This window comes from Cetorhinus maximus, chromosome 1 (genome assembly GCF_964194155.1).
Source record: "Cetorhinus maximus chromosome 1, sCetMax3.hap1.1, whole genome shotgun sequence".
Taxonomy (NCBI): Eukaryota; Metazoa; Chordata; class Chondrichthyes; order Lamniformes; family Cetorhinidae; genus Cetorhinus; species Cetorhinus maximus.
In genome coordinates, this window is record NC_135879.1 from 67239414 (window position 1) to 67527771 (window position 288358).

The window sequence follows — 288358 nt, forward strand, 5'->3', positions numbered from 1 at the left end:
TGCCATGCATTCCCCCTTTCAAATAAAATCCATTTTCTTCTTTTCATTGTCATCCAGTCAGCACTGCCATCTTAGTTCTGTTCCTACTTTAGTGTAGGTGCTAATGCTGCAGACCAAGTCTCTTGCTATTTCTGTGCAAATGGCAAGGATTGCCAGTTCTGTTTATTGTAGGCAGGTCCTGCTTACAGTTTAAGATACCACAATACTAGCCACTATCACTGGGCGTAGGCTAGAGGTTCTGATTGGAGTAAGAGACTTGGTCTGGTGTTTAGCAGCCAGATTTCAATAGGATTAGGTCTAGTGGGAAAACGTTAGGGTTAACTGGTCCAAACAAATTTTTGTCATTTACACTGACATGCTGACCAGGTCCCCATATTGCATGTTGTTATGACTGCTAGACTTTATAAGGTGGCTATGTCTTAAAGTAGACTTGTCTAACTGTTTTGTGGGAGTGCGGGGCACATTTCAATCTTTTTCTCAGTCAAGGGGTTGATGAGCAAATTTCAGAAAGATAAGGTTTGGCACAACATTAAACATGATTTTTTTTAAATGCTGATGCATGAAAAGAAACAACTTGTTGAGCAAAAAAAATTAAAAGCAATAAACTGATAATTTTTTTTTAAAAGACGAATAAGTAAAGACGAGTGCAAGAGGGTTAGAGTGAATGGATGGAATTTTATGGCGCCGTCATGGCAGGGGTGGTGCCATAAAATGTGGCAAGCCGTTCAAAACTCCATTGACTTCAGTGGGTCCATAAATTGCCACTGGTGTTAAATTCCATCCTATGTGACCGGCTCGCTTCCAGTCCCAGGGTGCTGACTCACTCACATTCACCCACTGTGAGAGTGGGTGAGAATGTGCGTTGGTGTGTGGGGTTGAGAGTGAATGAGTACCCTGAGACGGGAATTGAGCCAGACTTATCCCCTCTGTCTCTCTCCCACACACATGCACACACTCTCCACCCTCTCTCTTTCTCTTATACATGCACACTTTGCACCCTCTCTCTCTTTCTCACACACACACGCACATACTCGCCACTCTCTCTCCCCTCACACACACACACACCCTGTCACACACACACACACTTTCCTTCTCTCTCTCTCACACACACACACACACACACACACACTTCCTCCCCCTCTCTCATACACATGCACACACTCTCCCCTCTCTCTCTCTCACATGCACACACACACACACCCCCCACTCTCTCTCATACACATGCACACACTTTACCCCCTCTCACTCTTATACACATGCACACACTCCCCCCTCTCTTTCTCTCTCACACACACACTCCCCCCACTCTCACATACACATGCACACACTTTCATCTCTCTCTCTCTTTCATACCAGGCCCCGGCACACCCAGTCCCACTCTCGCGCTGGACCCCCACTCTTACTCCGGGCCCTGGCCCCCAGACTCTCTCTCCAGGCCCTGGGCTCCCCTGCCCCACTCTCGTTCAGGACCCCGGCCCCACCACATCTCACCTCACTTGATCCATAGCTAGAATCTATAATAAATGATGTGATAACAGGATACTTATTTATACAATTTACCATTGTAGAATTGGGCAAAGTCAACATGGATTTATGAAAGGGAAATCATGTTTAATAAACCTGTTGGAGTTTTTTGAGGATGTAACTGGCAGAATAGATAAGGGGGAATCAGTGGATGTGGTGTATTTAGATTTTCAGGAAGCTTTTGATAAGGTCCCTCACAAGAGGTTAGTGTGCAAAATTAAAGCACATGGGATTAGAGGGAATATACTGGCATGAACAAAGAACAAAGAAAAGTACAGCACAGGAACAGGCCCTTCAGCCCTCCAAGCCTGTGCCGATCATATTGCCTGTCAAACTAAAATATTCTGCACTTCCAGGGTCCGTATCCCTCTATTCCCATCCTATTCATGTATTTGTCAAGCTGCCTCTTAAACTGCCTCTTAAGCAGCGAATTCCAGACACTCACTACCCTCTGCGTAAAAAACTTGCCCCGTACATCTCCTCTAAAGTTTTCTCCTCTCACATTAAATCTATGTCCCCTAGTAATTGACTCTTCCACCCTGGGAAAAAGCTTCTGACTATTTACTCTGTCCATGCCACTCATAATTTTGTAAACTTCTATCAAGTCGCCCCTCAATCTCCGTCACTCTAGTGAGAACAATCCGAGTTTCTCCAACCTCTCCTCATAGCTAATAACCTCCAGATCAGGCAGCATCCTGGTAAACCTACTCTGCACCCTCTCCAATGCCTCCATATCCTTCTGGTAATGTGGCGACCAGAATTGCATGCAATATTCCAAGTGTGGCCTAACCAAGGTTCTATACAGCTGCAGCATGGCTTCCCAGCTTTTATACTCAATACCCCTGCCAATGAAGGCAAGCATGCCATATGCCTTCCTGACTACCTTATCCACCTGCGTTGCTACTTTCAGTGACCTGTGGACCTGTACACCCAGCTCCCTCTGCCCGTCGATGCTCTTAAGGGTTCTGCCATTTACTGTATAATTCCTACCTGTATTAGACCTTCCAAAATGCATTACCTCGCATTTGTCCAGATTAAACTCCATCTGCCATTTCTCCGCTCAAGTCTCCAACCGATCTATATCCCATTGTATCCTTTGACAATCCTCTTCACTATCTGCAACTCCTCCAACCTAAGTGTCGTCTACAAACTTACTAATTAGCCCAGTTACATTTTCCTCCAAATCATTTATGTATACTACAAACAGCAAAGGTCCCAGCACTGATCCCTGCGGAACACCACTAGTCACAGCTCTCCATTCAGAAAAGCACCCTTCCACTGCTACCCTCTGTCTTCTATGACCAAGCCAATTCTGTATCCATTTTGTCAGCACACCTTTGATCCCGTGCGACTTTACCTTCTGTACCAGTCTGCCATGAGGGACCTTGTCAAAGGCCTTACGAAATCCATGTAGATAACATCCACTGCCCTTCCATCGTTGATCATATTTGTCACTTCCTCGAAAAACTCAATCAAGTTAGTGAGACACGACCTCCCCTTCACAAAACCATGCTGCCTCTCACTAGTATGCCCATTTGCTTCCAAATGATAGTAAATCCTGTCACGAAGAATCTTCTCCAATAATTTCCCTACCACTGACGTAAAGCTCACCGGCCTGTAATTTCCTGGATTATCCCTGCTACGCTTCTTAAACAATGGAACAACATTGGCCATTCTCCAGTCCTCTGGGACCTCACCCGTAGCCAGTGAGGATACAAAGATTTCTGTCAAGGCCCCAGCAATCTCCTCCCTTGCCTCCCTCAGTACTCTGGGGTAGATCCCATCTGGCTCTGGGGACTTATCCACCTTAATATTCTTCAAGACACCTAACACCTCTTTTTTTATCTCCACATGATCCAGGCTATCTACACACTCTTCCCTAGACAAATCGACTGCTAAGTCCTTCTCTTTGGTGAATACTGATGCAAAGTACTCATTTAGTATCTCTCCCGTTTCTTCTGGCTCCACACACAGATTCTCACCTCTGTCCCTGAGTGGGCCTACCCTTTCTCTGGCTACCCTCTTTCTTTTTACATATGTATAAAAGGCCTTGGGGTTTTCCTTAATCCTGGTTGCCAATGACTTTTCATGACCCCTTTTAGCCCTCCTGACTTCTTGCTTAAGCTTCTTCCTACTTTCTTTATATTCTTCACGAGCTTCATCTGTTTCCAGCCATCTAGCCCTTATGAATGCTTCCCTTTTCTTTTTGACTAATCTCACAATATCCTTCATTATCCAAGGTTCCTGAAACTTGCCATACTTATCCTTCATCCTAGCAGGAACGTGCCAGTCCTGAATTCTTATCAACTGACGTTTGAAAGCCCCCCACATGTCAGTTGTTGATTTGCCCTCAAACATGAATTGAGAACTGGTTAATGGACAGAAAACAGAGAGTAGGAATAAATGGATCATTTTCAGATTGGCAGGCTGTGACCAGTAGTGGGGTACCTCAAGGGTCAGTGCTTGGGCTCCCAGCTATTCACAATCTATATCAATGATTTGGATGTGGGGATCAAATGAAATACTTCCAAGTTTGCAGATGTCACAAAACTAGGTGGGAGTGAGTAGTGAGGAGGATGCAAAGACTCCTCAAGGTGGTTTGGAGAGGTTAAGTGAGTGGGCAAAAATTTGGCAGATGGAATACAATGTGGAGAAATGTGAGGTTATCCACTTTGGTGGTAAAAAGAGAAATACAGAGTATTTCTTAAACGGTGAGAGGCTGGGAAGTGTTGAACTTCAAAGAGACTTAGGTGTCTTTGTTCATGGGATCACTGAAAGCTAACATGGAGGTACAGCAAGTGATTATGAAGGCAAATTGTGTGTTGGCCTTTATTACAAGATAATTTGTGTATAGGAGTAAAGAGATCTTACTGCAATTATATAGAACCTTGGTGAGACTGCACCTGGAATATTGTGTGCAGTTTTGGTCAGATAGGTCAGAGGAAAGATGTACTTGCTGTAGAGGGAGTGCAATGGAAGCTCATTAAATTAATTTCTGGGATGGAGGGATTGTCCTATGAGGAATGATTAAATAGTCTAGGCCTTTATTCTCTGGAGTTTAGAAGAATGAGAGGCAATCTCATTCAAACATAGAGAATTCTTACAGGCTCAGCAGGGTAGATGCAGGAAGGATGTATCCCCTGGTTGGGGGTATAGGCACAGGGAACACAGTCTCAGAATAAGGGGTAGGTCATTTAGGACTGAGATGAGGAGGAATTTCTTCACTCAGAGGATGGTGAATCTTTGGAATTCTCTGCCCCAGAGGACTGTGGAGGCTCAGTTGTTGAGTATGTTCAAGGTTGAGACTGATAGATTTCTACATATTAAAAATATCAAAGGTTGCAGGGACAGTGCAGGAAAATGGTGCTGAAGTAGAAAATCAGTCATGATCTCATTGAGTGGCTGAGCAGGTTCAGAAGGCTGAATAGCCTACTTCTGCTCCTTTATCTTATGTTTTTGCTCTTGTTCTGGGCCCTGGAACTTATCTTGAAAACTTACCTTCCCACTTTGCTGCTCATCGAATCACAGTGAGCCTATCAGCAGTAAATGCAGGGAGAAATCAGCTGTGATTGGATTAGTAGATTTACAGCATTTTTCAAACCTAAGTCTGTTGCATGTCCAACAATGTTTGGTGGGCTGGATAGAGAGGGGTTCTGTCCACCCTTTGGGCAAGCCTGTCTTAAAGTGTCTCTTTTAAGGTAAAATAGAATGCCCTGGAATGGGAGATGGTGTGAACTCTGCCTGGTGATCAGACCATGTGATCTGTATGCCATTTGCTTATTCAAAGTCAGGTGAGCTTTAACTCCTGCACACAAGGGAAAAGGCTTTATTCAAAGTGAGCTTTAACTCCTGCACACAAGGGAAAAGCAGATGCTTTGTGCTACAGACTCTCAGAATCAGTCAGACTGAAGGATTTGGGAGAAGTAGACCGACTGCAGCTGCTGCTTTGCCAAGCAGAAGAAAAGGGTAAGAAAGGGTAAGAAAGGCAGTGGGTACCCGCATGGGCCCCAGCTATGCCTGTCTCTTTATGGGGTATGTGGAACATTCCTTGTTCCAGTCCTACTCCAGCCCCCTCCCACAACTCTTTCTCCGGTACATCGATGATTACTTCAGTGCTGCTTCATGCTCTCGTCGGGACCTGGAAAAATTTATTAATTTTGCTTCCAACCTCCAACCCTCCATCATTTTCACATGTTCCATCTCTGACACTTCCCTTCTCTTCCTTGACCTCGCTGTCTCAATTTCTGGTGATAGACTGTCCACCAATATCCATTATAAGCCTATTGACCCCCACAGCTACCTCGACTACAGCTCCTCACACCCTGCTTCCTGCAAGGACTCCATCCCATTCTCCCAGTTCCTTCGCCTCCGTCGCATCTGTTCTGATGATGCTACCTTCAAAAACAGTTCCTCTGACATGTCCTCCTCCTTCCTTAACTGAGGTTTTCTACCCACGGTCGTTGACAGGGCCCTCAACCGTGTCCAGCCCATCTCCCGCGCATCCGCCCTCACGCCTTCTCCTCCCTCCCAGAAACATGATAGGGTCCCCCTTGTCCTCACTTATCACACCACCAGCCTCCGCATTCAAAGGATCATCCTCCGCCATTTCCGCCAACTCCAGCATGATGCCACCACCAAACACATCTTCCCTTCACCCCCCCGGCGGCATTCCATAGGGATCGTTCCCTCCGGGACACCCTAGTCCACTCCTCCATCACCCCCTACTCCTCAACCCCCACCTTTGGCACCTCCCCATGATCACGTAAAAGATGCAACACCTGCCCCTTCACTTCCTCTCTCCTCACCGTCCAAGGGCCCAAACACTCCTTTCAAGTGAAGCAGCATTTCACTTGCATTTCCCCTAACTTAGCCTACTGCATTCGTTGCTCCCAATGTGGTCTCCTCTACATTGGAGAGACCAAACGTAAACTGGGTGACCACTTTGCAGAACATCTGCGGTCTGTCCGCAAGAAAGACCCAAACCTCCCTGTCGCTTGCCATTTTAACACTCCACCCTGCTCTCTTGCCCACATGTCTGTCCTTGGCTTGCTGCATTGTTCCAGTGAAGCCCAACGCAAACTGGAGGAACAGCACCTCACCTTCCGACTAGGCACTTTACAGCCTTCCGGGCTGAATATTGAATTCAACAACTTTAGATCTTGAACTGTCTCATCCATCCCCACCCCCTTTCCGTTTCTTCCCCCTCCCTTTTGTTTTTTCCAATAATTTATATAGATTTTTCTTTTCCCACCTATTTCCATTATTTTTAAATCTATACCTTTTATGCCCTGTTAGTCTTTCCACCCCACCCCCACTAGAGCTGTACCTTGAGTGTCCTGCCATCCATTCTTAATTAGCACATTCGTTTAGATAATATCACCACCTTCAACACCTCTTTGATCCTTTTGTCTGTGACATCTTTTGATTATCTGCTCCTATCACTGCTTGCTTGTCCCTACAACCACCCCTCACCAGCCCCCCCACCCCCCCACCCCCCCACCTTAAACCAGCTTATATTTCACCCCTCTCCTAATATTACTCAGTTTTGTTGAAGGGTCATGAGGACTCGAAACGTCAACTCTTTTCTTCTCCGCCGATGCTGCCAGACCTGCTGAGTTTTTGCAGGTAATTCTGTTTATTTGTAGAAGAAAAGGGCTGATGAGAATAAAACCCATGTTTGAGGAAACAAGGGCTGTGAAAAGCTAGAGACCATGGAATAACCAGAGGGATCCTTACAATGGGGAGTTTATTTGATTATTTGCAAGGAGTTGAGTGAAGAGGACTTTGTTAAAAGGACACTTGCAGATTCACCTTGGTGAAGTAGGAAGAACGAATCCCATTAACACCAAGAGGAGTTAGACTTTAAACTTAAAACTACATGCCTACAGACAGCAATGTAATATGGAGCATGGGGTTTTCCTTAATGTTAAGTTATAGGGGGATACCTTTTCTGTAGTTTATTGTATTAGTTGCCTATTAAATAATGTTTAATGTTTAGTCAATGTTGATTTTAGGGTGTTTGTTACAGAAAAAATGTCTTAAAATGTAAAATCTTGTATGATCCATTGAATTGGTCACTGGGAAATTACTATATATATTTAAAGTTATTGGCCTCTACAGAGATTTCAACAATGTATACAAGCATGGGAAGCGCACAATGTAACTCTGCTGCTGAAAGTTGCAGATTACACTGTCTCAAACTAGCAGCACATTGTAACTAAAGTGCCATATTCGTCCAACCCTCAAGTTGTCTGAGTGCGCCCACAATACCAAGATCGCAGAGTTTCAGAGTAGCAAAAACACCAGCCAGTTACAAAAACAGAAAATGCTGGAAGTAGTCAGCAGGTTGGGCAATAGAGAGAGAGAGAGAAACAGAGTTAACGTGTTCATGTGTTCTAAGAGGTTGAAGATGACCTTCAACAGAACAGGGAAAAGTTAGAAACAAAGACAGAATTACCTGGAAAAACTCAGCAGGTCTGGCAGCATCGGCGGAGAAGAGTTGACGTTTCGAGTCCTCACGACCCTTCAACAGAACTGAGTAATATTAGGAGAGGGGTGAAATATAAGCTGGTTTAAGGTGGGGGGTGGTGGGGGGAGAGAAGTTGGGGGGGTGTGCCCCCACCAACTTCTCTCCCCCCACCCCCCCCCACCAACTTCTCTCCCCCCACCCCCCCCCCCCCCCCAACTTCTCTCCCCCCACCCCCCACCTTAAACCAGCTTATATTTCACCCCTCTCCTAACTATACTCAGTTCTGCTGAAGGGTCGTGAGGACTCGAAACATCAACTCTTTTCTTCTCCGCCGATGCTGCCAGACCTGCTGAGTTTTTCCAGGTAATTCTGTTTTTGTTTTGGATTTCCAGCATCCGCAGTTTTTTGTTTTTGGGAAAAGTTAGAGATGTATTAGGTGTGGCAATGGGTGCCAGTGCTTGTCTGCACTTGTCAGCCAGCAGCCTGCCCCCAGGCTGACTGACAGCTCGATGTGCCAATCAAAGCAGGAGGTGCGTGTTCGCTGGTTTCCAGGAAGCGACTGCTCGAGACGAGACAAAGACCCAGAGACGGACAGACAGAGAGAGAGAGAGAGAGAGGAGCTCGGCCAAGAGAGTGACCAGGGGAAGCAGCGCTGCGCCTGGCATTGACCCCATGGCAGCGAACCAGGAGCCAGGTACTGAGAGCGGAGCGGGCCCGGGACACCAGCCCCCTCGGCGAATCGGCTGCCTCCCGGGGTGGACGGTGCGAGTCGCTGGGCTGGCCGGCCGGCGGTGGGGGTTGGTTTGGGGGGGGAGAGAGGGGGGGTGGTGGTTGGTTTGGGGGGACGGGGGGGTGGGGGTTGGGCTGGGAGCCGGAGGCCGGCTGGGTTTGCTCGGTGTCGCCAGGCTCCTTTCACTGGGTCCCAAGGGTTACTGTGTGTGACCCAGCATCCCATTAGAAGGGAGCGCTTTACTTCCTCTCCCCAGGTAAACACTAGTACCCGAGGAGGGAGCACCTTTAACAACAACACAGGATGACTGACAGCATTCAGATTAAAGCAGCTATCCCAGCCACTAGCTTCTGCATGTGTGGCTGCAGCGTGGACTATCCATAGGATGCAATGCAGTAACTCGTGGTGACTTCTCGGACACCTCAAACGGGTGGCCTTCACCATCTAGAAGGACAAAGACAGCAATTGCATGGGGAAACCATCCTGACTTGAACCTTCATCCTCAATGGGTCACAATCCTGGTCCTCCCTACCAAATAGTAGTGAGAATATATTCAACATGCTGATGCAAAAGTTTAGGATAAAAACAGAATTATCTGGAAAAACTCAGCAGGTCTGGCAGCATCGGTGGAGAAGAAAAGAGTTGAAGTTTCGAGTCCTCATGACCCTTCAGAACTGAGTATAGTTAAGAGAGGGGTGAAATATAAGCTGGTTTAAGGGGGGTTGGTGGGGGGGGGGTGGAGAAGTTGAGGGGAGGGTGGTTGTAGGGACAAGCAAGCAGTGATAGGAGCAGATAATCAAAAGATGTCACAGACAGAAGGATCAAAGAGGTGTTGAAGGTGGTGATATTATCTAAGAAAATGTGCTAATTAAGAATGGATGGCAGGACACTCAAGGTACAGCTCTAGTGGGGGTGGGGTGGAAAGACTGACAAGGTATTAGTTGTAGATTTAAAAATAATGGAAATAGGTGGGAAAAGAAAAATCTATATAAATTATTGAAAAAAAACAAAAGGGAGGGGGAAGAAACGGGGTGGGGATGGGGGGAGGGAGTTTAAGATCTAAAGTTGTTGAATTCAATATTCAGCCCGGAAGGCTGTAAAGTGCCTAGTCGGAAGATGAGGTGCTGTTCCTCCAGTTTGCGTTGGGCTTCACTGGTTCAATGCAGCAAGCCAAGGACAGACATGTGGGCAAGAGAGCAGGGTGGAGTGTTAAAATGGCAAGCGACAGGGAGGTTTGGGTCTTTCTTGCGGACAGACCACAGGTGTTCTGCAAAGCGGTCGCTCAGTTTGCGTTTAGTCTCTTCAATGTAGAGGAGACCGCATTGGGAGCAACGAATGCAGTAGACTAAGTTAGGGGAAATGCAAGTGAAATGCTGATTCACTTGAAAGGTGTGTTTGGGCCCTTGGACGGTGAGGAGAGAGGAAGTGAAGGAGCAGGTGTTGCATCTTCTGCGTGGGCATGGGGAGGTGTCATAGGTGGGGGTTGAGGAGTAGGGGGTGATGGAGGAGTGGACCAGGGTGTCCCCGAGGGAATGATCCCTACGGAATGCTGCCAGAGCACTCCACCCTGCTCTCTTGCCCACATGTCTGTCCTTGGCTTGCTGCATTGTTCCAGTGAAGCCCAACGCAAACTGGAGGAACAGCACCTCATCTTCCGACTAGGCACTTTACAGCCTTCCGGGCTGAATATTGAATTCAACAACTTTAGATCTTAAACTCCCTTCCCCCATCCCCACCCCGTTTCTTCCCCCTCCCTTTTGTTTTTTTCAATAATTTATATAGATTTTTCTTTTTCCACCTATTTCCATTATTTTTAAATCTACAACTAATACCTTGTCAGTCTTTCCACCCCACCCCCACTAGAGCTGTACCTTGAGTGTCCTGCCATCCATTCTTAATTAGCACATTTTCTTAGATAATATCACCACTTTCAACACCTCTTTGATCCTTTTGTCTGTGACATCTTTTGATTATCTGCTCCTATCACTGCTTGCTTGTCCCTACAACCACCCCCCCCCCCTCAACTTCTCCCCCCCCCTCTAAACCAGCTTATATTTCACCTTTCTCCTAACTATACTCAGTTCTGCCGAAGGGTCATGAAGACTCGAAACGTTAACCGATTTCTTCTCCACCGATGCTGCCAGACCTGCTGAGTTTTTCCAGGTAATTCTGTTTTTGTTTTGGATTTCCAGCATCCGCGGTAGTTTTTGTTTTTATCAGAAGTTTAGGATGATGGCTAACTACCACCTGTGTGTAACTAGAAATGGGCAATAAATGTTGGCCTTGCCACACCCTGATTTAAGAAAAAAACGACAGATACTGGAAATCTGAAACCAAAGAACAGAATATTCTGAACACACAACGGGAGTTGGTCAACTTTTTTTGGAGTGAACAGATAACTTTATTTCACTTGACCTTTTGACACAGGTGTCCGGATCTGAAATGTGAACTTGCCCATCTGTCCCCAGATACAGACTGAGATTTAAGATCTTGGTTTTGCGTTGGATTGATTTATAACTGAGAATTTATCAAACAGAATTTTTGTCAAAAACAGAATTATTTTTTTTTGGAGGGGGGAGAGAGAAAATGTCAGTATTTTCTGTATTTGATTTATTGTGTGAAAATGCAAGTGAAACACATCCAGTCATAATATGTCCAGAGTGAAACAAAGTTGAATAATAGTCATTGCTATGCTTGATATCCAATCTAGCCAGCTATAATGTGATTGTTTTCAAAATCAGAGGGTTGGCAGCGTAAGCAAAGGAGAGTAAAGAGTTACAGTAAGAGCAAGTGTGTATCACAAAATTGATTGAATGTAGCAGAGCTAATCAGACAGATGGGTTGTAAAAGTGGAGTGTGGAGGAGGCAGAGGTGATGGAGGTGAGGTGTACATGAAGCAAAGGAAAGAAAGCAAATTGCCCCACCCAGCCAAACAGCCGTGTGTCTTGGCTCCAATATTAATATTGTAAATATTGATAAAATCAATGAAAGTGTTAATTGAAAATAATGCCACAACCCATATTTTTTTAAATGATTTTTCTACTGGAAGTACTACTGGCTTGCAGAAGTGTCCAGGAAATTAATCATTTTCAATTACAAGACTCCAAGACGATCTTAAGAGGGTTGGTAATGCAATGTGCAACAAGAAGGAAAGTGAGCATACACGTGAAATCAGATTGGGGAAGAGCACAAAATAGAAAGAAGAAAGGTAAAGAGTGAAGGTGAGGGTAGTATAATAGAAGTGAAGAGGAATTTTAGGGACAGTATGCACCAGAAGGTGAGGGAGTGGAGTGAGCGGAAGCTTGCAGCAGAAGTAAAAGGTAGGGCAGGAGGGGTGGGGTGCAGCGGTGAGAGAAAGCACACAAGATGCAACAGGAATGACTGAGGAAGAGTGTGTACACACACCAGAAATGGAGGAAGAGTGTGGATTCTAGAAGCCTGCAGAGTAAGGTACTGTTTGGCAGTTGCACCTGTGATAATGAACATTTTTACATTAAATGCTTTGGCAAGTTAAAACTGCAGATGCTTCCTGGTTTTTCTCAGCATTCATCAAATTTGGAGCAATTGGGTGTTGACGAATTCAAACTCAGGTGCTGCATATTTTCTGAACAACAAGATTCAATCCAAGTTAACTATTCTTTCTACTATGAGATAAAAACAAAAAACTACTGCGGATGCTGGAAATCCAAAACAAAAACAAAAACAAAATTACCTGGAAAAACTCAGCAGGTCTGGCAGCATCGGCGGAGAAGAGAAGAGTTGACGTTTCGAGTCCTCACGACCCTTCAACAGAACTGTTCTGTTGAAGGATCGTGAGGACTCGAAACATCAACTCTTTTCTTCTCCGCCGATGCTGCCAGACCTGCTGAGTTTTTCCAGGTAATTTTGTTTTTGTATTCTTTCTACTATGCCTGGAATATAGTGAAATCTATTAATATTTTATAGTGAACAAAATGAAGGTATACATTACATTTAAACTCTTCTTCTCAAGCAAATTTATATCCATATTTTGTCAAGTCTCCTCCTTAGGTTGCTATTTGTACTGCTGTGGAGCTATAGAAGGCATTACCTGAAAACCTGAATGATTTTTTAGATACAAGTCTACACCTGTTCAATTTAAAGATGTTTCCTTCTTCCATAAATAAGTATATTAAAATGTTTCATTATTTTCAGTTTTCCCATGAACAACAGATCTCTAACCCATTTTCTCAGACAAAGATACCTTTTCAATCTTAAATGGTTTGCTGAATCGCTTGAGTCAGATCTGGATGTGGAATGAGGGTTTACATCAATTTTCATGCACCTTCTTAAATCACAGTATAATTTAGCACATTACATGCTAGATTGGAAGCCTCCTAGACTGCAGTTTTGCAGTAAACGTGGTCATTTTTCATATATACTTACTGTTAGTTATATTAATACATTCTTTACAAAAACGAGAATGAAAAAATAAGAGTAAGTAGTCCAATAATTGTAACAGAATAAAAGCAGCAATCCCTTTGAGGACGTTTTAAAAACAACTTGCTCTTACCCCTGTTCAGTATAAGTTCATCTAAAAATGGATTAATAATGCAAGCAGTACACTTGTGAAAGTTCTTTTGGTGAAAGGAAAGGGAAACAGGTTGCAACTTGATTTACAGGTTAGGGTGACAGTACATATTACATATTTGGTCTATCTTAAACTTATACATTTAACATTTTATAATGTAATCTGCTTCCCAAAAATAGTAAGAATTCACATAATTAGGATTACTTGCAGAATTACTGCCTTTAACACTGCCAATCAATTTTGAGGCTTTCAATTAAAAAGGGTTTATGTTTGGAACTAGCTATCATGCTACCTGCACTGTAGCTCGCAAAATTATGGCTTGTCCTAGTAGAGCTTATTTCTGGCAAGATCAGGCCAAATTTGTTTAAATTCTAGTTTACTGTAGATTTACTGCTTGAAAGCTGTTTTTAGTTGGGCAAGGAGTCCTGCTATTTATAGTTGATCTCTGAAGTCGCTGAAAGTTCTTGTTAATTCTCTTGTTAATTCAGTCAGTTTTGCTCAAATAATTATCCAGTAGTTTGAATTAAACAATTTAAAATACTGTGTGAGATGTTTTTTCACAATTTCAGTTCAAATTAACTTAATTCAAAGTTAGTAACTTCAAATTAAGTGTAGATTGTAAAGAATTTTTTGTTTTGCCAGAAAGATGAAACTTTTAGAATATTGTACCCTTAGTACTGCTTTTATGGCATATCTAAGATAAGATGCAAGTGTAATTTGAATTATATGATGAAGCAGCATTATTGGGGACACCGTGCAAAAACGAAGCCTATGAAACACCATTTGTTCATTGTAATCTTGCCATTGAAGTTTCTAATCATGTAAACTGAGGCTGGTATTTGATTTTATAGTTGCAATTTCCCAATGTTTCATATACATCTTGTAGCAGTAGCAGAGGTTATAATCTAAAAATTCATATTCTGTAGGATAATGCTGCGAATCAACCAAAGTCAGTTAGAGGCTTGGATAGGGCATGTGATTGTGTCTTATGAAATGTCATGAAATAAAACCTTACCTCAATTCAGTTCACAATGTAGTGCAATGCTATTGAATTCAAAGCACGTGATTGAATTACGTAAGCCTCTCATCTGTCACTGTCCACCATGGGGATTACTATACACAAAAAACAAGGGTTGTTGTAAACTGAATAAAATTAGTACCACAAATCCACTATTTGAAATAGCAGATGGGACAGTGTTTCAGAGGGATAGTGCATCATTAGGTTTAGATATCACGGCAAAATAGTGTGCCATTAGAATCCCTGCATTTGTTCCTGATTTAACTTATAAACGTGCGCACACTAGATGTTTATCTGCAGAAGCAAGAGTAGGTTGGGCCAGATTTTGCTGAGCCATGAACAAATGGCTGACTTGCGCTTACCCATAGTCTATCAGAAGGGTTTTGCATGACCAGCTGCTGTCCAAAGGACAGACAACTCTGTATCTCCTTAATCAAACAAGTTGAAGAATTTTTAAAGAGCCATGCAGTCTTAAGCAGGGATTGGAAGAATATTTAATTCAAGGCCAACTCAGAAATAAAGTAAAATAAAGAGTGGGAAAGAAAGATTGGATAGAGAGAAGTTGCTGGAATGCATTCAAGGAATTAAAATTGTAGTATATCTGTGAACAGGGTACAGATTTGGAGAGGTTACAATGTCTATGTGAACTGGGACACAAGTTGAAGGCTGGACTGTGACAGCGGGGCTAGTGTTTGTGCAGTGGTGGTCTGTTGTGAACCCAAACGTCATTTTGTTTTCCCATCTTTTTTCAGATCAAAAATCTGTTGACTAAAATACATAAGTGTTTAAAATTAACTACAATGTTTCATTTTTTAAATGAATTTAAAGTAACATTTGATAGGTCATTTGAAAGAATTGTACAAAATTCTGAATTTACTGTCTGCAGCTCTAACTAAAATGATCTCATGGCCCATAAATTGTGATTTGTGTCCTCTATTTGCTCTACTTTTTCTTTCAAAGGGAAAATTAATTAAAATTGCTGCTACAGGCAAAAAAATTTTAATGAACCAAATTTTGCGGCTAGTGCAAGTGACAACATTAGCCGCTGACCTCAAAAGCTGCCTGCAAAAGATCTGGCAGTCTGTGGTGTGGATTTCTGCCTTCCTGATAATTTGAATCTGGTACCAGGGTTGAGGAGATCTCCAGTGATGTCATCAAGCAGGGTAAGCTGCCAAACATATTGAAGTATTCTCTCAGACAGCAAATAGGATTCACTTTTTACAAATTTAATAGTGAATTCAAGGTTGGGACCTGGATATTTGAATATCATAAATTATGGAAAAATATTATTAAACAGCTATAGCATTATCATAATGCAAACATTCAACATTACAGATATTAATTTTCAAAAGCCAGAGAATGTTCAGAAATAGATATGAATTACTACGTTGTTTTAAAGACCCAATTACATCTCATTAACAAGGCAAAACTTTTTCAGGTTCTGATGTAAGGTCACAGACCTTGGGCCTGAAACTTAACTTTGTTTCTGCACAAATGCTGTCAGACGTGCTGAGTATCACCAGCACTTTTCTATTTTTATAACTTTTTCAGGGGTTTCCGACAGTGATAATTAAGTGTAAATGGGGAAGTTCGTGTTAGTGCAATGACTTTCAAAGTTTGCTGTCTGCAGCAACCTCCATCATACACTCTCTGGAGGGCTAGTGAATAACAGGCAGCAACTTCTGAATTTCTGTGTTTAACTGCACATATGAAGACTTCATAAGTTTTTCTTTCAGTTTCACAGGTTAATGACAGTAAATGGTGATGGTTTTGTTATCATTACAACTGTTTTTAAAAAAAAGATTTCCAAGTACCAAATATGAATAGTTTTAAATAAGGGTTATGCAAAATCCCATCATTTTTAGATTTAAAAACAAACTGTAATGCCCATCTACATAGATTCCAAAATATGGAGAATTTACACCAAATGAAATATCAAATAACAGCATTTTCTTTGGTGGGGGCGGGGGGAAGGGTGGAGAAATTTCCTTAGACAGGCAATAGAATGTAAACCTTGTACCCTCTCAATTTTAACCAATGCCCCCCACCCCAACACCCCAGTACCAGAGGAGTATTATATATGCCTAGAGCTTTAAATAGCCAGTGTTCCACTGCTTTCAGTATAATTCCTGACCAGTGCAAGAAGTAGTTTTCAATGGCCTGTCACTTGGGCAGAAAAGTGGCAAATAGAATTCAGTCCAGAGAAGTGTGGGGCACAATTTCAAAATTTGTCAATGACACAAATCTTGTAAGTATTGTAAACTGAGGAGGAGGATGGTGTAGAACTTCAAAAGGACATCGGTTGGTGGAAGGCCAGACAAGTGGCAGATGAAAATTAATGCAACGAAGCATGAAGTGATTCATTTTGGTAGAAAGAACGCGGAGAGACAATATAAAATAAAGGGTACAATTCTAAAGGGGGTACAGGAGCAGAGGAACCTAGGCGTATATGTGTATAAATTACTGAAGGTGGCAGGACAGGTTGCTCAATAATGCATACGGCATCCGAGGCTTTAGCATTATAGGCATAGAGTACAAAACCAAGGAAGTCATATTAATCTTGTATAAAATACTGGTTTGGCCTCAACTGGAGTCCTGTTCTGGACACAACACTTTAGGAAAGATATGAGAGAGTGCAGAAAAGATTCACAAGAATGGTTCCAAGGATGAGGAACTTCAGTTACGTAGATAAATTGGAGAAGTTAGGACTATTTTCCTTGGGGCAAAGGAAAGATGTCAAAGCACGTTATTTCGCACTCGAGCAGGTCGGACACGTGCGTGCCCGCCTGCCGAGTGAAAATTTCTGCCCCCAGCCCGTTCAAACCTTTGAGATGACTATAACCTTTGTAGCTCTGTTATCAACTTTGTAAAGATTTTTTGCGTCCTTTCTAGTGCCACTATATCACTATATTAAAAAGTCTTGTTGGGTTTACTGTGATCGACTTTGGAATTAGGTGGTTCCTTCATTTCACGTGAATGGAGCATTTGAGAATGTTTGAGATACGTCCGTGTTGTAACACAATTGAAGATGTAACTAATAGCGAATATGATAGTATTTCCCCTTTGTTCAGCTGCTATTTAACATTGGTTAGATCTACTGTCAATGTTCTGAGCCTTTTCGTGCATTTAATAAAATTACTTTATTCCTAGGTGTTATTGTTCAAGACAGTAAACCTGTTGAACAAAACGCAAATGGTAAGTAAACCCATGTTTTCTTATTTACAAAAAGAAAAATGACATAAAAATCAACAATCTTTTTCTTAACGTGCATTTCCAGATTGGAATGTCAGTTTTTATTTATGGTATCTTATATAAGACTGTCTCTTAAACCATATCCCTTCCCTTTTTGAAAACAGAACTATAATGGTTATGACCTGTTTCTCACCATTTGCCCAAACAGTTTGTTTAATTTGATTATTGATATTTTTTTGAGTCCTGATGTCCGAAGTGAAGGAAATTGTCCAGGTTGAGATACTGAGCTGTACTGTGAGGAAGCTGAACAAGTGTCAGTAAACATAAACCTGAAGTATTTCAGATTTAATTGTTGGGGAGATAATTGAGTTCTCTTGCACTGTTGAACACGTTTGTTGCTTCCAGGCAGTTCCATACTAACCACCAAATCAAAATCCAATGCTGTCTCAGTTATACATAATTCTTCATACTGATATTTCCCAGGGTCAAGTGGTAATGAAGGATGCTCTATCACTAAACATGCCCTTTTTCAGGGCTTAATTTGAAACTTAAGGATGAAAAGACAGTATTTCATAATGGTTGGCTGAGAGTGAAAAACAACAACTTTTATAGGATTTTAAATGTTTTGATGGCTCAGCAATTGCAAGGTGACAGTTAAGGTGGGATTGTGGTGCATTATCTCTTCATTCCCTTCTCTCCGTGGCATTTGACATGGTCACTCACGCTATCCTCCCTCAATCTCTCCTTTATGATCCATCACTATGGGACTGTCCTTGTGTCACTCCTGTCGCAACTCTGCATGGGCACTTTCACACGTTATTCCTCAGTGATAATCTATAGACAAGTGATCCAAATTGAACATTACTGGAAGTCAGTGAATTGTTGCATTTTTTAATTTTTGCTGATTTTGGAGGAGGTGTGAGTCTGTAATCAAGTGAAGTCTGGTAACATATTGCTACTGTCTACTTGTGTTTTAATGGTTAAATCAAGACTGTTTGTTGTAGTTTCTGGCCCAGGTTGCAGAGTCAGATGGTTTATTTTTGTTATTCAATACTTAGAGAACATTAGTGAGCTAGTGCTAATTTACTGAACTAAATCTAGCGTATTGAAGGTTTCCTTTTGACATCTGGGCACTGTTACAATAGAAGATAACGTGGTTCACAGGGAGCATGAGTTCAGTGATCTTTGGCACTGGTTATGAGAGGACCATCTGCTGGAGCCCTAAAATTCACAACAGCCATATTTCAGATAACCTTGCATTATAAGATTTCAGATACTGTCAAATTTGCTGTTGCCAAAGAAAGGATGGATGGCCCCAGGACATTAAACCCTGTCACCATATTCAAAACATAGGCCAGAATTTTACAGCATCCCTGCTGTGGGTCCCCTGCAGTGGGGCTGGCGAGCCCTTGACATTTCCATTCACATTGGCGGGACTGGAAGATCCCTCCAGCGCGAGGGGCTGAGAAATTCTGGCCATAGAGTGAGAAAGGTAAAAGTTCTAGCACAATGAATCCCATTAATCAATAAGCTGACTGCATAATCACTGTCGGATCTCTTGTTCCTGGCTCTAATGAATTCTTCTCATTCCTGATTTCACTGTTTCTGCTGATGGAGCCTGTGAGCTCTATCCTGGCTACATCCTTAACATTATGGTGGAGGTTAGTTATCTATACACTTGCTATCTTGGGCCTCCTTCGCCATTTGTCTGCTGAGGTCCTTGCTTTGCTTGCAGGCCATTCTCCGGTGCTTTAGTTTCTCCTCAGCAGGTAGGTTAAGTTTGTGTTCCCTATGTCTCCTCTGTAAATTTATTTTCAAATTAAAATTAACTGTGATTACACCCAAGGCATAAATATGTACAGACCATTTAAGTAATTTGATGCAGAAGTTAAGTTGCTGGAGAATTCTTGGAGCCCTGATTATAGTCTACATTGCTTTAGTGTATTCAAATCTATAAGTGGCAGGCCGTAGGTATTCAACTGATTCATGAATACTATAGTTGGTAAGACTGAAGCAAAGTGCTCAAGACAGCAAAAGAAGGCACAGTATTGTAAGTTTGCATTGATGGTAAATTCTTTTCTTTTTTCAGTTATCACTGAAGTTGATTTTCCAACGAATCTTCAAAGGTATGAAATCTTCTAAATGTAACTTTTTGTTTTGTTTTATTTTATGGTTGTATACCCAACAATTAAATGTGAATACAAATATAAGTCATTTCAAATCGGACTGTTTGGTGGAGGGAGAGAAGTCCATTGTTTGATGCCATGTAGGGTTGCCAGCTCTGGGTGTATTCCTGGTGGTTGCAACACATGACCTTGGACAGCAGTTTCACCATTGGTCCATCCTCCAGGTACACACCCTGTCCTCACCAATTGGAAAAGGGACAGAGCCTTTGTTATCCAATTGGATTAATCTTCACTTTTAGTGAAACAGCTTTACTGCCCACCACCCCCATCTCCAATATTTTATAACTAATATTTGAAAATATTCAAAGGAAAGAACCACAATTTTGTTTAATCCCCCTATGAATTTTCTCCTGGTTTGCATGCAGTAATGTTCTGGAGCTTAATCTTCAATTCCTGGGGACTCGGGGACAATTCTGGAGGGTTGGTAACCCAAATAAATGAAGTAACATAAAACAGTTTACTTGCCTTTAAAGCTATGACTCAACCATTCAAGACCAGGGTTGCAACCTCCAGTTTAACAACAGATGTTGGTCAAAAATCTGCATGAATAACTGGTATTAAAAATGTGTATGAGGGATTTTACACTATCATGTTTCTCCAAATCAAGGCAGGCTGGCTTTGTTCTTTGTGTAAATTTTTAATTCTTTTCAGAACGGCTAGAGAATTTAAGTTTCAAGATTTTAATTTTGCTTATTCTCCCCATTCTCCTACAACGATGCTAATTTTACCCCTCAAATGGCTCAACAGTCACCATAACGTTGTTGGCCATTGTACAATTAGTTAATACAGTTCTGAAGAATGAGAAACTGCAGGGAATTAAACAAGGTAGTAAATGTACAACTCACTTCATGAATATGCCACCTATAGATTTTTGAAAGATTTGTTGATGGACCAAGGGGCATTTGAACCAAAACATTAATTTGACATTTTTGCGTGGATACAAAAAGAATAAATTGCAAATTAAATGTCAGTGACCATTGTGTACTTAATATTGAAAATGATATTCACTTCTTGGCTTGTTATGGCATTCTTTGCACAGTTTAATTTTTATTTAAACAGCTTTGACATTTTTTATTTGAGGGTGAATGAAATATACAAATGAGCAGTGCTTTTCCACTTTTTAGCAGTGACCTGTGCACTTGTTTAAAGTGGCCATGAGTTGAGTGCTGTGAGACTATTTGGCTGTTCAAATTGCACAGTAGCATAGTGGTTATGCCTGGACTAATGATCTGGAAAAGCAAGTTCAAAATTCGCTGTGTTAGTTGAGGAATTTAAGTTCAGGTAATTAAATAAATCCAGAATAAAACACTCCCATCAGGAATAGTGACCAATTATTGGATTTTCTTAACCCATCTGAGAAGGAAATCTGCCATCCTTGCCCAGGCTAACCTATGTGTATTTCTAGACCCCAACAATGTGGTTGATTCTTAACTGCCCTCTGAAATGGCCTAGCAAACCACTCCAGTTGTATAAGGATGGCCAGTAAGTGTTCAGATCCCGTGAATGTTTTTAAGAACAAAAAGGATAGCATGATCATGTTTGTTCTTCAACAAATCGATGCAGAATTTGTTACATTCTCGTTTATCTAATGAGAAATGAAATTCAACTTTTTTTGAAGCAAAGTAACTTTTTCTTATCCCCAAATGCAAAAGAAAGGTGGTATTTAAGTGAGAAGTTATAAAAGTGTTCTCAGTTGTAGTCTCCTAAATTTAAAAATTGGAGCTTTGTTGTTAATCCTATCAAATTTCTCCTTTTGTATGACAATTTGGTATACTCAGTTAACATTGCATCAAAGCGAACTGAGGAACTATTACACAACATGGGTTTGCATGTAAAACTCTTAAATTGATAGAATTATGGGATATCTTTGATTTTCTTTCCTTGAAATTATGGCAATATAGCTTAGAGGTTAAACTACATTTGAAGAAGAGGTATCTTTTATATAAAAAGTAGTGGTGCAGCACTGGGAATAAATGAATTAAGATTAGCAGTTGCTGCTTTTCCTAAAGATTTGACTTGAACTAATCATTGAGAAAAAATCTTCTCCATTACTCTTGATTTTATATCAGTTGTTTTATCTTATCGAGTGATGTAAGTATGTAATGGAGCAGAAGCAATTGGTTAAGTTGTTGAATCATAATACATAAAATAGAGATAAGGTTGTAAAAGGAGTTTCCATAAAATTATATGGTATATATTGAATACATATCACAGACTACTTCTAATGTACTTCAAAATACAATGGGTAAACATGCTTTTTAGATGCATTTTACAAATACTCCTATAAATATGGATGAATGGCTAATTTCTGTCTAGTTTGCCTTTGGCATAAACATCTTCTGTGCTTTGATTAAATTTGTCTTCCTATTGCAAGGGTATTTGGTTGACATGGAAGCTGTTTGTCCATTTGACAAGAGGTGACATTATTGCTTACTGAATTTGGCTGTTTTTTTGTCGCAGTATTGATGTCATGGATCCATCTGTTGAATACAACATGAAGCACAAAAAGCGAGGGATTGCTTTAATTTTCAACCATGAGAGGTTTTTTTGGTATCTGAACTTGCCCAATAGAGGAGGCACAAATGCTGATAAATTCAATCTGGAAAGAAGGTATGCTGGCTTGCTGGAATATATTGCAGTATGTTTATCATAAAAGTTGAATTAATAGCTGAGATTTGTTTGGGGGGCGGGGAGCACAATCTGCATACTCTTATAACAATGTAATTAACCCAACAATTTGTGGCGGGGAAGAGATATAGCATAAATTGCAAATAACCACAAATTGCTGGATGGTATGTGCCTCTCTGCTGTTAATTTTATGAAAATGGGAGCTCACTCTCGACCTCTTTGCGGAAATGGTTACATTTGCAATGCTAAAATCAATTACTGCAGCAAGTTAGGTCTGCTACTTAACAAAGTAAGGACCTTTTTTAATGATGGGATTTATATTCCTGCAGTGCTACTCAAATTCTGAGGCCCAGAAGGGAAACAATTGAAACTCTGGTGTCTCATTCCTGCAGTTGTTTCTTTAAAGGTTTCTAAGATTTAAGATTTAAAATTAAAAATTAAATAAAATTCCTCCTTTTGCTTTTTGTCTTCCTTTTCTCACTCTCAATCCAATTTTTCTTTCCCACTTTTATTTCTCTTTTCTGTATCTAACTCTAATACACTCTATTTCTTTCTCCGTTGTGGAGTGGGATGGAATTGGTGGCAAGGGTGCAGAGTTTGTGCAGAAGCAAAGTTCTTAATGAAGTTTACATAGAAATTTTAACTGCTCTAAAATGTTGGACGTCCAAGAAGTAATCTGCCAGCATGGAAGCAACAGAGGAGTTGATGGAGAGGTAGAGCTGAGTGGTGTTGACATGAATATGGAGGCTGACCTATTTTATTTTCTTTTGCCAAGGAACAGCATGTAAATGAAGAAGAGAACATGGCAAAGGGTAGATCCCTGGGGGAGGGAGAAGGGGATGCACTCCAGAGGTAATGGGGTATAACTGGAGGGGTGCAGCATCTGAAGAGAGGGAACTATAGACAGTATGAGTGACCATAGGACTGAGAAAGGGTAATTGGATGGTCAGTAGTTTTGTGCAAATGAGGCGAAGGGAACAAGAGCTGGGTGTCTTGGATGAGATGAGATCAGAAAAGGTATGAGGAGGGATTGGAGAGAAACGGGGAGTAGTTCAAGTTCAGTGTCAACGCAGGAGGAGGTTTGACTTGTTGGACAAAGGAAAGGTGGGGAAGCAGCAGAACAAAAGAATTTAATTGATGCTGGGCTGCAGTGCATCACCATCGAGGAATCACCAACACAATTTCATTTCTTGTGACCTCTCTGTCAGTCATGTGTTACAGCGTAGATATTTGGTATGTAGAATTTTAGGAAAACGTTGAACTAATTGACCCCCATGGCTAGAGACTTTGATTACTTTTCATATAATTTGACATACTGTTTTTCGCTTGAGGTTAAGTGAGGTCACATTATGTAAATTTCTCCTTGTGTAACCACAAGCAGTTTACACATACTAGACTGAACAGAACCTTTATCAATTTGAACGTCCAACATCTTTTATTTAATAATATTCCCTGCTTGTTATTAAAACTGTTCCTATAACCTGCATCCTTTCAATTAATGCAAGGAGTTTAGATTACATCAAAGCAAATATCAATTCGCTTAAGAACGCACTTTTAATATTTTTGCCTGACCTTGCAAAAACAAAGAGTCAGCAAAAGTGCATATTTTCACAACGTACACCAAGAATGGGTATTTACAGGCCCTACTTGTCTTTGCCCCCTCCTCTCTCTTGTCCAGACATGTAAATTTTCAGCAGGGATTGATAAATAGTGATCAGGAGCACGTACCCTAGCTGACAGCTTTCAATCTCCACAACCTCTCATCTAAGCATCAAATCTTGTCCTTGCAGGTGCCTCTGACTCAGTAGCATGCCACACATATACCTAATGAGACATCAGGGAAGTCTCTGACAATTTTCCCCTCCAACTCCTGCCCCTCCCTCAATTACTGTGATTATATTGGGGTCTGGTTCTTGAATGTTGATTTCAGTGAGGATAGTAATCCACAGTATGCACTATTATCTGTGATTCATCTGTCTCTATTATAGAAGCCATGAGACAACACAACCCGACAAAGACTAAAAATTTTAAAAACATTATACTTCAACTGGAATTAATGTAATGGGAGTGAGGGGTTTCAATGGGGAGCCAGAGGTTCAGCTGTACCTCCCCATGGGAATTGTTGCTTTCTGTTGAAGGCAGTGGAAAGTAAACTAAGGCTGCCATTTTACACTCCACTTATCAGATACCATCCCACCCCATCAGTTTTCTGCTGAGCTGTTAGGTTAAAATTACCTCCTTTGTTTTATTTCCTCCTTTGAATGTTCTCATGCTGTTCACTCCTGCTCATTTCCCATCACATTTATCCCCTTGCTCCTAGATCAGTACTCCCTTGCCAACCATTCCTCCTCCCTCAGCCAGCAGAAATGATAATTCTTGTGTACAGGAAAGGGCCATGACACATGATTCCCTAACTAAACAAAGAAGTATCAGGAAAGACTGGTATCTCAGTGCTGTTTTGTTGAAAGTTTTGTCTCAGAGTGTGGTAAGAAATGCTATGGGAAATGTCAGACTGATGGTAAGTGTGTGTATGTGATATTAATGGTGAAATTGTGCTACAATAGAATACGTGCTTTTAAATTGGTAATTAAGGACAGCTGTCCCCAATTGGGGAAGGATTAGGGAATCATTGTAAGAGTATATAAACTAGTTCACTCTGGGTGTCTGAGAAGAACTGGGAGAGTTTGTGACTTTACTTTGCTATATTGGAAATAAACCTGTTTTAAGGTACAGGCTAGCTTCAGATTCATTCCTCCTCAACATAAAATTATTGGAATTAACACGTGAGACTTTTATGTTCCATTTTATTTGTTTGGATCTATTTCCTCATTACATTGCCAGGTCAGCCATTTTGAAATCAGAATACCAAACCTACCATTTTGTAATATTAATTTTGAAGAGCATGCATTTACAAAGTTGGCCTAAAATAGTATCCTGGTGCTGACCAGTACTGTGGTATATTTTAGATTTTAAAGCCTAGATTTACATAGGCTTACACTATACAAGTTACTTTACAAAAATCAAATTAAATTTATGTAGAGGGGTTCAACACCACCATTCTGTATAAGAGTGATAGAATGTTGGTTTGCTCCTGCAGTTCCTGCACAATTATTGATGTATTGTTCGGCAGAGCACTTCTGCATGGAGGGGAAAGTATCGGATGACATCACCCCAGGCTGGGCTACTCTCGTACATGTCCTAATCAAAGATCAGATTAGGCGTTGGCTTATTTTACAGTTTGTTTGCTTGTGATTAGGAATTGTAGCAAGCAAAGGAGACCCTAAAGGGATGATTAAAGAAATAGAAAATTGAATATGGGTAAGTCAACATGTGTTTTTTTTAAAATAGGTTACAAGAGCTGGGTTTTGAGGTGCGTGCTTATGATAATGCCAAATCATCAGAGATGTTGCAGATAATTCATGAAGGTAACACACAATGTACTTTTACGACAACTTTTTGGGAAATGGTGAATGCTTTGCTAGGAAATGCCCATCAGATGAGTGTGTACTTGAGCCAAAAAAAAACCTGCATCATAGCAAAGGAAGGATGAAAGCCTAAGGAGTTGGGAGTTTGAAAGTGCAGCTGCAAGTGGCTTGGGGGAATTCTTTTTCTTGGGGTGGTGCAGCAGGGCATGTATTTGAAAGGATAGAAGGATGTGGCTGATTAGGAAGTGCTCAAAGATGGTCTTGTCTGTGATCGAGACCACTGAAGGAGAGGGATCACAGGAGATGTTAGGGCTGAACATGGATGCAGATGAGAGATTCTACATGGAGAAAGAGATTCAGGGAAGACTGAGGGATCTAGAATTTAGAGAAGAGGGGAAGAAGAGCTGTGATGGAATTGAAATGATTGAATTTGGAGTGTCACCCCATGTAGAGGCAGAGATGAAAAAGGGGATAGATATCCTGGGGAGAAACTTAGGATTTGGGGACAATATTTTTAAGAGGGTGAAACAATGTGAGGATCCTGAAGGAGGGGAAAGTCATAGAGTAACCAAGGTATGATTTGTTGATAATAGCCACGTTGCTACCATGGCAATTTAGGTGGGATAGATTCTGCAAAGTATAGCCAGGTGGTAAGTAGAAATCTGAAATCAAAACTGAAACTAACATTTTTGTTTAGTAAAATATTAAAGGATAAGGAATGAAAGTGGATGAATGGAGTTGAGATTACAGATCAGTTATAATCTTATTGAATGGCAGACAGGGTTGTGGGGCTGAGAGGTCTATTGCTATTTTCCTTTGTAAGAAGCAAGGCGTTGCTGCCAGTGAGCCAAGTTTCAGTCAAAGCCATGATGTCAGTAGGCGTGGGTGGTTTGTTTGCGAGTGAATGTTAATTCTGGAGGGAAATCTAAGAGAACAATGGAGAAGGTGAGCAGATGGGGTTGACAAGATTAGTCTCTAGTGGATGTGCTTTGTGGGAAGATTGGGAGAGAGAAAGTATTTGAGTTTGTTGTTTGTAAGGGGCCAATGATGTGTGTCTCAATGAGCCCTTCAGAAAATGCTAACAGGGTTTCAAGGGGATAGGCATGTATTTATTCAAGGCAAATTCAAACCTGGGCTGATGGATGGCAGAGTAGTGAAGAACTGAGCTGTAGGGACCAAGAACCTGAAACTGGGAAGTATGAAAGCTGGCTGACGAGAGGAGGAAAGGGGTGGGTGTTGATGGAGGGCAAAGATTTTTTAATGGGGCAATAGACGTAATAGTCTTGCATCTGAAGCCATAACCAACATTTCACACAATGAACACAAAAGGAGTTCGGGTTGCAGAAAAAATTATACAAGACGTATTACGATTCTCTTCTCTGCCCTCGGTTTACAAAATGAAACCAGTCCAGCCCTTTGTTTTTCCCTTTGTTTACCTTTTATTACTGTAAAGAATGTGGACCAATGCATTTACTTCAAATTGGCAAAGTAACCTTAGCATTTCAACATTTCATTGTTTAATGCAGTTAGAATTTACTTGTATTACATGTACTAACACCAGCATGACCTTAAATGTAGTCATAAATCTGTATCAAAGTTTTTGCAAAGATTGCTAACTGATTAGTTTGGTTTTCCCTATGGCAGATGAATGCACAGTTGTAACATGAGTCTTCCTAGCAGTCTCTTTGTTTAAAAAGTACTCTGGTAAGAAGGATGGAAAAGCAAAGTGGAAAATTTCAGACCACCCACATTATACTCCATTTGTCACCTTGATGCCCAAACATTTACCCAGCCTATATCATTTTGCAGCCTATTTACATCGTCCTCACAGCCTATTATACCACTTAGCTTTGTACCTTCAGCAAACTTGGATGTTAAACTCAGTCCCTTCATCTAAGCTATTGATGTAGATATACAGTATAGAAATAAATAGGATCCAACAGGCTCCAGTCCTGCCTTCAACCTGTTCTGATGATTGTAGCAAGAAACCGGGGGGAGGGGGGGGGAAAGATGATCTTTTTGGTGATGTACCATTGAGTTGGCATTGTTTACAACACTTTTATGATTGGCATGGCTATTACCATCACATTTCAGAAATTAGAAAATACTGGAAAAACACCAGGTCAATGAGCAAGTTAGAGGTGATACATATTTCGGATATAATGCTTGATCAAAATTGAATACTAAAATATAAGCAAATGTTTTGCAGTTTGTGGAGAAGGTGGTTACATTAGTACACTTTATCTAACCCTACTAAATTGCTCTGTCTCCTAGTTTTCTGATCTTCCCAGAATTAATGTCTTTCCATTATAGATGGTGATGCTATTTCCAGTATTCTGTATTTCATTTTTAACTGTCAGCTTGCAAAGTCTCCTCCAGTTTTATGCCAGGAGCTCCTCTGTGCAAAGCTGCTTCTAAATTCAGAGACTTTCCCCTTCCACGAACCTACCACCCCAGTGCTCCCGTACCTTGCTTTGTGCTTCTGGACAGGTTGTTTTCTGGTCGATGGCTCACGTTGTAGTCAGTCAGTAGAAGGGCCAAGCCAGGCTGGGTCTGTTCTGTCCCTGGGTCCAGTCCCTCTTTTAATGTTTGTAAGCTTCCTTTAAGTTTGCCTTTGTTTTTGCAGTTTCCCTTTAAGGGGCTGCTTTTCAATTTGTCCCCAATTTTGTTAATTTAGTTTTTATTTGGTTGACTCAAAAGAGTTACACCCCCTGCCATTTCAAATCAAACTGTCCCAGCTGATTAGACACAACCAATCGACCGAGCACTCCCATCAATGTCAGCTGCAATCAATTGGATGGGGGTGGGTTATGAATGACGTCTCTCTGGACCAAACTGAGACCTAGACCGACTTGAGGGCCCAGCTCCTCCTCCCACCAGTAAACTGAGACTCATGATGTGTCCTTTTTAAAATGTTTAAAGTGCAATATATTTCAAGTACACCACTGTGGAGGTCGAAAAAGATTTTTGAGGGCAGAATTCCATGACCCCAAAGTCGGAATTCGGCTAAATGGCTGACATTTCTCATCCTGGGAGAGTACATAAACCAATGTCCAGGTTAGGAATCTGTAATGGAGAATTCCAGCTGTGAATGAGCCCGGCCATTTCAGTAATTACTTCAATCCTGGGGAGAATTTTTTTTTTTTACTTCGGACATCAAATCTATTGAGTGGGTTGCAAAATTCAATTTCAGAACAGCCATGTATGATTTATTTTTGGTTTTTGCTTAATACTTCAGATCAGACTTTAAATATTCTTTTCTTTTCACAGTGGCTACTTCAAATCATTCTGATGCGGACTGCTTTCTGTGTGTCTTTCTTAGTCATGGGGAGAACAATCACATTTTTGCCTTTGATGCAAAAATAAGCCTGCAAGAAATAACTGAACGTTTTAGGGGAGACAAATGCCCTTCTCTGGTTGGAAAACCTAAAATATTTGTAATTCAGGTAGAGTGAAACAATATACATCTTTGGCTTTCTAAATGATAAAATGTGGACATTTTGAATTTGCTTTTTATTTTTCTTAAGTTATTCGTGGAAGTATTTTAACTTCATAATTGCAGCATTGTACCTTTAATCTAGAATTAGTGTCCATATATTTAGTTGTAATACTTGGGTCTTTAGAATAGAATATCCATAAATTTTCTCTCCGAGGAAGTGACTAACACTGGTTGCAGCTTAATGAAATATAAACAGAAAACGCTGGAAAAACTCAGCAAGCCTGACAGTATCTGTGGAGAGAGAGAGAAAAAAAAGAGTTAAAGTTTCGAGTCCAAGATGACTCTTCCTCAGAACTCCAAAGCTGAGGAAAGTTGTGGAAGACTTGATACTGTTGATCATGGTAATTTCTCAAATTTTCAAGAAGTGTTACAGATTGTTTTGCTTATCCAACATCTCAGCCCAGATTTTTCGGTCACAACAGCCGAACACTGAGAAGCTCTTCTTTTAGAGCTGCAATGGCACTGCATGTTCCAGGCAGCCCACTTATGCTCGAACCCAGGCATTGCAGTTGGCCAGAAACGGCTGCATGGGAGCCCATGCTAACAGTCCCACTGGGACCTGTCAGCATGTAAACTTGGCCTGTTTGCCCTTGACATACTCTGAGTTTAGGGTGTAGCCTTTTAAATGAAGGGGAGTGTCAAAGCGCTTCAGCATCTACAGCTCTGTTTTCACCTCACCCACCCCCACACCTCCTTAGTCACACCAATGTTGGAGAACAGCTGGGTGGTGGGGGTGAGCAGTGCTGGGGGTTGGAGGTAGGCAGTGAGCAGAGCTGGGGATGTGGGGGTGGGAGGTGATGGGTGGTGGGCGGACCTGGGAGTTCCAGGGTGGGGGAAGTAGGTGGCTAGAATTAAAAGGTGAATAAAGAAAAATTTGTAAACGCTTACCTGTCATTAAGCCAAAGGCAGGTTGCAAGGGACATATCTTCATGATTTTAAATGGGGATGGGCTTAGTTGGAGTTGTGCCTCATGACCAGGCTTCACTAGTGGATTCATGCTGCAATGACAGGAGGCAGAGCAAGTTCTTGCTGCAGCCCACAAGGAAGGTAATTATGTAATTTAAAGTGCAGTTAGTGGCATTAGCCATAGTTTCATCACTCACAGCAAGATCTGGTCGCTCGTGTTTGATAGAAATGGTCACAACTGAAACTGAGTTGAGCATAAGGGAGACTCATCAACTTAGAGCTGAACTTGTCGAAAGATCCTAAATTAATAATAATTTACCGACAGTCAGACCAACTGAAGTAGATTTTAGAGAGGTGGTGGGAGGTAAATTGCCCAGTCATAAAAAATTGCTTCCTTCAGTTTTTGTTGGATGTGGCTGTGTACAGAAAAGCAGGTTGCTCTTCTCATTGAATGGACAACATAGATGCATGAGGTAAGTGCCCCAATTAATGCATGAAATAAGTTACTAAAAATACAGGTAAATGTGAATAAATAATTTAAACCAACTGCTAATAATAGCAATGTAATCTATGAAGTTCCAGTTTATGGAGGTGTTATGACCGATGCAGTTGGTAAAGCGGAGTTATTTAAAAATCCCAGAGGGAAACTTTAAACAACTGTCATAACCTGTAATTTAAGTGTTATGTTTGAGATGCGACTCTAAATTCAGGAATCAGACCATCAGTTCTTGAGGTTTTACATTAAACTAATTGAAACATTTTGTTAATTTACACAGGTTAAATATATCTATACACATGGCTACAAATTACTACTATCATAGATTTTAACAATTTCCCAAACTAATCTCCATTAAGGCAACAGCAACCCATAGACTTAACCAAACACCAGGCAAAGCATTTTCTCTTTATGATTTCAAAATGAGGTTCTTTTCACTTTGGAGCCAGTTGGAGGCTTACAGCTGCCTTTTGATCTTAATTGCCTCTGCCCTGCATACCTGAAAACTACTGAAATTATACCTACCACCACTGATTGAATTCAAATTGTCATTGTCTCAACAGTTTCTTTGAACTTTACCCTTTAACAATGAAACCCCATTCCATTGTACCAAATTTTATTAGTAATATAAACATATTGCTTGATACTGTTAGAAAGGCATCAAGTTTTCACCCCACTTCTTGAATGCTCTATTCAAAAAATGCAAATACATTCTACCTCTCTGTTTACATCTCAAACGATATATATACACACACACACACATGTATAAGTCCTTGGTATCAACAGAAATCACTCCAGTTCAGTGTCCAGGTTTTTTTTAAATGTCCCATTTTCCTTTAAGCTTACAACTCCTTGATAATGCATCTGCGAATAAGTTTTCTTTTCCAGCAATACGTATAATACGTAGATTAAATGGTTGTAACAATAGACTCCATCTGGAAAGCCTTGCGCTTTTGTCACAAAATTTGTCCAAAAACTTCAAAGGATTATGGCCTGCATAAACAATTGTTTCTGATGAATTGTTTGCAACATAAATTTCAAAATGCCGCAATGCTGGCACCAAACTCAAAGTCTCTTTTTCGATCGTTGAATATCTTCTCTGTTGTACATTCAGTTTCCGTGGAAAAATACTCTATCGGTTTTTCAATTCCAGTGTCGTTGTCTTGTAACAGTACAACCCCAATGCCTATATCACTTGCGTCAATGGCCAACTTGAATTGCTTGGTATAATTGGTACTGCCAACACTGGCGTCATAGTTAATACAGTTTTCAAACTACTGAATGACTTCTGACATTCCAGTGTCCATTGAAACTTCTTGTTTTTTAATAGTTCAGTCAGTGAATCAATCACTTGGCCAAAATTTGGTACAAATTTCCAGTAAAACCCACTCATGTCCAGAAATTTCAAAACTTCTCGTTTTATTGTAGGCCCTGGGAAATCCATGATAGCCTTGACTTTCGCATCTCTTGGAGCCACCTTACCATGTCCAATTGAATGGCCTAGATACGGAACTTGCGCTTTTGCAAGTTCAATTTTAGCCAAGTTCATCACCAAATTAGCTTCTTGTAGTCAAGTAAATAATTCTTCCAGATGCTGTAAATACCTCTCCCACGTCTCACTGAAAACAATGAAACCATCAATATAAACCGCACAATTGCTTAGACCTGCAATTACTTTGTCAGTCTTTGAAATGTCACAGGTGCATTCTTCATACCAAATAGCATGACTTTAGAAGATATCTTCTTTGCTCTCTCTGACAATGGTACCTGCCAATATCCTTTTAGCAAGTCAATCTTTGTGATAAATTCCAATTGTCCCACTTTCTCAATGCAGTCCTCCAACCGTGGTATGGGATATGAATCCGCTTTTGTCACCGCATTCACCTTTTGATAGTCCACACACAGTCTTTGTGTTCCATCCGGTTTCAGTACCAGTACAATAGGTGAACTCCAGTTACTGCAACTAAACTCAATGATATCATTCTGAAGCGTGAAACCAATTTCTTTTTGTACTTGTGATAATCTTGCTGGTTTTAATCAATAAGACTGTTGCCTTGTTGAAGATGATATTTCTATACATACATCATGTAAAGCTAAATGTGACTTTCCCAACTTATTTCCACAAATAGGTTTGTGTGACTGCAATAACTTTTCCAAATCAGTTTGACATTTACTTGGGAGGTAACTCAATGGGCAGGATTTTTCAGTCGGCGTGTGGGGGTGGGCCTGACACGCTGGCACGTAAAATGACACGCGATGACGTCAGGCTTGTGTCCCAACGTCATCGTGCAATCCCGCAATGTTTCATTAGGCGGGCGCATGCTGGAGTCGGCTGCGCACCCGCCGATATGTAAACGGCCTATTAAGTTCATTAAGAAAGTAATTGAAGTAATTGTTAATGCTGTCCGTCAAACCTTATGGTTGGCGGGCAGATGAAAAGGCCATGCGGCCTTCATGATTTTTAGGAAACCTCACGCACGAGCGGGATGAGGTTTCCTAAAGCTTTTATTAAACAAATAAATAAATTTTCATGAATATAAAAACATGCCCCATCTCATGTGACACAGTCACACGAGGGGACATGTTTAAATGAATTTTTGACCCATTTATTTAATTTTTGATATCAATTCAATCTCCCTGAGGCAGCTCTGTGCCTCAGATCGAAGTGCTCTTTCACACGCATGCGCGCTGGCCCTGACTCTCCCTCCTCTTCTTCCCCCCCCCCATCTGCACAGATAGTGCTGAGCACTACTGCTCGTGTATTACGCTGGGCGGGCCTTAATTGGCCCGCCCACGTAAAATGGCAGCGCGGAGCTGATAGCAGGCGATGATTGGCTCTGCGACTGCTCCTGCTGAGCCTGGCCGCCACCTGAAAAACTCAGGCCAATATTTCATTTAAATTTTCAAGCACCCTTTTATGATCCAATTGGATTAGAGGAAAATCAATTTCAGAGTCCTGCATTTCTACCTCTTTTTCTCATTATCCATCATCACACTAACACCTCTTTTTATTCCTCTTCCCTGTCAAAGTACTTTTTAAGCATATTTACATGACACACCCTTTGCTTTTTTCTTCTACCTGGAGTATTTATTAAATAATTTACTTCACTCAATTTCTTTTCAATCCTGAAAGGCCCACTAAATCTTGCATTTAAGGAATCCCCTAGTACTGGTAACAAAACGAATACTTTATCTGCAGAAACAAAACTACGAATTTTAGCCACCTTTATCTGCTTTTGATTGCTGTGATTTTCCTGTTATTTGACATATATGACAGGTTCTACAGAAGTGACTACATCCCTATGCAATCCTGGCCCAAAAAAAACCTCTATCTTTTCCTGTGTTTTCCTAATTCCTAAATGTGCCCCCATTGGAATTTCATGAGCAATCCTCAGAATCTCATTTCTATAACCTAATGGGATAACAATCTGTTGCACCTCCCTCCAGCTTTCGTTTGCTGAGACATGATCCGACCATTTTCTCATTAATGTATTCCTTCGAAGATAACATACTGGAATACATTTTGCTTCGGTTTTTGAATAAGCTTTCTGATATAACTGTTTTAATTGCAAATCATTTTTCTGTAACTCCACTAACCTCTTTGAGTTAAACACTTCAGCTGAACTATCCTGCCTTCCTTCCTCCTGAACAATGTTATCAAATACAGTGCCAGCTTATTGGATTTCGACACCACCCTTCTTGCCTTTGAAATGCCTGTTTATCTTGTTTGTTTTGTTCTTCCCTATGGGTTTTGGATCTCATTATGACACAATCAGGGAACAATCCAAGATGTTCCGTCTGTAGCACTTCTGTTGAAAACACTTATACAGGTTGCTCAACTACCACAGGCATCCAGCTTTATCATTACCCAGAATAAATTGAACCCCTGCAATGGGCAATTTTTCCACCACTCCAACAATAACTTCACCCGTCTTCCACCTGCTCTTTAAATTTTACCTTCCACAACGGAATAGATTTAGCATCTCGATGAACCCCACTTTCTCCTGCAACACTCCCTCTGAACAACAAATATCACTATCCCACAACACTAAGGATTGTCTAGCCCCTGTCTGTCCTAATATTTTAACATCTTTACCTACCCCACCCTGTACACATGGAAAGACTTTCCCTTCACATACAACATCTTTAAACGTTTCTGCAACCTGCTCCTCAGAATTTTCTTGAGTAAACTGTGAATGCATTCTCACTTCTTTACCTTTCACTGATTCTCCCTGTTTCACCTGTACACAAACCACTGGTTTCTCCTGTGGCTGAACCTCAGAACCCACAGTACTTTTACTTCCAGAGCATTTCTATACCCCAATAATTCCTACAGATTTTTCCTGCAATCTTCAACACACTGACTTCATGTGCCCCACTTTATCACAATGAAAACACCTCAATTTTCGAATGTCACTTCTACCTTCAGCACCTTCCTTTTTATTCTGAGAAAAAAACTTCCTGGGAACTTCCAGCTACTCCTTTTCTTCCCTGACTACCTGCCTTCCTTTCACCTTCCCACTTTTTATCCTTTTCCAATTTGAAAGGGTGACGGAAAAAAGGTTTAGCTGATGATTGAATTAGTTCATAGAGCTAACTCTACTGCTTGTCTTACAGAATCAACCCCCTGCTCCTCCACAGAAGTTCTCACGACCAAAGAGATTGAATCTTTAAATTCTTCCAAAAGAGAATGACTTCCCTAAGAGCTTCATAGGTTGGCTGTTTTTAACGTCCGTATCCACCAGTCAAAATTGCTTTTGTTTTACTCTTTAAAACTCAATATAAGTTTGCCCAGGCTGTTATCTCATGTTCCTAAATTTCTGCCTGTATGCTTCAGGAACCAACTCAAAATAGCTTTTTTCACCGCATCATAATTCACTGACATTTCTTCTGATAGCGAAGCATATACCTCAAGCCTTCTACCTAATAACTTGTAATAATAATATCCAGTTTTTCCTGTGGCCGTTTCATCTGTTTAGCTCGCTTCTCAAATGAAATAAAGATCTGTTTCTTCAAACTTTGGAAGAGCTTGTACAAATTTAAACATATCCCCACTGGGTTCCACTCTGGGATAAACCCTTCCTCACCCACTGACATCTCTTTTCTACCTGCCAACATTTTCTGTTGGAATTCTTTTTCTTTCTTCACAATTTCTAATTCTCTTTTTAAAAGCCATTTCTCTGTCCTTTGCTTCAAATTCAAGCTTTTTCAGTCCTTTTGCTTGTTCAAATTCTAGCATCTTCATTTGTAACTGAAGTCTCACTACCTCCAGCTGTGACTCACGTGTCATGTTTCATTTCCAACTCTAGATGCTGCGCTATACTTTTTAATTATATCTGATTTCCTAGCTCCTGCGGGTAACCCCGATTGTAACTTATTCACCAACTCTGTTAACTTACTTTTGGTTATTCTCTCCAACCTAATTAGTTACCTCTTCTACTCCCAGACAAGTCTTAGCAATTGCCAAAGCCATCCTGCAGTCTCACCACTTCTAAAATACCTCACCAACCCCTGAATCCAAAGTGCCTCCCGTACGTGTAAGCTTTAAGATTCACTAATTCCTAACCAATCGAGGAATTAGAAATGTAATTTATCCTGGATGAGCTTCCAGTTGTTTTGACCGATGCAGTTGGTAAAGCGGAGTTATTTAAAAATCCCAGAGGGAAACTTTAAACAACTGTCATAACCTGTAATTTAAGTGTTGTTTGAGATGCGACTCTAAATTCAGGAATCTGACCATCAGTTCTTGAGGTTTTACATTAAATTAAGTGAAATAGTTTATTAATTTATACAGGTTTAAAAATATCTATACACATGGCTACAAATTACTACTATCATAACTTGTAACAAATTCCCAAACTAATCTCCATTAAGGCAACAGCAACCCATAGACTTAACCAAACACCAGGCAAAGCATTTTCTCTTTACGATTTCAAAATGAGGTTCTTTTCACTTTGGAGCCAGTTGGAGGCTTACAACAGCCTTTTGATCTTAATTGCCTCTGCCCTGCATACCTAAAAACTACTGAAATTATACCTACCACCACTGATTGAATTCAAATTGTCATTGTCTCAACAGTTTCTTTGAACTTTACCTTTTAACAATGAAACCCCATTCCATTGTACCAAATTTTATTAGTAATATAAACATATTGCTTGGTATATGTTAGAAAGGCTTTAAGTTTTCACCCCACTTCTTGAATGCTCCATTCAAAAAATGCAAATACACTCTACCTCTCTGTTTACCTCTCAAACTAGTACACATCAAAGCACCCAGACTAGCTGGCTTTAATCCAATTAAGAGATACCCGCAGACTAAACCTCTATTTCAAAAGAAAAATATTTTCCAAAATATTATATACATTAATAGCTTCATGACAGGAGGTTTGAACCAAGCTATGTAAATCCTCACTATTGATGTCAGAATCACTCAATCTGTACATATATCTTGTTAATTTTTAACACATTGCTATGTTTTTAGATGAACAACCAAACCATTTTATACAAGGTAGCTGCAGCAGTTTAATAGCTTTGAACAACCTATTGAACAGTACAAGTGCTGGGAACTGATTCCTGCTGTTTTTAATGTAGTATAGCATTCTGAAAAAGCATTTACATTACCAATGACTCAATTTTAATGAACATGAAATATTGGATATTGAGGTTCCCATTAAGGAAATGAATTACCTTTTTAAGGTGGTAGCGATGCAGTAATAGCAGTGGGTTAACATTCATACAAGGTTGTAACAGTGAAAATCAGTTACTCTATTACTGTAGATGTTACAATATTCATTCTAATTTAGCTTTGTACAAAATTGTATGGTTACGAATACATGTAATTTCTAAAAAAAAAAGTGACTATATAATTTTGTGATTCTGCATATCCCATTGTTATAACTCCTACCAAATTAAGATAGACATGATGCAATTCATCTAAGTGGACAGAATGAAGTTTTTAATGTAGGTTGATGTAAAGTATTATACATGAGAATGGGTGATATGTATTCCATGAATTGTGTTGATGTAGCTAAGGATGATGTTGGGGAGAGACTTGGAAATCTTAGATTCATTATTCAACCACTGCAAGGCAGTCATAGTAGAGTACAAGTTAGAAGTCATGATTAAACTATGGATAGTGCTTTGGTCAGACCACAGAAGAGCACAATGTCCAGATCTAGGACACGGGAAAATTTTGGCCACAGGAGGCAGTGCAGTGAAGAACCACGAGGCTAGTCCTTAATGTTACAGGTCTGAGTGCTGAGGGAAGACTGGCTTGGAATGGCCTCCCTCTCAGTAATTACCTTGTGAATTATTCTTTTTCTATTTTAAACAACTTTCTTTGAGCATCTTGCTGCCATTTATGATTTTCAGGCATGTCGAGGAGACAAACATGATGAGCCAGTAATGCCCATGGATGAGATGGATGCAATACAGCCTGTGGTGAATGAAGTGGTTGTTGATGCAGGAACCATGCCTACATTACCCGCTGGTGCAGATTTCATTATGTGCTATTCAGTAGCTGAAGGTAATAAAGTATTTTCCCTCATTTGTTCAACCTCCACATGCCAATTGTAATTTGTCATCTCACAAGGTGAACAAAAAGTGCTTAGTGTATCCTTTTAAGAACTTCAAACTGTGTGGGTCATGTGACTGTTCTAGTATCTATTCTTCCCCAAGCAATATAGAGAATCCCATTTTGGGGTACACCTGAGTTTTTTTTTGTTTTTTCTAGTTCTGTTTTAAATTTTTTTTCCAGTACCTGATCATTGTGTCCTGTTGGATTGGCCACTAACTACTGTACTATGTTATCCCACCATAGCTTTACTTAACTACTTCATTCAGAGAAGTCAACTTTGGTAAATGCCAGCTCTATTTTAAAATATCTATTGTGAGATATTGCTCTTCCCATCACCTGATTTCCCCCGCCCCCCTCAACAACACCTGTGTTGGCTCTTTTTCGTAACTGACATTGAAAAATGAAGTCTCAAAGTAAGGTTTGATACAATCCACCAATTGATGGAAAGCAGTTAGGCTGTGTTTAGTCATTGAAGCACTCCCACTCTTTGACCTGGAGTGGTGATCAAATGTCACCAGCATATGTTCCCAAAAGGAGAATTACCTCAAGTCACAATTTATATTGGCCTGTGTGCCTGAGGGATGTGCTATCAGGTCCCCAAGCCTCTACTAAATTTGCAGGCAGATCTGGTCTGTCAACAAGTAGTTAGTTCTGGCCAAGTAACCTGAGCATCCGGCTATTGAACTGTCATCACTCAAATTAGTTCCCTCAGGTTCTGCTCTATGACTTGGTGAGAGAGGCAGCTTTAGCTACTGAGTACATTCAGTAACATTAGTGATAATGTTGCAAAAGGAAAAAGGAGAGTTTTAATTATGTTTTCTTCCGTGCCTTTAATAGTAAGGACTGATAAAGGAATCTTATCAGTGTTATATTACTAATTTTCTCTGCTACCCTCTGTGTTGATTGCTTGCTGGGGCACAGCCCCACGCGAGTGGCCTTTTGGAAAACAATTGGAGAGAGGAAGGTTAGCTAGGGTTCCCACTCCTAATTCAAGAGGTTCAAGACAATCAAGCAGTATGGCCAGAAAACTGGCTTAGTGATCCCCAAAACTCATCCTCCTATATATAAGGATCAAAATGTCAGTAACTTATGGGTTCACTATTGAGTTCAAACATCTGTGCACTCTGCTACTTTGGTATTTGAATGTTTAGTGCCGAACTTTGAGGCAGTGGATGTTGTGAATGTTAGTGTTACAATCAGATGTCCTGAGCGTACCTAACACACGACCTGCTGTTAATGGGGACTAACTTTTGGCAATATATACTTTCTTAAAAATCTCCAACTTAAAATTAACAACAAAGAAATATTGGTTAGCACCTTTCGGGACAAGTTCTATTTTTCTGATTGTCACTCCTGTGTAAGCATGGGCAGATGCATGCCTAATTCCATAAGATGTAGGAACAGAAGTAGGCTTTTCGGCCCATCGAGTCTGCTCCGCCATTCAATGTGATCATTGCTGATCTGATAATCCTTAACTCCATTTTCCTGCCTTTTCCCCATCACCCTTGATTCCCTTACTGATTAAAAATCTGCCCATCTCAGCCTTGAATATACTTAACGACCCAGCCTCTACAGCTCTCTGCGGTAAAGAATTCCACAGATTCACTACCCTCAGAGAAGAAATTCCTCATCTCTGTCTTAAATGGGCGGCCCCTTACTTTGAGATTATGCCCTCCGGTCATAAACTCTCCCACAAAGGGAAACAACCCCACAGCATCTACCCTGCCAAGCCCCCCCTAAGAATCTTATGAGTGCAGGTTCAACCTCTCCTCCTAAGAAAATCCCTGGGATCAACCTAGTGAACCTTCTCTGGACTGCCTCCAATGCCAGTATATCTTTCCTTAGATAAGGGGACCAAAACTGTTCACAGTAGTCTAGGTGTGGTCTAACTAGTTCCTTGTATAGTTTTAGCAAGACTTCCCTATTTTTAAACTTCATTCCCTTTTGAAATAAAGGCCAACATTCCATTTGCCTTCTCTATTACCTGCTGAACTTATATGTTAGCTTTTTGGGATTCATGCACGAGGACTCCCAAATCCCTCTCTGCTGCACCTTTCTTCAGTCTTTTTCCATTTAAGTAATATTCAGCTCCTCTTCTTCCTGCCAAAAAGCATAACCTCACATTTTCCCACATTATATTCCATCTGCCAAGGTTTTGCCCACTCATTTAACCTGTCTACATTCCTCTGCAGACCATCATCCTCACCGCTTGCCTTCCCACCTATTTGTCATCTGCAAACTTGGCGATAGTACATTCACTTCACTCATCTAAGTCATTAATATATATTGTAAATAATTGTGGCCCCAGCACTGATCCCTGTGGTACTCCACTAGTTACAGGTTGCCATCCTGAAAATGCCCCCCTTATCCCAACTCTGTCTTCTATTAGTTAGCCAATTCTCTATCCACGCTAATATGCAACCCCAACACCATGGACTCTTATCTTATTAAATATCCTTATGTGCGGTACCTTTATCGACTGCCTTTTGGTAATCCAAATATATTACATCTACTAGTTCCTCTTTTTTCTATCCTGCTTGTTACCTCAAAGAATTCTAATAATAAATCAGCATGATTTCCGCTTCATAAAGCCATACTGACTCTGCTTGATTATATTATGCATTTCTAAATGCTCTACTATTACATCCTTTATAATAGACTCTAACATTTTCCCAATGACGGATGTTAAGCTAACTGGCCTATAGTTACTTTTTTTTTTTGCCTTCCTCCCTTTTTGAATAAGGGCATTACACTAGCAGCTTTCCAATCTTCTGGGACTTGTCCAGAATCTAAGGATTCTTGGAAGTTTACCACCAGTGCATCCACTTTATGTAGCTACTTCATGCAGCACTTAGAGCATGGGAAGTTGGATTAGTTCTTTTTCCTCCATATCTGCTTCAACTATTTTTCCCCTTAAAAGATGCACTGGTTTTTACTGCAACCACTTACATTGGTAAAACATTCTCTTCTCACTGTCAATTTTATCCCCTGACTCCCTATCCAGAGGAAAATGGTCTTTTCCATTCACTGTACTAAAAAGATTATATTTTCTTAGCTTTCTTACTTGCATTGAAAATTTTTCATTGTCACAAGAAACTCCAACCCCTAGAATTGCTCTGCTGAGTGCTCTCTACGGCTTAAATATTTCCTTTGGGTGCCCAAAGTAGCACACCTAGTGAAAACTGGCCAAACCATTACCCTTTTTACTCTTGTACTTGTACTCTTACTATATATCTGCAAATTACATACTTAAAGCACAAGATTGCTCATCATTGTCTATAATTCAAACCTTTATTTTGCCTCATCCGAATTGAATTGCACCTGTCACCTAATCAATGTATGCATTTTTGCTAATGTGACGTTATAGGCTGGTGAATTTCATGTTCGAGTCAGCATTATCTACATTTGAGGAATCCTGATACATATCATTACTGTCCCAATCCCTAGCAATCTTTCCTGGGTGGGAGAGGACTTCTATTTGGGAAATTGATGCAGAGGCTTGGCTCCTCTGCTTCAGTGCAGGTTGGCTTAGTGACTGGACTCCTGATTAAGCAAAACCTCTTAAAAATTCTCGTCGTAGTTTTCAAATCTGTCCATAGCATTGCCCTTCCTGATCTCTAATTTTGGTCTCTTGAACATCCCTGATTTTAATTGTTTCCCCAGTGACAGTTGTGCCTTCATCTGCCTTGACTTCAAGCTTTGCATGTTCCTCCCTAAGTCTCTTTACCTCATTTTCCTGTTTAAAGAAATTCCTTAAAACCTACCTCTTTGACTCAGCATATTGGTTATCTGCTCTGCTTTCTCCTCACGTGGCTTTGTCAGGTTTTGCTGTGAAATGTCTCTGGGGCTGGGTGGGTGGTGGGGTTTATATTAAAAGATGCAGTATAAATAAGTTGTTGAAAATCTGGGTCAAGATGATCAATGTTTAAAATTGTACACAAATTCTTTTCGGCCTCAATATTCTTAACATTTTCTTTTTACCGTAGGTTTCTATTCTCATCGAGAAACTATAAATGGCTCCTGGTACATTCAGGATTTCTGCGAATTGCTTAAGCATCTTGGCTCACAGATCGAGTTCACAGAGTTCCTGACACTGGTGAACAGGAAGGTGTCAGAGCGAAGTGTGTTTAAATGCCTGGATCTTAATGCAATAGGGAAGAAACAAGTGCCCTGCTTTGCCTCAATGCTTACCAAGAAATTGTATTTTAAACCTAAGACTTCATAGCAGTCTAGAGTTTGTTCAGCTTGGCAGTTTGGCTTATCTTGGCCAAGCCTTTTTTTCTCCCCCCAGGAAATTGTTAATCTGTAGTCCAAGCTTTTGAACTGTGGTAGAATTACTTACTCTGCAAGGACTATTGGATGTGCAATTCTGAACAGTAAATCTGATTCCAGTTAAACACATTTTGGCCACACATGTATGCTCTTTTATACAACCCAAAAAAAACCTAAATGATTCACAAAAAAGATTAACCAAAGATAGGTCCTTTTCCCTATCATGTGAGTATGTAGTTTAGTTATAATGACCAATTCAGGAAAAAAATCAAAACTGATTCCACCTTTGCCTGACTGAAACGTTCTATAATTTAGCTAAATCAATGAAAAGTAGTTTAAAGGCTGTCTTCTGTACTTTTGAATTATTGAAGGGCAACTTTTTAAAAATTAGCTTTTTATATGGCTGTCATGACTCCATGTTAAATGACATTTTTTTTTAAAAGGCATGTTCTTTTACATCTAGTGTATTCCACTATTTCCTCTTCTTCCACAATACTGCGCAGCACCAGCTATTTCATATGGTTGAGGAAGTGGATATTCATTGGTATGAGCCTACTAGTAACATATGCCCTCCAGAAAGTGACTAGGTGCAGTATTTCTAGCTAACTTTCTTCTTCACACTCCTTACCATGAAATATATCCATAACTGGAATGTTTTCAGGAACAATTTTGTCTCATGTTTTTATAGACTAAGAAAATGACCCACAATTGAGTGTAGCTGTGAAGTCTGTGTATGTTTTCCTGTGGGTCAGGTGCATTGTGATTGATTACTTTTTGGTGTCCTACTTGTATAATCTTGAAGTATCTAAATAAATAAAAAACTTTTAGATATTAATTGATTCACATCCTTTAGTACAAGAGCCTATTAAATTTCAGCTATGTGAACTGTTCCTTGTAAGTGAAATTCTCTACCAAAGCTGGGTCTCAGTCGAAAGAGCCTACTTGGTCAAAGTCACAAACACAATAGTTGCTAGGATAGTTAGGACAGTCGTGACATTCATTAACTATGAACGGGAAATTTAAAATTTCCTAGTATCAGTTCATATAGGTGTGGACTGACTACTTATTTTAGATATTGTGACGGACAGTGGGATAATAAAACAGCAATGGCGCTAAGTTGACTTAGTGATACTTAAATATTAATTTTTGGAAAAGTACTACTGGTGAATTGTGTAGGATTGAAACATACAATCTCATTTACACTTAGTTATAAGGGTGAGGAAAAGTTACTATCGTCCACATATAGGCTGAACAAACATCGAGGAAGTTAATGATCTAATCTTAATTACATTTACCGTTGTAGGTATGACTTTTACTGAAACCTTTACACTTCACTTGTATCTGATCTTGACAATTCATTTCAAACAAGATAATGGGGGTGGGGGGAGAAGAGAAACTGAACTTGGGTCAAAGTCTGCAGAGCATGCAAAAACTTACTAAAGGTAAATAAAATCAAACTATTAAAACACCGATCATTTGGTTTATTTTTCTTTGAACAAGAATGCTTCAAATATATTGGAACAAAACAAGACTTATACCGTACAAACTCAGTACTGCAGCGTTGAATATCATCTGCCGTTCCCTGCCACTAGGGAGAGGAGGCAGGAAATGAAGTAGACACCATACCGTTCTTTGTTTGAAGTACATTATAGACAAAAAAACTGCATTTTTCATAATTATATTACAAGAGGAAAAAGTCTAAGACAGAGACACCCTTAGAGATATGGTTACAATTTGGGCACTGCATTCTGTGAGCTGGAGTGACATACAAGATGCACATTTACTCTCTCCCATTGTCACAATGAGATTTGTGAAAGGTCCTCCAAAGACTCAACCTTTATACGTATGAAAATTAGGAAACAGCAAATTTCCATGATAGTGTAACATTACAGCTTTTATTAAAGCAGATCATTGTCACTTTCATTCATTTCTATACATTTTTCTGGACAGTACTAAACCACACATGGATTATTGCATTATTCTAATATAATCCTTGTTTCACTATCAAATAATAGCCATGCTCTGCCTGCCTCATGAGCTATAGGTATCATAATTGTAAAGCATTGGTGTCTGATTTGTATTTGGGACCCTTCTATGAGAAAGAAAGGACATGGGAGCAATCTTACCTGACAAGCAGGAAGTAATTGAATTCCTGCCTCCCTCTCTAATGAAAGAAATCTGATAAGGTCCATCCAGCCTTTAACTCAGCTATCAACACTAACCACAAGACCAACTATTTGGTATTAGTCATGAATGCCACAGGCAGGTTTACTTGGCCAGACACTCTTCTGAGGCACTGAAAGAATGGCAGCAGCTCCTCATTTTGACATGACATAAACATGCCAAAGGAATTTTTCAACATTTATTAGATTTTGATTGACTGAAGAACAGTGCAGACCATTTTTAACCAAATAAAAATAAAGTATACCATCTTCAAACTGGAAGCGAAGTTGAAGGGGAGAAAGAATGGGAACAGCAGGACAAAAATAATTCACAATCCGAGAGTCCCACACATGGCTTGAAGGGTGGAAGACGAGACAACAAATAATATTCAATTTCCCATCTACCAAGAAAACATAATATAAAAACCCAACCTTTGTGGGAGCTTGACAATGAGAAGAGAATGCACAAGGCCTAAAGCTGCTGGCTAAATCAGGAGAGAGAAGTAAATTTTAAAAACACAATGCAAAGATTTCAAAATGAATTCTTTCAGAACTAATGGGAAAAAAAATCATTTCATATAGGTTTTCTTTAAGACTCATCACTATATTTGGCACAGAGAAAATCTTCATCCATGACTGAGGCAGAGCAAGTTTAAATACCGCACTTTATTATTTTAGTACAAATAATACTGCCTTTCAATGCCACCTTTGGCACCAGTACCGAAAAGGAAACATCGAGTTGTCTAGTATGAGACAGTATTGGAAAAAGCAAGACAAAATCTAAAGAGTCGACTTGCATCATTATTTTTGCATTTCACCAATGGCATGTACAGCTGTTTTTAAATGGAAAAATAAAAACATTATTTGAATTCTACCCAGTAAGTCTCTCAGCTCCTTTCGAAGGAAGTAGTAGAGCATGACAATAATTAGAGGCCAGACGGCATTGGACATTTGAAAGTATGTGCAGCGACTTTTCCCACTGCAAAATGGTACAAGTGAGCAACCTAATCCTGACGCACTGTCCAAATCCCATTGGTATTACAATAACTGGGTGCATTAGAAAAACAGCATCAAGTGCTAACGGTGTCCCAGATTTCAACATGAATGAACACATGAAAACCCTTTACAGCACACCTCATTAGACAGAACTCACTTTGGCCAACATCCCAATGTAATCCAAAGTACTTGAATCCCAAAGTGCCAAAGTATTCTGTCGCAAGCTTTCAAGGAGGTTCATTTACTGTAATTATTTAAAGCTTCATAAAAGTTGCTCTTCCCGCTGCAAAAACTGTTAACCCCTTCATCAATTAATCATGCTTCTGCACAAGTTAGTATTTTAACCATTGTACATTTTACAAGACTGTCAGTCTTCCCAGTGCAAAGGAGAGGCACTTCTTTGTAATCACAACACCGGCATTAAAGCTGCAGTTTGCAGCAACTCAACCACAAATTTCAAATGTTATGTAATAGACCACACTCACTATAGTGAGTGTTTCAGTGTAAGATAATTGTCAGAGCTTCTTATCTGAAGGATTGAGGTCAGAAACAAAAGACTGGGGAGGAGAGATAGTAAGGGAAGAAGGTGAGCATCAATAGCAGAGTTTCCATGAGCACTTCAGTGAAAGAATGCCACACAAACTGCAAAAAGGGTATTACGCAAAAATCAAATCAGTTTTTAAATAGAAATAAATAAAGAACTAAAACAGAAAGACAGGTGAACACCTGCCTGTAGGCACTGTGATTAGGTCTAAATGTTGTACTGGTGAAGAGGTCAAGGTCATAATGCAGCATGGCTCCCAAGTTTGTGTCCCCATCAGCTACAGTTTCATTTTAGTCTTTGCCATTTACTTGTTCGATTGGAAGTTGCAGTTGCAAAGGGTTACGCAGTCGTCTGAGATTCTTTTCTACCTATGAAACAAAAAAAAACAAGTCACAGGACCAGCAAACCTCAACAACTTGCATTAATATTGCACTTTTAACAGAAAAAATCCAGAGAGCTGTAAACAGAAAATAAATATAATGACTAGATAAAGGAGGTGACGTCAGGAGGGGTGACCAAACACTTGGTAAAAGAGGTGGCTTTTAAGGAAAGTCTTAAGAGGTGTATGGATGGTGAATAAGAGCATTGAACCTAGACAGCCAAATGCATTGGCCACCAATGGTGAACAAACAAAATGGGATGGGGAGAGAGGTACAAAAGGTCATAATTAGATGAGAACTCTGGGTTGTAAGGCTGGAGTGGGTTGAAGGGATAGGGATGAACAAAGCTATGAAGTAATTTAAACAAAGATGTGAATGAGGACTGTGTGCGAATTTAGGTCAGTGAGGACAAGGATGATGGGTGAGCAGAACTTGCTGCAGGTTAGGATATGGACAGCAGAGTTTTGTGTGAGCTGAAATTTACAGAATGTGGTGGAGGATGGGAGGCTGGCCAGAAAAGCATCGAAATAGTTGAGAACAGAGGTGAGAAAAGTACAGATGAATGTATACAAATAGACTAGAGCTTGTGAACAATCTTGTTCAACCTGAGACAGTGACTGGCGATGGAGCTAGAATTATTGAGAAGACCAGAGTTTGTACCAGGGCCAAAGACCATGTTTAACTGTTGGCTCATTCAAGGCTGGTTAACAGACAAGAAGTCTGACAACACAGGCAGTGAAGGGCTCAGCATACATTTGAAGTTGACCGCACATCTTCAGTTGATGTTTCTAAGGGACATTGTGTGGAGAGGAAGTGAAGGGGGCAAAAGAAAGATCTTTGGGGATCCAGAGGTAAGAGTGTGGCGGTGAGAAAAGAAACCATTGCTTGAGATGCTCTGGCCGCAAGTGGGGACATTGAAGATGATCTGGTTAACTGTGTCAAAGACAGCAGAGAGGGTAAGCATGAATATGGAGAGATGTACTTATACGGAGAGGGAAGTTTAGGGAGGACAAGAGTGCAGTGACAGAGGAGGAAAAAGAGCATGCTGAGTTGTATTGGAGATTGAAATGACGGAGGCTGAGAGAAGATATTTCAGGGAGAAACGCAGGATGCAACTTGGGGAAGGCCGCAGAGACTATCATTTTAAAAGCAGGGTCAAAGGGGGTGGAACGAGGTGAGGTGCTCAGAGGAGGGGGAGAAGGTTCTGGAAGAATAGGAGAGACCAAGGGATAATTTAGTGATAAGTCCACACAACTAATGAGATGAGAAAGTATTAGCCAGGCAGGGAGGCTTCAGTAAGGGGTAATACCCATGATCCAAGTTTCTGCCAAAATTATGATATCAATTTCACCATGCTCGAGGGCTTCTTTACAAGTGAACAGATATTCTGGAAGGAACAAGTGGTGATTGTTGATTCACTGACAGAGCCCAAGGGAACAGTAGTGCTGGGATGAGCAGGACAGGAAGGAACTTGCCCAGACAACCTTAGTGATCAAACAACTCATACACAATTTTTATTCTTTAAACTCGGTGTTACTTAACCTCAGCCAGCTCCTCCTTGATTTTGTTGTATTTCTCTATGTCAAAGCTGTTTCTTTTGGCGCCTCGATGAAAGTAATGAAGGAACTGTCTGTCTTTCACATCAGGATAAACACAATCCTAAAGGGATGAGACACAATTTAAGTAAACTGGATACGATGCCAAATAACATTGATCATTACTTCTGCTTTACTGACAGAGCAGTACCATGCTCACTTACACCCCAACTAAATATCACCCTTCAACACTTCTTTCAGATGTCACAGGTCCAAATTGAATTACAGAGCCAAGACCAATGTTATTTGCACTGGTAGATATTGGCTATTGACATAACAATTTACAAAGTTTGCTGTAGATTTTGGTCTGGTTTTATATTCCCTGTGCGGAGCCATGCTTACAAGCCATGATATTCCAGCCATTAAATTTAATGAAAGGGAAAATCTCTATGAACACAGTGAGCCCAGAATCAGCCCAATGTGTATTTGTTAAGGAAGTGGAAGAAGAATGCAGATATAAATGGGACACTCAGTTCATCCACCTTGCTCAGTCATTAAACTCTGAGCAGGATTTTTGAGTCAGCAGGCGTCTGCGCCGACTGCAATTTCATGCTGGCTGGCCAATTAACAGCTTACCAGTGTGAAACATGCTCAGCGCTGCCGGAGTGGGGGCGGGAGGAGGGTGAGCGCTCAAGTCAGCGCAGGCACTGGGGAGCTTGGAATGAAAGCTCCCTCAAGGCTGCATCAGAATGAGACACCTAAACATATGGATGCTGAAATTTGTATCCAAACATTTTTATCTTTTTTTAAATGAATCTCAGAAACCCTATCCTGCACTTGGATGAGGTTCCCTCAAAAATACAAAGGCCACCTGGCTGATTCGGCTGCCCGCCAACCGTAACATTGGACGGGCAGTGCAAAATCCCTGCTAACTGAAACTTTAATTACCTTAATAGGCCTCTGAATTGTCAGCAAGCGCGCTACTGACTCTCACACAAGCCCACTGACTGAACTATCGCGTGAGTGCGCGATGACGTCGGGAGGCTCACCTGACATCATCACGTGCTATTTTACGCCCGATCAGGTCGGGTGCACGATCACCCATGGGATGTAAAATTATGCCCTATGTTTTAAGGTCCTAATTTGACCACTCCTCTTATTTGAAACTCATAATCCTCTCCTTTAAACCTTTTATTCTGCACATACCCATAAAAGGCCAGGGTTTGGGTGGAGAAATATAAATTACTTCTCCAAGCTAAAGAATCTCCTACAGTGCAGGAGGGTATAATTTGTAAAATTCTTGCTGGAAAGACCTGCATCAACATTTAGCATTGCATATCACCCCTCAAATCATTTAAGTTAAAGTGCATCAGGGAGCAGTTCCAAGTAAAAACACAAAATACAGTGGTTGAAACTAGCAAGAGCTTCAGCTTAGAGATGCTCAAACCAGATAATGCTAGCAGCCGGCGTTTATAAAGTAACACTGAGTCCTCAAGGCTCAAAAACTTCTCAATCAACATCCAGGTTGGTCTCCTATTTCCTAATGTATCAATGCTTATGACATCAGTACAGTTCCCTGGCATGGCTTCCTTCGTTTAAAATATTGTCCTCTGTACTTATGACAAAAGCCATCTCTTTATTCATCTATCTATTTTGTTATTTATAAATTATTTTGTTATTTTATAGTGTACAGTTATATTTTCCATTGCTGTGAAGCAGTTTTAGCTTTTGCATCAGTACAAAATCAGATCATGCTCTAAGTGTTCATGATTTCTTGCCTGTAGAAATGCTGTCATTACAGGAGATTCCATAGTTCAGGGAACAGAGGCACTTGTGCAACCATCATCATCAGCCCCACATACTGTGTTGCCTCCCTGGTGCCAGAATAAAGCACATCATGGAGAGTATGCGCAATACTTTGAAGGGTGAAGGGAATGAGTCCAGAAGTTGTGATTTAGGTCAGTGGCAGTGGCATAGAAACTGCAGTTATTGAAGTCCTATGGTCAGACTTTCAGGGGCTAGAGAGGAAGTTAATAAATAGAACCATGTGGTGTAGGTACACCCACAGTGCTGTTAGGGAGGGAGTTCCAGGATTTTGGCCCAACGTACAAACATACAAAGTGCGATGAATAATATTGGTGATGTACAAGCACAAATAGCAGTACAGGAATATGATGTAATGGCTATAATGGAAACGTGGCTTAAAGATGATGGGGACTTAGCGCTTAATATTCACAGATACAAAGTAGTCAGAAAAGATAGGGAAGAATGGGAGGTGGGGTGGCAGTAATGATTAGGAAAGACAATGTGATGTTGGAAAGAGGGGATTTCCTTGAGTGGGGTAAGGATAGAATCCATTTGGTTAAGTTGAGAAGCAAGAAGGGAATGATCACGCTACTAGGGACATTCTACAGACCTCCAATTAGAGATAGATAGAGGAGCAAATCTAGAGATGTGCAACAACTATAGAATGGTGATGATATTGGAGCACTTAATCCCAATCAATTTTTGGGTAATTAATGTTAGAGTAAGAGTGAGGAGGTGGAGGAATTTCTGAAATGTTTTCAGGGGAACTTCCTTGATCAGTATGTTCTCAGCCCAACTAGAAAAGAAACATTGCTGGAGAATAAAGTGGACCGAGAGGACCAGGTGTCTGTGGGGGAACAAGAGCCATAATTGTGTCATAAGGTTTAGATTATTAATGGAGAAGAGCAAGGTAAAATAGAACTTCTAAGTTGGAAAAGAGCTAACTTCTATGGGATTAGAAGGGGCATAGTCAGGGTAAAATAGAACCAAAGACTGACAGGAAAAATGGTAGCAGTGGAACTGTGGCCTTTAAGGAAGAGATGTTTTGGGTTCAGGCTAGGTACATCCCAGCAAGGAGGAAAGATAGGAGAACCAAAGTCAAAGCACCTCGAATAATGAGGAAGATAGAGAAGATGATGAAACAAAAATAGGGCTGTATGATGTATATCAGGTAATTCTTCAAACAAGAACCAGACTAAATAAAAGTTGAGAGGGGAAATGAAGAGGAAAGTGAGATAGTCAAAGAGAAATTGAGAATGGAATGGCAATTAACATAGAAGGGGACTCTTAAATCATCTACCGGCATGTAAATAGTAACCAGGTAGTAAGAGATAGCGTGGGGCCTATTACGAACAATGAAGGTGATTTAATCTTAGAAGCACAGGGCAAGGCTAGAATAATTCATGAGTATTTGCATGGGTGTTTACTAAGAAGAGGATGCTGAAAACTGATGGTCAGCCTTTCTAGTATATCCTGCCTATGCTTAGAGTGGATAAGTCGCCTGGTCTGGATAGCTTGCATCCCAGGTTGCTAAGGGAAATTGGGGTAGAGATAGTGGGAGGGTTTGGAGAAGGTGGGGTTATTCTCCTTTGAGCAAAGCAGATTGAAAGGAGATTTGTTAGAGGTTTACAAGATTATGACAGGTTTAGATAAGGGAGACAAAGAAAAGCTGTTCCTATTAGCTGCTGGTACAAGAAGTAGGGGACACAGATTTACAATTTTGGGAAAGAAATTCAGGGGAGATGAGAGGAAGAACTTTTTACACAGCGAGTGTTAATGGCCTGGAACACCCTTCTCATGTAGTTGGGGAAAGTGGAGATGATTTAAAAAGGAAGAAAATAAACTTACAGGGCTACAGGATAGAGCAGGGGAATGAGACTGACTGGATTGCTCGACAGAAAACCAACAGAACTCTTTCGATCGAATGGCCTCCTATTGTGCCATAATGACTTGTGTCTCCTCCTTTTGCATAATGGCTGAATCGTTATACTGATGTCCCCCAGTATAACTGCCATCAAAAGACTGAACTGTAACCTCTCTTTGCCTTAAAACCTAATTTCTGTTATTATTTTATAACCAAGACAGAACTACGTAGCGTGATTGATTATGTTTGAAGTGATTCATTTTCATAGGAAGAACATGAAGAAACAATATAAAATAAAGCGTACAAGGGATGCAAGAGCAGAGGGCCCTTGGTATATGTGTGCATAAATCATTGAAAGTGGTAGTACAGGTTGAGAGTGCAGTTAATAAAGCATACAGGATCCTATACTTTATTAATCAGGGCATGGAGTATAAAAGCAAGGAAGCTATGTTAAATTTGCATAAAACACTGGTTCGCCCTCAACTGGAGTACTGCGCCCAGTTCTGGGTGCCACACTTTTCAAAAGATGTGAAGGCAATATAGAGAATGCAGAAAAGATTCACGAGAGTGGTCCCAGAGATGAGGAACTTCTGCCTAGTAGATAGTCTGGAGAAGTTGGGGCTGTTTTCCTTGGAGGTGAGAAGGTTGAGGGGAGATTTGATAGAGGCTTTCGAAATCATGAGAGGTCTGGATAGAGTAGAAAAACTGTTCCCATTGGTGGAAGCATCGAGACCAGAGGGCACAGATTTAAGGAAATTGGCAAAAGCAGCAATGGTGACATGAGGAAAAACTTTTTCAAGCAGCGAGTGGTTAGGATCTGGAATGTACTGACTGAGTCTGGTGGAGGCAGGTTCAGTTGAGGAATAGAGGGAACGAAATTGTTATCTGAAAAGTAAGAATATGCCGGGCTATGGGGAGAAGGCGGGGGAGTGGCACTAGATAAATTGCTCCTACGTAGAGATGGCACAGATACAACTGGCCAAATGGCCTCCTCCTGTACTTTAGTAATTCTGTGATTACTATTCATATTTAGACTTTAATGTACACTTCTGACTACAGATTAAAGAAAAAAGTTGCACTTTAATTTGATAGTACCTGGCGTGTGAGGAGGAAGTATGCATAAAAGGCCATAGAACTCGCATATGTGATGAAGTAAGTGACTGGCTCCATTATATCCCAGGAGTAGACCCACCATGTTAACCAGGCAAGTGCTCCAGCTTGAGTGGACATAAGTGCCAAACCAACCCACATCAATCGACTGGATTTAGCTTCAGCCTTCAGAAATAACTGAGACTTTACCTAGTGAGATAGAAATTAGAGTTACACACTGGTTTCCCCACAATCGATCATTTCTGTGACCCAACAGCTTAAGCAACAAACGTGGTAACAGTTGAGTCTGATCACGTGAATAGTTTTTACATTTGTGGGATTCTGGCTAATAATTGCACTTCCATTGACCCACATAGATATTCACAGGTGTAAGAAAGAATAAAAAGAAAACAAGAAGAGTCACAGATGGATCTGATAACATTCTAAATGCCTATTGAGTGCAACCCGAACACACCAACAATGATGAATATGGCTCAGGCCCAGTCCCTTTCTCGGTTTCTGTTGGTTTCCAGAATGCAGAGACACAATACTTATTTTATCCACCTCCGAAGTAGAGTGAGTACTCCTGGGATTACTGCTGAGCCCTACACCTTCTGGCTTGGCTTCCAGTTCTCATCTCAACTCCCCATCCTGTATGGATGGGCCATGTAAAGAAGATGAGGTATACCAGGCAATGGGACTAACGCACGTCATAAATCAAGAAACTTCAAGTCATCAGGCTGTTAATCCAAAATCATTGAGCTAGTGCAACAGGTTGTTAAAAGTAATAAAAAAACCAAGTTAGATTAAGTGGGAAATCATGGTGACTCCTAAGGATTAATGAACCTGTCAGATATGAGCAGGGAACCATATATACTTGAGAAGGTTACCACTTGAAACGTGGCGAGACAGAGTGTCTTTGGGTCAGAAAAGCAAGATGTAAACATCATTTATCACCTGCCACAGTTTAACCTGAAGTGGAGAGCTCTCTTAAGATTACCCATGCGAGCTAAATTTTCGATTGCCTGTTAAGAGCAAAAATACTGAAATTGGAAAATATTTCGTCAAGTCATTTGTTGCCTTGCTGCAGAATTATAGACCCATATACATCAAAGAATCTGTTGAAAGATAACTAATGATAATCAATCATCATGCCGAAACCTGGTTTTAAACGCAGGCAAGTTCTATTGTGAAAAGGCACAGACTGGACCATATACATCAGAATGAGAAACATTGTTTGGTACATTTATTGATAAATCTGTAGAGAATATTAGATTTTCAATATGATTAAAAGTGGTTAGTCGCAAACTATTCTAAATCATGGACCTGTTCAAGATCCTGCAGCTCTCCTTTCAGATTTTCCAGTTTCTCCAGCAGCTCCCCCTCTTTGTGCAGTTGGTGATCTTCTGTATGTAGTGCTACGTAAAGCCTGTGAACGAGGTTCTTTACATCATCCATTTCTATAGAATGCTCACTGCTTACATGGTCTAAGGCATCAGAAAGAGAACATAGGACACAGAATTAACACATAACCTAGGCCCTGAAAACAGCTCATCAGTTTTTCAAAACTGCAATGTGTAATGTAGATTTTGGGAGGCTATTAATGTTCATCAAGAGTAAAATATACCAAAGAAACTTGGGAAATGTAGGGAGCCTGTATTCATAGCAGTTTTTTAGATATTGGTTGAGAGGTGGATGTTGACCAGGGCATCCCTACTTTTTTTTTTGAATGATGCTGTTGGATATTTTACATCCAATTGAAAGGGCAGACATAGTGCCTTGGTTTAATGTCTCATTCACAAGACGGTGTTTCCGACAGCGCAGCTCTCACTCAGCACTGCAGGGAGGGGTCAGCCTAATTAAGTGACCGAGGCTCTGGAGTGGGGCTTGAATCCAGCTTTCTGACAGAGACAGGGGTGCTATCACTGAGCCATAGCTGACACAATCTCCCTCTCACAAAGGAAACCCCAAGGTAACTGCCAACAATTATTTATCCATGTATATTAAAAAGTTGTTTTATGAAAATACCATGGACCATGTCATCTACAGAAGCTGATTTGTGTATTTAAAAGGATCGAATGTGGGAAAATATAGCATCACCACCAAGTGTCATACACCTACTGCTGAAAGCACTTTCAAAATTTTCAAAACAAACTCAAAGTTAAAATCATTAAATTACACTTTTATTCAAAATAAAAGCACAGCCCATGTCCTCAAACAGTAACTGACATTTGTACACAACATGGTTTAAATAAAAAGATTTCTACTGCCATTAAGTAACATTATGAACTATAATTCTCCTTACTGAAGTATTGTGCCCAACTATTATTTAGGAATTTAGGAACAGGAGAAGGCCATTCAGCCCATTGTACCTGCTCTGCCATTCAATATGATCATAGCTGATCAAACACTTCAATGCCTTTTACCCACACTATCCCCATAACCCTTTACGTTATTGTTAATCAGAAATCTATCAATCTCTACCTTAAATATACTCAATGACTGAGCTTCCATGATCCACTGGGTAGAGAATTCCAGAGATTCACAACCCTCTGAGTAAAGAAATTTCTCATCATCTCAGTCCTAAGTGGCTTCCCCCTTATTTTGAAATTGTGTCCCCTGGTTCTAGACTCTCCAACCAGGGGCTACACATCTTACCTGCATCTACCCTGTCTATTCCTTTAAGTATTTTGTACGTTTCAATGAGATCACCACTCATTCTTCAAAACTCTAGAGAATACAGGCCCAGTTTTCCCGATCTCGTTTCATAAGACAGTCCCGCCATCCCCAGAACAAGTCTGGTGAACCTTCGTTGCACTCACTCTATGACAATAATATCTTATCTGAGGCAAGGAGGCCAAAACTGCACACAATACTCCAGGTGCGGTCTAACCAAACTTCTATACGATTGAAGCAAGGCTTTACTACTCATGTTCGCAAATCCTCTTGCGTTAAAGGCTAACATTCTATTAGCCTTCCTAATAGCCTGCTGCACCTGCATGTTAGCCTTCAGTGACTTATGGACAAGGCCACCCAGGTCCCTTTGTACAACTACACTTATTAATCTCTTACCATTTAGGAAATACTCTGCACATCTGTTTCTTCTGCCAAAGTGGATAACCTCACATTTTTCCACATTATATTCCATCTGCCATGTTCATGTACACTCACTAAGTCTGTCCAAATCTTCCTGTAGCCACTTTACATCTTCCTCATAACACACATTCCCACTGAGCTTTGTGTCATCTGTGAACTTGGAAATATTACATGTGGTCCCCGCATCCAAATCATTGAAATATATTGTGAACATCTGGGGCCCAAGTGCTGACCCTTGCGGTACCCCACTAGTCACAGCCTGCCAATGCGAGAATGACCTGGTTATTCCCACTCTCTGTTTCCTGCCTGTTGGCCAATCCTTAATCAATGCCAGTATATTGCCTCCTATCCCAAGTGCTTTTATTTTGCTAATCAACTTCCTGTGGGAGGACTTTATCAAAAACCTTCTGAAAATCCAAGTACACTACGTCCATCCATTCTCCTTTATCAATTTTGTTAGTAACATCCTCAACAAACTCCAACAAGTTTGTCAAACATGATTTCCCATTCGCAAATCCATGCTGACTATGCCCAGATCATCATTATCCAAATATCCATTTATCACATCCTTTATAATAGATTCTAGTATTTTCTTTACTACTGATATAAGGCTAACAGGTCTGTAGTTCCCTGTTTTCTCTCTCCCTCCCTTCTTAAATAGCAGGGTGACATTTGCTGCCTTCCAATCTTCAGGAACCATTCCAGGATCTGTAGAATTTTGGAAAATGATCACCAATGTATTCACTATCTCTATTGCAACCTCTTTCAACACTCTGGGATGCAGAATATCAGGTCCCAGAGACTTATCAACTTTCAGTACATTCATTTCTCCAATAGAACCTTCTTACTTATAATAACTTTCTTCTCAACACCCCATTCTCCCTAGTCCCTTGGATCTCTAAATCTGGAAGATTTCTTGTATCTTGCTCAGTGAAAACAGACACTAAGTAATAATTTAGCTTCTCTGCCATTTCTCTATTCCTCATTATGAATTCTCCTGACTCTGCCTATAATGGGCCCACATTTGTCTTAGCCAAATGCTTCCTTTTTACATAACTACAGAAGCATTTACAGTCCGTTTTTATGTTTTTTGCTAGATTGCACTCATACTCTATTCTCCCTTTCTTTACCAATTTTTTGGTCTTCCTTTGCTGTATTCTAAAAACCTCCCAATCCTCGGGTTTACTACTATTTCTGGCAACTTTATAAGCCTTTTCTTTTAATCTTATACAATCCTTTACTTGCTTTATCAGCTACGGTTGACTGACTTTTTTTGGGGTTTTTGCACCTTGAAGGAATGTATAGGTGCTGGAAGCTATGTAAGTTCTTTGAAGACTATCCATTGCCTATGCACAGTCATACCTTTTAATGTATTTTCCCAATCCACCTCAGCCAATTTGCCCCTCATGCCTTCATTATTTCCTTTATTCAATTTTAACACCCTTGCTTCAGAACTACCTCACTTCCAAACATATAGTAAAATTCTATCATATTGTGGTCACTTATCCCTAAAGGTTCTTTTACAACAAGATTGTTAATTAGCTCTTTTTCATTACATAATACTAGATCTAAAATAGCCTTTCCTCTAGTTGGCTCCTCAACACACTACTCTAGTAAACCATCCCTAACACACTCCAGAAACTCATCTTCCACAGCATTAGTGCTCAGTTGGTTTACCCAGTCTACATGCAGATTGAAGTCACCCATGATTACTGTATTGCCCATGCTACATGCTTCTCTCATCTGCTGATTAATACCATGCCCCACATTACCACTACTGTTTGGTGGCCCATATACAACTTCAACAAATGTCAGCTGTTTTACTTTGCTGTTTTTTAGCTCCACTCAAACAGATTCCACACATTGTTCTTTTGATTTGAGACCCTCCCCTACTAGTGCACTGATCCCATCTTGTTATAGAGTTGATTTTCCAGGCAACTTTTCTTGGTGGAAATATTGAACTTTATTTACAAGACAGCAGCTACATGTGTGCATCTAACTAACTAAAGACGACCTCCCACTTAGAGGTTCCCTGCGCTAACTGATTGGTTTACACAGATTATGTGATCTTACAACACAGGATTATTCTTAAAGTTGCAGTCCTACGTTTATCAAAACTATAATTACTACATTCCTCCCCCTTTAACTTTTCTGTACATTTTGTATTTAAAAGGAGATTTATCTCATGACATTATAATATTTACACAGGTCATGAAATTACAAGTTCAGTCTTTTGGATGGTTTCCTGATCTGTGTGGAACGGCGCAGCTCCATGAATTCAGATTCTTTTGTAGGAAACACATTCTCTGGAACCGCATTAACATCAGGTACCTCATTAGGCACAGGCAGTTCAGTGTCTTCCACTCCGACAGAGACATTCGGCATGTCTGTCCTTAGTTGAGCAACTTCAACAGGAACCACTGGTTCAGAAATGGTTACAGGTGGAACATCATTTTGTTAGGGTACCTCCCTTTTTCTTCAATGACCCACATGCTTACGGGTGATCCGGCCCTCCACTTCCACGTGGTACGACAATGTCCGGTCACAGAGCTTACTTTACCAGGTAACCACTTCGGTCGTCCACTGAAATTCCTTACACATACTGCTTCTCCAACAGTAAATTGTCACTCATGACTATGCAAATCATGAGTCGCTTTTTGGTTCCCTTGACTTTTCTCCACCTTCCCCTCCAAATTTGGAAGTATCAGGCTTAGTCTTCTTCGAAGACGGCGCTTCATTAGCAACTCTGCACCCTCTTCCCACATGTCTTCTTCCTTACACCACAGAATTTAGTCTCAGCCTTCTTTTGACTTCACTGTCAGCCAGGCCTCTTTAGCTTCATTCAGCTGGTTCTTAAGCTCTTCTGTCTCCTTCTTGTATCTGTTGGCTTCCTCCTGGATACTTGAACATTGCTGCATCTTCTGTGCCAACTGGTCCTTCAGTTTGTTCAGAGTGATGTTAAATTCTTCCTGTTTCTCTTCATAATTTTCCAGTGGTACAAACTTTGACCTGAGGGATCCTTGTAGTGTGGGAAGGTCTTTCAACAGGTTTTCCCTGTCTTTGCGAAACTCACTCGCTTCATCTTGAATTCTGTCATTCAGCAGAGTCTCCTTGAGTTTCTTCTGCTGCTCTTCCATGTTGTTGTTTAAGGCAGTCTTCATTTCTTCAGGTTGCTGAATGCTTACACACTCATTTTTCATCCAGTTGCTGTCCTTGGACTCTCCAGGCTCTTTCTGCAGTATCTTGTCTTGTTCCTTTTCCAACTCAGGAACTCTTCCTGCTTCCTTTTGAAATCTCACTAGCCAATCAAGGTTAATTTTTCTCAACCAACTTTGACCTCGAAGGCTTGGTCTTCTGCCTTCTAATACCATCGCTGCTGGCTGTGCTGTTTGGAGACTATAATAAACAGGTACACTGGCGGGTTTGCTGGTGCTGTTGGGAGGAGTTTAAACTAATTCGGCAGGGGGAGGGGACACAGAATGTTAGCAGAATAGGGACACATCATAATACAGTAAAACAATCAAGTCAGAGGGAGTACAGCTGCATTAAGTTTCAAGGGAGTAAGGCAAGGCTGGATGGCCTCTACTTTAATGCCAGGAGTATTACAGGTAAAACGGATGAGTTAAGGGTGAGGATCGACATGTGGAGTTGTGATATAGTAGCTATCACTGAGACATGGTTGAGGGAGGAGCAGGATTGGTAGCTCAACATTCTGGGATATAGAATCTTCAGGTGAGACAGGGGATGGGATAAAAGAGGAGGAGGCATTGCATTATTAGTTAAGGAGTCAGTTACTGCAGCAAGGAGAGATGATATCTTGGAGGGGGCATCAGATGAAGCTTTGTGGGTAGAGATTAGGAATAAAAAATGGGCATCCACATTGTTAGGTTTTTATTATAGACCCCCAGATAGTCAGTGGGAAATTTAGGAGCAAATATGTGCACAATTTGTGGAGGTGTGTAAAAACAATAACAATAGGGTAATTATTTTAGGTGATTTCAACTTTCCCAACATTAATTGGGATAGACATAGTGTTAAGGGCTTAGATGGAGTAAATTTCTTGAAATGTGTACAGGAGAACTTTTTATGTCAATATGTAGAGGGTCCAACAAGGGACAGTGCAGTGCTGGACCTAATTCTTGGGAATGAAGCCAGACAGGTGGCTGAGGTGGTAGTGGGGGAGCATTTTAGTGATAGCGAACATGGTACAATTTAAGCTGGTTAGGGATAAAGAAATAGACAAGTTGCAAAAAAATGTTTTGGATTGGTGGAGAGTGGATTTTAGTAAAATAAGGCAGGATCTGGCCAAAGTAGACTGGGAACAATTACTTGTGGGGAAATCTACAGAGGAGCAGTGGGGGGCATTCAAAAAGGAAATGGGGAGGGTACAGGCTCAACATGTTCCCTCTAGGGTGATAGGAAGGAGTAACAAGCCCAGAGAACCATGGACAACCAGAGATATTCAGGATACGATGAGAAAGAAAAGAGAGGCTTTTAGCAGGTACAAGGGGAGCAAATCAACAGAGGCATTACTGGAGTACAAAAAGTGCAGGGTGGAGCTTAAGAAAGCAATTAGGAGAGCAAAGAGGGGATATGAGAAAGCTCTGGCTGGTAAAAGTATGGAAAATCCCAAGATATTCTATAAGTATATCAATGGGAAGAGGATAACCAGGGAAAGAGTAGGGCCCATTAGGGACCAAAGGGACAATCTATGGGTGGAACCAGAGGGCATCGGTAGAGTGTTGAACAAGTACTCCACATCCGTCTTCATCCAAGAGAATGAGGATGAAGGTATCGAACTCGGGAGAGAGACTGTGAGGTTCTTGAGCAAATTGATATAGGGAGTAACAAGGTATTGGAGGTGGTGGCAGGCTTAAAAGTGGACAAATCTCCAGATCCGGATGCTTTGTGTCCCAAACTGCTGAGGGAGGCAAGGGAGGAGATCGCAGGGGCTCTGACCCAAATTTTTAATTCCTCTCTGGCCACGGGGGAGGTGCCAGAGGACTGGAGAACAGCTAATGTGGTTCCGCTATTTAAGAAGGGTTGTAGAGATAAGCCAGGGAACGACAGGCCGGTGAGTCTCACGTCAGTGGTAGGGAAACTATTGGAGAAAATTCTGAAGGAGAGAATCTATCTCCACTTGGAGAGGCAAGGTTTGATCAGGGATAGTCAGCATGGCTTTGTCAGAGGGAGGTCATGCCTAACAAATTTGATTGAATTTTTTGAGGGGGTGACCAGGTGTGTAGATGAGGATAGTGATGTAGTTTATATGGATTTCAGCAAAGCCTCTGACAAGGTCCCACATGGGAGACATATAAAGAAGGCAAAAGCACATGGGATACAGGGTAATTTGATAAGGTGGGTTCAAAATTGGCTTAGTTGTAGGAGACAGAGGGTGATGACAGAAGGATGCTTTAGTGACTGGAAGCCAGTGTCCAGTGGCGTACCACAGGGATCTGTGCTGGGTCCCCTATTATTTGTCATTTATATAAACGACATAGATGACTATGTGGGGGGGTAGGATTAGTAAGTTTGCGGATGACACAAAGATTGGCCGGGTGGTTAGCAGTGAGGTTGAGTGTCTTGAGCTACAGGAAGATATAGACGGGATGGTCAAATGGGCAGATAAGTGGCAGATGGAATTTAACCCTGAAAAGTGTGAGGTGATACACTTTGGATGGAGTAATTTGACAAGGAAGTATTCAATGAATGGCATGACACTAGGAAGTTCTGAGGAACAAAGGGACCTTGGTGTGTGTGTCCATAGATCTCTGAAGGCAGGGGGGCATGTTAGTGGGGTGGTGAAAAAGGCATATGGGACACTTGCCTTTTTCAATCGAGGTATAGATTACAAAAGTAGGGAGGTGATGTTGGAGTTGTATAGAACCTTGGTGAGGCCACAGCTGGAGTACTGTGTGCAGTTCTGGTCACCACAATATAGGAAGGATGTGATTGCACTGGAAGGGGTGCAGAGGATGTTCACCAGGATGTTGCCTGGGATGAAACATTTAAGTTATGAAGAGAGGTTGGATAGACTTGGGTTGTTTTTGTTGGAGCAGAGAAGACTGAGGGGTGACCTGATCGAGGTGTACAAGATTATGAGGGGCATGGACAAGGTGGATAGGGAGCAGCTATTCCCCTTAGTTGAAGGGTCAGTCACGAGGGGACATAAGTTCAAGGTGAGGGGCAGGAGGTTTAGGGGGTGGATATGAGGAAAAACGTTTTTACCCAGAGGGTGGTGACGGTCTGGAATGCGTTGCCTGGGAGGGTGGTGGAGGCAGGCTGCCTCACATCCTTTAAAAAGTACCTGGATGAGCACTTGGCATGTCATAACATTCAAGGCTATGGGCCAAGTGCTGGTAAATGGGGTTGGGTAGGTAGATCAAGTGTTTCTCACGTGTCGGTGCAGACTCGATGAGCTGAAAGGCCTCTTCTGCACTGTGTGATTCTGTGATACCGTTTACCTAGATTTCTTTGCCTGTATACGTTTTCAACTTGGCAGAAGTTTGTTCCAAATTTAATTGTTCAGTACCTTTATTTAAATATCTGAAAGTGTGTTCTCCTATTACAGTGGTAGAAGCACCTGTATCTACTTCCATTTTTAAGGGCTTACCATTCACTTGCAATGTGACAATAATTGGCTCTGTCTCCCCAACTTTCATGTTGAATAATGAATAAATATCAGACTTGGTTGTTTCTGGCTCTTCTACACTATATACTTCATTGGAATACACTGGGTGCCTGTTTTAATCTCACTTTGCAATGTTTCACCTGTGCCCACTTTTGTGACAAAAAATAACATTCCACCTCTTTGAATCGGCAATTGTTAGGAGTATGATTGTTTCCATGCTGATAAAAATTAGTTTTAGAATTGTTTTCTGAGTTGTTTCCTCTTATGTTTTGGGTTAGCGGGGACTGTTTCCCGCTTCACGGCCAAGTTCCGGCTTTTTGCACCACTTTCGGCTGACCACTCCTGCTCAGCTAGGAAAACGGCACCATTTTGCACACCATGAATAGCTTATGAATCCCTTACAGTGCTTTCCATCACAAGTGCTATTTGTAATGCTTTCTTAAAATCAAGATCCACTTCAGCCAGCAATCTTTGCTGAATAACATCTTCCTGCACGCCACATACCAAACGATCCCTGAGTATTTCATTCAGGGTTTCACCAAAATCACAATACTCCGTTGGTTGTTTTAATTTTGCCATGTAGATAGCAATGGTCTCCCCCGGGGCTCTATTCCGTGAATGGAACCTGAACCTCTGAATTGTGACTGAGGGCTTGTGTTGAAAATGTCACTTAACGAGGTCTACTGATTCACTGAAAGTCTTTGAATCTAGGGCACTGGGGGCCATCAAGCCTCGATTTAAACTGTAGGTTTTGTTCCCACAGATACTCAGGAGAATCGTTCTCCTCTTTTCCTCCTCCGTGATTTCATTGGCTTGAAAGTAGACATTCTATATATTGAGACCAGTCGTCTGTGGCTGGTTCAAAGGGATCGATTCTGCCAAACTGTGGCATCTTGGATGAGTATATCTTCCTTTCTTTTTAATTATCTTAGATACTCACAATCGCTGGGTGAGGTGTGGCACCGGATCTGATTTATCCTCATCACCAGTTTGTTAGAGTTGATTTTCCAGGAAACTTTTCTTGGTGGAAACATTGAATTTTATTTACAAGACAGCAGCAGCAACTACACGTGTGCATCAAACTCTATAACTAAAGAAGAACTCCCACCTAGAGGTTCCCCGTGGTAACTGATCGGTTTATGCAGATCATGTGATCTTACAACAGAATTATTCTTAAAGCTACAGTCCTATATTTATCAAAACTGTAATTACTACACATCACTTATTATCACTGCAACTCCACCCCCTTCCCATTCTTGTCTGTCCTTCCTAAACGTTGAATATCCTTGAATATTCAGTTCCCAGTCTTGGTCACCATGCAGCTGTGTTTCCGTAATGGCAATTACATCATACCCATTTACCTCTATTCATGCCTTGCATTCAGGTACAGTGCCCTTAACTTTGTCTTTTTGACATCATTCTGCATTCGAAGCATACTCAATGGTCTGCTTTGTTTCTCCTGCCTTCTAGTCTCACTACTACTTCCTGTTACCAACTTTACTTTCTTCCAATTTGGGCCACCTCTCAGGTTCCCACCCCCCTGACAAGCTAGCTTAAACCCACCCCAACGGCACTAGCAAATCTCCCTGAGAGTAAATCAGTCCCAGCCCTGTTAAGATATAACCCGTCCAGCTTGTACAGGCCCCACCTGTCCCAGAACCAGTCCCAATGCTTCAGAAATCTGATGCCCTCCCTCCTACACCAGCTCTCTAGCCACATATTTAAATCGATCAACCCTCCTATTCCTATGCTCACTAGGATGTGGCACTGGGAGTAATCCTGATATTACTGCTGTTGAAGTCCTGCTTTTTAATTTCCTTCCTAACTCGCTGAAATCTGCTTTCAGGAGCTCAACTATCTTCCTACCTATGTCGTTGGTACCAATGTGGTCCACTACTTCTGGCTCATCCCCTCCCCAGCCCCCAAAGGATGTCCTGCAGCTGCTCTGTGACATCCTTGACCCTGGCACTAGAGAGGCAACACACCATCCTGGAGTCACGTTTACTGCCACAGAAATGCCTGCCTGATCCCCTGACTATGGAATCCCCTCTCACCATTGCCCTTCCATTCTTCTTCCTCCCTCCAGGTACAGCTGAGCCACCTGTGGTGTCACAGGTTTGGCTCTAGCTGCACTCCCCTGAGGAACCATCACCCTCATCAGTATCCAAAATGGAAAACCAATTAACAAACAGGATAGTCTCAGGGGACTCCTGCACGACCTGCCTGGTTCTTTTAGACTGCCTGGTGGTCACCTATTCCCTGTCTGGCTGTACACTTCTGACTTGCGGTGTGACCACCTCCCTAAAAGTGGTATACACGTAGTCCTCTGCCTCGCGGAAGCACAACAGTGACTCCAGTTGCTGCTCAAGTTCCGAAACCCGGAGCTCAGGCTTGTGGAGCTGGCCGACACTGCCTATAGATGTATTTGTCAGGGGCACATGGTGCATCTACGACTTCACACATATCGCAAGATGTACACTTCACTTGGCCGAGGTGACCTGCCATCCCGTAACTCTAAAAACTATTTATTACACTTAAAGTAGAATGAGTAGAATAAATTACTAGTAACTTAACTTTACTACACTTACGCTAATTTTATTTTATTTATATGAATTGCTCCACAATGGGTGATAACAGTAATTGTTTTCCAATGTTATCTTGTTCTAAACTAGCCTAATCCACTTTGGGGTTTTTCTACTTATTTCTTAGGTGTGAACAACTCTGTCTGTGCAGCAACCTCTTCATTCACTGTAAGCAATTATTTGTGGTTAATAAAGGATCCTGTGAATTATCAGTCTGACTTCAGAACACATTGATGTTTTCAAATTCAGTTTGTGTAGCATGTAGAAGATTGCACCATTGTTCTGCATGCCAATTAACATTCTCAGTGCTGAACACTTTCGTACCCTGACGTGTACAGTAACTCGTGAGTTAAAGTCTTACTTTAGTGAGTGCAATGCCACTAGTTCTCTGATTATATTTCTTTTCCTTCTTCGCCAATTATCTTTCTTACCTCAATCTCCTTTCAAGTTGTTGTTAATTCCACATTAAAATGCGATTTCACAAATGTCAGTTGCAGTTTTGCACCAAAGTGACTATTAAGCCTGTTGACAAACTATTTGATTCTAGGGGTTAATGCAGTGGGGATTCTGGATAGCCCAGGGTCACTAAGGTCAAGTGTAGTTTCCTTGCCTCACCTGAAAGGAACTAACTCAGCATCCTTCGAGGATCAATGTGGATCCTTGAGCCATTGCAACAACAATTTAAATTTACAAAACATAATCTAACACCATAAAACATCCCAAAGCACTAGGGCTATTAAGACAGGTAAGTTGAAGCATGATCAGGGAGGGAAGTTTTTAAGGAGCATCTTAAAGGACAAGAGGTGGAGAGATGGAGGGAATTCCAGAGCTTAGGGCTGGGACATATTAATGTTGCAGCTGCCAATGGTGAAGCAAAGGATTAGAGAGATGCACCAGAGGCCAGGGTTGGAAGACTTCAGAATTCTTAGAGGGCCGGAGGAGGTTTTGTTTTCTAATTCATTCATGGCATGAGCGCATCACTGGCTAGGCCAACAGTTGTTGTTTATCCTAACTGCCCGTGAACTGCCCTTTGAACTGCTGCAGTCCATGTGCTGTTGGGAAGGGAGTTCTATGACCTGGACCAACAACAATGAAGGAACGGTGATATAGTTCCAAGTCAGTATGATGTGGAGGGGATCTTGCGGGTGGTAGTGTTCCTATGTGTCAGCTGCCCTTGTACGTCTAGGTGGTAGAGCGACAGGTTTTAAGGTTTTAAGGAGGGTTGCTGAGTTGCTGCAATACATCTTGTAGATGGTACACACTGCTGCATCAGTAGTGGTGAGAGCGAATGTTCAAGGTGGTATATGGGGTGCCAGTCCAGCGGGCTGCTTTGTTCTGGGTGGTGTCAAGCTTCTTGGGTGTTTTTGGAGCTGCAATCATCCAGGAAAATGGATAGTACTCCATCACACTCCTGACTTATCGTGTAGGTGGTGGACAGACTTTAGGGATTCAGAAGGTGAGTTACTATCTGGAGAATTCCCAGCCTCTGACCTACTCTTGTAGCCAGTGTTTAAAATGGCTGGTCCAGTTAAGATTCTGGTCAATGGAACCTCCAGGATGTTGATGGTGGAGGATTCAGTGATGGGAATACCATTGAATGGTCAGATTCTCTCTGGTTGGAGATGGTTAATGCCCGTCACTTGTGTGGCACAAGTGTCATTTGTCATTTATTTGTCCAACCCCGAATTGGTCCAGGTCTTGCTGCATACAAATTCCTAAAGCAGACTGCTTTAGGAATTGCATGGAACTGAAGACTGTGCAATTATCAGCTAACATTCCTACTTCTGACTTTATGCTGGACGGAAGTTCATTAATGAAGCAACTGAAGATGCTTGGGCCTAAGATACTGCCCTGAGGAGCTCCTGCAGCGATTTCCTGGGGCTGAGGTGATATGCTTCCAATAACCATTTTCCTTTGTGCTAGGTATGGAGGGGTATAGAGTGAAGATGGATAAACTGAGTTCAGGTACAGATTAACCCTCTGCAGAATACCTGGGAAGAGCTGTGAACTTTGTACCCAACAACATAGAAACATTTTTGTACTAAGTAATATTTAGGATGAGAGCATTTCTGTTTATTATGGGGTGAGGGTGTAGGCAGATAATTATTATCCAACTTTTAAAATAATAATGACTAAAATGTTTCCAGAAACCAACTTTTGCTTTTTACAGACATTTTTCTTAAAAAAAAAGGTTGAGGCTCGCAAAGATTTTGAAACATCATGAGAAGGAAATAATTATCTTGCCCAGAGTGTAGTCAAGAAATCTTTCTTACCTCTTGTTGGGGGCTTTACAAAATACTTTGTTTCATTAATAACCAGTTCAAAGTTCTTTGTTAATAAAACAGTGATTGGTGTCGTGGCTGAAACTCTAGTGCCATCTGCAGGCAAACAAACACTGGTTATAAAGAAAAAGATAGCTGCAAACTATACATATATTTATATATATTTTTTATATATAAAAAGCCAGTTGTCTTTCTTGCTTGTCCCACCCTCTTCCTTCCCAAAGATCTATAGCTGGCAAAGGCACATGCGCAAACTTGAGAACAGCAGGTATGACCGCAGTCCGTGAAGAGTATTGACTCTTCAGCTGAAGCGCAGCATTTCATCCCATGATTACATTGAGACCTGTTGAAAATATTTCCAACCTCAGCAGGTAAGTATCATATTCACCTCTTCAGAATTCTCACATTGCATGTACATAAAATAAACCTCTTTTCCACAGCTTCATATTAACCCAAAATTTGTTCTAAATGAAGATCAGAATGGAATGGGTGATTTGAAGCTTATTAGACAAACCTACTTCACAAATTACATAAAGTGGCATCGAGAGTCAATTTTCCACACTGCAGCAATCCAACCTAGGCTACTTTACTTTTAGTAACAGAATTTATCATTTATGTAAAAACGTTTCTGTAAAAGCATTTATGTAAATTGCATGTTTATATTTGTGTCATTTTTGTGAAGTGTGGTATTTATGTTAGAGGATGCATTACAGTTACTTCGTTATTCAAAAATGGTTCAAATTATCTCACGACACAGTAGAAAAACTGCATAAGAGTCAATTTAGTGTGCTGAAAGCATGATTCAGCTCTTGAAAGCAACTCAAGTTCTATTTTCTGAGCACCACGTGATTTAGTTCTGGGACTAACAGCAGAGATGCTAAATCAATCAAGACGACAGCCAACCATTAACGTTACTTGTGAATTCCCACAGTTTTCAACTAAATGGCTCACAGGTTTGCATTCATCTCCCATCACCAAATTCCATTCTTCAGCTGAGTTTCTGCAAGCTGCTGAGTGCACTTTTCCAGTTTTCCATGACAGTTTAGAATGTGCCTGTATTGAACCATTGTATGGAATCAGGTCCCACAGGTTCAATTAGTGCTAGGCCTATAAAGATTGATGGCATTGAATCCTACTCAGGGCAGCATAAATCAAACAAAAATGAATTACTTTTTTTCGTTCATGGGATGTAGATGTCACTGACTGGGCCAGAATTTATTGCCCATCCCCAATTGCTCTTGAGAAGATGGTGGTGAGCTGCCTTCTTGAACCGCTGCAATCCATGTGTTGAGGGTACACCCACTGTGCTGTTAGGAAGGGAGTACCAGGATTTTGACCCAGTGACAGTGAAGGAATGGTGATATATTTCCAAGTCAGGATAGTGAGTGACTTGGAGGAGAATTTGCAGATGGTGGTGTTCCCATGCATCTCCTTTTAGGTGGGTAGCAGTCATAGGTTTGGAAGGTGCTGCTGAAGGAGCCTTGGTGAGTTGTTGCAGTGCATCTTGTAGATGATACACACTGTTGCCACTGAGCGTCGGTGGTGGAGGGCGTGAATGTTTGTGGATGGGGTGTCAATCAAGCGGACTGCTTTGTCCTGGATGGTGTCAAGCTTCTTGAGTGTTGTAGGAGCTGCACTCAACCAGGCACGTGGAAAGTATTCCATCACATTCCTGGCTTGTGCCTTGTAGATGGTGAACAGGCTTTGGGGAGTGAGGTGGTGAGTTACTCGCTGCAGAATTCCCAGCCTCTGACCTGCACTAATAGCCACAGTATTTATATGGCTAGCCCAGTTCAGTTTCACGTCAATGGTAACCCCCAGGATGTTGATCATGGGGGATTCAGTGATGGGTAATGCCATTGAATGTCAAGGGGCGATGGTTAGACTTTCTTTCTTGTTGGAGATGGTAATTGCCTGGCACTTGTGTGGCATAACTGTTACTTTCCATGTTCACCCCAAAATAAAGAGCGTTTTTGGGTAACTGCACAGCGTCATTGAAAGCAGCAGAGTTGCTGTATTAGAACCATAGAACACTACAGCACAGAAAAACAGGCCATTTGGCCCTTCTATTCTGTGCCAAAATATTATTCCGCTAGTCCCATTGACCTGCACCCAGTCCATAACCCTCCAGACCTCTCCCATCCATGTATCTGTCCAATTTATTCTTAAAACTTAACAGTGAGCCCCCATTTACCACGTCAGATGGCAGCTCGTTCCACACTCTCACCACTCCCTGAGTGAAGAAGTTCCCCCTAATGTTCCCCCTAAACCTTTCCCCTTTCACCCTAAAACCATGTCCTCTCATGTTAAGCTCTCCTAATCTAAGTGGAAAGAGCCTACTCGCATTTACTCTGTCTATACCCCTCATAATTTTGTAAACTTCTATCAAATCTCCCCTCATTCTTCTACGCTCCAAGGAATAAAGTCCTAACCTGTTTAATTTTTCCCTGTAACTCAACTCCTGAAGACCCGGCAACATCCTAGTAAATCTTCTCTGCACTCTTTCAATCTTAGTGTGTTGTCATGCCCAGTACAGACATGAAAATATTACATATTTTAAAGCTATATTTTTTAAATGGACACAGCAGCTTTTAAGGTGGCTGGTAACATATCAGGTAGCTTTGTCAATTTCGGCTTCAGACAGAGCTGAAACTCAATCAAATACTTAATTAAAATATGGACAATCACAACCACTTGTGAAATTCACATGTCCCTTTGTTAAGGATGAACTGTCAGCAGAACAAGACTAACACATATCAGCTGACTCGCCTTTCTACTTCACCCTGGGCCACAAAAACATTGAAACTCAATCTCTTTGCTGAAAAACGTTCAAAAGTGTATTCTAAATTGGATGGGGGTCATTTAATTACAGAAACCATGGCTGTCTGACAAACTGCCGACGTGTGAAAAGCTAAAACACAAGATGTGAGAAAAAAACAACTCCCTATCTTTTTTGGAAGAAGGACTTTGAACTTTTAATTGGTCACATGATTAAGGCGGCCTGTTTGTTAACTGTTCTTTTAAAAATTAACAGCAGAAACTGTTCAGATCAGAAACACCATGACAGATACCATCTGAAACATCATCTGAAAAGCTATTGAACCAGCTGCAAGACAACCATGCGGCCAAGGTAAACAACTATACCTTGAAAGTGGAAGGACTCTCCCTAAACCTGTTCCATCTTCAAGTTCACCTGGCAATTCAACTACAAGAATCCTTGCAGATCACGGAGAATGCTTTGCTTTACTAGATTTCCACTCCAGGTAAAGCATCAATTCAGCTAAGAAACTACAGGGCTGCTACAAAAGAGACTGAATTCATTCCAAATTGTTATCATATTGTTTTTTCTCTTCACCATATATAATTGTGTGTGTGAATGTGAGTGTGTGTGTGTGTGTGTGTGTGTGTGTGTGATGCTGTTTTTTTAAACATCTGGGGCAAGTGTGTGTTAATAAATAATCTTTTAAAGCCACAAAAGTTGGAAATTATTTAAGTTGTGACAAACCACTCTGAGGGTAAGAAAACGCACTAATCTCACACATAAAAATACATCGATCACAGACAATAAGAAAACACACAAACTCTGACAGAGTAATGGATGGTTTCAAATGCACTCAATAACAATCACCTTCTGAAAATATTGCAGCACTGCTGATGCCTCGATCCTCATTCTTCAAGTCCTTAAGAAGGTCTCCAACGTTCATCAACAGTGGTTTCACCAGAAACTGGCAACGCTCTTTTCTGGAGGGTAGTGTGATGGAGATTACAGGAAAACCATGCTTGTATTCAACAGTTACCTCTGGAAGATAATGGCAAAGTTCAATCATGAATGCCACTTTAACTGCCACTAAACAGACAGCGAAGCAGGCTTTTCTAACGCACCATACAAGCCGTCAATTTTGTAAGTGCACAGTCAGCTTTGTAATCTATTAGTCAGCATTTCATGAGAAGCATCAGTTTTGTTCCCTCAAAGGAATGGGACGTTGCCAGAATAAATTAATCAGATTGAATATACAAACATAGGAATGATTGGTTGGATGGTGGGACCTGAAGGCTTTTAAAAGCACTCAGTTGTTATAGCAAATCTGTGTTTATTGCACCTTCCTGTGTCATAAGGCCTAAATTAGGACGACTGTTGGCCGGTCATCTATTTTTAGGTTGCATCAGCTTCTTTGAAGCTGTTGGTCAGCTTTTATCTTTTATCGAAGTTGGCTCACTTAACCCTGTCAGTCGAGCTTACAATCAGAGGATAGGCTATGAATCTGAATATACTTCTATTGCCAGTATAAACTGGTGCAGTCCAATCACTAACCTGTGCTTGAGGGCATAAAACATCCACAGCTCAAATAGTGCTGAAAAGAACAAAGGGTTCCATGGAAGTAAAACCTATAATCCATGCAAAAGCAAGCAAGAAGAACATTGGGAAACCTTCCTCATACAATGCGATTTTTGTAAACATTTATACTTTTACTATGTTAAACACTTGGTGGACAACTCTGCCAGCTTTTACACTAGCCTTGAAGAGGTTATCTTGACATTTAGTCTTATTTAATCATTAAATCACAGGGTCCTAGAATGATTACAGCACAGAAGGAGGCCATCCGGCCCTAAGTGTTCATGTTGGCTCTCTGCAAGAACAACTCAGCTGTCCCATTCTCCTGCCCTTTCCTGGTAGCTCCGCAAACCTTCCCTTTTCAAATAATTATCCAATCGTCTTTTAAAAGGGAACACACCTGGTATTAACTCCAATATTAGCTTCAGAGATTTGTCAAGGCTGCTCACAAGAAGACATGGTTTTATTGAAGTTGGCAAGTTTATGCACTGGTTGGCTACATGAGATTTGTGAATTGGGAACTGACAGATTTAACACCTTGCTAAGGCCGGAATAAAGAATTTCTATGACCTTAACCAGCAATAAGTTCCTAAATACTTAGTATTTATTCCAAAAACCTCAACGTACTGTTCTTCACTATTCCTCTTCCATTGTTGGCTGGATAGTGGAAGGGTATAGATGCATTTATCCCTCTGCTACTTGATTTACCCTCAATCCATCATCAAGCTTAGTGTAATTCCAATCATTTATAATGTTAATGCCAACAAAGCGCATGTAAGTGTATTCCAGGGTCACGAATCGGATGCAAGGTTTTCCTCAGGTGGGGATGGCAAGGATGCCATGGCAATGCAGGTACAGGGTGGACTAATCAATGCTCCTCTCTCCTTTCAGGAGAAGACAGCACACAGAAATGCAGAGCGGCTGCGGACTGGCGGAGGGCAATCCCACCTTCTCATCATCACCAAATCTGAGCAGGAGGCACTGGAACTCTGGAGGCAGAGGGACCGCCACTGACCCAAGGGCACAGGAGACGTTAAAGCACCAGCGTCACACCCTCTCAGCCAGGCAGGCACCAGTGCAGGTACCAGCACCTCAGTGGGAATAAGATCGTCGGCTAGCATCCCGGGGCACAGTGGTGAGGGCACTTCACGCTCGTTTGAGGTGTAGGCGGAGGCAGAGAGTGCCTAAGGCGCCGGCAGTGGGAGGACTGCTGGGGGCCAGGAACGTGCTCAGTCGGTGGCTGATGATGAGCCTCTGGAGTCGTCCCTGAGGCAGCAGATGCTGGAAGTCCAGCAGGGTGTGCGGGAGGATCTGGCAGAGATACATGAGGGAATGCGAGCCATGGTCTCCATTGTGGAGGAGTCAATGCGGAGCATAAGCAATGCAATGACCCTCATGCCCGAGTGCACTGCCTCCTCCATGGAGAGAATGGCGACTCTCATGGAGAGGCTCCTCCAGGAGCTGAATCAGGGCTTCCTGGGGATGCGCTTGGACCTGCAAGCCCTCACAGCAATATTGACCTCAGGTGGTCAGTGTCAGTGTGGGAGATGGATTGGGCACCCAGTATCCCAGCTAGGTGCCCAATCCATCAGTGGTGAGCAGGGGATCCAAAGCGACCTGACATTGGTGCACGAGCTGCCTGTTGTCTCTGTGGGCTCCTCTCAGGGTGCTCCGGATGAGGGCAGCAGCTCCTCCACCCCTCTGCCAGTGACTGTGGCATCCAATGAGGCTGTGATGACTGGGGAGGTGCCAGCCATGCCACTGGCCACTCCCTCCCAGGCGGGGGCCAGCACGGGCTCCACAGGCCAGAGGACACCCGCCAAGGTCATCAAGGCCAACAGGACAGCAGAGTCAGCAGGGCTGTCTCCAATGCTGGTGCCAGAGAGCGGGGAGCACCTAGACTTAGCACCTGCAAATGTAAATGTAAATCACCTTCGGCACAGCACGGACTGATCACTTGCGTTTTGCTTTTCCTCCACTTTTAAGTTACTGTTAAGTTGGTGTGATGTTCAGCACCTTTTCATTTAGTTTGATTTCTGTATGTCAGGCTGCAAAGCATTAAATGTGTTGGTTCTCTACAAGCCTCTGGATGCTTCATTAGTTCTGCAGGTGAAGGGTAACCCATGACATTATGAGTGACTTGTCTGTCATTGAGCTTTATTGAAACAGCACATTGTGCAAGTTGTTGACCAGGCAAATGTTGCTGTCAAGTATTGAGTATGGAGCCTGTGGCCCTGGCATGTGGTGGTGGTTCATCTTTGGTAGGCTAGCTGAAGGAGCATTAGATCGAAGCGTCCAGGGTTTCCCGGTCTCCCTGGAGGTTTCCCAGGTTGGCGTCTATCCCCTCAGCATTCTCCTGACCATGCTCGTCCTCATTACTGGACTCATTGTCTGCTGCCAGAGCAGCTGTGTCAACATCTTCTTCCTCCACTGCATCCCCCCTTTCCAGTGCCAGATTGTGGAGAGCACAGCATGCAACCACTATCAGTAACACACGATCTGGGGGGTTCTGGAGTGCACCCCCTGAACGGTCCAGACATCGGAAATGCATCTTGAGAAGACTGATGGTTCTCTCCACCACAGCCCTTGTGGAGACGTGGCTCCTATTGTACCACTGCTCAGCTTCTGTTCTTGGATGGCAGAGAGGCGTCATGAGCCACCTTTTGAGGGGATAGCCCTTGTCGCCCAGCAGCCATCCATCCAGCCGGGCTGGAGCACTGAAGAGCCTCGGCACCTGGGAGTGTCTGAGGATGTAGGCGTCGTGGGAGCTGCCTGGGTACCTTGCACAGACTTGTAGAATCTGCATCCTGTGATCACACACTATCTGCACGTTCATGGAGTGGAAGCCCTTCCTGTTGACGAAGGTACCGGGCTCACCTGCTGGCGCCTTGATGGCCACATGTGTACAGTCTATTGCACCCTGGACGCGGGGGAAGCCAGCAATCGCCCCAAAGCCTCTGTCTCACTCCGCCTGGCTGGCCTCATCCACGCGGTAGTGAATGAAAGTCAATGCGCGCTTGAACCGAGCGTCTGTCACCAGCTTGACACAACTGTGGATAGCTGATTGGGAGACTTCACAAAGATCACCCACCGACCCCTGGAAAGAGCTGGAGCCATAGAAGTTGAGGGCCACTGTGACCTTCAGGGTCACTGGCATGGGGTGTCCACCCACACTGTTGGAGCTGATCTCAGGTCTGATCATCTGACTTATGGAGGTCACTGTCTTCCTTGAGAGATGAAGCCTCCTTCGGCACTGCACCTCAGGCATATTGAGGTAGCTGCATTGCCGCCTGTAAACTCTGGAAGCAGGATAGTGGTGTCTTCTGCGGCTCATTCCGCCTTGGGCTTCCTGTTGGCCCTGCGCCCCTTGTGCCTGCGTCTGCCCTCCCAAAGGTGGCTCCCCTGGTGGCTGAATATGGACTCCTGGCCTCCTCCCCCTTCTGGCCCTCTCTTCCTCCTCAGAGGAGGTGCCTCCAGCGGAGAACACAAACCCCATTCCCAGGGTAAGGGAAGGCTGTCTGAGACCTGCAAGGCCCCAAATGTTATGATTCCTCCAGTGTCCTGAACTGAAGCCTGTTCTTTCTGTCAAAGCAGCTCTGAAGTGATATGAAGTTGTCCTGTTCACACAAGCAAGTAGTAGTAAGTAATAAACTAAAGTTCTAACAACTCGCATTAGCAAGCCCATTCACCCCTCTTATCCCACCTGTGGATGTGCTTTTTGAAAATGTGGCCTACCCGCCTGCCCGTTGCACCCGTGCGATGCCCTGAAAATCGCACGGGCTGCAAAAAATCATATTCAATTGCTGCCTCAAGGGCCTTAACTGGCTTGTTAATTAATGGCGGGCATTCCTCCAAACTCACAGTGCGCCCACCTTCCGAAATACCACAATGGCGCACGGTGACCTCAGGACGCACGTCCGATGTCATCGCGCGTCATTTTACCCGCTGGCATGTCGGGCCCACCCCCACACGCTGACTGTAAAATCCCGCCCCTGGTGTCTTACAAGGGCGTGTTTTGCATCCAGCTTTGTGTACACTGTACATGAATGATATGGAATTGAGTATGATCAGTAAATATAGGGTGGTAACACCAAGCTGTGCTCAGGTGTCTAGTGTAAGAGAGGTAGAAAAAAATTCAAACAGATTTGAAGATATTATGGAAATGTACCAAAGAATGACAAATGGAATATAAAGTGGAGGCATATATGGCAATGCAGATTAGTACCAGGATAAAGGGCTGCGCATGTATGGGCTGACAAAAGGAGAAAGAGTTGGATGGGATTGTTAATTTTTGACTGAAAGTCTCCAGTTAAAGTGAAATTGTTATGAACAAAGTATATCGTGTTTTATGATGCCTCTCTGCAGCATTTAATTACATATCAAAAGTGGTTATTTTAATTACTTATGAAGCACATTGGTGAGGCAATATTTGGAATACTGTGGTAAACTGGAGTACCATGTACCTTTAAGAGAATGCAAGTGGACTAACCATGTGACAGTACTGACCCATCACTGTACAGTGCGGGCTACTGGTTAACTGTAAGTCCAGAGCTGGAGGTGGTTGTGGGAGCACACAAGGACTTAGTGCTCTGTCTTCTGTCGCAATAAACAATCACGGTTTGTTCTTATGTTGGTCTCTCTCCGTTACTGATAGCGAGCATCAACTAACAAGTGTATATGGAGACGTGCAATTCCGGTTTACTCGACTAGTGAACTCAGACTCGAGACATAAAAAATACTGTATCCAGTTTTACTCACTTATCTTCCAAAAAAAGTGGATACATTAGGTACTATACAAAAAAGAGTGACTTTGCTGATTCCAGGACTTAAAAGCTCAACATTGCAGGCACAGGCTAAAGAAACTCAATTTCTTTGGTGGTGCAGGGATTGGGGCGCGGGGTTGAAGATTCAATTTTAAACTGCTGAAAGGCAATCAACTTTGCACATAGGTATTCTCGACCGAATGGTTCAGAATACATAGAACCAAGATAATTAAACCTCATGTGAGGCTTGGCATTCATAGCAGAATGGTGAATCAATTTCCATCAGTCAGTGTTAACTTACGATCCTGTTAATCTTGCAGGAAGCAAGCCTGTAGGTTATAGATACAGGGGACTAAATCATTTTGGAGCAATACAATATATTACCCAGTACATGATGAAAATATGTGATAGCTGTTCTTTGTTTTACCTTTTTGGAAGCTTCATTTTAGGTTGGGTTAGATGAAAGCCATGACGCTCTAGCTGCACCTAGTCCTTTAGAGGGAATGGTGTCAGCCTTTTTAATTGTTTTCTAACATTTTTATTCCTTCGTATAATCCTACATTAGTCACATAAAGGTGAACCAAATTAAAATAATTAACTGAAACAACTAAGTCCAGGTTGCAACAAGAGGATCAATGTAAGATACTACACCGCTATGCTCCAGCCAGATTTCAAAAGTGGATTGCCAAAATGCCGCAGAAGTGTTGGAATCCAAGCACTGAGCTGGAATCTCCTCCAGATCTACAATCATGCCTTCTAATCCAACAATACTGGGCAGGATCCAGTGTTGGATTAAAGATATGCAGATGTCCCTATCACAGAATTTGCTTGGCCTACTAATGGAAGTGTCTGCTGTTCTACTGTCAGGTAGTTTTATATATTTATATTTATATTTTTATATTTATATATTTATTCATATATACACACACACAAATAAATAAAAAGATTGTCACAATGATGTGACTCGTGTGTGAGTGATATCAATCTGTAATTTGAAACATGTTAAACAGTTTAAAAAGGCTTTTAAAAAGCAAGACACTGACTTAAGGTGGCTGCCAAATGTCACCTGACATCTGGTATGGCAAGTTGACCAGCTTCAGGAAATTAGCTACATGGAAAGGTGTTTTTCCTATCTCATCAAGATGGATAATGAATCATTCAGAACTAATGGCTGGAGTGACATAGGCCATGGGACAATAGCCACGGTTGGTTCAGGCATCAGTTTAGTAAATGCCTTCTGAAATCATTATAGGGAGAGAGGTCATGCGGCTGGAGTAATCATTTTAGAAATCTCTTTTAATACAGCACACAAGTTGCTAAAACAGTTGTCTGGAAAAGTTGCCAATGAAGCAGCATCAAGGTCCCTTCTCTTCTCTCCCAGGTTCAGAACCCTATCACTCTACAGCATACAAATCCAGCACAGAGACATTGAACTTCCATCATAAGGAACCTCAGCTGCAAAAATCATTGATTTCTGGAAAAGATAGATTATGTTTTAAAAAATAAATTGTCTCTGGCAATTGCAATCTTAGATGAAATTTAAGATGAAACCCCTGAAATCTCAAAACCAACGTGGAGAAAAATCTGCTGCAACCACAGATGCCAGCAAAGGACTCAAACAGTGAACTCTCCATGGTTTTCTTTTTGCATTGAACTTTAACTTGACTAAGAAATTAACTTCCCACTGTATATCTTTTTATATTGTTTTTATTCATTTACGGGGTGTAGGTGTCGCTGGCTAGGCCAGCATTTATTGCCCATCCCTAATTGCCCTTGAGAAGGTGGTGGTGAGCTGCCTTCTTGAACCGCTACAGTCCCTGTGGTGTAGGTGCACCCACAGTGCTGTTAGGGAGGGAGTTTCAGGATTTTAACCCAGCAGAGTTATATATTTCCAAGTCAGGATAGCGAGTGGCTTGGAGGGGAACTTCCAGGTGCTGTCCTTGACCTTCTAGATGATAGTGGGTTTGGAAGTTGCTGCCTAAGGAGCCTTGGTGAGTTCCGGCAGTGCATCTTGTAGATGGTACATACTGCTGCCACTGTTCGCCGGTGGTGGAGGGAGTGTAAATCTGTATGTTTGTGTGTATAGGTGTGTGTGTTGCGAAGGTCACACACAGGTTTACTTTTTAAAATATTTTTCATATCTTTACCTGGGTCAGCTTTTAATGCAATAAAATCTAACCCCTTTTTGTTTTGAACTCAAGAAGGCTTGCCAGACTAGTTTCTTTGCAATCAACACATAAAACACACAAACGGTGAGTAAACATCTTCATCCTTTTAAATTCACAAAAAAAAATGTTACAGTCAGACTTGATGTGGTAGGATAGGGGAGTCATTTGTACCCCTCCTCGGTAGCAGTGATAACATCAATATCTATAAAAATATAGAATATATATTAAAAATGGTTTGGGCATTCTATTAACAGGTTTCAGAGATTGCAGGTGAAAGATGCATGAATGTACCTTGCAATTAGTTCAATCTAGGGATGAATGGAAGCAAGTATTCAGGGTGAAGAAAAGGAAAAGTTTCAGAAGGAGCTATCACTAGTCTTGTACCATATATCATAGTTGCAGACAATGGTTCATGTGCTGGTGTGATCTATGACAGGGGGCTGAATTAGATCAATAACTGCACTGTGACTGGAAGTCTCTCTTGCACTTTATTGATGGGTTTGAAGTTTATGGGTCAATTTCAGATTCTGGATTCACTCGCGTACAAAAAGACCCAGCCCAGAGGGGACTATCAACAGAACTCCAGGAGAACTCATTTACTTTTAACAGTTTATTTCAAATGGAATAAGAATTGATAATGTGAAAGGCAATCCAACCATAGAAATCCAAATTAAAATGAATGTCAATCCTAGTTAAAATATGTTCCAATGGGTAAGTTAAGAGAGATGGACCCATGGCACAATTTTAACTACTTTGGAATCATCATCAATGGTCTGCTTAAGGTTAGCTCCAATTCACTTTTCCCTTTTCTAAACCATTGTCATGTTCTTCTTTCCAATTTTTCATACAATCTCCAATTCTTCAGGTCTCCCAGAAACATCCATTTTTTTCTTCCCTCTTTCCACTCATTTTCCAACAGCCCTCTCAACATCCCCATTCCCCTCACAGAACATACTCAATCCCCAGGTAAACTACTTCTGCTCCAGAAGTTTCATTTTATTTAGAAGAGGATGTCAATGACACTTTCAAACTGGCTTGAGTTGGTGTCTGCAACACACGTCTACATTGCTTATATTGCCTGTAATGATAAACTCCACACAAACCTCCCAGTCCAAATTAACTGCCTGGCACAGGGATAGTAACAGTGAAACATATTTATTTGTACTGAGAGCTTTTTAAGTCCTTGAGCTACTGAACTAAAATGCATAGAATAGAACTAGAATACATAGATCGTTAAAGTGTCATGAACAGGTACAGAAAACAATTAAAAAGGCTTACAGAATACTGTCCTTTATATCTAAAGACTAGAATATTAAGGGATGGAGATCACGATTCAGCTGCACAGAGCCCTGATTAGAGAGAGAAAGGATATTGTGAGCTGTTCTTGGCATCACACCTTGTTTCTTTGTTTATTTGTTCGTTTTGTACTTTCACACAGGCTCTTTCCCCTTTGGGGAATAGTGGCGGTGGGAGGTAGCAGGATGGGGGGTGGTGGGTGGAGCAGTTGGACAGATTAGCAGGCTGATTATTGACATGTATGAGCTGCGTCGCGAACACCCCTTCAGTGCCCAAGCAGTCCTGGAGTGGGACTTGAACCAGGGCTCCTGGTTCAGAGGTGACTAACTAGCAAGTCACAAAATCTCCACCACGACTTTGAGCAAGTACAGCTTCAGCTTACCAGGATGTTATTTGGACTCTAGGGGTTAAATTGAGGAGAGGTTACAGAAACTAGGGTGGTATCTTCCTGAAATTTAGAAGATGAAGGGGTGATTTCATCAAACTTGTCAAGATATTAAAGGGATCAGATTTGGTTGAGAAACTACTTCCACTATTTGGGGCATATAGGACTAGGGGACAGCCATAAAATATTCATACCCAATCTTTTAGAGGCAAAACTAGGAAATATTTCATCAAGCAAAGGTTGGTGGAGGTTTGGAACTGTCTTTTGCAACTGCAATTGATGTTCGATCAGTTGTTAACTTCAAATCCAAGATTGATAGATTGTTGTTATCCAAAGACAATAAGGGTTAGGCAAATGCGGTTAGGTGGCAAATTAGCCCTGATCTCATTGAAAGGCAAGCAGAACAGGCTAGGGGGGCAAATTGAATTACTCCCGTTCCTAAGACTATGAAAAGGAAAGATTTGTACTTATTTCATGCCTTTCATGATCACAGGGTGTCCAAAGTGCTTTATGCCTGTTGAAATACTAAGTGTAGCTAGCCAGTGTGGAAATGTAGGAAACGCAGCAGCCAATTTGAAGTCAGCGATCTCCAACAAACTGCAATGTGATAGTGGCCAGATGTTTTAGTGATGCTGAGTTAGAGATTAACATTGGCCGGGACACTGGGGATAGCTCCCCTGCTCTTCTCTCTTCTTCAAAATAGTACCATGGGATTTTTTATGTGCACCTGAGAGAGCAGACGGGGTTTTGGTTTAGTATCTCATTCTAATGTCAGCACCTCTGACAGTGCAGCCCTCCCTCAGTACTGCACTGGAGTGTCAGCCTGAATTTGTAAACTGAAATGAGACTTGAACACATAAGCTTCTGACTCAGAGGTCAGAGTGCTACCAACTGAGCCACAATTGCCACTATTAAAAAAGAATGTAGCCAAATCATTTGGAGATTATTTTCTTTGTCACCTTCATTCATCATGCAATGCCAAAACACAAAGCCATTACATTATTCAAAATATTACACCATAGACCTACCATCAGATGATACCAGGGTGCTGTAAAAGGTCATTCTACATTGTCTTAAATGGAAGAGCTGTCTTGGGCCGTTTTTCTGTAGAACACAATAGAGACCATGCATGAGAAATCTTATAACTTATACAAAATAAAAACAAACTCTCAGCTGCTAGATTCAAGTGGACTTTTTATACTTTATAATAGCAGACTAATTAGGATTTGAAATAGTGTGATGAGGTAAGGCAGTGTAGATGTCCTCTGGCACACTGTACCATGCAGTGACAGCACACGAGTTGCCATCTATTTGTCCATACGTCTAGTTCCCAATCTCAGTTATTGTACCAAGGAGAGAGGTCAAAGAGAGTCTGGGCCAGGAGTGTTTTCCAATGGAGAGAGGAAGAGCAGGGGGAAAATGTGAAAAGAACTGACAAAGTCATTATGGTTATTCAAGACAACATTTTGAGAGCTGGGAGTAGTGCGCTCCTCCTACGCTAGAAGTTGGCAAACATTATTTTACGCAAAGAGCCTTTTTAAAAAAAAAAGGCCTAAAATGAAAATATCGGGAGCTGCAAGACAAAATTTGACATTTCTAAAAATACTTGGCAAATGGTCAAGTGTTTCTTCTAGAACTTAATTTGCAGATATAATAAATAGAAAAAAAAGTCAAAACTAAAATAGACCTAACTCTGAATTATCATATTTTTTAAACTGTAGACCCAAGTCTTCTGGTCTCCGGATCGCCAGAGACCAGACGCACAAGAGGTGTGGGTCAGGACTCTGCAAAGGTACTGACCCACAGGCATACTTCGGAATCACCCGGGAAGTTTAAACTTCTGGTAGGCTGATTCCCTGCGGCTTGGCACCCTGCACAAATGTCTCTGGCCCTGAGCTTAGGGTGGATACACGCTATATATGCGCAACATACCTGGATACTTAGAAAATGTTAGCCAGTTTAAAACCTGGTCTAATAGCTGGGTAACTCCACAGCTGGCCTTCCAATTACCTTCCCCCGACCCAACATGACGAACCCCCAACTCAACCCAATGTGACTATCACCTCTGACCACAAGTAACTACTCCCCCCTGCCCACTTTCTGTCAACCAGGATCGGAATATTATGGAAGAAATGGGGGGTGGGGGTGCCTGGACTCTGTGTTGTAAATGGAGTTTCTCGTCATCCAGCCTGAGAAGCCAGAACTGCAGACCTGAAAGATTGGCTTTAATAAAAGAATTAACTGTCAGTCTGACAATTCTGATTTTTTTTTAAAGCCAGTCTTTCGAGTCAGTTTCACTGACAGTTGCTGCGCTGCTGCTTCTGACCTTTGGGCAGCTTTGTAGTTCCAATTTTGTTGTGAAAAGTCCACCAGAGAACAGAAAGCTGCCTGAAGGTCAGCAGCAGTAGTTTCTATTCACAGCAACTGTCATGAGCGTGCTCTCAGTTGAACATCTAATTGAAAAATGTTAAGTGAAATCCCTGCAATCATTTGAGACAACTGGATGCTGTGGTGGGGCGGTGGTGGTGGCAGGGTATGTGGGGAGAGGTGAATGGGTGGGTCACTTTAAGGTTCAATGCAACAAAGCTAAATATGCTTCTCAAAATTCACTTTTGAATTTAAACCAGCACATGAAAAGCAGTGTCAATTTTCATTGTGCCCTAAAGTAGACAGAAAATTCTGATGACATTAAGATAAAAGCAAAAAGCACTGAAGAAGGGTCATACGGACTCGAAACGTTAACTCTGTTTCTCTCTTCACAGACGCTGCTCGATCTGCTGAGTTTTTTCCAGCACTTTCTGTTTTTAATTCTGATGACAAAGCTGTGTTGATGTACCAGAGGCTTGAGAATCTTGGGCCTCATCAAAATAAACGTAACAAACTAAAAACCAGGAGTGAAGCCAAACAGGCTGTTGATTCACTGGGCAGGATTTTCCCTTTGTTGGGTGGTGCAGCGGGCAGGCCTGGGAACGGCCGTGAAACTGCGATCAGGCCCCGACCACGATTTCACACTGGCTGGGGACGGGAGGAGTGTAAGAGCTAAAGTCTGCGCATATGGGGGGAGCACACACTGAAAGCTCCCTGAAGGCAGGGAGCTGAAGAATTTTACAATGAAAAATAAAAATTTTTAAAATAAAGAAATAATGTCCCCACATGTGACTCAGTCACACGAACAGGGAGACATTAAAAATTTTGTTTAAATTTTAAAATTTTTTTGTTAATTACTGGTGGAAAGCTCATCCTGCCCGTAGATGAGGTTTCCTAAAAAAACGCAAAGGCTGCTTGGCCTATTCGCCCACCCACCAACCGGAAGTTTGGACGGGCAGTGAAAAATACAAATCAATTGCTAGTTTAATGGCCTTAATAGGCCTCTTCATTGTCAGCGGGCATGCTGCCAACTCTTGCGTGCTTTGTGGGGTGAAATTGCCAGGGCAGAAGTGTGTCCTAGGCTCATAGTGAATGGGTAACCTGTTTCACACTGCGCATGATTCACAACAGTCTTTTCCATTGACTTCAATCTTGCCCTTTAGAGCAGAATTTTCAGGTGGGTGGGTGGGCGTGGTCAGTGGGCCCGGGGTCAGGTGGGTGGGTGGGCGTGGTCAGTGGGCCCGGGGTCAGGTGGGTGGGTGGACGTGGTCAGCGGGCCCGGGGTTAGCCAGGAAACGGGCTGCTGCCCACAATCGGCCCCCGACCATGACTTCGCGCTGAAAGGTGGCTCCCCACTGGTTGGGAAAGGCCAGGCGGGGGCCTGTCAGCCGCCGAGAGGAGGTGGCTGCGGAAGGAGGGGCACCCTTGTCCCCAGAGATGGGAGGAGGCGGCCACTGCACCTCACAAAAAGAGGGCATGAGAGGAGGTTGCAGCACAGGTTAGCAGCCATGACGTTGCGCGGCACACATGGGCGCAATGCCAGAAGAGGTTCTATGACCTGCTGCGCTCAGGAAGGGAGAGTATCGTGTTGGCATGGGTCAGTAATGTTAAGGTGTGGCCATCCCCCTGTGGACCTCAAGGGCACTAGAGTCTGAGTGCCAACTGTCGATGACACAGACCCTGCAAGGTGCTCCTCAGCTGGGGTTGGCCAGGCTGCAATGGCGCTGCAGGTAGAGATTGGACTAATCAATGCTCCTCTGTTGTTTCAGGAGAAGATGAGCCATAACCAGGCAGAGGGGTTACGTACAGGCAGAGGGCAGCCCAACCTGCTGCTGCTGACCAGATTCGAGCTGGATGCCCTAGAGCTAAAGAGCCGGCACGCTCCATGTGCAACTGAGCATGGAGAGGCGGGGGTGCCAGACGAAGGTAAGAGCGCAGTGCACAGAGGTGAGACCCTCGGATTGTGCAACCATTCTAGTGCAGTCTCCTCATTGATGGGAGCCTCAAAACTGGATTCCCCATTGATCATTGAAAGACGATGGCACCATGATACAGATCTCCATTGTCTCACCAAGCTGCCTGGCATCCACAGTGACAGAGTGGTGACTTTAAATAATGACATGTCCTTATTCTCCCTTAGATTCGCCAGCACACACTCGCTGTCTGGACCCCGAAGGGCCACTCCTGACACTGGAGAACCACCGGGCTTCATTTGTACCTGCGTCACAACCGCTCTCTGAACCAGTCACCAGCGCAGATGCCAGCACCTCGGTGGGCATTAGGTCAGCGGCTAGAATGTTGGTGCACATTGGCGAGGGCACTTCACACTCAGTCGAGGTGCAGGCAGAGGCAGAGAGTGCCCAGGGCACCAACAGTCAGAGGACTGCTGGAGACCAGGACGATGCTGGGTCAAAGGCTGATGATGAGCCTCTGGAGTCATCCATTAGGTGGCAGATGCTGAATATCCAGCGGGATGTACGGGAGGATCTGGCGGAGATACAGGGTCTGCGTGCCATGGTCTCTGTTGTGGAGGAGTCCATGCAGAGCATGGACACAGCGTTGACCTTCATCACTGAGCGCACTGCTTCCTCCATTGAAAGTCTGGCGACTCTCACGGAGAGGCTGCTCCAGGGACTTAATCAGGGGATCCTGGGGATGCACTTGGACCTGCAAGCCCTCACACCAGTAATGACCTTAGGTGGTTACTGTCAGTGTGAGAGATGGATGAGGCACCAAGTATCCCAGCTAGTTGCCCGTCCATCAATGGTGAGCAGGGAGGTTCAGAGCGACCTCACGTTGGCGCTCGACCTGCTTGTTGTCTCTGTGGGCTCCTCTCAGGGCGTTCTGGATGACAGCAGCAGCTCCTCTGCCAATGACCATGGCTTCTGATGAGGCTGTGATGATTGGGGAGATGCCAGCTGTGGCACTAGCCACTCCCTCCCAGGTGGGGCCAGCACTGGATCCACTGGCCAGAGGACAACCGCCAAGGTCATCAAGGCCAACAAGACAGCAGAGTCAGCAGGCTGTCTCCAGTGCCGCTGCCAGTGAGGGGGGAGCACCTAGATGTAGCACTCACAAACGTAAGTTTAAAGCACCATAAGCACAAATGTAACGGGTGATCTTCTGTTCAATTATGTTTGGTTTATATGTCTACCAGTGTGGACATCAACCAGTAATGGTCATGTCAATGTGATTTGAATGTGACAGTAACATTAAATTTGCTTTTGTTGTATGGCCTGAGTATGATTCACCTTTTATTTTTGGTGCAGTGTACGCCAGTATGTAATGCTGAACGTGAGTGGCTCGAAACTTTATTGCACAGGCACTGAGTGGACTTTGGGTTCACATGACAGGGGCATTTCGGACATCCTGGATGGAGGCGGCAGCCCTGGCCTGAGGTGAGAGTGGTTCTTTGCTAACCTAGTTGAAAGTGTGTTGGGTCAAGGCACCTCTGGTGTCCCTGCCTCCCTGGAGGTTACCGAGGTCTGCCTCCACACCCTCAGCATTCTCCTCACTGTGCTCCTCTTCTGACTCACTGCTGGATTCATCATCTGTGGCCTGTGCAGCTGCATCAAGATCCTCTTCCTCCAGTGGGTCCCCCCTTGTCAGCGCCAGATTGTGAAGAGCACAGCATGCGACCACTATCAGTGACACCTGCTCTGGGGGGTATTGTAGGACTCCCCCTGAAAGGTCCAAGCATTGGAGTGCATCTTCAGAAGACTTATGGTTCTTTCTATCACTGCCCTTGTGGAGGCATGGCTCCTATTATCACACTGCTCTGCCTCTGTTCTTGGATGGTGAAGAGGTGTCATAAGCCACCTTTTCAATGGACAGTCTTTGTCGCCCAGCAGCCATCCATCCAGCCGGGCTGGAGCACTGAAGAGCCCCGGCACCTGGGAGTGTCTCAGGATGTAAGCGTCGTGGGAGCTGCCTGGGTACCTTGCACAGACTTGCAGAATCTGCATCCTGTGGTCACACACTATCTGCACGTTCATGGAGTGGAAGCCCTTCCTGTTGACAAAGGCACCGGGCTCACCTGCTGGCGCCCTGATGGCCACATGTGTACAGTCTATAGCACCCTGGACACGGGGGAAGCCAGCAATCGCCACAGAGCTTCTGGCTCGCTCAGCCTGGCTGGCCTCATCCGTATGGAAATGAATGAAAGTCAATAATCACCTGGACAGGGCTTCTGTCACCAGCTTGACGCAACTATGGACAGCTGATTGGGAGATTCCACACAGATCCGTCACTGATCCCTGGAAAGAGCCAGAGGCATAGAAGTTGGGGGCCACTGTGACCCTCAGAGCCACTGGCATGGGATGTCCACCCACACAGTCGGAGATGATCTCAGGCCCAATCATCTGACAAATAGAGGTCACCATCTCCCTGGAGAGGCGGAGCCTCCTTCGGCATTGCAACTCAGACATATTGAGGTAGCTGCATCGTTGCCTGTAAACCCTGGCAGCAGGATAGTGGCGACTTCTGCGGCTCTAATGCCTTGAATTACCTGCTAGCCCTGCACCCCTTGTGCCTGCACCTCTCCTCCCACAGGTCCCTCCCTTGGAAGCTGCACTGGGACACCTGGCCTCCTCTCTCTTCTGCCCATTTCTTCCCCCTCAGAGGGGGAGGTGCCACCAGCGGAGACCATAATCCCCATTACCAAGGTAAGGGAAGACTGTCTGATACCTGGAAGGGTCCACGCGGTCAAAATCCTCTGGGGGCCTTGGAGACACAAATGAGTCCTGAAATGAAGCCTGGAAATGCTAAGAATGAAGCCCCGAACAGAGATGAAGCTGCCAAGTACTAAAAAGCAACCAGCAGCAAACTATCTCCAAAACTCATCACTACTCACAAGGGCAATGCTGCTGACCCTTTTTATCCAGCCCTTGGATGATGTTTTGCAAATTGTCAGCTGACCGCCTGCCCATTTTGCCCGTGTGATGAGCGTGAAGTCGCACAGGCAATATAAAATCTAGCTTAACTGCCTTTTTAATGGCCTTACCTGGCCTCATTATTGATGGCTGGTGTGGCTCTGACTCCTGTGTGTGCCTGACAACCAAAATATCATGCGCTATTTTACATTTGAGCAAGTCAGGCGCGCGCCTGCCTGCTCAGTGAAAAATTCTGCCCTTTGTCTACTTACCTATTATGCCACTCTATCTTGGTGCTTTTTATGAGCTTTTTAAGGTATTGAAACATCGTGATAAAGTTGTGTTGCATAGTTGATATTGTAAATATATTGTGGGGAAAAGCAACAATCAGAAGAATCTTCAGACTTGCTGATCAAGAAAACACAGATACAATTGTGAACCATTCAATTTTTGTCCTCTGGCCTCATAAAAGTTATGTCTCACAGAGCCACCTGAGGGCGCCAATGCTTCTCACTGACAGTGAAGACCTATGTTGTTCTGTCATTCCACTTTGTTGCTCAGGGGGAGTCATTTGATCTTTCTACCCTGTGAGATCACTGATAAAATCGAATCCAATTACACCCGTTTTAAGAAATAATTATATTGAATAATACCATGCATACAGGCAAGAAAAAGTTCTGTAAAATTCTTCTACGGAATGGAAAAGATCTTTTTCAGTTTATCCGGGTTGCAAGTATTGAATCTTTCCTCCAAATATGAATTTACTGTCACCATGTCCATATATTGCAATGTGCGGAACAAGTCAATGAAGGCTGAGACAGTCACTTAAATCCGTGTTACTAATAACACTGCAGGCAATAACTAATGGGATATTTTCCTGTTGAATTAACAATATTGCACGATGCTGTTAAAAATTTGTACTCTCTGGTTTGTTTAGTAGTTGCGGTGGGATCACCTATAGGGTGCACATAAACTAACTGCATTATATCGTTGCTGCTCTTAATATTAATGACCCATGCTGCATATATATTGGGCAGTATTTGTAGCAAGGTGCCAACAATGGGAGTCATCTTGAAAGGAGAAAAAACATGCATGATTGATGGGGAGGGTTAAATGGGTTAGGGGGTGGGGGTGGGGTGGGTTGGGGGTGCGGGCAGGGTGGAAATAAGGGATCCGGAAACAGGAGAGGCACCAGGGCCCAAGATTTCTCTCTCTGGCCCTAGCAATGGTGTCAAATCAGGAAAGTCTTTGTGGGGCACATCAATGCACCCAGCATGCCGCTGACCAAGAGATCTAGGCCATGATTTTGTCACTAAAGTGATCTTTAAAACAAACTGCTTAAGATGCGTAGAATTATACCAACTTTTTGGCTGTTGATTCTCGTCTTAAAAATGCTTCTAATAGCAAATTCAGAATGATTCATCACCTCATCTATATCTACCTCTACTGCTGCAATCTAATTAGCACTTATCAGGCAACCACTTTCGGTTGATTGACAGTTCACTGTCACCGCCAGGAAGTCCCTGTTTCTGTTTGCTACTCTTCAGGCAATTTTCTATTTATTTCCTGAATCTCTGAATCTTTGAATTTAACCAAGAGCAGTCATTATAATGCAGTGCCCAGAGCTTGTGTTGAAACCACTATTATTTTTAATTCATGTGCATGACATGAATTCAGAAACTCAGTATAAAATGGTCAGATTTGCAGAGGTTACCAAACCAGAAGAGGCAGCTCAGGCTGTACCAGGAGGATGATGGATGAAAAACATAAGTGGGCAGAACAATGGCAGATCAAACTTAATGTAGGCAAGTGTAAAGTACAATGCAGGGGAAGAAAACAATAAGCAACTCATTCAGCATGATGGTGTTGAAATAGCCAAGGACAAAGCTAAGACAGACCAAGAAGTCTTGGTAGATTTGGCGTTCAATATGCCTGACCAGCAAACAACAATACTGTTGCAGAATATAAGCCAGAGAAAATGACCAATTTGTATTGTACACTGGTCAGACCACACCTTGAGTGCAATGTCCAGTACTGGTCACCAGGCACAAGGAAGGTGCTGAAGTGCTGGAGATAGTCCAGAGAAGAGTCACAGGCAAGAGTGAAAAAGGCCTGAACCATGAGGAAAGACTGGAGGGACTTTGGCTTTTTATTCCAGAAATGAGGTATCTGAGATGTGATCTTATCTATAAACAAGAGAGTTAATATTCTGAATTTACTTTCTCCATTCCTTCATTTATAGGACAAGTGGGACATAGTTCAAGCTCATAAAAGGTTAATTTAAGATCAATAAATTCTTCTTCGCAGAGAGATCTGTCCATAGAATAAACTTCAAGAGTAGTGGAATTGAAAATATTGGAATCAAGAAACAATTGGACGCTATACTAGGGGGACTTTAGAATGTCTGGATAAATTAAAATGGTTGAATGGCCTTCCGCTTATGTATTTATTTTTGGTGGCATCTACTTGCTTGTAATAATTTACAAAATGTTATTGTAGACAGTGCTGGGCTACTTATCCCATTGCTCAGAAAATGCAGCCAGAATCAGCGACAGGCGAGATGAGGGTTTATTTTAACACTTCAAGAAGCTAATTTTTAAAAATATCATCACAATGACGTTGCATGCAAATTATCATACTAGCAACTGGGGAATTCTAATACAAATTCACATCTTAGATTATTCTCACATTGGAGGCAGTTTGGCAAGACAGTTTAATTGATGAGTGCCACTATTATTCATCTGTTCTCACACACCGACCCATTTTATCTTCATAGCAACTGGTAGCTTAAGAAAGCAGCAATTTTGCATGTTTTTTTTTCTTACGCATGTGAGCAGCTGCTGAGACAGATAAACAGTTAAACTAGTGACTGTTGATGAAAAAAATCTTTTAAGTCAGCACAGAAAACAACTATGGGTTACAAAGCCAAGTGCCGTGCATTTCCTTTTTTGAAATCAGCCTGAAGGATTGGGCAGTTGAGAAAATAAATTTAAAGCTCATTCGGTGACAAACAAATCGAGACACATGAAACGAACATTGAAATTAAATGTACACTGCACAACAGAAAAAAAGAGCCAACAAAATGAAAAAAGAACAATTGAACAAAATTAAACTGAAATAAAAAGGCTTTATAAAGAATGAACGTGAGCAAGAACCAACTTGATCTGTAAAAGAAAAACAGAAAAAACCAGGAGAGGAATAGCCGAGGGAGGACTAACCGGGAGGAAGGGGGGAGGGGATGGTAGGACTAACCCGGGTTGTGTGGGGGTGGGGGGGAAGAGGACTAACCGGCAAGGTGGGGGTGGCGGTGGTGGGGGGGGGGGGGGGGGGGTGTTGTTGGGGGGCAGATTTGGGAGATGTGGAGGATTAACCAGGGAACAAAGAAATGAAATGGCTGCTTCTGTGCATTGTACAATTTTCGATGCAGGAATTCAAGCTCAGTGACATTTTCTTTTGAATTACAAGTATCACTGCATTTAAAGTCGCAACTGTCTCAAGATAAAAAGCTTGCTCAATTTGCAGACACTGCTCACACTCATATGAGGCAAATGGTGCAAAGAAAACAAAAAGGAGGAAAAAATGGAGAATATGTACCATTTTAAAAGGGGGATTAGGGAAAACACTTTCCATTATTTACAAAAATAATTTTAATTTGTGTTTGGCTTACATGCTTTATCAATATGGTAATTAAACAAGGTGTGAGAAAAGGATCCGTGTGTTGCATATTTGAACTAATAACCAATCCCACTGTGATTTCTGTTGATGATACTCAAATGTAAATAGCGATAAGGATTGTGGACTTCAGGAGCAAATGGACAGACACATCGTAGATGCAGCTTAATGCAGGGAAATGTGAAGTGATTCATTTTGTTAGAAAGGATCAGGGAGGTAATATAAACTAAATGGTACAATTTTAAAAGGGGTGCAGACCTAGGGGTTTAGATAAACAGGTGGCAGTACAAGTTGCTGTTAAAAGAGGGCTGTTAAAAAAGCAGATTGCATCCTTGTCTTTATAAATGGAAGCATAGAGCACAAAAGCAAGGAAACTATGCTAAATATTTATAAATCACTGGTTCGGCCCCAACTGGATTACTGTCTCCAGTTAAGGCCTTAGATAGGGTGGAGAAGACTCACTACGTTGGTATCAGGGATGAAAGACTTCAATTATACAGAGATACTAGAGAAACAGGGCTCATTCTCCTTTGAGCAGAGAATATTAAGGCGAAATTTAATCATTCATTATCATTAAACCATAAAGTAGTAAATAAAGAACTGCTTTGAGTGGCAGAGGAATGGGTAACCAGGGGACCTAGATTTTATGGCAAAAGAGACATCATGAGGAAAAACTTGTTATGATCTGGAATGCACTGCTTGAAAGAATGGTGGAAGCAGATTCAATAATAAAGTTTAAAAGAGAATGGGATAAATAAATAAATATGAAAACAATTGCAGGATTGTGGGGAAAGAATAAGGGAGGAGGAGTAATTGCACAGCTCTTTCTTGCAGAGACATGATGGGTGAATGGTCTCCTACAGTATTATATTCTATTAGGCATTGTAGCTATAAAAGATCTCTAGTTTGTGGGAAAATCTATCAAAAACTAATGGGAAACGAAGTATGAAATAGTTGAAAAATACTTTCTACTGAAGTATTTTTAAAAATATTACGTAAGTAATTTGTAAAATGACTCATTTTGAGTTACGGAATTTGCTCAAAAAGATCTCCCCACTATGCAATGTACCCGAGCAGAATATTTGAATGTAAAATTTTATAAACTTTCCTCATCAAAAACTGGAATTGTGCCCTCCCCAGACAGAATGAATATTTCTCACCACACTACTTATGGAACACAGTCCGATTGCGCAACACACGGTTAAACAAGAAAATCCACTGGGGCAGGCGTCATCCTTCACTGTGGGTAGGAATGGGAAGGAAAAAAACTCTGAGGGGTGGGAGGCTTAGTGATGGTGCAAAGTTTGGATTTTAAAAGTCCTAAAATCGTCGGAAGAGAAAATGAAGGAGGCAATAATTTGAGGTCTTGGGAAATGAGTTTGGGTAGGATCTGGGGGATTGGTGTTACCATGTTGGCCAAGCTAACAGCAAAGTCTCTTAAGGAAAAGGTCAATCGTATTCAGAGAATGGTGCACGTTTCCATGACAGGGCTCAAAGCAGGATTAAGCTAACAATCATTTAAATTTGATCAAGTTTCCTCTCTGCTCAATTTAATTCAATTACAACCCTCCCCAAAATGGTTATCATGCTATTAAACTGTACGAAGAAAATCAAGTTGAAATTTTGTTGCTGAAACAGGAAGTGATTATGAATGTAGCACAGAGCAACCTTAAGAATGTTTTGTTTCAAGGGTATAGGATAAAGGACATTATTCAAGTAATTAAGATTAAAGTATGTGTTTAGTAGGGCTTCAAACTGCTGAAAAACAAATGAGTCCATACTACCTAATGTCCCTCTACATCTGAAGTACCTGCTGAAATCTCTAGAGGGAAAAATAATCCTCAGAATATGCACAGTTATGGCCAGGATGTAGGTGGTACTGAATATTCATAAGGACTCACATATTCAAATCAAATGAAGCAGGCAGTTATGACTTAATCCTGTTCTGCAACATGGGACTGAACATCCTAAGAAAATACAAATACAATGAATTTTTTAAAAATCCAGGATTCCACATAAGGCCATTTTTATTAGATATGCAGAAAGGTTCTAATACCATATGCTTAAGACCAATTAATTAATTTCCATTTCACTTACAGACAGAAAAGTAGTAAAAGTCAAACCTCTGGGCTATTCCTCCATGGTTGGCCAAAGAGGCTTTCATAAGAATCACAGAATTTACATTATAGCAGAAGGTCATTCAGCACATCACATCTATGCCACAGTTCTGAAATAGCTACCAATTGTAACTCTGTTTTCTACCCTTTTCCCCCAACTCCGTTCAATTATTGTTTTCAGATTTTTTTTACTCATCCGTGGGATGCGGGTATCACTGTCTAGGCCAGCATTTACTGCCCATCCCTAATTACCCTTGAGAAGGTGGTGGTGAACTGCCTTCTTGAACCGCTGCAGTCCCTGTGGTGTAGGCACACCCACAGTGCTGTTAGGGAGGGAGTTCCAGGATTTTGGCCCAACGACAGTGAAGAAACGGTAATATATTTCCAAGTCAGGATGGTGAGTGGCTTGGAGGGAAACTTCCAGGTGGTGGTGTTCCCATGCATCGACTGTCCTTGTCCTTCTAGATGGTAGCGATCGTGGGTTTGGAACGTGCTGTCTAAGGAGCCTTGGTGAATTCCTGCAGTGCATCTTGTAGATGGTACACACTGCTGCTACTGTGCGTCAGTGGTGGAGGGAGTGAATGTTAGTGGATGTGGTGCCAATCAAGTAAGCTGTTATGCCCTGGATGGTGCCAAGCTTCTTGAGTGTTTTTGGAGCTGCACTCATCCAGGCAATTGGACAGTTTCCATCACATGTCTTCAGGGCTCTGAAGAAGTCATATAGACTCAAAACGTTAACTCTGTTTCTCTCTCCACAGATGCTGTCAGACCTGCTGAGTTTTTCCAGCATTTTCTGTTTTTATTTCAGATTTCCAGCATCCGCAGTATTTTGCTTTTATCTTAGTATTCCATCACATTCCTGACTTGTGCTTTGCAGATGGTGGACAGGCTTTGGGGAGTCAGGAGGCGAGTTACTCACCTCAGGACTCCTAGCCTCTGACCTGCTTTTGTAGCCACAGTATCTATATGGCTAGTCCAGTTCAGTTTCTGGTCAATGGTGACACCAGGATGTTGATAATGGGGGATTCAGTGATGGTAATGCCATTGAATGTCAAGGGGTGATGGTTAGATTCTCTCTCATTGGAGATGGTCATTGCCTGGCACATGTGTGGCATGAAAGTTACTTGCTACTTGTCAACCCAAGCCTGGATATTGTCCATGTCATGTTGCATTTGGAGAGGATTACTTCAGTATCTGAGGAGTCACAAATGGTGCTGAACATTGTACAATCATCAGCAAACATCCCCACTTCTGACTTTATGATGGAAAGAAGGTCATTGGTGAAGTAGCTGAAGGTTGTTGAGCCGAGGACACTAGCCTGAGGAACTCCTGCAGTGATGTCCTGGAACCAAGATGACTGACCTCCAAGAACCACAGCCATCTTCCTTTATGCTCGGTATGACTCCAACTAGCAGAGAGTTTTCCCCCAATAACCATTGACTCCAGTTTTGATAGGGCTCTTTGATACCACACTCAGTCAAATGCTGCCTTGGTGTCATGGGCATTCTCACCTCACCTCTGGAGTTCAGCATTTTTTGTCCAACTTTGAACCAAGGCTGTAATGAGGTCAGGAGCTGAGTGGCCCCGGTGGAACCCAAACTGAGTGTCAGTGAGAAGGTTATTGCTAAGCAAGTGCCGCTTGATTGCACTTTTGATGACCCCTTCCATCACTTTACTGATGATAGAGCAGTAACTGGCCAGGTTGGATTTGTCCTGCTTTTTTGTACAGAACATATATGGGCAATTTTCCATATTGCTGGGTAGTCCTACTGCACTTCTATTCTCCTGAAACACAGCAAATGTTACATTTGCAAGTCTATTTTGTCATGAGCATGGATGATAGCCCCGAATTACTTACGGACATATTGAACTTTTAAGATAGACATGTTTTTTTTAAAAAAGGACCTACAAGGAAAAGCTGGCTAAGACTGTAAAGGAACCACTTACTGGAAAATTCCTATGTGGCTTACACTTGACAACTAGTCCAGAGAACGGATTGTCCCACCGAAAAATGTGTCAAGGCCAACTTCAGACAGAGACACTTCAAAGGATGAGGTGGAATGCAACAAAACTGAAGTTGGGGAAAAGCCATTTGGAATTCCACTGTGAAGTGGGTATTGTGTTAACTTGTGGATTCTGTTTTAAATCTAAAATCTATTTTGGACCATTGCCTTAAAGCGAGTGTAACTGGGGGTCAGGTTAATTAGGAATTTTAGGAGTTATTATAGTAGTAAGTAATTGTAATCTTATGTATGTGCTTGAAATCATGTTAATAAATATTTTAATTTAATTTTTTAAATCTCTAAAGGTCTTGGTGGACTTATTACTTCTGAATTCAGTGTACACATCTTGTAATAAATACAAATTCCAAAACCATTGTGATAGCGTGGCCAAGTTTCCCTTGTGGATTTGATCCGTCTGGCACACATCATCTGCCACGTAATAACATGATTTATAATGGTCCAGCAACCCCTTAAATTTAATTTTTTCATTCTTGTGGGCTCACCGCTCACCATCTATAACCTCCTCCAGCCCTACTGAAACCACTATCAGCCATCCAAGCCCTAAGATCTGGAATTACCTCCCTGAGCCTTTCCACCTCTCTCTGCTCCTTTAACAATATTCCTTAAAACCTACTTCTTTGACCAAGCTTTCGGACACTGCCTTTATGCAATCTTCTTTGGCCCGGTGTCAACTCTGTCTGATTGTGTGTCTTGGGACATTAATGGCTTGATATAAATGCAAGTTGTTGTTTTTTGGACTGAACTGCTCTGGAATAAATTCTCCTTCAAGAGCTTCAATTGACATTCAAAATCACATTCTACATTCATTGCCAGCTAATGGAAGAGAGAAAGAAAGGGCACACTTACTCCATCATTCTGACAGGACTTTAAATGAACACCTCAATTTCACGATCGAAAGAATTTGTATTGTTATGCCTGGATGTTATGTTGAACTAACTTAGATGCCTCTATAGCAATCATTTAAAATTCTGATTAATTATGCAAATTTATGCACAACAAAATTACGACATTCAGTTAACTTGGCAACGGTTGTAAGAAGAAATAATTCAATATTTCCATGCTTTTCTCACTAAATAATTCACAACACCAACTAATCGATCTCCCTGGCACTGCTCACAAAAACATCTTCTTTTGTTTAACTGTCTCTTTGCTTTTCTCCCACTCTAATTCTTTCTATCCATCACATTTATGGTTTCTCTCTTGCGCTTCACCTCCTAGACACTATCTCATCAACATTTCTGCAGTCTCAAATTCTTTGCGCGCACTCTCATCTGTAGGTCTTTCATTTGCTATATCCTCTTCCCTCTTTTGTGTTTCCCACCATTTGTTTTGTCTTTAGATGTCCTTTTGCACATCCCTCTCTCTGTCTAAGACACTAAGTCTGTCTCTGCAATGACCCTACAATCAGAAAATTCAATTAATAAGTTTGATTTCGAAATAAGGTTTATCGCCACTACGTATGACAACATAGACAAAATTGCAATGTCCCTTATTAGCCTTCCATTACTGGTGTCAGCTCAGTTGGTCGCAATGTCAGCTCTGACTGTGAAGGTTGTAGGGTCAGGTTCTACTTTAGAGACTTGGGCACAAAATCTATGTTGATACTTTGGTGCTGTACTGAAGGGGTGCAGCACTGTCTGAGGTACCATCTTTCAGATATATTAAACAGAGGCACCCCCCCATCTGCCCTCTTCGACTTTTGAAGAAGAGCAGGAGAGTTCTCCCAGTGTGCTGGCCACCACTGATTCCTCAACCAATATCACTTGAAGAAATTATTTGGTCATTATCTCATTACCGTTTGTGTGAACTTGCTGCACACAAATTGGCTGCTACATTTCCTACATCACAGCAGTGACTATACTTCAAAAGTACTTAATTTTTAAAATTCTTTTGTGGGATTATGGGTGTCACTGGCTAGGCCAGCATTTGTTGCCCATCTCTAATTGCCCTTGAGAAGGTGGTAGTGAGCTGCCTTCTTGAACTGCTGCTGTCCATCTGGTGCAGGTACAACCACAGTGTTGTTAGGAAGAGATTTCAGGATTTTGATCCCGTTGACAGTGAAGGAACGATGATATATTTCCAAGTCAGGATGGTGTGTAACTTGGAGGGGAACTTGCAGGTGATAATGTTCCCATGCATCTGCTGCTCTTGTCTTCTAGGTGGTAGAGGTTGCAAGTTTGCAAGGTCCTGCCAAAGGAGGCTTGGTGAATTGCTGCAGTGCATCTTGTAGATGGAACACACTGCTGCTATGTGCATTGGTGGTGGAGGGAGTGAATGTTTAAGGTCGTGGATGGGGTAGCAATTAAGCGGGCTGCTTTGTCCTGGATGGTGTCAAGCCCCTCAAGTGTTTTGGAGCCACACTCATCCAAGCAAACAGGGTATATTCCATCACACTCCTGACTTGTTTCCTGTAGATGGTACACAGGCTTTTGGGAGACAGGTAGTGAGTTACTTGCCTCAGAATTCCCAGTCTCTGACCTGCTCTTGTACGTACAGCATTTATATGGCTGGTCCAGTTCAGTATCTGGTCAAGGGTCAATAGAAGTTTCTGGTAACCACCAGGATGTTAATAGTGGGGGATTCAGCGATGATAATGGCATTGAATGTCAAGGAGGGATGGTTATATTCTCTCTTGTTGGTGATGGTCATTGCCTGGCACTTGTGTAGCACAAGTGTTACTTGTCACTTATCTGCCCAAATCTGAATGTTGTCCAGGTCTTGCTGCATATGGATACACACTGCTTCAGCATCTGAGGAGTTGCAAGTGGTAATGAACATTGTGCAATCATCAGCGAATATCCCCGCTTCTGACCTTATGATGGAGGGAAAATCACTGATGAAGCAGCTGAAGATGTTTGGGCCTAGGACACTATCCTGAGGAACTCCTGAAGTGATGTCCTGGACCAATGATTGACCTCCAACAACCACAACCATCTTCCTTTGTGATACATATGATTTGGAGTTTTCCCCCCGATTCCCATGGACATCAATTTTGCCAGGGCTCCTTGATGCCACACTTGGTCAAATGTGTCTCAATGTCAAGGGTAGTTACTCTCACCTCTCCTTGGTTTCAGCTCTTTTGTCCATGTTGGACCAAGGCTGTAATGAGATCAGGAGCTGAGTGATCCTGGCAGAACCCAAACCGAGCACCAGTTGAGCAGTTTATAGCTGAGTAAGAGCCACTTGATAGCACTTAATTTATTCATTCATGGGACATGGGAGTCACTGGATGGGCCAGCATTTATTGCCCATCTCTAATTGCCCTCGAGAAGGTGGTGGTAAACCACCTTCCTGAACTGTTGCAGTCCATGTGGTGTAGGTACACCTACAGTGTTGTTAGGGAGGGAGTTCCAGGATTTTGACCCAGCAACAGTGAAGGAACGGCGATATATTTCTAAGTCAAGATAGTGAGTGGGTTGGAGGGGAACTTCCAGGTGATGGTGTTTCCATGTATCTGCTGCCCTTGTCCTTCTAGGTGGTAGAGGTCGCAGGTTTGGAAGGTGCTGTTCTAACTGGAATACATCATAGTTGTCATCTTCTTATTTTTAAAAGGTACAGAGGAGGAGTTGGGCCGGAGGGGTGAGGAAGAATAGGAGAGTTTGGGGCAGGATGGGAGGAGGGAAGGGGATGAAGGGACCCATCAAAATAATTTGAGGATACAAAATAGTGAAGGATGAAAGGAGATAAAACTTGCCTCAGATGGCTCAATGCATCCAGGGACAGTTGGGGTTCCAGTGCCTCCCATGTCTGACCCTTTCCCCCAGGTGATCATGTAGAAACCCTGAACTCAGATCATCGGCAATCTCCCAACTATTACTTGCCTCAGATCGTGAAACTCAAGCCAGGCCCAGGATCAACCCTAGGCCCTTCCCAGTGTGCGTGGCTCAGTTACTCATTAGATATGCAGAATGTTTGTCCTATTGATAAAATCCAGGGGTAAATGCAGCATTTTCAAATTTGGTTTAACAAGTTTAAAAGCTGTAAGAAGAGAATTGAACATTTCCAATTACAGATCTATTCAAGCAAAACAAAAAGCGCAGCAACGCTATTCGGGGCTGATTTTGAACTGCGATCTGCTCTCTGAAAAACATGTGGCTATTTGAGGAAAACGCATGGATTTGGGGTTGATGGGGAGTTGGGGGAGGGGTGTGGATGGAGAGGCCGAAGAGCCAAAACCTCATCTGTCTCGACTAAATTTTCAGGTAGGCTTGTAAATAGCTGCACAGCAGAGCACTGTTCCCTGTTTCAGATAGAAGGCCCCTTGATTTGCTTTGTAGGATTCTAAATGCAGTGTTTAAAGATATATGGGCAAAGCCCATTTGTACCAGGCAATAAGCAGTCTAACCAGCAGTCCTTAGAGACACCTGCCACTCCACCAAAGGGCCCACCCCATCCAGAACCAAAACAAAAAATAGCTGGAAAAACTCAGCAGGTCTGACAGCATCTGCGGAGAGGAACACAGTTAACGTTTCAAGTCCGTATGACTCTTCATCAGAACATCACTCCATCCAGAGCCAACCTGCCAGCTTGCTCAGGATAGAAGGAAGGGTCTGAAGGAGGATCATACGGATTAGAAACGTTAACTCTGTTTCTCTCTCCACAGATGCTGCTAAAACTGCTGAGTTTTTCCAGCATTTCCTGATATAATCTGATGTTACAGTTTGAGTTTATTGTGAAGTTTGTACCATTAGAAATTCTGGACACTTTCCAAACACGATTGGCTTCAGCTGGTATGCTGACATCACTAACTTGGTACACAGTGTATTTTCATTTAACTAGTAAAGCAACAGAAATAAATACCATTCCCCTGAACAGGGCTGAAAATGATCCTTTACTACATTAGCAAATGGCAAAAGAACAAGAAGGGAGATGAGTTTTTTTCAAATGCGGTGAATTGTTATAATCCGGAATGCACTGCCTGAAAAGGTGGTGGAGGCATATTCAATAACTATTTTGCAAAAGCAATTAGATAAGTACTTGAAGGGGAGAAACATTGCAGGGCTGCGGGGAAAAAGGGAGAGCGGGATTAATTAGACAGCTCTTTCGAAGAGCCGGCACAGGTATGAGGAGACAAATAGCTTCCTCTGTGCTGTAAGAGCCTGTGCGAGTAGATGGGAATAGTCCCAGTGCAAGTTATGATGTGTGTTCTTTTAAATTGTTGCACTAGGGCCTATGCAGCACATTGCCAATGAATCAGAAGACTAATTGGTTCCCACTGAATGCAATGCAGCCAAGTCTGAATGTGACTAAAGGGACTGGCTGTGTCAAACTGACTCACTTGCTAGACTCCAAAGTCTAGAGTACTCATTTCCTTGAACTGGCAGTGCCTTACCCACAGGCCCCTCAGGTGGGGAAATTGCCAGAATAATGTCCGTGGCCCTTTGTTGTTAAAATGAATTGTTAGCAACTACTGTACAATGTGCTCATAATTAAGAATGTCTTGATAAAGACTTGTATTTTTGTGGCACCTTTCATATAGAAAATATCTCAAGGTCCTTCCCAAAGGTGAAACTCAAAAAAGATAAATTGGATGTTAAGACAAATCAGGAGATATTAGGGGAGAAGTTGAGTCAAGGGTTGGGTTTTTAAAGAGGGAGATGGAGAGGTTTAGGCTGGGGATTCTCTGGAATAGGACACGTGACAGGACGAGGGTGTCTGAAGGCATTGAGTTGTAGGGATGGAGAAAGTTACAGATATAGGGAACAGTGCCATTATGGGATTTACATGTGAGGATGGGAATTTTAAATGAGTTTGACGATAACGAAGGCAATATAGGTCAGCGAATACGTGGGTGATAAGTTAAAAGCAAAATACTGCAGATGCTGGAAATCTGAAATAAAAACAGAAAATGTTGGAAAAACTCAGCAGGTCTGACAGCGTCTGTGGAGAGAGAAACAGAGTTAATGTTTCAAGTCCATATGACTCTTCTTCAGAGCTAAAGAGTGGAAATGTAATGGATATGATGCTGTTTAAGAGGGGGTGTTTCAGCTGGAGCAAAATAGAAGGTCAGGGATAGTTGGGAGCTAAGGAGAGATTGACAAAGATGTCATGGACACAAGACAAAGGGAATGTTAATGGTAGTGTTAAAAACTAAAGAAGGTGCTGATAGTGGCATAAAGGTAAGATAGCAGAATGTGTTAATAGTAGAAAAGAGTCAGTGATAATGTGAAAGCACAACATAGAAACAAGTGAGAGGTGGCCTTGTGGGGGTGGAGGGATGTGCAATGGTGATGCTGGGGAAAAAGGATAAAAAAGACTTTTAAAAAATGAATTAAAAAATAAAAATAAATAATAATAATAATAATAAGTTGGAATAAAAAAAGGGGTCAAGATGGAGGAGAGAGTTCATGGTCTGAAGTTGTTGAACTCAATGTTAAGTCCGGAAGGCTATAAAGTGCCTAATCGGAAGATGAGGTGCTGTTCCTTCAGTTTGTGTTGGGCTTCACTGGAACATTGCAGCAGGCCAAGGACAGACATGTGGGCATGAGAGCAGGGTGGTGTGTTGAAATGGCAAGCAACAGGAAGGTCTGGGTCATGCTTGCGGACTGAGCGAAGGTGTTCTGCAAAGTGGTCACCCAGTCTGTGTTTAGTCTCCCCAGAATAGAGGAGACCGCATTGAGAGCAGCGAATACAGTAAACCAAATTGAAGGAGGTGCAAATGAAGCATTGCTTCATCTTAAAGGAGTGCTTGGGACCTTGGACAGTGAGGAGGGAGAAGGTAAAGGGGCAAGTGTTGCACCTTCTGCAATTGCATGGGAAGGTGCCACGGGAAGGGGATGAGTCGGTGGGCTTGTAATGAATATTGGTAGACTGTCTATCACCAGAAATGGAGACAGAGCAGTCAAGGAAGGGAAGGGAAGTGTCGGAGATGGTCTATGTGAAGGTGATAGAGGGGTGGAAATTGGAAGCAAAATTGATAAATTTTTCCAAGTCCAGATGAGAGCACGAAGCGGCATCAATGAATCGATGTACCAGAAAAAGATATGTGGATGGGGGCCCGAGAAGGACTGGAATAAGGAATGTTCCACATACCCCACAAAGAGACAGGCATAACTGGGACCCATGTGGGTATCCATAGCCACACCTTTTATTTGGAGGAAGTGAGACAAGTTAAGGAGAAATTGTTCAGTGAGGGAACAAGTTCAGCCAGACGGAGGAAAATGGTGGTAGATGGGGGTTGTTCAGGCTTCTGTTCAAGGAAGAAGCAGAGATCTCTCAGACCATCCTGATGGGGGCTGGGAGTGTAGAGAGGTTGGACATCCATATTGAAGAGGTGGCGGTTAGGACCAGGGAACTGGAAATTCACAGAAGCACAGAATCAGTGCAGAAGAGGCCCTCAGCTCATCGAGTCTGCACCGATACATGAGAATTGTTGATATGATGTAGCGCATTGGAAGAATTGCGAGTGTAGGTGGGAAGAGACTGGACAAGGGGAGAGAAAACGGAGTCAAGATAGGGAGAAATGAGTTCCCTGGGGCGGGAACAAGCTGACATGATGGGTCTACCATGACAGTCCTGTTTGTGGATTTTAGGGAGGAGATAGAAGCAGGCTGTGCAGAGTTGGGACACTTTGAGGTTGTAAGCTGTGGAGGGAAGATCTCCAGAGGAGATGAGGTCATTGACAGTACTGGAAACAATGGCTTGATGTTCAGCGGTGGTTGTCATGGTCCAGGGGGAGGTGGGAAGAAGTGTCTGAGAGTTGGCGCTCCGGCTCTGCGAGGTAGAGGTCAGTATGCCAGGCAGCAACAGCACCACCCTTGTTGGCCGGTTTGAATACAAAGTCAGTGTTGGACCTGAGAGAACGGAATGCGGCAAGTTCAGTAGGAGACAGGTTAGCGTGGGTGAGAGGAGCAGAGAAATTGAGACAGCCAATGTCATGCCGACAGTTCTCAGTGAAAAGATCGAGAGCAGGTAAGAAGCCAGAGGGAGGGATCCAGTTAAAGGGAGAAGACTGGAGGCAGGTGAAAGGATCCTTTGAACGAGAGGAGGATTCCTGCCTAAAGAAGTGAGCATGGAGATGAAGGCGACAGAAGAAGAGTTCAGCATCGTGCCGAGCCCGGAATTCATTGAGGTGAGGGTGTAAGGGGATGAAACTAAGTCCTTTGTTGAGTACAGAACGTTCAGCATTAGAGAAGGGAAGGTCAGAGGGTATGGCGAGTACACGGCAAGGGCTGGGATTACAAGAAGGGATGGGGTCACGGGAATAGGGTGAAGGGGCCCGGATGGGCATTGGTATCAAAAAGCTGTTGGAACTTGTGCTCCTTAACACCTGAAAGGAAGAGAAAAAGTTGCAATGTTCCAGTGAAGCCCAATGCAAACTGAAGGAACAGCACATCAGCTTCCGATTAGGCACTTTACAGCCTTCTGGACCTAACACTGAGTTCAACAATTTCAGTCCATTAACTCTCTCCTCCATCATTACACCTTTTTTAATCCAACTTTAAAATTTTTACTTTATTTATTTATTCATTTTTAAAAATTATTTTTATCTTCCCCCACCCCCCAACAGGGCCATCAGTCACTTGTTTCTATGTTGTGCTTTCACAGAGCGCTGACCCTTGTTCTGTTATTAACACATTCTGCTCTTACCTTTATGTCACTATCAGCACCTTCTTTAGTCTTTACCACTACCATTAACACTCCCTTTGTCTTGTGTCCATGACATCTTTGTTAATCTCTCCTGAGCTCCCACCTATCCCTGACCTTCTATGTTGCTCCACCTGCTCCACCCCCTCTTGAGCAGTATAAAATCCATCACATTTCTACTTCTCGAAGGCTGATAGGTTTGCGGCACTTGGTGCAGGATGGGATACAAGCAACAGAGTTTTGGATGATCTCAAGTTTACACAAGGTGGAGGGTGGGACACTGGGTGGGAAAGAATCAGAATTATCGAGTCAGCAGATGACAAAAGCATGAATGAGAGTTTCAGCAACAGCCTGACACAGTGCAGGAAAGCAGTTGGAATCAGTGGCAAGGGGTAAGAGTTTGTGCCAGGGGCCAATGTTATGGGTTTAGTCTTCCCAAAATTCAACAGAAGGGAGCAGTCTGACATCACAGTGGAGTGGGGGTGTGGGGGGTGGGTGAAGAGAGGTGGTTGAAGGGCAGCTTTTGAATTACAAATAAAAGCAACATTGTAGGTTGCCAGATTCTGAGCTCAATTTTATCTCTTGGATAAAAATACATGACAGATGCAAAACACATACAAATTAATTAATATTTTGCTGAAAATATGCAAATGTTCACAGGCATGTTTTTGTTCAGCCTTTGAATTTAAAATTATCAGAAGAAATAGGAAACTGCTCAGTTGGCTGGGAGCACAACAGAGAGACAAGTAACCTCACAACGTTTATATCATTGTCAAATCTGAGTAAAACAATATAAGATTATAAACAGATCCTGCTGCTTTAATTGGATGTCTTTGGGCAGGCAGATTTCCTGGAATTGCTATCACTTCAGCTGCTGCAGGAAGTGCACAGCACCACGCGTGTTGCAAAACTACGTCAATCAGATGGGTTTACAATATTTACACATTAAAGAAATAAAATCTTCAGCGAACTGGATGGTGATGTGTATTCGAACTTTGCTCTTTTACCTTTGGGATGGGTGTTTGAAATGATTCCAAACTTCCGATGGAGCAAACCTTGTGCAGAATGACAATGACTTTTGAGCTCCCAAAGAAACTGCGGTTGAGGGAGCTGGGGCAACTTGTTCTAGTCAATTGCATTAAGCATTTTTTGGTTTTGTTTCTCCCCCAGCCTCCTTCTATTCATTCCAGGTGCAAGGTTTTGAGTCGGGCAATAGGGGAAGATGACGGCTGGCTGCTGATACCGGCAAAGACCTGTTGTAAAATTCCTGGTTTTACCTTGTGGCATGGATTTTTTTTTCAGATTACTCTGGAAAAGCAAGAGGTTCCAAGGAACCATTGCAAGGAGTTTATTCGTGGTAAGTTTGGACTACAATGGAGTTAGCGGGTGACTCTAAATACATAACAGCATACAACATTTTTCTGCCCAAGAATGTCTCTGCTGCGCTTGTTCTCCCACAGGATACTGGGATTACTATCCACACAACTAAACTGTTACTGCTGGAGACACTCCACGACACTATCAAGGAAGAAAAGGGGAATGTGCAAGCATATGAAGAAGCAGAAACAATTTGAGTCAGATCAATTAATTCTGGCAAGAAGGATAGTGTCACCTGGAATATCAACTAGCCCTGACAAAGGGCCCACACCCAAAATATCAACTCCAGCTGCCCCTTCCCCATATGCTGCCTGAATTGCAGGACAATTAAATATTAGTAAATGTTACTGCACTATGATTTCCTGGAACTAAGATAACAGATTAGAATTGACTTGGTGTTAAAGGAAGCCACATAAGGCACAGAACTACAGCTATATGCTTCTACTATGAATCTTAAATTCACAGTGCACACAGAAATAAGGCTAGGGTTGAAGGATAGGTTTAAACTCACCATAACCTTTCTAAACCGCGCTGATTCAGGTAAGTTGTTGGGAGAGAGGAGGAGGACAGGACAGTAGCGGACTGAAAATTTTTATTGGGAAAAGAATTAGAATTCATGGAGTGGGGCAAGATTGCAGGCGGAAACAGTAGTGGGGAAGCGCTTTGGCTTCAAATGTAACAGCATCAGAAAAATATCACCCTTTAAGAATTCAAGGTCCTGTTATCAGGAACTTGCATTTACCTCCTCAGAAGTACAAGAGTATTTTTGGATGCCAGGATCCAAAATGAAATGAATGTGAACAACTGTAATCTTTTACTGCATGGGTACAGGCCAATAGCATAGCACTGTTCAGCACCAACTCAGTCCAAGGTTGTAAGGACGGTTGTGGTGGGGAGTGGAAGAAATTGCATTAGTGCAGTGCTGACCACTCTTTTGACTTTGGGATGGAGGTAGACCATAGTAGTGAAAGTTTTCCTTTGCAACCGACCTGAGCTAGATTTGACCAGGGTTGCTTGATACTTACACTGGGGGATATAGTAGTTAAATGCGCCATTTGTAGCATAAAATTAATTGTGGTTTAAGCAAATTGTACTACCAAATATAAATCGGAAAGTGCAGAGTCAGTAGTTGCATTATTTGGAAAAATAAAATACAAAAACATTGGTGTAGCTGCATCAAAATAGATGATACAAGAACATCTTTTTACATTAAGTTTTTAATTTGTTCTTTTCCCTTTAAGTTCCCCAATGTACCACTGAATCGCTCATATCCTCAACATACTTGGATTTTTGAACTAAACCATAGGGCTGTAATTGTGTGTGTAGAATCCCAGTATATATGGAAGTAAATCAAACCTGGATGTGGTTGCTCTCCAGCAATGAGTGAATGTTGGAAAAGTATTGAGAGACTACAGTATATTAACAATAGCCACACAATTTACCAGAAACTACACACATCAATTAGAGGTGACCTTATGTGAAGTTGGGAGATTTCCTAAGTACTGTCATGAATAATTCCGTTGCATTGTATTTTCACTGCTCCCTTTTTTAATATGAGAATCCTGAAGCATCCAAATGTCTGCTTGGGGAAACAGCCTGCCCTAGCACACCACAGTGTCAGATAGCTCAACTCAACAACAATAGTAAGAACTCGCATTTATACAGAACCTTTGAAGTGGTAAAATGGCCCAAGGCACTTCACAGGGATGCTTTCATACAAAAATTCACATATTTCCTGCTTGGAACAGCTATCACATTTCAAAAGTACTTCCGTGAAGCACTATGAGATGTCCAATAATCATGAAAAGGACCATATAAATGCAAGTATTTCTTAAAAAAAATGTTTTCCAATATGAATCTTACCCTTTTTGGGCTGCTAGCCTTGCACTAGGTTAGGTATGAGAGAAAAAGGCCAAGTGCAATGGAGCAAATGCACTTTGCTAAATTTCCCAGCCCTTCTGGGGTTCAGCGAGCTGGTAATCTGACAGGTGAAGGCATCAAGAAGGGAGCCTGACCTTTTCCCACCATCATGGTATATTGTCAGTAATGGGAACCTTAGTGGCACGGCTGCCCTCCAGGCCAGCTTTGGGAAAGCCAGCTGCCAGGTGAGGAAACTGCCAGATAAACCCTGGCAGCCTTCCAGTCGGTTCCCAGGGGCAGGTGGGGGGTCTATCTTGATGGGTTCTCCATTGCCCGTGGAGGGGCTCCTGACAGCAATGAGCAACACCCCCCAGCTAACTGGCTGCCTCTGCAATAACACTGGCACCCCCAATTGCCGGGACCTGCTTGCCTGGTCCCAGCTTCCTCAAAAGAACTTGCACGTTTTGAGGGTGCCTCAGCATTGAGGCCCTCTCTCCTTGGTGACTCAGCTTTAGAACTGTCCACCACTAGCAGTGGCACTGCTGGGGCTGCTGAGCTGCCAGCCCTCTGATTGGGCTGATAGGACCTAGGGCTGGATCGCAGTCCTCAATTTGATAGTGGCCCAGGTGCTGGCTCCCATTTCTCATCCTGGTGGCAGGATCTTGGAAAAATTCAGCCCACTGGGTTTTGTCCAGATCTCGTTTTGCCGTTATGGATACATGCAGTACATGGGCACAATGTCGAAGTATAGTGGCAATCTGGGATTCTGAAGAGAGGAAACCACAGCCCAGTAAAGGTGGCCTCTATGCCCTGATTGGTATCAGTGAGCTATGGGTGTTCGAAGCACCACACTTCCACTAGTAACCCTGTACAAACAGCAGCGTTGCATGTAGTGCCACAGCAATAAGAATGAGTCAGCTCTCTCCAAAACAGCAACTGGGGTTCGTCATCACACATTTATGAAACCAACACCTCTTTAATAACTCCCAGTCTGTGAAATGTCAAATAAAGCCCCTTTTAAACCCAGATTCCTACTTTTCATTAATTGCAAAATTCATTCCGTTTGGATGAAGCAAGCCTCGAAGGCTTAGATTCCTGCACAGTTAGAACTATTGTCAGTCTGACAAAATGTGTCAAATATAATTGTGAAAAGACTCCCTCAACAGAAAAATTCAAAGCAGCAAGATCTTTTAAGGTAATGAAAGAGCTAATTACGCCAATTTGTGTCAAATATAGTTGTGACAACCCGCACTCCTCATCTTATGATTGGGAAGGTTATCATGTAGCAGATTTGAAGCCAGCCAATGCAAGCCTATCATTTCTGTGCTTAAAAATAAATAAATGAGTACATGCTTTAAGCTGGTAATTAATACTGAGATAAGCTGAGGGAAAGAACACACTGTGACAGTGGATTTATCGGAGCACAACTGAACATGGACCAGAATTTTACTTCTCGTGGGCGGGCACACGCCCAACTCGAACAGACATGAAATAGCGCAAGATGGCGTCAGGCGAGCGTCCCAACGTCGTCCAGCACGCAAGCAATCTTCAGGTCGGCGGGCAAACGCAGGTGTCGGAGCATTTATTGCCCATCCCTAATTGCCCTTGAGAAGGTGGTGATGAGCTGCCTTCTTGAACCGCTGCAATCCATGTGGTGTGGGTACAGCCATAGTGCTGTTAGAAAGGGAGTTCCAGGATTTTGACCCAGCGACAGTGAAGGAACGGCGATATATTTCCAAGTCAGGCTGGTGAGTGACTTGGGGGGAGCTTCCAGATGGTGGTGTTCCCATGTGTCTGCTGCCCATGTCCTAGATGGTAGTGGTCGTGGGTTTGGAAGGTGCTGTCGAAGGAGCCTCGGTAAGTTGCTGCAGTGCATCTTGTAGATGATACACACTGCTGCTACTATGCGTCGGTGGTGGAGAGAGAGTAAATGTTTAAGTTGGTGGATGGGGTGCCAATCAAGCGGGCTGCTTTGTCCTGGATGGTATCGAGCTTTGAGTGTAGTGGAGCTGCTCTCAACCAGGCAAGTGGAGAGGTTTTCAATCTGAGGGTTTTGATAGAGAAGAAAAATGTTCCCACTGGCAATAACTAAAGGTTATTGATGATTTAAAATCATTGACAAAGCATCTCAAGGGGAGATTGGAAAATCAGTGTTGTCAGGATCTGGAACACTCCACCTGAAAAGGGCACGGAAGCTGAGTCAATGGACAATTTTAAATGGGAGTTGGGCATATGCTTGAAGATGAGGAACTTCACAGGGTTACAGATACAAAGTGGGAATGTGGAGCAAAGTACAACTGCTTTTTTAAAACAGCCAGCACTGGCATGATGGGTCGAATGGCCTCCTTCTGTTCTATAGGCTCCTCTGATTGTCTGAAATAGCCGCTTGCATGACTTCAAGCTGAGCTGGCACTGATTTACCGAGGGGTGACTAACTTGGACCAGCTGTGACTATGCCACATAAGCAACTACTGGAACAGGAAGACTTCAACATGTAAACAATAGTGGATTCTGAAGCAACTCAACGACTAAACACTTTCTTTAAAAAGCAAAATGTGTTTTGTACAGATTGAGACAAAAAGCTTAGAATCCACGAACAATAGATTCTAACTGGAACAATTTTGGAGCTGATGCCGTTTTTTCCCCCTTTTTCCCTTCCCTCCTCCAAAGAAGCAGCAAATAAATAAATACCGTTCGTTTGCTACATTTCAAAGGTTCAAAGGCAGGAGACTGGCAGACTCAGAAATAAAAAAAAATTAACTAGTTTTAACTCTCTCTTTCCCAAACTGGAACTGCTGCAGATTTTAGGATGTAAACCTGCTGTTATATTGTTACACTTCCACATGACTGCTCATTACAATAGTTGCTGTACGCAGACATGCTGGTCGCCACACGCAGACACGCTGGTCACTGGCTGCATAAATCAACATGTGGCCCAATATCGCTATTAATTTGCACCAGTTAAAGCTGGCCGGACCAGCTTTAAAGCAAAGTTCACTGTGACTGGAGCAGGTGCTGGCAGTCATAATACATGTGCATCTGACTTGGTACTTAGAGTGAAGAATAGCTAACCATGGGAGAAACGTGGCATTAGGATTTTCAGACAATGCACTGGAGGTTTTGGTGGAAGAGTTGGAAAGAAGGTGAGATGTCCTGTATCAGGGTGAGGAGACCTACCAGGCATGTGCTCAGAAGGCAGTGGGAAACAGATAGCCTCAAAGATCAATGCCAGGAGTATAACCTCAACCACATGCAGTGCCAAATGAAGTTTAGTGATCTCACACACGTGATCAAGGCCAGTGGACATATCTTCAAGTGCCATATCCTAGAAACTGCACCACGAGCCTTAGCCACTCCAACAATCTCTATCTACCCAGGACACATGCCTAATATTCATATGCTTCTTCTCACTGTCACACACTTAGCACTGCTGCAAACTTTACACTCACATCTCATAGTTTGCTCACATTTAACAGCTATTCATCCATGACAGTCACATCACCCAAACATATTGCATGGCACTCGCTGACAGACATCCCTCTCTCTCACAGAAAGTGGAGCACAGCTGAAGGCTGCAGGAACTAACCAGAGAGGAGAGAGGTGCAACTGCATGTTCTAACCCCAATGGAGGAGATGATGCTGGATATTATGGGAAGAGCCATTGCCACACAGTGTGAAAGCTATTGGAATACATATTCCATCATTCACATTAAACAGAATCAACTTCCCTATCCATCAATGAACAGCACTAACATTTGGGAGCAGGGTAAAAAATGCCTGGGTAGATGACAGAAAGTTATTTTACAGACAAAGTGATACTGGATTAGAGAGAGATTGCTGTTCTGAATCAGCACCCAGCAAAGAAAAGCATGCATGAGTCAGCACTTCCGTGCTTAAGTCTGACTGGTGCTGTGTGGCCCTTAAAGTCAGAATTTTCCTAGCACTTCACTGAGCTGAAACAGCAACAAGTTAATTGTACTTTTTTCCATTAAAAGTATTGCTATTTTATTGTGTATAAGACAAAATCCATTTTTTGTTTTAGTCCATTCAAAATAACCAAAGCCTACTAAGAAATGGTTTGTGATAGGTGCATCTGTGACACTGAGGCAGCACGAAGAGGCAATATAAATTAAATAGTGCACTTTAGAGAACACCTGCAGGTATATGCATTGCATTCAACTCAACCACACAAAGGGGTGGCGTGGAAAACGGACCTCAGAAGAGTAAAAAGACGGAAAAAATGAAGGATGGGACAAAAAGAATGTCAAATAAAACAGTTGGTCCATCTGGTTCATTGGAGGACAAACTTTAACAGATAACGGCTGCATTTAATTATTCACTGACAACACATTCAACATTAAGCTCAGTTCACCCTGTTTCCTAGGAAACAAAATTATCACTTAAAAAAGAGACATGTCGAAGCTTTTTGTCTTGCACTCATCAGGACACTTTGCAAGAATACTTGCTAACCAATCAGCACTCTCTTCTCATACAGTATAAATTGTTGTTTCCCCCTTATATTGGTATTCTTGCAAAGTGTCCTGATGAGTGCAAGATGAAAAGCTTCAACATGTCTCTTTTCTCAGCAATAGTCAAGTTCTGCGCTACCAAACGACATAAACATATTTTTATGGAAGTAGAGCACTCAGAATTTGGGTAACACACAGAAATCTTCTCTCCATGAAATACCATGAAAATAATGCATTGCAGTACAAATTATGTACAAGATACGTTAAAAGTTGCAATGCAGAAAAGTCAAGTGACATATAAAATGGGTTGAATAAATAATACCTAGTAAGTTTGGGGTGAGGAGGTCTTGTGGCAGCGTCCATGCCTCTGGGCCAGGGTCTCCAGGTTCAAGCCTCACTTCAGGACTTGATGGCCATGGAAGGTGCCAAGGAGGCTGCTTATCAGCCTGTAAATCCTTCCAATACTCCTGATGGCAGTAAAGAGGAGACTTTCTTGATCAGAAAGCAATGGCAAGCCACTGCAGTACTTTGCCAAGGGTCAATCCAACACAAGCCCATGGTCACCAACACCCTCTTAGGGCACGGTACCTGAAGGAGGAGGAAGCTTGTGGTGAGGGAGAATATCATCGTCTAACCAGTAGCTTAGGTGAAACCCATCGGAGTTCATTAATGTAAATAAAAATTCCTCTCAAATCAAGGAGGTGATTACCTTACAAGCTAGTTTTATACTAATGGAGGGCCATTAATGTAAATGTAAATCAAAGCAGTCTTTCTAAATGGTCATTAACTTCATCCTGTACTTTAGAGTCAACTGTTTTTAATTTATTCTCAGAAAGTGGCCGTCATTGGAAAGGCTGACATTTGTTACCTATCCCTAGTTGCTCTGCTAAGAGGCTTAGCTAGTTCACTTCAGGGGCGGTATGGGGCTATACAAGTCAGCCCAGGTAAGGGCAGCACGTTTTCTTCCTTAAAAAGACATTAGTGAATCAGCTGGGTTTTCACAACAATATAATAGCTTAATTTACCATATTACTTTTACTAATACCAGTATTTTCTTTCTAGATCTTTTATAAATTAATTTTAAAAAATGAATCCAAGCTTTCCATCGAAAACTTGAACTCTTTCTCTCTGGAATAGTAGTCAGACCTTTGGATTACTTGTCCACTAATGTTACCACTATGGGGTGAATTCTAAAGCCTCCTGCTGGCATATATGAAGGTGGGGCGGGGGGCATGTAAAATAAAGCAGGCACGTCCACCACCTTCCCACTCACCCGCACCCCCCCCCACCTCATCCTGCCTCCAATATTACGGGTGGGTGGGGGGGTGTGGTGGAAGCAGGTAAGGCATCAGGCAGCCTGTCCACCCTGAGGCCTATTGAGGCCCCTAAGTGGTTTTGATAAGCAAGGAGGTGAAAGGTTATCAGGGGTAGACGGCTGTGTGGAGCTCAGGTTACAATCAGATCAGCTATGACCTTATTGAATGGTGGAGCAGGCTCGAAGGGCATGGTGGCCAACCCCTGCTCCTCATGCGTATGTTCACATGTACATTCACATTAACTGCCACTTAAGGCCCCAATCCAGCTCAGCTGCAATTTTTCAGTTTGCAGGGGAAGGTGTGGGAATGGTGGGCAGGCCGGCTGCTTAAACTGCACGGGCTAAAGGGGTTGGGGGGGTGGTGTATCTCTTTTGGGTAGGTCCCGTGTCCATTGGAGGAAAGTGTCCTCCAAGATCATAACCCCACCCACCTTTTTTCCCTGTCCCAGCCTTTAAAACCTGACCCCTCCCACACCCCTCACTGGCATCTGCCAGGCAGCCCCACCTATAATCCCTGGATTTACCTGCGCTCCAGAATCCATGCCGCCTCATCTTCAGGGACTGCCTGGAGTCCCAGCAGTGGCCACTAACACCTCTTGGACTACAGCGCTGCAGGCCAATCAGATTGACTGGCAGCTCTCTAAGCTGGGACTTCCTGTCCCTTAGGGATGGAAGTCCCATTTTAACTAATTAACATGGTCCCCAGGGTGTTATCAATTTCTATTCGATGTGGTGCCGATGGACTTTTCAGCCAGTGGGGGGGCAGGTAATCCATCGCACTGTAAAATTCTCCCCTATTACTGTGACAACCATTAACTCTGGGATCCAGAAGAGCAACTCAAGAGGAGATTCAAGACACAAAAACACTATTATCCTGCACCTTTGATATTGGTTATAAGGATCCATAAGTTCCTCTTTCCATCAGAGAAACTTAACCTCCTTTATATTCCAGCATGTTGCTAACCATTGCTGAAGGCATACCATCAATGGTGCCTAATAACTTGACTGACATGACAGATGAGCTTAGAATGGTGTGAGAAAGAAAATCTTTATGAGGCATTATTTCACGATCTGATAACCAGCAAATCTATTCCTCGGGAAAGCTGTTATTTGGTTTGGATTTTAGCAAGTGTAAGTCAAGATATATATAAAGTAATTTTCTTTGATTCAGTATTATAATAATTCAGCCCTTGTGAAAGGGAGAATGGAATTCACTGCTCAGTGTAAGAGAGATGTAATATTTACTTACTTTAATTAGGACACAATTACAACAGCAATGTGGTACAAATCAAAAGATTTCTTAAAGCAATTTAACGTATTGATTCATGGGATGTGGGCGTCGCTGACTATGCTAGCATCTATTGCCCATTCCTCATTGCTCGAGGTGGTGGTGGTGGTAAGCTGCCTTCTTGAACTGCTGCAGTGCATGTGGTGTAGTTACACCCACGGTGTTGCTAGGAAGGGAAATCCAGGATTTTGACCCAGCAACAGTGAAGGAACAGTGATGTAGTTCCAAGCCAGGATGGTGAGTGACTTGGAGGGGAAGTTGCAGGCGGTGGTGTTCCCATGGACCACTGTCCTTGGCCTTCTAGTCGATACAGGAGGGGAGTTTGGAAGGTGCTGTGAAAGGAGCCTTCATAAATTGCTGCAGTGCATCTTGATATATACTGCTGTCACTGTGTGTTGGTGGTGGTAGGGAGATCAATGTTTAAAGTGGTGGATGTAGTGCTGATCAAGGTGCCTTGCTTTGTCCTGATGGTTTTGAGCTTCTTGAGTGTTGTTGGAGCTGCTTTTACCATTTAACGCATATATAGTCCTGTGTTGTAGCTTCACAAAGGCTGGCATTTAATTTTCAGATATCAGCAGTCTTCAGTGCCATTCACAATTCTTCAAATACTGTAACAGTCCATGCCTGCATACAGCAGGGACCTGGACAACATTCAGGCTTGGGCTGATATGTGGCACTAATGTCACTTGGCAGTTAAGTGCCAGGCAACAGCCATCTCCAACAAGAGAGAATCTCAACATCTCCCTCACTGAATCTGCTATCAATATCCTGGGGGTTACCATTGGGCAGTGGCTGAACTGGACCAGCCATATAAATACTGTGGCTATAAGAGGCCTGAGGCTGGGACTTCTGCAGACAGTAAATCACTTCCTGACTCCCCAAAGCCTGTCCACCATCTACAAGGCACAAGTTAGGAGTGTGATGGAATTCTCCCCACTTGCCTGGATGAGTACAGCCCCCACAACACTCCAGAAGCTCAACACCATCCAGGACAAAGCAGCCCGATTGATTGGCACCCCATCCACAAACATTCACTCCCTCCATGTGGCAGCAGTTTGTACCATTCAAGATACACTGCAGAAACTTGCCAAGGCTCCTTCAACAGCACCTTCCAAACCCACATCCTCCGCCACCTAGAAAGGCAAGGGCAGGAGACGGATGGGAGCACCACCATCTGCAAGTTTCCCTCTAAGCCATGCACCACCCTGACTTGGAAATATAATTGGTGGGTAAAAATCCTAGAACTCCCTCCCAACAGCACTGGGGTGTACTTACTGCACAGGGACTGCAGCGATTCAAGGCGGCAGCTCACTACCACCTTGAAGGGCAACTAGGAACGGGCAACAAATGCTGCCTGCGATGCCCACATCCCAAGAATGAATAAAAAATACTCTTCATACATTCTCCTACACTCCTCATTGAACTAGGGATGTTCTGCTGACTTGAAGATAATGGGAGAGAAGGGATATGTAAGGCCAAGAGGTTACAGATTGTGGTTAAATACAATTCTGCAACTGTTGGTGGCCTTATAGCATCTTGGAGAGGGAGAAAAAGAGATTACTAGAATGATGTCAATTATGTGGAGAGACTGGAAAAGCTGCAATTGTTCTCCTTAAGAGTATAGATGGTTAAGGGGAGATTCAATAGCAGGGTTCAAAATTATGATGGGTTTTGATTGTGTAAATAAGGATAAACTGGTGGGTGGAAGACACAAATTTAAGATAACTGGCAAAAGAGCCAGAGAGGAAATAAGGAGAAAGCTTTTTTTTTAAATGCAATGAGTTATGATTGGGAATGCACTGCCTGAAAGTGTGGTGAAGCAGATAAAATAGTGACTTTCATTAGGCAATTGTGTATATACTGGAAAAGCAAAAATTTGCAGGGCAGCTGGGAAAGGGCAGGGGAGTGGGACAAATTAAATAGATCCTACGAAGAGCCAACAAAGGCACTATGGGCAAAAGTGCTCCTGTGCTGTAAGATTTCATAATTCTAAGGCAACTGTTGTGGCGCCTAAGAATCAACCACAGGAGACTCAGATGCAGATTAATGACCATTTTATTCAAGCGAACACAGGGAGAGTCTGCCTTAGACTGACTAAAACAGAACCATACGATTACAGGAAAACCATCTTTTTTATACACAACTAGTCACGTACACATTGCGTTATTCAAATTCTAATCTTGTCAGTACATAGTCACATGATCAGTAGGTGTCTCCAGTCCCTGGCACTGTTTGTCTTCACCTTTATCTGTTTATCCTCATCCCCCTCTGTCTCCTAACCAGTTAATCCCTTATGATCTTCAAGGTCTTTCTGGAGAGTTCTGATAATATCGGCCCTATGGTGTACAAGGTTCGCCTGGAGAATTCCGCTGACCTTTGGTTTTACCAATAGAAGTCCCTGTTTAACCAGAAATCCCTGTTTAACTCTTACAGCAACACTTAAAGCATATAAGATAATATATTTTAAATGACATTAGAATTATTCTGTCAATTCTGTTCAGTGGGTTGAGATGCCACATTAATGCACTGAAATACACGGACTTGTCATATTATAGGTTGAAAGTAAAAATGATTGAGATAATACTAAAAATCATATTTGGAAAAGTTAAATTTCGAGATTTAGTCGATGCGGTAGCCAGTCTTGCCCATAAATACAAACAGCTGTTCTTAAAACTCAACGTGATATGAATAGCCATACTGACCATCTATTCAAATGTAATTTTCACATTAAAATTGAAACAAATTCACAAAATATTTATTTTAAATTATTTCACTCATTTATATTTCTCAAGAAATGGTCCTTACAAGACGAAAAATCAGAAAATCAGATCGAGTTCAAGTACATAAACAAACGCTAGGGGCTGGCTTTTCACTGAGTCGTGAGACTTTGTGGACCTTTAAAAATGACAGACAGGACCCAGGTCTGTAAGTCCTGCCAAATTTCCAGCAGATCCCATTTTTGCTACTTGGGGAAAGGGAGCAGGGTGTGAAGCACATAGACGAGAACTGCAAATCAGCTGGGCCATTTAACCTCAGTGCACAGAACAAGCAGGCCTGAGTTTTGCTCCAGGAACAGTCACAACCTGCAATATGTGCTCCATGACTTTATGGTGGAGGCATAAATTCTCTTGAATGTCAGATAAAGCATATAGAAATGTTAAACTGTCTAGTTATTTAAATCCCCTGCCCTTTAAAAATTGAAAACACTGCCTGCCTGTGTCTGTGAGAATAAAAAAAAGTTCTAACAATTTCAATAGCTTTTTGTTGACATAACCTTCAGCGCTATCATTAGAGCACCATTAGTGCTTGACTGCTTTCCACAACCTATCATTAGTTGTCTTTTGTGCAGGGTTATGAATACAAATGTTTGTTTATATATGGGATTAAGTACTTGAGGGGGTTTAAATGTATTGAATAGCTTTCATGAATGGAACTTTTTTTGATATAGTGAACTGTATAATAGAAATTTAGAATTTGATTTTATTTTATTTAATCATGGTTCTTGAGGGCTTCCTATGGTGGATACTGAGAGAGCTGGCATAGGGGTTATAAGGGGACAAGGAGATGAGTGAGAGGTTATGAGTTAGCACTTAATTGGCATAGGGGCTGTAAGTGATCATTGGAATGAGTGCAGGGTCATGAGTTGGCATCAATTAGTCATAAGGGATGGATGGGGTCATGGGTTGGCTTGGGTGCAGCATAGGGAGTGGGTGGGGTTGAGGGGAGTGGGAGGTGAGGGATAGAGGGTCTAACATTTCACAAAGCAACTGGGACGAAGTCCCAGCGAATCAAGGTGTGTCTAAACAGCTTGCCTCAGCACTGGGCTTGCCGTTGCCAGGTCAGCAGGCCTGGCTCTATCCCTCACTCTCATTCACTGAGCAAAAATATTGACATTCAGGGCACTTTTCAACCATCTCCACCACCCTGCCCCCTGAACCTCCCCCCGAGGTAGGTGTGGTGAGCTGGGAAATTTCCTGACTCGAGTTACCTGCCTCAGTAACAAAAATCCAGCCCTTGGTTACGGAGGTGACATTGAACCAAATACCACAGCTGTGTGATTCAGAGCTCCAAGGGAGACTTCAGATTATTTGTGCATACAAAACCTCATCCTTAGCAAAGCTCCAAATTGAAAAATGAATAAATATGTTCATTGCTTTGAGCAAGAGAACATAGATAGATCCAGAGACTTGACTCCAGAATAGCTGTCACAATGAATTATTGTGCTTTATGTCAACACAGTGAAAAGCCAGTTAAACCAGTCGTGGAATTCCATTGTAGCTTTTTAATATCCATAAAGACTGTCATAATAGAGAGAGATTACAACCTTCAGACATAACTATTCCAATATTCTTCTAGCCAGCTTCCCATCCTTCACCTCCGTAAATTTAGCTCATCCAAAACTCTGCTGTCCATAACCTATTCTGGACCAAGCCCAACACTTTTCTTCTCACTGACCTTTCTTAGCACCCAATTCACTGATGCCTCATTTAAAATTTAAATCTCTCAATGGCCACACCCTACCCAATCTCTGAAACGTTCTCCAGCACTACAGACCACCACCCCTCCCATCTGTATTTTTCTATTGTGCCCTCCCCCTTCACTCCACCTCCACACTCCCCTCACCCGCCCATTTGTGGCTGTGCTTTCAGCTATTTAGTCTCACTCTCAGGCATTCACTCCCTAAATCTCTCTGCCTCTCTCTACCACTCTCATAAAAAACCTCCAGAAAACCAAATTCCTGGACCGAGCTTTAAGTCACATCTTCTAATATCACCTTCCTGCATTGGTCTGACATTCATTTTTACTTGCATCTGTGCAAGTCTCAGGACATTTTTCTGTATATAAATTGTTAAGTGTGCTAATCTTTATCCGTAATAGAGTTAGTAGGCCCGGTTTTTAATTATTGCAACATTTGAATTCAAACGGAAATAAAATAAATTAAGTCAGTCTACTGTGATATTTATTCCTGGCATATGCAGCCCAGGCTAAGCCTGAATAAATTATCTGACATTTTACAGTTTGCTTGAACAAATGATATGGAAACTCAGATTGAAATGAACTCCGTTATCATAATCTAAGTAATTATCCACGCAACTGTTGGGATTTGAAAAAGCCATGATCAGGTGTTTTTCTTCTATGCAAAACAAAACTGCTTTTTGCAGTTTGTCACACTGCTTTCTCTTTATAATTTTTGTGAACCCATAAATAAATGACAAGAGACATCTACTCAACTCAGCATTTGGTTGGCTTGTACCACGGCTAAAGGCAACAACAGCAATTACTCTATTTGATTATACCCCGATACATAGAAACAAACTTGAAACTACAGAAAGCAGCAATTGTACCGGCTCATTATTCTATTAGCGGGGAGAAGGATGGGGGACATGGAAAGAATTATTTTAATGATAAATTGTTCAATTTGCAGCATTAGGAAATTGCTGTCTTCTCACACTGTGGCTGGAGTCTCTCTTAAATCACCATCGCCTCCTCCATACTGTATCTAAGCCATATAACATGGAGAGGTGGTGGCATAGTGGTATTGTCACTGGACTGGTTTTCCAGAGACCCAGGGTAATGCTCTGGGGACCCAGGTTCGAATCCCACACACAGCAGATGGTGAAATTTGAATTCAATAAAAATCTGGAATTAGAAGTTTGATGATGACCATAAAACCATTGTTGATTGTTCTAAAAACCCATCTGGTTCACTAATGTCCTTTAGGGAAGGAACTCTGCTGTCCTTACCTGGTCTGGCCTACATGTGACTCCAGACCCACAGCAATGTGGTTGACTCTTATATGCCCTCAAGGGGGCAATTAGGGATAGGCAATAAATGCTAGCCAGTGACACCCACATCAAATTAATTTTAAAAGAAAGAAAATACTGTAAAAACTCAGGAGGCCTGGCCCCGCATCTGTGGGGAGAGGAACAGAGTTAACGTTTCGAGTCCAATATGACGTCAGAGTATTTGACTCAAAATCTGTATTTTGCTTTTATTTTACTGTATCTATGCAAAAATGACTTACTTCTCTTGCAGCCTACAGAATCAGGCCTTTCACTGAAAATACCTGGAAACCAAATAATATTATTCCCCACAAAGTTCATTACATATAAATGTACAGACCAAAAAGTAACTAAACTCTTATTTTAAATTGAACAAAGCATTGCCAAAAGTCTCAGAGCAATAAAAAATATTCATATTAGAAGTTTCTTTGCATAAGCTGTTTGTCCCAAATTTTCTGCTAGTAACCTTCACTATTGGTAATGGAAGTTATGAGGAACACTCGAATGCATTATCTGAATACTCAGACAACTGGAAACACACAGCTCTTCTGAAATGCTGCTATAACTCCAGCTGAGAGAAACTGGGCCAGAATCCAGATATACTGGTTCTGGCTTTACACTGGAGGCTAAAGGATGAGGCCTCCGTTTTCCCTCTTTACAAAGCCTGATGGTAGAGGAAAGAGTGTAGACTCGCAAACACTGCAACCCAGCACATCATCCACACCTGGGGTATTAAGCTGGTAATTACTTAAAAAATATATATTCAAGCCTTATATGTCTTCAGAGATATACGGGAACACTGTGTTCCCTATCAAAAGTGGATGGGGAAGGAGAGTGGGGGGGAGGAGTGGAGGCTGGCATTCTTCTGCTGCAGTTCTCATTTCTTGTCGTGTGAAGAGTAAGGCATCCCTCCCTAGTCTGTGAACCACGGCAGATTCTGGCACTTACATCAAGATGCACAACTTGTCCTATCTCGCCAAGTGCACAAATACCACTTTCAACCAGACTGATTACATTCCTTCCGTCTGTGATGACTGATATGTTATTCCTCCATATTGCACATTATCCTCAAGAAAAAGAGATAATAATTATTGTGAAGAATAAGGGAGGGTTTAACTGGGCGGAGGTTGTTCTAACCAATAGCCAAATCAATTGAGATCTATTTAATCCTATGAGTAATCAGAAAGGGGATCTAGCTGATCAGCTATCTAATTTAAGGGGTCATGCTAGTGTGACTTTCTTAATGGTAACAATATCAACAACTGTGCACTGTAGTATACGCACATGCTCCGAAAGTCATTGTCCTGTAAGTAACTATTCATAAAGCAAACTGTAGTTTTTCAACTATGGTCAGTCAATTTTTACTCAACTGACATCCCACCCACTGGAACCATAGTCGTTTAGTATCTTGGTCTTCCTTAAGCCAAAGGTTAGCCCAGAGTCATCTGCTGCTTTTGAAAAACAGTCCATGTTCCGTTGAAGGCTATGCTCACAATGTGACACGAAGGCATAGGTCACAGGCAAACAGAAATTCCCTTATCATCATCTCTGATACCTTAGTTGAGGATTTCAGTTCTCTTAGGTTGAAGAGATTCGCACTTGTTCTGAATTGGATGTATATTCCAATAATATTTGCATCAGCTTCCATCAAATAAAGTTACTAGTGGTATTCAGGGGGAGGGAGTTGCCCTGGGAGTCCTCAACATCAACTCCAGATCCCATGAAGTCTCATGGCATCAGGTCAAACATGGGCAAAGAAACCTCCTGCTGATTACCACGTACCGCCCTCCCTCAGCTGATGAAACAGTACTCCTCCATGTTGAACACCACTTGGAGAAAGCACTGAGGGTGGCAAGTGCATAGTATGTACTCTGGTGGGGTTTTCACTGTCCATCACCAAGAGTGGCTTGGTATCATGACTACAGGCCAAGCTGGCCGTATCCTAAAGGACATAGTTGCTAGACTGGGTCTGCGGCAGGTGGTGAGGGAACCAATAAGAGGGAACAACATACTTGACCTCATCCCCACCAAAGCACAGATGCATCCACCCATGACAGTTTCGGTGGGAGTGACCTTGTGGAGACAAAGTCCCATCTTCAAACTGAGGATACCCTCCATCGTGTTGTGTGGCACTAACACCGTGCTAATTGGGATAGATTTCGAATAGATCTAGCAACTCATGTCTGGGCATCCATGAGGTGCTCTGGCCATCAGCAACAGCAGAATTGTACTCAACCACAATCTGTAATCTCATGGCCCGGCATATCCCACATTTTACCATTACCACCATGCCAGAGGATCAACCCTGGTTCAATGAAGAGTGCAGGAGGGCATGCCAGGAACAGCACTGAAAATGAGGTGTCAACCTGGTGAAGCTACAATACAGGACTACTGGAATGCCTAACAGCATAAGTAGCAAGTGATAGGCAGAGCTAAGCGATTCCACAACTAAAAGATGTGATCCAAGCTCTGCAGTCGTGCCACATCTGATTGAGGCCTTTGCAACAATCTTCAGCCAGAAGTGCCGAGTGGATAACCCATCTCAGCCTCTTCTAGAGGTCCCCAGCATCACAGATGCCAGTATTAAGCTAATTCAATTCACTCCACGTGATATCAAGAAAGGGCTGAAGGCACTGGATACTGCAAAGGCTATGGGCCCTGACAAATATTCTGGCAATAGTACTGAAGACTTGTGTTCCAGAAATTGCTGCGCCCCTACCAAGCTGTTCCAACACAGCTACAACACTGGCATCTACCTAGAAATGTGGAAAATTACCCACATATGTCCTGTACTCAAAAAGCAGGACAAATCCAACCCGGCCAATTATGGCCCCATCAGTCTACTCTCGATCATCAGTAAAGTGATGGAAGGGGTCACCAACATTGCTATCAAGTGGCACTGGCTTAGCAATAACCTGCTTACTGACACCCAGTTTGGGTTCCACCAGGAACACTCAGCTCCTGACCTCATTACAGCCTTGGTTCAAACATGGACAGAAGAGCTGAACTCCAGAGGTAACTCCTGAGAGTGACTGCCCTTGACATCAAGGCAGCATTTGGCAAGTGTGGCATCAAGTAGCCCTAGCAAAACTGGAGTCAATGGGAATCAGGGGGGAAACTCTCTGCTGGTTGGAGTCATACTTAGCACAAAGGAAGATGGTTGTGGTTGTTGGAGATCAATCATCTCAGTTCCAGGACATTACTGCAGGAGTTCCTCAACGTAATGTCCTAGGCCCAGCCATCTTCAGCTGCTTCATCAATGACCTTCCTTCCAAGACAAGGTCAGAAGTGGGGATGTTCGCTGATGATTGCATAATGCTCAACACCACTTGTGACTCCTCAGACACTGAAGAAGTCCATGTCCAAATGCAGCAAGACCCGAATGATATCCAGGCTTGGGCTGGCAATGACAAGTAACATTTGTGCTACACAAGTGTCAGACAATGACCATCTCCAACAAGAGAGAATCTAACCATCGCCCCATGACATTCAATGGTATTACCATCACTGAATCCCCCACTATTAACATTCTGAGGGTTACTATTGACCAGAAGCTGAACTCGATTAGCCACATAAATACTGTGGCTACAAGAGCAGGTCAGAGGCTAGGAATCCTGCGGCAAGTAACTCACCTCCTGACTCCCCAAAGCCTATCGACCATCTACAAGGCACAAGCCAGGAGTGTGATGGAATACTCTCCACTTGCCTAGTTGAATGCAGTTCCCACAACACAAGAAACTTCACACCATCCAGGACAAAGCAGCCCACTTGATTGGCACCCCATCCACAAACATTCACTCCCTCCAACACCGACGCACAGTAGCAGCAGTGTGTACCATCTACAAGATACACAGCAGAAACTCACCAAGTCTCCTTAAACAGCACCTTCCAAACCCATAACCACTACCATCTAGAATGACAAGGGCAGCAGACAGATGGGAATACCACCACCTGGAAGTTCCCCTCCAAGTCACTCACCATCCTGACTTGGAAATATATCGCCATTTCTTCACTGTTGCTGAGTCAAAATCCTAGAGCTCTCTTCCTCACAGCATTGTGGGTTCACATACACCACATGGACTGCAGCGGTTCAAGAAGGCAGCTCACCACCACCTTCTTAAAGGCAATTAAGGATGGGCAACAAATGCTGGCCAAGCTAGAGATGCTTACATAACACAAATTAATAAAAAAATTTAAAGTCGTTACGGCCATCTGCGAATTAGCAAACATTTACAGATCAGGTAACCTCTAAATTACATAAAGTTGTGACTAAACGCAAGATCTAGGTTTTCTGTGATTCCATGGATGGCTTAAAACAAGAGCCAAAAGGAGCAGAAATTAACCACTTAAGCGGGAAAATAAACAAAACTAATTTAAAGTGTTGAACGCCACACAATCCCTTAATATTTCCCCTTGCTATACTTAACAATATGAACTGATAATACAGGGCTTATACATGCACACTTATAAATGTCCTCCTATGGAACTCTTGAAAAACTATAGGATTGTGATATTGGGAGACCTTCATTACCCAAATATAGATTGGAATAATGTTAGAGTAAAGCTTAAGGAGCAGGGAGGAATTTCTGAAAAACTTATTCAGGAAAACTTCCTTCATCAGTATGTTCTCAGTCCAACTAGGAAGCAGGCATTGCTGGATCTGGTGTGGGTCAAGTGAACTAAGTGTCTGAAGTGTGTATGGGAGAACACTTGGGAAAGTGTGATTGTCATATGATAAGGTTTAGATGAGTAGTGGAGAATTGCAATGGACAATTTAAAGTAGAACTTCTAAGTTGAAAGAGGGCTAACTTCAATAGGATGAGTGGGGATCAGGCCAGGATAAATTGGAACTAAAGGCTGACAGGAAAAATGGTAGCAGAATGATGGGTGATCCTTAAGGTAGAGATGCTCCAGATAGAGTCTTGGTACATTCAAGCAAGAGAGAAAGTCAAGGGAAGCAAAGAAAACGATGAAACATTTTTTTTTTTAAAAGAGGGTGTATGATGCCTGTCAGGTGAATTCTCCAAGCAAGAACCAGGCCAAATAAAGTAAGTTGAAAGGGAAAGTGAAGCAAAAAACAAGGTTGGCAAAGAGAGAATAGCATTGAATGACAGTTAACACAAAAGGGAACCGGAAAATCTACCAGCATAGAAATAGCAAGCCAGGGTGTAGTCTATAAAAAACAAAGTGATGTATAATTAGAGGCGCAGGGCAAGTTAAAACGCTTACTAAGGAAGAGGATGTTTACAAAATATCAATAGAAGCAGGGATAGTGGCAGTAATGGATGGGGTGAAGATTAGTAGGCAGGATGTACTGGAAAGACTGGCCATGCCTAGGCTTGATAAATAGCCTGGTCCTGGTCCGAGTGGCTTGCATGCAAGGTAGCTAAATGAATTGGGAGAGTGGAGGTAGCAGAAGTGCTTTCCAAAATCTACCAATTCTCCCCAAATACAGGGGAATTGCCAAAGGATTAAATTGGCAAGTGTGACACCCTTGCTCAACAAAGGGTGTAAGGACACTTCTGTAACTACAGGCCAGTTGGTTTAACATCAGTGGTGGGCAAGATTTTAGAAACAATAATCAGGGAAAAATACTAACAGATGCTTGGAGAAGTTTGAGTTAATTTAGGAGAGTTGGCATGGATTTGTAAAAGGAAGATCATACTTAACTAATCTAATTGAATTTTTGATGATGTTACAGAGAAGGTTGGTGAAGGGAATGTGGTGGATGTTGTTTACATGGATTTTAAGAAGTGTTTGACAAAGTACGACAAAATATTGGTTAACAAAACCTTTGAAATAGGAGGGTCAATGTCAACTTGGATAAAAAAAAAGTGACTTAAGAAAAAGAAACAGAAAATCATTGTAAATGGTTGTTTTTCAGACTGGAGGATAGTAGACAGTGCTTGTTTTTTTATATTGTCATGCCCAGCGAAGGCATGTCCTATAGAAGTTTATGGAACTGTCTTTTATTTAAAATGGACACCAATAAACTGCCAAGTGACTTTTGTTTATTCAAAAGACTAGCTCAAGCTTTTGGGAGGTTTTAATTGAATCACCCTGGGTGGAGGGCAGGGGACATCCCTTGGGGTAGACAGCACCCCTCAGTGGAATTCAAGCCTGCCATAAGAAGCTTACTCAAAACTCAGAGTCAATGGACTCTGAGGCTATGTCTCCAGGTTTGCAATTCAACAAAGGAAAGCTGGAGAGACTAATTAGCCTTAATTGTGAAAGATCACCATCTATCTCCTATTGCATAGTGATGGATGCTGGATGGACGATGCCAGTACAGGTCATGTGATTGAAATCGGCTTGAGATAACGAGTTTTATCTAAAGACTCGGCAGGAATCTGGGCAACTGCAGAGACACCATCTCTGCCTGTAAAAGCCTGGAGGCTACACTATCGTAAAGTCTCCCAGCCTGTTTCCTTTTTAAGTCCACAAGTACAGAAACTTGACCTCCTGATAAGAAAACCAAGTAACCAACTTCAAAACCTGCTGAAAAATTCATCTCTTTGAGGAAATCTTACAACAGTCTGGATATCTGATTTCAGCTATTTGAATCCAGCTAAACTATAATTCAAGAGTGGAAGAGGCTTCCTGTGTCATGGGCCCAAAAAGGCTATTTTTCCTACAATGAGCTAAACACGTGGACTGTTAACTATTCTAGAAGTTCACTATCTTCTTTAATTGTATCTTTCTTTCTTGAATGTGTGGAATGTGAATGATGTAGTGTTCAGCCTTTTTTGGAGTGAGTGTATGAATAAATAATCTTTAGTTTTAAACCCATGAAAGTCTGCTGTTGTTTCTTTAAACTGACCACTGTTAAAGATGGTTTAGAAACACACGCATCTACTTTTCAAAAACAACCACACTGATTACGGATCGTAAGGGGAAGGAATTGGGACTTGCAGTTTATCTCTCCTCCCCTGTTCATAACAGGATATACAGGGTATAAAAGTGACTTGAATATTGGAATAGAGTAAAATGACAAAATTGCCAATGCTACCAAACTTGGAGATGTGGCAGTGAGTGTGATACAAATCAACTGCAACGGCACATAGATAGGCTAACAGAATGGGTCGACAAACGGCAGATGGAATTTTGTACAGAGAAATGGGATGTGATGCATTTTGGCAGAAGGCATAGGGAGGGACTTAATTATGTAGTTCTAAAGAGTGTGTAGGGATAGAGGCCTGTGCATAGATCTCTGAAGGTGGCAGGGCATACTGGGAGAATAGTTCACAAAGCATATGGGATCTTGGGCTTTATAAATAGATGCATCGAGTGCAAAAGCAGAGAAGTAATGCAGTAACTTCATAAAAGGTCTGCTTCGACCACAGCTAGAGTATTGTGCCCAGTTCTGGTCACTGCACTTTAGGGAGGATATGAAGGTCCTGTGAGGGTGCAGAGAAAATTTACCAGAATAGTTCCAGGCATGGGAAATTTTAGGGAAGGTTAGGCTGGAGAAACTGGGGCTATTCTCCTTGGCTCCAAGGAGATTGAAGGGAGATTTGATAGAGGTGTACAAGATTATGACAGACTTAGATAGGATTGACAATGAAAAGCTGTCCCCATGAGCTGATTGTACAAGGTCTTAGGCACACAGATTTAATGTTTTGGGAAGAGGTTTGGTGGGTGGCGGGGGAAGAAGAATTTTTGTTTAAACATGGCAAGCAGAAATGATCTGGAGCTTACTGCTTACGAGGGCAGTGGAAGTGGTGACGATCGATGATTTCAAAATGAAATTGGATGGGTACTTGAGGAATACAAACTTGCAGCGTTATGGGGATTGAATGGGGGAATGACTGGATTGCTCTGGAGAGCCAGCATAGACTTGATGGGCCGAATGGCCTCCTTCCATGTGGTTGACTCAAACAAAATCCTTCTGAATAGAAGTCCAGAATTTTCAGCTCTTCCCAATGTGGATTATTTTAAGACAATTCTGTCTCTCAAAAGGAGAAACTGCTTTAAGAAAAAAGCACAACTTACCAGCAGCATTCCCCATTTAAATATATGCAAAATATTGGCAGTACAAGCCAGCCATTTTCTGCTGTAACCACTAATCAGATAACCATGATATCATTTCACAGCCTCACCCAAACTATACGCATTTTACAAACTAGTGTTACTAGGATGCATCAGTCCTTCAAGACAGCAGTGCAAGACGGACCAACGCACATTCAGGAGTCAATAAAATTTATATAGCTTCTTGTATGTACAAGATAAGTGAATAAATAAAAACTAATAAAGAATGCAACACAGTTCTGCCAACATGTTATACACAATGTTCCACATTTTGCAAGCAGCAACACAGCAATAAGGCTTGTGGCTGATCTCGAGGTAAGTCTCGCTGAGAGATCAAAAGATCTCTGTGGTGAGAACTTCAATTCTCTTTATGTACAATCGATTGTTGCATCATTTAATGTGAATTGCCATTCTCAACTTGCAGAGATCAAGCTGTGTAAGCCACCAAGCAAAAAAGGACTTGCATTTATATAGTAAATTTCACAAGACATCCCAGAACACTTCACAGCTACCAAAGTACTTTTGAAGTGCAGTCACTGTGTTAATGTAAGAAACACAGGAGCTAATTATTACAAAGCATGTTCCCACAAACAGCAATGTAATAATGACAAGATAATGTGTTTTTGTGATGTTGACAGAAGGATAAATATTGTTATGGGAATTTTGACATCCTCCGAGAGGGCAGACAGGGCCCCAGTTTAATGTACCATCTAAAAGCCAGCACATCCAACAGTGCAGCAGTCTCTGAGTACGGCACTGGAGTGTTGGCTTAGATTTTGTGTTCAAGTGCTGGAGTGGGCACAAGCTTCTGACTCAGGAATGAGAATAATACCAACTGAGCCACAGCTGTCACCTTAAAGAATTCTTACGAACAGCCAATCAGGAAATGAAAGGTACTAGCAACCAAATCTCTTAAGGGCAGGTCAGTTATTCAGCAGGAGTTATTATTCAGACTACTGTTTAAAAACTCAGTTACACCTTACTGAACAAGGCTTAACCTTTTGTAGAGTTTATAACAATGAATTGAGTGTGGAAAGAGTAAGGTGTCATCAGATCAGCTGATTGCTGGCTCTGAGGCAGGGTGGTGGGACCTCAACATTCCCTACAGCAGAGCAGTGAACAACAAACTGCAACTTCAGGATTTCTGCATTAATCTGGGCTTAGAATCATTATAATAATTACAGCACAGGAGGTGAGTCGGCCCATCAAGTCCATGCCAGCTCTCTACAAGAGCAACACGGCTGGTCCCACTCCCCAGCCCTTGCTCCTATAGCCTTGCAAAGTTAAATTGGTGTCCTCTGGTCTGGACTCTTCCTCCATTGGGAACTGTTTCTCTATTTAGTTGTCCAGACCCCTCATGATTTTGAGCATCTCTACCAAATCTCCTCTTAACCTGCTCTGCAATGGGAGGGCGAGGATCCAGTTGCTGTGGTCCATGTTGGTACCAACAACATAAGACAGGACAAGGAAGCAGGTTCTGCATTGTCGGTATGAGAAGCTAGGCACCAAATTAAGAAGCAGAACCTCAAAAGTGATAATCTCTGGATTATTACCTGAGCCACGTGCAAATTGGCATAGAGCAAATAAGATTAGAGAGATGAATGTGTGGCTCAAAGATCGGTGTGGGAGAAGTGGGTTACGGTTCATGGGGCACAAGCACCAATGCTGGGAAAAGTGGGGGCTGTACTGTTGGGACAGTCTACACCTGAACTGTGCTGGGATGAGTGCTCTTGCAAATCACGTAACTAGGGAGGTATAGAGGGCTTTAAACTAAACAAGGCGGTCGGGGGTGGCGGGGGGGGTGGTGAGGGATCAAGCTTGGGTAGATGCGGCAAATTCAAGGCAGGGCAGTATAATAGTAATATGGGGAATGAGGGTCGTAGAATAGCAGGAAGGGACAGGGAGATAAAACCTAAGAATACACAAATAGTCAAGACTAGATGTTACAAAGATAACAAAAAGTCTAGTTGACCTAAATATTTGAGATGATGTGCCTCCTTAAACTATAAATTGTAAAGTGTATCTCTCCTTCCACAAGTTGGCCTTCTTACAGGCAACTTGTGTTAAACCCTGAAGTTGCGGTCAGGTGCAAAGGGGACTGTGAACACTGACAGTTCACTGTCAAAAACATACAAATTCTGAACCAACGTTATTGCACTAACTCAGCGATATTGTCAGCTTGTCATTAAGAACCTCACTACCTTTATATACGCACACAGTAGGGCATCGAAGTGTGCATGGCATGCTCCTTCACCAGCTACACATATATACGAATGACTTGAATTCAGAAATTTAATGAAGGCTATTCAATTGTCAGATTATACCAAGCTGGGAAGGGGTGCTTGATTTTCATTATGCAGATTGGGAACTACCAAATGAGCTGGTCAAAATTGCAGGCTAACAACTTACATTGACTTAGCGCCTTTAACATAATAAAACATCCCACAATGCTCCATAGGGCCATAGCAGATAGAATTTAATGTTAATAATATCCAAGCTGGTTAGTGAAGCAGAAACCAAGATGCAGGGCTTTTCTTTGTTGACAGAGTTTATTGACTTTGTTCAGTCTCAGTTCTCCTCCCAGTATCACAGCTGTCCCCTATTTATACTCTTTTAAGCATAGCTGTAACTGTGAACAGGTCAAGTTAAATAAACAAATCAAATTAAAGTGATACAACCTTAAAGGGGAACTGTAACAAAATGAGATTTTTTTTTAAAAGAACCTTATTATGTCAAATTAAAATTTTGCTTTGGGGGCTGAGTAAGCACTCCAATCCCACAGTGCCCATCGGCTGCAGAGGTCCCCTATTTATATGTGCTCCTAACAATATAATTAACATACTGCTAATATTTATTACAAAGTGTAAAGTACTGTGTATATGAAGAAAAGTAAGCAACTTAATTACTGAGTGTGTAGTGTTGAACTAATGAGAGGTGAAGCCGGAAGATTCAGCACTCTACATGTCCATCATTGTTCAGCAATAAAAACAAGCGCAGCACTAAACCAGCTAGCCAAAACAAGAAATCATATTTAAACTGTAAGGCACACTGGCCAGACCACACATGGAGGAGTGTCCAGTTTTGGTCATCAAGACACCAGGGTACCAGTCAGCTGCCCTAGGCAATCCAGAAAAGAACCACAAGACTGGCCTCCAGCATAAGAATGAATTACAAGAAAAAAAAAACCCACAGAAAATTGGGCTTTCTAGATTTTTAAGGAGCTGACCAAGGTGACCTTTTGGAAGTAGAAATTGCATGGGAAAGGTAGATATAGAAAACTATTTCACTGAACCATGAGGACAGAAAAGGCAGACACAGGCCCAAACCAGCAGAAGGTAAATTTGGAACTGATGTCAGGAAGTTCCTCTTCACTGAACTAGTGAAAACATGGAATGGAGTTGCAGGTAGAGTGCTGAAAGTATAAACCCTGGCATCATTTGGGAACCAAATGAATGCTGTACTCGGGGGAAGACTGCAGGGTCCTTCTGCCAGGATGGGCTAAGGTAACCTCCCTCATCCATATTTACCTTGTGATTGTAGATGGCAGTAACCAAGAATTAGCATCAAGCTTGCGAGATGGCATGGACAGTGTATTAATATTAACCTGAAGTTGCTGTGAACCCAAACATGTGTGAAACTTATTAAGCAGCACTCTATCTACCGCAACAAAAACAGAAAATGCTGGAAAAACTCAGGTCAGCAGCATCTGTGGCGAGAAAAAAAAAGAGCTAATGTTTCGAGTCCGTATGACTCTTCTTCATCTGGCTCTGAGGAAGAATCATACGGACTCGAAACGTTACCTCTGTTTTTTTCTCTCTCCACAGATGCTGTTGACCTGCTGAAGTTTTTCCAGCATTTTCTGTTTTTGTTTCAGATTCCCAGCATCTGCTGTATTTTGCCTTTATCTATCACACCTATCTTTAAATCTTCAAGTGCTGCAGAGTCACCACAATGGGTGCTTAACTAACTTGGGTTCCAAATATTGACCCAAAAAATATAGTCAGAGTTTGACCTAGTAACATGGCCAGGTCAAAAATCATATTCAGTCTTAGTGACCTAAACTGGACCCTTGGAACCAGTCTTATGCCAAGCAGGTAGTGTTTAAAACTGGAAGATAAATATGCACCATAAAATAGCCAAGGAGCTTATTTAAAGCTTAAAATAAATGAAAGCTTGTGCATGCACAATTGTGACCCCTGGGGAAAATTGCCTACATTGTGATTATTAGATTATTGCCTGTAGGTTTGCACAACATCCAGGTTTCTTAAAGACAGAAGGTTAATAGCAGTAACAATTGTTTGGGTGGGGGGGAAGGGGGGTGCTAGTGGCAGTAGTTGGGTATGGTGTGGGGAAGCTGCTTGAGATGGTGCTCTGGGTACGGTGCCTTCTCAGTTCTGCTAAAGTAACCATGGCTACAAATTGAGAGGTTTGAGCTGGGCTATTGGGACATACACTTTTATTAAATCACCAGCCTTCTTTCCAGATCAACCTTGTGAGTCACTGAGGCCATAGCATGCACATTTTTGTTTAAAATAATCAATCTGTTGCGTCATATTATTATAAGTAATTCACTTGGCATTTACTTTAGCTATGATTAAAGGCTGTGGCACCCTGTGACCCAAGCTGGATTACACAGGCTTTCTTCAAATTTAAAGTGGGTTTCCCGAGATGCTTTGCCCAACATCTGGCAATAGAATTAAAATCAGATCGAGCATTTAAAAAGTGCTTTCAACCAGCTTGATGCTGCCAAAGTATGTCTCATGCGGCCAGCTGCAAGTCAAATATAAAACTGCGAGAGCTTGTTAAGACAGAATCAGCAAAATTCATGAAAATTGGACCTCCCCAGCAGTCAGTCCTAGCAGGTCATGGCAGTTTGATACACAATTCTTGCCAATTAGGCAGGACTTCAGGCACTTGATGATACGAGTGCACTATAAAAGTGTTTCATCTTAGAAACCCTCTGAAACTGAAGCATTAAATTAGCTAAGGCTCCAGACAATCTGTGCTCACTATATTAGCTTTCCACTGGGCCGCATTTATGATGCGCGTAATCAGAAATAATTAACAAAATCATGCTATCATCACATATCAAAATAGTTATTATTACCCTGACCATTTGATCAGCAACCCTATCTTCAAAGAAATTAAAAGGTATCTAAAGCATTAGGATCTTTGCATTTGACACTACTGTCTTAATTTCTGGTGTTTGCACAGAAGGACCCCATAAGCATTTGGCTCATGTATCCTTGTGAGAGGCTGTACGTCAAGATATTTCAAGCAACAGTAGCTTTATGTATATCAGAAAGAAAAACCTGAAAAATGTCTACTGGAAGTATTTGCTGCGCATTATTTTAAACTGGGAAAAGCCTAAACTTAGAACACATAATTAAAATATATGAATAATGCCTTTGCTGTCAATGATTTAATTATATATAAATTTGATTAGTTGCTAGAGTGAAGTTCGTTTTACCAGTTAAAAAAAAACTTGGCTTCTGTCCTCCAATTTACTGATAGTGTTAGCTAAATCCTACATGAATTCCAGTAAGGAACATATCCCAACTGGGGTCAGCGATTAGATTTTCGGCTATATTCATACTGGTCAAAGCTGGAAACAAAAGATGATTCAGATCATCAGGTAATTTGAGGATAAAAATGGTGTTTGAAGACTCTGAAATGAAACAGCTGCATCAGATGGGCACGTTATCATTGGTCCAACTATATAAATTAAAGATTATCGACAAATTTAAATCCACGCCAATTATATTTGTATTCAATGCAGTCACAAAATATTAGCAATCAGTAACAGTTTTTAATGCAATAAACAGCGGGCTAATTATTTTAAATAAAATCAGGAAATTCTGGAAAAGCGCAGCATCTGTGGCGAGAGAAATGGAGTTAAGGGTGCAATTTTCCATGCCCGCCGGCATCGGGTGTGTTTGGTGGCGTGAGTTGACAATATGGCGCGATTGGTTTTTCAACGGCGTGAAACCAGTTTGCGATTGTCCGCTCAGCCAGCCAATGGTGGGCCACGTTTCCCTCCATCAGGCCATGGGAGCCTCATTGTAATACATTAGCGTATAATTATTAGGCCAGCCCGCAGGAATCATTCCCCACCCCCCCCCCACCCCCCACCCCCACAGCTGGATCGTCCATCCAATTCAGCGGGAAAGCACGCTGATGTGTTTCATAGCGGCACATTAAAGGCGTGCACTCGGTGGGCTGCACTTTGAGGGGAACCCGGAGGTGAGTACACAGTAACACCGTGCAGCGTTCACCAGGGTCGCCTGTTGGACTTAAAGCTTGAGGGGTTTTGGGGGGCCTGGGTTAAGGGGAGCCCTGCTGTTGAATATACAGCACAAGCATTCAGGGTGGGGGTAGGGTGGGTGAGGGAAGTGGCCACACATTAGGTAAGCCTGTATAAAGTGACCATTCCTCTGCCACTGAGACAGTTAGATGCAGCCACACTGACATGCTTGGAGTTGGGCCTCTAGCTTCTCTGCCCACTCAAGCAATGCAGAGGCGTCAAAGTGCCACCAAGTGCTCCAAAGCTTTTCACTCCCTTGGCACAGACTGAAAATCCATGAACATTTTAGTGGGCTGCAGAACACTTGGACGACTGCATGCATTGTACAATCTCCTCACTAAAGCTAGCCATGGAGTAGTCAATGCTGGAGGCGTTCATAGCCCTTTGCAATGTCAGCATCCCGGTTTGAACCAGTCGCGTCCATGGTTCAAGCTTAACAGTGCAGCCTTGCAGTGCGGGTTTGGAGAATTCTGTGCCTGAGCTGAGAGCACAGCATGCAGTCCAATGGGCAAAGCTGCCACCAATCGGTCGGGTGGAGCAGGGCTGAGGTGGGTGGGGTATCGGGCAGCCATGCAGCGCGCTAAACTCTGGCCATCCAAGTGGTGGCCAGCACTCTCCAGGAAGCAAAAGGGGCCTTCACACTTAACCAGGACAGGTTCTTAGTAAACCCATACTAACCACGTGTCTCTCTCTTTCATCCTGCAGGAGGAGCACATCAGGATCATGGAGCCTGGTGAATTAGCTGTGTGCCTGATGGCCTACAGAGAGCGAAGACGATGGAGGAGAGAGTTACTGAGGCCCCTGGCTGTGTAGAGGGAGGAGCAGCAACCTCAGGAAGAAGGGGTGGCCGGGGCTCCCGCACACACTGCCGAAGAGCCACAGCGAGTTGTCACTGGTCGGCGCCCAGTGACACCCAGAGTCGATAGATGCTGCCTTTCATTCCTGCAGATGACCAGGAACCAGTGTCACTGAAGACTGCGCATGTCTAGGGAACTGGTCACTCACATCTACCAGCTACTGGTGCCACAGGCACATGGAAGGCATCCACTGCCAGTGGCTGTGAAAGTGACCTGGCTGCTCAATTTCTATGTCAGTGGCTCCTTTCAGGGCTCCACAGGTGACCTCTGTGGGATATCACAAGCCTCCACCAACAAATGCATCCCTGAGGTCATGGATGTCATCTTTGCGAGGGCACACAATTTTGTGCATTTTGCCCGGGACTGGGACAGCCAGGATGCAAGAGCAATTGGACTCGCCTGGATCTCAGGTTTCCTACAGGTTCAGGGTGCGATCGACTGCACTCACTTGGCGCTCAGACCTCCGTCACAACACACAGTGAACAACATCAACTGCAAGGGGTTCCATTCACTGAATGTGCAGCTGGTATGTGACCACCATAAACGCATCCTGCAGGTCTACACACAGTTTCCAGGGAGTGTGCACGACTCCGACATCCTCAGTCGGTCACAGATCCCTGACGTCTTCCAGGGTCCACAGAGGCTTCAGTGTTGGCTCCTTGGGGACAAGGGCTACCCACAGAGGACATGGCTGATGACACCTGTGCAGCGGCCTCAGACTGCAGCAGAGTGAAGGTATAATGAGGCTCATGCTGCAACTCGCAGCTTGGTGGAGCAACCATCGGGATGCTGAAGATGAGATTCCAGTGTCTGGACCGGTCTGGTGGAGCCCTGCAATACAGTCCAGAGGTTGTTATGCATCATTGTCATCTGCTGCGCCCTTTACAACCTGGCACTGCAACGGAGAGACAAGCTGGCTGAGGAGGAGATGGAGGAGTTGCACGTCTCCTCTGATTAGGAGGACGTCAATGGGGATGAGGGTGAGAAGGTCCTCGGAGGTGATGATGATGGGGATGAGGCCCTCACACTGGCTAGAGAAGGCAGGTATGCTCAGGAGTCCCACATAGCTGCTAGATTTATGGCGGATGATGATGACATGCAGTGAGGTGACCCCATAGATCCTCACATTTTGCATCTGTGAATGTTTGACTCCAGTCTGGCTTATGCAACGCGAATACCCTGTGTGAGGATGTTCCTGTCATGGGGGCCTAGTGGACGCCCTAATTGTCGCTCGATTGCAGGAGGATGATGACATGCAGTGAGGACACTCCTTAAACCTTCACACAGCCTCTGAGAATGTCTGACCGAGGGCAGCTCTGTGATCTGAGTCATATCATAGAGACACAGCCATGAAACTTTAGAAGCGTCAGATGCTTTGACCGCCCTCAGCACCTGAGCCCTTCAGGAACTGGAGCAAAGCATCACTGGTCACAGATGCTGGTGTGATGGGGGCCAGCCCTACCTTAAAGGTGCTGAGGGCACACAGAGAGAATGATGGAACTCTGTGACTCCTGCCCACGACATTCTGGCAGCAATGGCCAGCACCTCCAAGGTGCAGGTATCAGTAATGTGTCCGGTGAGTGTGAGGCTGGACCATCACTTTGGTCCGAAGGCTGCAGAGACCACCGGGAAGAGGCCCTGGACTGAGACACCTGCCTTTACCTTGTGCAATAACCAGGTTTCACATCTGAGTGACAAGAACACTGCTCATCAGAACAGGAGCCATAGGCAGGGAGATATTCTTGGGAGTCTATTGACAATAGTGACCATTATGTACAAGTGATTAACACCCGGAGCCCAGGCTGTGCAACTACATCTTCTTAACATTCTGCTACGTCTTGGTGCTTCCCTGACATCCACAGCGGAGGTGGAGGCAGCCTGCTGACTGTGATGCCCTGTCTGTGATGACCTTGGCTGGCGTCCTCTGGAGGGCTGATACTTGGAGGGCCCTGGCCTGCTTTCAGGGTCCTGCTGTGTGGCAGTGGCACCCTCCTCGGCCTGTGGAGCTGGAACTACAGAGGTCACAGGAAGAATGGATTTGGATGGGGCGGACACTCTCGCAGTCACCTGGATGGATGGGCCCGGAGTGTGCACCTGCTGATCCTCCTCTCTATGGGTTCCCGAGGACTCCAGGCTGACTCCCTGAGGAGAAGAGGTAGCTGGAGTGCAATCGAGCTGCCCCGCACCCCTCTTGCTTACACACTGTTGGAGGCCAATGATGGCATCAGTGATGGTGTTGAGCCTGCGCAGCAGTGACGTCCTGGACCAAGGTCTCAATGGAGGCCACCATCCTGCCAGTGTTGTCCTCGGTGCATTGCATTGCCAGCTCTATCACCTCAGGCTGAAGGCGGACGGTCTCCTCATGCCTTGCAATCTGAGGAGTGCAGCGGACATCCCTTCCTGATGTTCCCCAAGCTTGCCTTTGTAGCTCCAGCAGCTGAGGTATGACTGAGTCCAGAGGCTTCTCATCTGACACGGACTCAGCAGATTTCTTGGCTCTAGTAGTTCTCCGAGTGCCGGACACCTGGGAGGTCCCTGCCTCCGCCTGCTGTGGATCAGACAGTGCGATGTGCTCACCAGAGGGTGCGATCCCAAGGCTACTGTAAAGCTAGGTCCCACTGAGGTGTGTCTCTCTTCACTGGTGAAAGGTGTGGGTGATCACTGTGACGGGATTTCAAGGAGGATGCCTTCAGATTCCTCTTCAGAGGTTTCTTCGGGGCTTGTCTGGAGGCCCTGGGTCATGGGCTGTGTCAGCTGTTTCCCAGATGTACCTGTGAAAGCAAGGAGAGATAATTAGTGCATGGCAACGGCCTGTGAAACAGGACACATCACTCACAGCATGGTTGTCTGATGGATGTTGCACTGCTGGATCCTCACTTGGTAGAGCAGAGCCAACCTCACCATCAGCACAGGAATGGTCCCAGTCATCGCCGGCCAGCTGGATGGGTCTGTTTTCAAAGTCCGTGAGGACCTTGATCTCAGGCATTCCACCACCGGTCTGTGACCTCTCCCTGTTGTTATGTGCCAGCTTGTCCTGCATGAATAGAGAAAGTGTAATCAGGATGCCTGCCAGGCCGGATGATAAGTATGCCTGGCCTGTATGAGTGGTGAGTAGTGCCATGAACGGGATGAGGGCAATGCACGGTGAATGTGAGAGAGTGAATGGTGATGTCTCTTGAACTGGCAGTGAGTGAGGGCCCTGTGAATGTGTGATGGGTTTGAGAGAGAGAGTTGAGAGTGATGAGAAGAGCGACTTACCCTGGTGGAACGGAGGAGATCATTAACCCTCTCGTGGCACTGGATGGCTGCCCTCTTTTGAAGGGCGTTAGCGCTGACCACCACTGCCACCGCCGCCACTGCCTCTCAAGCCGGATAAATGAGTTTGCTGCCCATCCTGTGGCCAGAGTGGGATAGAGGACATCACAGCAAGCCTCCACTGTGTCCAAAAGGTGTTCCAGTGACATGTCGCTGAACTGAGGGAGGGGCTGCTTTTTGCCTTTCAGGGTCATGTCTTCCTTGTTGCATTCATGGTCTGGAAGCACTGAATTGTGTGCGCACGGCTGGACTTTAAATATGGCACCTGGCGTGATGAAGCACCATGGTGATGGTGGGAGGGTGAATGAGAGTCTGCTCACCATGGAAACGGCATGTTTCTCACGAGTGCGTAAATAACGTGGTGGGTTCGGGACAATGCGGCATGAAAGCCGCCTTTGCAGCTGGCGGGTAAAACAATGTTTTACCCGCCCGATACCGCACTTAATGCTAATCTGGGACGATTCAGCCCAATGTTTCGAGTCCGTATGACTCTTTTGCAGAGCCCTCAAGAGAAATAGAAATCTGATGGGTTTTATACTGTTAATGAGTTCTGCTGCTAACACATTCTGCTATCTGACCTTTATGCCACTATTAGCACCTACCTCAGCCTTTAACATGAGCATTACCACTTCCTCTGTCTCGTGTCCATGACATCTTTGTCAAATCTCTCCGGATTTCCAGCCGATCCCTGACCTTCTATTTTGCTCCAGGCCCTCTATTCAACGTTATAAAACCCATCACATTTCTACCTCGCTTCTGCTCTGAAGAAGAGTCATACAGGTTCGAAACATTTACTCTCTTTCTCTGGCCACAGATGCTGCCAGATCTGCTGAGTTTTTCCATGATTTCCCGCTTTTATTTCAGATTTCCAGCATCCACAGTATTTTGCTCTTATTTAAGCCAAGTATTTTAATGGATACAAGTGTCCAAAAACCAAAGTACGAGAAAATGAATGTTCTAAGTCCTTACTATGTAATTTTTCTTCTCTCTCTCTTCCCCTACCCAAACACAAGGATTGATGATCTTCAGAGTTGGGCTTGTAACAATACAAGTGCCTCAGGCAATACTTTAACACATCATGTCAAATAAATCAGAATCAAAGGACATTATACCGCTTAAAAATGCAGCTAAACTCATTATTGTAGCTCAATGGCTGCAAAATTACAGCAACATTTTCATAATGCTTTGAATTACAGTCAAAGGCCACTAAGCCTCAGGGTTTTTTTGTAGTCTTGTTTAAAGGGATGTAGGGGGTGTGGGTTGCAGGGCAGGGCAGAAAGAGTGATTTAAGGAAGAGAAAATTAATCGTTTTCCATGCTGGCAAGCATGCTTCCTCATGGGCTTATGAATAAGTGGCACTGACATGACACTATTCTACTCTGACAGTGATAGTATTTTACTTGAGGGAGGACAGAGGAATTGGAGAAGGCGAGGAGAGAATAGAGAATCTAAATTGACATGGCTTTCGAGAACCACAAGGTCCATGCACTTTGGAATCAAATTTTCTGAAAATTTATGATCATCTACAGTATAAGGTTATTGTAGAGCAGAAATTCCAGCAAATAATGGCTTAAACCAATCCCACCATAACTCAGTGCAGCTTTTAAGATGCTCCAGGGACCACTGCTGGCAAAGCTGAACAGGTAATTATGATAGCCCAACCCCTACAATAAAATCAATACCAAGATCAGGTTTGCTGAATTACTGTCACCGTGGTCATCGCCTAGAAAACTTGGTGAAGCATCAGATAGTTATGAGGATAGTTGTAGCCTTCAGGATGACATAGAAACGATGGTAAAAAGGGCAGAAGCATGACAGATGGAGTTAAATAAGAAGGTGAAGTGATACACTTTGGGAGGACTAATATGGAAGGACAATATATTATACATGGCGTGATTTTGAACCATGTAGATGAGCAAAGACACCTTGGTGTCCATCTATACACAAATCCCCTAAAGGTGGCAGGACACATGGATAAGGTGGCTGAACAAGCATATGGGTTTCTTGGGTTTATAAATAGAGACATAGAATATAAAAGCAAAGATCATGTTAGAAATTTATAAATCATTGGTTAGGCCTCACTGAAGTATTGTGGACAATTCTGGCACCATACTTTCAGGAAAGACGCGAAGGCCTTAGAAAGGGTACAGAGGAGATTAATCAGAATCTTATCAGGGATCAGGAACTTCAATTATGCGGAACAAGGAAGGTTAAGGGATTTTTATTTATTCATTTACGGGACGTGGGTATCACTGGCTAGGGCAGCACTTATTACCCATCCCTAATTGCCCTTGAGAAGATGGCGGTGATCTGCCTCTTGAACCACTGTTGTCCATGTGGCGTGGGTACAGCCACAGTGCTGTTAGGGAGTTCCAGGATTTTGACCCAGCGACAGTGAAGGAATGATGATATATTTCCAAATCAGGATGGTGAGTGGCTTGGAGGGTAAATTCCAGATGGTGTCTGCTGCCCTTGTCCTTCTAGATGGTAGTGGTTATGGGTTTAGAAGGTGCTGCCTAAGGAGCCTTGGTGAGTTTCTGTAGTGCATCTTGTAGATGGTACATACTGCTGCCACTGTGCATTGGTGGAGGAGGGAGTGAATGTTTGTGGATGTGGTGCCAATCAAGCAGGCTGCTTTGTCCTGGATGGTGTCAAGCTTTTTGAGTGTTGTTTGAGCTGCACTCATTCAGGTAAATGGGGAGCATTCCATCACACTCCTGACTTGAGTCTTGTAGATGGAGGACAGGCTTTGGGGAGTCAGGAGGTAAGTTACTCATCACAGGATTCCCAGCCTCTGACCTGCTCTTGTAGCCACAGCATTTATATGGCTTGTCCAGTTCAGTTTCTGGTCAATGGTAACCCCCAGGATGTTGATAGTGGGGGATTCAATGATGGTAATGCCATTGAACATCAAAGGGTGATGATTGGATTCTCTCCTTTTGGAGATGGTCATTGCCTGGCACTTGTGTGGTGTGAATGTTACTTGCCACTTGTCAGCCCAAGCCTGGATATTGTCCAGGTCTTGCTGCATATGGACATAGAGTGCTTCAGTAGATCTGAGCTAAACTTGCCATAAGTTCAGTCACATCATTTCAAGTCTAAATACCCTTTTAACAAAAAAAGTATCAACCTAAACATGCAAAGGCAAGTCTATTTAATGGCGCACACTGATACTGTTCTGCAGCAACATTTGAGTCAGTAAAGTATTCAACTGCTCAGCAGGCTGCCTGAGGATAACAGTTTACTGATTTGCTCTAAACTGAAATCTTCAATGTCAATCAAGTAACGAAAGGAGTGTTTGAACAGGCAGACATGTTCTGATTTCTTCTCCATGCCTGTTTATACTTACTGAAATTGTATGGTAGGCATGGCTTGCAACCAGTAATGAAATACAGATGGGGATGGGAGATGGAGTACACAGGCCATGTCCCACATTGTGAGGTACTGCACTGCACAATGTTGTTGTGAAGAAATCAAGGTGCCTGTTTCAGTGACCCAGTTATGGTAGCAAGGCATTTAATAGTGTCTGTCGTTAGTTAGATTTGTCCTCCCAAGCTTTTTAATTTTTGGAATGGAAGATCACTGAAAGTACGAGCTGATAACATTGCAGTGAGGCAAACAGGGCATCTGGGACTTGAGTGAACAAAGCAACCACTGGTCAACACACGCATTGGGATTCTTACAATTCCACGTGCTATAATATTGGCCTCATCAGCACCCTTGTAAATAGGGCCCAAGGCATTTGCCCACCATGCAAGCTTGATGCTGAAATAGGGGGCATGAAAGACATCCTTTGGGAGAATGGCTACCCTGATCAGACCATGTCACGCAGTATATCGCTCAAACTCATGAATGGGCCTATGTCTACCTCAGATTACCCTGGAAAGGCAAGGTATCTCAAAAATTTGAGTAACAGGTGAAGCTAGCTGTTTCACGCTGTTACTGTGTAGTAGCAGCGCGAGTGGTATTTGCCGCCAATGTGGAAGCTGCCGACAAGCCAAAATGATGTTCTGCCTATCACACAAATGAGTAATATGGTATATGAATTTTAGCACCAGTGTGATACTAGGTACATAGGCTGTGCATCCCAAAGACTGGTGAATCGTATCAAACAGCACGTCCCAGCTGCTGTTCTCAACGGGCAAGGTACAGACCGTACCCAGCCAGCCCGTGCTTGTAAAACTCAAAATAGTGTCCAACACTAGTTGTGATTCCACGGTTGGACAACACTTGCTAAATAATCCCCGGTGTGCTAAAAATTATACTGACAACCAATTTAAGATTGTCAGTTGCACTCGCAGTATGGCGCATTTGTGTATACTGGAAGCTATATATAATACACAGGGCCCTGTTCTTTGCAGACAGAAAGAACATATACACTCATTGTGCCTGTTTCAGCTAAACAAATACGTGATAGCCATCCTCTGGGCAATGCCTTGACCAATCAGAGTCAAGCTGACGGTTTAAAATTTCAAACAATGCTTGGCAGTTAACTGTCAGTCACCATTAACTGGTGCATTCCCGATGTCAATGTCTCTACCAATCAGAGTCCACTTGCCAATCAATCAGCACTTTCTTCTCATACAGTATAAAGTTGTTGTTTCTCCTGACACTGGTATTCTTGCGAATGTCCTGATGAGTGCAAGACAAAAAGCTTTGACAAAATGTCTTTTTTTTTGCAGCGAGTTTAGTTTGTATCTATCGCACAAATGTAACATCTTCATGACACTCAATGCATTTGAATGGTAAGACCCATTTGGGAGATGCTGATTTTGAGGCCAATAGCAGAGTGGCATAATTCAGTGTTTAACCATGTATCTGCCCCTCACCTAAAGGTTGCTGTAACTTTGATACATAAATAACAGCTATTAGCCTCACTGCTATTTTGAGAGCAAAATCTGGCCTATTACACAGCTACCTATGGTGGTTGGGCTGGTCCTGAGAGAGAAATTATTTCATCTGGTGGGAGGGGCCAGAACATGGAGGTGTAACCTTAAAACTTAAGCTGAATTCATCAGGGTGATGGTCAGGAGCTACTTCTTCAAACAAAGGGTAGTGGAAATCTGGAAGTCTCTCTCCCAAAAAGTTGCTGAGGCTAAGTCACAGAATCACAGAGTGCAGAAGAGGCCCTTCAGCCTATCGAGTCTGCACCGACATGTGAGAAACACTTGACCTACCTACTTAATAGCATTTACCAGCACTTGGCCCATAGCCTTGAATGTTATGATGTGCCAAGTGCTCATCCAGGTACTTTTTAAAGGATGTGTGGCAACCCACCTCCACCACTCTCCCAGGCAGCGCATTCCAGACCATCACCACCCTCTGGGTAAAAACGTTTTTCCTCACATCCCCCTTGAACCTCCTGCCCCTCACCTTGAACTTATGTCCCCTCGTGTCTGCCCCGTCAAATAAGGGGAATAGCTGCTCCCTATCCACCCTGTCCATGCCCCTCATAATCTTGTACACCTCGATCAGGTCGCCCCTCATTCTTCTCTGCTCCAACGAAAACAACCCAAGTCTATCCAACCTCTCTTCATAACTTAAATGTTTCATCCCAGGCAACATCCTGGTGAATCTCCTCTGAACCCCCTCCAGTACAATCACATCCTTCCTATAATGTGGCAACCAGAACTGCACACAGTACTCCAGCTGTGGCCTCACCAAGGTTCTACACAACTCCAACATCACTTCCCTACTTTTGTAATCTATGCCTCAACTGATAAAGGCAAGTGTCCCGTATGCCTTTTTCACCACCCCATTAACATGCCCCTCCGTCTTCAGAGATCTATGGACACACATGCTAAGGTCCCTTTGTTCCTCAGAACTTCCTAGTGTCATGCCGTTCATTGAATACTTCCTTGTCAAATTACTCCTTCCAAAGTGTATCACCTCACACTTTTCAGGGTTAAATTTCATTTGCCACTTATCTGCCCATTTGACCATCCCGTCTATATCTTCCCATAGCCCAACCTCACTGTTAACCACCCAGCCAATCTTTGTGTCATCTGCAAACTTACTAATCCTACCCCCTCCATAGTCATCTATGTCATTTATATAAATGACGAATAAAAGGGGACCCAGCACAGATCCCTGTGGTACGCCACTGGACACTGGCTTCCAGTCACTAAAGCATCCTTCTGTCATCACCCTCTGTCTCCTACAATAAGCCAATTTTGAATCCACCTTATTAAATTACCCTGTATCCCATGTGCCTTTGCCTTCTTTAAAAGTCTCCCATGTGCGACCTTGTCAAAGGCTTTGCTGAAATCCATATAAACTACATCAACTGCACTACTCTCATCTTCAAACCTGGTCACCTCCTCAAAAAATTCAATCAAATTTGTTAGGCATGACCTCCCTCTGACAAAGCCATGCTGACTATCCCTAATCAAACCTTACCTCTCCAAGTGGAGATAGATTCTCTCCATCAGAATTTTCTCCAATAGTTTTCCTACCACTGATGTGAGACTCACTGGTCTCTAGTTCCCTGGCTTATCTCTACAACCCTTCTTAAATAGCGGAACTACATTAGCTGTTCTTCAGTCTTCTGGCACCTCCTCCATGGCCAGAGAAGAATTAAAAATTTGGGTCAGAGCTCCTGCGATCTCCTCCCTTGCCTCCCTCAGCAGCCTGGGACACAAATCATCCAGACCTGGAGATCTGACTACTTAAGTCTGCCAACACCTCCAATACCTTGTCACTCCCTATATCAATTTGCTTAAGAACCTTGCAGTCTCTCGCCCCGAGTTCCATACCTTCATCCTCATTCTCTTGGGTGAAGACGGATGTGATGTATTCGTTCAACACTCTACCGATGTCTTCTGGCTCCACCCATAGATTGCCCCCTTGGTCTCTAATGGGCCCTACTCTTTCCCTGGTTATCCTCTTCCCATTGATACACTTATATAGAATATCTTGGGATTTTCCTCACTTTTACCAGCCAGAGCTTTCTCATATCCCCTCTTTGCTCTCTTAATTGCTTTCTTAAGCTCCACCCTGCACTTTCTGTTCTCCACTAATGCCTCCGCTGATTTGCTTCCCTTGTACCTGCTAAAAGCCTCTCTTTTCCTTCTCATCGTATCCCAAATATCTCTGGTCATCCATGATTCTCTGGGCTTGTTACTCCTTCCTATCACCCTAGAGGGAACATGTTGAGCCTGTACCCTCCCCATTTCCTTTTTGAATGCCCCCTCCCCCCTACTGCTCCTCTGTAGATTTCCCCACAAGTAACTGTTCCCAGTCTACCTTGGCCAGATCCTGCCTTATTTTACTAAAATCCGCTCTCCCCCAATCCAAAACATTTTTTGCAACTTGTCTATTTCTTTGTCCATAACAAACTTAAATTGTACCATGTTGTGGTCGCTATCACTAAGTCAATTGAAAATTTCAAGGTAAAGGTATTAAGGTTTATAGAACCAAGAAGTGTAAATGGAGTTAACATACAGGTCAGCCAGGGCCTAAGTGAATGGCAGAACAGGCTTCAGGCTCTGTATGTCTAACTCCAGTATCTATGTTGTTTCGGGTGGATCAGTTCCAAAGGTCATTGGTGGAGTCTGGTACTTGTTCTCGGGCAAGACAAAAGGGAGGGATGAAAAAACCTTTAAAATGAGTTTATCCTTTGAGTTAAAAGTGGCATTTTCAGCAGCTTAGTGGCACACTATGTACCTGTACAGACAAGCAATAGAGTGGTAAGATATAAGCACACGTTTGTTTTGTGATATGCTCATGATTTCAGCCTGGGTGTGAGCGTACAGTTCCTGAGAAGAGGCAGAGTGCTTTTTAATATAGTCAGAAAATTAGAATGAGCCATCCTAAACCACTCTAGAACATCTCGTGATGTTGCCTTTGAATTCTTCCCACGCAAGTTAAATATTAGCACTTGGGAGGGCATTTACTTGCTTGGATGCAGGAAGTGCACTATTTCCATCATTTGATTTCAAACTTTTAGAAAAAAAAGCTAAAATTTGATTTTTTAGTTGGATTAAAATTAGCACAAAGTGCAGTGCAATATCTCAGAATTTCACCCTACACTGAAAATTACTTTCTAAAATAGAAAGTCGTTTGGATTGCTTCCTTATGCAGGTAGAAATTGACATATACATGTTTTAGACATTCAGGCAACAAATACAACTGCTTAGTTTTGCAAAGTTCTGTCACACCTTAGCTCAAGGGAAGAAAAGGTTTGTTTAGCTCCATTTGGTAAATAAGGGACTTTATATATTCTTTATTACAATGGGGAATAAGCAGTCATTTAAAACTAAAAAAAAATGCCTAATACATGTCTTAACAACATGTTAAACCCGTGTTTTTTAAAGTTTCGGAGTGAGATTCAAATGCGGAAATACCCAGGGCGTGAGACAGTGCCAAATTGACACGGGTAAATCTTGATATCCATTTTATAAGTAAATTCTCTTCTCAAGTTACATTGAGCCTTCTCGTTTGGGATTTGGCAGCAGTTTTACAGTTAGCTGCACTGATTTTAATCCACTTCGGTGTACATTGATATGCTTTAAAAGTCTAAGCATAAAAGCTGCTGGACTTTGAGACGAGCCGTTTTTGATATCACCGCACATATTCGGTGCATTAGTGAACATGATGCCTGGATATCCTAAACTCAGCATTGTGGCTGTAATTATTATTACAGCTGTTTTCAACATCCAGTCCCCTTCCTGACAAATACATTTTATTTGTAAAAAAAAAGATGGACTCCCGGGAAACTGGTGGCATGTTGCTTCTCTAACTACTGACTGCACGCACGGAAGTTCATACGTTCGTCTTTGGCGTTTCATGGGAAATAAGTTTCTTTTTCAATTGTAAAGCCCCGAATGCAGCTGCTTGTGGTGTTGGGGAGGGTGGGAATGTATGTTAAATAAATAAATAAATGGGGTTGTTTTTCACGCAGTGCCTGGATCAGATATTTTATTTTAATTCAGCTCAGACACAGACCCAGCAGCGCCTCTCAATGTGTCAGTATCAGCTCAGAAGTTAGCAGCTTGTTAACTCTCTCCCTGCCGGAGAGGGAGCTGGATATCTCCATAACTGACAGGGAGAGACTCTTATAGTCTCAAGTTTGTTCTCTCAAATTTATCCCCGGGTCGGTGCCTGTGTCTCTGTAAACTCACGGCCAAGACTCGCTCCTCCTCTCCAGTGCCCTGTGTGTCTGTATATGTGCCTGTACCCTCAGTCTATCTCCAGTGCCCTGTGTGTCTGTATATGTGCCTGTACCCTCAGTCTATCTCCAGTGCCCTGTGTGTCTGTAAAAGTGCCTGTACCCTCAGTCTATCTGCAGTGCCCTGTGTGTCTGTAAAAGTGCCTGTACCCTCAGTCTATCTCCAGTGCCCTGTATGTCTGCATATGTGCCTGTACCCTCAGTCTATCTCCAGTGCCCTGTATGTCTGTATATGAGCCTGTACCCTCAGTCTATCTCCAGTGCCCTGTATGTCTGTAAAAGTGCCTGTACCCTCAGTCTATCTGCAGTGCCCTGTGTGTCTGTAAAAGTGCCTGTACCCTCAGTCTATCTGCAATGCCCTGTGTGTCTGTAAAAGTGCCTGTACCCTCAGTCTATCTCCAGTGCCCTGTATGTCTGCATATGTGCCTGTACCCTCAGTCTATCTCCAGTGCCCTGTATGTCTGTATATGAGCCTGTACCCTCAGTCTATCTCCAGTGCCCTGTATGTCTGTAAAAGTGCCTGTACCTCAGTCTATCTGCAGTGCCCTGTATGTCTGCATATGTGCCTGTACCCTCAGTCTATCTGCAGTGCCCTGTATGTCTGTATATGAGCCTGTACCCTCAGTCTATCTGCAGTGCCCTGTATGTCTGTAAAAGTGCCTGTACCCTCAGTCTATCTGCAATGCCCTGTGTGTCTGTAAAAGTGCCTGTACCCTCAGTCTATCTCCAGTGCCCTGTATGTCTGCATATGTGCCTGTACCCTCAGTCTATCTCCAGTGCCCTGTATGTCTGTATATGAACCTGTACCCTCAGTCTATCTCCAGTGCCCTGTATGTCTGTATATGTGCCTGTACCCTCAGTCTATCTCCAGTGCCCTGTATGTCTGTATATGAGCCTGTACCCTCAGTCTATCTCCAGTGCCTTGTATGTCTGTAAAAGTGCCTGTACCCTCAGTCTATCTGCAGTGCCCTGTATGTCTGTAAAAGTGCCTGTACCCTCAGTCTATCTGCAGTGCCCTGTATGTCTGCATATGTGCCTGTACCCTCAGTCTATCTGCAGTGCCCTGGATGTCTGTATATGAGCCTGTACCCTCAGTCTATCTGCAGTGCCCTGTATGTCTGTAAAAGTGCCTGTACCCTCAGTCTATCTGCAATGCCCTATGTGTCTGTAAAAGTGCCTGTACCCTCAGTCTATCTCCAGTGCCCTGTATGTCTGCATATGTGCCTGTACCCTCAGTCTATCTCCAGTGCCCTGTATGTCTGTATATGTGCCTGTACCCTCAGTCTATCTGCAGTGCCCTGTATGTCTGTATATGAGCCTGTACCCTCAGTCTATCTGCAGTGCCCTGTATGTCTGTAAAAGTGCCTGTACCCTCAGTCTATCTCCAGTGCCCTGTATGTCTGCATATGTGCCTGTACCCTCAGTCTATCTGCAGTGCCCTGTGTGTCTGTATATGTGCCTGTACCCTCAGTCTATCTGCAGTGCCCTGTATGTCTGTATATGAGCCTGTACCCTCAGTCTATCTGCAGTGCCCTGTATGTCTGTAAAAGTGCCTGTACCCTCAGTCTATCTCCAGTGCCCTGTATGTCTGTATATGAGCCTGTACCCTCAGTCTATCTGCAGTGCCCTGTGTGTCTGTATATGTGCCTGTACCCTCAGTCTGTCTCTAGTGCCCTGTATGTCTGTATATGAGCCTGTACCTCAGTCTATCTCCAGTGCCCTGTGTGTCTGTATATGTGCCTGTACCCTCAGTCTATCTGCAGTGGCCTGTATGTCTGTATATGAGCCTGTACCCTCAGTCTATCTGCAGTGCCCTGTATGTCTGTAAAAGTGCCTGTACCCTCAGTCTATCTCCAGTGCCCTGTATGTCTGTATATGAGCCTGTACCCTCAGTCTATGTGCAGTGCCCTGTATGTCTGTATATGAGCCTGTACCCTCAGTCTATGTGCAGTGCCCTGTATGTCTGTATATGAGCCTGTACCCTCAGTCTATGTGCAGTGCCCTGTGTGTCTGTATATGAGCCTGTACCCAGTCTATGTGCAGTGCCCTGTGTGTCTGTATATGTGCCTGTACCCTCAGTCTATGTGCAGTGCCCTGTATGTCTGTATATGAGCCTGTACCCTCAGTCTATGTGCAGTGCCCTGTATGTCTGTATATGAGCCTGTACCCTCAGTCTATCTGCAATGCCCTGTGTGTCTGTAAAAGTGCCTGTACCCTCAGTCTATCTGCAGTGCCCTGTATGTCTGTAAAAGTGCCTGTACCCTCAGTCTATCTCCAGTGCCCTGTATGTCTGTATATGAGCCTGTACCCTCAGTCTATCTGCAGTGCCCTGTATGTCTGTAAAAGTGCCTGTACCCTCAGTCTATCTCCAGGGCGGCTGCTGTTCTCTGGGTGTGTCAGAGAGTTAGAGGCACTCTCTGTACTCTCAAGCTTGTCTCCGGGCTTTGTGCGAGTGTGAGTGTCTCTGTACTCACCGCCTGGGCTCGCTGTTTATTTCCGGGACTGTGTCACTCTGTGTTTTATATATGTTACATATTATATAATGTGTGTATACACATATATCTGTGTGTGTCTCTCCGTACTCACCGCTGCCCACCTCCGGCTGACCAGCACAGTCTGCCTGCTGACTGGGATCCATACATTCAGGACTCTCCGACACAAAGCCATCTCTCCCTCTCCACTCTCCCTGGGATACTCTCAAACACAAGATCTTGCTGGTTAATATCCGCCGCTCGGTGTGGTTTCCTCTCTCGTTACTCCTCCTTCCCACCCCACCCGCTCCTTTTCATCTTCTTCCGTCTCTGCTGAATGAAAGGGACCCAGGGGGAGCTTCACAACGAGGGATCGAGCTCCGCTCCAGAACAGACAGAGGCTGGAGCCAAATTGAATCTAACTTAAAAGTGAAGCAGAGCGACCTCTGCTGCTCTAAATAAACTCTCTCTCTCCCCCTGTCACTGCCACTAGGCAGGGAGCTAGAGCTTCACCAGAGTGCTTATAACACAACTGGCAGAATATTATTTAAATTGAGAGAGACTGCAGTACCGAGGGACCTCGGTGTCCTAGTACATGAATCACAAAAAGTTAGTATGCAGCTACAGCAAGCAATTAGGGAGGCAAATTGAATGTTTGTCTTTATTGCAGGGGGGATGGAGTATAAAAGTAGAGAAGCCTTGCTACAACTGTTCAGGGCATCAGTCAGGCCACACCAATGGTACGGTTTTTGGTTTCCTTCTTTAAGGAGTAATATCGGAGGCAGTCCAGAGAAGGTTCACTTAGCTGATTCCTGGGATGAACGGGTCATCTTACGAAGAAAGGTTGATCAGGTTGGGCCCATGCTCATTGGAGTTTAGAAGAATGAGAGGTGATCTGATTGAAATGTATGAAGATTCTGAGGGGGCTCGACAGGATAGATGCTGAGAGGATGTTTCCTTTTATGGGGGATCAAAACTAGGCGGCACAATTTAAAAATAAGGGGTGTTATAGAGTTGATTTTCCAGGCAACTTTTCTTGGTGGAAACATTGAACTTTATTTACAAGACAGCAGCAGCAACTACATGTGTGTATCAAACTCCATAACTAAAGAAGAACTCTCCCCCAGAGGTTCTCCATGCTGCTAACTCATTGGTTAACACAGATCATGTGATTTTACATCACAGGATTGTTCTTAAAGCTACAGTCTTACATTAATCAGAACTATAATTACTACATTCCTCCCCTTTTAACTTTTCTGTACATTTTGTATTTATAAGGATATTTATCTTATGACATTACAATATTTACACAGGTCATGAAATTACAAGTTGAGTCTTTCAGGTGGCTTCCAGGTCCATATGGAAGGTCGAGGCTCCATGACCTCCGATTCTTTGACAGGAACCACATTCTCTGGAACCGCACTAACATCAGGTACCTCATTAAGCACAGGCAGTTCAGTGTCTTTCACTCTGACAGAGACATCGGGTATGTCTGTCCTTGGTTGAGTAACTTCAACAGGAACCACAGGTTCAGCAATGATCATATCATTTTGGAAGGCTATCTCCCTTTTTCTTAAATGATCCACATGCTTACGGGTGATCCGGCCCTCCACTTCCACATGGTACGGCAATGTCCGGTCACAGAGCTTACTTTACCAGGTAACCACTTTGGTCCTCCACTGAAATTCCTTACATATACTGATTCTCCAACTGTGAACTGTCACTCACAACTATGCAAATCATGAATCGCTTTTTGGTTCCCTTGACTTTTCTCCACCTTCCCCTCCAAACTGGGAAGTATCAGGCTTAGACTTGTTCAAAGGCGACGCCTCATCAGTAATTCTGCAGGTGTTGCTCCTGTCGTAGTGTGGGGGGGGTTTCTGTAGTGAAATAGGAAACGAGCAAGTCTAGTTTCCAACGATTCATTTGTTAAGATTTTCATTCCTGCCTTAAAAGTTTGTACTACTCTTTCCGCCAGTCCGTTAGATGATGGATGGTACGGTACAGTCTTCACATGGTTGATACCATTGATGCTGACAAATTGTTGAAACTCAGCGCTCGTAAACGCAGTACCATTATCTGAGACGATTACCTCTGGCAATCCATGGTTAGCAAAGCTTTGGCATAGTTTTTCTATAGTAGCGCCTGGCATTGGCGACTTTACCTCATAAACGTCTAACCACTTGGAATGAGCATCTATAATCAGTAGAAACATGGTTCCAAGGAAAGGACCAACATAATCCATGTGCAATCTCACCCAGGGTCTGCCAGGCCACTCCCATGTGTGTAATGGGGCTGCCACCGGCAACTTTTGTAGCTGTTGGCATTGCACACAGTGTTTTATCACCTTCTCAATTTCGCCGTCCTTCTCCGGCCACCAAAGATAACTTGGCACTATCGTCTTCATTCGTGAGATTCCCAGATGAGCACTGTGTGGCTCTACGAAGAATGGTTCTCTTCCTTGTGAAGGAACTATTACTCATGTACCCCATCTTGACTGTTCATCTTGTGCCTTTGGTTGAAAAATAGTTTCAATTCATCAGAGGCTGGTTCCTGGGACCAACCAAGTAATATTTGATCTCTCACTCGAGACAGGACTGGATCATGATTCATCCAGTTTCTTATCTGCCTGGCACAGACTGGTGAGGAATCCAGGAAATTCATCACTAATACAAGTGCCTGGGGAATTGGGACATGGTCATTGTTCTCTTGTAAAGGAAGGCAACTTAGGGCATCAGCATTTGCTATATCAATCCCTGATCTATGCACAAAGGTGTATTCATATGCTGCTAAAATTAGGACCCGTCTTTGTATTCGTGCAGAAGCTATGGGAGGTATAGCCTTATCTTCACTAAACAGACCCAAAAGTGGTTTGTGGTCTGATACTATCGTGTAATGTCACCCATGCAAGTATTGGTAGAATTTTTTTACACCAAAAATAATCGACAGACCTTCCTTTTTGATCTGTGAATATCCTTCCTCAGCTATGGTAAGTGTTCTGGATATCGGCCTCTCTGTACCGTTGTCCATCTTGTGAGTTTGTACCAATCCCACTACATAGAGTGACATATCTCAGGTTAGCACCATTTCCTTTGTGGGGTCATAGTGCACTAACAAATTTGAAGGGTGCAAGAGCTGTTTTACTTTCATGAAGGCTTCTCCTTGGGGTGAATTCCAAACCCAACGCTGGTTATTATTTAGCAGTGAATGGAGAGGGGCTGAAACCATTGATAAATTTGGTAGAAATCAGGCATAATAATTTACCATCCCTAAAAAATGATTTAAGTTCAGAGATGTTCTTAGGTGCAGGTGCCTCTCTGATTGCTTTAACCTTCTCTTCAACAGGATGCAACCCTTGGGCATCTACCTGGTGGCCCAAATAAATGACTTCATTTTCCTGAAAAGTGTATTTTTCCTTCTTTAGGTGAACTCCTGCTTCTAAAAATCATTTCAGGACTTCCTCTAGGTTAGTCAAGTGTTCCTTTTCTGTGAATCCAGTTATCAGTACATCTTTCAGGTAGACCACAACTTGAGGTAGTCCCTGTAGCAAACTCTCCATAGTCCTCTGAAAAATGGCACAGGCCGAGGAAATACCGAAGGGTGGATGGATGTATTGATACAACCCTTTGTGGGTGTTTATGGTCACAAATTCTCGGGAGACATCATCCATCCAGCTCCAGTTGCTGATGTGCGTGACTCATGTCAAGCTTTGTATACATTGCCCCTCTTTCTAGTTTGGCCTGGAGGTCTTCAATTTTGGGAATAGGGTACCTGTCCAGTTTGGCTGCTCTGTTGACCATTAGTTTATAGTCCCCACAGATCCGGATGGTCTGGTCTGGTTTAAGGACAGAGACTATGGGTGCTGCCCACTCTGAGAACTGAAGCACTGTTATGACAACCAGCCTCTCTAGCCGGTTTAACTCAGCGTCAACCTTCTCTCTCAGGACGTATAGCACTGGTCTTGCTTTCAAGAACCAAGGAGTTTCTCCTGGATCCACGTAAACTTTGGCCTGTAGACCTTGGATTTTTCCCAGTACATTCCTGAAGACAGTGTCATATGTTTTTTTGCAGCTCTGGCAGTCCCCCTGTTTGCAACTGGAAGATTTCGGACCAGTTTAATTTAATCTCTTTCAGCCAATCACAACCTAGAAGGCTTGACCCTTCACCTTCTACCACCATCACTGGTAGCTGTGCCAATTGGTGTCTATAATGAACAGCTGCTCTGATGATACCTTTTACATGGAATTCTTCACCTGTGTATGTTTTCAACTTGCCAGATGTTTGTTCCAAATTTAACTGTTGAACACTTTTATTTAAATATCTGAAAGCGTGTTCTTCTAGTACAGTGGTCGAAGCATTCATGTCTACTTCCATTTTTAAGGGTTTACCATTAACTTGCAATGTGACAGTAATTGGCGCTGTCACTCCAACTTTCATGTTGAATAATGGATAAATATCAGAATTGGTTGTTTCTGGCTCTTCTACACTATATACTTCATTGGACTTTGATTGTTGTCTGGAAGCAAGTTTAAATCTCGCTTTGCAGTGTTTCATTATGTGCCCACTTTTGTGACAAAAATAATACTCCGTTTCTTTAAATTGCCAATTATTAGGAGTATGATTGTTCATTTCAAAAGTACTTCATTGGTTGTAAAGTGGTTGAGACAGGCACTATAGTAATTTTACCCTTTACACAAAAAGGATGATGGTGAAAATTCTGTTACCTGGTGTGTAGCCTTTTCGGTCAATTTTTGCTGTCAGGTACACATGACAAAGGTTACAGTACCAGACACGAGCCAACTTCTCTTTTGTACCCGCTTTCAAATTTGCTGCTAAGCTGTTTCCTCTAAATTTTCAGTTAGCGGGGGCTGTTTCCCACTTTGCAGTGGAGTCCTGGCTTTTCCCGTCACTTTTGGCTGACTGTTCCTGCCTAACTAGGAAAACGGCACCATTTTGCGCACCTTGAATCGCTTGTGAATCCCTTACAGTGCTTTCCATCACAAACGCTATTTCTAATGCTTTCTTAAAACCAAGATCCACTTCAGCCAGCAATCTTCACTGAATAGCATCTTCCTGCACGCCACATACCAAACGATCCCTGAGCATTTCATTCAGGGTTTCACCAAAATCACAATATTCCGTTAGTTGTTTCAATTTCACCGTGTAGATAGCAATGGCCTCCCCCAGGGCTCTATTCCGTGAATTGTGACTGAGGGCTTGGGTTGAAAATGTCACTTAACGAGGTCTACTGATTCACTGAAAGTCTTTGAATCTGGGGCACTGGGGGCCATTAAGCTTTGAATTAAACTGTAGGTTTTGTTCCCACAGATACTCAGGAGAATCACCCTCCTCTTTTCTTCCCCCATGATTTCATTGGCTTGAAAGTAGAATGCAAGTCGTTCTATATATTGAGACCAGTCACCTGTAGCTGGTTCAAAGGGATCGATTCTGTCAAACTGTGGCATCTCGAATGAGTATATTTTCCTTTCTTTTTAATTTTCTTTGATACTCAAAATTGCTGGGTGAGGGACAGCACCGGATCTAATTTAACCTTGTCGCCAGTTTGTTAGAGTTGATTTTCCAGGCAACTTTTCTTGGTGGAAACATTGGACTTTATTTACAAGACAGCAGCAGCAGCTACGCGTGTGCATCAAACTCTATGGGCTGAAATTTTTGACTGTTGGGCGGGCAGGCCCGACCCAATCTCAAGCGGGCGGGGAGCTGATCCCCGCTGGAGAAGCGGGCCCCGCTGCCATTTTAAGTGGGCGGGCCAATTAAGGCCCGCCCTGCGTGATGTCCGCTGGAAAGAGTGCACATCTTTCTGAGGCTAAGTGCTGCCTCAGGGAGGTCGCTGAAAGGTTTTCAAACTTTAAAAATGGAAAAATAAAAAAATCATTAACATGTCCCCCTCATGTGACAATGTCACATGAGATGGGACATGTTAATAAATTGCACAAAAACTTTAATAAACTTTTTAAAAACCGACATGAAACCTCATCCCGCCGGTGGATGAGGTTTCATGTTCTTTCAGAAGCCCGGCGGGGCTCCTGGCCTGGCCACCAACCTTAAGGTTGGACGGGCAGGTCCTTTAATTGTTTTAATTATCCTGTCAATGGCCTCAATTGGCCATTGGCAGGTTGGCGGGCGAACAGCTGATCGCGCTGTGCCCTGAAGATTTAAATGGGGCGGGATGACGTCGGGGATTCCCCCTGATGTCATCCCGCGTAATTTTCATGTCGGTGAACGTGCCCCGCCCCCTTCTCGCCAATGGAAAAATTCAGCCCTATAACTAAAGAAGAATTCTTCCCCAGAAGTTCCCCACGCTGCTAACTCATTGGTTTACACAGATCATGTGATCTTACAACACAGGATTATTCTTAAAGCTACATTCCTACATTTCTCAGGACCATAATTACTACAAGGGGTCTCCCAGTTAAGATGGAGATGAGGGGGAATTTCTTCTCTTAGAGAGTAGTTGATCTTTGGAAATCTCTTCCACAGAGACCTGTAGAGGCTGGGTCACTGAATATATTCAAGGCTGAGTTGGACAGATATTTTGATTGACAAGGGAGTCAAGAGTTATGGAACGGCAGGCAGAAAAGTGGAGTTAAGGCCACAATCAGATCAGCCATGATCTTATTGAATGGTGGAGCAGGCTCAAGGGGCCAAATGGCCTACTCCTACCCCTATTTCTTGTGATCTCATTTGCTGAATTGTTGATAAATGAAAGACAAGCTTTACATTTGGACCTCTTTGACAAATCAAAACAGGTAAGGAACATAGCATTCAAGGAAAACAGGTAGATAACATTTTCAATGAATAACTAAGGGGGAAACAGAGTGGGCAGTAACAGTAGATGCTGAACCAATGAAATTGCTCCAAAAAAATTGAAGTTTAATTCACCATTTTGTGCTTGCACTAACTCAGACACTAAAAATAAGGTTTGTTACATTAAAAAGCCATTGGGTAAATTTCATTTTCACCACCTACAAGCAACTGTCGCTGAGCTAAATAATACGGGGAAGGCAGGTGGATGGCTCCTCCCACCTCCCTCCGGAAGAAAAGTTAGTGTGGACCCATCCTGCTCCATGCTGGCCCACACCGCAGCCATAACATGCTGTGCGCAGGTTTAACAAGGGCTGAGTGGGACTTCTGCCCGTCACTGGGGAGGAAGTCCCACTCTCTGGAATGGATTGGCTGGCAGCTCCATCAGTCCCGGCAGTGCCAACAGCATGTCGGTGGCTGCTGCAGAGACTGCAAGAAGAAGGGGAGAAAGAAGTCATGAATCCCTGTAGCTGGTAAGTCCAGGGTCTTGAGTAGGGAGGGTTTGGGCAGGTTAGGGAGAGGGGTGGGGGAAAGGGGGGTGGGGAAAGGGTTGTTTTTCAGGCAGCGGGGTAGGGGGTTGGTGAGGAAGAAAGGGGGGGTCCATTTTAGGTGGGCCAACCCTGATCCGCAAACGGCAGCCCCCGAAGGTTGAACTACCCCTTCCTTCCCACCCTTTGATGAATGTAGTTAAAAGGTGGGGCTGCCCACTCCCGCCCTGCTGCCCATACTAAATGTTTTATGGCATGGGCAGTGTATTATCAGAGTCAATATGCGTGATAACAAGCCTAATTGACCCTTGATTACTTATCTGAATATGGCAGGTGGGCTGCCGATTTCAGCGCCCACCCACCCCTGAATAATGGGGGTGAGCTCAGGGGTGGGTGGGCAGGTGGTGGGATGCAATACCACCCCCCCCACCCCCATTGGAAACATGCCCGGCGGGAGCATGTAAAATGCAAGCCCTGAGACTCCTCCATCACTATCCCTGAGTATATCCTACCTCACCAGCAGGACATTCACCAGAGTGGTGGCACAGTGGTATACAGTCAGGAGGGAGTTGCCCTGGGAGCTTTCAACGTTGACCCCAAACCCCATGAAGTCGCATGGCATTAGGGCAAATATGGGCAAGGAAATTTCCTGTTGGTTGCCATATACTGTCATCCTTCAGCTGATGAATCAGTACTCCTTCAGGCTGAACACCATTTTTAGAAGTGCTGAGGGTAGCAAGGGCACAGAATGTATTCTGGGTGGGGGACTTCAATGTCCATCACCAACAATGGATCAGTAGATTGGGCTTGCGGCAGTAGTGAGAGAACCAATGGGAAGGGGAGAAACCTTCTTGATCTCATTCTCACAAATCTGTCCATTATGGACAGATGCATCTGCCACAGTATTTGTAGGAGTGACCATCACACATTCCTTATGGGGTGCTGTGGGCCATCACAAAGCAGCAGAAATGTTCTCAACCACCATTTTGTGACCTCATGGCCCGGCAAATTTCCTCACTCCACCATTACCATCAAACCAGGCGACCAACCCTGTTTCAATGAAGCATGTGGACGAACATGGTAGAAATAGCACCAGGCATACCTAAAAATGAGGTGTCACCTGGTGAAGCTACAACACAGGATTACGTGTATGCTAAACAATGGAAGCTGCATGCGATAGACAGTTAAACAATCCGTCAACCAATGGATCAGGTCAAAGACCTGAAGTACTGCCACATCCAGTTGTGAATGGTAGTGGATAATTAAACAACCAACTGGAGGAGGACGAGGTCCCACGAACATCCTCATCTTCAATGATGGCAGAGCCCAGCAAGTGAGTGCAAAAGACAAGGCTCAAATATTTGCAATCACCTTCAGCCAGAAGTGCAGGGTGGATGGTCCATCTCAGCCTCCTCCTGAGGTTCCCAGCATCTTAGATGCCAGTCTTCAGCAAGTTTGATTCACTCCATGTGATATCAAGATGGCCAAAGGCACTGAATACAGCAAAGGTCCTGACAACGTCCTGGCAATAGCGTTCCAGAGCTAACCATGCCCCTGCCTCAAATCAAGCTGTTCCAGTACAGCTACAAAACTGGTAGTTCCCCGACAAAATGGAAATTTGTCCAGATATGTCCTGTCCATAAGCAGAAGGACAAATCCAATCCGGCCAATGACCGCCCCATCAGTTTACTCTTGATCATCAGCAAAATGATGGAAGGTGTTGTTGACAGTGTTATCAAGTGGCATTTACTCAGCAATAACATGCTCACTGATTCTCAGTTTGAGTTCTGTAAGGGCCTCTCAGCTCCAGAACTCATTACAGCCTTGGTTAAAACATAGACAAAAGAACGGAATTCAAGAGGTAAAGTGAGAGTGACTGCCCTTGACATCAAGGTAGCATTTGACTGAATGTGGCATCAAGAGCGCTAGAAAAATTCAAATCAATGGCATCAGGGGAAAAATTCTCCACTGGCTGAAATCATAGCCAGTATAAAGGAAGATGGTTGTGGTTGTTGATGGCCAATCATCTAAGTCCTGGGTCATTGCTACCAGAGTTCCTTGGGCTAGTGTCCTAGACCTAAACATCTTTAGCTGCTTCATCAATGACCTATTAAGGTCAGAAGTGGGGATGTTCGCTGATGATTGCAGTGTTCAGTTCCATTTGCAATTCCTCAGATACTGAAGGAGTCCGTGTCCACATGCACTAAAACCTGGATGACATTCAGGCTTGGGCCGAGAAGTGGCAGTAACATTTGGGCCACACAATAGCCAGGCAATGATCATCTCCTATAAACAATTCTAACCATCTCCCCTTGACATTCAATGGCAGCTCATCAAGCCTCCTTTGACAGCATTTTCCAAACCGATGACCTCTACCTACCTCTAGAAGGTCAAAGGGTGTGTGGCAACCCATTATCTGTAAGATCCCCTCCAAGTCACACGCCATCCTGACTCTGAACTATATCGCTGTTCCTTCACTGTCACCAGATCAAAAAAACTGAAACTCCCTTCCTAACAGCACTATGGGTGTACCTACACCACATGGACTGCTCACCACCAGCTTCTCAAGGGCAATTAGCAATGCTATATGCCAGCAATATACCCATGCTTTACCTCAACGAATGAAAAACAACAAAAATCCACATTTCGACGCATTGTGGCTATAGTATCCCTGACAGCAGCTCACTAAGTTTACTTTGCCAACCCTCCATCCCTTGTGAACTCTACATCTGAGAAAGACAAGAGCAAAATGTATGGGACCACCATCAACTCTCAAGTTTTCCACCGAGCCACATACCATCCTGATTTGGATATATTTCACCAATTCTATTTCATTGCAAGATTGGTATCCTTGAATTCGCTGCCTTATAACATTACAGCAGTGTCACCAGTGGGCTGCAGCAGGTTGAAGCAGAAAGCTTACCAACACCTTACCAGGACAACTTGAGATGGGCAACAAATGTGGCCTTTCCAGCATCATCACATCCTGGGTGCAAATTGAAACGCTTTGGAGAGATCTGCTTGGTCATTATATATTAAAATTGCAGAATAGAACATAAACTTTATCTCAAAATTCATTGAAAATTCTTATCTCTGCCCTTGTTTATGGGAAATCCTATTTTAAGAATGTCAGATTTAGCTGCATTACCAGCTACACTTGTAAATGTCACTGAGATCAACCATTACAGCGTTAAAAATCGTCTCATATAACGTTCGTTAGTTGCAAAGCCTATTACTAGCACTGGGGCCCCAAGAGATCCATTACAAGGACACTGGATGGCAGCTCAGGAATGCAGTAACGCTTAGCATTTGATCCCAAAGGGCAAAAGTAAACTGCACTTCTCATATTAGAAGGAAGATTACTTAATGGAATAAATAAAGGCAAGCCTTTTTATAAAGTAATAAAAAGCTGCAGAGAAAAAGGAAATGGATTAACTTAACTCAATAAATTATAGTTTGTTTCCTTATTTTCAGAAGCAAGGACTAGTGAACTTGGGGGTCTTCCCAAAAATTAAGTATTGAAAGAACTCTGGCAATAAATAAATTAAGCGTTGTTTCATGAAGTAAATGCTGTCTTAGAGAGAATCAATTAAGTAAACTTAGCACTGTGGGTGTACCTACACCACATGGGCTGCAGCGGTTCAAGAAGGCAGCTCACCACCACCTTCTCAAGAGCAACTAGTGGTGGGCAATAAATGCTGGCCCAGCCAACGAAGCCCACATCCTGTGAATGAATTAAAAAAACCTTCAGTGATGAATTCAGTAATAAATTAGATAATTAAGTAAACTCAGCAATAATTTGTGCTTCTTACAAAAATTATATAGAAGTGATTGCCTCAGAATGCAAACAAAGATAAACAAAGGGAAGAATAAGTTATATATCAAAACACTGTGAAGGTTATATCTAAAAAAAAATTTTAAAATCAGTCATGGCTCTAACTTCTCCAGAATCATTAATTAATTAAATTAAGGCAGCTTTTCCATGGGTCATGATCAAAAGCAGGCAAATAAAAATGCAGATAAACAATAATTTATTTACAAAGAAAAATAATTGAAGACTACAGACCCACAAAATATTTGAGGTTAAATAGTTCTTTTTTGCAATAGTGCTTCTTCAAATACAGAATTTCTCGTTATTCTTTCATCAGAGAGTTCAGCAGGATCAAAATTTCTCACTCTGGAAAAAGGCTATATAAATTTGTCCATGTGTAAAATCAGGCCTAGGAATATAAATACAATTTATTTTCAACAGTCTGACCTTGTTCCTAGTCTTAGAATATGAAAGTCTAATTGTGAACTATTTTCTCCTGAGTTGAAAAGACAGGTTTACATCTGATGGCCCCTACTGACTCTAGAAGAAGCATATAATTCTGTGTATGTGTGAAAATATAAGGTTTATTATAAACTGCAGTTGAAACACTCGCATGTCTCAAAGTTTAATTTAGTGCAATAAACGGAATTGGGTTTAAAAAACGATTTTGTGGTGTCGAAAACTAAATGTAGCCCATGATGCTTACATCTTTTGCCCCCACCTTCCATGCTGCCACACCACCACCGGCCCTTACTGCCTCTTGCCGACTCTCTCTCCATGCTTTTCCCCTAGAGTTGCAAACTGTGATTAAATGTATTCCTGGAGGTTTCATCTCTTTGCACTCTTGATCCAGTCATTAGTCGGCATCTATCCTTGTGATACATTGCCTTCCTTGGAAAGCAAAAAAGACTCATTACCCAACTGGTTGACGCTTGACTGTCAGCCAAACAGCCTTTTTCCCCTATTTTCAATATTTTTATATCTGATAAAGAGAAATGTTCAAAGAAAATGACAAAAAAAATATTTTTTAATGTCTCAATGATTTTACTCCAGGGTTGCGGCATCCGGAGATTGATCTTCAATTTCTAGAGACTCCAGGCCAATCTTGGAAAGTTGGCAACCCTATATCCCCCACCACCCCCACCAATCCTCTTACGCCAGGTGCCTTGTATCAGATGGATCAAAAAATTGTTATACTTGGTACACTCAGTGTCCGATTGTTACAATAAAGTTTTAAAATATCAAACTAACTAACTGTCATCGCACAGGTGCAGAACAACAGTTTCTCAGAATAGCCTCAACAAACATAAAGCACTCCGCAAAACAAGGACCACAAACCTGACAGCAGTTGTCTTTTTTTTTTAATGAACCTCTGTCTGCGGGTATATTGGACAAATCCCTGGTCCGTTATAATTCCCTGAAGGTTTACTCTGTAAATCCAGTTCACTGGTGTTTGTCAGTGTGTATCCAGTATTGTTTGTGTATGCAATGTTCCAGTGATGACCAATGCAAATTGGAGGAACAGCACCTCATCTTCTGAATAGGCACTTTCAGCCTTCTGGGCTTAACATTGAGTTCAACAACTTCAGACCATGAAATTGTTCCTCCATCTTCAGCCCCTTTTTAAATCCCATTTTAAAATTTTTATTTTTATTTATTTCAAATGTTTTTATTTCTATTTTTTATATGTAATCCCTTTTTTTCATCTTTTTTCCCCAACATCCTTCACTCCACCTTCCAAGGGCCACCTGTCATGTTTCTGTGTTGTGCTTTTACAGAGCGCTGACCATTGTTCTGCTATTAACACATTCTGCTATCTTACCTTTATGTCACTATTATTACCTTCTTTAGTCTTTACCACTACCATTAACACTCCCTTGTCTTGTGTCCATGGCACCTTTGTCAATCTCTCCTGAGCTCCCACCTATCCCTGACCTTCTATTTTGCTCCACATGCTCCATCCCCCCTTAAACAGTATAAAATCCATCACATTCCTCCTTCTCTTTAGCTCTGAAGAAGAATCATACAGACTCGAAACGTTAACTCTGTTTCTCTCTCCACGGATGCTGCCGGACCTGCTGAGTTTTTCCAGCATTTTCTGTTTTTATTTCAGAGAAGTTAAGTTTTGTTTAAGCAAGATGACACTCTATTGTGGGGAAGGCTAGGATATTTGTTATGTATTTTTTGATGGAAGCAATCTGTAGCTGGCAGTTGGAGGGGGAAAATTGGACATGCAATTAGAGGGGTAAAAGAATGTCAGAATGATCAAGAGTGAGGAGAAGCATTTGAAAGAAATCATGGGGGGGGGGGTGGGGAATGATTAGCTTAGGGGAGGGGATCTTGGCCACTCTCTGGTGGAGGGGGAGCCCTGTTCCAAGGAGGCCCAAGGCTTCCTTTTGAGGTCTGGAGGAGAACTCTTGCCTGGACCGACAAGGAGAAATGAAATATAAGAAAAAATTACTTTCCGGGACTCTGCTATTCCAGGATTTGACTCTTGACAGGTTTTGTCTGATGGTGGAACCGGCACTGACCCTACCCTCAGTTAGGCCTCAGGTGATCAGTTCCTCATGACATTGTCAGGATAGATCCTGCTTCCTTCCTGCTTGCATGCTCACAAGAGCAGATTAATATTAGGACACAGCAGGAAGGAAAAGGGAATGGGGTGGGGAAGTGAATTGAGTTATTTTAACTGCTGGTCAGAGGCAGTTAAAATCAGGGCCTATGATCCGACAAGGGACTTAAACAAGCTTCAGCAAAAGTTACCAGCAATGCAAAGCAAAAATACATTGTGATGGTTTAGAATTATGAAAGTATAAGACAGAAAGATTACATGAGCAAGACATTTCAAAGTCATAGTTTGAAACTTCACTCTGCATAATTTTACTAATAAAGAACCCCAAAATCAGTCCAACAATAGCCACATCAAGACATGCCCATGTTTTAGGCTAACTGACCAACATAAACCAAAGTATTTCCATAAACAAAATATAACCAGTATAAACCATTGTGAACTGAATGTTGAAGTTATTGTCGTAGAGTGAAGCATTAACTCTAATGTTAGCTACTAAGCATGTGCATAAGGAGCACAATGTGTCACAGTGATGTCACTCACTGAGATATGATGACTTAGAAGCATCTTAGAGAATAACTCCAGCGAGATCTTAGTCTTACTTAACCTTTGTAAATAGTTAGTTTGTAAATAAATAGGTTTTCAACAAAAGACCAAGCAAGATCTCTTCGGGAGTATGAAGCTAATGAATCCCAAGATAAAACCACAATAACAGATGGTGGCAGCAGTGACTGCACCCACAGAGAAACAGTCAAAAATGGCGGGAAAAGTCTCAAGTGAAGCCCTGCAACAGGGTGAAGGACTTCAAGGCCAACCCAGCGACCACACCAGAGACAAGCAGTGCAAGAAAAGACAACCTTGAATCAGGGTGAGAAATGGCTACTGCTTTGCCCCCGCCAGAATCATTTCAAAATACAGAGGGCCCCAGACAGGCTGAGCGATGGCAAAATTGGCGAAGACGTTTCACCCAGTACCGTAAAGCTTCATCTTGTGAGTAAAGGGGACAAAGGTCAAGTTAGCACTTTATTATATGCTGTTGGGAGCATAGCAGATGATGTGCTGACAAGACAGGGGGTGAAAGAAGACACAGCTTCATACGAGGGTGTCATCGGAGCTTTTGACTCATACTTCAGTCTTCGTAAAAATATTGTCATTAAGAAGGCAAAATTTAATCGGTGCAGTCAAAAACAGGATGAAAGGATTGATTCATCCATCAATGAATTGTACTGCCTAGCTGACAATTGAGAGTATGGAACATTAAAAGATGACCTGATCAGAGATAGAATAATTGTTGGCTTTTTACATGCGAATCTCTCTGGCTTCTTTAAATCTCGGGAAGGTTTAAACTTAAGCAAAGCTGCACAACTGGCCAGACATGCCGAAAAGCAAAGGCAGAATAAAGCTTTTGTCAGAGACGTGAGGGAGAATTCCCAAGAACAGCCCGATGAAGTTGTTCAATTTGTGGGCTGGAAAACCGAAAGTGTAGCAAGGCAGCAACCAGGGAAACACCCTGAAAAGATGCCAACCGCCATTTCCAATGTCCCTGTTGTGGCAGGAAGAAGGTCCACAGGTGGGAAGAATGCCCTGTCCGAATTGTGCAGTGCCATGGCTGTGGCAAGTTAGGCCATTTTAAAGTGGTCTTCCATTCCAGGAGATCTGTGTTTACTAGACAGAGAGAGAAATATGTTAAAGGAACCTCCATTCAAGAAAGTCAAGACCTTGACAAGCAGGAAAGCACCTTCCTAGGAGAAATAAAGGAAGTACAAACCAGTATTGGAGTGCTGACGCTGATGTCAATGGGCATCTGACTGAATTCAAGCTAGAAACAGGAGCGCTGTTTTAGTGTTATCTGACAGAGTTTCATGGCTGAATAAAGTGACACTGCAACTGTCCTCTATTCAAATCCAACATCCAGGGGGGATCAAGTTAAAGGTTCAAGGTCAGTTAGATACAATACTGAAATGCAAAGATAGAGAAACTTCTGATACATGGTATCTTATCAAAATTCAAGAATGCTCTTTGTTGAGCAGGAAGGCCTGCATGGCTCTGAACCTGCTTCTAAACGTTGGTGAGGTCAATGCAAAATCATACAGTAATGAATTTAGGGGGGAATTCCCCACACTATTTACAGACTTGGGTAGGCTGAAAATTGTGTATCGTATTACACTCAAAGCAATGCTAAGCCCCTTTATTTATTCACACCAAGAAATGTCACACACCCACTTCTGAAAAGAGTCATTTTGCCTGTTACTAAACCAACCAGGTGGTGCCCTGGTATGGTATCAGTCCCTAAGCCTAATGATTCCATTCGTATCTGCGTTGATCTAACGCACCTCAACACGGCAGTGGAAAGAGAAATACATCCAATGGCATTGGTAGATGTGAACTTGGTCAAATTTGCAAAAAGTACCATCTTCACCAAACTTGACACCAGCAGTGGGTTTTGGCAATTGCCATTGGACCAGGAGTCAAAACTCTTAACTACTTTCATTGTGCCCTTTGGCCACTGCTGTTTTAACTGTCTGCCATTTGGTATCACGTGAGCCTCTGAAATATTCCAGAGGACAATGTCCAATATACTGTAGGACACTGGATGACATCGTGATCTATCGGTCAATGAAACAGGAACATGACAAACTGGCCAAGGAAGTCTTACTCATGCTGCAAGAGGCTGGCTTGACACTCGATGAGAAATGTAAGTTTTCTAGGCACACGGTAAAGTTCCTAGGGCACATTATCCAAGCAACTGGGTTTACCGCTGGACCACAGAAAACAAAGGCAATAAAGGATTTCCTGCCGCTAGAAATGTAACAGAGCCACACAGGTTTATGGGCATGGTCAACCCACTAGGCAAATTTCTGCCTCACCTAGCCCAGGTAAATGAACACCTCAGACATCTTTTACAACAGGACCTGGTGGGGTGCTGGACTGAGCATCAGCAGCAGTCATTTGAGAAAATGAAAATGATACTAACATCCTCAGAGCTCCTAGCCCACTACAATCCTGAACTTCCCACGATCATGGCAATGGGATTGGGAGCAGTGCTATTCCAGGTCCAAAGTGATGGCAAAAGAAGGCCTGTTTACTATGCATCCAGCTCATTAACCAAGCGTGTACAGCACTATGGTGTGATTGAAAAGGAAGCCATCGCAGTGACTTGGGCATATGAATAATTCTCTGATTATGTACTGGGCCTGCACTTTAAGTTTGAGACTGGTCACAAGCCATTAGTAATGTTGTTGAACACAAAGGAAATCGCAAAGATGCCACACAGGATTCAGCAATTCTGACTTCGACTCATGTGATACAACGCTACTACAGAGTACATACAGAGTAAATATCAGACTATGGCTGATACACTGTCCAGGATACCCGCCACTTACCCAATACAGGAAGACAAAACCTTCATAGCAGAAGCTGAAGCCTTCACAGCCTTGACTACCAAATACTTGCCAGCAACAGACCAGAAGTTGCACAAATTTTGTACAACCCAAAGGCGAGATAAAGATTGCACCCAGATCTGCATGTACTTCCAGGGCAGATGACCACGTTACATCCCAAGCAAACTGTCTTGAGGCAATATTTTGAACAGTGGCACCACTTCAATGTTGTAGATGACCTCCTGGTGTAAGATGCAAGAATGGTGGTACCATGTGCTTGCCACCTGGATGTCCTCCAAAAGATCCACCAAGGGCATCTTGGCATAACCAAGGGTCAGGCCAGGACACAGCAGTCTGTATGGTGGCTAGGGATTTCACACTCTATTGAACAGATGGTCTCCAGCCGTGTCACCTGTGCCATCCACAGGCAGGAGCATAAAAAACCACTTCTGCCCTCCTCCTTCCCATCAAGGTCTTGAGATGGCCTTGGCATGGATTTGTTTGACTATAAAGGGAAAATATTTCTTATAGTGTAGACTATTATTTTGGCTGGATAGAGGTGCAAAAGCTACATGGCCTCACCTCTGAAGCTGTTATTACTTCCTTGACGAAAATGCTCTCTACACATGGCATTCCTGACATTGTCATCTCTGATAACGGTCCACAATTCGCCAATGAGTGCTTTTAATTCCTCGCAAAGTCATATGGATGTGTATATGCTACAAAATCCCCAAAATATCCACAGTCTAATGAAGAAGCTGAGCGAGGAGTAGCCACTGTCAAAGACCTCTTGAAGAAGAATGATGACTTTGAGCTTGCTCTGCTTAGCTATCGTTTGACATTATTACATAATGGGTTTGCCACATGTGAGCTTCTGACGGACCACAAGCCCAAGGAGGAAAGACTCAACTTCCTTTCCTGCCCCACCTCTTACTATCAAATGTCACGGTGGAAGACCATCATTGAGCCTACCAAGCGAGTCAAGCTCGTATGTTTAACCAGAGGCATAGGGATCAAGGCCTTCCGATTCTTGGAAGGAGAGAGAGGGTATGGATCAGAGACCAGAACCATGCAGGAATGATAATTGAAAAGCTACAGCAACTGAGATTGTATCTGGTCAAGACACAGTCAGTCATAATTCGAAGGGACAGGTCTGTCCTAATCTCAAGGGACAGAACACTATTAACAGCATGGGCAGAGTACCCTGAACCTCAAAGAGCATCACACCTACAGAACCACAAATGAGAGAAAACACAAACTGACCTCAGAGCAACAGGATTCCCATCTACCTCAGAAGGAGCTCCCCATCAGTTCAGGAAGACGGGTGAAACCAGCAAAGAGACTTTCCCTTTAAGAGAAGAGACTTTGGCGGGAGGTGTAGAAGAATATGTGTATAATAGTATGAGGATAAAGACTCGGTAGTGGGGGGGAGAGATGTAAAGGGTTAACTCTAATGCTAGCTACTGAGCATGTGCATAAGGAGCTATGTCACAGTGATGTCACTCACTGAGAGAAGATGACTGAGTAGAATCTTTGAGAGAAGTTTCAGCTATGTCTTGGTCTTACTTCGCGCAAACCCATCAAAGACGCAAGTTTGTGCATTCCACCTCAGAAACCATGAAGCCAAATGCCAGCTTAAAGTAACCTGGTGTGGAGCAACACTGATGCATTGCGAGCACCCTATCTATTTAGGAGTCACCCTTGACAGATGCCTCACCTTCAAGAACCACATCGAAAAGACAAAGGTAAAAGTGAGCGCACGAAACAACATCCTGAATAAGCTCACTAACACAAAATGGGGAGCAAGCTTGAAAACATTATGAACCAGTGCACTTGCTCTTTGCTATTCCACTGTTGGATACGCCTGCCCTGCATGGGAAAGATCTACTCATGCTAAGAAGATAGATGCCATTCTGAATGCAAGCTGCTGACTTATCACAGGTTGTTTAAAACCAACAAACACTAACAGCCTATATGTCCTGGCGGGTATCGCTCCCCCTGATATAAGAAGAACAGTAGCCAGCAAGAAAGAGCGACTCCGTCAAAGATCAGATGAGAGGCACCCTCTACATGGTCATACACCTACACCCAGCCGCCTAATGTCAAGGAAGAGCTTCAGGAACAGTGTTGTTCCGTTACAATCAACCCCATCTGGAGCCAGCATCGCCTTGTGGAAAGACTGGCTTGCCAGTCTCGAACAACCCCCAGCGATGGAAATTCTACCGGATGAAAGCCTTCCCCCAGGAGCTAATTGCAACTGGGCAACCTGGAAGTGCCTTAACAGATTTAGGACTGGTGTAGGTCGTTCAAAGGTGTCAACTTAGCAAATGGGGATATACAACCAGCCCGACAACTTGTGAATGTGGAACTGAGCCACAGACTATGCAACATCTCCTGCAATGCCTATCGCTAGAGGAACCCTGCACTGTTGCAGATCTTGCCGAATTCAACAACAAGGCGCAAAGATGTGTCCAGTTCTGGCTGGGCCATGTATAGACCATTCGTGGACACGATAAGAAGGCTTAATCTTTGTAAATAATTTGTATGTAAATAAATGAGTTTTTAATAAAAGACCGTTGCCCCCAGCGAGATCTCTTCTAGATTAAGAAGCTAACGAATCCCAAGATAAAACCATGATAATAGAATCGTAGGTTCAAATATTTTTCTTTCTGATCATTTTAGGCTTTTGGTGCCAATCTTTTGACAACAGAATCACAGAATCACAGTGCAGAAGAGGCCCTTCGGCCCATCGAGTCTGCACCGACATGTGAGAAACACCTGACCTACCTACCTAATCCCATTTACCAGCACTTGGCCCATAGCCTTGAATATTATGACGTGCCAAGTGCTCATCCAGGTACTTTTTAAAGGATGTGAGGCAACCCGCCTCCATCACCCTCCCAGGCAGTGCATTCCAGACCATCACCACTCTCTGGGTAAAAACATTTTTCCTTACATCCTCCTAAACCTCCTGCCCCTTACCTTGAACTTATGCCCCCTTGTGAATGACCCTTTGGCTAAGGGGAATAGCTGCTCCCTATCCACCCTGTCCATGCCCTTCATAATCTTGTACACCTCGATCAGGTCGCCCCTCAGTCTTCTCTGCTCCAATGAAAACAATCCAAGTCTATCCAACCTCTCTTCATAACTTAAATGTTTCATCCCAGGCAAAATCCTGGTGAATCTCCTCTGCACCCCCTCCAGTGCAATCACATCGTTCCTATAATGTGGCGACCAGAACTGCACACAGTACTCCAGCTGTGGCCTCACTAAAGTTCTGTACAACTCCAACATGACCTCCCTACTTTTGTAATCTATGCCTGGATTGATAAAGGCAAGTGTCCCATATGCCTTTTTTACCACCCCACTAACATGCCCCTCTGCCTTCAGAGATCTATGGACATACTCGCCAAAGTCCCTTTGTTCCTCAGAACTTTCTAGTGGCATGCCGTTCATTGAATACTTCCTTGTCAAATTACTCCTTCCAAAGTGTATCACCTCACACTTTTCAGGGTTAAATTCCATCTGCCACTTATCTGCCCATTTGACCATCCCATCTATATCTTCCTGTAGCCCAAGACACTCAACCTCACTATTAACCACCTGGCCAATCTTTGTGTCATCCGCAAACTTACTAATCCTACCCCCCACATAGTCATCTATGTCGTTTATATAAATGACAAATAATAGGGGACCCAGCACAGATCCCTGTGGTACGCCACTGGACACTGGCTTCCAGTCACTAAAGCATCCTTCTGTCATCACCCTCTGCCTCCTACAACTAAGCCAATTTTGAATCCACCTTATCAAATTACCCTGTATCCCATGTGCATTTGCCTTCTTTATAAGTCTCCCATGTGGGACCTTGTCAAAGGCTTTGCTGAAATCCATATAAACTACATCAACTGCACTACCCTCATCTACACACCTGGTCACCTCTCAAAAAATTCAATCAAATTTGTTAGGCATGACCTCCCTCTGACAAAGCCATGCTGACTATCCCTGATCAAACCTTGCCTCTCCAAGTGGAGATAGATACTCTCCTTCAGAATTTTCTCCAATAGTTTCCCGACCACTGAAGTAAGCCTGTAGTTCCCTGGCTTATCTCTACAACCCTTCTTACATAGCGGAACCACATTAGCTATTCTCCAGTCCTCTGGCACCTCCCCCGTGGCCAGAGATGAATAAAAAATTTGGGTCAGAGCCCCTGCGATCTCCCTTGCCTCCCTCAGCAGTCTGGGACACAAATCATCTGGACCTGGAGATTTGTCCACTTTTAAGCCTGCCAACACCTCCAGTACCTTGTCACTCCCTATATCAACTGTAAAACCATTCTCATATCCCCTTCAATTTAAGAAAGTAAGGACAGGTCCATGGTATGCATAAATCCTTTATTTTTACATAGCCAAGTTCCTGTAGAAATGAATGCAACTACTGTAGATTCTGATAAGTGATGTTAAATGACAATTTAATTATGAGGCTGGGTCTTCAGACTGTAAGCTCACTCACACACATACAAAGTAAAGCCTTTAAGATGCAACTTTTTCTAGGAAAAAAGTCTTCCATATTTCTCTGATCAGTAATTTGCAAGTTCAAACAGCAATTACATCTGTCAGCTCTCATTCCCACGCTGAAAATAATTTTATTCCCTATCCTATGTGGGCAAAAATGTGGCATACTAAATCATCATGACAGCATTAGAAGGCGGTAGCTGATGGAGTTTGAACACAAGATTTGCGATCCACTGAGTTGTTCAGGAGGATGGTAGTAGATATTCAAACAGATGTACGATGTGGGCTAGCAGGAACTAAAAAAACTCATTCAAAAATTCAGCAGGTGGAGGCAGACCAGTGGTGCAGTATGTTGGTATATCAACAGGTTACAGGTTGTGGGTGATTTCCTGAGTTATGAGTTCTCCAATTCAGCCAAGTCATTGTATAAAGAGTCTAAGGAAGTACCCCTCCATAGGGAAAGGAGAATATGCCAACCTGGCACATCCTTAAAGTGGCCAGTTAGGGAGTTGCTATGACCAATGCCTCAGAACAGGTTGTCATTCTGCCTTTTCTGTTTTAGGGGATGATGTACAACATAAAAGGGGCCTTGGTAGCAGCAGTGATGTGTTCATCCTGCACCAGTTTAACACACCATGTTACCTCCCTCTCACATGGGGAGGTGGTGGCACAGTGGTGTTATCACTGAGCTAGTATTCCAGAAACACAGGGTAATGCTCTGGGGACCTGGGTTCAAATCCCACCATGGTGAAAATTGAATTCAATAAAAATATTGAATTAAAAGTGCTGATTGTTGTAAAAACCCATCTGTAAATCTGCCATCATTACCTGATCTGGCTTACATATAACTCCAGACCCATGTGGTTGACTTAGAGATAGCCTAGCCAGCCTATGAACAAATAGTTAAACAGTAGGCCCAAAGTTGGTTAGGTCATGACCTCTCAGTTAATACTATCATATTACAATTGCTGTCACCTAGAGGCTCCTTTACCATGATTAGTGATTAATCCTGTCAGGCTAGAAACAGCTTGCTCCCTAGATAGCTCTAGAACATACTGCACTAAGAAATTGTTGGATACACCATATGAACTCATTTTCCAGGCTACCTTTGCTGATCAGATTCTCCCAATCTACATATAGATCACCAATGATTACTGCAGTACCTTTCATACACATCACAATTATATTGTCCTATATACTCTGTCCTACAGTGTAACTACTGTTAGGGGGCCTATAAACTACTTCCACAAGTGACTTTTTCTATTTTGTATCTCTACCCAAACTGATTCTATATCTTGCTTTTTTGAGCTAATGACATCCTTAATGAACAGAGCTACCCGACCACCTTTTCATAGCTTCCTATCTTTTAGAAATATCAAATACCCTTCAATAGTCAGGTCACCGCCTTGATCTCCATGCAACCAAGTCTCTGAAATGGCTATCAGGTCATACATATTTATTTCTATCTGTGCTAACTATTCATCCATTTTGTCACAAATGCAGTGAGCATTCAGATACAGAGACTTTAACTCTTTTTAAACCATTTTTGCAATCTCTGGCCTTATCTGCTGTTGCACTCTTAGGTTTGTACTATCTGTCCCTTCCTGCCACACTCTGGTTATCATTAGCCCAGGTCGCCACCCTGCTCTATTACTTCATTGTTTCCCTATCATTTAGCACATCTCGTTTCACATGATCCTTTCCCCTCACAATTTAGTTTAAAGCCCTCTCTACCACCCTAGTTATACAACTCACCAGAACACTGGTCCCAGCATATACATAAACAGAAAGTGCTGGAAAAACTCAGCAGCTCTGGCAGCATCTGTGGAGAGCAAAACTGAGTTAATGTTTCAAGTCCAATTTGACTCTTCCTTGGAACTGAAGAGAGGTCAGAATGTGATGGGTTTTATGCTGTTGAAAAAGGGGGAAGGGCCGTTGGAGCAAAAGAGAAGGTCAAGAATAGGCTAGAGAGTGGGGGAGATAAAATGACAAAGATGTCATGGAACCAGGCAAAGGGAGTGATAATGATAGTATTAAAGACACAAAGCTTGGTCAGAGTAAGAGTTTGTAGCAGAGTAAAGGTCAGTGCTGTCTGAAAGCAAAAACATGAGAACAAGATACATACTGGCACTAGGGGAAAAACTCGATACTGGTCCCAGCATAGTTCAAGTGAAGCCCGTCCCAGTGGTACAGCTCCCACTCTGCTCAGTACTGGTGCCAGTGCCCCATGAATCAAAACCCATTTCTGCCACACCAGTCTTTGAGCCACACACTCATCTCTCTAATCCTATGTCATGTCAATAAGATATGGAAAAAAATCAAAACTATATACATCAAAACTTTTTTAAAAACTATTTTAAAATGGGCTTTTGCTGAACCAAAAGATGGCTGCTACAGGTCACATGACTCACAAGATTGGTCATCTGTTCTGGAAGCTTCCAACAGAGATTACAAGAACAAAATTATTCTACTCTCATCCTTCTGGAATCTCACACCCCATTGTAAGGCCATCTTATTATCACAAAACTAGAAGACTAACAGGCAAATTGGCTCCCCAGCTGGGGCAATAACAACGACAGAGACATTGAAACTTGTTACACCTGAAAAGGTGTTAACAGCCACCATTTCACTCCTAAGGGAGGCAATGGATTTTGGCCAGAGTCATAGAAACTGCTTGTGAAGTTGAAATTAACTCACTAATGAGCAACATCACATGGCCCTATACTTCTAGCCTAATCAATAGTTTTAATATTGCATGTCTAGCTTCACAGATCAGTCTGCTGATTACTTCCAACCAGGAAAGAACAACAGTAGAGCTCCCAGCTGAATAAGCAGCCGGCCACCATTTCTCAACTCCTTGAAGCATGATTTATTTTAAAAGCATCTGACCATCACCAACCAAGCACTCTAGATACAGAAAGCACATTGTGCTGCACCCTCATTTGCTTTCAAGGATTTTCTTGCTGCTGTCTCAGCCAGGAACTTCATCTGAACTGAACTCTGCCACAAAGGAAACACCCCCTGGACTTTGACTTTCTAGGCTCTTGAAATCGTGTGAGCTAATATTCATTTCTTTTGCTGTTGTTATCCATAGTTGTATAAACTCCCTCTTTTCTATCCCCCTTACTGTATATATATGTGTGTATGTGTGTGTGTGTGTGTGTGTGTGAGAGAGAGAGAGAGAGAGAGGTTGCAATCTTCCCCCAACTCCCTGGGTTTGAATGTGAAATAAACTTACCTTCTGAGTTAATAATGAAGAGTCTGCTGCGTGTTACTTAGAAAATTGGACCCGTACAAACTGAGGGTTTGAGGAAAGATGCCACAACCTACTTTAAAAACATTCAAAAACACCTCTGCTTACAGACACATGGTGAGAGGATAAAGAAGTTCATTTTGACTCTCTCCTGTCTGTAACACTTATTTATCCTCTGCCAATTTGCTCGTAGCTCAGGCAATCATCCCTGTAAAAAGGCAATAAATGATAAATATCTCTTTAAACAACTAGGCTGAAGGATTGTTAATGAGCAGCTCAGTCTGAACCAGGAAGTGCACGTTAGAATAGTGAATTCATTGTCTAATCAGATACAGAAAGAGAAATAAAGGGCGGAATTTTCCCAAATTTGTACTAAGTGCGGTGGGTAAAATGACTTTTTACCCGTGGGCTGCGATGGTGGGTTTTCACGCTGTATCATCCTGAACCTGCCTCGTTATTTATGCACTCCCGGGAAACACGCCGTTTCCATGGTGAGCGGGCTCTCATTCGCCCACCCGACATCACCCCGCCACTGCATCACGACGGGCACCATGTTTAAAATCCAGCCACAAGCACACATCTCAGTGCTTCCAGCTCACCACTGCTGCATGGAAGACATGGCCCTGAAACTGAAGAAGACTGCAGCCTCCAGGTTCAGCAACCTGTCCCTTGAGTGACTTTTGGATGCCGTGGAGGCCCACAGGGGTGTCCCTTACCCCTGCTCTGGCTGCAGGATGGGCAGTAACAACACTAACCTGGCTTGGGAGGCAATGGCAGTGGTGGTCAGTGCCAATGCCCTGCAAAAGAATACTGCCACCCAGTGCCGCAAGAGGATGAATGATTTCCTCCATTCTGCCAGGGTAAGTCACTCATCTCATCACTCAGCGCACACACTCGCAAACCCACCTCACATCCACAGGGCCCGCACTCACTGCTGGTTCAAGGGACATCACCATTCACTCTCTCACATATATCATCACTGTCCTCATCCCGTACATGGGACCACTCACCACTCACACATGCCAGGCATACTTGTCATCTGGCCTGGCAGGCGTCCTGCTTACACTTTCTCCATCTCTATCTATGTAGGACAAACTGGCACACAAGAGAAGTTGCCGACCAGTGGGGGAATGCCTGAAATTAAGGTCCTCACGGACTTTGAAAACAGAGCCATCCAGCTGGCCGGCGAGGATCTGGACCAGTCCTGTGCTGACAGTGATGTCGGTGATGCTCTACCATGTGAAGATCCAGCAGTGCAACATCCATCAGACAACCATGCTGTGAGTGATGTGTCCTGTTTCACAGGCCACTGCCACGTACTAATTATCTCCCCTTGGTCCAGGTCTTTGCTCCTACACTGCTGCGCGGGCTCAACTCCATCGCTGATGTCATAGTTGGCTTCCAACAGTGTGTACGTGAGAGGGGTGCCAGGGAGCTCGACCTCACTCCAGTTACCCCTGCTCCTCAAGGAGTCCTGCCTGACACTCCCTGGAGACATTACTGATGTCTGCACCTCAGTGGTGCTCGTCATTGCTGCCAGAATGTGGTGGAGAGTTCTCTCATTCTCCCCATGTGCTCTCAGTACCTTTAAGGAGGGGCTGGCCCCCATCTCTTCAGCATCTACAACCACTAATGCTGTGCTCCAAATCCTGAAGGGCTCAGGTGCTGAAGGCGGACAAAGCAACAGGCTGTGTCTCTATGATATGACCCTGATCATGGAGCGCAAGCGAGCTGCCCATGGCCAGACAGGAGTCAGACATTCTCAGAGTCTGTGTCAAGATTCATGGAGTGTCCTCACTGCATGTTGTCTCATCCTCCTGCAACTGAGCGACTATTAGGGCCTCCACTGCATTTCCATGACAGGAGCATTATCACAGAGGCTATTCGTGCTGCCATAAGCCAGATTGGACTCAAACGTTCACAGATGCAATGTGAGGATCTATGAGGTCACCTCGCTATATGCCGTCATCATCCTCCACAAATCTAGCAGCTATGAGGGCCTCCCAAGCACGTCTGCTTCGTTTAGCCAGTGCGAAGGCCTCATCCACATCATCGTCGCCTCCAAGGACCTCTTCACCCTCATCCCCGTCATCGTCACCACCGAGAACCCCCTCACCCTCATCTCCATTGGTGTTCTCCTGATCAGAGGAGATGTGCAACTCCTCCAGCTCCTCCTCAGCCAGCTCCTCACCCCGTTGCAGCGCCATTATACCTTCACTTTGCTGCAGTCTGAGGCCGCCACATGGGTGTCATCAGTCACGGCCTCTGTGGGTAGCCCTTATCCCCAAGGAGCCACCTCTACAGCTTCTGTGGACCCTGGAATACTTCAGGGAGCTGTGACCGACTGAGGATGTAGGAATTATGCATACTCCCAGGAAACCGTGCACACACCTGCAGGATGTGTTTCTGGTGGTCACATACCAGCTGCATGTTCAGCGAGTGGAACCCCTTGCAGTTGATGTAGTCCACTGTGTGTTGCACCAGAGATCTGAGCACCACATGAGTTCAGTCAATTGCACTCTGCACCTGTGGGAAACCTGAGATCTGGGTGAATCCAATCGCTCTTGCATCCTGGCTTTCCTGGTCCCGGGTGAAATGCACAAAGTTGTGTGCCCTCGTGAAGATGGCTTCCTTGACCTCATGGATGCATTTATGGGTGGAGGCTTGAGAGATCCCACAGAGGTCACCTGTGGAGCCCTGAAAGGAGCCACTGACATAGAAATTGAGTGCTGCGGTCACTTTCACAGCCACTGGCAGTGGATGCCCTCCATGTCCCCGTAGTGCCAAATCCTACATTAAATGGTAGATGTGAGTGACCAGTCCCCTAAACATGCGCAGCCTTCAGCGACACTAGTTCTTAGTCATCTGCAGGAATGAAAGGCGGCACCTTTAGATCCTGGGTGTCACTGGGCACTGACCAGCGACAGCTTGCTATGGTTCTTGGGCAGTGTGTGCAGGAGTCCCATTCCCCCACTTCTTCCTGAGGTTGCTGCTCCTGCCTCTGCGCAGCCAGGGGCCTCAGTTGTTCTCTCCCCCATCGTCTTTGCTCCTTGTAGGCCATCAGGCACACAGCTAGTTCACCAGGCTCCATCATCCTGATGTACTCCTCCTGCAGGATGAAAGAGAGAGACACGTGGTTAGCATGGATGTACTAAGAACCTGTCCTGGTTAAGTGTGACGGCCCCTTCACGCTTCCCGGAGAGTGCTGGCCACCACTTGGATGGCCAGAGATTAGTGCGCTGCATGGCTGCCCTGTTAGCTTGAAGCATGGGGGAGACTGGTTCAAACTGGGATGCTGACATTGCAAGGGGCTGTGAGCACCTCCAGCAGTGACTGCTCCATGGCCAGCTTTAGCGAGGAAATTGTACAATGTGTGCAGTCCAACTATTCTGCAGTCCACTAAAGTGATCATGAATTTGCAGTCTGTGCCAGTCGGGGGTTCGGGGGGGGACGATGCGGTGGGGGAAGGGGGTATCTGGGGGGAGGGGGGAGCTCTGCAGAACTTGGTGGCACTTTGATGTCTCTGCGTTGCTTGAGTGGGCAGATAAGTTAGAAGCCCAACCCCAGTCATGTCAATAATAATACAGAGATAAAAGCAAAGAACTGTGGATGCTGGAAATCCAAAACAAAAACAGAAACAGAAATACCTGGAAAAACTCAGTAGGTCTGGCAGCATCGGCGGAGAAGAACACAGTTGATGTTTCGGTCATGAGGACTCAAAACGTCAACTGTGCTCTTCTCCGCCGATGCTGCCAGACCTACTGAGTTTTTCCAGGTATTTCTGTTTCTGTTTTTGTTCCCAATCATATCAATGTGGCTGCACCTGAACTGTCTCAGTTTCAGAGGAATGGTCACTTTCTACAGGTTTCCCAAATGCATGGCCACTTCCCTTGCCCATCCTACCCCCCAACCCAGAATGCTTGTGCGGTTTATTCAACAGCAGGGCTGCCTTTGCCCACCCCACCTCCCCTACCGCCAGTCACCTCAGAGGCAGGACTGCCCTTAACCACCCCAGCCCCCAGCCAGTCGCCTCAACGGCAAGGCTGCACTTGCTCCCTGCTCCCCCTCACCCTCAAAAGTTGCCTCAGAGGCAGGGCTGCACTTGCCCCCGATCCCCCTCCTGCCACCATTCGGGCAGGGTGGCACTTAACCCCGACTGCCCCACTCGCCCCGGTAACCTGAAGCCTGCAAAGCAACGGGCGACCCTGGTGAGCTCTGCAGAACGTTGCTGTGCGCTCACCTCCAGTTCACCCAAAGTTCAGGCCGCCAAGTGCACGTTGCCTCTGTGCTGTTGTGAAACATGTTTGAGTGGTTTCCCGCCAATGTGGACGGACGATCCAGCAGGGATGCAAGACCCTGGCGGGATGGCCTGATAATGATACGCTGATGTATCACAATGAGGTTCCCGATGACCAATGGCAGGAAACGCGGCCCGCTGTCAGCGGGCTGAGCAGACATTAGCGACCTGCCTTCCCACTGTCATGAAACCAATTGCGCCATCTTGTCTGCCATATTGTCACAGAAAACTCTGACCAAAGAGTGAAGGATTGGACTGAGAAAGAGAGAGAGAGAGATAAGAGGCATAAAGTCAAAGTAAAAAAAAATCTTTAAAAAGAAAAAGTACAATAATTTAAAGTTGAAGAAATGAGACTCCATTTTTCTAATAGTTCATTTTCAGTGCTAGAGGTGTTATTCAGCGGGAATAAGCATTTGAAAAGGATACTTTGAAATGGATAAGACCCAATTTTCTGTGGCAGGTTTAGTTTGTATCTACCATGCACATATACGGGAGCTTCATGCCATTCAATGCACTTGAATGGAACACCTGACAACAAGATGCTGCCTTTGTGAAATTAATGATGGCAGCAACTTTCAGATTTTTGTGTTTAACTGCGCACCTGCTTGCTCCTTAATTTTCAACATGGCTTGTGCATAAATACCAGAGAATGCAGTTAGCCTCAACGTTATTTTGAGCCACCCATGTTTCATCCCATCATGGTAATAGGTGTTCTGTTACTTAATGCTGCTACAAAGTGCTCCTCCAGCATGGGTGCTGGAAGGCTGCTGATGCTTACATGATGGTCCCCAAAATGCTCACGGTCACTGACCTAAAGCAGCTTGGGGCCTGAGAAACCAGAAGGAGACCGCGACATCTTGGCTGTTGTTGTGGCAGTTCAACCAGTTACTCTTCAAGTGCCATGGTGGGCACCTAGTGGTAGTGTAGGTTCAGAGGTGCTGTCATCTCCTGGGTGAGTGGTATGTGCCACTGTAGGACCTAATTCCTGCTAATCTGCAAGATGACAGGCATTAGAGACAAAAATGGTCGACTAGTCTTCTGTAGCCAGTGGTTTTTGAGAAGCCCAAAGCTGGAAAGGCAACAGCCTGAGCTTCCATCAAAGCTGCCAGGTGACAGAATCCTGGCTGCAGCATCCACAGAAGTGACCACATACCCCATGGTAGCTTATAGACTGCTGATGTCAGTGCTGCACAATGTCATACCTGCAAGAGTGGAATTCCTCAATACTCAAGATATGCTGCAGTAATTACAATGCAAGCAGTACACGAACCCCCACAACTGTTGGCGCAGGTCAGGAAGTCAGCTTTTGAATCAGGGCCTCTAAAGCCTATACCTCCAATCTCTGCAATGGAGCTAGGATCTCATACAGTCAGAGAGATTCAGAGGACCTGATTTTCATATTTGGGTTGGGAGCCCGACATTGGGATCATTTCTGGGTCCTGACTCTGCATGGGGTTAGCATGACGTGCACACCGCCATTTCGTAATGAAAGGCCAAGTAGTGGCCCGAGGGCATGCGTTAGTCCAATTAAGGATGGCAGACAGTCTTCAGGAGCTGGAGGGCCAACAGGAGGCCCTCCAGCCCGAATAGAACTGCAGCCTGCCTATGCAGTTAAGGAAGAGAGAGAGAGAGAAAGAGTGAGAGCCCTCTTAGTATTTTTGACAAAGTTTGAAAAATGAAATGGTTGCAGCTGCCAGACCACCATTGTGGAGGAGAAACCCAACCACTGAGGTCAGGAGGGAGGGGGCTAAGGCTGCAGCTGTGTCCAGGTAGATATGGTGGCTGCGGTGAATGCCTCAGATTGATGTTGGTGCACCGGTCACCCTGTTTACCGCCAGGAGGCCACCTTCAGGCAATCTGATGGGCTCCAGACAAATCTTCCAGTTGGCATTTGATCAATGGTCTTAATAGGCTTTTAAATGATGTTAACAAGCTAGTTGCCCCTTGTGGGTGGATAGCCATCACCCTGCTCAACTTTCCTCCTTAATGGATCGGAGGCAGGGAGATGCTGGTAAAACAGTGGCAGGAAATTCCTAGCCCATCTGCCTCTGTGGGCTTCCAAAATCCAGCCCCTTGTTATTATGACACAGAAGGAGGCCATTTGGCCCATTGGGTACATACCGGCTCTCTGTAGAGCAACCCAGTAGTGCCACTCCCTCTACATCCCTATGACCCTTAAGGTGTATTCCCCTCAAGTGCCTATCCAATTTCCTTCTGAAATAACTGATCGCCTCAGCTTCCACCACCAACATAGGCCCTGGGTTCCAGGTCATTACCACTTGCTGCGTAAAAAAGCTCTTCCTCACATTCTTCATGCGTCTGGTGCCCGAAACCTTAAATCTGCCGCCCCCTAATTCTTGTACCATCAGCTAATGGGAACAGCTTTTCTTTCCCCACCTTATCTAAACCTGTCATAATTTTGTACACTCCCATCAAATCTCCCCTCAATCTCCTTTGTTCCAAGGACAGCAATCCCAACTTCTCCAACCTAACCTCATAGCTAAAATCCCTAAGCCCCAGAAGCATTCTGGTGAATCCCCTTTGCAGCCTCTCAAGGGTCCTCACATCCTTCCTGAAGTGTGGTGACTGTAGTTGTGGTCTAACCAGAGCTTTGTAAAAAGTTCAGCATAACATCCCTGCTTTTGAATTCAGTACCTCTATTAATGAAGTCAAGATCCCATATGTTTTGCTTACTACTCTCTCAGTACCTTCAAAGACCCATGCACATGAACCTGCACACTCTTTAGAATGGTGTTATTAAGTCTACATTGTCCCTCACTGTCCTTCTGCCAAAATGCATCATCTCGCACTTCTCTCAATTAAATTGCATTTGCCACTTGTCTGCCCATCCTGCTAGCCTAGCTATGTCCTGTTGCAATTGATTGGTATCATCCTCACTGTTTGCCTCACCTCCAAGCTTGGTATCATTATCAAATTTTGAACTTTTACTCTGTATTCCAATACCCAAATCATTTTTATATCTGAAAAAAAGCAGTACTCCTAGAACTGACCCTTGGGAAACACCACTGTCTACTATCCCCAAGTCTGAAAAACACCAATTTACCACAGCTCACTGTTTTCTGACCTTAAGCCAATTCTTTTATCTAAGTTGATACTGAACCTCCTATTCTATGAGCATCAATTTTGTTAAGCAATCTTTTGTGTCGTACTTAGTCAAATGCTTTCATAAAATCCATATAGACGACATCAACTGCATTTCCTTCCTCAATCTTCTGTTACTTTAACAAAAAATTTAATTAGATTAGTCAAGCATGATCTGCCTTTTACAAATCCATGCTGACTCTCCTAAATTAATTCAACAATTAACAACTACCTGTTGATTTTTTCCCCTGATTATTGTTTCTAAAACCTTACCCACCACTGACGTTAAACTGACCAGCCTGTTGTTACCAGAAATGTCCTTAAACCCTTTTAAACAAGGGTGTTAACATTTGCTTCCCTCCAATCCTACGGCACTTGCCCTGTATCTAGGGGAGATTGAACGGTCATAGCAAGCTACACCACGCCCACTCCACTAAGCAACCTGGGATGCAAGCCATTTGGACAAGACATTTCAAGCACAGTCAGCCTTTCCAGTATATCCTGCCAATCATTTTCACCCACCCATTACCTCTACCATCTCCACTTCTACTGATATTTTGCTAGATTCCTCTTCCTTAGTGAATATTTTGGATTTAGTAATAAGTATTTCTTAAGTATTCTCGACTTACCCTGTGCCTCTAACCATATATACTCTCTTTGCCCTTAATAGGACCCAACCTGCCTCTTACTACCTGTTTACTATTTACTTGCCGGTAGAAGATTTTTGGGTTCCTTTTTATGTTAACTGCCATTCAATTCTCATATTCTCTCTGTTAGCTTTATTTTCTTCTTCACTTCCAATCTCAATGTACTATATTTTGGCCTAGTTTGCACTTGAAGAATTCATCTGACAGGATTTGGGGTTGCTTTCCTTGTACCTCCTTCTCACATGTACAGTATGAATCACCTCTAAGCTCACTTGCATTTCCCCTAACTTAGTCTACTGCATTCGTTGCTCCCAATGTGGTCTCCTCTACATTGGAGAGACCAAACGCAAACTGGGCGACCGTTTTGCGGAACACCTGCGGTCTGTCCGCAAGAAAGACCCAAACCTCCCTGTCGCTTGCCATTTTAACACTCCACCCTGTTCTCTTGCCAACATGTCTGTCCTTGGCTTGCTGCATTGTTCCAGTGAAGCCCAATGCAAACTGGAGGAACAGCACCTCATCTTCTGACTAGGCACTTTACAGCCCTCTGGGCTGAATATTGAATTCAACAACTTTAGATCTTAAACTCCCCCTCCCCCCATCCCCACCCCGTTTCTTTTCCCCCCCCCACCCGCTTTTTTTTTTCAATAATTTATATAGATTCTTCTTTCCCCACCTATTTCCATTATTTTTAAATCTAAAACTAAAACCTTTAGTCTTTCCACCCCACCCCCACTAGAGCTGTACTTTGAATATCCTGTTTTCCATTCTTAATTAGCACTTTTCTCAGACAAAGACCACCACCTTCAACACCTCTTTGACCCTTTTGTCTGTGACATCTTTTGATTATTATCTGCTCACACCACACCCTCAATGTGTCTCTTCCCCACCCCCCCCTCCCCACCTTAAACCAATTTATATTTCTCCCTTGTTGAAACTATGCTGCAGTTCTGCCGAAGGGCCATGAAGGCTCGAAACGTTGACTGATTTCTTCTCCGCCGATGCTGCCAGACTTGCTGAGTTTTTCCAGGTAATTCTGTTTTTGTTTTGTCTCGGTTTATACCTAGCTTTCCCTTTGAATGTAAATTTTCCATTGTATCACCAGGTCTTTGAACTCCACCTCTTCTAACAATAAAACCCCTTTCATAGTACCAATTGTATTAGTAATATAAATGCATTGCATGTGTCTCCTATCTAGGTGCAAGATTTTACTCCCTTCTTTTGAACGGTTTATTCAACAAATGCAAATGTACCCTTTACCCGCTAGTCTTACTTTTATCTAATTAACATCTCAACATACTACACATCAAAGCACCCAGACTAGCTGGCTTCAATCCAATTAAGCCACACAAAGACACATACATAGACACAGACCCTACTACAAGTCCAATTTAAAAATAATTTCCAATAACATTATAGATATTAATCTCTTCATGACACCATCTTCAAAGTTTCTTGTACTTCCTCACCCCAAGATCTGTATCACATGTTCCCCTCCATCTGAATTATGTCTCAAATTTACAATTTTAAAATATGAAAACTATATAGTTCTATATCAAAATTGTTAAACTAGTCCAAGAAACTGACAGAGAAAGAAACAGACATCAAGAGATATCACAAGAGTTTAGGGTTTCTCTTGTAGAACCAATGTATCCACAGTACACTATGATAATCAGGAACAATATTTACAAGTACTAATAGTGCGATATGAACAGGAGAAAAAAATAATTGAGATTTCATTTTTAAAAAGTATTTTATACTATTAATTAAAAGTTCTGAATGTTTCTTGGATTGAGGTTTCTTTGTGTTAAGGGCTATGAAGCTTCTGGAGAACCATTAGCAATGCATGTTTACAATGTGTTTTGACACTGGCCTCAAAGAGTGAGAGTCCAGTGAGCTAGCCAGGCCTGGGCCATGACAAATGAGCAGGTGCTGGCCATTGGAGCCTCAACAATGGAGATATGTCCCCAGGCAGCATGATGCCAACAGCTTTAACAAGAATAAATCCATCATGGGAAGTCAGGAGTAGAAAGAAAATCCTTTATGATCTTTTAATTAAAAATTTAAAAATTCAAGCGTAAGCATCTTAATCAAATAGTGCAAATCCATTGTAGGAGGTAGAGAAATGATATACTGAAAATAACCGGGTATAAAATTTTGGGATGGGAAGGATAATATTATTTGCAACTTGAACCAGATTTGTAAAGTAATAAATAGACTGTATTACAGATATTATATTGGTGATTATAACATATTTCTGCCAGTTATGCTAGCTTTCTGTAAATTTACTGTGTTACACTAATGGGAAAACTGTTGTCACATTTAGGTTGAATGGGACCCTGGTAGGAATCAGAATTTGCACCCAAGTCCTGGACCACCATGAGAAGCACAGCAGATCAAGTAACTATGTATACATAATATTATTCTAAGTATCTTGATTCCAAGGACAGAATTGTATAGCCCCCCAACCACTGGTGGGATTGTAGACAGAGTAAAATTCTCAGAGGGGCCTTCCTGCTTTCTGCCCCTGATCTATCCACAATTTTAGAACGGGAAGGTGGGGCCTGCCCACCTTTGCCCCAGTTGAGGTCCTATTATTGGCCACTTAAGGGCCGTTTCCCACGTGGCCTCGATTTTGAGGCTGGCTGGAGGAGTTCAGGGATAGTGGGGCAATGCCCAGCAGGTCATACAGCTTAGGTCTCTGGCAGAAAGGTGGGGGGGGTGGGGGGGCTCCTTCCCTCAAGGGCCTGTTTCCACATCGGGCACCCACCTCAAGGTCTGCCCTCTGCAGGTGCTCCTCACCACACCCTCCCCTACCACCCCCGCCACCAGCCTCTTCATCAAGATCCCCATCCCCTGGGCCTAACCTCCCCTCCCCTCCCTGCTGTGAGAATCCCTGCACTTACCTGGTCCTAGACTCTGGGACTTGGAACCTAGGGAATATTTATAGTCCCAGTCCTGGCCACTGCTGCTGCTGGGACTACAGGCCTGCCGGCCAATCAGAACAGGACTTCCAAGTGCAAGTCCTGCTTCCGCCCAATTAACACTTTTCAGCGAGTTAAATGGCTGTGGGGCAGCTGTGATTGGTGGGGATGTGCTCCCTGCCGACTCTTTGGGTGGCAGGGAGGGAAACTGCACCATCCAAGAAATCCTGCCTCAAATTTCTGAGGCTCTAGTAAGATAAGGCCATCGTAATTTGGACAAGCAGGGAGGAGAATTTAGGCTGCCCTTATTCTTGCATTTTAAACCTGCCAGTACTAGGGACAGGCACTTCTTGCGTCCAGCTCTTTGGGGATGGATAGCAGGAGGGGCGTCCGAAATCCCACCTGTGGGTGAGGAGGGGGGGCATACAATTCAGTCATTGGAACCAAGATACTTAGATAAATATTATGTATAATTAGTTATATGATATTCTGTACTTACGTGTAAAAGGCAGGGCTGACAAGATGCAACATCTGCCCAAAGTTCTGCCAGTGATACCTGCATTGCTCCAATGTATTATATGCTTACATGAGGTAGAAGTAGAAGTGTGGCAGGATTTGACCCTGGTAGAAGTGGAACACAGCATTATTTAAAACCTTTCCCCAAGGCAGTCCAATCGTATAGTAAAGTTACCCCCTCCCTGCTCCAGCAGTGCTGAAAATGGCACTCATATCTGCTTATAAAACGCAAATACATTTGACTCCTGGATTTGACACAGGTTGGAGGACGAAACCAAACAACAGGTCTAATTGCCACCCTGTCAAGAATCTGCTGCTGTTAAGGCCTGGCAGCAGCCTAGGCTCTTATGTTTAGAGTTGAGGGGAATGTATTTCCCTATGTGCATAATCTCCAAAACTAAAAATCTCTTTATTGTAGAGGGTGACATTGTTTGTGATGTTCATTGCCTCTCACCGCTATCCATCAATTCACACCATGTTAGCCTATTCAATACTTTTCGGATTTAGTATCTCCAGTGACGAAGTTGAGCTGGGTTAGATGATGATCCAGAACTGCTCACAGCAAAAGTTAGAATCACTATGTTATTCATTAAGACAGTGCCAATTTTCTTAACTCAGGTGCTTCAGATTAGTAGAAAGGCTAGTTCAAAGCCTGAATTTCTAGTTTGGGCTGTGAAAACTCTGTGGCAGAAACTAATGGATTAAAATCACGCAATCATAAAAGCAAAATACTGCAGATGCCAGAAATCTAAAATAAAAACAGAAAATGCTGGAAAAGCTCAGCAGGTCTGGCAGCATCTGTACAGACCGAAACAAAGTTAATGTTTCGAGTCTGCATGACTCTCCTTCAGAGCTAAAGAGAGGTAGAAGTGTGATGGGTTTTATACTGTTGAAGAGAGGGGGGACGGATGGAGCAATATAGAAGGTCTGGATAGGGTGGTGCTCAGAAGAGATTTGACAAAGATGTCATGAACATAAGACAAAGGGAATGTTAATGTTAAAGACTAAAGAAGGTATTGCTAGTGGCATAAAGGTAAGATAGCAGAATGTGTTAATAGCAGAATAAAGCTCAGCGCTCTGTGAAAGATAAACATAAGAACAAGTCACAGATGGCCCTATGGGGGGGAGGGGGTTTGGAATTTTTTTTTAAAGATCAAAATGGAGGACAGAGTTCATGGTCTGAAGTTGCTGAAATCAATATTAAGTCCAGAAGCCTGTAAAGTGCCTAATTGGAAGATTAGTTTGCATTGGGCTTCACTGAAACATTGCAGCAGGCCAAGGATGGAAATGTGGGCATGAGAGCAGGATGGTGAATTGAAATGGTAAGCAACAGGAAGGTTGGAGCCATGCTTGAGCACTGAGCGAAAGTGTTCCGCAAAGTGATCACCCAGTCTGCGTTTAGTCTACCCAATGTAGAGGAGACCATATTGGGAGCAGCGAATACAGGAGAATAAATTGAATGAGGTGCAAGTGAATTGCTGCTTTACCTGAAAGGAGTGTTTGGGGACTTGGACGGTGAGGAGGGAGGAGCACCAACTCTTAGGCAGTTCTTCCTACCTCCCCTGGACCATGATCCCACCACTGAACACCAAGCCATTGTTTCCAGGACTGCCACAGACCTCATCTCCTCTGGCGATCTTCCCTTTACAGCTTCCTATCTCAAAGTCTCCCAAAACTGCACAGCCCAATTCTACCCCCTTCCCAAAAATCCACAAACAGGGCTGTCCCGGTAGACCCATTGTTTCAGTCTGTTCCTGCCCCACTGAACTCATTTCTTCCTATCTTGATTCCATTCTCTCTCACCTTGTTCAGTCTCCTTCCACCTACATTTGCGATTCCTCTGATTCCCTACAACATATCAACAATTTCCAGTTTCCTGGTCCTAACTGCCTCCTCTTCAATATGGATGTCCAATCCCTCTGCACCTCCATCCCCCACCAGGATGGTCTGAGGGCCCTCTGCTTCTTCCTTGAACTGAGGCCCAAACTATCCCTATCCACCACCACCCTCCTCTGCCTGGCTGAACTTGTTGTCTCACTTAACAATTTCTCCTATAACTTGCCTCACTTCCTCCAAATAAAAGGTGCGGCTATGGGTACCTGCATGGGCCCCCAGTTACCTGTCTGTTTGCGGGGTATGTGGAACATTCCTTGTTCCAGTCCTACTCAGTCCCCCTCTCACAACTCTTCTCTCAGTATATCAATGACTGTATTGATGCCGCTTTATGCTCTCATCTGGACCCGGAAAAAATTGATTTTGCCTCCAATTTCCACCCCTCTCTCACGTTCACATGGTCCATCTCCAACACTTCCCTTCCTTGATGTCTCTGTCTCCATTTCTGGTGATAGACTGTCTACCAATATCCATTACAAGCCCACTAACTCCACAGCGACCTCAACTACAGCTCTTCATACCCTGTTTCCTGGAAGGACTCTATCCCATTCTCCCAGTTCCTCTGCCTCCATCGCATCTGTTCAGATGATGCCATCTTCCACAATGGCGCTTCTAACATGTCTTCCTTTCTCCTGAGCGGATGATTCCCCCGCCCGCTACTGTGGTTGACAGGTCCCTCAACTGTGTTCGACCCATCTGCTGCACCACTGCCCTCACCCCTTCCCCTCCCTCCAAGAACCATGACAGGTTCCCTTTCTCCTCACTTTTCACCCACCAGCCTCTGCATACAAAGAATCATCCTCTGCCATTTCTGCCAGCTCCAGCATAATGCCACTACCAAACACATCTTCCCCTCACTCCACTGTCAGCATGCTGTAGGGACCGTTCCCTCCGTGACACCCTGGTCCACTTAACCATCATGCCCAACACCTCATCCCCTTCCCATGCAATCGCAGGTGTCACACTTGCCCTTTTACCTCCCCTCCATCCAAGGCCCCAAACATTCCTTTCAGGTAAAGCAGCGATTCACTTGCACCTCATTCAATTTAGTCTACCGTATTTCAGCTCCCAGTGTGGTTTCCTCTACACTGGGGACACTAAACGCAGACTGAGTGACTTTGTGGAAAACCTTCACTCAGTCCACAAGCATGATCCCAACTTTCCTGTTGCTTGCCATTTCAACGCACCATCTTGCTCTCACGCCCACATTTCTATCGTTGGTCTACTGCAATGTTCCAGTGAAGCCCAACGCAAACTGGAGGAACAGCACCTCATCTTCTGATTAGGCACTTTACAGCCTTCTGGGCTTAACCTTGAGTTCAACAACTTCAGATCATGAACTCTGTCCTCCATGTTGACCTTTTAAATTTTTTTCCCAACCCCCTCCCCCCACAGAGCCATCTGTAACTTGTTCTTGTTTTGCTTTCACATAGCTCTCACCTTTGTTCTGCTAATAACTCATTCTGCTCTTACCCTTATGCCACTATAAGCATATTCTTTAGTCTTTAACACTACCATTAACACTCCCTTTGTCTTGTGTTCATGACATCTTTGTCAAATCTCTCCTGAGCTCCTACCTATCCCTGACCTTCTATTTTGCTCCACCCCTCTCAACAGTACAAATCCATCACATTTCTACCTCTCCTCAGCTCTGAAGAAGTGTCATATGAACTCAAAATGTTAACTTTTTCTCTCTCCACAGATGCTGCCAGATTTGCTGAGTTTTTCCAGCATTTTCCATTTTTATTTAAAATCACAACACTGGACTCAAATGTATTAACTAGGCATTTTGTCAGAAATACAATCCTTTTGGTGAGATAATATATGAAGATTGTTTGTCTGATAAGGTGAATGTTAAAACTTCCTATGGAACTATAGAAAAAGCAAGGAATTATCCTAGTGTCCTGGTGAACTTTCTCTCAACAACCACCAACAAAACATTATCTGGTCGCTCATGTAATTTCTATTTTGTGGGATGCTAAAGGTGCAGAATGACTGTTTTGTTGGCCTACAAGATAATCATTGCAGTCCCAAAAGTAACTATCTGATGTAGCTGAACTATACAGTACTAAGAACATGATTTAAAAAGAAAATAAAAAAAAACCAATAGCTTCCTTGTGTTGTGATCAAATCAGCAGTTTGCACGACCAGTGGGGAATCGTGTGAGAGCTATAATCTGCAGATGGCTTGCCAGATGTTTGTTGGGTGCACTAACTCTGGTCTCAAAGCTTGATTTTTAAGAGAGTCCCTACGTGAAAGAGAAACTAAGACTTCAGGTTTCTGGGAATGGCTGTGCCGTCAGATTTCTGATCTTTAGTTTCTGTTTCCCTAGCAACCTGACAAAGATAGAGCCTCAAAATGATTTGCGCAGTAGAATTAAGGGCAGGCAGGCTGCTTGGAGAAGAAACCAGTGGCGCGGCTAGGGAAAGGGTAAAAAAAAAAGTGGAATCTATGAGCAGAGCTGAGGGGGTCTGGAAAAATGTGTCTTTTGGTGAAGACTGTACTCGTGAAACTCGGGTGGAATAAAGTTGCTGTTGGGTGGACTTAGTGACTAAAGCCTCAACATAAAGGAACTGAAAGTCTACCCGAGGAAGATGTAGTTTTGAAGGACTCTGTGGCTGAACGTGGCGCCATATGTACTAAGAAGACTGCTAGTAAATTGTAAGTCTGTGAGATCTATCTTTATTGTATCAGCTATTTAAAATGCAATTTATACCTTACATTGGCTACAATTTGCCTGTTAATTCATGTTCACTTTATGTTGATTTTGGTTTGATTGTTAAAAGTATAACTTATAAGAAATGAAATCTTGACACCGGTTTCTTCCATGAGGGTCATTTGGTACTTTAGGTTTATTGGTCTCCAGAGGATCATAACTGTTTGTCATGCCCAGTGAAGGTATGTCATATTCATAACTTTTAAGATTCAATATGGACTCTGAAATGAACCTTTTTAAATTGAGGAATGTGTTGCTGAAAAGATGGCTGCTGAAGATCAGCTGACCTGGCTTGTGTATTCAAATAATTGACTCACTGCAAAACACAGACAAAAGGGTACATCCCAGATGAAAAGGTGTCAACTACACATATCCTGAGACCATCAGAAGACATTCCTGAATTGAATGGGTCTTTTTTGAATTAAAAGGTGGTGATTGTCTTAACCCTCAGGAAGAATGCCTTAAAATAAACCAGGATGTGGCTCATCAACCTAAGACCACCACCAAATTTTGTAAAGGGGCCAATCACAGTATGAGGAGTCACATGGTGAGGCAGCCATGTTTGCCCCTTTTAATCTTTAAATACTGTCTACAGCAGGAAGGACAATAACATCAATGCCTTCAGAGCCTGAGGTTGTAACATTTTAAGGTCTCCAAGCCTGTTCATTTTCAGGTACACCAATACAGCAAACTGACCTCATGGTACTGAGACTAAAAGCAAATAACTGTTTTACCTGCAGAAAGTACATCTCTTTGAGAGAATCCTAAAAACAAGTTTGGCATAAGGCTTTGGCTGTTGAATTCACCTATAGTGAAGTTGTATTTTCATCAGGCTTGCAGCGCATGTTTTCCAGAACAAGATGATCACATGAATTATGAACTTTCCTTTTGTTTATAGCTTTTAAAAGTGCAGTATTCTTTTCAGCTGTACTTTTCTTGAGTGTGTTTGTGTGGGTGGATGCTGTAACATCAGATTTTGGGGTGAGTGCTTAAATAAACAATCTTTCTTTATTTAAATCCATGAAAAGCTTGCTGCTAGTAATTCAAATTGTCCACATGCTCAGGGGTTAAAGGAACCACATACACATCTTCCTCTCCAAAGCTTACTGATTACAGAGAGCAGGGAAAGGGGACAGGATTTCAGCAGTTCCCTCTCACCCTGTCTATAACAGGTGTAAGAATGAAGCCTTCTCTTGGGCATCACCAAATAGTGGTCAACCCAGTTCGGGGACATATCTGAAGCCAAAACAACTGATTCCAAATGTCTTTGAAATAATTTAATTGTTGAGAAACATCTGACAACATCGATCTATTTAACCTGCATCAGAATGCCATTTGAGAGGAACAGAAGAACCAAAATAATTTAATTGTTGAGAAACATCTGACAACATCGATCTATTTAACCTGCATCAGAATGCCATTTGAGAGGAACAGAAGAACCAAAATAATTTAATTGTTGAGAAACATCTGACAACATCGATCTATTTAACCTGCATCAGAATGCCATTTGAGAGGAACAGAAGAACCCGTGCATTATATAAAAGTAGGAAGCACAGGAACATATTGGACAGGCATAAATAATACAGACAAGTAATAAAATATTTAGTCAATATTTATAGACTTTATTTTGACCAAATACAAGCCATGGGTTTAATTTATTTCCATTATCTCACAGGTCTTTATCTTGACTGTTATTGGTGTACTTCATCTCCCTAAGTAGTCCAATGCTGGACAACTGAAGCTCCATTAATGGACACCTACCCTGCTCATTCAACACATAGCATCCAAGAAAACAAAAATCAACTAAATACTTAAGCCCTTCAACTTACACCCCCTATTTTAATTTTCTATTTTCTCTTTGCACCAAGATTCTCTCTATTTATAGACAGATTAAGCTTGACCACTGGAGTTTGGGGTTTGAGTCATCATAAGCTCTTTCTTTTTAGACTTGTGCTTCATACAATACCCATTTGTTACTGATTGTTTCACTTATGGAATTGGAACAGCTGGAAATTTATTTCAATCTTGCACTTTGCTAACTTTTCTAATCCAGTGATAAACATTATATACTGGATGGATGCTGTACTTGATATTTTGAGTGTTTTAGTTGGCAGAAAACACCAGAAGTTAGTTTGCTGAGGTTCAGGTATTCATTTATTAGTATGCCAGTGTTCTAAACCTCTCCTGACATCCTGTACATTTATTCAGCTACAGAGCTGTTTGCACACAATCAAGCTTTTTGCTTTCTCTAGATTTTAGACAACCGTAGACATGAGATGTATGAGGACGTACGTTTAAAATGGCCTATCCTTTACATCAGACTTAGTCAGACAAATTTGGTTTGAAAGATAAACAAGTATACACAGACGCACCACCAACAAAAAAAAATCCAGCAGAGCTCTTTTAATCAACAGCTGGTAAGAAATTAATCGCAAGAAAAAGATGAAAAACAGAATTACAATGAGAAATAATTTGAGTTTTTAAAAAAAATGATAGTCATTGCCAGTTGAACTGGAAGATGGCACAGAATACCTGCATTCAGGTCCTCTCTAGCCTCAAATGGCCTGAGTGAGGCAGGAGGAGTTTGATCACAAAACATTCAACACTGTTGCATACAGTTTACTCTTTCATTTTTAATAGAACCGAAAGTTAGATTGATACTTTTTTTGTACATTACTTTACAAAGTTAGTTAAATTTTCTATGTACACATTGAATTTTATAATGTGCATCTCTAAACCACATTCAACAGCTCTGCAAGTGATCTTGGCTTGTACTTTAATGCAGGCTGTATTTGCTATCAATCCAATAAAAATTCCTACCTGCATAAGCATGTACAATCATCACCTCTACCCAATGCCAGTGAAAAATCAACATGTACACTGATACATTACACACAGGAAAATTAACAGACAGGAAAATTAATCAGATCAAATATTTGAACAAAATTGTGAATAAACAGAGCTTATACATAGTAATAAATACATCTATTCTATTTGTATTCAGTAACAAGGCCTCTATGCTCCTGCTCTATCTAGGATAAAACAATCAAGCCCATTCTTTAATGCCATTAGTAGAATTCTATCAGTACAATGGCATTTTCATTTCACTGCATTGTAGAGCAGAAATACACATTACAGCGTAGTAACTTCAAGAATTTATTCTGCAAGGTTGCACATTTTATTGACCAGCTTTTCATATTCCTACCATCAGTGTAAAAACCTTCAAGACTGAAATATTGTTGAAGATGTCCACCTCACATTATACCTCAACACAAAATCCATCCTCCAAGGTAAATGTATGTTTGCTTCAGATGACAGTACTGCCCCAACCCTCCCCCAAAATGAGAAAATCACTGATCAGTTCCAACTCTCAAACTATAACTGCTGTTACTTGGAGATTTGCTGCTGAATGTGAAGAAGGAATTCATAATATGACAACGCAGATTCGGTTCTGTCCTCCACTAACTTCTGGAAAAAGTTTGCTTTCATAGGACCATCATCCCTGTTGATATTTGATAACATCATGTAACAAACATTCCATACAATTATCACAATTTGTGTTGGAACCAAAAGCCAAAATTTACATTTGTGGATGTACAACAGTTCTAGGCCAGTGTTGCAGTTGTTTTTTCTAAGTAATACTTTATCATCTAAATAATTAATGTAATGCTGTAAATTACAAGAAATACAACTTTAGTCCTGGCATATGTAAAATGAGCTGAAATTACAGTTTCAATGCAACTTAGGTAAATTCATAAACCACACCAAAGTAAGGAGGATTGTGGCTTAAAAGGAGGCAGCTAAAGCCTTGTAAAGAGATTTCAACTCATTGCCATTAATCAATTTAAATACCAGACTAAAATCTAACTTGTGTACTTCATGGCTCGGGTAAAATTTGCTAAGGAGGAAAACGAAAATGACAGAGGAGTGTAAACTTCTGGGAAGCGTAGATAAAATAGGACATTGAATTAATTTCAGAAACAGCCAGAAACTATAATGCAATAATGACAATAATATCATTCTGCAATGATGAAAAAAAATGAGCCTAAGGGCTTTGTTCATCAGAACCTATCTTGTGAGCTATTTGTTTTTTTCCCTGCACAACTATAAAGAAATGCCCTTTAAAGTAATTCAAAAAGCAAATACTTACTTCACAATGTAAATAATCGATAAGAAAGGTCTGCTGTCTCGAAGCCAGGAAACAAAATTACTTGTTCTTTGAGATAAAATTGTATTCAATTCTGGTAGCTGTGTCTTTTTTCCGAGAAAAAAGGAACAGTATTATGGACATGGGAGAAAGAAGGAAAAAAATGAATCTGTGGCACTTTACAGTTGATGAATCATTTTTGAAGTACAAATAATAATGTAATGTAGGAAACACAGCAGCCAATTTGAAGACAACAAGATTCCAACAACAATTAAATAAGTGACCATAATATCTGTTTTGGGTATTGATTGAATGATAAAAGCTGGCCAGGACACTAGGAGAACCCCTCCCTGCTGTTCTTTGAACTCCACCTGGGAGGGCAGATGGGGTCCTTGTTTAATCTTCTGAAAGATGGTATCTCCAACAGTACAGTACTCCCTCAGTTCTGCACTGCAGTGCCAGCCTACATTAAGTGCTCAAGTCTCTGGAATGGGGCTTGGAACTCATGATCTTCTTACTAATAGGCAGGAGTGTTGCTACTGAGCCACAGCTGACACCCATTTAGATCAAAGGTTTGGTTTAATTCCAAGTTTGGAATGAGAATGGTTCGAGTTTTAAGTTTGAGAGTGAGGAAATACCTGAAATTTCAATTCTATGCAAGAGCCAGAACACCTTGATGTTATCTTCATTAATGGCAATTCAGATTTGAGATCAGACCAGTGGTGTATTCATTAGTGCATTCAAAACTTCTCTGGGACAGTCCAATTTTGTCTTTTTGTCTTCAACTGCAATGTCAACAAGCTGGATCGCTACTTTTTGAGCTCTCTCAGCTTTACCATATTGATCAATTATCAGAAATGCAATACATTTATGGTTTTTTTGAAAGTTAACATTTAAGTATGTGTGACCATAATCCTGGACAATGAGGCCACAATTTTAGGTGTGACATTAAGAGCAGGAGAGACCAGAGGGCGAGATGTCTTTTCAGGGTGACAATGGGCGGAATTTTCCCAAATTTGCACTAAATGCCACAGTGGGTGGCAAAATGGCGTCCTACCTGCCGGCCGCGATGGCAGGTTTTCACATCGCATTGTCTCAAACCCGCCACATTATTTATGTATTCCCAGGAAACACGCTGTTTCCATGCGCGGGTGGATTCTCATTCGGTCTCCCGCCATCACTCCGCCATTGCATCACGCTGGCCACCATGTTTAATAGGCAGCCGCCAGCACACTGCTCATCGCCATCAGCTCACCACCACTGCCCAGGAGACATGGCCAGCAAAGGAAACAAGACTGCATCTCCCCCGTTTAATGACGGGTCTCTCGAGCAACTGCTGGATGCCGTGCAGGCCCACCGGGATATCCTGTACCCCCACACTCTAGCCACAGGATATGCAGCATTGTGACCAATCTGGCTTGGGAGGCGATGGCAGCGGTGGTCAGTGCCAACGCACTTCTGAAGAGGACAGCCACCCAGTGCAACAGAGGATGAATGATCTCCTCTGTTCCGCCAGGGTAAGTCACTCTTTTCATCACTCTTAACTCATACTCACAAACCCAGCACACATCCATTGGGCCCTCACTCACTGCCAGGTCAAGGGACATCACCATTCACTCTCTCACACATACCTTTCTTGTCCTCAGCCCGTCCATGGGACCACTCACTGCCCGCCAGGCGTCCTGCTTACACTTCCTCCATCTCTATCCATGCAGGACAAGCTGGCACACAACAGAGAGAAGTTGCAGACCTGTGGCGAAATGCCCAAAATCAAGGTCCTCTGGACTTTGAAAACAGAGCTATCCAGCTGGCCGGCGACGATCCGGACCAGTCCTGTGCTGACAGTGAGGTCAGCGCTGTTCTACCAAGTGAGGATCCAGCAGTGCAACATCCATCAGACAACCACGCCTTGAGTGATGTGTCCTGTTTCACAGGCCACTGCCATGCACTAATTATCTCTCCTTGCTTTCGCAGGCACATCTGCCAAACAGCTGAAAGAACCCATGACCCAGGGCCTCCAATCAAGCCCCGAAGAAACCTCTGAAGAGGAATCTGGAAGCACCCTCCCTGAAGTCCCATCACAGGCTTACCCACACCCTCCAGCAGCGCAGGGACACGCACCTCAGTGGGACCTAGCTTTAGAGTAGACATGGGATCATAATCTGGTGAGCACATCACACTGTCTGATCCACAACAGGCGGCAGCAAGGGCTACCCAGGTCCCTGGCATTTGGAGGACTGCTGGAGGCCAGATATTTGCTGAGCCCAAGTCAGATGATGAGCCTCTGGACTTGGTCATACCTCAGTTGCTGGAGCTGCAAAGACAAGCCTGGGAACATCAGGATGGGATGTCCGCTGCACTCCTCAGATTGCAAGGCACGATAGAGGAGTCCGTCCGCCTACAGGCCGAGGTGATAACGCCAGCATGGCAGCGCACCACGGCCAACACTGGTAGGAAGGTGGCTGCCATGGAGACCTTGGTCCAGGAGTTTGCTCCTGCACTGCTGCGCGGTCTCAACTCCATTGCTGATGCCATAGTTGGCCTCCAAAAGTGTCAACCGAGAGGACAGCTCGATCTCACTCCAGCTACCCTTTCCCTTCAAGGAGTCAGCCAGGGGCCTGCGGGCACCCACAGGGAGGAGGATCAGCAGGTGCATATTGTGGGCCTATCCATCCAGGGGACTCTGGGAGTGACTGCCCCATCCAAATCCCTCTTCCTGTGACCTCAGCAGCTCCAGCTTCACAGGCCGAGGAGGGTGCCACTGCCACACAGCAGGGCCCTGAAAGCAGACTGAGGCCCTCCAAGTATCAGCCAGAGGACGCCCGCCAAAGTCATCACAGGTAGGGCGTAGCAGTCATCAGACTGCCTCCACCTCCGCTGTGGATGTCTGGGGAGCACCAAGACATAGAGGCAGGGTTAGGAAAGTAAAGGATAATTAGTTGCACAGCCTGTGCATGGGTGTTAATCACTTGTACATACTGTTCACTATTGTCAATGAGCTCTCAAGAACATCTCCCTGCCTATGGCTCCTTTCTCTGATGAGCAGTGTTCTTGTCACTCAGATGTGAAACCTTTCTGTGCAAGATAAAGGCAGGTTCTCAGTCCAGGGCCTCTTCCCTGTGCCCTGTGCAGCCTTCAGACCAAAGTGATGGTCCGGCCTAACACTCCCTGGAAACATTATTGATGCCTGCACCGCGGCAGTGCTTGTCATTTCTGCCAGAATGTAGTGGGTAGGCGCCACAGAGTTGTGTCATTCTCTCTGTGTGCTCTCAGCATCTTTAAGAAGGGGCGGGATCTCATCTCTTCAGCATCTGTGATCAGTAATGCTGTGCTCCAGCTTCTGAAGGGCTCAGGTGCTGAAGGCGGACAAAGCATCAGATGCTTCTAAAGTTTCTTGGCTCCGTCTCTATGATATGACCCTGATCATGGAGCGCAAGTGAGCTGCCCTCAGCCAGACAGGAGTCAGGCATTCTCAGAGACTGTGTGAAAATTTATGGAGTGTCCTCAGTGCACGTCATCATCCTCCTCCTGCAATCGAGCGGCTTATAGGGTTCCACTACATCTCCATGACAGGAGCATTCTCAGGGTATTTGCACTGCCATAAGCCAGACTGGAGTCAAGCATTCATAAATGTTATGTGAGGATCTATGGGGTCACCTCATTGCATGTTGTCATCATTCTCCACAAGTCTAGCAGCTATGAGGGACTCCCGAGCATGCCTGCCACATCTAGCCAGTGCAAGGGCCTCACCCCATCATCATCGCCTCCAAGGACCTCTTCACCCTTATCCCCGTCAGCATCCTCCTGATCGGAGGAGACGTGCAGCTCCTCCTCAGTCAGCTCATCTCCCCGCAGCACCAGGTTGTAAAGGGCGCAGCAGATGACGACGATGTGTGACACCCTCTGTGGACTATATTGCAGGGCTCCACCAGACCGGTCCAGGCACTGGAATCTCATCTTCAGCATCCTGATGGCTTGCTCCACCAAGTTGCGAGCTGCTGCATGAGCCTGATTATATCGTCGCTCTGCTGCAGTCTGAGGCTGCCGCACGGGTGTCATCAGCCACGGCCTCTGCGGGTAGCCACTGTCCCCAAGGAGCCATCCCTGCACCTTCTGTGGACCCTGGAAGACTCCAGGGGTCTGTGACCGACTGAAGATGTAGGCATCGTGCACAATCCCCTGAAACGGTGCGCACACCTGCAGGATGCATTTCTGGTGGTCACATATCAGTTGCACGTTCAGTGAGTGGAATCCCTTGTGGTTGATGTAGTCCACCATGTGCAGCGACGGAGACCTGAGCACCACATGGTTGCAGTAGATCGCACCTGTGGGAATCCTGAGTTCTGGGCGAATCCAATGGCCGTTGCATCCTGGCTGTACTGGTCCCAGGCGAAATGCACAAAGTTGTGTGCCCTCAAGAAGATGGCATCCGTGACCTCATGAATGCATTTGCGGATGGTGGCTTGTGATATCCCACAGAAGTTACCTGTGGAGCCCTGAAAGGAGCCAATGGCATAGAAATTGCATGGTGTGGTCACTTTCATAGCCACTGGATGCCCTCCATGTCCCCTTGGCACCAAGTCTTGCAGCAAGTGGCAGAAGTGAGCGACCAGGTCCCTAGACATGCGCAGTCGTCGACGGCACTGGTTCTCAGTCATCTGCAGGAATCTCAGGTGGCTCTATAGACCCTGGGTGTCGCTAGGTGCCGGCCAGCCCAGGCTTGCTGTCGCTCCTGGGCAGTGTGTGCAGGAGCCCCTGCTGCCCTTTCTTCATGAGGTTGCTGTTCCTGCCTTTGTGCAGCCAGAAGCCTCAGTCGCTCTCTCCTCCGCCTTCTCCGCTCTCTGTAGGCCATCAGGCATACAGCTAGATCACCAGGCTCCATGCTCCTGATGTGGTCCTCCTGCGCCATGAAAGAGAGAGAGGTGTGGTTAGCATGGGTGAACTTAGCACCCTCCTGGCCGTGTGACAGCCTCTTAATGCTTCCTGGAGTGTGCTGGCCAGCCCTCGGATAGCCATATGTGAGTGCGCTGCATGGCTGCCCTGTCAGCCTGCGACACGGGGGAGACAGCTCCTAACCGAGTTGCTGAGATTGCAAGGGGCTGTGAGCGCTTCCAGCAGTGACTGCTGCATGGCCAGCGTTGTCGAGGAGATTGAACAACGTGTGCAGTCCGACTGCTCTGCAGTTCAGTAAAGTGGTCGCGGACTTGCAGTCTGTGCGGGGTGGGGGGGGGTAAGGTCCGGAGCGCTTGGTGGCACTTTGGTGCCTCCGCGTTGCTTGCGTGGGTGGGCAGTCTAGAAGCCTAGCCCCAATCATATCACTGTAGCTGCGCTTGAACTGTTGCAGAGGGATGGTCAGTTTATACAGGTCTCCCTAATGCATAGCCACTTTCCTCGCTTACCCTGGCCCCCACCTTGATTGCTTGTGCATGAGATCTAATGCCAGGGCAGCAGTTGCCCCCCCCGCCCCCACACTCCCAGCAACAGCAACAGGCAGCAGTTCCTGCGGACACCCCAGCTCCCGACAGCAGTCGCCTCCTTGGCAGGGCAGCAGCTGGCCCTGCACACCCCACCCCCCCACAACAGTTTCCTCTGAGGCATGGCGACACTTCACCAATGCCCCCCAGTGCTCCTGAAGCCTGCAAAGCAACAGGCGACCCTGGCGAGCTGTGGTGAATGCTGCTGTTCACTCACCTCAGTCCCCACAAAGTGAAGGCCGCCAAGTGCACACTGCCTGCGTGCTGTTGTGAAACACGTCGGCGTGCTTTCCTGCTGATGTGGACGGACGATCCAGCAGGGTCCAAGAGCCTGGCAGGGTTGCCTTTTAATGATATGTTGATGTATTACAATGAGCTCCCTGACGACCGGTGGCAGGAAATGTGGCCCGCTGTTGGTGGGCAGCGCAGAAGATCACGACCTGCCTTCCCGCTGTGCCATATTGCCCGCACATGCCATCTATCATGCCTGCTGCCAGTGGGCACGGAAAATTCCGGCCAACATTACTGAAACCACACATTCACACCATCTAGTGGCCAGGTCTGGAGTGAAACTGGCAGAAGCTCATGGGCTCAGCCATTCTGGTGAGGAAGAAAATAAACTTACTTATAAGATGAAGGTCAATTTTAGAAAATCTAATATAAACGAGAGTTGCATTGATTCTTTTTGTTGTTACATTTTAAAACAATTCAAGAATATAGTAGTTAACTGATTTCTTTCACTATTCAAGAGCAAGAGATACATAGTAATAAACACAGCAATGCATTAAATTTATTCTTATGTAGACTTCAAGTTACCATATTTTGTGGCATAGAAGCATAGTTAGGAAATCCAAGCACTTCACTAATAAAGTTGCTGCTGCAGCTTTTGCCAATCCAGAGGTACATTACCTAAAAGAAAGAAAATTAAGTCCATTTATTGCTGAAGCTACTCCCTCATACTATCACACAACCTAAGTATAAAGCAATGGAAAAGGAAATCATTCAGGGTATAAAACTGGCTAACAAATAGTCACCACCCATTTTATGCCACCTTTAAAGACCGATTTCACCCGCTTTGTTGTTACAAACCATCTGTTACAAGCGGCTAAACCATAAATTCTTATTCTGAGGAAAATTTTTGATGTTAAAAGATATCCAAGGATTAAGGAATACTTTGTATTATTGCTTATTTATTCAGCCTCCAAATTTCTGCCAACCTTTCCAAGACCTAAATTATCTGCAATCCTACTTCATGAAGTGAGACTCCAACATCGATCTGTATTCCTGTAAGCTGCAGAAAAAGATATCTTTATAAATTCCTTATTCCCAAATATTTTTGGGTCTGAAGACATTCACTGCTGTCTCTTGGATTTTGTTTCTTATGAAACAGGAGCTTTTGTTTTGGTTTGGTTTGGAAAGCTTACCATGCTTCATCAGGAAAGTCGCGACGACTGTGTGAAGAAAGGCCTCACAGTGTTGAGAACACAGACAAATTGACAATTTCACCAAAATCATTCTTATTTAAGCAATGATAAAGGTGATATTGGGGGAGCACTTGGGGTGGAAAAGACGAAAAACTGAAAATGTATACGATGCAGATAAACACAATGAATCCAGGATGGAAAATCCAGATACAAAGCCTCAATCCTACTGCAACATAAGTGATTTGAATCCTAAATTGTGTCAAAGGATCAAGATTAATCCTCTACCGTTGCATCTTGTTTTGACCCACTCTTCTGAGAACAGGATTGCTTCTTGGGTACTTGGTCAGATTCTATTTGCTGCCATTAATATGGCCAGTGTAAGAGGCCCAACCGCATTGACTGGCACTGCTAAAAAAAATTCCAGCTAGCAGCACACTGAGCAGACAGATTCCAAACAGTAGGAGCTAATCGAGACTAATGGTAAAATTATTGGCGCATAGTCGGTGACAGTGGCATCAAACCAATGTTTCTTGCAATCCAATTGGTGCCAAAGTGGAGGAACAACCCCCCTTCATATAGACACAGGAAATCAAAACTGAATGCTCTCTCCATGAATTCCTTAGACTCAAAGACAATTGGAAATCTAGACATTCACTGCTTTTATTCAACCTCTTGGATGTAAGCAGGCCCCAAGGTTACACCTGACTTATCAAGTATTGTCAAAGTCATAGTTCAATGAGTCTCCCTGAACTCACACTTGCAGTCATTTCATTATTTAGGATTGTTTCCCATAACTGTAGTTAGCCAAAGCAGGTATAGGTGGAGAAGCCCAAAGATGGAATATGAATTTTTTTTTGATCAGAAGAACTGCAATGCTTGTAACCTTTTGTGTTAAGATCATGCATGTTTTGATCAGTGCTTGAAGTCTGAAATCTTTGATATTTTTTCCCACAATAACATGTTTTTTAATTTAAAAAATGGTTTTGTTTTCTAAAAACTGTTCATCAATAAAAAGAAAACCAAGTGCCTTCCTAGGGAAAGAAAAGGTTATGCAGACAATACCACATTGTCAAGACATCCTGAATTTGAATTTCTTTGAGGTACTGTACTATGATTATCCATAATGTCAAATTGCACTTCTTCTAATGCTAAGTGGAAGATGAAAGAACGAAGAGTCGATCTGTGGCTTGCAGACCCTTACTTGATTATTTGTAGACAATATAGGCCTAGTCTATATTTTTCCCAATTTTAGAGAATTAGCCAATGGCTAAGTCAGATTACCTGGTTGCAAAAACTTTAGTAGATCCTAGATGGGTTGTTCTGGTGATTTGCAAAAGCCCAGTGTAAAATGTCGAACATGCAAAATTCATACGGTTCATTAAGTCTCTACGCCCAAAGTAATAGCCATCTGGGTAGTGAAGGGACTTGGATCGAATTTTGTTTTCTTCAAACAAATGTTGGAATTCTACCTAATAGAGTTTTCAACATTGATGGAGATACATATTTGGCATAAAGGCAATGCTCATTTAATCTCTTTGCTATACTAGTATTTACCTGTAGGTCATGAATTTAATTGCCCTTGCTAAGGCTGGGAGAAGGTTAATTTCTCATCAAGCCAACTAAATTTTTGAAATCAACATTGGTTAAAAGTTTTTTGTGGCAGAACAGTGGATATTTGTAAAAGATTACACGTTGAAACCTTCCAGCTTGCAATATAAAAAGATGTCATCTGTTGCTTATTTGAAACTGTCAACAAGTAGCAATTTCAAAAACCCATTTGTGATTGTCTTGCAAGATGGCAACACTAGCCATTTTTGGTATTATCAGCTCCATGGGCTGTTTTTAAAATCACTTCAGGTTTTTTGGCAGAGCCTGCATGATACAAAAACATTGGAAAGTACCTTCAGTCACGTAAGCAGACTTTTGAAATTAGATGTACATTTGGAAGCTATGCTTTGCATAAATCAGATGTTTAATATTACACAGGAACCTGTTCACTGAAATAGTTTGAAAAGCTGAACACAGACCTCACAATGAATGGATCAGATCAAAGCTCATCAGCACCCTCACATCCAGTCAAGAATGGTGGTGGACAATTAAATGACTAACCAGAGGAGGGGGCACCATAAACGTCTCCATCCTCAATAATGAGGGAATCCTAACTCACCAGTACAAAAGGCAAGGTTGAATTGTTTGTAGCCATTTTCAGCCAGAAGTGCTGAGTGGACGATCCATCTTGGCCTGGTCCCCAACATCACAGATGCCAATTCGATTCATTCCAAATGATGATCAAGAAGCAGCTGAGTGCACTGGGTACAGCAAAAGCTATGGGCCCTGATAACTACCCAGCTGCAGTAATGAAGATTTGTGCTCCAGGACCAGCTGCTTCCCAAGCCAAGCTGTTATGCCACAGCTACGCACTATGTGGAAAATTGTCCAGATATGCCCTGTCCACAATAAACAGGACAAATCCAATCCTGCCCCATCACTCTACTCGCAATCATTCGCAAAGCGACTGAAGGTGTTGTCGACAGTACTTTCGAGCAGCACTTACACGTCAATAACCAGTTCACTGATCCTCAATGAGTTCTTAAAGACCATTCAGCTCCAGACCTCAATACAGCCTTGGTCCAAACCTGGACAAAAGAGATGAATTTCAGAGGTGAGAGTGACTGCCCTTGATATCGAGGCAGCATTTGACAGAATGTGACATCAAGGAGCCCTAGCAAAGCTGGGGTCAAGGGGGAAAACTCTCCAGAGATTGGAGTCATACCTAGCACAAAGGAAGATGGTTGTGATTGTTCCAGGACATCACTGCAGGAGGTCCTCAGGGTAGTGTGCTAGGTCCAATCATCTTCAGTTGCTTCATCAATGACCTTCCCTCCATAATATCAGAAGTGGGGATGTTCCCTGATGACTGCACAATGTTCATTGCCATTTGTGACTCCTCAAATACTGAAGCAGTCCATACCTGCACGCAGCAAGACCTGGACAGATAAGTGGTAAGTAACATGCATGGCACAAAAGTGCCAGCCAATGACCATCTTCAACAAGAGAGAATCTAACCATCTCCCTATGGCATTATCATTGCTGAAGCTCCCACTATCATCCTGGGGGGTTACCATTGACCAGAAAAAGAGCTGGACCAGCCATATAAATACTGCAGTTACAAGAGTAGGTCAGAGGCTGAGAATTCTATGGCATGTAACTCACCTCCTGGCTCCCCAAGGGTAGGTCCACCATCTACAAGGCACAGGTCAGGAGTGTGATGGAATACTCTCCATTTGTCTAGATCAGTGCAGCTTCAACAATACTCAAGAAGTTTGACATAAGAACAGAAAATGCTGGAAAATCTCAGCAGGTCTGACAGCATCTGTGGAGAGAGAAAGAGTTAATATTTCAAGTCTGTATGACCCTTGTTCAGAGCTCTGTTAACTCTGTTCTCTCTCCACAGATGCTGTCAGATCAGACCTGCTGAGTTTTTCCAGCATTTTCTATTTTTAATTTCAGATTTCCAGCTTCCGCAGTATTTTGCTTTTATCAAGGAGTTTGACACCATCCAGGACAAAGCAGCCCTCATGATTGGCACCCCATTCACCACCTTAAACATACATTCCCTCTACCAGTGGTGCATAATTGTATCAGTGTGTACTATCCACAAAGGTGCACTACAGCATCTTGCCAAGCCTTCTTCAATAGCATAGTCAAAATGCGAGACCATTACCACTTAGAAGAAACAGGGCAGCAGACGCATGGGACCACCACAAACTGCAAGTTCCTCTCACACACACCATCCTGGCTTGGAACTATATCATCTTCCTTCACTGTCGCTGGGTCAAATTCCTGGAACTCCCTCCCTAACAGCACTCTGGGTGTATCGACACCACATGGACTGCAGCGGTTCAAGTTGACGGCTCACCATTATCTTTCGAGAGCAATTAGGGTTGGGCAATAAATGCAGGCCTAGCCAGCGATACCCACATCCAATGAGCAAATGCAGAAAAAAAAAGGCAAAGAAGTGCTCTCACTCCCTTCAGAGTGATGAATGTAACCACACAGGCGGAGAGAAAAAAGGAAATGTACTTAACACCCAATGATGGACAGGAACAACCTGTACAGGTCCTTCAATTTCCCATGGCAAAATAATTCAGCTTTGAACGTTGACTTAGCTACATATGTGGCCAATTTCTATAAAATTTGTATAAAGAGCAAGACTCTGCTCGTTTCACATGCAAATTCCCTTAGAATACCAAGTACAGAATTCTTTAGTAACATTTCACCAGAAAATACTGCAAACTGCACAAGAAACATACTCAGGTTTACCATTTTCAATAAAAACTACTTACAGAGCCACAATCCATCAAGAAAGCACCTTCCTTTGACAGCTTTTCTGCGGAAAGTTGCAGAATAGGTGGCTGAGGAACAGTTTTGTCACCAACAGTGATGGAACCCTACCAGAAACACAGAAGGAATTAAAAAAAATCTATTATTCGTGAGAAAAACAATTAAACAAGGGTAAAACAAGTTACAGTCCTTGTAATTTCCATTAAATCTGAGCCACCGAGCTCCAAGGCTAGATAATTGAATCCATACGCGGAAAGCATGTACCCAGCCGACTTCAGCAAGTTCAGGCTTTCAAATGCACCATGGTGCTGGTATAATTCTGCAAACTTCGAAAGTGCGGCAAATAGGACATATAAAATACATGGTTCCCATTGTGTCTCACAAAAATTATTCTTTATAAAAGTCAAATCCTGGGTAAGTACTATTCCTCTTTTAGACACAGGGCACCGATTGGAAAATAAAATGTGCCCTGCTGGCAATGCCTAAATATCTTTCAAGGTTGAAATAAAAAAATTAAACACCTTCACAACATATCAAATTTTGTACAAATGCAGCAATTTTATTTTAAATTTATTAAAAAATTTGGAGGCATAGAGATAAATTTGCCGTGATATCAAACAGAGACGTAACTGTGCAAAGACACACAGGCCTGGCAGGAATGAAGCTATATTTGTGAAGTAAGCTTGAGTTTGATGCAGAATGGCAAATATTACTACCACCTCAAAATTATGAATAACCTCATGCATAACTTATATAGAAAAAAGGAACAATTTATTTCATTAATTTTTTTAAAAGGAAGATTCAAGTGGGAGATATAGAACAACAACTTGTATTTGTATAACGCCTTTAACATGGTAAAATGTCCCAAGGTGCTTCACAGATGTTATCAAACAAAATCTGGCACCAAGCCGCATAAGGAGATATTAGCATAGATCATTAAAAGTTTGGTCAAAGAGGGAGGTTTTAAGGAGCATCTTAAGGGGGAAAGAGAGGTAGAGAGGTTTAGGGGGGGAACTTCAGAGCTTTGCAGCTGAAAGCAATGTTGCTAATGGGGTAGTGACTGAAATCTCAGATACTCAAGGGACCAGGATTGGATAGTTAGGTTAGATTTGTAGGGCTGTAGGTGGTTACAGAGATAGGGAATGGGGAGGTCATGGAGACATTTAAAAAATAGAAAATTTAAAATTAAGATGTTGTTTAACTAGCACCAATGTAGGGAGCAGAAGGGTGAAGAGTAAACAGGACTTGGTGCAAGTTAAGACAGAAGCAACAGAATGTTGGATGACCTCAAGCTTACAGAGAGTAGAACATGGGAGGCTTGCCAGGAATGTGTTTCAATAGTCAAGTATAGAAGTCAAAAAGACATAATGAGGGTTTCAGCAGCAGATGAGCTAGGACAGGGGTGGGTTGAGCAATATTTGGAAGGTGGAAAGAGATGTTCTTAGTGATGGTGCAGAGATGTGGTCAAAAGCTTATCTTTGGGTCAAATATGACATCAACATTGCAAACAATCTGGTTCAGTCTCAGGCAGTTGCCGGGGGAGGGGGTGACTAGGGAATGGAATTTGTGGCAGGGGCCCTAAGATAATGGGGGGGTGGAGGTCGGTGACTAGGGAATGGAATTTGTGGCAGGGGCCTAAGACAATGGCTTCAGTCTTCCAAATATTTGTGAATTGAGGACATTTCTGTGCTGGATGGCAGATAAGCAATCTGACAATTGAGAGACAGTGGAGGAGTGGAAAGAGTCGGTGGAGGAGTGCAGCTGGATGTCATTAACTTATGCGCTGAAACAGACATTGTGTTTTCAAATGAAGTCATCGAGGGGCAGCACGCAGATGAAAAATAGGAGGGAGACAAGGATAGATCCTTCGGGACCAGAGGTAATGCTGCAGGAGTGGGAAGAGAAGCTATTGCAGGCGATACTCTGGTTAGGGCTGGATAGATAGGAATAGAACCAGGTTAAGTGCAGTCACACCCAGCTGGATAACAGAGGTGTTAGAGGAGGATGGAATGTTTAACCGTGTCAAAAGATTAGAACTGATTGAAAAGGGTGAGAAGGGAGAGTTTACCTTTGTCACAGTCACATAGGGTGCCATTTGTGACTTTGATAAGAGTGGTTTCGGCACTGCGGCAGGAGCAGAAAGCTGATGGCATTTTGGGAAAGACAGGCACAGATTCGGAAGGAGGCAGTATAGTCAAGGATTTTGGAGAAGAGGTTGGAGATGGAGTGGTGGATTGCAAGGAAGGCAGGTGGAGAGAGAGGGGTGATGACAGCAAATTTGAAGGAGAAGTCACTGTTAACAATATCAGCTAATCAGGAAAGGAAGTCAGATGGTCAGTAGTTTAATAAGAGTAGGGCTCAGGGGGCAGGACAAGGGTCTCATGGACAAGATGAGCTTGGAGAGGGCATGAAGGGAGACAGAAGGGAAACTTGAGAAAAAATTATATTCAGGACAAGGGAAAGGGGAACTTTTAGAGGAATTTTGGTCAAATGGACAAGGAGAAGGGAGGGAAGCAGCAGATGGGATGACCTTAATGTTAGTGCCAAAGAAGTCCATGAGCTCATTGCACTATTGTTTGTGTTGCAAAAGGATGCAGAGGATAGGGGTTTAAGAAGATGGTTTGCAGTAGAGACAAGAAGCCAGGGGTTTTCTTTGCATTTCAGGATAATCCTGGAATAGTGACCAGTTTTAGTAGAGAATAGCAGGATTCAATTGTGCTTTATGTGGTACAAACAAGTCTGACAGTGATTGGCTTAAACAATTGCCTGCCATATCCCTTCAACTTTGTGTCTCTTGCACTTAAAGGAACAGAAAAGAGGGTATCACCAGGGGAATGGTCAGGCTGGAAGTGTAATGGTTTTAATGGGGACCACGTCATCAAAGGTGAAAGTGAGGGTGTAGTTAAGCAGATTGGTAGCTGCAGAAATGTTGTGATGAATGGAGGGCAGAGAGCGAGGATTTGGAAGTACAGTTGTAAGTGAACTGGGAGAGTTTCCCCCCCTCTCAGGTACAGTAACAGGAGGAAGTAGGGTTGACAGATGGTAGGTGGAAGAGGATGTGGTGGAGAGCAACACAAGCAAATGATGAGAGCTTGCCTTATCCGTGACTGTCACAATGGTAATAGCAAGGCCATGAGAGGTGGCAAGGTCAAGAGGGTGACCATGACTATGGATTGGGGAGTTTATTTGGAAGGGTATATTAAGATGGGGTACAAGGACAGTGAACTGAGGGGAGAGAGAGAGTATGATGAGTTGAGATGGAGTTTTAAATCACAGAGGATGAAAGATTTCTCAGTGCAGAGGTTGAGGGAGGAAAGCAGCAAAGATATTCAAATGAGAATATTTTTCAGGCACTTAGGTGGGCAGTAGAGAATAAGATTTTTAAATGAGTGGTTAGAGAGGTGAGATGCTCAAAGGAAGAGAAAGTGCTAGAGGAGTAGGGGGAAAGACCAAGGTGTGACTTGATGACAACAACCAAACCACCACCACAATAGTTGGACCAGGGCATGTAGTAGAAGGTATAGCCAGGTAGGGAGGTTTCATTTATAAAAAAAAAGGTGCCATCATCCCTTAGTCAGGTTTGCACCAAGGTCATATTTATGCAATCGCTCTCAATAAGCTGGATGGCAATGGCCTTTTTCACAAGCGAATGGAAATTCTGGAGGGAAATGTGGAGAGGAATGGTGATAGCTGATCTGTGATGGTTATCATGTCCAAAGGGTCAGTATTAGGAAGGGTGAGTTGAATAAGGAGGAGATTGGTCAAGATTAGTCCCCAGTGGGCTCATGGAGGTGGCAGGGGGGGAGGGGAAGGAAGGCCAATGAGAGAGTAGGATGGAGCAGTTGGGATTACTGTTTGTAAGGAGGCAACGATGAGTGCCTTGCTGGGTCCTTTGGTGGATCCCAAGATTTGTCAAGTTTATTGGTTCCTTGCTGACTCAATGTTTAAGAAAAATGCTTCTTTAAATGGATGTCTTTAAAACAGGCCAGACAGTTACAACATTTAAGAACGGTTTGAAGGTATTAAATTCCCCCACACCAAATTTTATTAGCATAAAGCAGAACGGTGTGAATGCTGAAGAAAACCATATTAATCAATATTCATCTGTTCGGTGGGGAAAGAAAATTCAGCTCTCACATTCTGGACTCAATAAATGCTGCAAAAACGTAGGCGGAGACAGGTAGCCCTGTAACAGAAATGGCTGTCTACAATATCAGAGAGATATAGCCATTAGTCAGTCCTCTACATGATCATAATTATAAGAATACTTGCTACTTAATTAAGAACTCCACGTTTATAAAAGTACTCAAAACACTCAGGGGCCACAAAGGGAATCTGGGTGCTTAATATCCTCTTTACTCAGTGCTTTTAAACACAAGTGTAATACTTCCCTTTCAGACACAACACAGGCAAGATGAGGGATACATTTTCTTAATAGGTACCTTATTATTAGAACACTCCTGCTTCTCATGCTAACTACCCGTAGCATCTTACTGAGAAAGAACACTTTTAAATGGTACTTCCTAGGAATTAGCCTGACTGTGTGAAAAAATGCTTTTGTCCTTAGTTTGAGACTCTTATTTGCAACTTAAGTGTAGAATTTCACCTCATCAGTCTGGCCTTTGTATGAATCCATGTTAATGAAAGGACCATGTTTTACTAATTAGGTAAAATATGGAAGTATCTGTTAAATTATATTTCACCCGAAGGTCAATGGATTTTTTTAGCCCATGGCTGGAAATCACTGCGAAGAAATTAGGTAGCCATTTCACCTGAGGCAAGAGGGTAATTTTAAAAATATATTCCTTTTATCAAATGGTCCATCGCCTGGCACCAATAACAGTGGCTGAATTTTATACAGCAGGCAGAAATCCCGCCTCCAAAGCTGAAAGTGGGAGGCGAGACTGGCAGTGGGAGGGGTATATAGCAGTGGATGGCCAATTAAGTGGCCACTGCAGGGGCCGCCACCAAATTGAGGATGGCACCCCATTTCCCAAGAGCTGCTGGCCGAGGGCCAGTGCTCAACAGTGCCACTGCAAATGGTAGCCATTGCCGAGGCTGCAGCTGCAGGGAGAAGGTGCCTCAATGGTTGGGTGCCCCTGAAGAGGGTTAATTGGGCTTGGCAGGCATGCCCTGGCAATCGGGGAATTTGTTAAGTGTCAGCGGTGCCGTTACAGTGGGGGGGACGACAAAATGCTACTGGGGTGGCCCTTTAAGGACCATGGAGTGCCCAGAAAAGAGGCCCCTTCCTACCCCTGAGGGCACTGGGCATGAGGCAGGAAATGGCCCTTAATTGGCCACTTAAGTGGCTTAATTGGGCTCCTGGCCAATCTTCTACCTTTCCTGTCATCAGCTAAATGGCACGGCCATGGGAAGGCATCCAACAACTCCCATCCCCGACTCCTTCCTGTGCTATTTTGCCAGCCTTTCTATCTCCCAGCCCATTGGCAAAGGACTGATAACATTCCAAACAAGGTCTCCAAAAGTCTTATAACATATATAATACGTAATAAAAACTGAAAATGCTGGAATTTCTCAGCAAGTCCAGTGGCATTTGTGGAAAAAGAAACAGAGCTAACTTTTCAGGCCTGCAACTTTTCGTTTTCCTTTTGTAATCCAAATATCTTAGTTTTTTTGAATTTCCTTAAAACTACAATTAACTTTCAGGTGAAAATATTTTGTAATGCTTTATTGCTAACCTCATCAGACAGATTGTCTATTCTGTACAGGTTGGGATGAATCGTAAGCATCAGAAGAACTAACGGCTGCGTCTTCATCTCACACATGGCAAACACCCGTTCATCCAATCGAGTGCTGGTGCCAGTTCTGAATGCTTGCTGTAAAGCAAGGATTAAACAAGATATTAATTGTGCTGTACAAATTAATAATTACCATAAATGCTAAGCCAGAAAAATTTACAGACTTGTAAAGTGACACGGTGCAAACAGTTCACAGGTTCTTTATTGTTGGCCAGTACATATACCAGTACTGATACAGCTTGATACACAACATGGCACACAAAATGGGAGCTGTTGCTCATAGTATCCTTGAATAGGGTAGTAGCACAAGGGGGCAGATCCTCAAGGAGACCCTATTTTAAAGTTTCTTGTTAAAGGGAATGCTGGGGCCATGAACGAACACTGAGGATACCCTCCATTGTGTTTTATGGCAATACCACCGTGCTAAATGGAGTAGATTTTGAACAGATCAAGCAACTCAGGACTGGGCAAACATGAAGCACTGTGGGCCATCAGCAGCAGCAGAATTGTACTCAAATACAATGTAACCTCATGGCCCAGCATATCCCCCACTCTACCATTACTACCAAGCCTGGTTCAATGAAGAGTACAGGAGGGCATACCAGGAGCAGCACCAGGCATTCCTAAAAATGAGGTGTCAACCTGGTGAAGGTACAACACATGATTACTTGCATGCCAAACAGCAGAAGCAGCAAGTGTTAAGCGATTCCACAACCAATGGATCAGATCTGAGCTCTGCAGTCCTGCCACATCCAGTCATGAATGGTGGAGGACAATTAAGCAACTCACTGGAGGAGGAGGTTCCACAAATATCTCCATCCTCAATGATGGGGGAGCCCAGCATATCAGTGCAAAAGACAAGGTTGAAGTATGTGCAACAATCTTCAGCCAGGAGTGCAAAGTGAACGATCCATCTCGGCCTCCTCCAGAAGTCCACAGCATCACAGGTGCCAGACTTCAGCCAATTCAATTCACTCCATGTAATATCAAGAAACGGCTGAAGGCACTGGATACTGCAAAGGCTATGAGCCCTGACAATATTCCAGCAATAGTACTGAAGACTTGTGCCCCAAAACTTGCCGTGCACTTCGCCAAGCTGTTCCAGTACAGCTACAACCCTGGCATCTACCAAGTACCGCCCCATCAGTCTACTCTCAATCATCAGTAAAGTGATGGAAGAGGTCATCAACAGTGCTATCAAGTGACACTTGCTTAGCAATAACCTGGTCATTGATGCTCAGCTTGGGTTCTGCCAAGGCCACTCAGCTCCTGACCCCATTACAGCCTTGGTTGAAACATGGGCAAAAGAGCTGAGCTCCAGAGGTGAGTGCCTGCCCTTGGCATCAAGGCAGCATTTGACCAAGTATGGTGCACAGTTAATTTTAGCTGCAGTTCTCCACAGGTTGTAACAATAGTTTAAATGTTTAATTCACCCACAAAACTGGCTAGTTGTTACCCTTTGATACTGTTATTCCCGGCATAAAAAGGGTCTAACCAGGTTTCTTTCAGTGAAAAGAAAAAAAATGATTTATTATAGAACAAACTACATTTTAAAAGCAAGTTATTAAACTGGTTAACATTGTAGTTTAGAAAGTAACGATTCTTGCCTTTTTAAAAAAAAAATTCAACACCCCCATACACATAAAACAGGACAAAACAAACAGTCCTTGCATAGGTTGGAGTATGGGAACATTTCTTTTATAAAGGATAAAATTCAAAAAGATCTCAACTCTGTTATCTACCAGAATTCTGGAAGTTCTTTCAGATAGGTTTTTTGGTAAAACTGTCCTTGTTGATTCTTACTTATCTTTGTGAATTCTCCAAAAAAAATGGAGTTACCCTGATGAGACATATCTGAGGAAAGTCGAACACAAAGATGGAGCAGGGAGAAGGCAAAAAATAATCTTCTTCTTGCAACCTGCTTCTAAGGTATCCTCATATTCACTCTGACAGAGTCTTAGAGTCAAAGATGCTCAAAGGATACTTCTCTTAGGCCAGGTGTTTTTAACCAATTAGCAAGAGTCTTTAGCCTGACCACAGCAGTTCTTTGCTAACTTAGATATACAAAGTATCTCTTCCCTCCAGGTGTTCCCTGCCAGACATCTATCTTGACCCATGGTTTTTTGAAGAATGGCATATTCACAGCCTCAAATTAATATTGTAAACTTTTAAAACTAACTCAGGAGGAAGAATGTCCAAAATTCAATGTCCTTCAAATTATCCAAAAAACGGGTTCCTCACACTAGCAAAACTGGAGTCAATGGGAATCAGGGGGAAAACTCTCTGCTCGTTGGAGCCATACCCAGCACAAAGAAAAATGGTTGTGGTTGTTGGAGGTCAATCATCTCAGTTCCAGGACTTCACTGCAGGAGCACCTCAGGGTAGTGTCTGAGGCCCAACCATCTTCAGCTGCTTCACCAATGGCCTTTCTTCCATCATAATGTCAGAAGTGGGGACAAGGACAGTAGACACATGGGAACGCCACCACGAAGAAATTCCCCTCCAAGCCACTCATCATCCTGACTTGGAAATATATCACTGTTCCTTCACTGTCGCTGGGTCAAAATCCTAGAACTCTCTCCCCAACAGCACTGTGGGTGTACCTACACCACATGGACTGCAGCGGTTCAAGAAGGTTGCTGACCACCACCTTCTCAAGAGCAATTAGGAATAGGCAATAAATGTTGGCCTATCCAATAATGCCCATATCCCATGAATGAATTTTAAAAAAAGGCATTCGAGGAAACAGTTATAGCCATTAGAATTGATAAATGCTCCTGAGCACTTCATACAATATTTAAAGCCATCATTAGTGGCTCGACGCCCTGCAACCATTTTGAATAAACTACCAAATTATGCTTTTTTAAACTTATTGTTATTAGAGCCATTATGCACTATAATGGTTTCTAACCTTAACCATGACAATCCTCCTGTTAGATAGAAAAATGGTTTTGGCCATCCAAACATATTCTGAATATGCCCCCGTTTTATAAATACATCAGTCATTATGAAAGGAGTTATGGTCATTACTTTTTAAATATACCTGTTTCAGAAGAGCCAGAATATAAACAGCGAACAGCCTGAGGGAGTTTGGAGCCACTAATACAGACCGCTGGAGGTTAGAAACGGTGGAACGATACGCAGATAAGGAATCCACCACAGCATTTACCAAGGCATCTCTGGCATCAGAGAGACTTGAGGAAACAGATCGATCAACAGCTGAGGAACAAACAACAATTTACAGATTAAGACACAAAAAAATGATTGAAGCCACATGATTGCCAGTGGCATCTAATATCTTCAGATGCTTAAAAGGGGAATGAATATAAGTGATGCCACTTTGAAAAGTACATGGGACCTAAAAAAAAATCTCAGCATTGTCAAATAATTGATCACATTATACAACAGGCACGGATTTTAAAAATAAAAAGGTTGAAGTATGTTCCACAGAAATTAACTGCAATTCTTCTTGCCTTTAGAACATTTTGAAGAAAGGTCATTAAATTTACATTAATAAAGTGAAAATTTACACCTGCCTCAGCTCATTTGCTGCTGAAAGGCTCATCAGTGTCTTTGTTACCTCAAGACTCGACTATTCCAAAATCCTCTTTGGGTAGCCATGGAACCTCGGTAAACTTGAGCTTATCCAAAACTCCGCTGCCCATGTTCTAACTTGCACCAAGTCTCGTTCACCCATTTCCCTGTACTCAATGATCTGCACTGGCTCCTGGTCAAGCAAAGTCTTGATTTTAAAATTCTAATCCTTGTTTTCAAATCCCATGGCGTTGCCCATCCCACCTCTGTGATCCCCTCCAGCCCCACAATCTTCCAAGGTGTTTGCACTTCTCTAATTCTAGCCTCTTAAGCTTCCCTGATTTTCTTCACTCAACCATTGGTGACTATGCCTCAGATAGCTAGGCCCTAAGCTCTGTAATTACCTCCCTAAACCTCTTCATTTCTCTCTACCTTTTTCTCCTCCATTAAGACATTACTTAAAGCCTACCTCTTTTGGTCACCTGTCCTAATATCTAATGTGGTTTGCTGTCAAATTTGGTTAATAAGGTTCCTGTGAAACACCTTGGAATGTTTTACAATGCTAAAAATGCTACATAAATGCATATTGTTGTTGGTGTCATCAACATGTGCCTTGATAATACATTTGGCCATTCAGGTTTTCTACAGGATGTATCCAGGTTTAACATCAACTTTAAGCCTACACTATCAAGGTAAAATGCTATCATTCTGTCTGAATTCGGCACTCTGCAGTTTTATGAAGTGTCCATCCCTGGTGGCACCTTTCTGTGAGTGTGGACTCTGAAACTCGCCACTATAAGCGCCTTCCAAAGTGGCAGCAATTTAGCAAATTACAGCATTGCACAGCCAAAATTCCCAATCAATCAGATAGGAACAGGCAAAGTCAAGAAGGGAGTTGAAAATAAAAATGAGAATTTTAAAATCAAAGTGTTGCTTGACTGGAAGCCAAAATAGGTCAGGGAGGGTGACTGGGCAATGGAACTTGTTGTGAGTTAAGACACAGGCACTGGAGTTTTGGATGACCTCAATTTACAGAGGGTAAAGATCGGCCAGGAGTGCATTCAAGTCTAGAGGCAGCGAAGGCACGGATGAGGATTTCAGCAGCAATTGAGCTGAGGCAAGTGAATTCAGGCCATGTTCAGAGGGTGGAAATAGGCAGCGAATTCTACCTGGAAGAAGCTTGAATCTAATGAATATGGGGAGCCCTCTTACAATGCTTAGCACATCAACAGTGTTTCGAGCAGTGTTGCTAGCCCCGTTGTAAATGGTGGACGTTCAACATAGCTGTCAAAAATGGACTGTCACCAATATGACAGGTTATACCAACAAGTAGGGTAGAACTCAGTCCCCAGCTGACAGCATGAACATTTAATGCTATTGTTGAATAAATTGCACATGTCGGGCAGGAGATGCTCTCAACAGAAATAAGGTCCAACTTTGTGTACAGCTCTTATAATTGGAGGCAGTCAAGTGTGTGACAAATGAGGTTATAAGGAGTATGTCACCATGGCGAAAGTTTCAGATTTTTGCTGAGACAACAGGGTAGCAGCCCAATGGTCTGCAGTTTCCTGAATAATTAGGTGAACAAGAACTTTGGCACTGCTAGAGCCCAGTGTGACCTGTAGATGGAGATCATCAGAACCTCACCATCAACGTCTACTTTTATAGGATCCTCCCATTGGAGTGAATGAATGTGGAAGAATGCGAAACTTCTAAACTTGTGGTATGGTCTTATTCTTTGAAAGAAATCCACCCTTCCATACAGAATTGCCAACACAGCATGTCCACCACTCATGGTTAACAAATGCAATATTGATAAACTCAGCTTGTCAATGATTAACAGGTTAAAGCCCCATGGTCAATAAAGTGCTCCAAAGCACCAGCAACCATGTTCACACTTGTAAAGAAAAGACCTGGAATCTTATGTTCTGGTCTCTTCATTCATTGCCTGGATTTTCCCCATCACATTGTATTATTACATTAGAACAGCCACTTACCCATAGTAGCTAGGAGGCAAGTAATAGCCTGCACATCTGCTCCTGCATAAACATCAGCTACAGAGTTCACAACAGGTAAACACAAAGTATGCACACGAATCCGACGTTCACCTGCAAGAAAACAAAAATTAAGGTCGCTAATTTTGAAAATTCACTTTTTGCAATGATGTTTCATAAAATAAAGACAACATATAGTTTAGGAAACAGAAGTCAGAAGTCTGATCTGTATCCATGTATCTTGGACTTATTGATAATGTGATACCAAACACTAGGGATCCTACACTTTGCAACAGAACAAAGTATACAGAATCTGTATCTGATTATGAATTACTAAAGGCGGACTGTTAGATCGGGGAAAAAAATTCCCTTTATAAATCAAAGGCACTGCTATACACAGTTCAAACAATTAGGTGTTAAAACAAGTTAAAAACTGAAATTGTGTTAACCAGCTGCAGGGAACTCTGAAGAATCCAATGACAGTGGATACTTTACATCCAAGATCTCTCATTTTGTTAAAATGATCGGCTACACACAAAACATTAGTCAGTCCTTTCTCTTCATAGCTATTATTTTCAGTATTGTCTGTTCCTTTTTCAGGTCTCCAATTGGTTTTGCCATAAAAGCTTCATTGCACACTTGGCTGCCTCCGCTACTTACAAAAAGGGAAACTGAAAGCCAGGATTTCAGTTTAGATCTCATGCCTGTTTTTTTCCTTTGTGTATCATTTGGTAACAATTTGCTTGAAGTTCATTGTGAGTTGCAGTGTTTAATAGGGCTAGCTGGAGAAACATATTTTTGTTTACATCGACATTGACAAAAAAGTCAGAAAATAAGGGAGGATCAGGTCTAGCTACTAAGAGATACAAAACGTTTTTAAATTGACAGCTTCACTGGTGCCAGATTTAGTATGTATTGCAAGACCATGCCTAATTAACATCTGTTAAAGTATCAATAGGTCAGAGAATATTTGCAACATTCAAACACAATTTCCTGGAGACTGCCACTATTAACCACCAATAAAAATTCTAACAGCATTAATGTGAACTAATGTTTAAGCCAAGATTCAAACATCAAGTACTTGAGCAATTAGCTAATAATCTTGGACATTTATCATGATGAATAAATAAACCCACATAATATAATAGAAGGATAAAACATTTGTAACATTTTCTTCATGAAATTTGGCCAGATGTCACCATTTTTTGAATTATCTTTTTGCTGTGTAGACAAAGTATCGGAATACAAATTTGATAGTGTTGATCCAATTTCAGCTTTACCAGGGCTTTTAGATGCTACATTCAATAATACTGCCTTCATGTCTAGGATAGGCACGCATCTCTTCTGGAATTAAGATCTTGTTTGTGCCAAGGTTGCAAGGACGTCTGGAGATGAGTGGTCTTGGTGGCTATTGGTGAGTATTTTCAAGACTGAGTGTGATAGTGTTTGGGCATGAAGGGAATCAAGGGTTTCAGGGACAAGGTGAGATGGTGGAGTTGGTATAAAGTTCAACCATGATCCTACTGAAAGGCGGGCCAGGCTCAAGGGACCATATGGCCTACTCATGCTCCTATTTATTATATTCTCATGGTGGGAGTCTTGGCAATGGTAATCTTATTTAAGGAAAGATGTAAGTGTGTTGGAAGCAGTTCCGAGCAAGTTTACCTGGAATGGACAGGTTGTCTTATGAGGAAAGGTTAGACAGGCTAGGCTTGTATCTGCTGAAGTTTAGGAGGGAAGAGGATACTTGATTGAAACCTTTAAGAGCCTGAGAGCTGTTGACAGGGTGGATGTGGAAAGGATGTTTCCTCTTGTGGAAGAATCTAGAACTAGAAGTCACTGTTTGAAAATAAGGGGTCGCTCATTTAAGACAGATGAGAAGTTCTCTCTCTGAGGGTCATGAGTCTTTGGAACTCTCTTCCTCAAAAGGCAGTAGAAGCAGAGTCTCTGAATATTTTTTAAGGCAGAGCTAGGTAGATTCTTGATTAACAGGAGGCTGAAAGGTTATTGGGGTAGGCAGGAATGTGGGGTTGAGGTTGCAATCAGATCAGCCATGATCTTATTGAATGGCAAAGCAGGCTCAAGGGGCCGAGTGGCCTACTCCTGCTCCTAATTCATATGTTTGCATGTAATGCCATTGATGGTCAAGGGGAGATGGTTATCTATTGTTGCAGGCATCAGCTGCTCCATGATTTGAGGAATAGTGAATGAAACTCTTTCGAGTTATCAACAGTCACAGATTGCAACTCTTTCGAGTACAATCACAGTTCTTGGTTTCCGGGAGTGGGACATGAACCCACAACCCTCTGATTCAAAGGCGAGGGTGCTATGAACTGAGCCACAGCTGACACCTCTAATAGTGAATGAAACTCTTTCGAGTTATCAACAGTCACAGATTGCAACTCTTTCGAGTACAATCACAGTTCTTGGTTTCCGGGATTGGGACATGAACCCACAACCCTCTGATTCAAAGGCGAGGGTGCTATGGACTGAGCCACAGCTGACACCTCTAATAATGAATGAAGCTGAACACTATCATCAAGAGCAAAATGCCTTATTTATGATATTATGATGGATGGAAGTTAATTGATTATGCAGCTGAAGATAGTTGAGACTAGGGCACTACCCTGAGAAACTCTTGCCATCATGCCCTGAAGCTGGGATGATTTGTCTCCCAACAGCCTTCCTTTGTTTCAGGTATGAATCCAGCCATGGAGAAATTGTCTCTTAACTGTCATTGTCTTCAGTTTGACCAGGATTCCTTGGTGCTACACTCAGGCAAATATCACCTTTACATCAAGGCCAGTCACTCATCTCACTTCTGGAGTTAAGATCTTGCGTCCGTGTTTTTTGCCGAGATGGTAATGAGGCCTGGAATTAAGTGGTCCTGGTGGTTATTAGTGAGTAATTGCTGCTTGAAAGCACTGTTGAAAACTCCTTCCAGCACTTTGCTGATTGGGAGAAGGCTGATAGAGCAGTAACTGGTCATGGTATATTTGTCCTGCTTTTGGTGGACAGGGCACGCTTGGGCAATTTTCCACATTGCTGGGTAGATGTTTTATTTGTATGTGAACAGTTTTGTTAGTTCTGGAGAACAGATCCTCAGCACTACAGCTGGGATATTGTTGGGACCCATGGCCTTTGCTGTGTCTAGTGCATGCAGTAGTTTCTTGGTGTCACAGAGTGGATTTAAATTGGCTGATGATTATCATGCAACGATGCAGACCTTTGTAGGAGTCCAAGAAGAATCATCCATTCTACCTTGTAGCCTCTTTAACTGTCCACCATCATTTACAACTGAATGGGACAGGGTTCCAGAGTTTAGGCCAGATTCTTTGGTTGAGCAATCGCTTAGCTCTGTTGACAGCAAGTCGCTTCCAGCGTTCAGCATGCATGCAGTCCTGCATTGTAGTTTCATCTTGTTTGTCATCCCATTTTCAGGTTTGCCTAGTGCTGCTGCTGGAATGGTCTTCTACATTCCCCTCAGTCATCTGGCTTGAGAGTGATGAGAGAATGAGCGATATCCCAAACAGGACATCACAGGTTGTGGTGGGACACAATTCTGTCAGCAGTATCTCATGGGTACCAAGTTTGAGCTGCTAGGCTTATTCTTAATCTATTGCATTTAGCATGGTGGTAGCCCACAAGACACGATGGAGGATGTCCTTAGTGTAAAGGTGGGACATAAACGCGACATAGACTACGTAATGATCACACCTACCGATAAAGTCATGATCAGACATATCTGTGACAAAGACTGGCAATGATGCAGTCAAGTAGATTATTCCTTCATGTTGGTTCTCTCATCATCTGCCACAACCCAATCTGCCTGCTATGTCACAGAATCATAGAATTGTTACAGCACAGGACGCAGCCATTCCACCTATTTTGTCTGGGCTGGCTCTCCAAATGAGCAATTCACCTAGAGCCATTCTCCTCCCTTCACCCTGAAACCCTGCACATTCTTTCTTTTTAGATAACAGTCTAACTCTCTTTTGAAAGCCTCGATTGAAAATGCCTCCACCATACTCTCAGGCATTGCATTCCAGACCTTTCCACCTGTGTGAAAAAGTTTTCCTCATGTCACTTTTGCTTCTTTTGCCAATTACTTTAAATCTGTGCCTTATTGCTCTCGATCTTTTCATGAGTGAGAACAGTTTCTCCCTATTTATGCTGCCCAGACTGATCCTAATTTTGAATATCTCTATCAAATCTCCTCTCAACCTTCTCCAAGGAAAACAGTCCCAACTTCTCCAATTTATCTTCATAACCTAAGTTCCTGAACCCTGGAACAATTCTTGTGAATCATTTCTGCACGCTTTCCAGTGTCTTCATATCTTTCCTAAAGCATGGCACCCAGAACTGGTTGTGGTCTCAACCCCACTTTTCTACCTGCCTGCCATAACCCTAGACTCTCTTGTCCATCAAAAATCTGTTTACCCTTGTTTTCCTGGACACCAGTCGAAAAAGCCTCAGGATCCTAGTGCTCATAGAAAGGGATTAATTTCAATCTGAGAAGATTTAGCATCTTCAACCACCAGTCCCTAACCCCTTTCCATATGGTCTTGAGCAAGAGCCCAATGCAGTCTCCCAAAAATCAATTACTCCATTTAGCCATACATCAATTGTTGGTTGCTGCAGCTCATGGTCTTAAAGTTTACACTGGTTCCTGGCCCTTGCTACATTTGCATGGCTTCTGAAATGTGATACCTGCTTCAGACTTGGCATAAGGGATGAACACAAGTAATAGGTCTGTTGAAAGTTGATACTTGCACAGGAACAATAAAGCTCCATTCCTCTAGGTACAGCTTCCTCAGTTTCCAGCTCAAGACTTAATCTGTCATAGGTGACAGCGAACTGAATGTAGACAAGGAAATTTTTCGTGCTCATTTCCATAAAGAGGCATCAGTCAAACAATGCCCTGCATTGCTTGCATATTTGGGAAAAGGAAGTGCTTCTAATCATCACACATCTTTCTCCAGCACCAGTCACAAGCCTAACCCAGTGGCTTCAGCCCTCCACCAACTTCACTCCCACCCTTTTCCTAATCCTCCCTTCCTAGCCGTCACCTCCCAAAAGCAGCCCAACATTTGATAGCCAGGCTAACTCATCACTGTTTCAACAGTGCCGAAGGCTGATATGGCTCAGGCTTCGGCAGCTGTCATTGTGTGGCATGTTGATGGCTCAGCACGTCTCAAATGATGACTATAACACAAAGAACACCCGACCAGAACCCAACTTAAAGCATGCAAGAACTTCAAAATAGCTTGTAGGCTTGCCCTTAGTAGAAGTTGCCTCAAGAGCTAACAGTAATGGTCTATTTACAAAACAATGTTGAACCACTTTGAAAGAATGGGAAGCACTGTACCTTCAGCAATGTTCTACCAATTTTGCTACATTTTTTTGAATGCTGAAATATCAATATTTGAGAACAGCAATATTTCTATTAAATGACAGCTCAAATATAGTATATCATATTCAGAACACTCACTCTTCAGATTCACAAAAGCTACCGTGGCCATTTGGAAATCAGCTTTGGTGTTTGACAGTTTACATTCTTTGGATCCCTCAGGATTATAAAATTAGAAATGCATTTTTAACTTTTCCATAATAAATACCGGAGCCTCAACTGGCGTAACTTTTAACACACAGAAAGCAAAGATACATATTTACACAAGCAAATAGTTAAAAGTATCTATAATTTTCGTCAGACATAACACACTTTCTACCAAGTCTTGTATACATTTCAATGATAGAAAATCTTTAAAATGAAACAACTAACATGTGGAAATCAAAACTCTGGTTTAGGTTTTCTTGAGCTACATCAACTAACGTGAACATACATACTTAGGTTTTAAGTCCTAAGACATTCACCTACCTTTGCTTGAAGTGTAAAGCAAAGCAGCCTGAAAACATACAATTGTTGTGTCTACCAGATTTTCCTCAATAGACATTTGCACTGTAAATCCTGAATCAGGATTTATATTAGCAAGGGATAACAGATCAGTGGAACGCACAAAGAAATTTCCATGGAAAGTATGAATGGAGAGACCTGTAAATGGGAAATCATTATTAGCACTGTTATGCTGCTGCTTATACTTGATGTGCAACAAAGCAAATCAATTTTTTTCTGTAACTCCCTTTCAAATGCACTATCATAGAATTTGCTGTAAATGGGAATTTGTATTAATCATAGTCATACTATACTTGTATAATGCACTGAAATATCTTAAAAGTTGTTCACACTATTAATGTCTTTTAAGTACACTGACTTAGTACATAAGGAAACAGATAAACACAATCACTTGCATCCTTAAATAATTACTTGAATATTGACTAACTCTCCATTCTGCTAAGTAGACGTTTATTTTTGAAAAACAATTTATTCCTCCCCCATTCTCTACTATTTCTCGTATTCTTTAGGCCCTTCAGGTCTCCACCATCAAGAAGTGAACTTGTTGATACCACCAAGTGAAGAAAAATTTCCAACTGTAAAGCACCAATTACATCTCTTGGAAAAGCCTAGAAGAACAAGTAGTTTAAAGTGCAGTGGTTGCTGTGTAGAGAAAGGCAGCTGCCACTTCAGCCTCAATAAGATCCCACAGGCAGCAATGAAACGAATGATTAGTTAATTTACTTTAGGTGATGCTGCTTGAAGAAGCAACATTGGCCAGAACATTGGAAGAATTTCCTGCTTTTCGTCAAATAACGAAATAGAATTTTTAAAGTGCACAAAAAATATTAAAACAGATGCAGCCTTCATTTAACACTTTAACTGATTAGCAAATTCTCTAACAATGCAACATTTCCTCAGTATTACACCAGCATATCAGCCTTGGTTAAATGAGCCCTGAATTGACAATCTTCTAGCTCAGAACCAAACAGCTAACAAATGAGCTAAGCTTGACACATTTAATAATATTCGTAATGAAACTGTACAATTATTAGAATCCATCTCCTGTATTTCAGCCCTAAATGTTTTCCAGCTGTCTGCTAATGAATTTCCGATGAAGAAGACAAATCTGCTATAAAGGCCTTTTATGACATTGCTCTGCAATTGTCCTCTGGAAGGTGAACAAGAAACCTGATAGACTTGAGCTCAGAATTATTTTCCCCTCTTCCCTGTGGCTCAGCATCCTCACTTCCACCTGGGGAAACTCCAGGTGGTAATCCTCATTCTACTGAGATCTGGGGCCAAGCGGCTATCTCAGTTGGGAGCACTCTTGCCTGTGTCAGAAGGCTGTGGATTCAAGACCCACTCGAGAGTATTTGAGCACAAAAAATCTAGACTGACATTCCAGTGCAGTACTGAGGCAGTGCTGCACTGTCAGAAATGCTGTCTTTTGAATGAAATGTTAAACTGTGGACACATTTATTCTCATACTCAAATATAAAGCCACATGAAGGCATTCTAGATCAAAGCACTGGCACCTTCTGAATTATCCCATTGTTCGAGTCAAAGATCTAAGTGATGTCTGCATCACTCGGGGGAATGATGCCTGCTGGACACATTATTGACTTGTTCAAATGATGATGAACATGCACCTCGTATCAAGACATCATAAGAGCCAAAAGGTCTTGAGGAAGATCACCAAAGTTTCAGCCTTAAAGCAGTCCAACCGACGAGAGGAATTCCAAGTGCAGGTCACAATCAATCTGGAAAATCTACACACATTGAAGTCAATTTCAGAATAGTGGGATCAAATAAAGCTAGCTGTACTAGATTCCTGTGTCCAGACCAAAGGTCACAAGTCAAGAAGGCAGCATTCCAACAGCTCAAGGCTGACACCCAAAGACAAATCGGGAAGATAAAGGATAAGGGGTGGGAAGAAAAAGCCTGAGAGATCCAACAATATGCTGACTGTCATGACATGCAAAGTTTCTTTGAAGCCACCTATCTATAGACCAAGCTCAAATGGACAAAATTCCCTTTGCTCACAGGATGGTGCTTCTCTTCATTATCATCCCATCTGTCAACTCTGGAAAGAACATTTTTAACAACTTCTCAACCATGAATCCACAGTGGCAGCTGATACTCTCCAGGCTAACCCCAGTATGGTAGAATCCATGGGTGAACCACCATCGATGGGTGAGCTGCAACAAGCAATCAAATGGATGAAAAACAACAAAGCCTGTAGTTTTGATGCTATTGTAGCTGAGGCCTTCAAAGCTGGTGGGCTTTTGCTCATATCAAGACTCCAAGCACTCATCCTACGGATTAGGGAGGTAAAAGAACTTCCCCCACCCCTGACTTCAGGGCTGCGAAATTGTAAAAGCACAACGTTTCACTGTTCCAGTGAAGCCCAATGCAAACTGGAGGAACAGCACCTCACCTTCCGATTAGGCACGTTACAGCCTTCTGGACTTAACATTGAGTTCAACAACTTCAGACCATGAACTCTCTCCTCCATCCTCACCCCCTTTTATATCCCCTTTTTTCAATATTCTTTCTCATTTCTTAATTTTTATTTTTTCATTTTTTAATCTGTTTTTTATTTCTATTTTTAAATTCATTTTTATTCATTGTTTTATCCTTTTAAAATCTTTTTTTCCCACCACTGTCCCCTCCCCCCACGCCACCCCCACTAGGGCTATCTGTCACTTGTTCATGTTGTTCTTTACAGAGTGCTTACACTTGTCCTGCCGTCATCACATTCTGCTCTCTGACCTTAATGCCACCACTAGCACCTCCTTTAGCCAGTATCACTTTCATTAACACCCTTTTGTCCTTTTGTCTATGGCATCTCTGGTAATCTCTCCTTTGCCTCTACCTATCACTGGCCCTCTACGCAGCTTCACCTGCTCCACCCCCCCTTAAACAGTGTAAATCTCATTACATTTTATTTCTCTTTACCTCTGAAGAGTCATATGGACTCGAAACGTTAACTCTGTTTTTTTTCCTCCACAGATGCTGCTAGACCTGCTGAGTTTTTAGAGCATTTTCTGTTTGTATTTGCGAAGTTGTAACTATCTTCAAGGGAGATAATCATTCTCTGTGGAAACCATCGAGTACTTCCCTCTTGTCCATTGCAGGGAAAATTCTGAAAAGCATTCTCTCGAATCGCCTACTTCCTGACAAATCTTCCCAGAGGCACAGTGTGACTTTAGACCTCCCAGAGAAACCTCTGTCTTCTAAAGCTCAGTTTAGAGTTAAGCTTTATGTCAGTTTAGATTTTTTGTGCTCAAATCTCTGGAGTGGGTTTTGACCCACAATTTTCTGGCACAGACAAGACTCATTGGCTGTCCCTCGATTCAAGGATGACGTCTACTCAGGGTTGTGACGTTACATGTGGCTGAATAGGCCGATTCCTGAGCTGCAGGTCTTTGGGTACTATTCTTTAGCAGCTGTGGTAGTTTATGGAAGTCTGCCTCCTTGCCTTGTCCCACACTTAATGTGGAGTGGTGCCTCTCAAGGCACATAACCAATTGTCATTCTCTCTAATGGACAGGGATGCCTATGGTCCTATGATGCCTATGGACTACGGCTAATTACCATCTGCTCTCTCAGATGAACATAAAAGATCACATGGCTCTATTTCGAAGAACAGTCTGTCCTGGCCAATATTTGTCCCTCAATCAACATTGCAAATATAGGTTATCTGGTCATTACTACATTCTTATTTGTGGGGGCTTATTGTGTACAAATTGGCTGCCACCTTTCTTACGTTATAATAGTGACTACACTTCAAAAGTAGCTCATTGATTGCAAAGTGCTTTGGGAATTCTGTGATCATGAACGGCATTATATAAATGCAAGTCTTTCTTTTCTCTTTTACAAGGCAATGAGAAATATTCTTGTAAAGAATTATGTAACAGTGTAACAAAAATATACACAATCCATATAACTATCACAAATATAAATACAGAATAAAATATTACCTTTGGTACAACGTATCCTCATAACTGCCTCAAAGCCAATTTTTCTAATGAGATATCGTTTGAGGTCTTTCTGAAACTTCTCAGCCTGGGCAGGATTGTGAATGTGATGGAATGATGGATAATAGAAGACGGAACCGGCAGAATATTTTGACATACAAGCTGTGAAAAACATCAGATTTGTAATAAAATAGGTTTAAAATTTGCTATTGTTCACTGGCAGTGAATATGCAAAGTCTTTTGCAAGTACAATTATTTGTTGAGAAATAAATAATTGTAATTAAAGTGCTGAGAGTAATAACATCAGTGTTTGCACATATACAAAACAGTGTAGAAATGTTTCTGAAAGAGGCGACAAAATAAAAATAACTAATTTACTAAAGTAATTAGAAGATGCACCCTAAGTTTTTTCAGCAGGACAAATATTGTTTTCTGCAGTTCTTACTTTAATTATTTTTCTGATTGTCATCTTTTCTATTTTTATTTCTCCATCATAATTCTTACAATTTCTTCATGTTGCTATTTTTGCTTTTTCCTTTCAATTTTCTTATCTGTTTCCCTTTGGTTCATCTTTTCTCTTCTAAAATTCAGAATTTTGCTTTTGGAATTTTTTCTTTTTATTCCTTCATGGAATAAGGGCACTTATTCAAGGCTGGCATTTGTTGCTCATCCCTAAGTGCCCTTAAACTAAGCCATTTCAGAGGGCAGTTAAGAGTCAATCACATTGCTGTTGGTCTGGAGTCACATGTAGGCCAAGGATGGCAAATTTCCTTCCATAAAGGACATTTGTGAACCAGATGGATTTTTACAACAATGGATGACATGGTCACCATTACTGAGACTAGTTTTATATTCCATATTTATTCAATGAATTTCAATTCCACCAGCTGCCATTGTAGGATTTGAACCAATGTCCCAAGGGTATTAGCCTGAGCCTCCATATTACTAGTACAGTGACATTAACACTACGCCACTGTCTCCCCAAAATGACTGGTAGAAAGAGGATTTAATTTTTCAGTAACTGTGATGTTTATGAGCCATTACATACAGAATATAAAGGGTTTAATAGGAATTGTATATTAGCAGAGCCATCAGGCCACTACAAAGTACATAACCCTTCTCATAAACCACAAGAAACCAGATTGAGTGCTGCTACAAGTGAACAAAGTAACTTCTGAGATATTACACTCAAAACAGCAGAGGATTTCATTATTAGACGTAAATCAATCAAATCAAGACCTGTACCAAATGCTAACACCCCCCAATTCTAACATCTCTTGCAACCAGATTATTCAGCAATATTCTGTTAAATCAAATTAACTTACTCAAGTGCAGAGTTTCTGAAACACAATTTATTTTAAGCAAATAACATAACAAATGACAAGTTATCAGAATAAAGAACAAATAGGATTTAGAGTGCTTTATCTTCACTTTGCTTCTCAACCTTTTTGTGTATCTTTCAAACCCTTTGTTCAATATCAAAATGAAAACAGCACTACAATGCATTTTAGAAAAATATTAGATTATATTAAGTAACCTGCATTAAGTAATTAACATTCTGGGCAAGTTTTACATCGGAGTTACACCAGCTCCCCAAAGTGATATCAGGCATATGATATGCCTTTTCAAATATGGATAGGCAGCTTATAATTAGACAAATAACATGAATGCATCATATAATGTATTTCTCTCATTGGCACCTTATCAACATAGTACACAAAGGGCAGCAATGCATTCCAGTGCCAGAACTGTTTTGACTGGCAGGGGGCAGAGTTACACTTTAAATTCTCCGAACAGAGGTTGCACTGAATACAAGATAATCAATTAAACTCTTCAATTCTGCACTTTGAAATCTGGAAAATAGCTTTCCCTTTCACCTGCCATAGAGGTCAGCAGCCAGCTCCCATTCCTGCAGGTTTCCCAGCAGACCAGGACAGTAACTGTCCCAATTATCCCTAATAGTCCGATCCCAGAAAAAATGGTTGGAGTGCAGGGTACATTCTACGGTGGGAAGAACACTGACCCTGCTAAAAATGAGCTGTAACTTCACTGGAGTGTAATTAGATGGCTATATGGTTAAACACAACTGTTACTCTGGAGATAGAAAACTGGGAACACAACTTACATACTTCGATCAATAGCAGCTTGTTGTACAACTAGGATTTCACACCTTCATGTATGCTTTGAGTGAGTTGTAAACCTGCTACTGACAGCTAATGGTAGATGTTGTAATGGTACAACATCTTTTCTATGATTGTAGTTTTACCTTGTAACATAAATTTAGTGATCTTTGGCGAATCATCAAGTTTCAGCATGCAGTCTCCAGGCTTCTTCAATAAATTAAGTTCTCTAATGGCTTTCTTATTGTCAGTTGGTACTTTTGGGTTTTTAAATAGCTGTGCGTCATTAATCTTTGATAACTGCAATAATAAGTTCCGCCCAATCCTTGGTTTAAGTATTTAAAAAAAAAGCTCGGGCCTGTGAAAGTATTGAGTCAACTTAAAAAATAATAGGTTGAACCCTATTGGTTCAAAAGAAAGAAATTTCTTAATTCATTTGTCAATTATATTATATACATCATTTAATAGTCATGAAAAAAATGTTATCTTACCAAGCGAAGCCATGTCGGTATATTGTCCACTCAGTAGAAACAGATCCACTGCCACCTGCTGGCCTGAACAGTCCAAGGCAAACTTTTTATAAAAGTCTGTGGCTGGAGCAAGGTGTTGCACACCCTTAATTGAAATTAAATAGTTAGTATTTCATATTTTCTCATTAAACTGTAAATTAGAAAGTAACACTTGAAAATAATATTACCTGCCTGCGTATGTTCTTTTTTAAAGTCATACTTTTGCGTATTAGTCATTAAAATGTCAAAAGCAATAGGATTGTTTCATTAAAGGCTTTTGCTTTGAGATGATATTCACATGATCCACCCTCCCTCACTATATGGATCACATCGCCGCTAGATCACAAATTCTTTTTACGAAGATTCAATTCTTTCTTGTTTATTGACTAAAAAAATTGTTGTGAGCTGCCTTAAGTAGAACCTCTTAGCAACAGCACAGCCAGCCACAAATTCCAAAGTCTGAGTTCATTAGTCAATCGTTTGCAGTTGACCCCAGGTGCCTTTGATCCAAGCAGCTGTGATGAGACATTCGACACAAAAGAAATATTGACGACGACGACCATTTGGTCCATCTTGGTTCATTCATCCAGAAAGATCCCACAGACTTCCCTCTACCTGTTCACCCCCCATCCCCATCATGGCATCCAATTGTTTCATGGATAATTCTTAGTGTTTCAGCTCTACAGCTCTCCTATTCCAGATGTTCATCACTGTCTGAAGAACACCTTCCTGAACTCAGTTCTAAATTTGCCTTTCACCAGTCGAACCTGTGCTGTTGTCCTATTCTCATGGTTTAGTCAGAAGCAATTTTCCAGTTTTAATTTTCAGTTGTTTACTAATACAAGGTATCTAAAATGAGGGTCAGGTTAAGATGCTTGAATCATGAGAGACTAGAAAAAATAACCTCTTTTTAATAGAACCGAGAATCTCGATAATTTTGAACGCACTATCAGAACTTATGAAGGGGTTTATTATGGTCAGCAGGCAAAACCTAGTCTGCTGATCGATGAGTTGGATAGATTTAGGATCATCACCAGAAGAACAAAGAGGAAAGAGCGTGGGAATTTTTTTTTATGTGGAAGATTGTCAGGGCTTGGACTTGGTTAAAGTAAAAATGATTCTATATGCAACAATTGACTCATTAGTATGGGACAAAAGAGAAGAAATAGAGATTTAAGGCTGACATGTATTAAAGATCTTTGCATTCCTTTTTGTAGTACTTTTGCAGTACTTTTTGTCCACTCCATTTCATACAATAAAGTTACACAAGCTTTAACTTATCAAAGTCACATTCATCAATTACTCGCTTGCCACGTTCATGCATGTAAAATTATGGCTCCGATCTCTTCGCCAGGGCAAGCAAGGCAGGCACAGCAAATTCCCTCATGGCTGGCGCAACTTTGCCGTCATAATTCTAGAGTGTGCAGTAAGTTGCCTCACCAACAAACACGGGCACAGCAACTGCCATGATTGACACTCCAGCAGGGAATCGTTAAAATCTGGTGATAGACAGTATGTCCAACCCCACAGATGCAGGTAAAATGGTGCAAGGTGGGGGCTGAGTTCAGCAGTTTTCAAACATGCTAGTTTGAACCAGAAAGCAGAAGTTCTTTACTGAAAGATTGCCAGCAGCAATACCTGGGAGACTGATTGATCATTCTGAGAGATAACTGGGCAATCAGGGAGCTCTGCGTTTCAATCAGAAATGATGGAGCAGATTACACACCCGTGGATCATAAAACATTAAATACATTCAAGCTCATTTGTAGCATGTGTGTTACAAGTTTCCATGTGCCTGTGCACTCAAGTTTAATCTATGAAGCATTTTCACAATATGGCACCATTCATGTTGCAGAGTATCAACCCATTAAATGCAGTAACATTTCAGACTGCAGCAAATGTCACGTGACCAACTCTCCAGGAATATTCCCAACTGGAATTGGCAACCCTATTCCTAAAGGATAATTTTTACTGAAGTGTTCTGTTGCCCACTGTACTACATGCCCTTTCTTTTCCATTGTCTGAAGATCTCAGGGAATCCTTGAGGTTATTCAGGGTTGCTTGGCCCCAAAAATGGAGTGTGGAGTGATGCACAGTTACCTATATATTATCTTTAAAGTAAGACTCTTTTCCATTTGGCATGAAAAACTGTTTACCTTTGTGGTGGATCTCTGGTTAGGATCTTCCCTTGATAGAAGACGACCCACACCTACAGATGGTAGCTGCGTCTGAAACACAGATATGCGCCCCCCTGTCGCAGACATAAGTTTAAATGCAGCCTGCAGAGCAGGGCCCAACGCACTATGGGTCTCTCTCGTGTTGGTGAACATTGTGGGCAATGCTTTCAATAAATCTTTAATAAGCTGCAAGTAAAACAAAAACATATTTCATAAATATCAAGGTAAAAAAGGACATATGCAACTACTGACAAATGTTTAGCAAAGATCTACAGTAATTATTTTTCCCTCAGTAACATTCAAGTGACATTAAACATCAATGGCAGTTCTACAATCAAGAAGCCTAACAATGTACCAGTGACTTCTGCATATTTTGTACAGCGGAACTAAAAGGGGACATTCAATGAAATACAATATCACCCAGGATAATTCTGCAGGGTTATTATACACTGTGTCTACACAAGAACCAGTGGAGTACTATATGAATTCCCTCAGCAATAAAGGCAGGTCAGATTGCTTCATGTAGCTAAAAACAAGGAGAGGAATACCTTGCTGTGTCATTATGCTATTGGACAGGAGGCAAGGGAAAAGCAGTGAGTTTTGGATACACCAGATGATGCCAACATCACAACAAGAAGTCATCAAAGATGAACACACAGTTACGGAACCAATAAAACAGCTGCCTCCTATAGTAATTACACACAGGGGAAATAAAAACTGCATTTTTTCATATTTGTTTTTTGTTCCTCCAAAAGAATGATTTTTTTCTGTGTAGAACCCCATAAGTATTGAAATCCTCCCTTTTGTGCTTTCATAGAATTTACTGCATCAGTGCTTTTGTCAGCAGAGAAGACAACTTTGATTCATTGATGCTTAAAAAAAATGTACATAATTATCTTGTTTATGTATCCGAAAATCCCAGTGGGCATGTGTGTGAACCAGTTTTTGTTTGCACGTAATTGGTATATTTTCTTTTGTATAAACTCAGATTGTTAGAAATGCATTCAGTGCTCCCTTGGTAGGCCAGCAAGTTTAACCATTGAGCAGCTGAACCACACAGATCAAGCTGGCTGATCTCAGTTTTGTTGCGATGGAGGTGGTTGCCCTAGGCTGCAAGTGGAAGGAAAAGTAGAAGCGAGAGAATTAAACAGTCAGGCATTCAGCTCCCAAATACTATTCAACGGCGTGTGTTGGAAATGAGCATGCATGAAGAACAGACAAGGGCAGGGTCAAATGTGGCTGTTGCCAGTTATTGTCACTCACATGAACAGGTACTGGGGTAGTGGGGGGAACCCACAGAAAGTATGAAAGGGGCAGAGAGGGTGGGAATGATTTTTAAAAGATATTAAAATAAGCGAGTGAAACCTAGCTGCTTATATTTTAACCAGACTGGCAATTCCTACCTAGGTTCTAATTTTTAAACCAATCTCATTAGCATATATATATTAACATTCTGCAATCATTCCGCCTCTTTGGGTGTTAAAAAGTTTAAATGTCTTCATTTTGTTGCATATTTTTCTTTGGGATGTTTATAATGATCAAACATTTGTATGTGATGTCAATAAAGATGTGCCAAGGAAAGCGATCCAAAAAAGAAATCCTAGTATAACTTAGAGCCCATTTCTAGGTAGTGCTAGATTGTTAAATTGAGAAATAACTTTGTTCTATCACTAACACATCAATACACAATGGCTTATTTCTATTAATGAAATCTTGCACTGGATGTCAGTTTTCAAATAAACATTAAATTCTTTTTAAAGCTTATTTTCACATTTTACACAGTTTGGATTATTTTTGTTATAGATCAGTCTGATGAGCAATTATGACTAGAAAGTGACAATTTTTTTGAAATACTATCCAAATAAGATTTGATTTATTTCCATTTTCTAGACCAATTAGCGTCCCCTCTCAACCTGAGGAATCTTTGCCTCCATCCCAGACACCATACACAGTGGGTTTCTGTGCAATTTATAAAGTAGGAAGCAGCACTGAAAGCAGCTTTCCTGCTTCCATGACAGTGTTCAGTAAGATTGTAAGATAATCATCTCCTTGAATTCTGGTTTTCCAGGCTTCTCTCGTCACTATGACCCCTTTGTCTCTTTAAACATGTTTCTCTTACTTGAAAAGAGTACAGTAAAATATACTAACATTTACGACAAAAATGTATCAATGATGAGCAAGAACCAGAGCCAAGTACCCCAATTACGCAACTGCAACATATCTGGCAGTGTAATGGTTAGGCACAGAGGCAGACAGTTGGACTTTCTGAATTCTAAGCAGCAATCAACTTGTCTGATCAGTCAAGCACTACTGTTACTCCCACAAGGCTAAGGCACATCAAAAAGCTATACGTAGAAGTTTAACACCTAGAAAAACCAATTTGAATATCTCACATATGTACTAATTCACAAAATAAAATATCACTAATATTACATATTTTCTATCATTTTTTTGTTGTGCAGGCATGAAAGTGCACGTTAAACGTGCAATTCTGAAGTACAGCAAAATACGTAAACCAGTTAATAGAATGCTCCAACAGATACCAGGGTTCACTAGAAGCTCTGGTCGATGAGTGCTTCCTATGTCTGTCTCCCTAGCTGCAGTAGCTCCTGCATGATAACTGGTTCCTGCCCTTCCTTCTTTTCAAAAAAGGTGGACAAGGTAAGCTTGCTCCTCCATCAAAAGATTGGTCCAAGCATTTAAAGCCATCTGAAACAGTTTTTTAATGAAGGCTTTATCTGACACATATGCATTATTGGGGATAATTTTTAAAATTTCAAATCCAAACCTAATCACCCTACTTCCAGTTTTAATGGAGGTGGTATCAGGTTTGGGCAATCAATTTGCTCTCAGGAGCTGCATGAAAACCATTTAAAGAAGTTACATAGCTCCAATTCAACAAGGTTTCTATTTTTAAACTGCTGTCAGTCAGGTTTCAGCAAAGCAGCATCGGAAAGCTGATAGTTAAAAGGAGGCATGGAGGACTGGATCTATCAGATAAGTGCCTTTACAGCACCTCCTGTGGACCAGGAGAGCAGTTCTTCCCAGGACAATTGAGCTAATCCTGTAAACCCAGCACCACACCCCCCCACCCCCCCAAACTCTACTATCTGCCCTTCCCCTCTGCAATTTGTCCAGACCCCCACCTACACAACGCTGTGACACATCCTACAGGGACTTGGTAAATATCAAAGCCATTGTATCTTTTCTCTTGGAAAGTACCAGGATTTCACAAAGTCATCATCAGACATGGGTGAACCACACAGGCTGTTTTTGAGGAGTCAACCCTTCCTTCTTTAAAGACTTGTGTTAAGGCTAAATTTCTTAGAATTCATTAACATGCACAATTTCTGGCACGGTAGCATTTTATTTTAACATGAATAGAATAATATATCATCTTATTTCAGCATGCCATAGATTTGGCACAGTCAAATGCCTAGTGAACAATGCCTTGTGCCTGGGGGAAACGTGTTGTCTCTCTGAAGTGTATGTAGGTGGGTGTATGGCAAAACAGTGCTTCATTTACCTCTTTAATGCACTGATTATAACTCCTGAAATATTAACTACAGGTGTCAGGAAGAGCCCTGGAGAATAAAACTTGAGGAAAGATGAAATAGTAGCTATCCTGCCTAGGTTAGTTTGCATGGGTCATGCACTTCCTGCATTCTCTTTGTTACCAGAAATCCTTTTCTGGGTTGTCCTGCACCATGTAAGAAACAAAGGCTGCTACACCATTCTGAGAGGCTGAAAGGTCCAGTACAACTGTCTAGGCTTGTCAGTGTTACGCTGAAACTTTGAAATAAACTTTCCTTAATAAAACAAACACTCAAATCTATAAATAATTAATTCCATTCAAATCAATCCCACTGTAAGTAAAATACACAAATCTTTAGATTGCCCTTCAGGTATTTACGAAGTGTTAAAAAAAATGTGCCTTAACTTTCAAAAACACACTTTATTATGGGGGCAAGACTGAAATAATAGCGAAAGAGACAAAACTTATTGTTTTCTTACTCATTAATTTATCATACAACTGAAGAGAAATTAAATATTTTGATTTATATAGCACCTTATCATTTTATCAAAACATCTCAAAGCACCCAGACAAAAAGTTACTTTTATAGAGCACTGAATTCAGGCAAATACAGCAGCCACTCTGTAACATTAAAAGCCCCACAAACAGCAATCAGAAAAATGGTCAGTTAATCTGTTTTTTGAATGAGGGAAGGATACTGTCCGGGACTCAGGGAGAGCTCATTTTTTTCCTCTGAGTTATGCCAAGGGAGCTTTTATATTCACCTTCCAATCAGAATAGGGAGGCATCTGGCTCATCTAAAGTACTATGGTGCGGGATACTGTGCCTCTCAGTACTGCACCAAAGTGCCAGCCAAATGTTATGAACTCAAGTCCTGGTGTTGGATTTCAACTTACAACCCAGAGGTAAGAATGCTATCAACTGTTCCAAGCTGGCATATGTCTACCTGCTTTATGAAGCTTTGCCCATGGTGGAAAATAGTTTTCAGTAAAATGGTAGATTTGCATTAGCTGTAATTGATAGCACTACCACAGCATTCAAAACATTCTTTAAAAAATGGAAGGATGTTAAATTTTAATCATAAATTCTCTTTCCCTTTTGCCTACCTCCTTGCTTTCATATAGGTTTACCATCAAGCTGTCTGGAGTAGGTATGAAGATATCTGCAGAAGAAAGTCTTCATCAATTTTTGTGAGAAAAATACAAATTTTAACCTGCAAAAGTAACTAGATATGGTCAACTAAATAATAGAACTTCTAAAAATATATTTCTGCATGCTTTACAACCTACACCAAAGTTTGCCACCTGGACTGCATTATCCATGGTAGCAGACGTGATACTTGGGTGCAGCATTCCCATGTTACAAGATTCAACAGTGCTAATGCTAGCAGAATTAAGTAAGAATCTCTTGAAGCCAACTGAAGGAAGGATGGGAGGCTGGCCAGGAAAGCATTTGAATAGTCAGGCTAGGAAGGAACAGAAAAGTGTTTTAGAAGATGGGCTGAGGTAGGGGTGAAAGTGGGCAATGTTAGAGGTGGAAGAAGGTGGTCTTTATAATGCAAGAGGCTATGGGGTCAGAAACACAACTCAGTCAAATAGAACAAAGTGGCTGCCAACAGAAGTGTTCAAGAGGTAAGCTAGGAGTTGTCACCAAACATATGGAAGCTGAGCCCATGTCTGCAGACAATGTCACCAAGGGACATCATTTGGATAAAGAAGGGGAAGGCTCAAGCATAGAATCCCAGAGGAATGCCAGAGATATGAGTGCAGAGGGAGAGAAACCATTTTTTGGAGACGTTTGTCTACATTTGGAGGGTAAGCATAGAGTCAAGCAGTCCTGAAGGAAGATGAGGTGTAAAAATGCATCATAGTTACAATGGATATCACCTGCAGCTTGGATTTGGGCCTTTTTACTCTGGAAGTGGGGGAGAAATTACAGAAACCTGATTGGGGAGATTCAAACAAGGAGTTGCAGCAAAGATGCAACTTTTTTGGGGTGGGGGAACAGCAACACATTCAAGGACTTTGCCATGGAAAGAGGGGTTGGAGTTGAGGCAATAGTTTAAGGAAAGAGGGGTCAAGGGTGTTTCTCTTATTGAAGAGGAGGCTGGTGACAACTGTTTTATTTAAAGAAAGGGGAACAAGTCCCAAAGAAGGAACCATTCATAATGACAACAGCCTGGAAGTCAGGAAGGGAACTTGGGTAGTCAGCAGTTTAGTGAGAATGGGGTCAAGAAAGCAAGAGCTGAGATTTAAGGTCTCAGCCTTAGCAACAAAGACATCCATGAAGTCCTTTGCCCTTGTTAAATAATAAAACGTTAAAAGGAATAGAGAAGACAGACTTGGGGCATACATACACAAATCTTAGAAGTGGGAGGATAAGATGATTAAAAAAAATTGGATCTTAGCTTGAATTAATAGGGGCACTGAATACAAAAGCAATTGGATAATAATAAACTTGTACAAATTACTAATTACACTTCAATTAGAATATTAGGGTAGATTTTCACTTCACTGCACCCTGGGACAAAGTGGCATTCCCCAGACACAGTGAATAGGAAAAGGGGCAGTGACTTAACGAAGGCCATGATTTCCCATCACCCTGGATTTCCTGGAGCTTTCTTGTGACATCAGCAACACAGGCTCAGTATAATGAGGCTGGAGGTGTTGGCCAGGTGTGCTGACTCATTTTCCTCCATAAAGAACTGTTGCAACTGAGCACCAGCCTAAATTTGTTGATCACAAAGGTCTACCATGCACCCGCAGGGAAAAGGTCGAAGAATGAGCAGACAAGTTAGAAATTTATTTATTGACATATATTCTCCCTCTTCCCCTCCTTGAGGTGGGGGTCACATTGCCAAACACCCAAAATTTTCAAGTGATACTCGTGACAGTGATGGCTACTTTGTAGCCTGGAGGGATTTTGCTGTGGATTTAGGCCTGATCAATTTATTCATACTTATAAACAGCAAAATCATTGGATTTTTTATTTCCCACTTCCTGTCTTCTCCCCAATATTTCATAAACATAAACGCTCCATTTCTTCATTGCCCAAGAAAAGCAGGGGGCATTCCTCCCACTTTTCGTGCATGCCAGGAGCACGATGGGTAAAAATACTCGAACTTTGAGAGTTTGAGCAGATTATTTTAACCAACAATATTTGAAAGCACTATCTGTAAAGTCACTGGCACAGGAAACCCTGATGGCACGAACAATAATGAACAGGTTACTTTCACTTAGTTTTGCAAGATTAATTGCTTTCCTTAAAGCCAATACCCTGTGGTGCCATTACAAATGACTGCTAAAAATCTAACCCCTTTCGATCAAGCTTTTCAAGAGCCATTTATCCTAAGAACACACAAAATAGAAGTTAGAGTAGGCCATTTGGCCCTTCAAACTGCTACACCATTCAACAAGATTATGGCTGATCTTCTTCACCAACTCCACCTTCCTGCACTAACCCCATATATCCCTTAATTCCCTTAGTACTTACTTACTTATTTCCCTTAGGAGAGCTCTGGTAGTCTCTTATTCTGCAGTAGGCAATGTCCTCTACTTCAGGTAATCTCATTTGCTGAAAATAGTACTTCCCACATTGATATAAGGTCCATTATGTAGGATGGACCATTCCCTCTTGCTAAGCATAACTCCAGCATCATCCTACATCCCTTTTAGGTGCCAGGCTGATAAATTCAGTGGGTTTGATTTTCACTGGTGTTGTTTCTTTGATGAGGCTAATATGTCTAAAGCTATGTTTTCAAACAGCAGTTTTCTTTGTACACAATTTCATTATTCTACGGAACTTCAGCATTATGTCCATCTCAGTTCAGTACCTGTCAATCCAGAAACATCCTCAACTTGAGCAGTTCTACTGAATACACTTGCTGGCAAAACTGGTATTTGAACATGTAGAAGAATAATACTAAACAGTACCAAGCACCAGCAGGTAATCTGAAACCAACATTACTTTATGAACAGCTTACTCCCACAATACAACAAATGAACCAAAGTTTGGTTACAATTGAAAAACACAGTTTCAGCTGTACCTTCAATATCTGACACAATCAACATTTGAGGCTGCGATAACCCTTCCTGCAGGTTGAAGAAGTGAACTGTGCTGTCAAATGTAATAAATCCTATCCTGGTCCTTGAATCTCCCGGTAACCTTAAAAAGATATATTTATATACATGTATTAGCACATTCAACATTGGTCATAACCTTTAAAAAAACAAATTTCTCTTATACCAATAAGTCACAAGTTACTATGAAGAAGATATTGCAACACAGTATCAGGTGTCTTCTTGGGCTTGTACTCAAATCCATCATCGGATATTTAAAGATTTATAAGAACTAAATTATTGTATGGGAAATTAAATTTCATTCAAAGAAAAGTTTTAAAATGCATCTTAAGGCAAACAGGCAGGAACACATGCTATGAAGTTTGTTAACTGTATGTACTGGGGTATAAAATTATAAGGAGTTTAGAGAGAGTGGATAGGAAAGACCTATTTCCCTTAGCAGAGAGGCCAATAACCAAGGATCGTAGATTTAAAGTGATTGGTAGAAGGATTAGAGGGGAGGTAAGGAGAAACTTTTCAACCCAGAGGGTGGTAAAAGCAGAAACAACGCTCATCACATTTACTTGGATATGCATTTAAAGTGCTGTAACCTGCAGGCCGACGGACCAAGAGCTGGAAAGTGGGATTAGGTAACTCTTTATCAGCCAGCACAGGCATGATGGGCCAAATGGCCTCCTTCTGTGTCGCAAATTTTCTACATTTTATAACTGTAAACTAAAGCGATTTGAATTGCAACTGTACAAGGCATTTTCACTTATATCCTTTTGGGCTTCATAATCTGGGAACAAATTGTGAAACGATTTGCTGTTTATATGTTCCACTTATCTCATTTGCACAATGCATTTAAAAAGGCACTCTTACTTGTCAAAGTTTTCTAACAATGACTGACAACAAATGTCCAGGTATCCTGATTCCACTGCATTATGGGAAACATCAAAAACGAAGAGGTAGACAGCAGGTTGAGGAGGTCGCAACTGTAAAGAAAACATTTTGGACATTGAAAGGTGTATACCTTAGACTACATGAAATATTAAAACATTCAATTTTGATTTTAAATCTTTTCAACTTGATTGCAATGCACTATTATGTACGAAGTGCACACTTTTAACAATAAAGTTCCGCCGTTCGCCCGGGCCATGAAATCTCGCGAAGGTAAAATCGTGAATGGCAAACATACGCATGTGCAGAGATGGCACGTGCGCAGTGCACAATTTCTATGTGGGAAAGGTGAGAAGTTTAACATTCTAAAACTCGGATGAGCAAAGTTTTGGGTCTGCGAACTGCGATTGGGTGCACAAACACATTTACGGGGGTAAACAAATTTGCGATAGAGGGAGGTCGCAAACAGCAGGAGTTGACCGTACATAGACAGGAATATCTGTTAATTTAGTTCCTCAAAATGCAGCATTTTACCATATAATCTGAAGAAGCAATGAACTCCACAGTTGCAGTTTGAACCTCTGGTCGTTTGTGTGGTTCACCGTAGGAGCGTGTCAAAGGATTATACATAAATTCTTCAGGTACTGAAATTTAAAACAAAGTGAAATATTTTCGTTAATTTGCAAAAGTACAATATACTTAGTTATTCTAATATATGTAAGTAGCTTCCCAAATGCTAATAACTTCTTTGGCAAACAGGACATTACTCTGCATACATGCTGGGAGACTTGAAATCTAATAATGACACCAAGCCAAAATACAAAGGGTAGCAGATGCCATTCCAAGGTCTAGAGCACTTGAACTGCCCTGCTGCAGGGAAATGGCCTGAATGAATTATTCAACCCTTAGAAGGGATAGGCCTTAGAAACAAAACAAAAAGGATGAGGAAAGGCCGTTTTCTTCATTAAAGTTCATCGTTTTAATACCCTAACTCTCCCATTATAGTATAGAATCATCGATTGGCTACAGCACAGGAGGCCGCCATTCGGTCCAGTGTGTCCATCTGTGCAAGAGCAATTCACCTGGTCCCACTCCCTGCCTTTTCCCCATAGCCCTGCAAATTTTTCCTCTTGAGATAATGATCCACTTCTCTTTTGAAAGCCGTGATTAAATCTGCCCCAACCATACTCTCAGGTAGTGTGTGTTAACATTAAATCCAGAACAATTACTGAGACTCGCTTCAGTCAAGTAGAACGCAGCAGTCATGAAGAGTGCGGCTCCCAACAAACTAAGCTAGAAAAAGCACGACAGTCAAGAAGAAAGTGAACCTCAATTCAGAGTAATGCAGGAGCTTCATCTAGCCTCTCTCTGCGTATCTTTAATATTTTGATTTTATTGCCCCATCTGGCAGATTGTTCTAAACACTTATTATTTTGTAAAACTGTTACACCTAATCAATGTTCCCGCTAAGGTGCGCGGCCATGCAGCAGTCTGGAGGGTACCACACAGGTCTTGGCAAATAAAGACTGTGACAAATAACATGCAGGCATGGGAACTAAAAAATTTAAAGGGACCGCAGACTGTAAAAAAAACCTGGCTACGCACAACAGCTAAATTTTAAAGAGGATATTGCTCCTAATATCAGTTTTATTATATTTCATTAACAGATATCCCCCAATCCGGTTTTCCTGGTTTACTTTGAAGTAATGCTTACTGCTTAGCATATCCATACCATTTAATATCCTATGACTCGGGTCCTATTCTCATTCAGGTGGAGCCAGTCTCAGCAGTACAGCTCCTGCCTGTCCCAGTACTGGTGCCAGTGGCCAAGAAATGAGATCCCTCTTTTCCACACTCTTTCAGTTATGCATTCACTTTCCTTATCTGCTTCTCCCTATGTAAATTAGCATGTGGTTGTTTAGTCATCCAGAGGTCCCATTAGGACCTGCTTTTTAGTTTAGCTCTTAGCTTCTCAAACACCTTTAGCAGGACCTCTAGTTTAGATAAGGGGTTGCCCATTTAAGACAGAGGTGAGGAGAAATTTCTTCTCTCAGAGGGCTGAGTGTCTTTGGAAATCTCTTTCTCAAAAGGCAGTGGAAGCAGAGTCTTTGAATATTTTTAAGGCAAAGGTATATAGATTCTTGATAAGTAACGGGGTGAAAGATTATTGGGGGGTATGTAGGAATGTAGAGTTGAGGTAACAATCAGAACAGCCACGATCTTATTGAGTGGCAGAGCAAACTTGAAGGGCCGAGTGGCTGACTCCTCCTAATTTGTATGTTCATATGAATTCCCTAGCAACATTTTGTCAAAAAATTGAACTGTTGCTTTTTATAGAAAAACTTGTATACTATGACTGGAGAGAAAGGATCACAGAGCAAACTGAAACTGGGGAGACAAATGGAATCCTTTTTGTCACTGTGAGCATGATAGGCTTACCCTTTTTGTGGGCTTTTGTCGGCTTTGGAATGAATCCAAGTATTTTAATAATCCTAAGATCCTTAATTGTAAAATTGAACTTTATTTTCACATGAACAACAACTTAGATCTTTCATATGTTAAGATAACCCCGAATGACGCCAAACCAAACGAAGGAACATTTGCTAACTTACCATCATTGACTCGATAGCACAGATTACATTTCCACCTCCTTTGATCAAGGAAGGATACAAATGGGTTAATGTACGTTCTGCAGGTTCGGCATCTGACAATGGTGCTGGACGTAATCACAGGCAAATGCTAAATTATCAATGAAACCAATCATTAGTATTAAGCAGAAATTCTAGCTGTTCTCATAAAAAAAAAAGAAAATTTTGGTAACTGAAATAGAAACAGTAAAAGGCAATTCCACACACTAGGCAAGGCAAATAACATATTGTTAACAGTACTTCCAGAGGGATTCTATGAGAAGAAATTCATGCACAGGCAGGTTTGGTTGCTCACTTGTCTGTGGAACCCATCAGGCACAATATTCCTCAGTGGATGCCAGTGGGTTTACCAACAATTTTAATGCTGATTAATCAACTTATGGAGAAGCCCTAATTAATCCCTTTGGCAGAGCAGAAGTAAATCAATACAAAATTATGTTTATATCAAATGTACTTCAAACATATAGTGACTGTTTTCCTTACTTATCACCCGAATATTTAGAAGCAGTGGCTAAAACTCTTCAGAGAACTTGCAAATCTGAGTGGTGGGGGTGCAGCATGTTCCAGATTATTTAGAAAATATTTATTCTGAAAGGCATTTAAAAAAAACTTGTAAAATGTCTGCTTGAACTTTTGCTTTGGGATTTCCTTCTACATTATATTCTGGCTCTCCAAGTAAGGAAAATTTAGCTTAGTGTTACAAGGGGCAGAACTGAGTTCTATCTCAATACAAAGAAAAACAACACAAGCAGTTAAAGAGTCACACTTACAATAAGAGGGATTGTAAAACTCCACTTCCTTTAGTGCTGAGTGGAAGATTAAAAAGGACAGAGAAAATCCAAGGACATTTTTTTTCAAATGTTGACAGTCAAATTTAAATTTTAGTCATGGGGAGAACAAATAACCATTTAAATACAGCAAAAAAATAAAACTAGTGATGGAAATACAATACACAAAGTGTGCAATTATATAATGAGATGGGAGCATTAAGTTTCTGCCTTGCATGATGAGCTGCTGTCTCCATTAGGGCAGTGCTTCCACCAATTATAATGGCTGTAGAAATTCAAAAGTATTATTCATCTGTAATAGAAAATAGAAAGGGAGTTTCTTGCCATCTTTACCTCTAGTGGCAGGGACACTAAGAAAAGAGGTCATCCTAACCAGTGGGTATTTTTGACTAACCTGGCAGCAGCAGCTCTCTGCCCCCCATTATTATATAATGAAGGTGATAGACCGAACAATATTGTACGCTTATGCAAAATTGCTTTTCATGCAAGTGAAGGCTGATACTGATATTCTCCTTACAGTTGCTTTTCCAAAATCATTTCATAAAACTTTCATTCTTCTACTTGCTAATATTCTTACATGCTAACAAAGTATGGCCTATTATCAGTACTGACCACAATAAGAGGCAATACTGGTTGAACAGGTCATTACTAGCAGCAGTTCTGTATTGAACATTTTGAGTACCAATAACGTCATTTAGTTGCACTACGAAGTATAATATGGGGTGAAAGAGCACCATTATACACACCAAATAAAAAAAGTTGATTACCGTCAAGTCTCTGAAGGGATGGAGTAATAATCCAAGAGGAAGTTTTGCTTTGTTCAGCAAAGCCTGGGTCTGAGGGATATTCATCAGAGTGCACCGGAATAAGCTGAGATAAAAAAAATAACAGCATCAAAATAATCAAATCAGGCACTACCCTAATATAGGATAAATCCTAGGGTAAAATATTCTATTGTTTTTCTACTCAATATGCTGCTTCTAGTGATAATTTTTGTTTTAAGTATGCATATGCTAGGCGAAAAAGGTTTACTCTGTGTGCCTGAAATTGAGGGGGTAGAAGTGGGTATGGGTAAGTTCCACCTGACAAATTTTACATCAGCCATTTCTCATTGCTTATACATAAAGGTTCAGCATCAGCAAAAGCTTAAAACTTCACTATCATATACTTTCTTTATGTTCCTCAGGATGAGGAATTTACTGCAGGAGAATGGAACACTTTTCAGTGAGCTTCTAGTGTCAGCTTTAGTAGAATTAGATACAAGAAAAATCCTTCTGTTGCAATCCCAACAGCACACTTCTGAATGTACCAGTGCAACATTTTTCATTCACCATAGCAACCTTCCTGTGCTCTTGAATACGGTTGCAATAAATGCAATTTCATGTTGTGGTGCTCTACATAGCTGTGTCGAGGCTTCCCAGGCTTCTTTCTTGAAGGATCTTTAAAAAGTCAGCAAATATAAGAAAAAACCTTATCCCATTTGATATGATTGATATATCAGGTCCCAGAACTGATGGCCAAATTCCTACCAAGAAACGAGCAGTGCAGCACACGAGGCCCACAATTGGTTGGGGATTGATGTAATGACTCCAATCCAAAAAAAACTGAACACTAATTTGAAATTTAGGAGATCTGGTTACCAATTATGGGACATTATTGATATAGCCCATAATCTAAAATGCTGTGGATGCATGTGCACATGCATGGCAGAAATGTGATCTTTCACATGAGTGCAACAACATTCTGTTTGAACATGAGGGTTGAATGAATAAAGATTTTTTTCCTTGCAAAGGAAATAGTACATTTTTAAATTTATAGTTTTGAATGAGAGCTTTTATAACTAGGTAATCTTTAGTCTTGCCCAAAGACCTTTGTAGAGCTCTGAAATCTTGTATCCCTAAAGCAATCCATTCATTTGTGGGAATCATTTGATCCTTAAGTCCCAGTAAACATTTTAGATTGCACTTTATTTAACAAGCATATTCAAAAAGTGAAGCATAGCAAAAATATTGATTACCTAGTTATAAAAACTCTCATTGATTGCCAATGGTTATGTCAGCTCTGCACCTTCAATTCAGTCAGAAAGTGGAATGAACAATACTAAGCATCACAAGCTTAAACCAATTTTACCTTTGGAATACCACAATTTACAACCTGCTCCTTTACTCTCAAAACCTTCCTTATTGTTCAAAGCTTTGCAAAGCATGGTTAGAATCAGAGGTTGCACTTAACTTGCATACAGCTGTAAACATGCACAGCTGGAATTACAAAACTTTGAATAAAAATATAATCACACATCATAAATTGTTTATTGTCACAACTGAATTGAAGGTTTTACGGTTTGCAAACCTGGGAATGAAACTTAATCAATAGCACAATTACAATTTTCCAGCTACTGTTGGTTATAACCAATACACTAGATTTTCAGTTCCGACAGAAGGTTATCAACCTGAAATATTAACTCTGTTTCTCGTTCCACAGATGCTGACAGACCTGAGCATTTTCAGCATTTTGTTTTTATTTTGGGTTTCCAGTATCTGCAGTATTTTGCTTATGCATTGGACTTTATAAGGCTAAAAAAAAAATCAATTTTAACACAGGGAAGAACATAAAATACACAATCTTAATGAAATTCAGCAACGGTAACCCCAGAGAATATTGAAACAAAAACAAAAAATGCTGGAAAAACTCAGCTGGCTGAATTTTGCCTTTGACGAGGGGGCGGGCAGCCGATCGCCGCTGCCGAAATGGGCCCCGCCGCCATTTTAAGTGGGCGAGCCAATTAAGGCCCACCCAGCGTGATGCCTGACGGGAAGCGCATAGCGCTTCCCGTGCGGGCGGGCGGGGATTCCACAAATGCAAGAGTGCGCGTAAGAGTGCACATCTCCCTGAGGCTAAGTGGTGCCTCAGGGAGATCGCTGAAAGGTTGTCAAACTTTAAAAATAGAAAAATAAAAAAATCATTAACATGTCCCCCTCATGTGACAATGTCACATGAGGGGGACATGTTAATGATTTTTTTATTTTTCTATTTTTAAAGTTTGACAACCTTTCAGCGATCTCCCTGAGGCACCACTTAGCCAATGTCACATGAGATGGGACATGTTAATAAATTGCACAAAAACTTTAATAAACTTTTTAAAAACCGACATGAAACCTCATCCCGCCGGTGGATGAGGTTTCATGTTTTCTCAGAAGCCCGCTGGGGCTCCTGGCCTGCCCAACAACCTTAAGGTTGGACGGGCAGGGTCCTTAATTGTTTCAACTACCCTGTCAGTGGCCTCAATTGGCCATTGACAGGTTGGCGGGTGGACAGCTGATTTCGCTGTCCCCCCGCCTTCCTGAATATTTAAATGGGGCGGGATGACGTCGGGCGCTCCGCCCCCAACTCGCTGACAGAAAAATTCAGCTCAGCAGGTCTGACAGCATCTATGGAGAGAAAGACAGAGTTAACATTTCGAGCCCTTATGACTCTTCTTCAGAGCTAAAGGGAAGTAAAAATGTGGTGAAATATATACTGTTTAAGGGTGGGGGGTGGGGGTGGGACAGGTGAAGCTGGACAGAGGGCCAGTGATAGGTGGAGGCAAAGGAGAGATTGCAAAAGATGTCATAAACAAAAGGTTGAAGGGGTGTTGATGGTGGTGATATTAGCTAAAGGAGGTGCTAATGGTGACATTAAAAGTAGAAAGCAAGATGAGCAAGTGACAGATGGCCCGAGTGGGGGTGGGGTGGGGTGGGGTGTGGGGGTGGAGGAGACAGTGGTGGGAAAAAAGATTGGAATAGGCTAAAAGGTGGGGATAAAACAATGAATAAAAATGGAAACAAATTTTTAAAAATAGGTGGGAAAAATTATATATGTGTATATATAAAAATTAAAAAATAAACATTTGAAATAAGAAAATCAAAAAGGGGGTGAGGATGGAGGAGAGAGTTCATGGCCTGAAGTTGTTGAACTCAATATTCAGTCCGGAAGGCTGTAAAGTGCCTAATCGGAAGATGAGATGCTGTTCCTCCAGTTTGCATTGAGCTTCACTGGAACAATGCAACAGGCCAAGGACGGACATGTGGGCATGAGAGCAGGGTGCTGTGTTGAAATGGCAAGCGACAGGGAGGTCTGGGTCATGCTTGTGGACAGCTTCCTGCCCGTCGCTTGTGGACAGCTTCCGGCCCGACGCTTGTGGACAGCTTCCGGCCCGACGCTTGTGGACAGCTTCCGGCCCGACGCTTGTGGACAGCTTCCGGCCCGACGCTTGTGGACAGCTTCCGGCCCGACGCTTGTGGACAGCTTCCGGCCCGACGCTTGTGGACAGCTTCCGGCCCGACGCCTGTGGACAGCTTCCGGCCCGACGCCTGTGGACAGCTTCCGGCCCGACGCCTGTGGACAGCTTCCGGCCCGACGCCTGTGGACAGCTTCCTGCCCGACGCCTGTGGACAGCTTCCTGCCCGTCGCTTGTGGACAGCTTCCTGCCCGTCGCTTGTGGACAGCTTCCTGCCCGTCGCTTGTGGACAGCTTCCTGCCCGTCGCTTGTGGACAGCTTCCTGCTCATTGTTTGCCATTTCAACACACTATCCTGCTCTCATGTCGACGTGACCGTCATTGGCCTGTTGCAATGTTCCAGTGAAGCTCAACGCAAACTGGAGGAACAGCACCTCATCTTCAGATTAGGCACTTTACAGCCTTCCGGACTTAATATTGAGTTCAACAACTTCAGACCATGAACTCTCTCCTCCATCCTCTCCCCTTTTTGATCCCTTTTCAAATATTTATTTTAAAATTTTTATATATACACATATAATCTTCCCTGCCTATTTTAATATTTTTAAAACATTTACTTCAATTTTTATTCATTGTTTTATCCCCACCTTTTAGCCTATTTCGATCTTTTTTCCCACACCGTCCCCTCCCTCCCACCCCACCTCCACTCGGGCCATCTGTCACTTACTCATTCTGCTTTCTACTCTAATGTCGCCATTAGCACCTCCTTTAGCCAGTATCACCACCATCAACACCTCTTTGACCTTTTGTTTATGACACCTTTTGCAATCTCTCCTTTACCTCAACCCATCACTGGCCCTCTACCCAGCTTCACCTGTCCAACCCCCTTTAAACGGTATATATTTCACCATACTTTTACTTCTCTTTAGTTCTGAAGAAGAGTCATACAGACTCAAAACGTTAGCTCTGTCTTTCTCTCCACAGATGCTGTCAGGCCTGCTGAGTTTTTCCAGCACTTTTTGTTTTTGTTTCAGATTTCCAGCATCTGCAGTATTTTGCCTTTATCCCAGAGAATATCGTGCAGATCAAAGCTGAGGAACAACAAAAATGCTTCACTTGCAAGAATAAATATGATTCTTGGTTGACTTACTCTGGGTTGCAGTTAAGCTTTTTCAGTTCTGGACTTAAATTGGATTGAGGGCTCAGGATTGGAACAGGTGGAAGAATATTCCGTTCTTGAAGCAGACTGACTTGCCTCAGGGCTTCAGCCTGCCGATTATTCCGAAAGGTTAGCCCCTCCATGGACGATGACAGCTGATTAACACTGGAAAAAGGCTGCAATTAAATAAAAAGCAGTTTCATCTGATTTTACATTTTAACTTCAGCATCCATTTTTCCATTATAAACTGAAATTGAACACAAGCTCTTTAATATTAATTCATTTCATCATTATTGAAATGTTGAACCTCCTTATTAAAAATCTGTTGGAATATCTAAATATCCAAAGACATTAAGATTGCCAGTTTGAAGGGGATACTTCAGTTACAATTCACAACTGTATAGCATATGAACTAGGATCAATCTTATTGTATATCTGCAACCAATTTTGATTTTTCATGAAATTTTCAAAATATATTCAGGCAACTAAAAATTGGCATAGAATATTTTCCTTATGCAAATAGTTTCAAATAATCATGTTAGATTTTATTTTGATACAATGATTAGCCATGCCAAATTTGTTCTTTTGATGAAGGTCAGCAAGGCAGAATCAAGCAGATTACTTAAAATTTGGACTTGATTTTCAAAAGCTTTCCTAGAAGCAAATTAATTTATACCACTCAAGTCCAGTGTAATGCGAAGATGCATTTCCAGTCTAGATGTGACAGAAACATGTGCACGGTATCAAACTTCTCTTTTTTCCAGGAGGAGAGAACTTGTTACAATGCAAATCTGACGCATCTCCACAAACAGGTTTACTTACAAACCAAAGTTTCCAACAAAGAAACAGACCAACTAAGGTGTCCCAGCTTTGTGGATCCTAAAGCTGAATGAAGTAACACAGATATTTTAATATTTTTGTACTACCACGTTCCCACTTCCTCATCTGCAGTGAAAATACCCATAATGTAAAATATTTTACACTTGCATAACTTTGGACAATTCCAGCAATTGTCCCACCCCCCGCACCCACTAACTACCAGAAATTGAGAAATTCATCCAAGTCAATAACAAATCTCCTTTTCTGAAACATCAAAGTGGGTAGGGTTCTCACCCTCAAAAATCTCAGAATTTCAACAAAGAAACAGATTATTCAGCCCAAAAGTGCTGTGTCAATGTTTATGTTTCTTCCTACTTTACTTCCCCCTATCAATGGATCCTTCTATTTCTTTCACCCCCATGTACTTATCTGGATTACGTGCAGCAATAATACGCATTCCTGGATCCATTAACTTACAAAATGCTGGAAAGTAAGGAACAGGCAGATGCAAAAAATGCGGGTAAATGACTGGTTACAACTTTTGAATATAACAGCAATTGCACAAAAATGAAGAGATGTCCTCACAAAAATACTGCCCTTATTGACAGTAAAAGCCAAAGATTCCCCATCTTTTCTTCCACCTCCCCAGCATACGCTTTTAGGGGGAGAGTGGTGGCAGGTGTGAGATTAAGAAGAGGTTGTATTGAGATAACTTACAACTTCATCAGAAGACTAAGATAAATACAAGTCCTACCTGAGTAAACTGCTGAGGTCCTGGTGAATATCCGGGGCCAGTGGGTGGACCCACAGATTGTGAAGGAGAAGCTATGTTCTGGTAGGCTGGTTGGAGAGTTGGATATGCGTAACCAAATGGTTTAGTGCTCTTCAATGGACGTGGATCAGAAGGAGCGGGGACTGTGGTAGCTGAAGATGTTGAGTCTGCAAAAATCGAAGCATGAAAATATAACTACAATAATATACAAAGAAAGATACAGCTTGTATTTACATAGTGTCTGTCATGATTTCAGGGCAACCTAAAGCACTTCATTGCAATGAAGTATAGCTACAGGTGTAATGCAGCAAAACATGTCAGCCAATTTGTGCACAGCATAGTGCAACAAACAACAATGAAATAATGACAAGATAATCTAGTTTTAGTGTTTTTTGTTGACAGATAATCAGGGCACTAAATATGACCAGGTAACAATGAAAGGTTTCTTGTATTTAGAATTTTATTCGAAAAGTTATCACTCCTAAAATTTGCAGTAATTTTTTTTATATTCACTTTTGGAATATGGGTGTTGATGGTAAGGCCAACATTTACCCCCATCCCCAACTGCCCTTGAGAAGGTAGTCTTTGAAACTCTGTAGTCCATGTCCATAGTGCTGGTAGGGAGGGAGTTTGAGGATTTTGACCCAACGACATTGAAGGAACAGCGATATAGTTTTAAGTCAGGATGGTGTGTGGCTTGGAGGGGAACTTGCAGGTGGTGGCGTTCCCATGCTTGGGCTACCCTTGTTCTTCTTAGTAGAGGTTGTGGGTTGGAAAGGTGGTGTCAAAGGAGGCTTTGCGAGTTGCTGCAGTGAATCTTGTAGATGTTACATACTGCTGGTACTATGCGTTGGTAATGCGGGGAGTAAATGTTTAAGATGGTGGATGGTGTGCTGATCAAGCGGACTGTCTTGTCCTGGATAGTATCGAGCTTCTTGAGTGTTGGTGGAGCTGCACTCATCCAGGCAAGTGGAGAGAATTCCATTACATTCTTGACTTTAGGGAGTGAGGAGGTGAATTATTTGCTGCAGGATTCCTAGCCTCTTACCGTTCTTGTAGCCACAGCATTTATATGCCTGGCCCACTTAAGTTTCTGGTCAATGATAAACTCCAGGATGTTGATGGTGGGGGATTCAGAGACGATCATGTCATTAAATGTCATGGGGAAATGGTTAGATTCTCTCTTGTGGGAGATGGTCACTGACTGGCACTTGTATGGCACAAGCATTACTTGCCACTCATTCGCCCAAGCTTGACCGTCGTCCAGATCCTGCTGCATATAGACACAGACGGCTTCATTATCTGAGGAGTTGCTATTGATACTGAACTCTGTGCAATCATCAGCGAACATTTGAAATCTGACCTCATGAAAGCAGTAAGATCATTGATAAAGCACCTAAAGAAGTTTGGCCTAGGGCACCACTATAAGGAACTCCTGCAGCGATGTCCTGGGATTGAGATGACTGGCCTCCAACAACCACAAGCATCTTCCTTTTGCTAGGTATGACTAACCAGTGGAGTTTTTATCCCTGATTTCCATTGACTTCAATTTGGCAAGGGCTCCTTGTTGCCATGTTCATTCAAATGCTGTCTTGATGTCAAGGGCAATCAATCTCCCTTCACCTCTGGAATTCAATGCTTTTGTCCATGTTTGGGCCAAGGCTGTAATGTAATCAGGAGCTGAGTGGCCCTGGCAGAACACAAACTGAGCATTGGTGAGCAAGTTGTTGCTTCTTCTCATTTTTTCACAGGATGTGGGCGTTGCTGGCTAGGCCAGCATTTTCATTGCCCATCCCTAATTGCCCTTAAGATGGTGGTGAGCCACCTTCTTGAACCACTGCAGTCCATGTGGTATAGGTAAACCCATAGTGCTGTTAGGAAGGGAGTTCCAGGATTTTGACCCAGCGACAGTGAAGGAACGGCGATATATTTCCAAGTCAGGATGGTGTGTGGCTTCGAGGGGAACTTCCAGGTTGTGGTGTTCCCATACATCACCTGCCCTTGTCCTTCTAGGTAGTTGAGGTCAGGGGTTTGGAAGGTGCTATTCAAGGAGCTGTGGTGAGCTGCTGCAATGAATCTCATAGATGGTACACACTGCTGCCACTGTACATTGGTGGTGAAGGGAGTGAATGCTTAAAGGAGAGGATGGGGTGCCAATCACCCCCTCATGCTGGGGAAAGGCTCCTCAGCTGCCTCAGCCTTCTACTTCTTGATCAAGTACAATTCTTCACTTGCAAGCAGCTTGTTAAAAAATGCACCACAGCTAAATCCCAATCCTGGCCTCCTCCACATTCCACGCATGTGCTCTTGTCAAAAGAAGCCAACAGAATACCGAAAAGTGAGCAGGAGAGAGGCAGAGTTATTTTTTCACCTTCCCTAGGCCAAAAGCACTGAAACAAATTGCAGCATTCATTTGAGAGCAATTAATCACAAAGTGGAAAACAAATCTGAATATTCTGGGCTCTTTGCCCCAATACTATATTGGGTAATGTTATTATCTGCTAAGTCATTGGACCTTGCTATAACACTATGCATCCCTAACATTTAGCCTCGCTGAGGGAAACTGAGTGGTCACAATTCTGCTCTTACTTTTCTGAAGTTATGGCCAAATCCAGCCCAGGGTATTGAAGCAGCTCGATTTCTCTGTTAAAAGTATAGGATCTCCATAAAACCATGCTCCCAGTTGACAAAACTGTTCATAATTCATTTACTGATTGATGTAATTTAGCACTCTCACTCAGGGAGGCCACAAGAAAGGCTGACGGATGTAAAAATGCAACAGGAATGCTTTTTAAGGTTAGAATTAACATCGATGCAGCAGAGTAGAAGTTATTTCCTTCTGCAACCAGTTGTACTATTACTCAGCAAGGACTTAATGTGGAGCCTAGATACCTGAAATGAAAAGTATTCTATTTCCTTAGTATCAACACCCATGTTATGATAAACAGAGAAACAGGAAAAAATACTACACCTCGTCCATCATATTGACAAGTCTCCAATTGTTTCCACTTTCTCAATGGGTAACATTACTTTTAGTCTCAATGTCCCCCAACTATATCTTAAATGAACCAAGTCTGAATTGACAATATGAAATCATGCATTTACAGAAAAAATACAGTGGGAAAGGATGAATGCCCTCAATATAATGCACTGGAAGATGCAAAATAGCATGTCCTCCCTGGACTCTCGATCAATAGTAAAATTAAGAATACTTCTCAAATGGATAGGGTATTTGAAATTGAACAAATACTCCCCTTCCCACTCCCAAGTGAACAGATTTTTCCTCCTTTTAAAGCTGCAATGTGATAAAGTTACTGACAGGTTTATTAATGTTATGAAATTTTTTCCTCAAGTTCTTTTGAGTGTAAAATTGTGGTGCTCCTCAGCAGAAAAATAACCTTTCAAAACTCAGTTGATAACTTTTTACAACACTTTACATGTGCATTAACATATTGCTGCATTTAAATCAAACATGAACAAGGTGATCGCTATATTTTTAAATGCTGACTTATTCTCATCATTGTATGCATTTTAGTGATTTCTTTAGATTTTAATAAGTTTTATTTAGTCAAATTATAATATTTACCAGCTGCTCAGCAAAGATCAGCTTTATACCCAAAAAGCTCAAGTAGAATTTCTGTCTAAGTTACGTATTCTTTGGTCTACCGGAGTGAACAATCAGCCAGCCACAGTGATTTGAGAACATTTGAGATTTGCTGCTGCAAAAGCAAACTGTCATGGAAACTACAGAATAAGAGTCTGAAAATGGGCTTCATACCCACTGTGCAAAATTTCATTCATTTACAAATTAAGCATCCAATTCAACTCTCAGTATTAGACAAATGACAGAAGTGCCTTCATGAATGAGTTCTGGCAGCCTCAAAGCCTCAGTTATGAGCTTGAGCTCCAATGGTATAGAACTGCCACATACTTATTCTGAATTGGCAACCAGTTTCAGGAGCCCACAAGGCTGTGGTGAAAAATGGAAAATTTTCACACTCTGCCTTGGAGGTCAGTTCTGAGATTGGAGCTGTGTACTGCACTTAATCACACATGCACTTCATCTGAGGGTTCAAAATTGTTAAGTGTCCAGCAGCAATATCATTAGTTTTGAGTTAAAGTTTTTTTAAACTAAAGAGTTGAAAAGAATTTTTTTTTTAAGAAAACGTGACATAGAAAGAAGTGACAGTTAACCATGAACAATGAATACTCTAGAAGGAAGGTATAAAAAAAATTAGGTCTGGAAAACAGCATAGTTCTCTATATTTGATACATATGCTACCCTTTGCGAACCAAAATAAGCAGTTACCTTGGTAGCTTCCACCTTCCAAAGCATCGTAGTTGTTGGGGAGTGAAGTGTTAGTGGATGATGATGAGGAAGAGGAAGAGTCTGCACCTAGAAAAAATAATCAAAACATGTTACATATTCACAGAAAGTCACACATTCACAGAAAAAAAACCTATGCAGGGCTGGAATTAAAATGGACTTAAAAAATATAAATGGAACTTCACCCAGCACCTTTGCTTTCGTAAAGTAACATCTCACCATTTGCTCATCAGGACAAATAAAATTTCTTTTTCGGTTAATAAAATGTGTGCAGCATTAAAAACAACCTCACACCTAAGGTAATAGCTGACTCTCAGTGCTTTTTCCATGTCATCAGGTCTCCACAATACTTTGTACAGTCAAAAAGCACAAGATAACTAAAGCAGTCTCTGAACATTTTGCTTTTTTTTTATAACTACAGTATATAATTTAACTACTGAAAAAACAATTCTGCATACACCAGTGTAAATATTCATATTTACAAGAAACTGAAAATGTTACACAAAAACATAACTGTTCATTTTGCTGTAATGATTACTCGTCTCAGGAAATGTCATTTGAATGCAGTTCACAGAAATAAACATCCGTGAACTTGCAGGTCTGTATGGTTCAGAACCACACCATATAGGGGTGCTTGCCCACCTGCACTGCTGTGTTAATCAAAATGAATTATTTCTGTTGCATAAGGGTGTAGCATAGTCTTTGGTAATTTGCACACAGATCTTAGGTCAATAATATTGCCAGTGCAGAAAATAAATTTAAGACATCGCTATTATCAGTGCAATAGTAAGAGCAAGGACATTTTCAATAAGAAGTGATGGAAATCTGTAAACATATTTCATTATGTCATGCGTACTCTGGCCAAAGGCAGGCCCTTGGTTCACTGTCTGCTGATGTTTCATCCTGAGCCATTCTCTTGGCAGTTTTTGCCATCGGTGGTTTGCCATTGCCTTGCGCACTCAGGGGAGGAGGCAAGTTTACCTCAGTCAGAAGGGGAACTGAACCTACGCTGTTGCCATTATTCTGAATCACATGCCAGCCACCTAACCAACTGAGCTAAACAGCCCCCATGATATTATTTGAGATAGGTTAATTTTCAAAGTGCTGACAAAGAGAAAGCAAAATGTGTTTATAGAATACTTCTACCTAGACAATACTTCCACCTACATTATTACCCAGCAAAAGATTCTACCCACTCGCTGATATTTTCTTTCTGTATTGAAAGACAATATCAGTGTAAGCAAAATTTATTTATTAATCACTTGGATTCAGTTGGAATCAGCCACTTACACCATCTGCCTAACTGGGTCAAGTAGCTTATGTGAGTATAAATTTTAATGCTCAGCAATATCCCCAATTTTCAAGATGTTCCTATTGCTAACATATACAGTCAAATATAGTGAAGAAAATAGGAAGGTCTGGTAGACTATATATGGGCAAATTTAGTGAGGCTGTGTTTTTTTTTATTTGTTCATGGGATGTGGACATCACTAGCTAGACGAGCATTTATTGCCCATTCCTAATTGCTCTTATCAGAGTTAACCACATTGCTGTCGGTCTGGAGTCACATATAGGCTAGACCAGGTAAGGACAGCAGATTTCCTTCCCTCAAGGACATTAGTGAACCAGTTGGGTTTTTACAACAATTGGCAATGGTTTCATGGTCATCAGACTTTTAATTCCAGATTTTTATTGAATTCAAATTCCACCATCTGCCATGATGGGATTCAAACCCGGGTCCCTAGTGCATTACCCTGGGTCTCTGGAATACTGGGAACATGACCTCAAAAGCACAAGTCCAAAACAGGCTGTTGAGGCTGCAGCGCTATTTTCTGAACCACACTTCCATCTAGCAAGACTGTGCTCCAGAAATGCAGCCTCACTGAATCTACCCTCTGGTTTAATGATCTTTCAAATTACTGACCATCTCAAAACCGAGTATCTAACCGTCTGTTAAGTTTCCAAACACTTCGAGAACAATGACAAAAAAAAAAAGTCCATCTAACTTGGGATTCTTTCAAAGGCAGCAAGACAAGGCAGGGAGAAACCAGGCTCAATCCTTAAGGTGGTGTCATTTGTCAATTGCAGCAAATGTTGTGTGGGAGAGCTACAATAGTTCTTAGTCTCCCAGGGCTAAATAGAGAAGAAAAAAAAAATCAGATGAGCTTCCTGGTTTCCATCATTATGCAATGGCCTCTATTTAAAACTGTGCATGCACAGATATCAAATAGCTCCTGAAATTCATTGTCTATGGCAATTCATTGTCACAGACAAAGGATGGCCTTTTGGGCGAAATACTATCAGGCTCCAGCATGATTCATTGCCTCCAGGAGGGGACAGGAGACTACTAGGAAAGGAAAAAGAGGAAACATTCATTTATAAAAATACAAATAAGTATAAAATCTTGTTTGATTTCTTCAGATCACAGCCTATCTGCACTCTTGTCACGATATCAAACATAGCAAGCAGAAATCAGGAGAACGGTGAGGATCAGTTTCAGTGGTAAAACTGCTCTCCCACCCCATCACACAGAAATCAAAAATACTTGAACAGACACAAATCAAATATAATATTTATGCAACAGTTCATTTTATTGAGGTCAACTTTTTTAAAAAAAAAATTAATTTTGATTTTTATTTTAAATAGTGGTGTAAAAAGATCACAAATTGTAATTGGTTACAAATATGTTCAAAGCAGGGCTGTAAAGCACTGCGTTGAGGACAAGATCAGCATAATTCTAGTCATTCAGTTTATGACAGCAACAAGTAGTACTGATGGTGTAAACTCCCTCTATTTTTATCACTTAGTGAACATGACTGTAAAGTCATTTCTTTTACTGCTGTATTCAGTAAGTACCAAGTCCGAATGAACAGTGAAAATGCTTTTCTGGTTGTCGCTATGAGTGACAACATTACTAATAACATGTGAAATAAAGAATGCAAAAAAAAAAAGGGGTTTACGAGTATGGAACTGGAAACTCAATAATGACACTATAAATCATTTACAGTAAAAGTAAATTTGGAAAAACTGCAAGTTATGACCACCAATTGAATATCAGTGTATAAAAGCTATATTGCAGATTTTGAATTTAGTTACTTTAGAGTGAATGAATACACATGACAAGTACAGTAGATGAGGCACTGATCTCCAAAAGAAAATGTTAGTTTATAATTGCTCATGACCTGAGAATCAATGGTTTAGGACTTAACTTGGATTACTTTCATTAGCTTAGCTCAAGTCACTTATGCACAAGTATGTTTTCCCCCAGAATAGAGTTTGCCTTATGCCTCGTCAGCCTCACTGCTCTCTATTTTTAATCTACTTGTGTGGCAGCCAGTCCTGATCTTTATTTATCACTTTTTTTCCCCTCTAGCTAGTCTATGTTTCTCTAAGAGTGTGCTCAAGTAGCTAATGTTAAATTCTGCATACTCACCTAACCCACCCATAGGCTCCTGTTACCCCATGCCATGTGGGTTCAGGACCCACTTTAGTAAGTGAACAAATAATATAATGTAGTATGTCAGTGCAGTACTGAAGGAGTGCTACATTGTTAGTAATACTGTGCTTTGGTCTGCTTGTTCGGATGAATATTAAAGATTGCATGCCCTTATTCAAAGGGGAGTTCTCTTGTTATTTTGGCTAATATTTGTCCCTCAGTCAACACCAACAAAACAGATTAGCTTCTCATTCAACTTACCGCTGCTTATGGAACATAGTTGTGTACAAAATGGGCTGCCACATGTAATAATGGTGGTTCTTTAAATTAATTCATATTACATAAAGCATGTTGGCATGTTCTGGGAGGTGTGGTGAAGTGCTTTACAAATATAAGTTGTCTCTTGGAAAAATTGCTTCTCATTCCAAAAGACTCAAAGCTACAGAATGTTAAGTCTGCAAGTAAGGATCAGTATTTTACAGAGAAATAAGTCAATTCACACTACACAAACTGCTCATTGATTATGGAGCCTTGATTTAGTGCCTGATAAACCCCTCTACTTCAGAGCTACAAATTACTTTGATACTCATGCATTTTGTACCTTAATAAATTGTACTTGGTCACCGTTATTTACTCAATGTAGAATATTTTGTTCCCTCAAGTCAAAGTATGTGGCTTTTGCAGTCATCAAAATTATGTAAGTATTAATCAATGATTTACAGCAAATGAATTCAGCACATGCAACATATAGGACATCTGTTAAAACATAAAGCACACCTGCTTCATCATCATCATCCTCATCATCTGAAGTTGATGACAAGGGACTCGGTGCTGAATTAACTTGATTATTAGCAACATATCCATAGTGCATGCCTGTAAAGTGGAAAGCACAAAACAAGAAAAAAAATTAAACAGAGCAAAGAATAAGAATCACTCAGTGCAAATCATTCAATAAAAGTGCAAGACAGATGAGCAAGTTAATAGGATACAAACCAAGTAGTTAATGAATGACCAGCTCTCTCAATCCAACAAAAAAACAACATCCATTCAAAACAACAAAAGCAGTCCACCAAATGTATGGGATTAAGGGGTGATGTATAAGGGAGAACGCTGAAAAGTATCAGTTTGGGTTCATAATTATTTTCCAACCAACTATACACAAGAAACATATTTGTGGAAGAAATGTGTGGTACCTACTTATAGGATGATCTTCATCAAGTACTGATATCCACAATGTATTGCAGAGGTAGCCTTAGTTTTCAACAGGAAGACTCATAAGGATACAGTATATTTATGGCAACTTTAACTGACCATGCTACAAGGTCAGGGGCTGGGATTTTACGGGCCTGTTGTGGCGGGACCCGCTGCAGGAAATTCGGCAGCCCAGCCAAAAATCCATTGACTTTTAGCAGGACTGGAGGATCCCAGCGGTGAGCGGGGCTGGAAAAACTTGCCCAGAATTTTATTTTAGTGGGGGTAAACACTAAACAACAGGTTTAAAAGCAATCTGTGACACCTGGGTGAAAGGTGGTAGTTTCCCATGAGTGACAAATGCTCTAAATCCACCGACTCATCATCTGACCTAAATGAGCAATTCTAATCTTGCTTATGTAGTCTCACTGATCCACACATTGGAAATTATGTACCTCCTTAAGTCAATAAACTGTAAAATGCATCTCCCTCCACATGCTGGAACCCTTATGGACATGGAGATATGGGACAAATGCTGGCCAGTTGCTGCAGGGCTGCTAGGAGGTTTGGGTACTTTTGGTACTTCGTGCTAATGGAGCTTAGATGTATATCTGGGCCCGAGCATACCCCCTTATGTTCCAAGAAGCCCTGTTCATGTTAACCTACCCTGGAGACAAACAAGTTTGATCCTTGGAGTTATACTAAGATAGTCTTCAAGTTCTGCAAAAGATTTTTGCATGCCACAGCAAAGCTTCAACCTTATTGTCTAACATCCATCTACACGCAACAGACATCTTTAGCAGCACAGCTGACTACAGAAAGGTCCAATAATATGCTACCAAGCACAGGAGTAGATTAAGATACCAAGATCAAGGTATATATTATGAGGAGATGAGCACTAAGATCACTCTTACTTTGGTGTTCTTTAATGCAGCCTGACACTAAAGAAGTCAACTTGTTTTCATCCAGAGATAGGGGATTTTTCCATTTGAGACAAAATCTATAGCTTGTAGCGCACTAATGATATGGCATTCCTGCCAATAGTAGAACATTATCTGAAGTGCTTATTGAACAAATGAATTCAGTATCTGGACTGTTTTTTCTGGATGTGAATGCTTTTCAAACAATTTATGTGCATAAATCATGGAAGGTGGCAGGACAGGTTGAGAGCGCAGTTAATAAAGCATACAGTATCCTGGGTTTTATTAATAGGAACATAAGAGTACAAGAGCAAGGAGGTTATGTTAAACTTGTATAAATCACCAGTTTGGTCTCAGCTAGAGTACTGTGTCCAGTTCTGAGTGCCATACTTTAGGAAGAATGTGAAGGCATTAGAGAGGGTGCAGAAAATATTCACGAGAATGGTTCCGACAATGAGGAACTTCAGCTATGGAGATGGATTGGAGAAATTAGGATTGCTTTCATTGGACAAAAGATCTGATAGATGTATTCTAAATCATGAGGGGGTCAGGACAGGGTAGACAGGGAGAAACTGTTTTCACTTGTGAAAGGGTCGAGAACAAGAGGGCACAGATTTAAAGGAATTAGCAAGAGAAGCAAAAGAAATGAGGGAAAACTTTTCACGCAAGTGGTTAGGATTTGGAATACTCTGCCTGAGGGTGTGGTGGAGACAGGTTCAAACAATGCATTCAAAAGGAAATTAAGACTGAAAAGGAAGAATGTGCAAGGTTACGGGGAGAAAGCAGGGAAACATAAGTAGGTGACTTGCTCCAATCGCAGAGCCGGTGCAGACATGATGGGCCAAATGACCTCCTCCTGCGCCGTAACAATTCTGTGATTCTTTAAACTTTGCCATGTTTTTACTACACTTGAAAGACGGGCCTCAGTTAGCAACAGGCAGCAAAGATGGAAGTTCCAAATTTGCATTACAAATAATATTGTATATTCACTCTGGTTGCTAGTGGAGGTTGCTGACTTAGCCTCTGCTAAATTCCCCTCATCACGATCCATAAGGACAATGTCAAGGAAAATGAAGCAAGTACTAGTGGAACTATCAGGTCAGTAGGGTCTAAAGAATGAGATAAAAACAAAAAATGCTGCAAAAACTCAGCAGGTCTAGCAGCATCTGTGGAGAGAGAAGCAGAGTTAACGTTTTGAGTCCGCTCTGAAGAAGTGTCATATGGACTCGAAGCGTTAACTCTGCTTCTCTCTCCACAGATGCTGCCAGGCCTGCTGAGATTTTCCAGCATTTTTTGTTTTTATTTCAGATTTCCAGCATCCGCAGTATTTTGCTTTCATCTAAAGAATGAGATGGAGTGTTCATAATTAGTTCCATGTCTAACTTTATGGAGCTCTGATCCACTCAGGCTCGCTTCTAAACTCAAAAGGGTCAGAGCTTACCAAAGTTCCAGATTTAACCCAAGCTAAATAGAAAGGAGGGTATTCTGTGAAGATGTAATTTCAGTATTGCATAACTGGGTGTGAGATCCAGGTCTTTTTAGAACTGCCACCAACCAATGCCTACCCATTTGCATAGAGCACCAACATAAGCTGATTCCAGTAGCTTATCAGTAACACAGCACCCTCCCAATGTCTGAGACTGTTGCAGCAAAACAGTTGGTACAAAAACAGAATTCCCTAAAGTCAATTCATTGTGCGCTTCTTTTCTACTGCTGCACTATCAGTGCTAAAGAATGGTGCATAGGCAGCGCCAAAAGGACTACCTCGTTGTCAACTTACTGGTGTCAAATTGGATCAATGCAGTGCTAGAGCTCGTAAAGTACCAACATCACCATTCAGTGCAAGAATCACCACCCAAGCAAACAAACTGATCCTCGATAATGTCCAACTCTCAGTGCTGCCCAATGTGACCAGCAATGATGTACAACTAGCCAACTTATCCAACTTTTGAGGATGTTACCTGTGGAGTATTTTGTGCTGTCAAAGGCCTCGCTGATTCAAGCGATATTTGGCACAAATTGAGATTACCAATCATGTTTTTCAGCAAATATTTGCAATATTTGCAGCCCAAAACATTTTTATTCAACACTATAAACACAAACAGTTAAAACTTGAATAAATTCAAGGACAAACAACTATTATTAGGATTAAGATAACTGGAAAAAGGATGGAAGCTCCAAGCTTGCTTTATAAACAATTCAATATATCCACTCTAGTAGACAATGCTCTCCTAGCTGCAGCTAAATTCCCCTCATCTCAATTTACAAGGGAAAAAAAGGAAAATCCCATAAAAAAATTATTTGGCTATGTGTGCAAGAAGAATAAAGTGCACTTTATTTGGAAGTCGCAGAGGTTTCCTGTTTCAACATCTGAAACATTGAAGCAAATAGTGTCCTCATTATTTTCCCAATGATAATATAAAGTTCATTCAGTATGTTGAAATATTACAATAAAGAATTGCCATGAGGCTGTATTTTTTGTTTAGTACTTCAGTTCTATTCCTTAATTTATCATGAAGAAAGTCTTCACCATATACAAGATCTCTGTGGCAATGTATGCAGAATATCTTTATACTGCATTTGCAACTGAACTTTAGCATTGCCAGTTGAGCCCTTTCAAGTCAACCGTATCTGCAAACAAACGGTTCTTCAGTTGTCATTGGAAACAAGTATGTGTGCACGTTCGATAGCAAATGTCTGAAATATCAAGGGTATCAAAACTATAAACCTCAAATTTACTAGAATTTGTATGCAACATTTTAAAACAGTCGCAGTATCCATTAGCCCGCAAATTCAAATACCTTTTAATCGAAGAAAATTTGAGAACACAGGAATCAGGAAATACTTCCCATCAAGAATATTTCTAATTCCAATTAAAAAGGCCAAGTGTCCCTCTATAGAATGAGTAATTATGGTTAGACTTCAGAAAACCAAAGTGGTTAACAATAATAACACCGGATCCAATGTGGCATTACATGGAAGTTTACAATTATCTTTCCAAAGAGTTTCAACAGTGTATTGCTCATGCAAAAACTACTCCAATGACGAATGCATTACCTCCTTAAACTGCAGTTAGTGATGCCAAACTCGCAATGCTGCACAATTTATATCAGATATTTCTAGACAATGTTTTATTAACTGATTACATTTCTAACAGTTCGAGAATTTTTTCCTTATTTTTGATCTCAATAAGGTTTGGTAACTCTATAGATTTACACAGTTCATTAGTTCCATAATAAAAGGATGTAGGAAACGCATGTAGTGAACCATATTTGTAAGACATCCACAGCCTTTGGAAGTTGAATTTGTGTGTGCATATGTGTCAATGGTCTTTTCTTTAGAGTAGCAAGGAACTAGCATTATAAGCTTCTATCCTCATTTTTAGCCCATTCTGTTGGTTAGCTGGATATTTTACTTTTCTGTGTGATCATTGCAGCATCCGAGATAAGCTGCCAGATCTCTACTGATTGATTCAACATCATCACACTGACAGGTTAAGTAACTCCAAGACAATCTGGACTATCCATATAAACACTGTGGCTTACCATCACCGAATCCCCACTATCAACACCCTGGGGGGGGTTATACCATTGACCAGAAACTGAACTGGACCAGCCATATAAATACTGTGGCCGTAAGAGCAGGTCAGAGGCTAGGAATCCTGCAGTGAGTAACTCACCTCCTGACTCCCCAAAGTCAGTCCATTATCTACAAGGCACAAGTCAGGAGTGTGATGGAATATTCTCTACCTGCCTGGATGAGTGCAGCTCCAACAACACTCAAGAAGCTTGACACCATCCAGGACAAAGCAGCCTGTTTGATTGGCACCACATCCACAAACATTCACTCCCTCCACCACCGACGCACAGTAGCAGCAATGTGTACCATCTACAAGATGCACTTCAGGAACTCACCAAGCCTCCTTAAAACACCACCTTCCAAACCCACAACCTCTATCATCTAGAATGACAAGAACAGCAGACACATGGGAACACCTCCACCTGAAAGTTCCCCTCCAGGCTACTCGCTATCCAGACTTAGAAATGTAAATGTATCACCGTCAATCAGTCAAAATCCTGGAACTCTCTTTCTAACAGAACTGTGTATACACCCTACACCACATGGACTGCAGCGATTCAAGAAGGCAACTCGCCACCACCTTCTCAAGGACAATAGGGGTGGGCAATAAATGCTGGCCTAGCCAGTGACACCCACATCCCATGAATGAATAAAATAAAACTCTCTCAAAGAGGTCAAAAGTACTCCATGTTGAAACAAATTATTCACCACCACCCCTGTCTCAAAATAATAAGGGAAGAAAAATCAGAGTTTTGCCAACTTGAGCAAATTTCAACTCTTTAGATTTTTATGCATTATGAAAACAAATATTGCCTTTTGCAATTTATTAATTAAAAACTACATAAAGGTAAGTGGACACATTGGCCCCAATTTTAATTCTGCAACTCACTGGGTATGATGGGATAAGGGGGTCCAATAGTGCTCAGCAAACCCAGAAGCAAATGCAGTGTATCTGGCAGTGACTTTTTAACTCAACCACTTCATTATAGTTTTACTTCCAATTTCTTGTCCAATTAGTGGCAACGAGTGTAATGTGAACCCACATGGCATAATCGCAATTCCAGTATTTATGGGGTCACTCCAAACATGCACTTCGAAGGAGTTTAAAATTGGGGACCAAAGAGAAGGAAGTACCAGAATGAAGAGAGACAGAGCAAAGCTACACCTAATTTCATTGGCACCGCCCTGAGTGTGTTGCTGAAGGCTGTGAGAAGTTGGAGAGATATACTCTACCCTTCTACAAATGGGAGGAAGAAGTCTGCAATGGAGAGCAAGAAAGCATGGCTAAAGGTAGCCGAGGTGGTCAGCAGCAGGGGTATGGTAACATGCTGCTGGATTCAGTACACAAGTGCTTTCATGTCCTAACTAGGTCAGGAAACGCGAGGTCAATACATCTGCCTTACCCTATCTCTTAATTCTGTCTCATCACGTCTACTTCGGCACATTACGACTCACACCTTATCATGTTCCTGGTGCATCCCACGTTGACATGGCTTCAATAACAACACATTTTTCACCTTTTCAGGACTCATTCTTCTCCCCCTCAGGACCATCACCTATACAGCAGCCGTCGGTGGAGGCTGCGGATGAAGGTTCCTCACAGCAGGATTCTTTCTGAGGATGTGCCGTCGCAGATCATGCATCAGTTCAGATACTCACACTTTGGTGGGACCAGTAAGGCAGATAGCTGTGTTTTCACCAGGTGAGTCACATTTCATAATTGAGTGAGAGCAGGTTGTGGCAACAAGGACAGCAGTGGAGAGTCCACATCGGAGGGCACAAGCTCTGTTCAGTTGGTAATCGATTAAAGGCCTTTGATGAAGAAGAAAATCATGGGGCACCAGCAGAGAATATGCAATTCACTGACAGGCTTTCAAAGTGGAATTTACACAATTGTACAAAAATTGAAGGAGTCCACCTCAAGCATGAGGGGGTGGTGTCAAATCCCACTGAGATGCTATATTCTTCCATGAATAGAGTATTCAGCACTATGGACTGCCATATTATAAAGAACAAAAAAGGAGTCGGCCATTCAGCCCTTCACACCCGCTCTGCTATTCAATGAGTTCAGGGCTGACCTTCTACTTCAACACCATTCTCCTGCACTATCCCCAAATCCCTTGGTTTTTTTCAGTATGTAGAAATCTATTGATCTCAGTCTCGAACACACTCAATGACAGAGCCTCCAATCAAATGAGTCCATGCACGGCTTTAACATCACTACACGTACTCTGGATGGTGGTTAACATGGCTGCCGTGTTAAACATGTTGACAGATACCCAACCTTGGCCTTACAGGGCTTTCCTGACAGGCACCAACGTGTTCGCCGGCACAGTGAAATGTGGCTGGCCCATGAAAAAGATGACACTGAAAAAGGTCATGGGAGTGGGCTCCATTTGAAGTGCTTTGACCTCTCAGCCATAGCCCACCTGCTGCTTTGTCTGCTGGTGACGGAGTCTGCCGCTTTACAGGCACCAGTAGGGGCAGTCTTTGGCAGGATCTTTAAGAGCTCAAAAATGGAGAGGGCTTTGGCCAAGAGCATCTGAGCAGTTAGAGCAGAGATTGAAGCAGCCTGGCGCTAGCTCTGCTGAAGCCACACAGGTTGCATCACGTAGCAGTAACCAAAAAAGGAGTAAGGCTTTGTAGATGCACACAGGTGTCTGATAAAATATTGCACTGATAAATTTATTATTTGTTCAGGTCACATAAATATCAAGCCATTTCACCATATTGTCAGCTTGTCTAGTTTATGCTAAGTGCCTTCTAGGTTGCTTGATGAAGAACATGGGGATATGAATTCATGGGAACTAATTGGAGCGATGTTGAAGGCTGGTTCATTGTCACAGGACTGTTTTGTGCTAGAGGCATTATGGAGGGGAAGGGATAAGAGCGATCGTTCCATTTTCTGGAGGTACTGGTACAACCTTATTGAATCTTCTGTTAACAAAGAGATCCCTCGTAGCAGTGTGAACAGCCTTGCTGTTGCACAATGTTGTGCAAGGAACAGCAAACCAGCTGTCTGCTGGTCCCCCCTATGTTGTGCAGCAGGCTGCTGCTGGCCAGCTTGGTCCTCATCTGAGGTCCAACCTAAGGTAACATAAGCAGCATCCATCCTGAAATGATAGAGCAAACCTTTAAAGTGTAGAAAATATAACCTCTAAATTGTACAAAGCAATCTCTCAGCACAAGTATGGTGAATAAGCCCTTTCCACAAGCAGGTAAGATCGCAGCTGTGAGTGCCGAGTATTTGTCATCTTTGCCTGAGATTACTTCAGTCCCTCAACTGCCACGATGTACTTGCTTTCATTCCACTGGTGAGTTAAAGCAGTCAAGAAACCAATGGGCAATCTGTTAAAGTGAAAACAGTCTTAATATCCCTCAAACTTAGCAATTAGTGAATGGAAATCCACAACCCACCTCTCCTGAGGGCTGTAAAGAAATTATTTTAAACCATAGCAAACAGTTCAATACTGTGAAAAAGGAGAAGCCATTTTCATACCCTTGAGATAAATGAACAAGGGAATGTTATCTACCAATGCTTTAAATACAAAAGTACTTTGTATTTGTCTTTACTAGGCAAGGGTATGATGTCAATTAGCAGTAAAGGAGGATGTATTGGTGATGCTGGGTAGGATAAAAAAATTGATACGGTTAGCAATACTCAAAGTAGAAAGGTCAGTCAGACAGAATGAGATACATCCTAAGTTACTGAGGGAAGTAAAGGTGGAAATTGTGGGCAGTCTGGCCACAATTTTCCAATCTTTTTTTGAAATGGAGGTGGTGTCAGTGTACTGGAAGACTGCAAACATTATAACCCTGCGCAAACAAAGCGGAGAGGGATAAGGTTGGTAATTGCAGGTTCTTCCAGGAAGTTATGCTAAACCTTTAGAAAGCAATGCTCAGGTCTCAGCTGGAGTGTTATGTTCAACTTTGGCCACCACATTTTAAGAAGGATGTCAAGACTTAAAGAGGGTGTAGAAAAGATTTACTAGGAAGATACCAGGGATGAGGGACTATAGAGACTGGAAAAACTGCAGATGATGATGGTGTTCAAAATCATGAAGGGTTTTGAGTAAATAAGGAGCTAGTGCTTCCAGTGGCAGAAGAGTCAGCAAAACAACTAGTGGTGACAAGAGGATTTTTTTTTAATTGCTGTGTTGTTATGATTCAGAATGCACTGCCTGAAAGGGTGGTGGAAGCAGATTCCATAGTAACTTTCAAATGGGAATTGGACGAATATTTGAAGGGAAAAAAAAGATACAGAACTATGGGAACAGCAAGTTTGGTGGAATTAATTGAATAGCTCTTTTGAAGAGTCAGCATAGGCAGGATGGGCCAAATGGTCGCCTATGTTGTGTCATTCCATGTCTAAGTTTGCCCATGCACTATAACAGTATTATTGTAACTAAAGACAAAACTAAAGTATATTTAATCCATATTTTCATTTCCATATCATTGTATAAAAATGGTTATTTTATTATATTGGAACCATAAGATCCTTTCAATGACTAAAAATAAGAGTTCTCGCTCACAAGTACAATATTAGCTAATAAATTTTATGACTCATGGATATCAACAAAGAGGATCGTGTATACTTGCAAAAAAGTGAAATCTAAACAACCTGCATTCTTACAGAGAGAAAAAAATTACTGTACACTTCAGAGTGCTTTAAAGGATGGAGAAAAACAGTGGAAACCAAACAGAAGGATGGGGGTAGGGTCGGGTAAAGGGAGCAAAAAAAGAGAGTGGTGGATAGAGGGGGCAGTAGAAAGAATAGTCAAAGAGGCATGTTATTTGAGAGCAAGGCAGAAGTGGTAAGGTGGAGAGATGCAAAGGAGCTACAAATAGGCATTGTCATAGAGACTGTTAAGTATGGCCACTCACAGCGAAATACATGGAGCGATGAAGAAGCAGAGGGTATGTGTGGACATGCAAGACAGGGTCAGACTGCTAAGTTAAGGTGAGCTGAGATTTGAAGTCAAGGAAATGAATCGTGAAGTTAATACACTAATGCAGCAGGCAGCTGAACGTCACAATGATGGAGTGAAGGGACTATAAGGATGAGGAGGGAGTCTAAAGCATTCAGAATGAGTTATGGAAGTTAGAGTCAGCGAAGCTATGACCAAAGCTGAGTCTTGAGTCGATAAAGGCATAATGAAATATAGAAGAAAAAACTAGAAAACAGCCCTCTATCAAAATTAATTAGATGGAGCAGTATCCATGAGCAGAAAACAAAAGTGTAATTAAAATAAAACAGTTCCAGTAACCAAGATCTAGAATGTCATCCAGCACTGCTGTGATTCCGCAGTTCTAAGGGCTCAGATACAAATCAACTTTTAAACGCCAGTGCAACTCTGATTAACTACTTCACTATTTATGTTGTAAAGCTGAAACTCCTATTTACAAGAAAGACACTTTTTTTCCCTTCAAATTTAAAACAAGAAAAATGTCCCCCAAATTCCACAAGGAGACCACGATATACAGTTGGAAATTAACACCTAAATTTAACCTTCCTGAAAACAGCTATAAAGCCAAAAGCATAGGACAATCAGAAAATTTTTGCTACTGCCAATCCAACAAGCTAAAACACTGACAATCCCGTTATATCGGCAACACTGCAGCTCAGCTTGCACTAACTGATATGGTGTTTCTCCGTTAATGGTGAGATGAGACTGGGGTGGGAAAACAAAGAGGAGGCATTAAACGATCACAAAATTTTGCAAGCACAATCTGTAATTGCACTTGGTTAACAAAAAGAACTGATGTTTCTGATGTACTTTATAACTGTGAGAAGCCGAGTGGGTTGCTTTCTCATCCCACTCCAGAAAATTGACAACTTTTCGTGGCAATTTCACATTTTTTTTAATTCCAATTCCCATGAGTTGAGTACAGAATTAAAAAACATAAAAAGGGCGGAGAAACCATTTTTAACAGTTGCATATAACTTAAAATTCCAATCCTCCAAGGAGAAAGTGATTAAGAACGTTTGTTTTCTGATGGACAGAACCATCATATGCAAAGCCAACCTTAGCTGAATTCAACATTGTTTTGGAAGCCATAAAAAAGGACCACTGTTGAATATTGCCATGAAACTGTCAAAATCAGCTAAATTATTAACATTTAATTTGTTTTAAAATGTAAACGTTTGCATTTACTGATGTAAATGTTAAAGTTTAGCCAAAGAATACATTACCAAATGAAGATTAATAAAAGCCTGAGAAAACTGGCTTCGTTAGGTTGAATACAGCGATGGCTAGAATGAAAAGAACTCAGATGAAATCCCTGGGGTTGCGAACAAGAAACATCGAGGGATGGCTAACCACTATTCCCTTGCAACAGGCTCCCAGTAGAGATTTGTCTCTTCAGTGCTCTGCTCCAATACATTTTGGAACACTTCCCAAAACAGAGTTTGGTTCATTCTCTTATTTTTTTATGAGCAAATGAATTTTAAAACATAAATGCTGACAATTGGTCCCTAAAAAGCACACAGCTTGAAAAGAGCATCTGTTGAGATTCTCTCTTATCAGCTGAGAAGATGAAACAACTGCAAGTTGTTTATTGACTATATTTTCCCAGAGATTATATAGATAATGGAAATTCTCAGCAGAAATGAAAGCACAAATTACAATTCAGAAAAACTATGCAATAATGGATTTTGCAGTCCACGGTTAAAAATAAAGCTTGTCTACCGAAATGTAAAACAGATATTACACTGATGTTATATGGCAATGTTATTGAGCAACCCGCAACAGACAAATACAATATGGTTTCCCTTCTTCAATTCAAAACAAATATAGCTCAACTTTGGAAAGTAGACATGAGTAGGTACAGTATACAGATTATCAGTATAACCTAATTCAGTGAATGATGCAATTACACTCCATTTAATAGATGTAAACTATACACAGCAACAGAGGCACTCCCACAAAACGACTACAGCTTGTCTCACTCACTCCCTTCTGAAATTAAAAAAAAAACATCTGTTTAGATCTCACCAGTGTACAAGTGGTGAAGCTTGGAACTACATGATTTTTACAAGACTACAAGTGCTGACTCAAAACCATCCCTCCAGGTGGGTTCCTCTGTACCCCAAGGGTGGCCCCCATCCCTACTTTCTTCCCACAGAACACACCTACCTCTCCATCGTTCACACCTGCTTCCTGGTTTCATCCAAAAATATGAATTAATAAACCATCACCTGGGTGTGTTGGAAAATTATTCCATCTCCCCTCCCACTTTCCTTCCCCTGACGTGTTTCAAAAGCAATGGGCCAATCCAATACAAAATAAAAATATTGCACTTAAAAACAGAGACAACAAATGTAGTCTTGAAAGAGAAAACATGTGTTATTGGCCTAACAGTGCAACAGGGAGGAAGGGTATGTGTAAGTGACAATATATTTAAAGAAAATTAAAAGCCAATCATCCCCTGCACCCCAGTTGGTCTGGATTTGATGTGAGTCAATCTATTTGCTTGTGCTCTTGAAACAAAATGATCTCCTTTCCCCAAAAGGAAAGTTATTGAAAAAGAAATATGAAAGAGAAAGAATGGGAAATGTCCACAAGGTGAAATACTGAAATGATAACGTGTTTTATTATCTCATGTGATTTAATTTTTAAAAGCCCAAGCATAATAAAAATACATTTTATTTTAAGAAGGTAATTTTTGTCATTTGAGGGCAATGAACCGTTTAGATACTGCCTGATAAAGCTATATTGCAATTGGATGGAAAGGACAATATTAAATAGAAAACAGCAACTACACAAATTACCCAAAATGAATCTCTGAATAGGCAAGTGCAAACTAAGAGTTGAAACAAGAATGCAATGATCAAAAGTAAAAAGGTCAATTAGAAAGGAAATGCATCTAAAGGGTCAGGATAGAGAAAAAACATGGAAGAGTTTATTAACCATTCATTTTTTGTTAGCCTCTCTAGTTTTCAACAATTCCTATTTAATGTAAAAAAAAATCCAAGTATATTTTGAGTTGTCTCTAATTTGGAACTGCATTTCAAGGCGTAACACATAGTTTTACATCCTATTTTCACACTCACTGCTAAAGTAAGCGCCTGCTTAGTCTAGTAAGCTTGAAACTCATTTGTTAAACCTCAACATCACAGAAAACACAAAGTATTAAAATACTGAACAACAAGAGCAGGGAGAATGGAAACTTAAAAAGGGAGACAAATTTAAATAGGTTAATCACTTTTAGATATTCAGTCAACATTCATCTACATTGCCCTTGCATTTGCGTTTGCTTGCTGGCAGATGGATTGTCAACAAATTCATCACTTTCTCACTCTTGTCGTCATTTACATAAATTGATGGACTTATTGTTTTCAATATCTAATCATTTTTCAGAATTGGCATTCAATTAATATTTACTCTTTAAGTTCATGGTTCAGTCCTGCTGCTCAGGTTTTTCAGGAGTTGCTGCCTCCTCTGCATTTAATTGAATTAGTGAGGGACATTACCCATTAGTGACATCACTGAGTGGTTTAAGGATGAGATTAGAACTTGTAGATCTCCAGAGGTTAAAAAACGGAATTTTAAAAATCCATGGCTGGAATTCAGCTGAGGCAGCAGAAGCCCTCCCGCTGATGCTAACAGCTGGAGAGAAGGAGCGGGGGGAGGGGAGGCCACCCCGCTTCAGCAGGACCACAGTTTGCCAGAGGAAGCCAATTAAGAGCTTCCGGCTTAATCAGGTAACAGTGGCCACTCCTGAGGATGCACCTGCAGGATGAGAGCACATCAATGGATGTGTGCCCTCAAAGTCAGGTAAGTGGGATCTGGGGGCACCGGGACCAGTCACACAGGCTCTGGCTAGGGAAGGAAGGTCACTGAGCGCAAGCAGCACCTTTGCCACATGAGCAGCCAGGGGTGGTACTCTGTGGGCAGAAAAGTGTCTAAAATGGAGGGACCACACCAACCGAAGTCCGCTGGGGGAGCTGCCAAGGGGCAGGTCTTCCTGACGTGGGCAAAATGCCCACAGAGGCGGGAAGTGGCCCTTATCCCACAGCTGGCAAAATGGCATGGCGGCAGAAAGATGTTGGGTATGTCACACGCCATTTTGACAGTCTTCCCATTGGTGAGCCCCCTTAATATATTTTTATGGCAGAATCTTTTTTGAAAATTTATACAGTGAGAGTCTTCTGAACAAAAACACTTTTTAGAATTGCCTTCCTGGTGTCATTTATTGCTCACCTCAACAACAAAAATCAACAACTTGCATTTACATGCTGTTTTTAACATGGTAAAATGTTTTGAGGCAATTTGTAGAGGCATAATCAAACAACAGTCAAAGCTAAAAAGAGGTAATAAGGAAAAAAGCTTGGTCAAATAGGTGGGTTTTAAGGAGGGGCCAGAAGCAAGAGAAGGATGTAGAGGGGTATAAGGAGGGAATTCATGATTCGGGTCTTGACAGCTAAATTCATGACAGCTAATGTAGGGAGAAGGGAGTATGAGATACATAAAAGGTCAGAGGAGGAGGAATGGAGAGTACTTTAGAGGCTTGTAGAGCTGGAGAAAGTTAGAGATAGGATGTAGAGAGCAGAGTTTTGGATGTGTTCAGTTTATAAAGGGTGGAGACTAGGAGCCCTGAATGAGCAAGGGAATAATGAAAGCAAAATACTGCGGATGCTGGAAATCTGAAACAAAAACATAAAATGCTGGAAAAACTCAGCAGGTCTAACAGCATCTGCGGAGAGAGCAACAGAGTTAACGTTTCGAGTCTGTATGACCTCTGAAGGGTCATACAGAATCAAAACGTCAACTGTTTCTCTCTCCATAGATGCTGTTAGACCTGCTGAGCTTTTCCAGCATTTTCTGTTTTTGAATGGAATAATGAAGTCTGGAGATGACAAATGCACAGCTGAGGATTTCAACAGCAGATGGACATGGACAGGCACATTGTGTAGGTAGGCTTTGTACTGGAGGTGACTTGGCAGTTGGAAGCTTAGCCAGTGTCAAACAGACTCCGAAGACTATTTCAGCCTATGACAATGACTGGGAGGAGAAATTGGTGTCAAAGGCATAGAGTCTGGCAGGGGTCAAAGATAATAGTTTCGGTCTTCCCAATGTTCAACTGGCTCATCCAGGTCTAGACGCCAGGCAAGCAGGCAAATAACACAGAGACTGTGGATGGGATTACCTACAATTGGGTCAAGGGAGGTGCTGACGAGGTAGAGCTTTGTGTCAACAGCATACATATGGAACCTGACCCATGTCTTTGGATAGGAGGACTCAAGGTGCTAGTGTGGAGAGCAGGAAGAGAAGCTTTTGCTGAAAGTACTCCAGCTAAAATTAGACAGTTAAGAGTTGAATCACTCAGCTTGGCAATGGAGGAGAAACATTGAAGGAGGATGGTCGCATAGTGGTAACATCACTGGACCAGTAACCCAGAGGCCCAGGCTAATATCCTGGTGATAAGGATTCAAATCCCACCACAGCAACCGGTGGAATTTAAATTCAATTAATTATCTGGAATTGAAAAGCTAATCTCAGAAATGGTGGTTATGGAACCATCGTCGATTGTTGTAAAACCCATCTGGTTCACTAATGTCCTTTAAAGAATGTCCTTTACCCGGTCTGGCCGACATGTGACTCCAGACCCACAGCAATGTGGTTGACTCTTAACTGCCCTCTGAAAAGGTGTGGCAAGCCAATCAGTTCAAAGGTAATTAGGGATGGGCAACAAATGCTGGCCTTACCAGTGATGCCTTAATCCAAGTGTTTAATACAATCCAGTCATGAGCCAATTATGCTCAGGTTTGGTGGGATTGAAGTTGAAGAGATAAAGATGAGAGCGATATCAAGCTGGGAAAGTGAAAAGGTTTTGCTGGCAACAAGGACAAAGGCGGAGTCGAGGAGTGGCTAAGCAGATTGACAACTGCGGATGTATCCTGACAAATGGAGGAGTTGAATGTTACAGGTTTTCTCTTAGCTGGACAACAGCAACCCATCGAGACTCCTTCAACAGTACCTTCCAAACCATCGACCTCTGCCACCAAGGACAAGAGCAGTAGAAACATGGGAACACCACCACCTGCAAGCTCCCCTCCAAGCCACACAGCATCCTGACTTGGAACTATATTCCCGTTCCTTCACTGTCGCTGGGTCAAAAACCTGGAACTCCCTTCCTAACAGCACTGAGGGTGTACCTACATCACATGGAAAGCAGCTGTTCAAGACGGTGGCTCATCACCACCTTGTCAAGGGTAATTAGGGATAGGCAATAAATGCTGGCCTAGCCAACGATGCCCACATCCCGTGAAAGAATTAAAAAATAGGATACTGCAAGCAATTTTCAGCAAGATCAAAATTGTCTTATGTTCCAGTTCCAGAATTGAAAGGGAAGAAAGCTAAATTTAGTACATAAACATTAGGAAAGTAAGAAAGCGTAAAGTAACAGATAACATAGGGAGCACAGAAAAGAGAGAAAATAGGAAAACGGCTAACAGAAAAGTCAGAGCGGGGATAAAAATATGAAAATGGTTTGTTTAGGATTGCATTCAAAGTGAATATTAGTATCAGCATAAGATTCCAACAAAACTACTCCCAAATATAAGTAGCATCATTACTGAATTTCCCAATTCTTCAGCATCTTGAAGTGAATAGTTTTCTATAAAAGGATGATAAACCTGTTGCCAGCTCTAAGAAGTAAGGATTAAGACCATCAACTTATTAAAAGACAGCTGTCAAAAACAACTGAATAAAAGACAATTTGGTGATTCTTGACAGCAGCAACGAGTACTAGACCCATCAGTGGCAAAATAAACATCACTTCAGTAGTTCACAAGGAGATGCCAAGTACTGCAACAATCTCTGAAAAAAAGGAGCACTAAACCCTTCATTTCTCTCATTTGCCCAATAAGCTTCATTCTTTGTTGAAAACAGAGCTATATCTCAGGAATGTACAGGACACCTAACAATTTCAGGTTCACTATCTTCAAAGAAATGAACTGCCACCTAAACAGTGGACAAGAATTCCCATTACCATTTCTTTCTCTCTCTCTTTGCTATGGAGGTTGATGACTCTGTGCATTTGGTGCACAGTGGATTGTGTAAGTGCCTGAAGGGGTATCTGCCCACTTCATTGCATCAGCTAACCACGGTCCCTCGGTCGTCTTTGCCTGCCTCTTGATCATCTTAAATAAACTATTTCTGGTAAATTAGTTATTTTAATCATGGACTTCAAGAATAGCGCAAATTGATCATCTCTATGTGTTTGTGGAGTGAAGAGTGGCGGGGAGGGGGATAGAAGAGAAGTGAGGTAAATAAATCACAATAGAACAATGTTTACCTTCTTGTGCCTCTGAAGCAGGTGCTGGTGATGCAGACGCCGATACGGGTGGATTGGCTGATGGGGGTGGCCCTCGTGCAAGAGGTGCTCCAACAACTGGAAGCGTTCCTACTTTTGCTCTGCCAGGTAGGTAACTTTGGTTGATATGATGCGGCATTGAAAGGGGTGGACCTAAAGGCAGAACAGAGCTTGACTGCAAACAATTTGTGTGACTTGACTGTACACATTAGATACATTATAATAAATTCCAAATAGGATGCTGCAAAAAATAAATAGAATTCTTGCATGCCACTGATCATAAGAACAAGCAAATAAAGGCCTTGATTTCTAATATGGCAGGGCTGCTCATCTCCCTACACTCTCAGCTGTTGTGGGATTAGCCACATTTCAATAGTAAGGGTGGGTTTGCGGGTTGGGTGGAGATGGTTGGGGAGAGGGAGCAAAAAGAAATTGCTCCGGCCTTGCTGAAGCAGAGCTGAATGCTGGGACAAGTAACAAAAGTGTTTTTTTTTTAAAATGTCATTCAAACTCTTTCGAGTTATCAACAGTCACAGATTGCAACTCATTCGAGTACAATCACAGTTCTTGGTTTCCAGGAAACTCTTTCGAGTTACCGACAGTCACAGATTGCAACTTCTTTCGAGTACAATCACAGTTCTTGGTTTTCCAGGAGTGGGACATGAACCCACAACCCTCTGATTCAAAGGCGAGGGTGCTATGAACTGAGCCAAGTCTGCCATATTGCTCAGTGCAACTAATTGCTCTCAATTACTGTGAAGTACAAACATGCTTAAAATAGAAAAATGACAAACAGCAAAAGAGCAGCTGGTCTATCAAATTTGCTCCATAGTCATGCTGCAATTAAACATCATGACCCCTCCACCCCACTCCCTCCTACCATCAACCACATGATCTCCTGTGAGGCAAGAAAGTAGAATTTAAAAACCAAGCCAATCCAAGGGGAAAAGACAATTCTGAGAAATTCAGAAGGCGATGAAAATAAGGTCCAGGAGACCACAGGCAACATGAGCAATATCATCCAACATCCCACATAACTTCAAGATGCAGTGAGATCAGCCTCAGCTAGAAAATCCTCCAACCTATTTTTGAACAGCTATAAACCGACAATAACCACAAGAGCTGACAATCAGATGCTCCAGACCCTTCGTAAGGAAGGCCATCTAACCTAGTTCCATTCCTAAGTTACTGATGCACATGTCCACTGGTTCTCCTCAACTGATCCAATTCTGATATTCTATCCACACAGTCCAGTCTTTTCATTATTTTAAATGAGAGTAGTTAATTTCCATGATTAAGGAGTTTACTTTCTGAGACAATTAATGATTTTACATTAATTGCAGAAGTTTTGTAAATACTAGATTTAAAAAATACTGGATCACCAATCTTTCAGGCTTTTTTCCTCAAACTCCGCCTCACTTTCTACTTGTGTTGTTAAAGTAAAAATATAAAATTATTTCAGTTTATTGGAGAATAAATCCTCTGGTGCTTGCCCGTGTTCCTACTGCTTCCCAGGCATGTGACTTCTAGCGGTGGACAGTGTAGGAACAAGTGATAAAAAAACAAAGAATGGAGGGTGTGAAGTCAGGGAGCAATAGCGCTTGCCACTTGATAACAGAAGAACAAAAGAAATAGGAACAGGAGTAGGCCATTTGGCCTCTTGAGCCTGCTCTGCCATTCAAAAAGACCAAGGTTGATCTGATTTGTAGCCTTAACTCCACTTTCCTACCTGCCTCCCCATGTATGCTCCCTTACAGTTAAAAAATCTATCTACCTCAGCTTTGAATTTCTTCCATGACCCAATCTCCACGGCCCTCTGGGAAAGAGAATTCCAAAGAAATTCCACCTTAACTCAGTCTTAAGGAGACTCCTTACTTTTAAGCTGTGCCCCCTAGTTCTAGATTCCTCTCTGTCCACCCTGTCATGCCCAATCAGACTCTTTACCTGTTTCAATTAGATCACCTCCCATTCTTCTAAGCTCCAATGAGTACGGGCCCTGCTTAACCCTTCTTCATAAGACAACCACTTCCTCCCAAGAATCAGACCAGTCAACTTTCTCTGCACTGTTTCCAATGCAAGCATATCCCTCCTTAAATAAGACCAAAACCCCTGTACACAGTACTGCAAGTGCAATCTCACCAATGCCCTGTGCAGTTGTACCAAGGCTTATCTATTTTTAAACTCCACCCCCTTACAATAAAGGCCAACATCCCACTTGCCTTCCTAATTACTTGCTGAATCTGCATATTAACCTTTTGTGATTCATTCGAGGACACTCAGATCCCTCTGTACCACAGCATTCTGCAGTCTCTTTCCAGTTAAATAATATTCTGCTTTTCTATTCTTCCCACCAAAGTGGACAAGCTCACATTTTCTCACATTATAATCGATCTGGCAATTTTTCACTTAACCTATCTTAACCTGTTTTCACTTAACCCATCTATATGCCTTTGCAGACTGTGTCCTCCTTGCAACTTGCTCCCCTACCTATCTTCATATCTTCAGCAAATTTGGCTACAATAGAGTCAATCCCTTCATTCAAGTCATTAATATAGTTGAGGCCCAACACTGAATCCACTAGTTAGTTTGATAACCCGAAAATCCAGACTCTGTTTTCTGTTAGTTAGTCGATACTCTACCCGTGCTAATATATCACCCCCAACGCCATGAGCTTTTATCTTGTGTAGTAACCTTTTATGTAGCCTTTTGTCAAATGCTTTTTGCAAATCAAAACACACATCTATAGGTTCACCTTTATTCACCCTGCTTGCTATATCCTCAAACAACTCTAATAAATTTGTCAAATATTATTTCCTTTTCATAATCTATGTTAACTCTGTCTGATTTTATGATGATTTTCTAAATGTCCTGCTACTACTTCCTTACTAATTGATTCCAGTATTTTCCCAATTACAGATGTTATTGTTATGTAACTGGCTTATTGTTTCCTGCTTTCTGTCTCTTTCATGGCAGGTGGGTGTCATTTCTGGTTAGATTGTCAGACATAAAGGTGCCAAGTAGCGTTGGCTGGGACAGAGGGGCTGGATGTAGCAGAGAACCATCTTTTAAGAGAAGGGCACATCAAAAAAATAAAAGTAGAAAATAGTCCTGTCATTAATTTCATACTAGGGAGCATCGTACTGGATTTTGCAACGCAATTTTGATTTTTTTTTAACACCTTAATCCAAAGCTGCTCTGGTTTAACAGGATATAAATCAATACTACTGTAATTTCTGGGAAAAAAATTAAAAGAAAACATGCAAACTATCTGAAAAATGCTATGTGTATCATTTTAAAAATAATTTTAAATCTTATGTTGGTTGGAAACACTTCAGTAACTAAGGAGTTCCTGTAAATTTTAGGGACTATTTGATAGATTCATCAACAAAGGGTAAAAATGCAGTTTACACATAGGGCTGTTGTTACCGTCAAAACAAAACTGCACCACGTATTTCTCATTCCCTCCCTTGAGAAAAATGTAGAAAATATCCCCTACCTGCACAAGTCTGGCTATTTGCAGAGGAAGCAGCAGCAGCAGGATTGGTAATAGGACCAGTTGGTGCAGTCATTGATGCTCCGGGTAAGGGATGCCATGATGCAGCAGTACTTCCAACAGGATACGGTTGAAAAGATGCTTGGGTGGGTCTCTGCCCAGTTTCTGGCAATGGTTTCATATGACTGGGTAAGACACCAACTAAAGGCTGACTGGTAGCAGGATGAACAGTCTGTGAGGTTAAAGGAGCATTATATTGGGTATTGAAAACAGGCATAGTTTGATGATAAGAGAAGCCAGGATAAGAAGAATGAGGGGGAATACCCTGAGTAGTACTTTGAGAAGGTACATTGTAGGGAACTTGACCTGGATAGTGTCCACCACTTGGAACATAACCACCTTGCAGAGGAGTGCTTACAAACTTAGGTTCTAACTGAGGTCTGGCAGTGATCAGATTAGGGCCCAAGGGAAGTGCAGGGTACATCTGACCAGGTCCTTGAGGAGTACCCAATGATGTAGGACATAGAGGAGGTCTGATGAAGTTGTGGACGGTTGCCTGGTAGTTGTTCTGGTAATAGGTAAAGTCGTACTGTCCAGCCATGGGTGCAAGTGGTGCTTTATTGGGCACTTGCTGGTGACGTTCTGGAGCAGTACTGCTGTTCTGCAGAGGTGCTCCATGTCCAGTAGAGAGAGGTTGCTGCATAGACAACAAATTCTGTGTAGGGCCTGAAAAGAAAAAGAAATGTATCTATAAATGCTTATGAAACGATCAGTAAGTTACAAATAGTTATTTGTGAGAAACCAAAGGCATGTGTGCCTTTACAAACTGTTTCAATCGTGTGTTGTATTTTCACCATGGTGCATCCAGTGATGAGAGTTATAAATGGTGCTTCTCCTTTCACGCTTCAGTACAGCTCCTATTCTTTGACTACATACCACTGCATTCCAAAATTAATTTGTTTGAACGCCTTTGAGCCATTTGGCTGCTGTCACTCAGCGATAGCACTGTCGCCTCGAGTCAGAAGGTTTTGGGTTCAAGTCCCACTCCAGACACTTGGGTACTTAATTTATCATGGCTGACAGTGCAATACTGAGGAAGTGCTATACTGTTGGAGGTGTCATATATGGATGAAATGTTAGACTGAGACCATTTTTTGCCCTCTCAGGTGGATGTAAAAGATCCCATGCCATTATTCAATGAAAGATAGTGAGTTCTCCCCATTATCCTGGCCAAAATTTATCGCTCAACCGACATTACTAAGAACAAATGATATTGTTATTACCTCATTATGTTCAGTGGAACCTTGCTGTACACAAACTGGTTCACACATTCCCTACGTTACAGCAGTGACTATGCTTTAAAAGTATTTCATTGGCTGTAAAATGTTTTGGAATGTCCTGATATTGTGAAATGAAGTATAGAAATGCAGCTCTTTGTTTTTTCTTTATTTCAACAGAGATAAAAGGCACCATGTGAATGCCAATGCAACGATTTTTAAAAATTAATTTTAAATCTCCATACCCTACTGGATTTTCTCAAATTTAAAACTGAACTGTAAGAACCTGATTTCAGGAGCAAATGTTGCCTTTAAGCGTCAGAACAGCAGAGGAGTGGTATGCAGTTAACACTAAAACCAATAGCACTGTACTCCATTCCTAGGGCAACTCCACCTCTTGACTCCAGCCATGGCACCTACTACTGATTTTAAATGGCTACCTAATGATCTTATAAAATCTTAAGAAATTAATTGAATATTATAGAAATGACCTTCTTATTAAAAGAAGGATTCTGCAGCAGCCTGCCAGAACTGACAAAGAATCAGCGCAGCATTGGCCTGTGGTGTCTGCCCAGAACATGACTCTAGGCATTGGCCTTTCTGCAAGCTATGCCGGGCTGCTAAGGTGGGATCTCATGCTCCATATCTAAACAAACTGTCTGAGTAAGGTTAATAAACTGCCCAAACAAGAAATAAGCAGAAGGCTGACTGCATTAGCTAGGAGCTGGAATAGGAAGGGGGTACTTTGGATACCTGTCCCTTGGTAACTGGACAGCTGAATGGAAGGTGTAACTGAATGAGTGACTGTCATGAAATACCTTCCACCCCCTAAAAATAAAGTACACAAACATGCAGTCAAGAATGAAAAAGCATTGACAAAAGGAGGAACCTCTTTAGGGTTGCCAACTTCAGATTTCCACTCTGAACAGTCTAAAGACAAGGAAGAGATCATTATGATGGACAGCAGACACCAGGGTGTTCCATGCGTCTGACCTGGAACCAGTAAACCCAGCTGAGAGTATACCATATGTTCGAGCTACTGTTGAATCATTTTAAAGCAGGATATTGTTCACAAACCCAGAAATTGAAAACTGTTTGAGGAAGGAGCCAACAAGTCTGGAAACAGTTTCTGTTTGATCCAAAATGCTGCCAGCTTCTGTGCCAAACAAAATGAAACCTTAAAATTAGTGAGTGAAAGTAAACTTTAATCTATGCTGGGATTTCAGTATGTGTGAAAATGAGAGAGAATTTGTGGAAGTTTATGAGATTCATGAAAGTATGCATGCGATTGTCAAGTGTGTTCATTTCAATATAAGATTGTACATCCAAAATTGGGATTGAAAAAACAAATTATATTTTAAGTTAAAGATGCAGATGTCATTTTAATTTAAAAAATTACTGTGAAAGGCACTGAAGAGTTTGTTTCACAAAAGATAAGCTTCTGCTTGACATTATGTTTTCTTGGGCGTCCAGGAGAAATTCAATTTGAACTTTTCAAAACACTTTGCTTTAATTGGGCTAGAGTTAAAGAAAACGTTATTGCCTTATACCATTTAAATTAAAGGTGCGTGGTCTTACTGACTTTCTAAAAATTTGTAACAGTTCTTAAAAATTGGAAATTAAAGACTTGGAAAAACTAAAATAGAATTGGGTTCTTTTTCAATTGGAATTATTTAAAATTACGTAAAGTACCACCTGAGAATGTTCTGCTCTGTCTTCTTGCAAACAAGCAGAAAAGATAACCTTTCCACTGATAGCTGTTTTATTTTACTTAATTCACCACACAACTTTTTTATTGCTGAGTGTAAACTTATATATTGGGTGTTATTAAAGTTTCTAAAGTGAGAGAAATGATTGGACAAATTAATCCATTGGACTCTTGGGCAGAGCCACAATGGATTCTTTATTTTTCTTTTAAACAGCGACGATGACTTTCAGGTCTGGATGAACACTCAAAGCCGTTAGACCTCTTGCTGCACTAAGAATTTTTCTGCAGATGTCAAACATTACAGCATTGTGAAGGCTTTGAATTTCAAAGACTTGCCCTTAACCCATTCAGGCCATTTGTGATCTTTCAAGACAAAGTGTTCAAAGTAGGGGGGATATGAAAGCCACCTCCAAACTAATTGTGTGCGCTTTCGTCTCTAATGTAAAAACACCAAATAAAACCACCAAGCCTGGACATCATTGTTTCTGAGATTGGAATTGATAAAATAAAATCAATATGAGTTGCTATTGCAAGCACTCGAGAAGGGAAAATTTTCCTAAAGCGGAGGAAGAGATTGTTTGGACAGGCAGCAGAGACCAGACCATTCCATACATCTGATCCAGGATCAATAAACCTTCTCACCGGTCACAAGGTGTATGTCTATTTTCTCTGTTCTGATTGTGTGTTCTATTTGAATAGTTACTTCTCAATAAACCACTTTGAGCCTTTAAACTAAATCGCTTGTGGCTCCAACTCTTGAGTAATCGGTCAAACCCTGATCAAATCTTATGTAGGGCAACTCTACTCGACTCCAGCCCTCACTCCTACTGAGGACTGGAAATTGAAAACAGCTCAGCTGAAGAGAGAGAGAGAGAGAGAGAGAGAGTCAGGTTTGAAATCAGGAGAAAGAGATGTCACTTAAAATGTCACCGTACTGTAGGAGCCGAATCGAATACTTTATTAAAATTAAAACAGAAACACTAGAACTGCAGAGCAGGTCAGGCAATGCTGACAATGTGAAAGAAAGGTTAATTTTTCTCAGTTCCTTTCGTCAGGTTTCAAAAGTAGGTTGTGCCTGTACCCAAAACATGAATCTGCCTTTTCCTGTTATAAATGCTGACTGACTTGATCTGTAGTTACATATGAACAAGGACCTGGAGTAGGCCATTCGACCCCTCGAACCTGCTCCACTATTTAATAAGATTATGGCTGATCTGATAGTAACCTCAAATCTGCATCCCACCTACCCCCGATAACCTATCAGCCTCTTGCTTACCAGGAATCTATCCACCTCTGCCTTAAAAATATTAAAAAACTCTGCTTCCACCGTCTTTTCAGGAAGAGAGTTCCAAAGACTCACAACACTCAGAAAAAATTTCGCCTCATCTCCACTTAAAATGGGTGACCCCTTATTTTTAAAACAGTGAACCCTAATTTTAGATTCTTGCAGAAGAGGTAACATCCTCTGCACATCCACCCTGGTCCAGCAAATTGAAAAAAAATGTTTCAGATTTTCAGGGAGCTTTTTTGCTTCATTTGTATGTATTCTTGACAGCTGTTCCTCCAGACTAGAGTTCAGGCTCTCACTAATAATTTTTTTTAAAATCGCAGTCTAATGGGATAGTCACAGAGGGAGGAGATTTATAGTCAAAAGTGCATGTCATAATCTCCCTGCTTCATCGTGCTACGTTTGATAACTCTTAGTCAAAGATTATTTCATCATCCAAAGAGTCGGTTTCAAAAGATACAGAACTCAAGGGGTAACCAGCCATTTACCTAGTGTGTGCATAAGCGCAAATTAAGTGTATATGAGCATATAGTTTCAGCATGTACAGCAGCTGGTACTCGTGTTGTTTGTAAAATCTATTTATACCTTAATCCAGGGAGATGGTTTGTCTTCCCGGCATGGAGGGCTTTGCAAGTTTTTAATTTGAAATGTGGTTCATAAAGTGAGACTGATATCAGCAAAATATTATATAATGGTTTAATATTAATTCCACAGAGCACAACACTTGAAATAAAAAGGGATTAAAAATCTAATTTAAGCACATTAATTATGCTTGATTTTCCCTCCATGTCTCCTTTAGTGTCTGTCCTATTTTGTATTATTTCCCCTGCCTAAATTAACAGTCATTTCTACTAACTCTTGCACTAGAAAAATATTTAAAATATTTTCCTATTTCTCCTTCCCAGCTGTCATCATCTAGTTTGCTGGTACAAAGAATCTGAGTTCTTAAATTCCAGAGAACAGGGTGGAAATGGACATCTTTCCCAGCCAATTCAACACCCAGACACAAGACTAGCCTGGCAAGAGATGCTTTACCCTGAAATAAACTTGTCTTCAGCCTTAGATAGGTTGGATTTATTTTAACATACTTTCCCTTACTAATTTCTAAACTCAATGAGGAGCCACAGTACAAAAGAATTTGCATAGCAACTTATCACATCCTCAGCAAGTCCCAAAGCATTTCAATCACCTATGCAGGGAAGCTGCAGTAGTCCAATTTGCACAAAAGGTCCCCCAAACTGCAAGTGAGCTACGTGACTAATTAATGTGGGCCCTTTTTTTGGTGATACTGGTTGTGGAAGGGTTGTTGGTGTGGACACCAGAATTCCATGTTCTTATTTAATTATTGAAAAAGGATCCTTTACAGCCACCTGAACAGGCAGACAGAAGCTTCTTTTGAAATGCCACTTGAAAGATGGCACTTCTGAAAATTCAGCACTCTCAGTATTGCGCTGAAATGTCAGCCTGGATGATGTCACGTAGTAGAGCTTGAACCCAGAATCTGCTGACTGAAGGGGTGAACATGCTCCTCACTGAGGAAAAATGATATAAAGGTGATTTTTAAACAGCTTTCTTACCAGTGGAAGACAGAGAAAATGGGCTTTGAGTAAATCTGGGTGGTAGCTGATTGCCAGTAACTGTTATGTATCACCCTGCCTTTCATAGTGGCAGGAAAAGCCAAGTCAGAAGTAATGGCTAGAGTCTCGACTTTGGAAACTCACTTATAATGCAGGATTCCCATAAGCCAGCTTTATTTAATTTGTGATGTCTACAGCAGCAAACAGGATTCCAACTATTCATTTATCCAGTTCCTATATTGTAAATGGTAAGTGGAGTATTTTGGGCCATATAACTGCATACCATGCCTTAATTCGATTAGTTTAGTGGAAGCAGATACTACTCATTTCAATGTGATTCATCTCACATAAACACTCGCATTTTAGCTGAGCTCATTAATAAGAGTCAAGACATGCATGTACTACATCAAAGCAGATTGAAGGAGGTGTCAGCTGTGGCTCAGTTCATAGCACCCTTGCCTTTGAATCAGAAGGTTGTGGGTTCATGTCCCACTCCCGGAAACCAAGAACTGTGCTTGTACTCAAAAGAGTTGCAATCTGTGACTATTGATAACTCGAAAGAATTTTGGGGTGCATCTGTGGCTCAGTTCATAGCACCCTCGCCTTTCAATCAGAGGGCTGTGGGTTCATGTCCCACTCCTAGAAACCAAGAACTGTGATTGTACTCGAAAGAAGTTGCAATCTGTGACTGTTGATAACTCGAAAGAGTATCAAAGCAGATTGAAGGAGGTGTCAGCTGTGGCTCAGTTCATAGCACCCTTGCCTTTGAATCAGAAGGTTGTGGGTTCATGTCCCACTCCCGGAAACCAAGAACTGTGATTGTACTCGAAAAGAGTTGCAATCTGTGACTGTTGATAACTCGAAAGAGTATCAAAGCAGATTGAAGGAGGTGTCAGCTGTGGCTCAGTTCATAGCACCCTTGCCTTTGAATCAGAAGGTTGTGGGTTCATGTCCCACTCCCGGAAACCAAGAACTGTGATTGTACTCAAAAGAGTTGCAATCTGTGACTGTTGATAACTCGAAAGAATTTTGGGGTGCATCTGTGGCTCAGTTCATAGCACCCTCGCCTTTCAATCAGAGGGCTGTGGGTTCATGTCCCACTCCTGGAAACCAAGAACTGTGATTGTACTCAAAAGAGTTGCAATCTGTGACTGTTGATAACTCGAAAGAGTATCAAAGCAGATTGGAGGTGTCAGCTGTGGCTCAGTTCATAGCACCCTCGCCTTTGAATCAGAGGGTTGTGGGTTCATGTCCCACTCCCGGAAACCAAGAACTGTGATTGTACTCGAAAAGAGTTGCAATCTGTGACTGTTGATAACTCGAAAGAGTATCAAAGCAGATTGGTGGCCATGGCCTTTATTTATTAATAGGTGTTACTATAGCTTATATATTCAAGATGGTGAACAATGTATTGTGACATGATGCAGTCATTTTCTTTCCCTCAACAATTTGCCTGAGTACATTTGTCCTGTGGTATCCCATTCAAGTGTGAGGCTCGACTGGGAATGTCAGCAGGTTATTCAACCATGGGCTAATGCAGCCCAACTTGCATTCACCAGACATTCACCCACATACATTTCTATCATAGGTCACCTTGATCAGATGGGGGAGCTCGGGATAATTTTTCCTACCTAGGCTGCTGAGACCAATTGTAGCAATCAGTGTTGCCCTGGCTGAGATCAAACAAAACAGCATATACTGAGAGCTGTTCATGGGATCTGATCTATCTGGCTCAGCTGTCTTCTGAATAAACTTATCAGCTAAACATTACGAATTGATTTTGAATCGAAAACTATAAATCTGTTG

At 42.4% G+C, this 288358-nt stretch overlaps 3 protein-coding genes across 8 annotated transcripts in view; 1 reads left to right on the top strand and 2 right to left on the bottom strand.

The window, feature by feature from the left end:
- The first annotated feature begins 8522 nt into the window (after positions 1-8522).
- On the top strand, positions 8523-43304 carry LOC144680615 (caspase-6-like). The gene is made up of 8 exons (XM_078541791.1): positions 8523-8687; positions 17441-17485; positions 19572-19608; positions 22129-22278; positions 25645-25721; positions 28992-29167; positions 37993-38146; positions 42184-43304. Exons 1-8 carry the CDS (start codon positions 8666-8668, stop codon positions 42420-42422), a joined length of 900 nt encoding a protein of 299 aa, XP_078397917.1. The 5' UTR covers positions 8523-8665; the 3' UTR covers positions 42423-43304.
- Positions 43305-46075: 2771 nt separating this feature from the next.
- LOC144680599 (calcium uniporter regulatory subunit MCUb, mitochondrial-like) lies at positions 46076-150593 on the bottom strand. 3 transcript variants are annotated; one of them, XM_078541762.1, is made up of 8 exons: positions 150370-150593; positions 81410-81485; positions 71065-71235; positions 67428-67532; positions 54172-54332; positions 52852-53055; positions 48094-48210; positions 46076-46539 (listed from the first exon to the last, which is right to left on the bottom strand). In XM_078541762.1, exons 1-8 carry the CDS (start codon positions 150448-150450, stop codon positions 46462-46464), a joined length of 993 nt encoding a protein of 330 aa, XP_078397888.1. In that variant the 5' UTR covers positions 150451-150593; the 3' UTR covers positions 46076-46461. The 3 variants fall into 3 exon arrangements, with proteins under 3 accessions (XP_078397888.1, XP_078397906.1, XP_078397898.1); XM_078541772.1 differs by having other exon boundaries at positions 46346-46535; XM_078541780.1 differs by lacking the exon at positions 67428-67532.
- Positions 150594-193569: 42976 nt separating this feature from the next.
- Positions 193570-288358, bottom strand: part of LOC144680651 (protein transport protein Sec24B-like) — a 106177-nt gene continuing 11388 nt past the window's right edge. For 2 of the 4 annotated variants that reach the window (XM_078541878.1, XM_078541888.1), the window contains 23 exons: positions 280706-281428; positions 277192-277362; positions 259979-260074; positions 255748-255834; positions 251421-251605; positions 249839-250023; positions 245241-245343; positions 243650-243776; positions 241572-241681; positions 241020-241132; positions 240125-240243; positions 237186-237241; positions 232524-232730; positions 230350-230473; positions 227742-227900; positions 223741-223914; positions 217866-217976; positions 215378-215553; positions 212275-212412; positions 206578-206682; positions 201624-201716; positions 195337-195440; positions 193570-194688 (listed from right to left, as the gene is read on the bottom strand). In XM_078541878.1, coding sequence (XP_078398004.1) covers positions 194574-194688; positions 195337-195440; positions 201624-201716; positions 206578-206682; positions 212275-212412; positions 215378-215553; positions 217866-217976; positions 223741-223914; positions 227742-227900; positions 230350-230473; positions 232524-232730; positions 237186-237241; positions 240125-240243; positions 241020-241132; positions 241572-241681; positions 243650-243776; positions 245241-245343; positions 249839-250023; positions 251421-251605; positions 255748-255834; positions 259979-260074; positions 277192-277362; positions 280706-281405 — 3558 coding nt within the window. In that variant the 5' untranslated portion in view covers positions 281406-281428 and the 3' untranslated portion in view covers positions 193570-194573. Of the gene's footprint in view, positions 194689-195336; positions 195441-201623; positions 201717-204766; positions 204868-205004; positions 205203-206577; positions 206683-212274; positions 212413-215377; positions 215554-217865; positions 217977-223740; positions 223915-227741; positions 227901-230349; positions 230474-232523; positions 232731-237185; positions 237242-240124; positions 240244-241019; positions 241133-241571; positions 241682-243649; positions 243777-245240; positions 245344-249838; positions 250024-251420; positions 251606-255747; positions 255835-259978; positions 260075-277191; positions 277363-280705; positions 281429-288358 lie in introns of those variants that run through there. The other 2 variants (XM_078541895.1, XR_013576600.1) reach the window with 2 other exon arrangements.

Coding starts and splice junctions, on each gene's coding strand:
- LOC144680599 (XM_078541762.1), bottom strand. CDS start 150,450: ATGGCTTTGTGTCGGAGAGTCCTGAATGTATGGATCCCAGTCAGCAGG. Junction 71,236..81,409: donor CACCCTGGTATCATCTGATG/GTAGGTCTATGG, acceptor ATTATCTTCCAG/AGGTAACTGTTGAATACAAG. Junction 54,333..67,427: donor TGTAAAGCCCCCAACAAGAG/GTAAGAAAGATT, acceptor CTGATGCCTTAG/ACCATGTAAGCAGTGAGCAT.
- LOC144680615 (XM_078541791.1), top strand. CDS start 8,666: ATGGCAGCGAACCAGGAGCCAG. Junction 8,688..17,440: donor GGCAGCGAACCAGGAGCCAG/GTACTGAGAGCG, acceptor CTTTATTCCTAG/GTGTTATTGTTCAAGACAGT. Junction 25,722..28,991: donor GTTGCAGATAATTCATGAAG/GTAACACACAAT, acceptor TTCTTTTCACAG/TGGCTACTTCAAATCATTCT.